The 243,338-nt window shown below is 44.2% G+C and overlaps 6 protein-coding genes across 16 annotated transcripts in view; 4 read left to right on the top strand and 2 right to left on the bottom strand.

Annotated features, from left to right (window-relative positions):
• Positions 1-14,991: 14,991 nt before the first annotated feature.
• On the top strand, positions 14,992-57,606 carry LOC104265012 (integrator complex subunit 6-like). Of its 8 annotated transcripts, none has more exons than XR_009484281.1 (19): positions 14,992-15,102; positions 15,189-15,266; positions 34,496-34,645; positions 35,356-35,445; positions 35,753-35,936; positions 36,791-36,919; positions 38,932-39,095; positions 40,167-40,319; positions 41,928-42,060; positions 48,123-48,217; positions 48,966-49,076; positions 50,743-50,958; positions 51,456-51,579; positions 52,179-52,321; positions 52,687-52,918; positions 53,663-54,055; positions 56,133-56,226; positions 56,658-56,959; positions 57,399-57,436. XR_009484281.1 is itself a non-coding variant. In XM_059824230.1 (18 exons), the coding sequence occupies exons 1-18, from the start codon at positions 14,992-14,994 to the stop codon at positions 57,515-57,517; spliced, it is 2,505 nt and encodes an 834-aa protein (XP_059680213.1). In that variant the 3' UTR covers positions 57,518-57,606. The 8 variants fall into 8 exon arrangements, 6 of the variants coding, with proteins under 6 accessions (XP_059680213.1, XP_059680211.1, XP_059680209.1 ...); XR_009484280.1 differs by having other exon boundaries at positions 56,658-57,035; positions 57,399-57,422; XM_059824230.1 differs by lacking the exon at positions 48,966-49,076 and having other exon boundaries at positions 52,687-52,793; positions 53,676-54,055; positions 56,658-56,694; positions 57,401-57,606.
• A 10,399-nt stretch (positions 57,607-68,005) lies between these two features.
• MMGT1 (membrane magnesium transporter 1) lies at positions 68,006-72,980 on the bottom strand. The gene is made up of 4 exons (XM_059824438.1): positions 72,899-72,980; positions 72,223-72,275; positions 71,185-71,288; positions 68,006-70,225 (listed from the first exon to the last, which is right to left on the bottom strand). The coding sequence occupies exons 1-4, from the start codon at positions 72,978-72,980 to the stop codon at positions 70,063-70,065; spliced, it is 402 nt and encodes a 133-aa protein (XP_059680421.1). The 3' UTR covers positions 68,006-70,062.
• Positions 72,981-75,928: 2,948 nt separating this feature from the next.
• Positions 75,929-99,766, top strand: SLC9A6 (solute carrier family 9 member A6). Its single transcript, XM_059824236.1, has 16 exons — positions 75,929-76,202; positions 82,608-82,807; positions 83,173-83,250; positions 83,921-83,997; positions 84,921-85,033; positions 87,366-87,471; positions 91,051-91,192; positions 91,419-91,524; positions 91,744-91,832; positions 92,032-92,145; positions 93,725-93,836; positions 94,303-94,456; positions 94,635-94,665; positions 95,920-95,999; positions 96,645-96,750; positions 97,798-99,766. Exons 1-16 carry the CDS (start codon positions 75,944-75,946, stop codon positions 98,071-98,073), a joined length of 2,043 nt encoding a protein of 680 aa, XP_059680219.1. The 5' UTR covers positions 75,929-75,943; the 3' UTR covers positions 98,074-99,766.
• Positions 99,767-116,329: 16,563 nt separating this feature from the next.
• On the top strand, positions 116,330-147,756 carry FHL1 (four and a half LIM domains 1). Of its 4 annotated transcripts, XM_059824287.1 has the most exons (7): positions 135,589-135,610; positions 140,152-140,154; positions 143,496-143,677; positions 144,388-144,565; positions 145,076-145,245; positions 145,827-146,013; positions 146,750-147,756. In XM_059824287.1, the coding sequence occupies exons 1-7, from the start codon at positions 135,589-135,591 to the stop codon at positions 146,905-146,907; spliced, it is 900 nt and encodes a 299-aa protein (XP_059680270.1). In that variant the 3' UTR covers positions 146,908-147,756. The 4 variants fall into 4 exon arrangements, with proteins under 4 accessions (XP_059680271.1, XP_059680270.1, XP_009812609.1 ...); XM_059824288.1 differs by lacking the exons at positions 135,589-135,610; positions 140,152-140,154 and adding an exon at positions 116,330-116,489; XM_009814307.2 differs by lacking the exon at positions 140,152-140,154 and having other exon boundaries at positions 146,753-147,756.
• Positions 147,757-150,422: 2,666 nt separating this feature from the next.
• Positions 150,423-195,349, bottom strand: MAP7D3 (MAP7 domain containing 3). Its single transcript, XM_059824442.1, has 20 exons — positions 195,265-195,349; positions 181,096-181,197; positions 180,174-180,254; positions 178,583-178,746; positions 175,583-175,697; positions 174,589-174,621; positions 169,630-169,731; positions 167,081-167,179; positions 166,580-166,678; positions 165,383-165,508; positions 163,138-163,283; positions 162,637-162,767; positions 161,891-162,135; positions 157,290-157,425; positions 155,986-156,166; positions 154,739-154,843; positions 154,411-154,464; positions 153,520-153,613; positions 152,858-153,056; positions 150,423-151,724 (listed from the first exon to the last, which is right to left on the bottom strand). Exons 1-20 carry the CDS (start codon positions 195,347-195,349, stop codon positions 151,415-151,417), a joined length of 2,607 nt encoding a protein of 868 aa, XP_059680425.1. The 3' UTR covers positions 150,423-151,414.
• A 45,105-nt stretch (positions 195,350-240,454) lies between these two features.
• ADGRG4 (adhesion G protein-coupled receptor G4) overlaps positions 240,455-243,338 on the top strand; it is a 10,974-nt gene continuing 8,090 nt past the window's right edge. Inside the window, exons 1-3 of the mRNA XM_059824565.1 lie at positions 240,455-240,529; positions 240,653-240,802; positions 241,646-241,768. Coding sequence (XP_059680548.1) covers positions 240,455-240,529; positions 240,653-240,802; positions 241,646-241,768 — 348 coding nt within the window. The remainder of the gene's footprint in view (positions 240,530-240,652; positions 240,803-241,645; positions 241,769-243,338) is intronic.

Genomic DNA, 243,338 nt, shown 5'->3' with positions numbered 1-243,338 from the left:
CAAACATAAAATTTATTTTAAATTGATTTCCTTTTTTTTTTTTGGTGTGATCTCACTCAGATAATAACCTCCCTTTTGAAACTCATGAAAACATCAGTGGGGACAAGGATAGCGATGAAGCTCCCGTGTGTCTGCTGGGACTGGCAGGAGAATTGCTGCGTAACCTGGGGTTTAATTGCAGACCTACGCAGTCTGAGTGCAGCGGAGGGGATGGCTCAGCTCAGTGGTGGTGGCTATTTTGGGGGGAGGCGGAGGTTGGCTAAATTATGCCTAGCTGCAACCCTGCTGGAGCATAATCTCTGTCTGTTTGAAGTTTGTAACCTCCCTTTCAAAATTTTCTGACATGCTCAGAGCCAGGCTCTGCCAGCTCAGTGCTGCCTAAGCAGAGGAGCCGAGGAGCAGCGGGTTGCTGTGGGAACTGCCTGCTGTGCCATCGCAACGCCGCGGCCGTCGCAAGCTCTCCCGCTGCAATCAGCATGGCCCGCTTCGGCTTCCCACTGTATTTCCACATGCTGGTTTTCACCTCCTCCTCAGCTCTGCCCGATGAGCACAGCCCAGCGAGACGCCAGCGTGCCAGCTCAGGAGCGAGCGTGAGGAAAGCGAGGTGATGCGAGCTCTGGCTTGAGCTGCAAATCTCTTCGTGGAGAGCGAGCCCCAAAGCAGCCTTCCTGCCATGTTCTCCTTGCAGGACTGCACCCACCGCGCTCCAAGGAGGAATGGAAAAATCCAGGAAATTCTGTGATGAACACTGGAGGAGAGATCTCTCTCACTGCTTTCGTGAAGTTTAGTTTGTTATTTGGAGTAAAATTGCAGCATTCAGAAAATAAAGGCATAATGAATAGATCAAAATGTCTGTTTTAATCTAGAATCTTTTGCACTATGATATGATATACACTGTATTTATAGGCACTACGCTACATGTCACAGTACTGAAAAATTATTTTGAAGGGAAAATATTGAAACAAGACACCAGACGCTCTCAGAATTTTTGCTTTTCACCTAAAATGAAATTTTTGCAAAATAACTGATTTCTTGAAGCACGTAATTACAGCAAAAGTGAGCTTTTTATGGAAAAGGTGTTTCCAGCATAAGTGAAGCACAGATCCTCATAAAACTTCTGGCCTACTGCAGCCTTTGAGTTGCTCCTTTCCCCGATACAATCCTAACAGCACAGTTCGGTACAGACAACATAGATATTGCACTTGCTGTGTTCTTGGTGGGTCTTATATTTTAGGGTTTTTGTGCTTTTTGTAGTAATATTGATAAATTCACTGGAGTCTTATTACACTTACAAGAAATTTTTGACTAGGAGAAACAGCGTACAATTGGGATGCTCTGGATTATATTAGGATAAAAGTCGATAAAGTAATATCACACTAGCAATGTGAGATAAAAATTGGATCCACTAAATTTATTGAAAACAACAGCACTGCTATCTGACCTTACTTCTGCCCTATATACAGTCATTAGCAAGACTGTGCCATTTATTTACAGCTTCCCCCTGTTGCACACAGAATCTTAGGCAGTAAATTCGATTGCAGAAGTATTTCGAGTGCAGTTCACTGGAGCAGTTGTGTTTAGAATAATGTTACCTACATGCCATCTCCCAAAAATCAAGAAAATGGGTGGCAACCTTTTATGCTTTGTCCACAATTTTGATAACTCTTCTCAAAGATACAGTTTAGTGTCAAATTGACCTTTATGGTTTTCACAGCTAAGGCAACAGTTACATAAAAAGGATGAATGAGCAACAACAAAAGAGGAAGGCTGGGATCATACTGGAACTGCCCGCATTTATACTTTACTATTTCAGTAAGGCAGGCAGCACTGAAGAGTGGTTAAAGCTCATGACAGTAGGTAAAGAAATAGAGGTTCTGCTCTCATTTCTGCCTTATATTCCCTGTATTGCCCTGTGCAAGTTGTTTAAGACCAGACTACACATGCCACCTAATTTAAATTAAAAAGGCAGAAAGTGTAAATTAAAAAAAAAAAATTGAATTTGTAACCAATAGTCAAAATTATGCGTACTGGTGAAGAAAAGGAGGCACACAGCAGTCACAGCGATTTTCAGTGACAAAAGTGGCTTTGGCTCCTACTGATTAGACTTTGATTTCTCCCTCAGTGAATGAGAATAAAACACTTACACCATGTGAAGCATGTTGGATGTGAGTTAGTTTATATGACTATTAACAGTTGGGATTTGTCACTAAACCAAAATATTGGCAAGTACGCAAGTAATAGGAAAGCGTCACTGTTTCTCAGTCTTGCTGGTTGTTTATGCTCCCCTCTTTAGTTTTTGGTGAGATACAAAGGCCTTGACTTTCACACAAAGTAATAGTTTAATTATTATTAGAGCTGCACGACATGCCCACAACTATGGTTGGGCAGAAGGTTTCACTTTGTTATGATCCTAAACTAGATCCGGGCTCTTCCAGAGAGCTTCTTCCAATCTGGCAATACTTGGATTTAACTGGACCCTTAGAAACCCAGGACAGATGTTGGACTTCTTTCCTTGCTCTGAAGGATTTTCGAGTGGACATCTGGGATGCCTTAAGACACTGGATAAACTTCTGGTCCACTTGAGGGAATAGTAAATAGTTCCTAGACTTTGAGGCCAGAAATTCATACTTTCTTCACTAAGTTCTCTGAAAACTGACATGTTTGTCCCTCCCTCCCAAGAGTCAAAAGGAAAGGGAATCTGTTGGAGAAGCAGGTCAGCCTCGATGCCACTCAAGCTCACTGAGTTTTTGTTCACCTGCTGTATTTGAGGACTGCCTACTTCTGATTTTAACTGTTCTTCAAATATCTTCAGAACCAGCAATGCAGAGTATTGGCATTTGTAAATTTATGGGGTTTGCTAAAGCAGTTTGCTTATGGTTTCATTGACCTTGGCAGCAATAAACAATAGTGTTTTCAAAGGGAGGGCTGAGCTTCTCTGCATGTTTGTTGTGCTAGTTCTTGGTTCAGGATTTTTTCCACTATTGTCTGTTAAAATTTGTTTTATGGCCTGTGTGACACAGTGACTGATGCTGAAATCCTCCAATGTCTTTTGGAAATGCAACAGAACCAATTCTCAGCCCAACTTGCAGGAAATCTGCATGTTCCTATGAATAAAAATTAAGATGAAAGCAGGGCGTGTGGGAAGACCTGGTTGTGACAGAATCATTCCCAGCTGCTTACTTGGTTGGAGAGCAATCACAAAATGAGGATTTTTACCAAGCTTGTTTAGATCCTCCTAAGTGGATTTTGGCAGGGGGCAGGATATGGCCACCTGCCAGCTGCCTTGCTGAGTTATGTGTATGTTCTGTACCTCTGTAAAACTAATGATTAGGTTATGATGAGAAAATAAATCTCAATAGGAAAGAACAGTTAGTGAAACCCTGAAGTCCATTGTCCGCAAAGACTCCCATTTCTTAGATGGGCTTACTGTATTTTAATGACGTTAGGGAAAAGCTCCATTTTGAGACAGAGGCATAGCGCAGACCTGGTCTATGAAATTAGATAGCACTCTTTTGCCTATCTATTGGGAAAAGGAGCAGCTGAGTATAGTGCTTGCACACAGGCAGCTCTGTATATCATTTCAAGAAAAGCTTTGGAAAAGATAAGATTCTCATTTTGTACTTTGACAAAGAGTCGCACTGACTGCAAGAGTTTCCATGTTATACTTGCAAGTACAGCAGTTTTCCCACGGCATTACTGCAGCACTGCCCTACCTTATTTTATTGCCCTCCCTGTTTGCCACATCACCAGCTCCCGGTGGCCAGGAGTGCTGTGGATGTGCTGGTCCTGGATCCTGGAGGCAAAGGGTCCACAGGACAGCTTTCTGAGTCTCTGCAAGGGAGCTGCAACTCCATGAGACGGGAAGTAAGAGTCCAGCTTGATAACAAATATCCTTTGCTGCTTTTGTTTTGAAAATAATAAACGAGTAAGAAAAATATTATGGTTGTATCTGGTATGCAGCAAGGCTTTAAATGGGAGTTTACTTACCTTCTAAGCTCTCCACATATCCCTTATTTGACCAGAGGTTTGCAAACATGGCCATGGGAGGGTTGCAGGGGTAATTGGCTGGCAGCCTGGGGACTGTATTTAATTAGCAAGGAATGCACCGGCTGTAGCTGCATTCCCTGTAGGAGACACAACCCACATAGCTACAGGTGCCATCCCCCCTCTCTCTCCAGGCCCAGGGACTGCCCTTCTTCATGCAGGAGTGCTGCACGTCGCAGCTTGTGCTGCATATGGAAATGAGTATGTTTGGATATCACTATCAGAACAAAAGTCTTCCTATTTTCTGTTCGTTGCTCTGCCAGTGATGCAGGCAGTATCCTTGGATTTAAGGTCCTGCTGCCCTCTTGGTCTTATTACAGATAAATCCCTGGTTGTCAAAACCTTGGTGGAGTCATTTTTTTTACGCCTCTGTTTGATTAACCATTTCAGGACAGCTGGGCCTGAGTCTGACTAGCATCAGCTGCTGATCTTACTGAGTTCATCTGGAGTTTCAAATGATTGATACCTCTGAGAATTAAGCTCAAAGTGCACCAGGTTAGGCTGCCTAGAGCTAAAATACCCACAGTCAAAGCCCATTAACTGAAATGTCTCTGTTTCACTGAAATTCTCTTCGGAAGGCTGAGGCTAATTTTCCCTTTGTTGCCACCGCGCTGAAGTGTTGTGCCTTGATGCACAGAGGTGTAACATACTGTATACTACTATGGAGTAGTCTGATGGTTAAATACACTCTTTGTTACAAATTCCTAAGTAAAAAAAGTTAACTTCTCTTTTTATGGTTGTTTTAGTTTTATCAGGTGACTGTAGTTGCCTGGGACATGATTCAGGTAAGCTCCTGTTACATGTATCAGAGGGTACTTTATGGTTTTAATTTATTAATTTATGTATTTTGTGTAATCGTGTCTCTTCCTAAAGAACAACAGGAACCTTGTTAGAACTATGCTTCCCTCTGTGCTTGTTTTCCTTCTGATCTACGCTTTTTTTCAAGACTACTTTCAAAGTATTTTTTCTCTATTTTGCTTCCATACATCTATTCTGCTGCAGTTTTAATTTTTGTCCTGTCTGTGTTCCTTCACATGCGCGAGCACCGAGGAGAGCTGAGCATCTGGAGAGGGGCAAAGGATCTGTGAGCTCTTAGTAGGCAACTCCAAAGCGTTGCCACTGAGATACTAACCCTCAAAGGGCACAGTCTGTTATCAGTGACTCTCTTCCCACAAGAACCTTGTTAGCAGGGATGCTGAACAACTTAGGAACCCCCCTGCAGTGGTATACCTGTTCAGTGCAGGTATACCACTTGCCTTATATTTTTTGTTTAGTATGCTCCAACGCTGGCAATACAAGTGCTATGGAAACCTTGAGTCATCAGTGGCTCGTAGCAGATTTCCACTGTGGTGGACCGTCACTAGGCTTTTGCAGTCTTCCCCTTGAATTTTCAATCCTGTTTCCTTTCTCGTGTCTATGAAAGTGCCCAGCACTGACCACCCACCATGTTGTTTTCCCTCCGCTCTTCTCTGCTGCTTTCTCCCCTCTTTTCTGCCTTGCTGCTGGATGGTAAAATGAGGGAGCAGGAAGTGTGTGTGTGTGTTGTGAGGAATTGGGAGATTGCAGATGGGAGATGGCAGGGGGTGGCAGGAGAGGGTAGGGCTGCTGGGGGTAAGGGTCAAGCTGCCCGTCCTTGGCTCAGGGATGCTGTAGAGTATGCGTTGTGCAAGGCTGGAGAAGTGTTGGGGTGACAAATGGGCATGTTGTGACATGGGAAATAGCTGGCACAAACTCCCCGTTCTGTTGGATTTTCCTTGCAAACACAATGGATTTAGCTGAATAGGGAATAATTGAAGTTTGAAAATGTTTCTGACTCTGTTCTGAAATTGTTTGGAAGAGAATTCGCATTATTATAGCTTTTTTTTTTAAAAAAAAAGGCTGGGCATAATCGTAATTGGAAATTCTTGTCTTTTATATGTGTTACATATGAAATCTTTTATTGCAGTTACTATTTTTTGTTAAATGAAACTGAGTGACTTCAGGGTGAAGTTTCTGGTTTTTCTTTTTGTTTGTTTGTTTTTCATGGCTGTCTGAGGTAAATTGTTACTTTCACTTGGCTATGGAAAGCAGTTGTTTGGTTGCCTTGTCTGCCTTTTTTTGTAGATAGTACCAAATTATTACTGGGGACTGGGGAGCTTTTTGACCAAGAATGGAGGACAGCTGCATTTTCTACCCTTTGAATATGAGACACAGAGGCTACAATTAGATACCAAAACATAGGATTAAAAATTTCCTTGTTTTAACCTGAGATTTGCACCTCACTAGAAAGAGCTAATGCAATATTCTCTCTCTGCACAATTATAAGTGTGGTTGCTCTAGGGAAAATGGCGGGGAGGGTTAGATTGTGAAGCTCTGCCAGAAGCATCTCCTGCCCTCAGAGGAAGCCCGCTGGAAGATGGAGAAGAGCAGAGCAGGAGAACGCAGAGAACTGTTCACAACTCGTTACTGATGTGCAATGCTCAGCCTCATAGCTCAGCACTGAACAACAGGAACTGCCACGCTGTTTCCAGGAACAGCCAGGGGCAGATGCTTAGTGATGAGAGAGAGGAAAAAAAAAAGAAAAGGCCACATACCAAATCATCTTGACTTGGCATCTCCTCCCAGCTTTGGGAAATCAGCTGTGTAAGGGTTTGAAAACCCCAAAGTTTCACCTTAGCTACTGTGTTTATCTGCTGTTGATCACACTGTCCCCCATGAATTTGTTGAATGCCTTTTAAAATCCATTTTCAGTTCCACAGCCTCCTGAGGCAATGACTGCCACAATTATGGATGGTATGAAAGAGTACTTCCTTTTGGGTGTGTTTGTTTTAAACCTGCTGCTTAATGACTTTGTTGGATGCCCCCTCAGCTTTTGTACTGGAAGAGAAAGTGTACGATTATTTACCTTCTCCATTCAGCATGTTATAGACTGCTATAATTTCCCTCTGCAGTCATCTGGGTTTTTTTTCCAACCTGAAGAGCTCTTGTCTATTTAATTTCTTCTTGTAGTGAAGCTGTTCTGTATCTCAAAAAAGATAAATGTGTGCTTTTTATTACTCCTCTCCCTCTTCTACCTCTCAGACAAAAGTGTCAAGGAAACCTTATACAAGAATGCCATAGTCAAAAGATTCTTTGGTGCCTCTTTGTGCCAAAATAATTAGCTTTCAGCTCTTAGAAATTGCCAACAGCTTCTGAAAGGATGTGAAAACTTTGTTCTTGTAACCCTCTCCAGTTCGAGGTTGCATTCATATCCCAAACTAGGTAAGAACATGCAGCAAGTAAGCAGAAGTGTCTGGATTGCAAGTTCTCCTTTGCTGCCAACAAACCTTCAAACTTTGTACGCAAAAATCGAGTGAGTGCAAGGAAGTGACAAAATCGGGACCTGAGAGATCAGGAAGTTCAGTAATTCAGTCTGTACTGAGCAAGGTCAGCAGCGCTAAACAGGAACAAAGACGGCAACTCCAGAGAGAGCTTTTTTTTTTCTACTTAGTCCAGAATAAGCACAGTATCTTCTATCGTCTGTAAATCTTAAGAGACAGAGGAGTGAAAGAGATAGAAACATAGAAATTTAAAATAAAAATGTGCTATCTGGCATAAATACCCCATTTGAGAGAGGCAAATGCAAATGTCTTCAGATCCAGGCACAAGCATCTGTGGGGAACACCTTGCTGCCCTTTCAGCCTGGCAAAGTCGCACAGATTTTCCACCTTGTGTCCTTTTTTCCTACCCCGTCATGTTCGAGCTGACTCTTCAAGACTGCACACCTATTTCTTGCCGCTGTGTCTCAGTTCTTTGAGTTTCCCATCTGCTCTGTGCTGCTGGCAATGCTGCTGCACTGCGCTGTCTGCTCCTGCCATCTCCTTTTTTCATGCCACTACACAGAGAGCTGGTCTTGCAAGATGAGGTTGTGTCCCTGCCTAAGCTCTTCCCGGAAACTTGTTTCCTCCAAACACCTACTAGATACCTCAAAGATAAGCCTTTGCTTCCTCTTCCTCATTATTTCTCTAAAAAAAAAAAAAAAAAAAAAAAAAAAAAAAAAAAAAATTGAAGAATGAAGGGATCTTTGTTTTATTCTCCTGTGCACTTGCTTTTTGCTGAGTTTCCTTCTAACCTCAACAGTGCTGCTTGGGCCTTTCTCTCCTGTCACGCCTTGCTGTCTTGTTACCACCCACTCATTAGATCATGTCTGAAATTAGCTTGCGAGAACTACAGGGCAGGGTTGATTTCTCTTGCCTCTTTAGCGAGGGCTTGGCACAGTTTTGAGTGGTTTTGAAAAAAAAATAGTAAAAACAACAAAATAAGCCCTTGTGCATCTGGGGAAACCAAGGTAGGACAGCCAGGTACCTATGGAAGATGCTGGTGAAGGTCTCTAGCAGAGCCAGGGAGAGCTCATGTGGCACCACAGCTTGTGCTCCAAGAAGATAATTCTGTCCACTTCCGTAACTGTCTTCAATGATGAATACTCATTAGGATGAAATATTGGATTCCTTTGGGGGGAAAAAAATACTTTGTGAAAAATGCTTACAGTAAATTCAATGCTTTTATTTCAGTGTTTTCTATAGTAGCTTTGGGCATTTTTTGGCAACTAAATTATGATAAAATAAACATACTAATGCCCTGAAAGTATTCAGTTTCAGTAAGGCGATGATGATGATGATCTGTTAAGGTGATGTCAGAAATGTTAATATTAATCCCTAAATAACACATCAGATTTCCAGTTCGGGTCCAGTAACGTGATTTTTAGGTGCTCTCAGCACAGAGTTAAGGTCCCACAGAGTGGTGTCCCTCAATATTTTGAAGACTATCCCTAACTTTTTTCTTTTTGAGACACAAAGGACCATGCCAGCGGGGGACAGTGGGTGTTCCAGGTGGGGCGAAAGGATGCTGAGGGCTGAAAAGTGACTTGCAGAGCCAAAATTGGAGACTGATGGGTCTGTACGAGGGCTGAGGCTCCACGAGACTCGCAGCAGGGTCGGGTCCATTTTGGATCAGGCACAAGCAGGATGTGGAGTGCACTGTTAGGTTAGGTAAACTTTCTTTGTGGGAGATACACTGAACTCTGTAAGGGAGAATTTCTGTTGCAGCAAGCCACGTATATAGTAAAAAAATCATAACTGTGTCCAGAAATGAAAAAGCCAAGCGTGTCTTTCCCTTTATGATGAATCCTGTCAGTTTAGAGCGGGTCCCCAGCCTGCATGAGTATTCTTTGTCGTAAAATAAATGCTGATAGGTAATAGATGAAACAATGTTCACTTCTCACTCGGTGGCACAAAATCTGTGTACCCTAGCCTAGGAAAATTACTTTCCTAACCAGTCCCTGTTGGCTCTAGTCTATTTAAAAATGCGTGTTTTCAGGTGTCAGTTCTGGTAATGATACACTGCATTTATGACTCTTCCTCTCAGAAACCCAGGCAGAAGGACGTAGTTTTCCTCAGAAGAGGCAATTTTTTAGTCTGTCTTTATATTTTACCTTGTAGAAGGTAATAAAAAACAAATCCTGCTACTTTGCACATTCATTTAATTCATATTGTTGCTTTCCACATGGGTAATACTCTGGATTTTTTTTTTATAATGCCTTTCATCCAAAGATCCCAAGCTGATTTGGCCTGATTCCCAGGTACAGCTTAGCAACACTTAGCATAAGACCAATAAAAGGAAGTAACAGGGAACTTCACATAGTTCTTGGCTGGCTGTCAGTTCAAACGCACCCACAGGTCAGAGCATCCCTGGCCCGTGAGCCCCCGCTTCCCGCAGCTGTGACTGCCTGGTGCAAGTCTCTCCTGTCTCAGCCAGAAATCCCTCTTCCTTTCCTTTCTTCTCCCCCCCAGAACAAGTTCTGCTCTCTCCCAGCAGTTATAAGAGGGAGATGATAAATCTTTGTGGGGAGAACTTGGTGGGACATACAGGGTCTTGGAGCTGGGGGAGCCACCCCGTTAATCTGATGTTATTCGCCATTTGATCACAAAGGCGCGCTAAGCCGAAGCGCACACTTTCAGTTTTGTATCTCCCTCCATGTGCATAGGTATGTGAAAGATTAATTTCTTTTTCTCGTCTTCATGTTTAGAGTAACTCATTTCTCCAGTTTGCTAAATTTATCAAGAGGGTTTCAGTTTCTTTTTCAGTAACCGGTATGTTTTTCAAACTTTTATTCTGAATGTTGTTTCTTCTTTGGAGAGACTCTTGGACTTTGAAACCAGCTCTCATATGGAAAGCCTTGCCTGTCTGGAAATTTCTTCCAGCTTGGTTTGCTGTTCAAAGTACTGCTTCATGGATTCATTTTATGTTTCCTCAGAGACATTTTGTCAGAATTTTGCTTATCTACTATTATTGCAAAATGATCCACCATCTTAGGCAACCAATCACTTCCTCATCCCCTTTTCATTGGTCTTTAAAGCAAAATGGAAATTAAACTGTGTCTGCTGTTATGCAGGCTGCGGTGATCTGGCTTTCACCTTTGGACCACAGGCAGTATTAGCTGTGCTCACATAAAAATTGTGCAGAAAGGGGAAAGGTACTCTGTACCGTGTACAGCAAAGGGTTAACCCATGAGTTGGGAGAAAATCACACTGGCTGGACTCTGCCCCTTTGCTAATAGGCCTCTTTTTCTGAAGTGCATGCAAGACAGATGAAAATCTCAGAGTTGCCCTGAATTATTTTCCTGAGCACGCAGCTTTCTCTTTTTGTGGTTAAATATGACAGTTATAGTGTAGTATTTATGCACAGTCAATAAATCGGCAGAAAACGTGCTGCAGTCAGGGTATGTATCTGTAGTCTGTTCTTTATACTTTAGCTGAAAATGGAATTCTTGAATTCACTGAAGCCTGTGAAAAGAAATTCAGGTGCACATCTCCATGGGAGACTTACACAAAGTCTGATGGCCCACAGTAATGTGGGATTTGCACCTCAGCTTCCATTACTGTCTTCCAGTCTACAGACCCAGACTCCCGAAAGGCAGCAGAAAGGCAAGCTTTGGATCAGATTCCCAAACTCTTGCTTGTCTTCAGTGGAATGACTGCAGAAAGTAGATGGAGCAAGTGAAAGGGGCAGAAATCTTTAAGGGGTGAGTTACAATTTTGTGGAAGTTTGTAGTGTAGTTACAAAATAGCGAGAGGAAAAAAAAAAAAAGGTGCTGCTGAGCAATATCCTGGAAAATACTGCTTTGCTTTTTTTTCAGAAGGGGCTGTGTGACACACCAGCACAAGCAGCCTGGCCTTTTCTAGTGTCTGGCATAAGAGCAGCTATCTGCTGACGGGTGAGAATATTTAGCCCCCACACAGCACACAATATCAAACAACTTGAATTTGCTCAGCTTCTGCCATCTTGAATATAATTCTCTGTACTCTCGCTCTGCCATATAGTTACTGGAGCTGTGAAAGAGAAGTTGTTATCACCATTTCTTACCTTTCATACTGGAGTTCAGCTGTACACAAATTCTTTACGTAAATAGGGGATTTAATCTTTCTGAAAGGGACAGTATAGATCTGTGTCTGGCTAAGAACTAAACACTTGTGAATTCTCACTGGGGTACTGAAAATTGCATCTTGTGTGGTGCTAAGCAAGTCCCTTAGCTCTGCTGGCAGACCTTTTTCTATATGATAGGGATAATACCTCCCAGCTCATGGGATGGATGCATCAGTATTTTTATAGAGATTTAGCAGTCACCATTTCTGCTCTGGCTTGAAGCCTTTTAAATCAAGCAGGAAAGTCATCAGGGCAGCTGTATTACAAGGCCAAGATAGGGAACCACAGAAGTGGAGGGAGGTTTGAAGGGTTTAGCTGTCAAGCCAGATTTTAAGTAGATAATTTTTGACTAAGGTATCAAGCGTGCCCCAAATTCAGATGGCTAATCAGTGCCAAAGCTGACCTCCTCAGTGCCCAAAGGAGCATGGCTAGTGTCTCACAGGTATATTACTTGTTCAGGTCAGAAAGCCGCTAGGTAAGAAAAAAGTAACAGATGAAGCAATATAAAAGTGTTCAGACAAAAGGAAGATTGTTAGAGCTAAAATCCTGTTAGAGGAAACAGCTTAGATGTTAAGCTGTGTTAGGATGAGGAACAGAAAAATAATAATTTATCAGCACAACAGGGGAAAAATACCACTGATCTGTTCAGTCAGAAATTGACCAAAATGATTCTTCCAGTCTTATGTTCCTTTTTACTGTGGGATAGAATATCTACATGGGAGCTATTTCAAAATATTTAATTATAGGAGAGCTTAATCTGCAGTAGCTGTTCTGATTAATTTCCCCATAGAGACAATTTCTTTAACTATTGCAGTTGAAGAAATGTACATGAGTGTAACTTCAATTAAAAAACAAGAAAAGTTTGAGCTTTACAGATGTAGCAAATGTCTGCTGCCATAGCTGCCACGTGGTCAGCACTGCAAACACAAACTGTATGGAGGAGCAGTAAAGAGCCACTCGCTCTAGCTGCATTCATGCACATTAGCAACCATGGTATCTGTTATTTTCAGGAATAAAAAAAGTCTCATTAAACTAAACAAATGTCTTGCATTGTGCCCAGAAAAATCCTAGATTTCAGCTCTTGTGGTGTCCAGCAGGAGCAGGCTCCAAAAGCCAAAATCCTCAACAAAGAGAGAGGGAGAATATGTGAACCTGCAGCCTGCTTCTGCCTTCGGAAAGGTCAGCCTCTGAAACGGGAAACAAGAGAGTTTCGCCTTGACCTTTAAATACTATGTTTGAATGTGAGAGAAGTGGCTTTTAGGTATCTGGCAGTCTGGAGTAAAAAAAAAATATGGTGAGGGTATGAACTTGTAATTGTTTAGCATTTTGTATAGTCTGACTTTAGGACGTGGGGCCTCTAGGTTGCCAGTTCGAATTGGCTGAGGTCAGCTGGAGTGAAAAGTTAGTCTCTGACCTCATCTGGCTGATGCGAGAGAAATGCATAGGTGGCCTCATCAAGTTCTCAGTGCAGGGACCTAGTGGTATCAGCGGGCATCTTCTACCAATAGTTTAGTTTCCATTCAGTCCTTAGCAAATCTATTCCTATCCAGGAGCTGTCTTTCCAGACTAACATGCAGTGGTACAAAAATACAGTATCTGCATTTTTGTCTTATCTATAGAGATTAAAATCCCATTTCTTTCAGTCTGGCTCCATTCATGTGCACTAATCACTTGCGTAAAAATGTTTATCTGTTTATCCCTCCTGGCATTTCTGCTATGATTGCTAAAATTCAGAAACCTTGATCACAGTTGCACTGGCACACATGCAACTTATGGAGAGGGCCTGGATAACGGAATATAGTCTCCCAGTTTGATGGTATTTGTTTTCAAAATCAGCTGCTTTTAATTTATCCATTTTGGTTCACTAAAATTTAATAATTTGATAATGTTATATGAAAAATATTTGCAGAAGCTAAGATTTTTGAAAAGACAAACTTCTTTCTAAAACCCATATAGAGACTTGCCACTGTCCTGTATTCAGATGTTGGGGGTTTTTTTTGGTGACAAAAGGGACAAGTACATCCTTGAATTAAATGAATTTACACCTCTGATTATTTTGCTCAAGATGGGTAATGGTATCTTTACAAACATTCATATTTCGTAATGCTTTGTAATGGGGATTTTAGAATTCACTTGTGGTGTTATGAAACAACAGCGTTGTCCAAATCCTACACAAAAATGGAGCGAAAACTGAAACCAGCTCTTTGCCCGTTGTTCAAATGAACGGCAAAAAAAACCTGCGGAAAAAGCCTTTGAATGTAAAAGCGTTGGAAAATATTATCAGTTTATTAATTATTATTTCAAACTAAGATTCAGGTTGACAGTGCTGCCTTTGTGTTTTTTGGATTCGATCCTGGACGCAAACAAGCATTCACGAACAGACATAGCGCTAAGTATTTCCTCAGTCTCGTTCCACTTATCCAGTTACAGTCGGTAGTAGCTGCTCGGGCCTGTGTGCGCGCAGGGGCCCATCCCAGCACAGCCTGCTCAAGGGCCGAGGCCTCCATTTCCTCAGAGCAGGACACCTTGATCCCTTCATTCGGATCGAGACTTTTTTTTTCTTTTTCACCTGAGCCGTAGGAAATAATGCAGGGTTTTATGTATTTTCAGTTTTGCCACAGTTGTCGCCTTCATCCGTGTACCGTGAGGCGCCCTGTGAGCGCGCGAGGGTGGTGCGCGACACCCGAACTGGCTGCTGCTTCTGGAAGATGGCCGTTACCTGACTGGAAAACAGTCGCACGTGGAGGGCTGAGGACTTAGTGCTTAAGTGAAACCTCTAAAGACCAGAAACGGAGCGATTATATCACCGGCTGATTAGCTGCGCTGCTTCGCTCGGTTCCCCAGGGCCAGCCTACAGCTCCTGCCCGCTCCCCTCAGCGCCGGCGGTGCCGTCGAGGACCGGGCTGTGGTAAGGGTAGGCCGCGGCGGGCAGGTGCGAGGCAGCGGCTCGGCGCCCCACGGCCGTGTGGTGACTCAGCCGCAGGAAAGGGCCGCAGCGGCGGTTCGGGTCCTGGGCTGGGGGGGGTGGGGGGGGGTGGGGGGGCCGTGAGGCGGCGCCGCCACCCGCCGTTCCGCCTCCCCGGGGTGCCCCCGCGACGGGGCGGGGCGGCCCCTGGGGCGAGGGGCGGGGAACCCCGCAGAGGGGCGGAGCGAGGTGACAGGTGCGGCGCGCGCGCGGAGGGGCCCGGTGGACGGCGCCTCCCGCGTCCCTCGTCACCCCGCCGCCTCCCTGCTCCCCCTCTCGGCCATGAATATGCAAATATGGGTATAATTGGCAGCCAATGGCGTGCGCGCTGGTCACATGGTGCTGGTGGAAGCTCAGGGAAGAGAAGTTGAGTCTCGGCGAACACAGGCAGCTCAGTAACGAGCCGCAGCGGCCGCAGCCGGAGCGGAGCCTAGCCGGGGCGGGCGGACAGGCGGCCGGCCAAGGGGGAGTGAGCGAGCCGCTCCCCCTGCCTCTCCCTCCTCCCCGCAGGGTGCCCGGCGGGCCGGGGCTCTGCCTGGACCATGCCGATCCTCCTCTTCCTCATAGACACGTCCGCCTCCATGAACCAGCGGGCGTATCTGGGCACCAGCTACCTGGACATCGCCAAGGGCGCCGTGGAGATCTTCATGAAGGTGAGTGTGGGGCCGAGGGGGCCGCCGCCGCCGCCTCGGTCGCCCCCTTCGCCCGCTCACGCCGCCTCTCTCCGCTCTCTCCACAGCTGCGGGCCCGGGACCCGGCCAGCCGCGGCGACAGGTACATGCTGGTTACCTTCGACGAGCCGCCCTACTGCATCAAGGTAATAACCCCCCCTGCGGCCGCCCCGGCCCCCCTGCGGCCGCCCCGGCCCCGCCGCGGGGCCGCCCTTCGCGTGGCGGCGGCGCGGCGCAGCCCCGTCCGGCCCGGCGGCGGCAGCAGCAGCCTGTGAAGATGGCGGACATTTTGCTTTTGTATGGAGGAGAGAGGCTGAGGGCGCTGCTGAGATGGAGGAGGGGGGGGGGAGGAGACGGACGGGAGCGTGATTCACCGCCCCGGCGTGCCGAGGGAGGCGGGCGGCCGGCCGCGCTCCGCCTCCCGGGCCGTTGCTCGCCCGCCCTCCGTGAGGCGGCGGCTCCGGCGGGGGCCGCGCCTCGCCTCAGCCCTCCACCGCGGGTCCCGGCCCCTCTCGCAGCCGTTTTACGCCCCGTCAGCGGAGGTCGTGTCCCGGCCGGGCTGCGGGGGCGCGGGGTTAGGGCAGGAGGCAGCGCCCTCCTCGCGCCCGCGGGACCGCCGCCTGGCAGCGGGGGGCGGGGGGCAGCCGCGGAGCCCCCGTGCCGCGCTCCGCCGCTGCCGCCTCCGGCACGGCCGTGGCTTTGGGGACGAAGGCACTGGGGGCTGTTCTCCGCCTCTGCGAGGAAAGAAGAAGCGGCAGTGTGGGTGTTGGGGTGTCGGGGTGTCGTGTGTCCCGCCCCCCCCACGTCTCTGCACTGTAACCCGCACCGGTTTTGTGTAGAGTGCTCATAACTGGGACTCGGGTGGACATCTCCGTGTAGGGTGGTGGGGATCTGGATGTGGAGTCTGCCTGGCTGGCATCTCTTGTCCCTCTTTTCTTGTTCCTCAAGACTGAGGCAAGTAGGGCCATGCCATTTGTCATGCCGACTGTGCCACGAGGTTAGGGCAAGAGAAGAAAAATCAGGGCTCTGTTTCACTTAAACTGTAGCTTTCAACTTGCTGATAGAAACGTCTAACTTAATTTAAAATATTTTTTCTGTAGCATGCTTTATCTAAAATCATTGCTGTGGGTGCTTTAGTATCCTCCTGAATAGTCCTGGATGAGGACTGTATTTGCCATGACTATATAGTAGTTATCATAACCATTGGGCCTTAGACCCATACTATGAAGGCCAAAGACATTGATGTAAAAATTTGTCGCTGGTCATCCTAGAGAAGAAGAGAGAACCCTCTCTAGATCCCCCAGCTAAAACTTCTTGGAGAGAAGGTGTAAAAATAACTGCTCACTGATGCTGTCTAGTCACCTCTTTTGATAATGAGGAAACTTAATTATCAAGAGCTATGAATCTTTGCTCCTTTCATCAGCAATATATTTATACAACCAAAAAGTACAGCCTGCTCTCTGAAGTGACAGAAGTAATTTAGTGAGTCAGTATTTATAATTTGTTACTGCACCTTTCGTTTCCTCAGAAGAAGGTGCGGAAGTCATCCTATTTCTGTGAGTTGAAACCATCCTTGAGTTACAGAAATCTACTATCTATCAAAAAAACCTAGGTCTGCCTTGGAAAGGTTTTTTTAGGCATAATGCACACATTCTTTTCCCCATCCGTGTTTGTGGCTGGATGCAAAACCCAAATCTTTGTTATGACAGTGTTAACTGTAGATTTCTTGTGTTAAGGATTTTTTTCTCCTAGTTGTGCGTCAAGTATATTACAAGTAGACCTTTCTTAAGTTTGAGGAAGAAACCTTTCCACTGCAGTGATAGCAAGCATACTGGTGATTTAATAAAAAAAACCCCACTCGTCTGCTGGAGGTCTGTGAGGTAATGCTACAGGTTATTACCACATATATACTCAGATTTGCTGAGGAAGATCCTTATGTTTAATGAGCATCTGTGTACATTCTGATGTACTAATGAGCATCTGACTGTGTTCCTGGTTTTAGTAAATAGTAATTGAAATAAATGGGACTGTGTGATACCAATCGTAGCATTGAATCATGTTTGACATACAGTAAATAGCCAAGGGGGGGAAAAAAAAAGTATTGTTGTTCTTGTAACTTGCTAATGTCTCTTCTTAGAAATTTATGTTTCTACCTTTAGCATGCTGATTTTTAAATTGGACCTTAAACAATCTTAAAATATTTTTTCAAAACTTAGTAACTTGTGTAGGAACAGGCTGCAGAGGCAATAAATATGTTTATAATAATTATGATTACAACTCAAGTTCAACTATTACGTAAAGACTTCATGGCATAAATTAGTGCGGTTAGGGTGTCATCTTGTCTCTTACTTGAGCTGAGAAAGCCTTACAGCAACAACATGATCCTTCCCCTGTTTGAAGATGTGTTCTCAAGACCTTTTCCTGGTATTTATGATGCCTCCCTGCTGTGTTTTCCAACAGCCATGGTTATGCCAGGAAAACTTTCTGGTGTAGGCCAGATTCTGTATGTCTTACAAAACATGCTTGTAAAAGAAATACAATTCAGTTTCTTTGCTAATGCCACTGTAGTTAGATACTTCATCTCTCTTGATTCAGAGAAGGAGAAAACAAACTTGACAAGTGAATGTATTTTGCCAGTCTGCTTTCCAAGTATGTGCAGTAGTGGCTGGTTTTGGTTAATGGCTGCTTTATCCTCTTGTTTTCTTTGTGATTTACGCTAATTAAATTATATAATCTCACAGATAGTTCTTAAGGTTACCAGTGAAGCAATTGAGGGAAATAATCTTCTTGTGGAGTTGAGACCACCCAGGAAGTAGAGGTATTATAGGAACATCAGCTTGGAACAGGGGTAACTGGGAGATGAGCGCATTGTTCTTGTTTGAGAATTTGTTTACCTGTAGCCTTAAAGTATTTTAAATCAACAGTGGTGGTTCGCTTTTGATGGACAAGAATATCTCAAGAAAACATCGCATACATGGTGGTATTGTGCTAAGTGAAAGGATCCTGCTATTGCACAAATGATTTGCTGAAATATGTGCAAGTAAGGTGATGTTCCTGGAATGGTCTTCAGTATAAAGAGTTTGAAATTATTTACAAGACCTGTGGTCCCTCTCCTAGTTGCTCCTGTTTTTAATTGACTGTTCGTAGCTCTCTGTTTGTGCCACTTATTTTAAAATGGGATTATTTAGTCTCTGAGTTTGCAGTGTAGCTCTGCAAAGAACTGTGGTGGCATGTGACTAAAGAGGAGACAGGGTGCTGTCCTGGGAAGGCGGGGACAGTGAGATGGGGATGGTAGAAATCTCAGTTCCACTCCTGCAGTAAATGACCCTGGAACCTTCAGCTGCTTTGCTCCTGTTCATTACATAATGTATAGATGGTGATTTGTGGCAGTAATTATGATGCAGCCATTTACAGCTCTTACTTAGCTTCCAAAATGCTCTTCAGTAAGAGACAAATATTCAATATTTTAAAAGCATGTTATGAAAGGTGTAAACCTGCAGTTGTCTAATGATGTCATCCTGTATAAGTCAATGGAAAGATACCTGCAAGTTCTGTTGAACGTTGAGTCAGACTCCCATTTTATGGACTAGGAGGGAAAAATAGTATGTTATTTCATGAAGAGGGAATGTTCAACCAACTGTTTATACTGTATAAAGATGCTTTTCCTCCACTGTTTTTAGATTAAAATTGTAACAGGATGCTGTCAAGCGAGTCTGCCTCAGGCTAGTGGCATGTTAGCAGCCTTGATGTAAGCTAGCCCATTCTGATTTTGGGTGTTTGACATGCTTGGGAAGCTAATGATACCTGTAGTAAAACTCCTTTGTATCCAGTAGCATGTGGCAGGTATCTATTACAATTAAAACACTAGTGCTTAAATTTAGGTATTGAAGGAATTTACTCTCCCATGTGTATCCAGTTCTCTTGGGTGAAAAAAATGGGCTTAAGAACAGCCTTGCTGTCTGGCACAATATTTTATGTTCTTGGCCTTCTAGCTAAGACAAATGCGTTGTCTGATTCAATGAATATGGTACCTGATATGTCCTTGTTTTGAAGACTTTGTATTCATGGATTGTTAGAACTTGGAGCTTGCTCCATCCCATCTGTGCTTTGACCTGGCGTTGCAGTACCTCCAAGACAAGTGTGCCAGCCCCACCCTTCTCTTCCCTTTCTGCAAAACGTGGCTGATACCGAATGCCTGGGGAGGAGGGTGAAAAGAGGCCAAGCGTATTACTGACAGTTCTGCAGAGCACTTACCCAAGCTCCCACAGTTTGCGGTTCAGAGACCCATGCTGAGGGTTGGTGTGCCAGTAATGGTCTTCTGTGGCTTTTTCTATGTAGTTGCCCAGTTGCTTTTTTTGAAATCACATAAACTTCCAGGATCCTCAGCTGCTTTTTTTTTTTTCCCTCTAACAAATATATCTGTTTCTCTACATCTAAGCACATGCCACGGTATAAATGGACAGAATCTTAAGCCATTTTATTTGTTTTTTCCTGAAGTAGTGGTGCTAGAGTAAAAGTATGGTGAGAAGGGAAGAGTCTTCTTAACTGCCCCCTTCCCCCAAGCTTTTCCTGTTTTCTAGTGATGCAGGGAAGAGGGAGGGAGATTTCAGCAAGATCTACCTAGATTTCTCTGTAAATGGAGCTCATACCAAAATCTCTGCCTAAAAAGAGTTTTTGAAAAGGAAAGCAAGGTTTAGCTCTTAGGGTTTTTTCCATTCTTGATTTTTGTTAAACCTCGCATCCTGCAGTTTGTGGTTTGCCTGTGGATTTGTGCTGCAAATGGCTAGTTCAGACCCAGACAAAAAACCCAGTCGTGGTCTTATGTGAAGTTATTGATTAACTGGACTGCCTTCTTCCCTTGTGACTGGTATCTGGCTGCTGTCAGTGACATGACCTTTCCTCAGTGCTTGAGGAATATTATTTATGATAGGGTCACAGAAATGCAGCTTTCGTTTTACGTTCTTGTGAGACTCTGTAGTATGACCTTCGTAAGTGATCTGGTCACAAGTCAGAGGACTGAGAGAACTTAAGTTATGTTTACTCTGCCGAACCTGAAATTATATTTATTTTCCTCTTTCTGTTATGTTATGCTGAATTCAAGAGTCAGTTGTGACTGCACTATAAAAATAGGCTCCCTGAATTTGGGTGCAGAAATATGTATGTAGCTCTCTGAGAAGTAGCTCAAAATCCTTAATACAGTGTATGTGAAACCCTTTACTGTTTGAGAAATGCAAACTGGGACTGATAGATAGGATGCTTTCCACTTCTATTGCTGTTCCCTGCTAGTCTGAACATATGTTTCAGTGCTACAGAGTTCTCTTGCGGAAGCAGCCCTTGGTGATGGAGGCTGAGTGACTTCTGTTTCCCTGAAAGTCTCATAAGGGGTTGAGCTTGATGACCCTTGATTTTGGTGTTGGATTGGGATACCTTAGAGGCTGGAATAGGAATTTGTAGAAGGCTCTTTTAAGTCTTACCAAAGAGTACTTACTATATGTAAATAAGATGTTCATTTATGGGTACTAAAATAGTGCTTCAAAACTGGGAGTTCATAAGGTCAGACTCAGGGAGACTAACTTTGTGCCACAAAAAAAAGAAAGAGATTGCAAAAGCTTTTGCCTGCATTTTTTAATTCTGCTTTCACATAGAAGCTGTGATGGTGTAGAATGTAACAAATTACCGCTGACTCTGCAAAGGGAGGTGGCAAATGAATAGGCTGTGCTGCAAAACAGAGATGTCAGATCTATTTGTCTGTTTCTGGAAGAAATAAAAGCAGAGCCTCCTGATCCAGAGCTGCAGGGAGAAAGAGAAACCCAGCTGTGAAACCTGTTGGGTTTGAGGCAGAGATCTTCGGGAAAGCTGCCTGAGGTGATAGGAGATGCATTTGTTTGTGTTTTAACTTTTGTCAAAGAAGAAAACCAGAGGAATACCTAGTAAGCTAACCTGTAGCAAATCCATAGAACAATCTTAAATTGATTAGGCTTTTACAGGAACCTTGAGACATGGAAACCCATCAGTTTTACATGTAAAAGCTTTGGCTTCTGGCAAATGCAAGTACTTGGTGGTCTGACCTGCGCTGTGGAAAAGGATGTATGAACAGCTGGAAATACGGTTGAAGGTTTGCAAGTTGGTAGTGAGGTATGCAGGCAGAATTGTTGGTGCAAGGCAGATAGCAGCTGCAGGGGCAGGAGGGAAGCTGATATCGGAAGGATGCAAAAGGGAAAGAAAACTGAGGTAAATGGGAGAGGCCTATCTTTCTCTCCAGATGTAAATAATGTACGAACTTAGTGAACCTACTAGCCAAGCATTATTGGAAGGATAAAAAAACCGATGCAGAATATAGTACTGAAGAACTGGATGAAATGTAGGTAGGATACACAGTGTCTGTTCTTGATCGCTAATTTAGGAGGCTATGTTGTGTATTTGTTTAGTGGAGAGAGATAGTCATTCCTATTTTACCACCATACATGTTTGGAGTTAATCATAGCAATATTTCTGTTTCTGAACACTAACATCTTCCATTGCCTGTGAAGTACTAAGCACACCTCTCCTCCAGTCTTGCAATACATCTTCCACTGTGTTTGGTTTGGGTTTTGTCATGGAATTTGCTTATGTTCAGAAGGATGACTTACAGCGTAAATGACTGGCAGGTTAAAGCCAACAATTGCTCTTCCTTTGTTAAACACAATGACTTTAAGAAAAGAAACAGAAGTCACTTAATTGTTTAAGGAGCACTCATGCAAATCCTGATTGTCTAGCTCTTTTTGAGTACAAAACAAAATCCACTTATTACTGTTTGAGAAATCCCAACCAAACAGTTTTTATCTGTTCCTTTCTATTTAATTGCCTTATCATTTTAAGTCTTTGAATGAAGGATGTGTGCTCTGTGTGTATGCATGCAAAAAGATTATTTTTTTGTTGTTTTTTTTTAAATTAAGTATCTATTTTGGAGTTGGACAAGTAAGGCCAAAGACAGTTAAAAGGTTCTTGTTGGCGCCAGTGGTAGGTTTGTATTTTATATATTGCAGTGCATGTGTCTCAATCTAAAAAAAATCTAAAAATTTACTTAATTATTACTAATTTACTAAAAACTTAGGAATTATCAGTTGGCATCCCTGCAGCAAGCATGCAATAAAGTTTTGTAGCTTCTTTTAGCTTATAAAGGTACTAAATGGGTTCCAGTAGAGAGCATCCTTTAAAAAGCACATTCCCCTTCTTGAGAGACAACATACTGGGTGGTGTAAAGCATGTTAAAATGCTTTTAAACTTGCACAAGCATGCTAGCCTTGCTTATTTCTCCCTGTCCTGAGTGACTGCTTCTTTCTGTCTGCCTTTTGTTTGTGAGTTGTAGTGAACATCTTTTGCAGGAACTGGTGTGATGAGGAGAAAGCACTATACTAAGCAATTTTGTGCATGGTAATGTACCTTTCCCTTTTAAAGAAACAAACAAACCAGTAATAATCAGAGTGATTCATTCTTCTAAAAGAAAGTTTGGTGCATTCTGAAATTGAGGTCTCTTGTAAAATTTCCAGTTCATGCAAGAAGAAAGTGATTGAGGTTTTTTTTTTGAAAGGAATTGATTTTAAATGGGAGGGCAGTTCAGAAATTAACAACTTCTTGATAGATATGATGGACCGAACTCTGCTTGGCTGTCATTTTTATCATTAGTTTTTGAAGTTAGTTAAATACTTGAACTTGTGCTTTCATCTGCTACTTGTCTTCGTGGGAAGGGAGAGTCTCTGTTGCTAGGTTAATTCTTAATGAAAATATTTTAACTGGTTATGTTTCTAGAGAAATCTGCAAACTAAAAGCTTGCTTTTTTCATCTGAAGTGTGTTGCTGCTTCATACTATTGATGAGATGCCAGAGGCCTTGACTGTAAACCAACATCTGTTGTTCATAGCCACTGTAGCAATTTATTTTTTCATCTTTTTATTTGGTTCTTTATTTGGTCTTGGACACATTCAAAGATGTAAGCCCTTAAGACTACAGGATAAACTAGACAAAAGTAGATATGTTTGCACTAAGAGGCTTAACTCATCCTCAGTGCAAAGGTCGCTTTTATTTTAAAAATAGAAGCTTAAAATGTGGAAGTGAACAGTTGAGTTGGATCTCCCTAGTTGTATTTTTGTAGTGAAATCTTCTGTAAGAAGGAAGGTGCTTTGTGAAGGTGGTGGTTCCTGCCACATGTGATCTTTATTGGCTGCCTCCTGCCCTTTTGGGCCATTAGTACTTGAGTTTCACACATGGGGTTTTTTAAAAGATTTCTTTTTTGTTTGTATTTCTGGAAGAAGGCCTAGGCCTTGTAACCTGGGTTTGTGGTGTAGCTAAAAATATGCACAAAATACTTCTGCGATATCTTGAAAATGGGCGTTTATTATTCTTAAGCTTCATGAAAAACTAACATGGTGTTAAATGCTGATTGTCTTACATTGTAACAACGGAAAAAGGTAATTAATGTTGCAGACACTTCTACAATGTTCACCCTTGTATGTTTTTCAAAAAAGCCTGTCAGAAAGAACTGTGATTTGCAGCAGTGGTGCAAGGGTGACGTTCTGAGCTTAACCGTGAACAAGAAAAGAGAAAACTGAGTGCTGTCTCCTACAGTGTTTTCATACTTCAGACAGTTGGAATCAAACGGGGAAAAAATAATTTCTGTACCGTATGACTTGTCTTCTGGAGATCAGTGCTTTTGGAGGGGAGAGCAGTGTGAGTCCAAGGCCCCTGTGAGAAGATTCTGGATGTCTCCAGTCTTTAGCGATTCTCTTCTCCACTCTCTATATTTTGAATGCCTGCATCCCTGATTTTATTTAATAACGTAGGCTACAATGGAAAGAGCAGTTGCTGCTGTTCTGAATTTTAAATGCAGATTGTTACTTAAGTAATTAATTCTTGTAGATTTAGAGTATTGGAATTTTTTCTTCCTTCTTAAACTTTATTCTTACAGTTTACCACTAAATATGTAACTATTGTGCTTCTACACCACCCCCTCCCCCCAAAAAAAGTGTAGCAGGTAGTAATTTAAAGGAATCTTTTTTGCTTTGCATTTTTCTTGCTAATTTTAGAATAGTCAGAAAATAGTTGTGTAGTAATCAATTTCAGCTGTAAGCAGCATGTTCTGGGGTTAACGTTTGAGTAAGGTGCCAAGGAAAAAGTATATTCCTTTAATGAGGCTCGATTATTGTGCAGATCAGAATCTGTGGTTGCCCATAGACTTGTATTGATCTGTATATTCACTCTGCAGAGTATTTGGAAGACAAAATTTCTTCTGGTGTAAGATCTGACATTTACAAGTGTCTCTGAGACTTGAACTGCTTATTACCAGATAAGTAAACCAGAGCCTTGTTTTCTTCTAAATAGCGCTTTTTTTTCCTTATTATTTTCTAACTAAAGGGTCAATCTCACATTTTACCCAGTTACTGTGATTCTTTGCTTGGGCTTCAGGAATAACAGCACTAGATATTTTAAATGTTATTCTAGGTTACAAAATCAATGCTTCAGAACTCCTTAATTTTGCTTTTTAAAGATGAGTGTGATTGTTGATTTGGCTGTGTTTTCAGAGATGCTTTTAAACTCTTAGACGTGTGAAGTAGTATTTAAAAAAAATACAAATCTTCGTAAGATGGATGCTGTTGAACGACTAATTTGACTGAAAACAAAGATCTACAGTGTGGTTAAGCTGGTGTTGCTATGCTCTGCTTATAAGTGAGAATAATGCATTAGTATTGGTCTTCATAGCAATTTAGCAGTAGAGCTAGTAGGTTTTTACTGGGGGGGGAAGTTAAACTCTGGGAAAATCTGCATCTGTCGAGCCAGAACACTCGATGCCTTTAGCCCCTGCCAGGCGTCCTGATGGTGCGCTTGCTCGCAGGCTGGGGACGTGGTGGGTGCCCTGGGCTGGGAACAGGGCCTGGCCTGCTGCGAGGCAGGCAGCCTGCAAGCCCTGGGGACTCACGTGGGCATAGTCTCAGGCCAGCCAGATCCTCAGCGTGACAGTACGTGAAGAAGTGTGCAGGGTGCTGCAAGGTAGAGCAAGGCAGTGAGTGCTTTCAGTTAACCAAAAGAGCTGAAGCTGAGATAGTTACTTTTGAATTGCAGGACTCTAGAGGAAAGCTGTGACTTACTCTGTAAAACAACAAACTGACAATGACAATGCTACCAGCTCCACCAACATATTTTTTGCTGTATCAGGCTTGAAGGTGAAGTTGATGTTATTTGCTAGACTAGTTAGTTGAGGTTTCTCAATTTGTGTTCCTTCAGTGAGTATATGAATTTAATTGTGATCTAAAGACTATCTTTTTTTTTCCCAGCCAGTGCCTTGGATAGCATTTCAGATGTGAATTGAAGAGATTTGTTGATTAGAAGACCTCCTCTAGATTTGTTTCCTTCTTGAGATTCAGAGTAAACTTGCAATACATGTAGCACTTTGGAGTGCTGTACTCATTCTGTGATGTGCTTTTGGGAGGAGGGGGGAGAAATGTGACAGTTCTCAGGATGAGAGTGAATCATGCTGTGTCGTCGTAGCTCTGGGCTGTAAAGCTAGAGGATCATCAGTAATTCTCTTCCACTCAATTCCCAAAAATGTGCCATGAAGAATCCCTTGTGCCGATAGCGCACACTCTGTAACCTCTTAGCTATTGCCTTTATTCCTTGTGACTTTTCCAGCCACGTTGGGAGTAGGAAGGGGCCAGGAGGACAGAGCTGGGGGCTGACTGGCATTGAAAGCATGCTTGATAGTCTGGAAGAGCAACGGGTGCTCTGGGTAAATGCAAATTTTTGATTGAAACCTCCATGTTTCAACTGTTGCCCTTTCTACAGTGTTTGTTTTAGATGTACCGATAATGGTATTTCTAAAATGACTGCTATGCTGCTGAACAGAAGCACATAGCCTCTTGTTTTGCTTACCGTACTAGAGCTGCAAATTGTATGATTACTTCTGTGTTCCCTCTCCATTAAGCTATTGTGTGAAACATAGCTTGTTCTGGTTCAACTCTGTACTGAAATGTCTTAGCTTGTCGAGTGCTTCTCAGAAATACTGCTTTTTTTAACCAGATAATGTTCTTTTATTTAAAAAAGAATGCTTTTTGAAACAGGGTGATACTATGATCTCTTTGGTATTTATACTTTCTTCGTGTGTAGTCCTTTCATCCTTGCGCAGTAAAAAGTGTGGTGACCGTAGCTGTCAAAACACGTGAAATATTTTTGACCAAAAAGCTAAATCCAGAGAGGGATTAAAGCAGGAGCAGCAGGTAATAAATAAAAAGGTAGTGTGGGCTTTTTTTTTTGCTTGGCATTGATTATTATTAGCACTTGATTCCAAGCATAGTTTCAGCTTTGAGCCTCTCTGTTTGACGTTTCTAACAGGTGGAGGTACTGCTTCTCTATAAATGCTGACATTAACAGAAGGCTGCAGTACTCATTTTGTAACTGGAGCTTAAGAGCCTCTCTAGTAGTGTTTTCCATGGATACTATACTTAAAGATTAATATGAGTTGTTCTTCCATAAACATCTTTAATTCTTCTTGGATGGAAAAGCATTTTTATATCCTGTTTAATGTTGAAGTCATGTTAAAAGGACAGTGAACCACATCGTGTAGTTTGACTGAGCTTGTTTCCTAAGGTGTGTGACTTTTTTAAAAAAAATTTTTTTTGAGATACCATGGAGAAATGCTTTTTTCTGTGTAATTGACTGCCTGTCAATATCGCACTGGAATGCAGTTCTGATCTTGTTCACATTCACTAGTATATGCTTCAGAAAACAAGCTGGTCCAGTCTATTTTATAAATGAATTAGTCTTTGATTGGTGCACCTACAAGAGAGTTCAGCTTAGAAATGTGCAATTAAAGGGATCTCCTGTGCACCTCAGTTCACATTGCAGACCTGCTTTGGAGTGTAAGAACTGGATTGCTTTTGGATGAAATAAAACTGGAAGATGCACTTCAGCCACTGAGTGACGAGTCTACAGGACTAGACTACAGGACAGGTATTCTGAAATAAAACCCCTGAAATGCAGTACTGTGGCTGTCATCTTCAGAACCACTGCCTTGTTTGTATTGCACTGCTTGCTGGCCTAAAGGCAGCCAGCGTGTGACACGTTCTTCCTTGCACTAAAGCTGTCTCCAGCTGTGTAGGAAAAAAAAAAAAAAATTGGGTGAGGGGAGGAGAGACTCTGTGTTTGTTATCAAAGTACATAGTCTGTCCCAGAGCTGGAGAAAAGGGAGGAGTTGTGGTGCCTGGAAATGGATAGAGATGGAGGACAAGCAAAGTGACAGCTTTCTGGTAAAAATCTGGTGTCAAAATGTCTCAACTGTTGGGGATTAAAGGAATAATCTACTCCAGTGTCTTTTGTCTTTTTTTCTAAAGATGTATTTTTTCTAAAGATATATTAAGGCAGTTTATGCTTCTCTGTTCTCTTGGAGATGTTTTACTGGTATTAAACTTCTGTGACTATTTTTGACTGGGACTCAAGCAAGTGTTTTTTAAAAGTCCACTCTGGATTTAAAGAAGCACTTGATCACTAGGTTTCCATTTGAGTGTCCTACAAAACCAGCAGAAATAACTTGACAGGAAGAAACAATTCGCTTACTGTTCACAATGCTTTAGCCTTAAATCGCTAACCTGTTGCTTTAATGTAAGGAGGACCAAGTGACAGGTGCTCTTGTAGACTCTTCACTGTACTTGAACGCTCCGTGGGCTTGTTGAGGAAGTAGTTTAAACCTGTGAATTTACTATCCATTAAAATACTCCTCAAATGGGAACTGAAAAGCTGTTTTTTTGCTAGGCTGGTCTCATAGTAAACAGCAGTGTATACCTGCTTGAGCAACTAGGATTTGTTTCCCTTGTGCCTGCAGTAGGGTCATATCTAAATTTTACCCTGAAACTCTGTTCCCTGTTCTGCTTTGCAAAACAGATTTCCATGTGAAAAGCTAAAGATAGGCTCCCCTGGCTTGCTAACCAAGACGTATTTGTCTTCTCATCCATCCTTGCCCTAGAATCTTGCTTTGTTACAGCGGAGGATAGGGGTAGCAGCTGTCTGTGTTTCAAACCCTTATCTAAGGCAAGGGGAGACTGGAAGAGTGGGGAATAAAACTAGTAATACAAATGATTTACTGTGTGCTGGAGAGCCTAACACAGCGATAGCAATTGCACACAGCTGGCTTGGTCCCATCAAACCTTCCTCCTCTTCCCACAAGCTTTGCATCAGACCAGTAAGATCTGCTGATGTACCTCCACCAGCACTCACTAGTCCTCCAAATCCAGGACAGTACAGCTTGGATCCAAGCTGGCTCATTGTGTTCAGCACTACCCCAATGATAAGCTGATTTCAGGCCTGTGTGCCAGTATCGTTCTGTGCTGGAGGTATGCTAATCTCGTATCTAAGAGGTGGGTGTTGTGATGCTGTCCTGTGCCAAGGACAAAAAAGAATTGATCTTGTGAGTTTCTTTACTAAGGGCTGTTTGATATTGTGCAGTGACAGGACTGGAATGTTGCATAGAAGTAACTAGAGAGCACAGGTACTGAAATGAGAGAAGAGTTATTCTGCAGCCAAGGTATAGATAGAACCTGAGAGCTCTGTTGCCTCAAAAATGGCATTCATAAGTATTTGGAGGGGAGTCAATGTCTGGCAGTGTCTCTTAGAGCTATTCATTCTGCCCCATTTTCACAGTGCAGACCAACATTTGTGAGGATGAAATTAGTAGGTGATGTAGGCTTATCTTAGGACTTTTAAATGTTGAATAAAACTGTACACAATGTTTATAGCATAGTCAATACCTTTCTTCTACTGTGCTATTTCTAGCTAGTAAATCTCTAAACATCAAATAAAAAACACAGGGGTAGCGTGGGTATCAACTGTTCTGTACCAACAAGCAGCATAACCCTGTCCTTCATGGGGAAGGGAGACACATGGTACCAGGACCTCTCCTCCTCTCCCCTGTTGCTAATTTTTGTCGTGGCAAAACTGGGATGATCAAGATAGTCTTTGTCTTTGCTACAATTCCTATTCCAAAGTTGCTGAGGCAGGGAAGCTCTAGGTTACATAGGAGGAGGGTATTCCCTGCTGCAGAACCCACTGAGCAATGCTGGGGCTGTGTTCAGGAGATTACAAAGAGGTGAAGATACTTTGGTATTGGAGAAGCAGCCTCTGGCACTGTAGGGGGTCCAAAGCAATACTTCAGTTCCCTAAAAAAGAAACATCTTGATTCTCACACAGACATGAACAGGTTTGAGTGGTGATCATGTGTACAGTTACGAGTGAACAGGAATGTAACTTAAAAATTAACAATTTTGATGATTTGGAAGGCAAAATGCTCTGCTGTCTTCACACAGTACTTGGAAATTCCATAGCAGGAGCAGTTTCAGATTTCAACAGCTGGATTTTTTTCTTACCTTATTTTTTCCAAATGGATGTCACTGACAACCTAGCATGCCACAGGCATGTTATCCTGAACTAGTCTCGATTTACCCAAGATGGGTGCATTTAATAATAGCTTGAATTGTTGAGAAACTTAAATACTTTAAACTAAAATCCAATTCTTCTTTCTAGGGAAACATTATCAGAACTCTAAAAATCTGCATGTTTAAATAAATATTGAGTACTTACCGTAACACAGACTGTTGTGATTGGCATGCTGGATTGCAAATTGTCTTCTTACGTGGAAGATTATTTTTAGTAATGTTACAATTGTTGAATCAGATCTGAAAGCAATCCAGTGAACAATAAACCCTACAGTTCTGTCTTTTGGCATTGCCTGTAGAAACACTAAAGATGAAGACCTGCAGCCTCAAAAGCACCAGCTCCCTTGATTTCATGGAGCTGGTGAAATCGGGAGAGGCTGTTTTGGACCTGGAATTCTTGTGCTCTAATGCCCAACCTCTGGGTCTACCCCTGTAGGCTGACCGAACTGTGCTAAGAAATAGTTGGAAACAACCACGCTGCCCAAAAATGTTGTACTGTTTAAAAAAACCCACCAAAACAACCAACCAACCAAACTACAATAAAACCAGTAAATATGACAGTTAAGCTAGTGTAGCTGAGATTAGAACACATATGTTATGCATTCAAAACTTGGTGGTGTTTTACATGCACTTTGATATTGCTCTCTTTTGTGTGATAAAGGTAGTGGCTTTTTTTCCCCCCACTGAAACATTTTATAAGATGTTCTTTCCTGCCTCTTGCAACTGAAATCTACTTCTGTTGTTTCTCCGATGTCTTGAAGGACTTTTTAAGCTACTGATTCTGAATGAGACTTTCTTCTGCGGCTCAACTCCATTCCTTCTGATGTTCAGTTAGTCTTGGTTCTGGTTGGGATAAATAAAACCTTCCCTTCTTCACTATGTTTTTCACCTTGATGTTTGTCTGAATTCTAGATAGCCTGGGCCTATCTACTGCTGAAAAAAGCAATTTTGACCTTACCTGCTTCTTGAAGCAGCTGAAATGCTTCTATAGCTGTATGATGAAAAGGAGCAGGGCATGGACTTGTCTGAAAACTAAGTCACCAGAAAAAAACGTTACCTTTTAACTACGTTATTTTTTCAGTGTGATTCACTTGCAGAGGCCAAAGCCAGGAGCTGGAAGGTGGTATGCTGCTTCCAAATCTCAGGGTTTCGTAGGATGGTATCCAAAGCTTGCAGTTGTCAACACAGAAGGCTAAATGACACTGCATTTTTGCCTGTTCTTGGCGTAAGCAAGCAGGATGAGATTTTTTGCTTATAGTACTTGGGTTTTTTTCCAGCTATCTTTGAAAGTTGTTTGGTATGTGTATACAGGCTAAAATTATTTCTTCATATAAATTATCAAAGGAGAAACTAGTAACATAGTGGTAAGACAGGTTGCTCAGATTGCTATTAGTAAATTCTGGGCATAAAAGTGACTAAGTAGGAATGTAATATTGAAGATGAAAAATTACTCTTCATGTTAGAATTGGTTCATAAACAACTAAAATAATTATTGTTTAGTTCTGACTTAGTAATTACTGACCTGTAGAGGATATGTAGTTTTTGTAGAATGTTTGTGTTTGGTTGTCTAAGGTTGTGGGGTTATGATTGGTGGGGGTTTTCTTGGTCATTAGTGTTTCTGCTGGCAAATGGAAGCAGTGCTACATAAAAGCAGTGCTTTTTTCTAAGCAGCATTAGTGGCAGTATTTTGAATTTAGGAAGGATTATTATTTAATCACTTTAAAGTGCTTTGTTGAACTCATTATTCATATGCTCTGTATTACGTACTTGACTCTTTTTATTTTGCCCTAAGAATGATCCTACTGTACGTATGGAGAGGAGAATATACAGAGTTCTTTGGGGCTTTAGTTTCTGCCCCTGAAATACATGTTTAATTATATACATTGGCTAGAGTCTTTCTGGAAAAAACATTTTACAGAAGTATACCTTCTTGCCATTAATTTTGGTGGTTTTGATTCAAAAAGCTTGCTTGAGGATAAGCTAGAGAATGTAGTACACTAACTAATCAGAACTTTACTTAAAACTGGGTATGGAATTAGGAAATCTTGCGTTTGCTGCCCTTGTTCACTTAATGAGTAGTTCTTCGGTATTACTCTTTTTATTTAAAAGGTACAGCTCTCCTCAGCTTTATCTTTAAAGATCCTGTGAGAGGCTGTAAGATGAAAAATCATTTTCTTAGAAGGCAAACCAGTGGTGGTCAGCTGCTCCTTGTACCTTCAGCTTGCTTGGTTATGCATGGGAAAAATGGCAGCGTGTTTTGCAGGCAGTTGACCACCCTGCAGCTAGATCAAACACAGTAGGAAAGGAAAACAGAATATCCAAATATCAGTGAGGATTGTTACTGTTTATTTTACAAAGAAATACTCTTAAATTCATTAGAGTTCGAATCAAGACTTGTAGGCTAGGAATAGTGTTTCCTTTGTAAATGTTTTATTCCTCCCTTCCCCTGCCTGTCTGGTACTTTGCAACAAAGTAACTCAAACAGCAGTCTTTGCTGGAAAACACTTTCTGAACTCTAGCCTGGCTATTCCCAAGAAGCTGGGCTAACCTGGTAGGTGTTTTTACCAGACAAAATGAAGCGGTTCCACTGACATCTAAGGGTTCATAGCATTCATACAAAAAGACTTTTGTAGTTGTTCACTTTAAATTGTTTTAAGACAAACTTTTTTAGGATAACACAAATTATCTTGTTGGGATTTGGTGTTCTTTTACTCTGAAAAAAATCATTAACTAAGTCACTTTTTCTCCAAAGCAATGACCCTGCTTGTACTTTATTCTTGCCTTGGGCTGAAAGCACTGTGCGGGGAATTGCCATGGCTCAGCTGAGGAGATGCTGTGTTTTGTTAAGCTGCGGTTGTGAGGGGGTGTTGACGGTGTTTTATCGGGAATTACCTGGCTGATGGAACTACAGTGTTCCTTTTGAGCTTCAAGTGCTGTTTGATGATAAAGCTGGGCCAGTCCTGCTGAAATTCTGTTCTTTCTTTGCCCCATTGCAGAGCTTTCTCTCTGTCTCCCTTGCACTAATCTAAAGCTTGAAGAACTGGTTCAGGAAGCTAAACTTGACCAAAAACTGTTTTTGTTGAATCTCTTTGATAATTCCTCATTCTGAAAAGAAACCCTCCTGGCTTAGGCCTGAGAACTCAGCAGAGAGTTGATCATCTCATGTCCTTCCTTTCTACTTCATTCTTGCATTCTTTTATGGCTCCAAACTTGTCTATCCTATGACCATCCGTGCAGCCCACAGTGTGTACTAAAGGTTGGCAGTGGGATATAGCTGTTTAAAAAGCACAGGAAAATCCTGTCCTTTCAGGTTCTTGCACAGCGTGGTGTAGTCAGCAGGTGATTGCTGCTGAGCCCAGTGCACCAGGGAGGAGACAACCTACTTTACCTGAAGGATGTGTTGCTCAGAGGTTGTCCCAGCAAAAGTCAAACTGAAGTAATTCTCTCCATGTCTGCATAACTAGGATTCCTTGTGGAGCATGGGAATGTCTGTGGTGCCAGATGATAATGAACCTGGGTGAATAACTGCTTGCCTACTGCGAGAGTGGTTTGGAGAGTAAGATGTGATAGCAAGGCTGATAATTGTGTCAATATCTGGGGTTTTCAAGCTTTGCTTGTTTTAGTTGAGGCAGCTTACATCCTCCAGTGATTCCCTGTGAGCAGAGCAAGTGTTTTCTAAAATAGCTTCCTGAATCTGCAGCATACCACTTTTTAAGAGAAGGGTATGTGAATCACAACTGATGCTGTTGTATGTTAGCCCTGCTTACCATAGATTCCAGGGTACTTTGTAGGTTAGCCCTGCTTACCACAGAATCCAGAGTACTTTGTAGGTTAGCCCTGCTTACCACAGAATCCAGAGTACTTTGTAGGACTGATCCATCCTCATCACTTTTTGGTTTTCCTTTGATTGGTCTGCAGGCTTTGGCAGCAATAACAACTTTTTTCATGACCTCCAAAATTTCAGGCTGTGATGCTGAGACACTCTAAACAATGATTTGGTTCTCTGTTATATGGGATGTTTGCAACTACTCCATAGGAAGTTTTATGCTGGGAAGTAAGGACAGAAGAGGGTAGTTACAGGGCTGGCAGTTGAAATACCAGGGTAGGAGAAAGGCAGGGGATTGGTAATGCAGAAGTGACAGAGGGTGCTTGATAGTACAGTAAGAGGCATGAAATGAGCCTGGGGGATGTGTGGAGGAAGTACAAGAAAAATGGAAAAGTTGAGCGAGAGTCATGTAATATATTAAAAATAGCTGATTATGATTTTTTTTTTTAAATATGCTTCCATGCTTCCTACTTGGGGAAATTGTGGAAAGGGGAGGATGCGACTAGGGAGCAAAGATGGCAGTCACTGTTACTACTAGTTCTTTATCATTTTGATTTAACTGTCACTGTTAAGATTTTCAACTCCTGCATTAGTACACGTTGCATATGCATCCTCTGTTTCCTTCCAGCCTTGATTTATGGACGAAAGGGGGATGGGTATATGACAGAGGAAGCAGCAACATTATGCTGCTTGTATCTTTGTTTTATCATTGCTATTTGGCAGCTGCATTTCTGATTTCAAAATTTGACAGTTTCTTCTAATAAAATATTCACACGCTAAATCCAAATCCTTCTGTTAATTGCATCACCTCTACAGCAGTTTTCGTGGTAAGAGGTGAGTATTTACAAATTTTTTTCAAATGCTTGACTCTGTGTGTGTGTGCGTTTTGTGAGTCTTCCATTGTAGGCTTAAATGTATGTTTCACATCAAGTTGCGCATACATGGATTAGGTGTGTGCAGTATATAAATGATGCAGTGTATCTATTAATCAGGAATATAATCTAATTTTTTGGTGGGAAGGGAGATAAACGACAACTTGCAGTTGATTGCAGTTTGTTGCTAAAATAACTTAAAAGCTTTTTTGGTTTATGTAATAGGCTGGATGGAAGGAAAACCACGCAACATTTATGAATGAACTGAAAAATCTTCAGGCTTCAGGACTAACAACCCTTGGTCAGGCACTCAGGTCATCGTTTGACTTGTTAAATCTCAATAGATTAGTGTCTGGAATAGACAACTATGGACAGGTAACAAATCTGTGTATAGCGTTCTGTCTTTTTTATTTTTCTGTGTTTTTCAAAATTATAGTGGGGGAGGGATTTTGGTCATTCAAGTTTTGATTTTGCATTTTGCTTTTTTTAAATGTTGGATAGCTGTGTGTTAAAACTTGAAGTGTGAACTTTTTTTTCTTTTTTATTACATCTACTGAACATACCCTGGAATATACTGGCACTTTTTTGCTTATTGAACTACAAAGAAAGCAGTAGTATAAATGACCCTGACTGTAGATACACAAGTGCTGTATGGGAGTATGTACACTGGGTGGCAGCGAATCAGCTTTGCAGTTTTATGTTATCTGTAGTTAATGTCCTGACTTCCCTCTGTCACATTTAAAGAGTCCATTTAAAAGTACTCTGGTTTTTGCCCCACTGTCATCATGAAATTCCGAGTTCTATGCGTTATTACTGATTTGTATACTACTTCTGTGGGCTAGAGGAGTTTCCTATTATTACTGAAGGAAAAAGACGAGTAATTGTAAAAATCTCTAGGGTGTGTGTGTGAGTGCACAGAGTAGCACATCTTGTGTAGTTCTGTATGGCTCTGCACCTATTGAAAGAAAATTACAGGATTATTGTGAAATATTGCTCATCTTACTGTTTATTTTATAATGACAAAAATACAAGCCTATAACTGAGTGTTAAGGTTACTCTTAACATTCCTGTGCTTTTGTCTGTAGGGAAGGAATCCATTCTTTTTGGAGCCATCTATTTTGATTACCATCACAGACGGAAACAAACTGACAAATACGGCCGGAGTCCAAGAGGAGGTAAACTTGCATTAGATTCTTTCAAGTTACAATCTTGCAAGTTGGTGCTATGCTGGATTAATATTGATTGTTTTTTCCTGCTAATAGTAATTCTGCTTCATCAGCCTGTTTTATGATAGAGAACAGAAACTAGCTATGCTGTCATTGCCCAGCCCCTAAATTCATAGTTCATATGGGGGTTTCCAGACCATAACTTCAGATAAATTAGTGGGTAGGAGAGAAATGGCATCCTTTACAGAGTTAATGAATAAATTTGAGTATTAGTTTGTCCAGTACTTGAAAATATTCTTAAATCTTTCTTTACTAGCTTCATCTTCCTTTGAATTCTCCTTTGCCTGGAAGTGAACTAACCAAAGAACCATTTCGTTGGGATCAAAGGCTGTTTGCTCTAGTGCTGCGTTTGCCAGGAGCTGCATCTGCTGAACCAGAGCAACTTGGGAGCGTGCCTACTGATGAATCTGCTATCACACAGATGTGTGAAGTTACAGGAGGTAATGGGATGTTACTTTGCTTTGGTTCACATTTGGTATTTGCCTTAAAGTGTTTCTTTTCCTTTGATTCAACTTCACCTCTTGCTGTTTCCCCCATCTGAATGCTCAGTGTCCATGTGAATCTGTGTGCTGTTTCTTGAGCTTGGTTTCCAGTAGCACAGGAGAACTTTAAAATAAAATCATATTCCTATTTTGGATCTTGTAGATGCGAGAGAATTTTCTTAATGCACCAGTAGGAGGGATTGGAAAATCTCTTAGATTGTCCTAACCTGTCCAACCTAGAGGTTGGCTTTGCTCAGTCATGAGATTTGTTATTTAAATGTTGAATTGAGTGGGACAGGTATTATTGAGATGTTAATTCTGCTGCAGTGCTAATAAGAGAAATTTAATCTTAAAAGAATTAATTCTGGAGCCTGTTCCTGGGGATGTTAATCAGAATTTTTTTTAATTGGTGCTTGAAAAAAATGTTACGTGTGAGGGGGAAGTTCAGGAGTGTGTAGGAGTTGGTAAGGTTTGGGTAGAGAAAAGCAGATGGATTACATACACTTGGTGAAATCAGATGTTCTTAAGGGCATTTATAAACTTGGCCTTGGACCAGCCTGATACAGCCTTAATGGCCTCTCTTACTAATGAGTAAAAGCTCAGCACGTTGTTGTTTTGGTTTTTTTCCTTGGTTGTGTTGCATTTGAAAAGTATTTTGCCTTTTACGTAAACTTGTGCAAAGTTTGTTGCTATTATTTTGGATAAAACAGAAAGCCTTGGCAGTGTGACTTATGTAATAAAACATCTTCCTTAATTAAGATTACTCAAAACTTGCTTTTGTGTTTTCCCTGTGTAATTTATCTCTTGCATAGGTCGTTCTTACTGCGTTCGGACACAAAGAATGTTGAATCAATGTTTAGAATCTCTAGTTCAAAAAGTCCAAAGTGGAGTTGTTATTAATTTTGAAAAGTCAGGACCAGATCCAGCTCCTATTGGAGAAGGTACAGTAACTGGGTTTTTTTCCCCTAATGTTCAAGAAGAAATGTTTTGTATGCATGCAAATGTCCTTAAGTGTCTTCAGTGTCCTTCCTCCCAGCTTTTCAGTGTAGTGTACAGGATGTATCGAATACCTAATACATTCTAAAAAAGCGATTAAGCTATAAAGCGTATATGCTTCGGTGACAGAGCTCTGGTATCTTTTTAAATACCCCATATCATAATGGATGTGCTGTTCATAGCTTTTGAGTAGTTTTATGTTTGTTTATGTTTAGTCTTGCCTTTGTTACATTTTTACAAGTGTTAGTTTGATCCTTGATAAGTTAAATGGTGCCATGTATTTGCACATATTTGTATGGGCAATCTACCTGCTTGCTAGCTCTCCTGTCACTCTTTTCTCATCTCTTTGTTGAGGGCTGAAGGAAGTGAATGTTTGGAGGAAGTGGTAAAGTTTGAATTACAGTGTTGTCAAAACTTGCTTTTAGAATAATTAAATCCAGGGCTAGTGTATTTGAACACCTAAACATCTCTAAAGTAATCTCAATGCTTAATTCTCTGTAAGTTTTCATTCTGCTAATTGATCACAACATAGTAAGTTTCAGTTCAATGTTCTTAGCTGCAGGTGAAAAACTGTGTGCAAAGAACAAGGAATTATTTTGCTAGCGGCAAGTAAAGTGCATAACAGGGAAGAGGAAAATGCACTCTTAATGTGGAGCAGTTTTCCAGATTTGCAGAAATTCATGGCTGAAAGGAAGGATAGACAGCTGACCAGTTCATGTTTAGGAAATGAGGATGTTCCTGGAATGTCAGAAACATAATAGCTTTTAGGATCCCCTGAGCATCCTAGAATAGCCAGCTTTATTCCTGCTTTCATTTTTGAATCACCTTTTTCTTGCTGTATATATTTATTTTTCTACTTTTGCTTATTTAAATGCCATTTTATTGGAAGGCTTTCCTATAATGCTGTGCAGGACAGCACCTCAGCAAATTCCTGTGTCTCTGTTGGCCCAAATGTTTTCCTGTGTGGCAAAATGGCTGGTGAATTTTTTTTGGTCACAGTTAAATGGTGATGCACTGTGGATATGAATGTACAAAAATATTGGGACTTTCCCTCTTTAGGTGCATTGAGAAAGTCTTAAACTAGAGAGAAGTTTGGTGGGATTTAACAATGCTAGAAAAATCACTGCATATATATGCAGAGAATACAATGCAGAGAAACCAAACTGATATATATCTGGAAGGTGTTTTGCAGAGTATTATTGGCCAGCTATCTAAAGCAGGGAAAATTAGTAGTGTAAAATATCTTCACAATGAAAAAGATTCTTTAAATGGGTGATATCTGCTGTGCCGTTTGCTTTGAAGAGCAGTCCTCGAAAACTAATGCTGAGGTTCTGTACTGCTACAAACTACTTTGTCCTCAGTGTGAAGGGAAGTCTGTGCTGGTACACTGCAGTGGACTGGCAGAAAACACTGGTCTTTCTAGTAGAGGGTAGGATTTAAGTGATCTGTGAATTCTTACTGATTAAAAATGTGACAAAAGCTGTTCCTGCAAGATGCATCTGACTTTTCCATGAAACTTTTTTCCATTTCCAGTTTCCACTGGAATTATCAGTCAGAGAGCTTTTAAATGCAAATTGCTAGTCTTTACAGGTGCAGCAGAACTAAAAATGACAGGCTTGCTGTTGCCTATCAGATCTATGTCAAATTACTAATCTTAAGCAAATAGCATTTTCCGTAATAGCCGAGCATGCGTTGCTGCACTAATTATCTAATGGCTATGCCACAGGAGCAGAAGGGTATATGTGGGCAAATGTTATTATTGTTTCTCAGATGATGCTGTTCTACGTTTTGATATATAGTTTTTTCAGCCACTGATGTAAACATCTGTATGTCTTTGAAACAACTGTAATGAAACACCTTGTTGGTTGCTAATACAGAAATTTTGCTGGGAGACAAATGCATGCATGTAGCTTTTTATTTTCTTTTTTATTGTTATTTTGCTTTGTTTAAATTTTAGATGGACTTGTTGATTCATCCAGGCCCATCAATTCATTTGCTTCTCAACCGTGGCATAGTTGTCATAAACTCATTTATGTACGGCCTAACCCTAAAACTGGTGTTCCTGTTGGGCATTGGCCAATTCCAGAATCTTTTTGGCCTGATCAGAATTCACCAACACTGGTAAGTAAAATAAGAACTGAAAAAAGGATTCTACACCTAATGAAACAGACTGAAAATGAATGATAAAGTAGTTTGGGTTTTTTTTCCCCCTTTCTCTGTTTACTAATATGATCTGACTTTGCTTTAAAAGGGTAGTTAAAGCTATTTTTAACACAGAATGATATAATCTAATGTAGATACTGTATGCTGTGATGTTTTTTGCATCTGGAAGGTTTACTTCCATGCATATGGTTAGTTAATTTGATAAATGGTTTTTGAAAGATTATAAAATTTAACTATAAATTACTTCACATACCACAAATCATAGAGAACCTATTAAATTTTAATCAAAGCTTTATAAAATGCATTTATATGGAAAAAGGAGTATTTGTTTTTGATAGAAGATCAGCCATGTTTTCTCTGCTTAGTATTACCTTATGTATGGACTCTTCTTTCATTAGTAGGAAGAACTAAAACTGAAAGAGAAGAGTTACCCCATTCAGAAAATGAGGGAAACCAGCATTCATTTCTCCTTTTCTTACTGAAATGATCATACATTTGGCATGTCTTACTAGCCTTTCTAAACATCTCTTTTGTTAGGCATGTTCTGTTTCTGTACTTTGCAAGTACTCAAGGTACTGTTTTTCCACCCCATGATTCAAGAGGGAAAAAATCAGACTTGGCAGGGAGTATCTTGAGATATCCTTTGCACAGTGAACACAGTTTCACATCTGTAATTCTGTGAACATCAAGCTGGGAAGCAGAGTTGAAGTTTTTTTCTTTAAACGTGTCTGTGATACTATAGGTTGATTGGCATGGAGGCTTTTAAATATCAAGATAAATAGTTGAATATTAACCATGTTTTTCTCTTGGTGGGAAGAATGTCTGTATGTGTGTGTAAGTTAGAGAATTACTTAATCTGTCTTCTGTTGTGGGAGCTTGTATCTTTTTCTCTTTTAGAGGAAATTGTAGAAACAGAGTTTAATCCTATAGGATGGTAAAATACATGCATATGAATAATTTTAAGATAATTGATTTGTTTACCATAAATACCAGAAAATGGATATGTTTTTCTTCCCCCCTTCCTTTTAGCCTCCGCGCACAGCTCACCCTGTTGTGAGGTTCTCCTGTGTTGATTGTGAGCCAATGGTAATAGACAAGCTTCCTTTTGACAAGTATGAGCTTGAGCCTTCACCGTTAACACAGTACATCTTGGAACGAAAGTCTCCCCATACCTGCTGGCAGGTATTTGCCCTTTATTTGATTCTAGAAATGTAACGGGCATCTTAAGGTACTTCCGTCTTTGTAAGCCTGGAGAATTGGGGTCTGGTTGCAGACGCTGCCTTTGATGAGAAGAAACATGTCAAGGTTTCAGTTACCTCCTTTCTAATAGAATTATCTGGAGTCAGAATGAGTGTTCCCTCTACAGGCTTTGTAATCTCATTTAATTCTGTTTCTAGGTCCATCTCATTTTGCTAAGAAATGTGTCCCGCAGGTTCCATTTTCGACTAAATTGAAATTCTCTGTAGGCTTCCATTTGCTTACAGGGAAAATCTAGCACTAGTTTCCATCATGTTACCTAATCAACAGCTGCAAATAATTTCCATTGGATGGTTGAAACTGCTAATGGGAATTGAATAGAAGCTGTTGATCTTGGTGACTAGATTGGCCTTGAAGAGGTCAAAGTTCTGTTGCTGAAATCCTTTGTCACATGCTCCTTTTGTGATTTTTGGATAAGTGTCTTGTTTCTGCATGCTCTATAAAATAAGGCTTATAATTCCTTTCTCGATGGTGTTCTTGTAAAGAATAGTTTAATATGTACACCAGGAGTTTGCTTAGTATGATACTTTAGCTGGAAAGATGGGTTTGGAGGTGTCCCTTTCATGTTTTTGTTTCCCTAATAAATATTACAACTTAACTGAAAATATGACACACATATTCAGAAGAAAAATTGAAGTTACTTTTAATAAACTAATTTTACAAATGTCCTTTAAGCATTCGTAGGTACATTATTTGCCTAAGGTATTACTCTGCTGTTTTTCAAAAACTGCTTTTCTTCTCCCAGCTACATATCAGACACTTACAAACTAAAGAAATAGGCTCATTGTCATAGAAACCATGTAACAAACCCTGTTCCTTACGCTCTGAAAAAATAGAGGAAAAACACTTCCTTTTTATGGCAAGGTTTACTTTTTTTTTCGGAAAACTATTTTTGGTTAGATGTGGGTTATTTTGACTGTCCTAATAAGAATATGTGCCATCTTTATCCTTTTGAAATAGTTGTTTGCATGCATTGCTTTTCAAGGTTAATACCGCCATATATATACACTTTAAAAAAAAAAAAGTCACTGTTAAGAATGTTGATGCTTGGCATAGTTAAAAGACATTTCTTGAATATTTGTTTGTTTTGCTTAATTTCTATGCTTTAAAAGTTTTAGATTTCTTTTATCAGTGTTGTAAATTTTAGTTGTGCTATTTTATGAGTCAGAAGACTAATTTCAAATAGATTGTTTGTTAACATACCTTCAACAGATGTCTCCTAATCTGTTTTAAATAATTTCAAAAACTTTTCAGAGCATCACTTCAAAGTAGTTTCATTAAAGCACTAAAGATTATACTGTGAAGAGCATTTTCACACTGGCTGGGAGTTCACTAAATGTTTCATGTCTCAGTTTTGTGACTGGGTAGTGTAAGTGCATGCTCATCCTGATGTGTGCAACCTCAGACTTAGCTGTTCTCGATAATTTGCTGTCTTAATGCAATTGGATTCAGACTGATTTTAAGTTTTAAATGCCCCATGCTTAATATTCTTCATATTCTTCTAATACAGTGATATCTCTTATTCTTTATCAGGTATTTGTGAGTAGCAGTGGAAAATACAGCGAACTTGGCCATCCGTTCGGGTATTTAAAAGCAAGCACTACTTTAACCTGTGTAAACCTCTTTGTGATGCCTTACAACTATCCTGTTTTACTTCCGTTGTTAGGTAGGTAATAAATTTACATTGCACTACCAATACAGCTACTTCAGAGTAAAAGAAAAACAATAATGGTTGGTGTTCTGCCTTAGTTTGAGACGTTATAAAATAATGGAGATGAGAGAGTAGAGAATGTTGCAAACTCTTTAACATAATTTGGGAGGAGAGGATTTTCATACCCCCTCTCCCTTTTTTTCTCTCCAGCAGAGGAGGAGAGCTACCTGCTTCCAGTGCATGTTTGATGCTGTTCACCTCCTAGACACGTAGCCTCTTCCTTAACCTGGAGTAAGCTTCAACCTCCATTCTTTTCCCTCATTTAGGGTGTGGTGTATCCAGGTTTTGCAGTTGCTCTTGTAGCAGCTAATTTTTTACTGGAAGATCAGATGCAGTGTTTGTCATGGGTGTTGGGAAGAGGGAATTCCCTGACGCAGTTTAGAGCAGTAAGAAGGAATTGAGCAGTGAAACAATCTACATTTCTTTCCTGCCCAAAGGACCAGTGTTTTTTTCACTCCTGCAATGAAATTACTTTCTACAGGAAGGATGGTATGAAAAGGTGCTGTCTGAGTAACTGCTGTAATAATTGTGGCTGTTAGGGTTCTGGCATAAAGGTAATGGCAGAGAGGAGTTTCCAGGGTGCTACTAACCCTTTTAGTTGAAGATGCTGTAAGGCTTTTTTGTTCTGGTTTTTGTGCATGTGTTTAGTGATACAGAATAAGTGGCGATCAAGAGAATTAACATTGACTCTTACTGTCTTACACAGGATTTTTCCATTCATTTCTAGAAAAAAAAGTGCAACGCAGTTCAAGAATGCTTTTTCATAATCCTGGTTATAACAAAAAAAAAAATTGTGCTTGCTAATAATTTGAATGTGTCTTATAGTCATCCATGTAGCCTAATAATTGTTCCAAAGTGTGAAAGTAGGATACTTCTAGACAAAATTAGAATTTCTGTGAGTTTGTAGCTACTGAATTACTGCAGCAGATCCACTAACTGAAGAGACATCACTGATACTAAATTAATTTCCCTATTCATTTTGTTGACATTTGTAGTTCTGCTGTGTCTTCCCTGGCAGCTCTGTCTTCCCCCTGCCTTTTTTGCAGGGGTGTAAAGCTCTTCCTGCTCTTTGGAGAAAGGCATTTTTCAGTATGTGTAGTGCTATTCTGCAGTTTACTCACCTGGTAGCCCACATCTTAAATTTCTGAAGGCTGTTTAAAGGAAGATGCAGAGCTTCCATGTTGCCTGAGTTGTAAAGCGGATGTTTTCTCTAGAACGCAAATATTGTGCATTCCATATTGTTAACACAAACACATACACAAAGTGTTAGGTTCAGATCTCATTCCAGGACTTTGTTTATCCTCGGTCTCTAAGGCATGGTGGAATTAAGTTCTGTGGAATATACATAAAACAGGAAAGCCAATCTGGCCCCTTTTCTACTTAGCAGTACAGAAAATTACTAAGATGATAAGCAGCATACCTGCTAGATTATTTGTAGGTGTTTTAAAAAATATCGACTCTGTGTTTGTCTCTGTAGGTAGGTAGGGGTTGTTTCTGTTTTTTAAATGCTCCCCCTGTGTCTGTCTTAATGTGTACCAGTAGTGGATACTGATGGTTCCGTAGAGGACTGATTTGCATGTGTAAAACCAATCTTTCATTACTCTTACCCAGATTAAAAAGGATGTGAGAACTTCCAAGACGAGAAGTCTGCTCTATTCAGCCACTACCACCCGTACTGATGCATCAGAGAGGTTCTAGTGGCTACTGTCTTAATGGTAGAATATTGTGTTGGGGGACTGGGACTTACCTCAGGATAGTACCATGTATAATCTCTCTCCCTTCCTTCTAGTGACTCTTTAAGGCAAAGCCAAAACCACTTTACAGCTATATTATTTGTAATGTCTTATCAAGTGGCTTACGTGTGTTCAGCCTTATAAACAGATAGCAAGATGCTTAAGAATTTTTTTCTTGCATTTTTGTATTCCTCCTGCATTCTTGAGCAGGGGAAGTTTTAATTCTGTTTTTGGAAAACAATGTAAGAGACAGCCCTAACAGACAGGTAAGACAGGCATGCATGAGGAGGCTTGCAGATGATACTTGAGCAAACTAAAACAAGTTGTAGTGGTCCGTGACTGAAGGAGGTAAATTGTACCACATCCTATAGATTTGGTGATTTATATCTCGGTTTCTGCAAGAGTGGATTTGGGAATGCTGTAGCCTCTCCTAGCTTGTAACTTAATGGGTCTGCTTTTAGAATCTGAAGCTTTGTAAGGAACGGAGCCAATTAATGAGACTTCATAAAACAGTGAAGCCACACAGTCCATGTGTAACCTGATCCATGCACTATGGTAAATTGATTGACAAAAATTCTGATCTCTAGATCTTTTACAGCGGTAAGACAGACCATGTGGGCTGTGCTGTTGCAATTGAGCAGCTCCTTTTTGCTCTCATAGGAAAGGCTAGAGAGGCACCATGACTAGCTTGGGGTGGTGGTTTGCTCTGAGAACTGAGGAGGTGGGCTGCATTTTTTCTTTTCTGTTTTTTTTGTTCAGTGTGAGGCAGACTTCTGAAGGCAGACCTTTTCACAGACAGATGCTGATATACTTTGATGCTGAATATGTTTGGCCCATGGGTTATAGAAATTTCCTCTTGAAGGATTGTTGCCTTTATCAGAAACTAGTAAAGCTATTGTACTTCTGATATTATTCTGTTTAAAAACAATTGTACAGCCAAGTTCATAAAGTAGAAGTCAAATGAGGGGTTAGAGAGAGAGCTTAGCAAAGATGAGGTATACTTCTGAACGCTCCTGCCTTGCCCAAGAGTTTCCTTGGCTGATCCTAGCTGTGTTAGTGGGAGGGCAGGCGCTGCAGGGCTCTAGGATTGATTATTCATTGGGAGCAGAAGCAGCAGTGAAACAGCCATGATGAAAATACCACGAGAAGGTGGTTAATGCCCTTTCTCTGTGGGTCTAAATATGCAGAAGGATGAGCATTTAGAAAATCTCTGCCCATGAAGCACTGCAGCATCGACAGTTTCCTTTGCTTTTACAGGCTCCTTGAGAGAACCTGCAGGTAATGATTTTATATTTTGAAAACCAAGGGCTGTCTTTCTCAGAAATGTGAACATAGCAAGCTGTGTCACTGGGAGGGAGAGGCAAACATTTTGTATCAATGGAAAGAGTGCCACAATACCTTTTTTAATGGTAGATACTATTTTACATTGTAGTGCCTTAGTTTTGGCTAGATTGTTTGCAGGGGAAGGACACCGCTTTCTGTGAATGTAAAATCGTGAGTCTCTACTGCTTAAAACAAAGAGGTATATCTATTAGTGCAGAGGCATTAGAAAGCTCAGAGAATTATAGGAGTCAACAGGGAATGGTGGTGTACTTGCTCAGGTGGACTTAAATGTGAGTGGTGATGTAAAAAAAAAAAGTGTAAGTTTTTACTTTGGGTTACATGGTGCAAGCTGTTACTCACAACTAGACTGTTGTCACATGAAGTGTTCTTGTAACTAGGCTCCAGCTGAACTACTAAAATTACTTGCTGACCATTCTCTCTCTCATGCTGTTTTTTTTTTTTTAACTGTTCACTGAGCTTGAAGGTGCATCAAGTCCCCTTATGTGGTACTGGGTATTAAAGATGTGTGTTGGTATCCTGTTTGTCATGATTTGGTTGTTTTGTACATTAATCTGAAGTGGATAAAGACTTCACAACACAGTTTTAAATTAACTGGTCTGTCTATAGTTTCACCTGATCTCTTGAATTGTTGCAGCTTATGGCCCTTTCCTAGTGCTTTTTAATACCATGTTCCCAATTATCCAGTGCTTTCAGCTCCTTCTGAGTTTAGAAGTAAAAAGAATTCTGCATTAAGTGGATTGTACAGAGAGTAGTATCTGAAAATGAATAGGTTGGATTAAAACTGATTAATGAAAAGATTTTTTCAATACTTTTGGATTTTATCTACAAAAGTTTGGGGTTTAATCTGTGAAAGACATAGTTAACTGGGTTACTGTTTGTTTGCTTATTTTTATAAATAATTATGTGCAGCCAGGACACAGTGGAAAAAGTACATTTCAATTGCCTGTGTTGCAATCTACTGACAGTGTATGTCTCAAACTCTTGTGATAGAGGCAGGTAAGATGTTGATGGTGATGTTATCTTTGAAACTTGTGTCTGTGTTTACTACCATGACTGTCTTCCTTTTAGAGGTTAGGAGTTGCTGCAGTGAGTTCGTGCTGTGGGGAGGGGGCTCTCATTTTAAGTAGATAAATCTCTGCTGAAGCTCTACATAGATTGGAGAACTTCTTACTTGGATAGCAAAGATCAGGGAGGTGCTTTTGCATTTGACTTCTCAGACCACAGCTATGCTGTGGATTAAGAATTACAGCTAGCTGAGCATTATGAACATCTGTGCCATTTAAGAGGGGCTGTGCAGTTGAACTTGTGGGGGTTATATACTGGTACAACCTTCACAGTGCAGGAAGTGAGACAGTAATATAGTGCTGATAACGGGTTTAAGGTTCAAGCTGTGCTCATAACCAACTTATAGACTTTAAAATATTAGGGCATACTATGATACGGAACATTTTACAGTGTAAATTTATTTTTTTCATTTTGAATTTTGGGGGAGGGGTATAGTTTAACTTCCATTTTGCTGCAAAAAGCTAATAGGCTTATAAGATAAGAATGGATATTATTTTGTATTTACCATATGTCATGATATCATCACAGGTTCTTTTGGATAATAGTGCTAAGCATGTGGTATATTGAGATTTTAAATGGAGTTCTAACTTGTCCTGTCAAACCCACCCCACTTCCTTCAGGCCAGGAAAGAGAACAAGCATCTGTAGTGTGGTTTTTATATGTGATACAGCATTCATTTAGATTGGAAAATACCTGTAATTAAGTGTGGTTTGACTACGAGACCTTGGAAAATTGTATCTTAACATCTGTTTGATTTGTGCAGAATACTATGCAGGTCAAATTTTCTTCTCCAAATACACCTTCATGAAAGCTTAATCTGGAGAAAACAACTTCCTTGCTGCACCTGTCTTTTGCATACTGTTTTCCGTGCATCTGTCTCGTGCAGCTCTCCCCAGTTAATATTCGGACATCCCTTTCTCCAGTCCTGCATATCTTTCTATTAGCCTCACTTCGCCAGCATGTTACAGCCCTACTAAGGAGAAACTTGATCTTGATTGATAATCCATAATTTCAAATGATAAATTGCAAGATACTGTGTTCGTTTTTGATGTTTAGAGATCACTGTCACAGTTTATAGCGTGCACGGCAAATAGGTACATGCTTCAACTCAGTGATTCCTAAACAGCAATATGCACACCTGTAGTGCAAGCAAGGTATTTCTAAAACTGTCCAAAGGAAGTAATCTGTCTGGTTGCCCCTCTCTTAAAGGGCAGCAGTTTTTGTAGCTAATTACTTGTCTATATCTGTGGGAGAGTTTGCTGCTCTGGCATGAGACAGGCAGTGTGGCTGGAGGTACACCCCTTCTCTGCGGGGAGCAGCCAGCTGCTGTTGTCAGCAGAGTCCAGCAAAACTGACCAGAAAGATTCCAGCAAAACTGACCAGAAAGATTCCCTGCTCTGATATTTTTTTTTTTCTCCTTTCCCTTTGCCCAAGAATGTTTTTGTTGGAGACCAGAATTCCGTCATACAGGTTGAACAAAAGAAGGCTGGGCTGAAAATGGAAATTAAACCAAATTAATTTTTGGTTAAATCAGATACAGGGAGTCCCTGGTGATGCAAGGGAGGTGAAACTCTTAACAGGTGGATCTGTTGCACCTTCCATGCTGCTAGTAGTTGTGTGCAGTATTTAAGCCTGGTGTACCTTGTAAGTTTGCCTATAATGAGGACTTGCTCTGGATTGTCTGCTGCAGCTAGGACTGGGGATTCACAATCCTTTAAACCTAAGGTTAAGAACAGTTTTTGTGGGGAAGCCCCATTGGGAGATGGGTGGAGGGGGAAGAAAAGGGGGGGAAACTTGGCACATTGAATTTTGGATAATACTAATGGTCTGGGACTGTATAAATTAAACCTTCTTTTGTTGTTTTCCTTGTTGCAGATGACTTATTTAAGGTTCACAAACTTAAGCCAAATCTGAAGTGGCGACAGGCTTTTGACAACTACTTAAAAACAATGCCTCCTTACTACTTACTGGTATGTTCCTTTTCTCATTTCATCTTCCTGGGTATAATGGCTGGTGTAACCAGAGTCCTGTGCATCATACCTCTTCCTAGTAAACTTTGTTTACATAATTATGATGGCATTTTAGATAGTAAACATTTTGTTCTGCAGAGGTATGTAGATCAGGTTAAACATTTTTAAGAAATAAATTTCTAGTAATAATGAGTAATAGTAACTATATTAAGATATTAAATGTATTTTCTGTTCATGAAATATTAAATAAGCTTTCATCTAAAGTACTTTAGATTGTTCAGAGAAACCAAATTTGGCATTATTTTTGTAACTTGAAAAGGAAAATGCAGATTTGTTTGTTTATTAATGTGGGTGAAGTGCTAGAACTCGGGAAGCTGATACTAAGTGAACTGGCTGGGCCGAATAAAGGGTGGGGGGAGACACTGTGTCACCGTTTACATGTAGCTTGGACAATGCACCTCAATATGGACTTGCATCATCCCGGCTATTCTGGTACTGAGCCTTTGAGTGGAAATTGCCAGTGGCACCACACCATGTGGTGTCTTGGTAATGTGGCATAATGTCCATTGCGAGCTAGTTAGACTACCAAACTCGTGTCACATGTTATCTGAATAGACTTGAATTTTAGTGGCCAAAAGTGGAAAAGCTAGAGCACTAATCCATGTGCCTTAGCTTCCTGTAATTGATCTTATAAAATTTTTTTTAAAGACTTATTCGCTTACTATTGTGTATTTTGTTTTCCTTATAGCCATTAAAGAAAGCCCTAAGGATGATGGGAGCTCCAAATCTGATATCAGATAATTTAGATTGTGGACTTAGTTACAGTGTTATCTCTTACCTTAAAAAACTCAGCCAACAGGTAGTATTGATAAAACCTTTGCAATTAGAAGTGCGTTGATTATTTAGTTTGTGGTAATCTCATAATAAAGCAGTTAATCCCTGTGGGAGTTCATATGGGTGTACAGCATATATTGTAATTGAAGATTGGTGAGCATTTCCACTGCAAATATGGATGAATCCAGAGTGATTCTGTAGCCAGTGATTGTGCCTTCTGCAAGTGGTGGAGGGGAGTGCGAAGGAGACCTCTTCAGCTACATTTTAAGTATCTGCTAGACCTTTAAACTCCAAAGATTATCACTAATTGGATTTATGACTGCTCTTGCCATTGTTCTTCACAGCTGAAGTCAGAGGCTTGCTCTCAGTCTCATGTTTATTTTCATGTGTACCTTGGCAATGTGTATGTTCCAAAAAAGTGTACGTTCACGTTTTAATCCCCAGGGATTAAAGTCATAGTTCAAACTTCCTGTTTCCTTCAGGTCGAATCAATTCTATGTTTAAGTGTGACCTGGTGGGAAATAGTCTTACATATCTTTTTCTCTTTGTCAAGAACGCCATTTCAGGTGTAACTGTCTGAAAGCCATGACTCCTTAGCACGAATGGTTCTTAAAACAGTAGTTTAATACCTAGAAGTCAGTGGGGAAGCAGTGCAGCCTTTAAAATTACAAAGAAAAAATTCTTTGCCTTAAAGAATGAACAAAATACATTCCAAAAGCCTCTGAATGACTGAGCATCTATTAGTCATAAAACTTCCTGTGGTGTTTCAGTGACTTAATGATATGCAAATTCATATTACTTATCTGCAATATGGAGTTGGAATGGCTTGAGATGGCTACTGTGGTTTTCACAGACATTCTCAGCACATGAAACAGTTTAAATGTGTTGGATGCATTATAGGCTCCTGTATTACGGACAAGCAATTCCAGAATTCTGCTGTGCTCCTGCTGTCCTTAAATTCAGTTTCCTGCAGATAATGAAGTAAACTGTGCAGAGGATGAGATCTGGGGGAAGTGGGTTGCAATCACCATGGGTTTTGGGGTTTTGGTTGGTTGGGGTTTTTTGGAGGTATTGCAAGGGGGTCCTACTTTGAATAGAGTTAAAGCTTAATACAGTAAAATATTTTTTATATATATATAGCTATAATAAGAAATCTGTGCTAATTGGAGAAGTAATATGTTTTTAGAAACTTACTGGTGAAGCAAATGTATTTTACAACTTTTCTCCCTTGTTGCAAACATACAGTGCAAACCTTAGTTTGTAGGTTGTTTCAAAAATGAAATATGGAATTGAGTTGCTGTAGCTGAGTAATACTGTTCTATATGCAACTTTACAGTAACCTAAGGCATTGCACCTTCCATTTTTTTTTCTCTTTCCCTTTAAAGATGATTCTTCAGGGACACAAAAAGTCACAAGGCTTGCAGCAAAATCAGGGATAGTCACAGACCTCCTACTGGCATATAAATTTAGATACACTGGCTAAATATTTTTCCATATGCTAGTACATTAGGATTTCTTTCTATTTGAGATCTAATCTATGTAATCCAATATATCCCTGGGTAGGTAGTTCTCCCGTTTGTTGAGTAGTTGGGAACTAAATTTATAGTTTTATTCTGTTAATGTACTGTGTTTTATACTGGAAATCTGCAATGTCTGCTGATTCTTTAACTCATGCTGTGATTCCATTTTAGACAAAAATAGAGTCGGAACGGATAATAGGTTCAGTGGGTAAGAAAGTTCCACAAGAAATTGGAATAAAAGTGAAAAATCACTCCAGTGGCCTCTCCTTGGTACACAGTAGGGATTTTAAGCAACTGCTGCAAGGGATCACTGGGGAATCTCCACTGAGACTGGCGGAAATGAATGTTAAAGAATTTGCTGGCTTCCACATAGGACTTTTAAACAAGGTAAACAGCGTAGTGATCTTGTGTGATTAAGCAGTTGATCTCATCTGTTTTAAATGGGTAGCTTTTATGGACTTGGTGTAGAAGAAAGTAGGTACCTGCACTGAATCGTGAAGAGTGCAGCATAGGCATAAATAGTGAGAAGAGTAAATGCAATTTTTTGCACTTGTTTTTGGGACACGGTTTGAAAATCCCATGGTAGTAAACAAAGATTACTGTGTTGTAAGTGACAATCTCTGCAAAAGACAGCTAGTGGTGTTCATGCAGGAATTAAAACATGCTTAGTTTTAAAGGAGCTGAAAGTGCTAATGCTGAATAGGGTCTTGTTGAAAAGGCAGTCATTGAGTTTGCTGTATCCAGTTATGATTATGAAGCTCTGAAATTACTTCATAATAATTTTTTAATGGTTAACATCATTATATAGATATATATGGAGGAATTTCTCTATGCATGAGAACTGAGGGGTTAACTGAAAGTTATTTGTTTTCTTGTAAAACTAGGATTTGAAGCCACAGGCATTCAGAAATGCATATGATATTCCTCGTCGCAGTCTTCTAGACCAGCTAACTAGAATGAGAACCAATCTTCTGAAAACACACAGACTTATCTTGGGGCAGGATGAAGGTAAGTAGCCAAAGTTCTTCATTAACAGTTCAGAGAGAGTACAGCTATTTTTTTTTTTTTTTTATTCCCTGAAGTAGTGTTTTCTGTCCTGGGTGTGGGAGCAGAAGTGGACATTGCATCATTTGTTGAGTCAGTCAATGTCCTTTTCTTGACTCTGAAGGGCAAAGAAGGAAATTTTTGCCTTCTATCATGCAAGACGTCACGCTTGCTTTGAATTTTAAAAACAAGTTTCATGGGAGAGCTTTCCCGTACAGTAAGGTTCAGTAGATGTGTTTTTTTTATAGTGATGGTGGCTTAAAGCAGAGAGAGGCTTATTTTGGTTTACCCTTGTTAGGTAAAAAAAGGTGGTCTAAAGATGCATTTGTTAGCATAGAGCTTAGACTTGCTTATTTTTCATTCTTCTTCTGCCAATTAGGCTCAACTCTTGCCAGCCTTATTTCCAAAATTGTAGTCTTCAGCTCTTCCTCTGTAGTGAAAAGTCATTTAGTGAAATAGTAATTTCTAGTTCTTAAATGCTAATACTTGTAATTGAAGTGTGTGAGGTTTGTATTGCCTTAGTTTTAAGGTAGACTAAATTAAGATCTCTTATTCTGTTGCAGACTGCCTTCATAGTGTTCCTGTTGCTCAAATGGGAAATTACCAGGAATACCTGAAAATGATGCCTTCACCCCTTCGGGAGATTGACCCGGATCAACCAAAAAGACTTCATACATTTGGCAATCCATTTAAACAGGATAAGAAGGTAGGAGGAGTCACGCTACCTGCTGTATCTTTATATTTAGCATTATTTGAAATAATTTGTGAGTAGAATTTCACTCTGACGACTACAGTGTGTTGCTAACCTGTGTAGCTCTTCTGTCCTGTGCAGAAAGGTGGTGTCTTTCATGTGGTCCCAGAGAAATGTGTAGAGAATCATGCTGATATACACAGTGGCTCTGGTCTGTCTGTGGTTCCAGTGTACATTAGGTGTCTCTGTTCTGAGAGCTGTAAAGTGTTTTGAAAGCCACCTGAATTTTAACACAGCAGGACTTACTCCATCAGTGAATTGATGAAACAATTTCTATTTTGTACTGTTTTTTTAAAAAAAAAAATTATTTTTCTTTTCAGGGTATGATGATAGATGAAGCAGATGAATTTGTTGCTGGGCCTCAGAATAAGATTAAGCGTCCTGGAGAGCCCAATACTCCAGCGTCACTAAAGAGAAGGCGTAGCATGTCACCACTGTTGAGACGTCCACAGTCGCCACCCGTTGTAACAAATCACGTTGGTGGGAAAGGGCCACCATCTGCTTCTGGATCCCCATCGTATCTGAACCTCAAAGGCATCCCAGCAAATAAAGGTATACTGAGTTGTAGTAAAGCCGCCTGCTTGGTCACAAGTGGGAGTATCTGTGTGAAAACAAAAAAACTCGCACCAAAACCAACCCCGGCCAACTCTGTGTGCTTTCTGAGTTGATTCAAAAGGGTATATCAGCATGTATGTATGCTTTAGTGTTAATTATGACTGAGTTTCTTTTGTTAGCCTAGATAAACAGGCTACTGCTGTAGCTAATGAAGTCTGGAATAAAAAAATTAATTTTGATGAACTGGGTTTTTTTTAAAAAATACTGAAACCTTTCACCAAGGTGGTTTGGAGGTAGCAAGGATTTCAGATCAGCTCTTAGTTCTCATTTGTGTATTCTGTGGTGGGGAAGGAAAATTAAAATACGGTTATGTTTTTCGTTTCCCACAAATACTGATTTTCTTACCCATTTATTGCAGCAAATGGAGTCAGAAGAAAACTCTGTTAGCTGGAATTGGGGGAAGGAAGGAAAACATTAGTTTACTTAAAAGTCGTAACACTGTAACAGGAATACAGAAAATGGTGACTTCACAATAGTGATACAAGATGGTAACAATCCAAAGGGAAGTATTCCCTTGGTCACATCAAGGGTTGAATAAAAGTATTGGAGAGTTATTCTGCGCTGTCAGATCACGACACAGTACTTCAAACAAGGAAGAAAAGATACAGAACTATTTCCTTTCCTTTCATTTTTTTGATACCGCAGTTATGCACTAGTAAGATACATGTTTTTAATTTGTAGATACCAATAACAGTGCTGTCCAAGATGGTAATGGAGAGAAGAAAGCAGAAAATTGTCAGTCACTGGAAAAGCAAATTGATGGCTTACCTGTGCAGATGGCTCCTTCGGTTCCAGCTGCTATGGGAGAGGATGAAATGTTACCCAATGACTTAGACTCTCTACCTGTTGAATTCAATTGTTTAAGTGAAGATGGGTTGGATCATAAACCTGGTACCAACGCACTTGTTCGAGGGCCTCTAAATTACAGTGTGACTGGAGATGACCAAAAACGGGCGATGGAGTCTACTTCCGAATCTGTGCCAAATTCATTTAAAATAACACCTATGATGTTGGAGGGAAACAATGCTGATATCAAAATTAAAGTGATGAAAGAGGTTCGCAAACCTGGAAGAAGTAAGTTTTGTTTTGTTTTTTTTTTTTTTATTAGTATATTATACATGGTGCTAGAGATAAGACTTTTTTCTTGAAATAAGGAGCTATTTTCAATACAAATACAACTTTGGATTTTGAATAATTTCTGATTGCTTCTATATGAGCAATGGAGGGACAAAAAAGGAAGGAAGTTCTTACACGCTGGGCAGGTGAGTTGAAGTTTAGACAGCAGTGCTTGGGAAGTTGAGTGCCAAGTGACCTTGTTTGCCCTTGAAGATAGGTTAACTGGTATAAGATGTACCCTGTGAAAGCACCTTTCAGAGGTTTTGGTTTTGTTACCGATGATCTAATGAGACTAGTTAGACTTTGCCTTATGCTGCACTGCTCCTTTCATATGCATAGTGTACTTTGTTGCTCTGTCCCCATCAAAACTTCCTTTGGAGGGCAAAGGGGTATGTAGCTACAAGGGTGCATCTTGGAATGTGTTCGAAAGGGAATCTTAACGGTTAATAGCAAAGTGATGTTTTTTTAATTTATTTTTATTTTGAGAGATAGTCTACTTAGTGATGGAACACTGTTGCAAACTCTTAAGAACTGAAGACTAAAAATTACTTTCTTCTTTTTTCCTATAAGGTTTGATAAGCCCCCAAAAAATCTAAAATGTTGTGAGGAAAGTAACTTGCCTCCTCAGCTTTTGTTACATGTTTTGCCTGTACTTGTATACAGGATCAAAACCAAAACACTAACCTAAAAGTCCAACTAATGTATATGCTGTAGCATTTACTAGAGGCATAATCTTTTCGTTTTTTCTTGAATGGCAGATGTCCGTAATGTGGTCTGTGTCTGAGTGAGTTATTTCTACAGATTGAACTATTGAATATTTTTCTAATGCCTTGTCAAGTGCCAGTAATTAGTATAATGGAGTATTATTAACTCTTCTGTTTTTCTGATCTTGCGTTGCTTTCCCAAAACTTAGTATTTCGTTGAGACATATAATCATTGTAGCAGACTGAGGCTAATGAGAGATGAAGCTGTTTTTATGCTGCATCTGTGTTTTGTTTTTAAGATGTTTTAAAACTTCCTACTTGGGTATGTCTTTGCTTCCTGTTTTGCAAAGTGGGCTCATCTAATCTTATACCAAATTCATGTCTAGTAAATGGTGATGTAGAGCAAAATAGTACTATGTTCAGTATGAGTCGCCTGTCTTGCTGCAGAGTTCAGGCAGGCATCAAAGAAAGAAGCTAAATAGTAGTGGGTTAAATACGTACTATATTCACAGTTCTGACCATTTATTCTCTCTGTGCCTGCTGAATCACTCTGAGCAGGGTCTTAGTCATAGAACCATAAATATCTTCACAGTGGGTTGAACTACGGAAAATAGTGAAACAATGCTATTTTAAAATTTGTTTCTAGTTTAATGTATCCAGTTCGTTCTTTTGCAGTGGATATATTTACTTTGTACCAGTAAGATAGTCATAGTAATTGTGCTTACACTAAGCAATGGTAATTAGTCCTTCTAAGAGAACTAATCCTAACCTCTGCTTTTAGAAATGGCAGCTCTAGGTTAAAACAGGGCTTGGTGGCCCTGTGTGCATATTATCTGCTAATGTTGGCACTGTGTTCATGGCAATACGAAGCTTCTCTACCTAGCCTGCATTTTCTGAGGGCAGATGTTTCTAGCTGCTGTTTTTAAAGAAAATCTAATTTCTTTGGTGCCACATTTGAATACCAGATCATCACAGAATCACTAAGGTTGGAAAAGACCTGTAAGATCATCAAGTCCAACCATAAAAAAAAAAAACAAACCAAAACAAAACCAAAAAAACCCCACACCACACAACACCACACAAACAAAAAAAAAACCACACACCACCATGCCCCTCAAGCCATGTCCCACAAATCAGTATCACTTCAAATTATTGGTATCACCTGCTTTCTGTGCATAAAGCTAACGTGGGCTTTTTTCTTGCCTTTCATGTATTACCATACACAGAAGTGTGAAACTCTGGGCTTTGTTTTTTCTTTTGGCTGTTAAGTTTTATTAAAAATGCATTTACAAGATTTATTTTTAATATATGGTTGGATTTTTTTTTTTTAGATTATGAACGAATCTTCTCTCTTCTTGAGGAGGTGCAAGGACCTATGGAAATTCAGAAGTATTTCATTGAATTTGCTATCAAGGAAGCAGCAAGGTTTGTATAGATATAAATGAATTTGACTCATAAATTAAATGTTAATTTAGAGCATGATAGTAAATCATAAACTTTTCCACTACTAGTATTTTCTGTTTTCCTTTTTGACATATTTCAATTATTATAGTTGTTTTAGTGATCAAACTGCCATTATATTTTTATGGAGTAAATGGTCTTTACTTAAAGTTTAAATGTGAAATAGAGAGATGGGGTGTTACTGAAGACCAACCCAAAATTTTGGGTGGGTTGGGGAAGGGCAGCTGTATTAAATTAAATTTTCTGGCCTTTCTAATGCCAGAAATGAAGAAAGCTCTTCCGTACCAGAAACAGAGAGCCTCTGGTAATATGATATGTTGTGGCTGAATAGTGTTGAGTTGTTCAGCTGTATTTTTGGAAGAAAAAAATTAAATTGCTCTCCCTCTCTTCCTTAGGTTTAAAAAACGGGTCTTAATACAACACTTAGAGAGAATACTAGAGGAACTAGAATTCAACAGCCTACCCAACAGAGTTAATCATGTCAACAGTAGATAATAATGTACCGGCCAGACGAATATGGACCAGGAAGGAGTTTGCTGTGCCACAGAAGAGTGGAAGAGGATGTAGCTGCTGCCCTCACCATCATGGCAGTCAAGTGATTTTACTGTCACAGTCTGAGAAGAAGCAGTGGAGCTTTAACTTTAAGAACCTCTATCGGCAGAAGCTGGGCTATAACCTTAAGGATTTGCTATGAAAGGTGTGGCTTTTTTCCTGTGGAGGGTGCTATTTGCTCAACAGGCTGAAGAAAATAACCATTGCTGCCCCTCCTGCAGGTGATGAGAATTTACTCATTTGAACGCTGTCATTAGACATTTACGTGCTATAGGCAGCAGGTTGCACTAAAATGGGGCACTGTCAAATGCACACACTGTCTGCATCGTGGAGAGAGCCCGTGTGTTCCCAAAAAAAAACCCTCCCAGAAACACCTGCACTGGTAAAATTGCATGTTGCCACCACAGAGACAAGGGTCTTGTTCCCAAGAACTGCTAGCCATGCCTTTAAACTTGAGATTCAGTGTAGATTGAGAGTAAAGAAACTGCTATTGTGTTAATGAAAGCTAAAGACAGCCCTGTGACTGTTACCACCCGATGGTCACTAAACAATCTACCTCAGACTCTCTTCTGTTTTGTCTGCAGACATTATGAAAGTGCACCTGAGGCTTCCCAGGTCCCCGACTTCAGTTCTCTTTCATCCTGTGAGGAGGACGGAGATTCTTCAGGTGGCCTTGGCACACGCTGTGCTTTGGAAGCACTAAAAGGAAACGCTTTTAAAAACGTGTATTTTAATGTTCATACAAAAGAGATTATTTTGAACAGTATTGTTACCAGATCACTAATTTGATATTTTAACTGTATAAATTTTTTGGAACATATGTATATATAAAATAAACCATTTTATTAATTTTTAATAAGTGCTAATCTGAGGAGTCTGTAGCGGGCAGCACTGAGTTCCTCTAATTGTCTGTTACCAACAGACTGCTAATATTTTTGTAAAACCAGTGAGTAGTGTAGCTATACTGCAGCTGAACCTGATCTGCATACCCTCAAACACAGCTTGTGGTTGTAGTTGCAGAATGTGTTTGTACCCTGGAGCACCTGCCCCATCACTCAGCTCAGCCTGTGTGGGGTGCATGTTTTTACTCTGTTAAAGGCACTAAGTTCCAATTTACCAAACCCTTGGTTATCTGAGCTGGTATCTTCTCCTCCGTTCCTCTTACTATTTTGTCCAAAGGTAATTTTATTTGTCACAAAACATACAAAGAAGACTGAAGCACCTGCATGTAATTATTTTTTCTTTAGTCCAGTACAATAATGTGCCAGTAGTAAGCAGCTCTTCTGATAATCGTGTATTTTCAGTTGTTCACACATAACATCCTCTGATCCTCTAACAGCTTTCTTTTAAAGACAGGTTGAAGTTGTGCTCATGTTAACTAGCTCTTCACCGCATACTGCGAATATCCTAGGGATTCCGATTGACTAGCCCGTGCATGAGAGGCAGGGAAACAGATTTTAGCTGGTGAGCCTGTACTTCTCTGTTCCTGCTGGTATTTTTAGTACTAGCGGGTGAGACATCTTTTCCATCCGCTCTGAAGCAGTGGCCTTGTCTTTCTGGAAGATGCAGTTTGACCATTGGAATTACACCAGTGAAATTCAAGAAGGAAATAAAAGCCAGCAACAGCAAATCTCTGTCACAGTGTTATATGAATGGAGCGACACGGTGAAAGGCGTTACTGTAAATGTGTCCTAATTCTTTTCTTAGAAGTAACTTTTATTCATCTGTACAGTTGAACATTTTTTTAAAAGCACAGAAATACCTTGGAATGATACAAAGGGGGGATTCAGTCCTTCAAAATCGTTGTATGGAAGTTGTATGTCGCCATGATAGACCTCCCATGCATAATGTTGGGAATTTATTTACAGAAGGTCAGATATACTGTGCATACCTTGTTTTAAAATGGCCTGGTTGCATGCATCAAGTTGCATGTAATATGCTATTTTTGAAGTATAGGTGGTAAGAGGAGACAGCTCTCTTCTATCTGGTTAATAGTTATTTAATTTTGTTTCCTGGTTCCGGAGACAGTCACTTGATCATAATGTGTCTGAGCAGGGGCTGAGTTTTTAACTAGTGACCTTGTTAGTATGTAAAGCTGCTCTTTAGATGTGATGCAGTTGGCTGCCAAATTAGCTACAAGAAGCTGGTGACTTTCATTCACTTGTTTGGAATCTTATACTTCAGAAAATGCACCGAAGTGACAAAATAGTCCGTTCAAGTCCAAGCAGTGAAAATTTTCCCTTACCTCACCATTGTTTTATCTAAATAAATTGAATATGGATTAGAATATCAGAGGGGAAGAAACCTTACGGTGAACTGGACATGAGTCTTCATAAGAAGGAAGGAAGATGTACCATCCTTACAGGTTGTGTCAGTGAAGAGATGAGGAAAAAGGAGCGACAGTAATCCATCTAAGAGTGCGCACAGCCCTGCGTCCCAAGTGGAGCCCAAAATGAACATTGCTTGCTTAGGAAACAGTAAATGCTCCACGACCATGTTAGGGAGAATCTTAACGGAGATAACTTGTCGTAAGACAAACAGCCATGCTGGACGCGGGTGGAACGTGCATTGAGCAAATACAGCCGCAAGCTTTGAATGGCGCACACCACTTCGGTGTGCAACCGGGACAGCCAGGAGAGGTTATGCTAGTGTCAAGCCCTGCCTTTTCTAGGTAGAGACCGTGACCCCAGAAGCAACAGCTGTGTTACTAAGAGCATGTCCAGTCTGCACAACAGATGAGCCTCTGTACAACAGGAGTGTTCCTCAACAAGGGCTCAGGAGACAGCACAGGTCCACAGATACATATGGATGTGTGGAAGGAATCTGGAAGGCTATATGTGCTTTGCTCAAACTTAAATTTTTGAGCCCTTATCTAAGGTTGAAATAATGTGGCACAGTTAAACTGGAATGTTAGGAAGCAGGGAAAAATAATATGGCTCACTGTGTTTCCTGTAAGGAGTGTTGTTTAATAATCTGAATTAACAAATTAAGCACTTATCTTCCTGACATGGGTAGAAGGGCTGTGTGGTACTTTGGAGTCCAAATACCTGTATGTATTCTGGTTCTTCCATTTCCTGACCTTCTCTTAACTAGGCACCCTCAGTACTTACTATTTTTATTTTTCCCTTATAAGCACCAAGACTTTTCCTCGTTCCTAAAATGAGCCCATAGCCGTACAGCTCGCAGTCCAGTCGCTGACGGCAGATGTCTGTTAGGTGCTGCTGTTACCAATTTGTGTGCACAGTGCATATATGATGGGCAAGTGTACTCTTGCCCGTGCTTAACCAGCATCAGAAAATGATTGTCATCTTCCAAAATAAAAGCCGCAGAGGCTGTTACTGTGCTATGCTTGACTTTGCAGTGGTCAAACAATTGTATAACTCCCTTTACGGGAAACTGTACCAGAAAAAAACCCCAAAACCAAACCCTATTTTTTTCTAGTTTTCTTCTGGTAATTTTCTCTAGGTTCTGCCTCTAAACTGGCTGGCTGAAATGGCAGCAATGTAGGGTATTGAGCTGGTTTCCTTTTGTTCTGTTCTTTAATATCTACTAAGAAACTTCTGATGGAAAATCGTGAGTGGAAATGCATTGGCTAACAGAAACTATTAAAAAAACGATAAAGCTAAACTGTAGTGTTTCATACCAGCAATATGTCAACATCACACCTTTAGCAAACGGACTCTAGAGCACTTGTCTTAAAGAATATACAACCTAGTTAAACTCAAAACAAGGCCAAAGACACTTCAAATCTGGCAGAAACAAGGTTTGGCAGAGATCTGAAAGAAGGATGTTAGTCACTGGATTTAAAAGGAGCTGCTGCTTTCAGGTCTGCAAAAACAAGCTGAAGTCTGTCTTAAGTGGAAAAGGAAGAAACTGGAGAAGAATAGTGCCTTGGGATTTAGCAAAAATCTTGTGGCCTGCAGGAATTGTTAAGCTGTACTTCTAAATCTGAATCTTGTGATCAGTTTTTGACTGCCTTATCTAGGCTGTGATTTCAGGAGGGGAAGGGTAAACCAGAAGGCTGGACCTGTTTCATTTTCTCCACTCCAGTTCAGCTGCAACCTGGCATGTTGTTTCATCCTTGGAAGTAGACTGTTGGCTTGGCTTTAGTGTTGGTGTTTTTCTTCTGCCATTCTGTATCGACAGTGTTTTCAACGGTCTTTTGGTAATGGCTATACCAGCCTGGCAGTTTTGCGGGAGCCCTGTTGTCCATCGAGCAGGGAGCAGGTAGGGGCTATGGGTAGAGTTGGTGGGAAAAGCAGCTGCTGTTTGCATGCTGTGAAAGCTGGTTCAGCTTCATCTGTTCAACTTTAGAGCCTTTGTTTTAAAAGTTTGTGAGATAATTCTCAGGGCTGGGAGCACAAATCTGGTAACTTCAGCAGCAGATTATTTGGAGTTCAGAAGAAGAACACGCTAAGGAAGGAGTTAAACTGTTGGTACAGCTCTGTGCTAAACTCACTGGAGGGTATTTTCATGTGCAGTGGAAGAACATAGCTGTGTATGCCTTCCCTGAGTTGGCAGCCATGTGGGTTTGCCAGGAAGGGTGATGACTGATACCATGTGAAGAAAACAAAATTGCCCTTTACCATGAGTTGGGAAGCTATCAAAGCTGCTGCATGTCGTAAGATTTTGAGCCTGGGCTGAAGCTCTTAAACAATTTATGGTGAAGTCCAAAGGAATACTTTGGCCTGGGAAAGGCAGTGGAATGGAAACCCCCGACCAGATTTTTACTGAAGATTTATTTGGCTTTTTTGAGAGCTTCGGGAAGTTTCATCTCCATATCTGCAATGGGAATTTCATGGCTATTTTCTACTCCTGGACCAGCTCCAACAGCAGTAGAAGTAGCCGGATCCTTGGCATGTATATATGCTTGCTGTCAACTCAATCACTGTCACTCCTCTAATGGAAGCAGTCTTGCATAATGTCCCTTAAAACATTGGGCACCTCTGGCAATCTGCTGTATTGCAAAGCTCCGCTCACCGCTGCTGAGGAGCTGGTAGGAGGGATAGAAAGCTGGTTGCAAAGCATCCTCATGGTGTGTCCCCGTTTGTAAAATACTTAGAGCCTCGCAGGGCAGTGAAATGAGAGGTTTATAAAGCATTTTGGTAGTTAGAAGAGCAAAGCTTTATTTGCGTGGTCAGCCTGTTTGTTGTCATTTTCTCCAAAGTACGTGCATATCTTAATGTTACATTTTATTTGTAAATATTTAATATGTAGAATATATCAAAGAGAGGTTCAGCCTTTTGTAAAGGATGGAGTTGGAAGACTTCCCCTCTGGCTTCGTCTTGGAGCGGTGACCTGTCTGCTTGTGCAGAGGTGGCCCTTGCACAGAAGGATGCTGGGCTGCGCTTGGGTTTTCCCGGAGGACGTACTTGGCTCTGGAGCCGTCCCAGGTCTTGGATATGTGACCAGGGGCAACTGCCTCCTGGCAGCTGGAGCTGGATTTTTGCTGGATTTGTGGAAATGTACATACTGTTTCTTGTGGTGGTAGTGTGAGTAGTTACTGTCTGGGTGCAACTTTCAAAGCTTAAGAACCTGTCGATACAATTGGGGTTTGATCGTAGACAGTTGAAGGTGTTTTGATCAGTCTACGCTGCTGTAGTAGCTGCCTGATCTCTTGGTAGTGGGTGCCTCAGGATTCAAGGGTGCTTTCCTAAGTAGGACAGAAATAAATCTGAGCCCTCTTCCCCAGGACTAAAAAGTGATTAAAAAAAAAAAAGGCATTTTGCTGATTGCAGATGATTATAATGCAGCTGCTCGACAGTGACATCCCAGCCATGGAAAAACAACATTGGTTCTTTGAGCTATTTTCCAGTCCATGCAGTGTATTAAAATCCTTCATGCACAGCTGGCACATTTAACTTTGATTATGTTGTTGAAGTGACTGATCTGAGAGCAGGCTGGATCCCAGTTGCTTGCAGAATTCGAAAATAAGGTTGTTCCAATTCATCTGCAGTTGGTTATTTTGGAAGAGAGACAAACTATCTCGAGTACTTTCAGGGCTGCTAATTAAAGTCTTGTGGCACTCCTCTGAGGGAGTCTTTAAAGATGGATGGAGGGACTTACCCAAGGTCGTATAGTGTGTCACTAGCAAAGATGATTATAAAATCCATGCCCTAATTTGGTCTTGTACACTGAATTATTTCTCTGGTGTTGAAAATCCCATCACAAAACAACACGCTGGCTGCTGGGCTCTTGTGTGTGTCGGTGGGCTCCTCCCTGTGCTCGCTGACCTGCTAGCTTGGGTCTGGCACAGAGGGGAGCCTGGGGTGGGGATGGCATAGGCTCCCCACGGCCAGCTTCCATGCAGAGGTGGCTGGAGTGGGTGTCTTTTGCTGCAAGTGCGCTTCTGGGGCAGGAAAAAAGCAGGAGCTTGGGAAGAGGGAGGTGGGAAGGCTGTAGAGAAGTCACCCAAGGCTGTAGGCACTTGTGGTGGTACTGCCTCTTCTTTAAAGTTGAGTTCTGGCTTCTGACCTGAGCTGCTCCGGCACCTTTTCTTTCTCAGCCATATAGAAGTGTTAAATTCCTCTGACATCCCTGGATTCAGGGCTCCTCCCTCTGCCAAGGAGAAGCAGGCAGAGCGTAGAAGCTGCTATCCAAAGTGATGGTTAGTGGAAAAGGGGACGGTGGGGGACTGATGAGCTCTGGAAGAGACTGTTTTAAGTGCGTTGCGTTCAGCAAATCCTCCTGCGGGAGCATTGTTAGAGAACAGGAATACAAATGTACGGATGGCACATGCAGCGCTGCAGTGGCAGCGTTTGGCTTGCCGGGGCTCGGCGTGCTGGCAAGAGATGGGGGAAGGATGCTCACTGAGCTGCTGCTGTGGCTATCCCTGCAGCTTGCAGCAGGTGAAACGGGGTAAGACCAACTCCTGGGAACTGGCCATTAATTCCCCTGAGGAAAGGTGGTTGCTGGTGAGTCAGGGCCAGGGCTGTGATGGGAAAGTGTTGCTGAATAATAGGTTGAGTGATGGCTCTTCCCAGAAGTGCAACAGGACCCTGAGGAGGCTGTAACCTTGTGGGGCAACTGAAAGCTGGTTTTCGTCTGGGTTCCAGGTGGCCAAATCCTACATTCCTGCAGATGTAAGCAGAGCGGGCTCTCCTTCCCAGGGTCTGCCTTGCACCCCTGGACTCGGTGTACCCACTCTGTTGAGGTGAGAAGAGGCTATGAAAGCAAGGAAATGAAAGGGACAGCTCTCGTTACAATAGAAAACGAGTAAGAGGTTGAAAATGCCAATGAAAGCCTTGCCCCGTTCATCCCTGGGCACAGACGTGCAGATGGGGAGCTCCTCAGGTGGAAACTTGCACCAAGACTGTGTCTTTGGGGAGGCTGTCGCATGTGCTCAGCATGTGGCCGGAGTTGGTGCCTTGCAAGCGGGGTGTTGCAGTGCTGTGCTGATGGACGTCTGCTCTGCTTGTCCTGGAACTGCATCTGATGTGACTTACCTCTCTGTTTCTAGTCCTCCTGTCTTCACTTGTGCATTAACTGATCCCTGCTGAGCGTCCCAGTGCTCTGCTCCCCAGAACAGGACGGGGTTGAGACTCATTTCTAGCCCTTTCAAGCTCTGCAGTTACAGCTTAAGCAGGAGATGCAAGGGCAGAGAGGAGGCTGCTTTGCAGACCTCCCCTGACCACTGTTCACATCATGCCTGGTGGGGAGACATCTCAGCCCGCCCCTTTCAGAGGTTGTCCTCTCCTGCCAGCCCTGGCCAACCCAAGGCAGCAGCCTGGCCATCCTTGCAGTAGGTCTGGGTTTATTAAACAGCTCTGGTGCACCCCATAGGATACGTGGGTCCTTCCCACGTGAGATGAATGTAAGTCTCGCTCTGCTGCCGCTTTCCCTTTGTGATTTGAGGCTGCTGTATTCCAACAGGTATTGAAGTAGCAGCCGGCTTCTGCTTCAAAGTGGTGGTGGTAACTTTGACGTTGAAATGGCACCGTTCTTACCCAAGTCCCTGGGCAGAGGTCTGTATGAGATGGTGGGCTGCAAACCAGAAGCAGCACGGTGGTCTTGGAGAAGGAGGGGGGATTATCTCGCCTTTTCTCTCCACTCCGTGTGCTTTGTGTTGTGCTGGGGAGGTCCTGCCTTACTGTGGGGTTGCCCTTGCTGGGGGCTGAGCCCAGCCCTGCAGGTGCCTTGGAGGCTCTGGTAACGTCCCGGGGAGCGACAGCTTCGTGCGGATATGGGGAAGCAAACTGCATTTTGGAGCGCCAGCTGAACGGGCTCCTCCAAAACCGCTTTTTGATGTGTCTTGTTTTGTGTGCTTCTGGGTCCGGGATGGGGGAGTAAATCACTGCTGCACCATTTGCTGTGCGCACCGGGCACTCTTCCTGCATCCTGCGCTGCAGCAGAGGCCTCCCGGGGACGGAGGATGCTGGGGCAGCCTGGGGCTCGGAGGACGTCAGCGCTGGCCTTGTGTGGCTGGCCCTGAACTGCTCTAAAATACACAGCAGAAATACCTTGGGGGAGGAGGGGGAATTTTTTCTTTCCTTTTTTTTTTTCTTTTTTTTTTTTTTTTTCTAAAATCCTAAGTGTAGTTCTCCTGCAGCACAGCGTGCCTCCAGCTAATCCCGGGAAGCTGGTTCAGCCAGCAGCAGTACAGGCAGGGAGGGCACTGCCAGTGCCGGGTGCTCTGCCTGGCAGCAAGGGTTACACTGGGGCTGCAAACTGGGAGTAAACAGCCACGTCCATCTGTGTGGGGGTCTGTGGGTTCCCTGGGACCACTACCATAGGGTGAACCATTGGTTTGATAATCCAAATGTCACCTTTTTACAGGTTTTTTTCTCTCCCTCTTCCTTTGAAAATGGCCTGGTAAGCCGTGACACCGCACGGCCTGGGCTCCTGCCAAAGAGCCCTGGGGCTTGTGTTCCTGCTCGCGCTGCCAGGCTCCTGGCTGCCTCGCTGCTTCGTGAACTCCCATTTGCCTTTCTTGGTTGGAATAAGGATTAAGTTAGCAGGACAGGAAAATTAATTAGCTGCCATTTTAAGCATGTAGCTTTTGTTGCAGTCCGAAGTGTTTTGAAATGACATTGTATCGCTGAGACCAATGTGGGGCTGATTAAAAGGCTTTTACCTGCCGGAATACCCAATTTATTTCCGCCATGGTTCTCCCCCAGGTGATTACGGCTTCAAGGTAAACCTCAAGGCCAAATCAAAGGAGTGTTTTGCCTTCGCTGCTAGTGCTGGCCGTGGAAAGCTGGTACCAAAGGTTTTTCTGCTTGTTTAACATTCAAAATAGCCTTTCTTTGCCCTTCCCCTCCGTGCAGGCAGCCTGCCAACTCGGCGCAGGCAGGGGCTGGGACAGCAGGGAACTGCAAAGCGAGCTGCAGCTTCCCTGCCCTGCTGAGGCTGGGGGCGTGGGGGACGGGGAGCTTCCACAGGGCGCTCGGGGGCAGCACCCCAGCCCCTGGATGCTGCGGGGTGACCCTCAACTGTCCCGAATCGTCTGGTGGAAAATTGCTGCTTTTTGGTGCAGGTGACCCCCAAAAAGGAGCAGAAACGGTGCCACTCTCGAGGGTGGTGTGTGGTGTGTGTGCATATCCAGCTGGAGGATGTCCCCATAGCTGATGTCCTTGCTGAAAGTGTTGGAGATGGAGAAGGGCAGCTCTGCTGCAGTGCAGTGAAGGGCGAGGGAACCCAAAGCATGGGAAGTGAGTGATAAGGAAGCCAAAAATCATTTTAGAGTTAGAAAGTAATTGCCATTCCCTGATTTCTCCGGGGAGGAGGCTGCGTTGGTGCTCCAGAGCACTGGGAAGGGGCTGTTAGCCACCAGCTTTCCTGAGAAAGCTTTAATCCAGCGCTCGGCAGCAGTGGGGAGAGGGCACACCAGCCTCACCCTTTACAAGCAGCGCTAATGGGTCTCACAGCTGCACTTTGCTTTCCTGCGCCGCAGTGACGGCTCCAGCGTGCCCCGTCTCTGCTGATGCGCAGAGGGGAAGCACAGGTCTCCTCTGCCACTCGCAGACATGTGTGACCAGGAGTTATTTTCACAAGTGGTGCTATGGTTCAGCCCTTGCTGAACTCTCTAGGAAAAGATTCCTGCCAGCTGCGCTTCCACCCCAGCCTCTGATTCAGAAAGTGCAGGGACAGTGAACGACCTCTGATGGTCCCCATCTCCTCACCTCGTGAAGGGTCTAAATGCCTCCTGCCCTCCTTAACTTCAAACAAACAAAAATTCCCCACTGAACTCTCGCTGGCTGCTGGGGAAGAGTGGAGGAAATAGCAAAATTAATGTAGATTAAACCTGCTACTCCAGCAACGAATGCAATTTGTCAGCATATTTTTTTTTTAGTATTTAATGTAGTAGAAACATCATGTCCTGTAGCCAAAGCAATTCAAGGCGTGATGGCAGTAAATGCACGCCGGGCGAGGCTGGAAACTCTTCCTCTTTGGTCTAATCCAAGAAGCTCTTGGCACAACTTTTGTTTTGCTTTTGAAGAAGGGAAGCTCATCTGTGAAGAACTGCACATTGCAAGGTAAGCACAAGGTAGTTTTGGGAGCTGGTTAAGGTGCCCCTTCCTTAAAACCCTGACTTGTTTTTTTACACCCAATGTGCGGTGCTGGATGCAGACAGCTGCAGCAGCGCAGTAAGCAGACGAAGGGTGAGTCTGCTGCTCGCTCTGGTGCAATCATGATGGATGCTGTAGTTAAGCAAACTCCTCTAGTTCTTTGCTAGCTTTTCAACCTCCCCCAACGGAAAAGCGGAACAGGGAGCGAAAAGTGATCTTGCTCAAGTTCAAGATTTTAACCATCTCCAGCCCTGTGAGTAGGCTGAGTATTTCCTCCAGCAACTGTTGCAATACCAGACCTTGCAGGAGCCTGTCCCGTGGGTTGGCAGGGGATTAGCACATGGTAGAAAAGCCTGTAGTATGGTTAAATGGAAGACAGAAAATACGTCAGCTCTGCCAGATACCTTGACTAGGAATCTCAAAGGCAGGCAGATCCCCAGGCTGGTAACATTTCCTTCCTAAATGTTTTGTTTAGCTACTTGTAGCATGCTATTTTGATTCCCCCTACTGATCTTATCTCACAGTAATGAACACCAGGCCAGGCATGCACTGCTGTAATTAAGGCAATCACTTCTTGTCAATGCTAGGCAGTCACTTTTAAATATTCAGTCATCAGGGAGTTGCTGCAGCAAGCTCCAGGATGGTCAGAAATAAACAAACTCCCAAACACTTTAAGGATATCAATTTTTATTGGACATTGCGAGATCAATAAGAAAAAATAATTTGTACAGCTTTGTGATATAACCATTGCTGCTGAAGAGTAAGGCTACTTGTCACGAGAAGAGACCTGGCGCAGCCAACAGGGTGTTCCAGCAGGACCTGCTCTGAGAAGCAGATGATGTTCTCCACTCACCCTGTCCCACAGCAGCACTTTCTGCCTCGGGCAGGTCCACGTAGCCTTACGGTAGCACAAACGGGGCTTCTTAAACATTAAGGGTGAGCAGCCCTGCTCGAAGAGACCCTCTGCAAATGGCTCACTGCCAACCACAGTTGCAGTATCAGTCTGGTACAGTGGTTACTGACCTTCTGCCTTGTTTCTCCCTCCCTCTGCTAATTCTGTCTTTCCTCTGTGCCTGGCGAGGTCACCTGGCCAACATTCAGCCCTTTCCTCCATGCAGCAGCTGCCTCACGGCAGCCCTCCTCCCCAGGGAAAGAGCTCTGTTCGCAATAGAGACCTGACCTAATACTTACTATTTTTGAGGCCTTTGGTGACACCAGCTAGGGGGGGGAACCAGGACACTTTAAAAGTAATCTGGCAGCTCAGACGCTTTCAGCTGGCAGAGTAACACTTTCTAACCAAACCCAGACACTTAAGAGTGATTGTAGAGCAGCAGCTACAGATAATTGCTCTAGCACTGGGGCACCCACTCCATAGGACGGGCAGAGCTAGAAAAAGAGGCTTCGGTTTACACAGTATTTTTGTTAAGCTTTTTGCCTTTGACAGTTCTTAACAGTTTAAAAAAACCCAAACAGATGCTAGGACAAAAGGCTGAGTTTCCACAGCAGCAGCGAGAAATTCTCAGACTAGGCAAAATCCTCGTTGGCCCCATCAGTATCTCAAACTACCCTCCCTTTGCTATGTCAGGTAGGTGAAATACCAGACCAAGAGACATTTTAGCATTGATTCAGTCCCTAAGGGGAGATGAGAATTTAGACATCAGTAGGCGTTAAGGACAGTATCCATCTGTCCTAATACATGAAATCAAGACAGTAATCTTAAATCAATGAAGGGCTCAGCTGGAAAAAAGAAATCAAATTGAAAGGCTGTTGGCAGAAATGGGGGTAGTTGTACCATGACCGGTTGATTACCTGTACTGTACCAGTGCCAGTAAACTGACCTAGCTGTTGGATCCTACCCCTGGACCACTGACAGAACGAATATTTCTTACTGATACTTAAATACTTCTCATAGAAGATGACTTGGGAACTTGTATCTGGTGCCAACACAGCATTCAGCCATCTGATGACCATTCCTGTATTCACAACCAAAGAGAATGTAAATACAGTGGGTAAACAAGCTGAGCATGGTAGACTATCTACGTGATCAGATGTGAGCTGCCTCCCCCACGCAGGCACCAAATGTACAGCCACATCCCAGGCAACTTGGGGCAACACAGGACAGTTTACATTTAAAGGAAGGAGGGCGACAAGGAAATAACGTGATAATGAAAAACTAGGGAAAAAAAACCCTTCACACAACTATTTTTCAGCATTGTAAAAAAATAAAAATGAAAGCAATCTTTTTGACTTCCTGTGCCTACACCATGCAGGTCTCCTAGGCGTTCTAGGAACAGGAGACGCTGCCCCTTTTTCTGCTGTTAAGTGATGCAGTGCACACAGTATTTCTGAAGGAGTTCCATAAACTGTAGTGCAAGCAAACTGAGAAAATAAATAGCACTCGAACATTCCCTCTTGTCAAAGAACATTAATTGCAGTAAAAACTAGCTTGTTTTTTGTTTTAACTGAAGTTAAGTCAGCTGCAACTTGTTTTAATATATGAAAATTTGAAGATGTGTTTCACAGCATAACTGTAGAATAATTTACACTGCATTGCCAATTCACAATTCAGTCATTTTCATTAACAGTGTACAAAGAAGGTCCTTAGTTTATATATATATATACTTTATAAAGTCTGGAAGATCAATATAAATACTGCTCCAGAAATTAAAAAAGTGTTTACATCCCCAACTTGAATATTACATCTCAGTGTCCTGGATTATTATTATAATCTGTAAAAGTCTTAGCGGCGCAGAGGTTCAAGTTTTCGAAATTTCAGTGACGAGCTGGATGACAAAGCATCTTGGTTTGAAGAAGAATTCACTGTGTCTGGGGACTGGAACAATACTCTACCACGATGATTAAATACATAAAAAGATGGATGGTTCCTTAATGTGTCAAATGTCCTTCAAAATAAATGTAAAAAATCAACATTAATACTCTTTTAGAACAGGGGTTTTAGAAGTGTCAGTCTAGGGTATACCAACTTTTACAGACACGGAAATACAAGTTTTGACTCCAAAACTCTCGCTGTAAGCTTCCTAAACCAAAACCCAGAGGAAATACAAAGCCAAGCGTGAAAAATACTGACTGCTCAATACGCAGAGGTTGTCCACCCCACAGACAAACCTCACCTTCCTTCCTTGAGCTTAGGGGCAGACCTGTGGATTACTGCATGCACACGTTACCAGATGTGCCAGCCTTCGTTCAGCTGTCACTTGTGTTAATACCTTGACGCTGTTTACTGTCAGCTTTCCATCCCTTTCTGTGCCTGAAGCTAAGGGTTTTAGGTAAACAGTATGAAATACAAGAATGTCAACTTTTTTACTTTCCGTACTCCCCTGTGTTTTTGGAAACGACCAGAGGCTGCACCGCCCCATCCAATTTCATATCCTTTTCAAAAATCTCAATTCGAAACCCTTATTTTCTTAAAGTCTTTCAGATATTCTGCCTTGAATAGTTCAGTGTGAGATTCAAATAACTCAGACTCTTGTAAAGAAGCAAAGACAAACAGAGGGTGAGCCAGGCATACTGCCCTGTAGTCTATGAGACCATCTCATGACAGCACTTCGTGACTACTGAGCTTTTACTTCCCATGTAGCCATTTCATTCCTCTACCAACTCTGCACATCAGGATTTTGGATGAGGAAAAGCAAGAAGTTTATTTGATTTGTTCCGGTTATCTAACTCTCTCTGAAATTCAAGACATTGTTGGCTTTGCCAGGTGTGACTGTTCCTCTTGGTGTCATTGTCTACAACATGCATTTAAGAAGAATTGAGCTAAAGAGTGAGCTATTTCACAGCATTCAGCTTGTATAGAGAGTAGCAGATACAGGTGTTTATGAAAAGAAGAAATAAGACATACTTATTTTTTAGTTCTGAAGTGGCATCCATGTCTTTAAATTCTCCTGCAATATGTACTATCCCATAGCAGGTAACTGCAAAGGCTAACAGAGTCTGAAGAACTATCTGTAACAAAGGGAAGCACAATGCAACACACACATCACTTAATATTCTTAACATTTACCGAAAAATCTCATCTTTCAAAGAGTGTCTCTTGCACTTTTTATCCAGTGACAGCAAGTGCTTTACAGAGGTGGGCAATCCAACAGCGGGGAAACTGAGGTACAGGAAGATTAAGTATCCCGCCTACTTAGCGTGGCAAAATGGTGACAGAGCTGAGAAGAGCTGCAGCTGCCTGACAACTGGTCTGTGTAGCACGAATTGAATTGATTCACGCGGCTCCTCAGTGAGATCCTTAGAACAAAACACTGTGTTCTTGTGCACTTAAGAATCTAATACTCTCTCCGAGAAAGGAGCTGGGTGCCAACACGCGCTGTGCAGCGGTGGCAGCTGCTGCTTGGTCCAAATGCCATGCCTGGTTGTCCTGGGTATTTGATCTCCTAACCTTTCTGATTGAGCAAAAATGGAACAGATAATAATTGAAGTGGAATTTAAAACCCAAGCAAATAAAAAACCAAAACCCTTCCTGAAGCAGGTTGTGCTGGGATCAAATGGGCACACAGCCACACTGGATAAACAAATGTCAGCCAACAAAAGCCAGAGGGAGGGGGATGTTTATGCTGCAATGAAGGAGATGAATGCAAAAGCTCTCTGAGCTACGCTCAGGGAATTCCTGGACAAGATGCTTCAGGGTAGTTCTAAAGAAGGAGAGGGAGGTCTGGACCTGGGGTTTGTTCTCTCCGACACATATAACACACCACAGGAAGCTGGGACAGAAAACATGGTTCTTTTTGACAGGGGGGGCTCAAATGAAAGTGCAATTTAAAAACTACTTTACCCTTCGTGCTTGCCTACCACATTTAAAAAAAAAGCAGTTGAGAGAGACTAAACTATCCACACAGCACCACACCTTTCAAACACTGTAAAAACTTGAACTTACATCTATGGGCAATGTTTCATCTTCCTTTTCTGTTAATCTCATGTAAGAACGATCTACAAAACAGAAACACACACATGCATCAAACACTCTGTATAAGCGAATAAAGAGAAGAGCAATACAAAAACCCCGCAAGAGTTGCTGTAGGTCTCGGACATGTGCCCGTCCCGATCACCCCCGGGCAGCTCCCGGCCTCGCGTTCAGCCCCTGCTCCTCCAGAGCGCGGCCGGCCCCGACCCCCGCGCCCGCCCCGTCACCCCCTCTCCCCGCTGCCAGGAGGGGGGGTGCCTGCGGGGACGGCAAACGCAAGGAACGAAGCCGCGATCCGGCGGCCGGCAGCCCTCCCTTCCCTGCCCCGGCTGCTGCTGCGGCGCTTGCACGGGGCGAGCCCCGCGCTCCTCCCGGTAAGTTCCCGGCGGGCGACAGCTCCGCTCTCCCCGCAGCCCGGCCCGCAAGGGCAGGACCACCCCAGCCGGCGGGCTTGGCGGCGCCGCGGGGCTCCCCGCGGGGATGGTGATGATGCCGCCGCGGCCCGGCCCCGGCCCCCGCCCCGGAGCTCCCCCGGTGGCCGGGCGGGAGTGACGGGGCCCGGCGGGCCTCCCCGCGCCGCAGCCCCTCTCAGGCGGCGGCACCACCACCGCCGGTCCGGGCCGCCCCCCACCGCCGCCCGCTCACTCACGCTGCGCCGCCGAGAAGGCCGCGTGGGCCAGGGCGAAGAGGCCGAGCCCCACCAGCCCCTTCCACACCGAGGCGGCCGCCATCGTCGCCGCCGCCGCTCGCCCCGCCGCCGCCAGGGGCGCCCGCCGTCTCCCGGCGCCGGCTGATGGCGTCACGAAGAAGGGGCGGTACTAGACAGCGCCCGAGAGGGGCGTGGCTTGAGCGGGGGGCGTGGCTTTTCCGCGGCAAGGGGCGTGGCCGGGCCGCCGCTTTCCCACGCGGGACCGAGGCCATTGAGGAAATCGAAGGGGTCGGGGTGGACGCGGGGAGTCGGGGTTGCCTCCGGTGGGGCAGCTCAGGGAGAACCGAAGCACCGGCCCCTGGGCCAAGCCTGTTCCCTCCACCGGGCCGGGTGCAACCCCCGTTTTGCCTCCCAGCTGAAAGCAGATCTGGGCCATCGGGTGCCTGGGGTAATTCCCACTTCCACGTGTTTAACCTCAAAGCTTGAAGGACCCGTGCAAGAAAAAATGGTGTCAAGGGATGCACAGCGTGTGCAGGAACAGATGCCCCAACCCCAGGCCGAGCAAGGCCTGGGGCAAAGCAAGGAAACCCAACTGTCCCACAAGGCCAAGCATTTAGGTCTTCCATGCCCCCAAGGCACAAGGATAAGCGGCACAAAAGCGATTCTTGAAGGGTATTTTCTACAAACCACCTTTAAGCTGATCACTGTGGCATTTATTGCAGCCCTTGCCCCACCGGCCATTTCTTGGTAAACAGGGTGGGAAGTTTACCCTGACCCCATCTCGGGGCAGACCACGGCTCCTGGCACCATCCCCATGCCTTGGCATGGTGTGGATGCACCGCTGCCCTCCAGGATCCCCCCCAGCCCCGGCTCTGGGGAGCAGCGTGGGCTATTGCTGTCCCCCAGGAGCCTGGGACAGGGGCGGCCCGCAGCACACCCCTCCAGCGCACCCCACGCACAACACCCTCATCGGCCCCAACCGCTCCTGCGCGTGGCTGTGCAAAGCCAAGGCCCGTGCAAAGCTTCTTCCTTGCAGCAAGCATTTTGGGAATTTTTCTTCCCCTCTTGCAAACCTCCTTGCACTCTGACCCCCTTGCAACCCCCTTTTTGCATCCTTGCAACCTGTTTTTTCCCCTGCAACCCCCTTTTTGCATCCTTGCAACCTGTTTTTTCCCCTGCAACCCCCTTTTTGCACCCTCGCAACCTGTTTTTTCCCCTGTAACCCCCTTTTTGCACCCTGGTTTTTCCCCTGTAACCCCCTTTTTGCACCCTGGTTTTTCCCCTGCAACCCCCTTTTTGCACCCTCGCAACCTGTTTTTTCCCCTGCAACCCCCTTCTTGCACCCTGGTTTTTCCCCTGCAACCCCCTTTTTGCACCCTCGCAACCTGTTTTTTCCCCTGCAACCCCCTTTTTGCACCCTCGCGACCTGTTTTTTCCCCTGCAACCCCCTTCTTGCACCCTGGTTTTTCCCCTGCAACCCCCTTTTTGCACCCTCGCGACCTGTTTTTTCCCCTGCAACCCTCTTTTTGCACCCTTGCAACCTGTTTTTTCCCTTGCAACCCCCTTTTTGCACCCTTGCAACCTGTTTTTTCCCCTGCAACCCCCTTTTTGCACCCCGGTTTTTCCCCTGTAACCCCCTTTTTGCACCCTCGCAACCTGTTTTTTCCCTGGCAACCCCCTTTTTGCACCCTCGCAACCTGTTTTTTCCCCTGCAACCCCCTTTTTACACCCTCGCAACCTGTTTTTTCCCCTGCAACCCCCTTTTTGCACCCTTGCACCCTGTTTTTTCCCCTGCAACCCCCTTTTTGCACCCTCGCAACCTGTTTTTTCCCTTGCAACCCCCTTTTTACACCCTTGCACCCTGGTTTTTCCCCTGCAACCCCCTTTTTGCACCCTTGCAACCTGTTTTTTCCCTGGCAACCCCCTTTTTACACCCTTGCACCCTGTTTTTTCCCCTGCAACCCTCTTTTTGCACCCTTGCAACCTGTTTTTTCCCTTGCAACCCCCTTTTTGCACCCTTGCAACCTGTTTTTTCCCCTGCAACCCCCTTTTTGCACCCCGTTTTTTCCCCTGTAACCCCCTTTTTGCACCCTCGCAACCTGGTTTTTCCCCTGCAACCCCCTTTTTGCACCCTCGCAACCTGTTTTTTCCCTTGCAACCCCCTTTTTACACCCTTGCACCCTGTTTTTTCCCCTGCAACCCCCTTTTTGCACCCCGTTTTTTCCCCTGTAACCCCCTTTTTGCACCCTCGCAACCTGTTTTTTCCCTGGCAACCCCCTTTTTTCACCCTCGCAACCTGTTTTTTCCCCTGCAACCCCCTTTTTGCACCCTCGCAACCTGGTTTTTCCCCTGCAACCCCCTTTTTGCACCCTTGCAACCTGTTTTTTCCCTGGCAACCCCCTTTTTACACCCTTGCACCCTGTTTTTTCCCTTGCAACCCTCTTTTTGCACCCTTGCAACCTGTTTTTTCCCCTGCAACCCCCTTTTTGCACCCCGGTTTTTCCCCTGTAACCCCCTTTTTGCACCCTCGCAACCTGGTTTTTCCCCTGCAACCCCCTTTTTGCACCCTCGCAACCTGTTTTTTCCCTTGCAACCCCCTTTTTTACACCCTTGCACCCTGTTTTTTCCCCTGCAACCCCCTTTTTGCACCCTCGCAACCTGTTTTTTCCTGGTTTTTCCCCTGCAGCCCCCTCCCCAGCACTCCTGAAGCCTCCCCTTGCAGCCCGCTGTCCCTTTCCCCCCTGCGGCCCGACTCCCGCCGCTTTGCGAGCCCGCAGCCTCCCCCACAGCCAGGCGACCCCTCCTCTCGCAGACCTTTCCCCCCTCGCTTGCACCCCGCCTTCCCCCTTACGCGCTCCCAGGCGCCTCCTTCAACACGCCCCCCTCTCCCCCGTCGCCCGCCCGCCCTCCCCTCGGCCCGCCGGCGCCGCTCGCCCTCCCCAGCCCCGTCCCTATCCGGGCTCCCGGCAGCGCTGTCCCCGCCCCGCCGCGCCTGCGCCCAGCGCCGCTTCCTGGTGGCGGCGGGGCCGGGCCGGCACCGGGGCGATGGCGGGGCCGGGGCCGGTGCTGGCGGCGGCGGGGCTGTGGGCGCGGGGGGCGGCGGGCGGGGAGGTGGTGGCGGCGCGTCCCGGGGCGCTGGAGGAGGAGATCGTGTCGGAGAAGGCGGCGGAGGAGAGCCACCGGCAGGACAGCGCCAACCTGCTCGTCTTCATCCTGCTGCTCACCCTCACCATCCTCACCATCTGGCTCTTCAAGCACCGCCGCGCCCGCTTCCTCCACGAGACCGGCCTCGCCATGATCTACGGTGAGGGGCGCCGGCACCCCCCGCCGCCCTCCGTGGGAAGCCCGTGCGGCGGGGGCACAGCGGCAGCGGGTGCCGCCCGCCCGCCCGCCCTCCCCGAGCGCTGCCAGCCCCGTCCGAACCACTCCCGGCTCCGCGCTGGGCCAACTGGAGCGCCCGGCTTGGCACCCGCCCGCGGGCTCTCGGGGCACCAGCAGCGGGGGCCAGCAGCCTTCCCTTCCCTTCCCTTCCCTTCCCTTCCCTTCCCTTCCCTTCCCTTCCCTTCCCTTCCCTTCCCTTCCCCTCCCCTCCCCTCCCCAGGTGGCCCCTCACCCAGGGCCTACAGCAGGGCTGCTTCATAGACCTCCGCCTGGGCGAAGGGGCCCGGGGGGACACCCCACATCCCCTCCAGCTGCGGCCGGGCGCTCCCGTCTCGCCGGGACTGCCCGGCTGTGTGCCCCGGCCTGGCTCGCCCCGTGCCGAGCGTTATCTGGGTGTTGCTGGAGGGAGGGTTGCTTGGTTTCCCAACCCCAGATGTGGAGGGCAGCATTACTCCGAACTCTCTGGCAGCGAGCAACTGGTGGGTTTTTCCCAGGTGGCCTCGCAGGGCGGCTGTGGCACAGGTGAAGCGGGCAGGGTCGGGGGCTACCGCATGCCAAGCGGCCTCGAAATCATGTCACTGAGCACTGGCAAGTCCCGCTTACCTGCTCCAGGGCTGAGTGGGGACTTGGGGCGGCACAGACCAGGCTTTGCACCGCTCAGGAGCCTTGCATCCCGCACGCTGGGGCCAGAGGTTGTGTTTCCACCCTGTGTTTAGAGCGCCTGAATTTCCAGAAGCTGTCCAGGAAGAGTGGAGAGGCCATTTGGGGAGGTGCTCCCACCCTTTGCTGGGCTCAGGGACCCGCAGGGCCAGCAGCCTTACGTCCTGCTGCTCGGGGACCCGTGCACACGAGCTCCTGCTTTTGGGGTTCCTCTTCCCGCTGTGACAGGACCTCTCGGTGAGATGCCCCACATGTGTTCCCACAAGAAGTGGAGTGAGGGCGTGGGCCGGGGGAGCGGGTCCGTAGCTGTTTGGATTTTAACAGTGGCCTGCGATTTACTGAGGTGACATGGCCTCGTGAAGTGGCTAGAACCGTCATGTGGAGATGCTGTACGTGGCTCTGCCTGGGTTATGTGGCATGACTTGGAGTTCAACCAAAGTAGGACTGGGAGTTGTGCTGGGGGAGTGGTTAACATGGCCGTGGATCCTTATCTAGGCAAGATTTGTTGCATTTCAGATTGCAAAGGTGTCTTCCACTGAGTGCTGCGGTTAGTGTCTCTTCTCCGTGCTGTCCTTGCTGGCTGTGGGTGATGTGGGACCAAGACTGGTCAGAGCAGCAATGTGGCCGAGTCTCCCGCCCAGCAGAAAGCTTTGCTCTGAAAGCTGTGACTTGACCCGTTTTGGCCGTTGTGATCCTAAGTTCAGTTAATTGGAGGTGTCCTTCCAAACGAAGGGGTGGAGACACTTATGTCAGCCCAGAGGCACAACATACTGGTCTGCCTTTTCAGATTCCTGCAAGCCACCGCTGAGGCGGGTGCAGGTGCAGGCATTGCTGGCCTCCTGCCCGGGGCAGGGGTGGTCACCCGCCAGGACCGGAGCTGTGCCGTGGGATGGGAGCACGTGCTTCCAGCACGGAAGGTCTTCCTTCTGCTGCCCTGGAGCTTGCCGGCACATGGGCTTTCTATTCCTTTCACGCTTTCAAACTTGCCCTTAACCTTGTTGTTCTTCTCCTGGAGTTTTCTTCCTCTTGGTCCTCCGTTCTCCCTGACCGACCCAAATGCTCCCCTTGTTCTCAGGGGATGATCCAGGTTGTTTCGGTCTCCTGCCAATCTGTAAAACACATCTTTTCTGTCTGCTCTTTTGCCGACTTAGAGAATTGCTGGTGAAATCGGTAACGTCACCCATCTGGTCATGCAGAAGATCCCGAGTTTTTCCCTGCTATGAAGGCTTTTGGCATTTACTTCTCAGTTTGTGACAGCTGCCATAGGAGAGGGGATGTGTAATTTCCCAAGGAGTGGTGAGATGCTGTTGTTTTACAGCAACAGTTTAAAAGCTGTAGGGAGCAAAGCAGGTACTGCTTCTGCTTCGCTGTCCCTGGCCCCCTGCGATGCTTTCAGACCCTGCGATGCTTTCAGACCCTGCGATGCTTTCAGACCCGGGGAAGTCCGCTGAAAATATGGAAGTGCTGCAGCAGGCAGGCTGCAAAACAGACCCTGAAATCTGGGCAAGAGAAGCAATTTGTAAAAGCTTGTCTTTTTCTAATTAAAAAACATCCCAACAACTAAGTCAAATAAAACTTCTGCATACATCTCTTCTTGCTGAACTACCTCAGAGTTTTCTTGGTGTCTGTGTTTTTACTGCAAGTTAAAAGCTCTTGCTCTGGCTGGATTTATGTCTTACAAATCACACTGTCGGCTCAGAGCTGATGTTCAAGAGCTGGGCACAGGCTGGAGTCACTTCATGGTGACAGACAATAGGTGTTTAGTAGCCTCTAAGCTTCATTTCAGTGTTTAAGATGAGTTTCCCACATCCGAGGTACTCAACATTTAGGATGATTAGTTGAACAATCTTGTTTCAGTTCTTCTTGGGGTCTGATGGTGGATGTGGCAGGAGCTTCTCTAGAAGTTTAATTTCCTTATACTTGTTCCCACTTGGCCCCTGGATTGCGTGTGTCTAAATTGTTTGTCAGGATGTCTTCAGTTGCTCGCTACACTTTTCTTTCCTTTTGGTGCCCAGATTAATGCTTGCCTGGGGATCCTGTGTGCTTCCATTGTTGTTAAGTGCCTGAATGGTAATATATTAGTCTTCATTTAAAACCTTACCTCGGAAATGTTCAACAGCACCTAAAAAAAAAAAAAGCCCATGGGCTTTTGTTCTTTTTAATGAAGTTGGGAGAAATGTAATGAAAATAATCTCTTGCACTTTGCATAACAGAACTCAATTAATTTACCAGCTTCGCCTTTAGCTTCTCTACTCCTTGCAGCTTTTGGCTGGCAGCTTCCGTGGTGTCAGGTTCCCTCTGCTCTGTTCCCTCCCAGGGCTCAGTTTTGTAAAACTTCTGGCTGCAGAAGCATGTCGATACTGGCAGAGCAGCTTATGGGTTGCTGCTTGGACAGCCCTTCGAGTGTCAAGAGAGCTTGAACCATTTCCTAAGAGACCATCAGAACCAGGAGGACCTACATGGTCCCCTGGGCTTGGTCCAGGTAGCCTGAGCCCAGGACTGGGTTTGGGCTGAAAAAAACCTGGCATCCAAGTCAGGTTTGTCCCAGGTGCCTCCAGCGAGCATCATCAGGTGGGGAGGGTTGATTAGAGATCCAGCGTTGGGCGGGAGGGGCGTCATCTTAATGTTGGCAGAGTAGTTGGCTTTAGACAGAGCAGCAGCGTGCTTTCCCTGTAAGTGACTCTGATGGTATCTCTGTGTCAGGAGCCGCTGGCGGTTGCTGGCTGGTTCGCACACCAAGAGCTCTTTGCGCTGATGTGTATTTGCACATGGGTGTCTTTTCCCACCCGGGTCCGGAGAGCTCTGGGAGCCTCCCAGGCAGCACGTTACAAGGCAAGATAAAATCCCTGATTTTTGGAGCCCCGTGCACAGCGGTCTTGGCAGCTATTGTAGGTTCATACGTCCCTTTTCCCTTATCCTATTCCTAGCCGGAGTGGGAATTTGGCTGTGGCCAGCACGTGGGGCCGGGAACAGCTGCCTGGGTAAGCGAGACGGTAAGGACGAGCAAGGGTGCTATCAGATGTAGCACCGCTTTGGGATGGGATTAAGAGTGGAGAGGCGAGTGAGTCAGGATCCTTTCTGAATTCCCAGCAGCAATGTCTGTCTGTCCCTCCTGCCTCTCATCTCAAAGCTGCTGAGCCTGGGCATTTGAAGGGATCACTGGATGGGCCTCCAGCTGAGAAAAGACAGGCAGCTGCTGCTGCTGGAGGTTTCTGACTCCTGTGTGAGGCTCTAAAATCAACTTTTTTTTTTTTTTATAAAAAGAGTTTTTAAAAGCCACCCCAGGCTGCTCTGGAGGGCTGCAGAGCGCGATGTACCTGGTGCTGCCTGCTCCGTAGGAGTGGAGGAGCAGTTGCAAGGGTAGCGGGTAAATGAGCTCTCCAGTCTGGCTTTCCTCCTTTTCATTTGAATTCTCACTGTAACTGTCTAAAGCTGCTTAATAGTCATAAGCAGATGTAAATAACCCTCTGAAGCTCGCTTTATCTCAGTGAAGAGTTTTGGTTGTCTCCTGCAGTAGCAGGTTATCATCTTCTGGGTGAAAGGAAACCTCATGCTGTGGTGCCATGCATCCCCCTGCCACGCGCTTGTGTAAATAAGTGCTGTGGCATCTCAGCATTCTTGACATCCTTGCTTTCATTTCCATACTTTCCGGAAGCACTGGAAGATCACAGGAACAAAGAGGCTAGCAGAAAACTGAGCAAAAGGATTCCTCTTTGGTGTCCCCGCTTAGTGAAAAAGGATTCCTCTTTGGTGTCCCCGCTTAGTGATGCTGGCGTGAAAGCAGCTCTCGGACGCTCTGCACAGTGTGACGTTCCTGGAAGCAGCTCTCCTTGCTGGAGCTGACCGTGCCTGGTTGGGCGCTGAGAGGGACTTTTTCTGCTGCTGTCGGGGCGATTCTGTGCCAATGGTGCAGTGCAGGATAAAGCCCAAAGCATGTGGTGAGCACATGGTCGACTGTACATGGCTTAAAAGCACCAGTAGCTTTGCGAGAGCAGCTCAGCTGTGCTGCAGAAGTGCTGTATTTGACCGGGGACTGGGTTTTGGGTGCAGCTCCCGGATCTGTCAGCCTGGTCCCTGAGATGAGCCGTCTGTGTCACTGGTGTGATGGGTTAGCAGCGGTGAGTCTGTTTGCAGCCGATTCTTCTGCCGCTGCTCATGGCCTGAGTGTGTGCTTGGGTGGCCCTGCCGTGCATGGCATCCCCTGCGATGGGAGGTGGGGGCTTTTCTTCTGGCCGTAGGCGAAATGAGGAAACCTCGTCCTGGAAAGCTGCTGTCAAGGGAAGAGAAGGCAAGAAATGGGTGGCACATCAGGAGCCGGCTGCAGGGGACACTGTATGTGCTGGGGTCCTGCGGTCTCCCACCCAGCTGTAGCAGAACTTCTGCCTGGGCTTTGCTCCCCTGAGATGGTGGCGGAGAAAGTGTTTGGTGTTCCTTTTGGTCGGGGTTGTGCCCTGCCTGTAGGAAAGCACAGAGCAAGATCTTAATTAAGGCAACAGTAAAGAAGCAGGAGTGTCCTGGGAGGCAAACGGAGAAGCCTTCCGAGTGTTGCGGTCTCCGTTTGGTTCCCACGTGTCTGAAAGCTTTTCATAAATGTGTGGTTCAGAGGTGGGGTTAAGATCCAGGATTTCTGTGGCAGCTCAGTGCTGCCTTAATCGAGGAGTTTCCAAACCCTTTTGTGCTGAAGGCTATGTGGAAAGGTGTCTTGTGGGACATCCTTCCTCCCCAGCCTGCAGATGTCAAAAAGCTCTGCCAGGAGAGCACTTGGCACACCGTGCGGGTGAGAAGGAGCCGGAGGAGCCTGCACCGTGTGAATGCCATTAATCGGGATGCGAGACCTCGAGCGCAGCTCATCAGCTGTGCTGCGAACAAAAAGTGCTGTATAAATTGCTGACATGCAAATTAACCCCACGATACTCCTGCGGAGCAGCTGAGCCGGAGGCAGTTTTGGCTTGCGGGGCTGCCTTGGGGCTGCTGCTTGTGGTGCAGAGCTGAAGCTTGCAGGGGACAAGGAGCAGACCCGGGTGGTCGGCCTGGATTGGGAAACTTTCATGGGTTTTATAAAATGGGGATCGCTGCTGTGTGCTGTGAAAGCTCCCGGCTGTGGGAGGAGACTGTAAGGTGGTACAGTGTCTTATGCAGGATGCTCACCATCCTCAAAGCATTCGTGATGGTTGCTTGGTACCTTTCTTGATCCCCTACAAAAATGAAGGGTTTAATGTATTTCTGTAGTGGCAAAACATGATGCTGTCAGGTATCCTGGTGCAACATGCATAGTTTGGGCACATGTGAGCAGCGCCTTGCCCAGGTCCCCAGCTGTGTACCAGAAATACCACAGTGCTCGCCCTAAGAAAACCAGCGTGCCCTCCATGTCGGCCGTTTGCCGCACTGGAGCGAGGGTCTGACTGATTGCTGGGTAATTAAAAGCCTTCAGGACCAGTCCATGCCTGGTATTAGAAAGTCTGCACAAGCACGGAGCATTTGCATGGCTCATGGGAGGATGCGAATGGTTTAATATCACTCAGGCAATTATTTGGATGGTGGTTGTGCTCAGCAGCTGAGCAGAGGGTCCTGGTCAGGATCCTGGCATGCCTGATGCTGCCTCCGTGCTCAAAGAGATCGTCCTGGGAGTTAGCTGTGGCTCGTCTCACTGACACGTGTCCCTCCCCAGGGGTCCTGGTCGGTGTGGTCCTGCGCTACGGCATCCACGTACCCAGCGACGTCAACAACGTGACGCTGAGCTGCCAAGTGCAGACCAGTCCTGCCACGCTGCTGGTGAACGTCAGCGGAAAGTACTACGAGTACACCCTGAAGGGGGAAATCAGCGCCCAAGAGCTCAATAACGTTCAGGATAATGAGATGCTGAGAAAGGTAAGGGAGTGGGCGATGGAGAGGTGAGCGATGCTCCCCACTCCGTCCATGGAGATGGGTCCTGGATCTGCTGGATTAAGTGATTTTTTTTTTTTTTAATAATTTTTTTCTTCGGTCAGATTGTGATCAGCTATAAATTATAAATTGAACACAATGTCATGAAACTCTAGTTTCAGCTGATCTTAGTTTAAGCTGTTTAGACTCTGAGCTGTGTCTCCCAAAGATCCTGGACACATCCACAGCATTTAATCTGGCCGGAGTACAGGGTTTCCTCCGTATCTTTTGTATGACATTTTTCTTTGTGTTTTGTCTTGCAAAGTCTTAACAAACCATTTCACTATTGTTTTTTTTTTTTTTCTTAACAGGTGACTTTTGATCCTGAAGTATTTTTCAACATTTTGCTTCCTCCAATTATATTTTATGCAGGCTACAGCTTGAAAAGGGTACGTGCCTTTACAGCACCTACGTTTTTAGTTCCTCTGCCTCCGGAGCATTTTTAATACTTGAGAGTGCTTTAATGCTTGCTCAGCAGGCCAAGGCTGCGGAGCTGGGTACGGTTTTCCCCAGTACGTGCAGGATTGTAGGAAGCGGGGCTGAGAGTGCCCCAGTCAGTCTTGTCCGTCCCTCTGCCCCGCGAAGGGTCAGTGACTTCAACCATTTCCAGCAGGGCTTTGCGCAGGGCCTTTCGAGGTCAGCTGGGCCATTTCAGCCATCCTTACTTTCAAAACACGTAGGAGGGTGGGAAGGTTTTGGAAAGCAGCAGCTCTCTGAAATGCTGATTTGGACAGAGAGGGAAATGATCCTGTTTAGCTTGCAGGAGAAGGAAGGAGGAATGCTCCTGTGTTAGGAAATCAGTTCCTAGGACTCAGAACAGCACCTTATTAAATACACTGGTACAAGAAAATGATACGTTCATGTTTATTAATGCTGCATTAACATCTGCTGGTCTGGTGGCGTACACCGTTGTGCTGGGCACCGTTCTGCTGTGCTTGTCCAGCTCGTGGCATTTGAGCTAGGTGCAAGCTGCCATGGACACTGCATGGGTGCCTGTGCGGGCTTGAAATAAATTCTTGGCAAAATATAATTGAGCTTTCTTTTTTATCCTCCTTCTAGAGGCACTTCTTCAGAAACTTGGGATCCATCCTAGCATACGCTTTTCTTGGCACTGCAATTTCCTGCCTGGTGATCGGGTGAGTAGCTGGAGCTGGTCTGGTTCTTCTGTGGGGGTTTGAGCTGTGCCCAGAGGCAGTGCTCTGAGCACAGATCTGTGGCTGTTAATCCCAGCCCTGAAAGATCACACAGGCTCTCCGCTACCACTGCTCAGCAGCGGCAAATAATACTCTTTACTGTCCAAACGTTCGCTGTGTGGACAGGGTGATTGCCATCGAATTGCATAGTGCTTTCTCAGCATCCCATACAGAATAGTTATATACATGACAAGGAAAGTTTCACACTTCTCTGAAGATTGTCTTGAAAAAACAGTCAGTAACTTCAAATTATTGAAAGCACAGCCCTAACAAGCGTGAGACACAGGAGGGGCAGGATCATAAATGCATGTCCTGTCCTTTCTTGCTGGAAGCAGGTGCCTAGCGAGTACAGATTGGGTTTCAGCTACTTATCCCGTGTGCAGAGGGAGCTAGATGATTCCTGCTCTGAATAGTAGCACGCAGGCTGGCGCAGGGTGTTTTCCACTGGAGAGTCCGGTGGATTCAAGCAAACTCAGCATCCGCATTATCTGTTCCTCACTGAAAGTTTTGGCCGTTTCAAAGTCAGGCCAAGGTCATCCCACTGAAACGTGTTAATGTGAAATGCTGCAAAATGATCACGAGACCCCACGAGCCTGGCTGCTTCTTTTCTTTAGCCACGTTATGCTCATGGAGGAGTTTCGGTCCCGATTCCTCACTGGCACCATGTTTGTGGTCTGGTGTGGTGGGTGCTTTGGTGTGCGTGGTCCTGGGGTTTCACCAGGCTCAGCTCACGCAGGACAGTTCTTTGGTGTTCCTGCATTTGGATGACTTTAGGGTTTAATCCAGCAAATTCAGGGGAATCAAGCCCATTTAAATGTCGTTTTCATGCACTGCAGAGATGAGTAATAGCCTCTTCTAATCACCAGCTCTGTTGTGTATGGCTGTGTGGCGCTGATGAAAGTCACTGGGCAGCTTGGGGGAGACTTCTACTTCACTGACTGCCTCCTGTTTGGTGCCATCGTATCGGCTACTGACCCAGGTATGTTAGATGGTTATTTTTTCCCTCATTTTACCTACATTTTGATTTGTGTTGAGTTGTGGTGAAGAGGGGAAGAAAGTCTGGAACCCCTGCAAGTTCCCTCTTTCTGAATTTTGGAGGTTAATTTATTGGTGACATTCTTAGAGGGCAAATTTCTCTCTATGCCTTTTTATTTCCTTCCAGTTATGTGTAATATACCTCCCAAACCTCTGCTTTCCTGAATCCTTGTTTGCAGTGAAGTCCTAGGCAGTCTCTGTCTTGACTTTGCTGGGTTTTGGGACAGGTCACCGCTGTGTCTCTGCCATCCTGTGCCAACAGCTGATGCAGAATAAGATGTGTAATGTAGGGAGTGTTCAGCTGACAGTTTTAGTTGGTTTAGCGATTTTCTTCTGCTTCCATTTGGGTGGGATTTTGGAAGGTGCTAATCTAATTGAAAATTGGTCTTAATGAACAGTACTGAGTACAGTAGTGACATCTTGGTCTACTGATGCACTTTATAAATCAAAGCTATGAAAAACATGCCTTGTCCAACTGAATTTTACTTAGTTCATGACTGCTTTTACACGGTAGCTGTTTATTTGCATGTTCCAGCTTCACCTAAAAACACAGGACCATGAAAAGGCCTCTCCTTCCTCCTGCCCTTTGCTGAACAGGGCTTGAATTTCTTCCTTTGCAGCCTGGTTGCTACGTGGTGGGACTGGGGTTTGGCAGCATCGCCCCCCTCCCGATGTTAAAGTAGCTTTGGGGGATCTTTTTAAATGAAGATATTGGTCAGTTTTGCATGGAAGGGAGAGGTTGCACGCCTGGATAAGCCAAGTCCTCTGCCCTTTTGAAACAAGTGCCAGTGGCTGTTGTTTCCAGGTGAATTGGGACTTTTACCTGCTCATCTTAACAATGAGTCATTTCTGTTTCCAAAGGCAAAATGAGGAGCATTGTATGTATATGCATATATGCAAGAATAACGCTGCAGAACATAACCTGCAGCACAACGTGGCAGTAGCCACATCTGTCTGCCAGGTGGGGATGCGAGATGTGCATTCCCCAGGAGTTTTTCATAATTTATTTTTTATGTTTCCTTAAGATTTGCCAGGTAGTGATGTGGCTATTACTGCTGATATTTTTATTAAAAAAAAAAAAACCTTAAAAAATAAGCTAAAATGATTTCCCAGCTTCTCCGAGCATATCTTGGGTGGGTGTGTGTTCAGGCTACCGGTTCCTTTAGCGGTGAGCTGTTCCCGAGTGGCTGCGACCTGTAACTTAGCTGGGGTGTCAACGTCGAGAGCGGGGCACTTTTGCAAAGCAGGGAGCACCTCACAGACGTGATGGCAGTGTGGTAGATGGGCAGAGGCCAGGCAAGGACCGTAGGTAGAAGTAATGCTTAGAAATGCTGCAGATGTGCTGTCGGCATCGTGTCCCTTCTTCAGCCGTGGAAATAGGAACAAGAAGATTTCACAGGTAATAATGGAGGGTTTCCCTGTGCGTAAATGGGTTAAACCTCCTTCGGTGTGCACAGATGAGTCCTTGAATGCTGTTTTAAAGGACTTTCAGAGAAGTTGATTGGAATTAGCTCAGCCCTCCACGGCAGAACAAGCTGTGCATGATGCACCATGTGTTACGTCTCGCTTGCTTTAGATGTTGTGGTTTTTTTGCAAGGCTGATACGCAAAACTTGCTGCGTTTTTATTATCATCTTGGAGCCGCTGGATTGCGGAAGGGCTTGAGGGTACTCTGATCTTTGCCACGTGGCTGTAAATCACAAGAAACCCCCACGTGGGGTTTGAGCCGATGCCTGGCTTTTTCCAGTTAGGTCTGAAATGTTAACAAGTCTGTGCTGGCATTTCCAGTGTGTCAACCTGTGCTGAATCCAAGGATTTCTCTCGGAGTATCAGGGATGGAAGGAAAAGACAGCCATCATCCTGGACAAGCCTGCATCCTCCTGGCCTTGTGCAGGGGGAGGAAGGCTCTCCCTGATGCTCCGAGCTAACAGCATCCCAAAAGCTGGATGGCTCGTGTCAGTGTGCTACCGTGGTGCAGCCCACGAGCTCAGACCCTCTGGAAGCTCAGAACAGAGTTTGCTCATGTCTACCCACTGAAGGCTCAATAGACCTAATGCCCAGGATGTGTTTTAGTAAAAGGAGGAGGAGGGAAATGATAAAGCAAATCCAAATCTTAAAGGGCAGGACTATCAGAGTGAGCACGGGGGGCGGCTGGCACACACGGCAGAGTGGCACAGACATGCAGGAAGGCAGCTTTCTAAAAAGGGGTGTTTTGTCTTTGATTACACCAAAATAACGGCACCTTTTTGAATGTCTCTCTATTTTTCTATTTGTCAGTGACTGTTCTTGCCATATTCCATGAACTCCAGGTTGATGTTGAGCTGTATGCCCTTCTCTTTGGCGAAAGCGTCCTCAATGATGCCGTTGCCATAGTGCTGTCTTCGTAAGTGTGTTCTGTTTTTATTTTTAATTGTTATGTATGTTACATGTCAGGTGTTGGGGGGAGCCACTCGGCCTTGCTCCTGTAAAATAGGAGCATTGGTGTTTGCAAGAGCAGGTTTCCATATTAAGTGTCCCCAAAAGCTGATGCATCTCCTCATTGCAGACCGCAGCTTAGGATTGCGTGTTCTCTTTACAACTTCCCCCTGCATGATGGATAGTTTTGTTTTGCTGTTATGGCTTGCTGGCCCAGCCAGAAGGAAGTTTTTATGTCCCTCTGAAATGGGAAGAGCACCGTGTCTGCTTTTCAGCCACAGGATCCAACTGAACCCCCTTGCTGATGGCTTTGCTCCTACCTGCCTTCCTTCCCATCCACAAATACCTGCTTTTGTTTAGGTGGAAATAGTTGGTAAAACAGCTGTTTCCTTTCTCTCCCCACTTTCCGTGCATCAAGATGATGGTATTTCTTACAGCTGGAGTTAATACCCTGGACTGAACACATGGGAAACTTGCTGGCTTTCTAAAGAATGTTTTATATTCTTTAATATTTTATGTCCTCTGCATGTAGGACGTATTTTATCTGCGTTTTCACTGTGTTGTCATCATGGGAATTTGTTTGGAAATATATTATATCTGCAATGGTGACAGGTTAACGTATAGCTAAGACTAATGCAGAAAATATTTCTGGAATACTTGTCACTCCGGCATGCTGGTTGTGTGGGTTTTACTGAGGTGGAGGCAGCAAGTAACATATTGTGAGCTGTGTATCGCCACCCGCATGAGTTCTATTTACTGAATTGAATGTTTCTGTTGAGGTTTCTGGAACTGTTTGTATTGCTCGCTCTGGCTTTTATGCTGGGTGTATCACCACTGTTGCAAGAGTAAATGCTGCACAGCCAGGTCGTGTTTAAGAAGTGACCCTGAGTGGGGAGGAGACGGGGTCTTCCAGCCTCTGCTGGGAGGTTCTGGGTGGGAGTGGATGGGTTCAGCATCAGAGCAATGACATTTGTGGTGGATCTCTGCGCACATAGGTGACCGCACCGTGCGCGGTGATTTGCCTCTCGTGCTGTTTCAGTACCAGCTTGGTAGCTGTTGCTCTGATTTCCTGCCTTCCTCTTTCTACAAGCTGAGTTCAATCCGCCCTCCTTCCCTGAAATAAAATAATTTGCACCAAAACAGCGGCTCCGAGCTGCAGTCAGCAGTTATTTTGCCTGTTGTGCAGACCGGCCCAGCAGCATGCTGACTTCTCAAGGGCTTCTCAGCACTTAACCCATACCTGTTCTAAAGCTTGCCATGGTCTTTGTCTTCACGGTCACCATAAGCAGCATTAAGGCAGCCCTGGTCAGCGCAGCGGGTATCGATTGGTGCAGGTATCGCAAGGACAGCCTCGAGTCACCTGGACACAACCACATCTTGGGTGCAAGGAGGAGGTGAGGGCCTCTTGCTCCAGGGAGCAGAGCTCCTCCGAGAGCAGTCCAGAGCTCCTATTTATGGTTCCCCTTTTTTAAATCTAGTTTGGCATTTGCCTGTTTCATAGCAGAGGCGTAAGTAGGGGAACCACGTGGGATCGGTTCTGCTCCCACAAGCAGAAGACCTGCTCCCCGGTTAGGAGGTGCAGGGTGAGTTGGGGAGGTGGGGAACCGGGTGGTCTCTGGGCGAGCGGGCTGTGTTGATGGAGAAGCTGCTGCCGGGGTGGCAGCTGGTGGTGGGTGCTGCCTCCTCCCAAGGGGTGAAGAGGGGCTCCAGCCGTGGCCAGCCGAGTGCGTGGCTTCGGTGATTGCCCCGAGAAGCGCCATCGGCTCCTTGCACGTGGTGGAAGCGAGCGCTGTGGGCACCGTCCCCGTGCCGGGGGAGGACGAGGAGCCGGGGGCTGGCGCTGCCCCGGGTTGGGACTCCTCCATGGTTTCTGCCGGGAGCTCGGTGCCCCCCAAGGCTCCTCTCCTCCCTGCTTTCAGTCCTGGACAAATGTCCGTTCCTGTGGTTAGGGAGCAGGATCCGTGCCTTTCTGTTCCTGCCTCGGCCTGGCTTGGCGGCAGGGAACTGGTGGCAGGATGAAGAGGAATTGAATGCAGAACCAAAAGCCGGTGGGCAGCGAGGTGCCAGGGCTGCGGTTCGTGAGCGGGGGGGTAAATGGAGCCGCAGGGTCTCTACCTGCTTCTTCTGAAGGGAGGTTTCACAGGGGCTAAATGCCACAGGGACCCCTGTGGGCAGGGACAGGGGAAATAAAGCACACAAAGGGCAGCTGGCAATAATGTCTTATTAGCGATGCACAAAGCAAAACGGGAAGGAAAACTGTAATGGGTTAAAACACAAAACCGACATCCAAACAGTTGGTTTTGGAGGGGAAATGAAACCAGTCTGGATTTAAAAAAAAAAAAAAGGCAAAAACCCCAAACCCCAGAAGAAGAGCATGTTGGTGAATGGGAGGTAGACGATGGGATTGACGAAAGAAATAAAATCCCTGGGAGAAATCTGCAGCGTGCAGCGTAAGAGTCAATGCCGAAGAATGAAATGTATTAAAAGCAGGGAAGTTTAGCAAGGGAAGTGACCCATGACATGTTGGCAAGGGGAGGATTGTCATTTGTGTTGCAGAAAGGGGAGCAAGCTGCAGGATGTGTGCGCGAGGTGGTAACTTTCTGTTCCAGCATAACTCGGGAGGTTAAACAGCAAATGTTTAAAGTTCACATCCCAGAGTTTTAACAGAGCTGGCTGAGGGATTGCTAATTAGGAAGTTAATGTTTTCAGTAAGTTTACATCGAAGAAAACAATGTAAGAAGTTGATATTAAAATGGGATTTAGGAGATGGATAGGGTACCCCTGTATCTCAGCCTTTCCAAATAACAGCGGAGTGGCTGATGCAAGGCTCAGGAGTTAGGAGGGAGCAGATCAGAGATGGGATCAGCGCGGTAGACCTGTTTGTCATCTCAGCAGAAAGGTCTGTTGAAGTTTGGTGGATGAAGATAATAGCATTGCTGTAGTGAACCGGCACTGTTCCCTTTACCTTGCTACCCTGCGATATTTCACTTCAGAACTCAGAGCAGTGCAAAATTGATGCAGTGCACGTTAAATGCTGTAAAATGGCATAACTTATAGTTGTCCAGCAGATAATTCACATCAGCCACCTCTGTGGAGTCGACAGAGAAATGTAGGCTTCCCACTTGAATGCTTTGTGGTCCTGGAGTGCCTGACTTTATGGAGAGTTGATGCCAAACCCCCAAAACACCATCGTAAATGATGGACTGTCGCCTAGCAAATGCAAGAGACGGGCTTTGGTCCGATGCTCTCTAATGTCTAGAAGGAGCAAATGCAGAGCCTTGCTTAGGAGGGGTGGCTGAGGTGCAGAAAGCCAGCCAGGAGCAAAGGGGATCCCAAACTCCCCAGGACAGGGCGAGCACGCTGCTACTGCGTGCTGTGAATGTGGGGGATTGCAGGTGGGACTCGGGTTTTGCCTCCCTGATATCTCAGGCTCAGCGTTTGCGGTGATCGTAGCATTTTGCAAAACTTACGTAGCGCCGTGGAGGTGCCTCTCCCTCCAGACTGAGGAGTGTTTTCTTCTTGTGTGTGCTTTTCCTCCCTCTTTCAGTTCAATTGTTGCGTACCAGCCGGCGGGTGACAACAGCCACACGTTTGATGTCACAGCGATGTTCAAGTCCATCGGGATCTTCCTGGGGATATTCAGTGGATCTTTTGCAATGGGAGCAGCTACTGGAGTTGTGACAGCTTTAATATCCTTTCTGTTGTTTTTTTCCAAGTGTTTGCACAGCAGCTTCTTTTTTTGCTGCGCTGCGTCTCACCCAGATGCAGCGTTTCATGATTTTTTGCCTAAATTCATGAAAGACAGTGCCATAGCCTTTTAGGGGCAGGCTGTGTAGTGTTGCTGTGATATACAGCTGGATTTGATATGCTCTTAGCCTACAGTTTCGCTCCAAATTGTCCTTAACCGTCTGCAACGTCACCAAGTTCACCAAACTTCGGGAGTTCCCGTTGCTGGAGACCGGCTTGTTCTTCTTGATGTCCTGGAGCACGTTCCTGCTGGCTGAAGCGTGTGGATTTACAGGCAAGCTCCAGCACAGCTCTGCGTCTGGGACGGAGATCTGCAGGGATGATGGCCCTGTTGAGTTTTGCTTCTCCCAGTATCGACTGCAGCCGGGGCTCTCCCTCTGCTTTCAGAAGTTTAATTATTCTGGGGTTATTGCACTAAGTCCCCTACACTATTGGGGTGCAGCTCAGCTCCCTTTTCATGACCAGGAGTCTAATGTGATGCTTTGCTCCCCAGGTGTGGTGGCCGTACTCTTCTGCGGGATCACGCAGGCCCATTATACCTATAACAACTTATCTACAGAGTCCCAACACAGAACTAAGCAGGTGAGAGCTCTTCAGCCTCTGAATTTCAAGTTCAATATTTTTTCCTTCCCTCTAGCCAGAATTAGGTGCATCTGTCTTTCTATAGATGGATTTTACTCGGGTTGCTTCTGCAGAAGTATTTATTGCGCGATGGATGGGCAAACATGTTTTTCTTGTTAAATCTATGTTATGTCTAACTCGCTTTTAATTTGTTTTTCAGTTATTTGAGCTTCTGAATTTCTTGGCAGAAAACTTCATCTTCTCCTACATGGGACTTGCACTGTTCACCTTCCAGAACCACGTCTTTAACCCTACCTTCGTGGTGGGGGCTTTCGTATCCTTTGGAGCCCATTTTATAAGAGAAAAAAAGAAAGGGAGAGGTGCCTCATTCCCAATTTGTGTTTTTAACTCAAATGTGTGGGGTTTTTTCAGTCAGTCTAGCTTTATTTTTAAAAGGGGATTTCTGCCATGTAGTGGTGCCTTTGCTGGTTATTTTAAGATGGAGATTCTTTTCCCAGCTTTTCTGGTTTTTTTTCTTCCCCTTGTCTTGTCTCCTTTCGTGGGCATTCGAATCAGCTGCTGCAGAGACTCGGCGCTCGATGGGGATGTGGTGCTGAAGCACCAGGCTTCCTCGCGTGGCACCAGGAGTGGCTTTGCAGATGGGCACCGCGTGGTATAGCCATTTATTTCTTCTTTTCGCTGCTATTCCATTTGGTTGACCCTGAAAAAAGCTTTTTTTTCATCAAATAGCACAGTTAAAGCTACAGTAAATGCCTCTGAATGATGTCATGAGAAAGGATTTCTCTTTCTGCAGGCTGATGCTAACGGAAACAAGCTATTGGCCCTGGTATGTCTCAGAAAAACAAGGATTTTGAAGGAAATTTTTTCATATTACAGGGAAGCCAGTTCAGATGCGTGGAATTATTTTCACCCTTTGCAATGAAGCAGGTTTATACCAATAAATAAAATGTTGTTATCCGTACCAGTACTGGCACATGGGTTTGCAGTGGGATCTGCTGAATTTCCACGATGAGCTTTTGCAGGGCTGCAGTGGGGTGAAGAGAGCGAGGAGCAGGGAAATGCCATTTGGGTGGTTAGATTGAAATTTTGTGCTGTGCCTCTTCAGTAGGAACTGGCTAACTCACTGATGAAATAGCTCATTCATGAGAGGGATCATGAAATACGTCTCTTATGCAAATTCATGATGTTCAGGAAAGAACATAAAAGCTGGAAGCATTTTCCATATTATTCAAGGCTGTGCTGAATACTGGCTCCAAGATTATTTTTGCCATCTGGGTGCTGGTATTAAAAGACACAGCTTCAAAGATAAAAAGCAATATGAAGGGGCTGGTGATTCTTATATCTTGCAGGCTATGAAAACAGAAAGAGTATTAGTTTTTTGTTTTTTTTTTTTTTCCCTTCTCAACTGCGGCAGCTTTCATTTTGCTGAATAATCTTTGGGAATGGGACTTGGCGTAAAGCTTCAAACCCAGCTGTGAAGTGTGGTGTTCCGGGGAATGTCAGAGGGGTTGTGGTAGCTGTGATAACTTGAGCTTTGCAGAGGACAAATAATTCTTGGGGTGGAAAACAGACCCGGCAGGGGAGAGCATACAGTGGGAAATGGTGTTTTTTCTCTCCTCTCGCTCATCTAACCTCCCCTCTCATCATTTCCCTTGAGTCTTTGTGCTTGTCTCTGTAAGATATTCCTGAATTGGAATGTGTGCTTTGCTCTGGTGAGGCAGTAGCATGCTCTTCCCCCACTGCTGTAGCACTTGGAGCTGGGTTATTATCTTTGCATCCAGAGGACCAGTGTTTCTGAGGCTCCCCAGCGTTTCGGTCAGGCAGCAGAAATTGGCTGTGTGCAGAGGTGGGAGACATAGTAAGAGGAATTTCCTTAACGTGTGTAAATACAGCTTGCTATCTTCCTAGGAAGAGCTGCCAATATTTACCCACTGTCATTTTTACTGAATTTGGGGAGAAGAAATAAGATTGGAACGAATTTACAGCATATGATGATGTTTGCTGGTACATTATCTCGTCCTTGCCTCTGACCATGTGGCCCATCTGCAATTCCTCGCCTCTGAGCACCTGGAAATATTCCTTATTCAACTCTAAATCTCTTAAGGGCAATGTCTGGAGAAGAGGCTGGGCAGGAAAGGGTTCCCTTAGGCTCGGTGGTGTGAATGCCTTGGTTTTGAGACCTAGGAATGAGCTTCTCCTGCCCTGCGCTTGAGTGCACGGTGTGGGGCAGGAGGAGGGGTTGCCTTTCCGGGCTGGGAAGGAGTGGTGATAACCCAGACTTTCACAGCGTTTGCTGTGACATCATCACTGTTAAAGCACTGTGGTCTCCTCTGGTGGTGGATGTCCCGTCAGAGGGACAGGACCACACGTGGGCCAGCGTGATGTAAATCCCGGGTGGGGAAGCCTGCGGTGGGGGCAGCCGCCTGTGCCGTGGGCTAACACAGCTCCTCCGCCGTCCCTTCCCTGGCAGGGCTGCGAGGAGCCATGGCGTTCGCCTTGGCCATCCGTGACACGGCCACCTACGCCCGGCAGATGATGTTCAGCACGACTCTCCTCATCGTCTTCTTTACAGTGTGGGTTTTCGGCGGGGGGACCACGGCCATGCTGTCCTGCCTGAATATCCGGTGAGTGCGGCGTGCGTGGGGCTCTCCTGGCGCAGCACGTCCTCTCCCTTGTCCCGCTTTTATGTTAGGTGCTTGGTTTTAAGAAACAAGAGGAAGATCACGTCCTTCCCCCTGAACCACGGCGCCTGCCCACCTGGCATTGCTTGTCCTAACCCTGTGCTCGTTTTCTCCTCCGCAGAGTCGGTGTGGATGCGGATCAGGAGAACGTGGTGAGTGCGGCACTGCCGGGCAGCCTCCCTAGAGGAATTTGCACTGTGCTTGTCAGTGCAGGGGTTACGTCGGAGACCCTGTGAATGCCTGACTGTGCTCCGCTCCCTTCCAGCTGTAGGAGAGCTTTTAGCTCCTCTGGTGGAAGGGTTTGCAGTCAGTGGGAGTCGTGGCTTTTCTGTGCCCTCTGTGGTTATAATGAGGCTTGCTTTTATTCAGTTTGAAAGAAGGGCATAGAAGTAATGCTGGACTGTTTAGTCAGGCCACATTACTGCCGTGATAGATTCAGTCTCTCCCTTGTTGGGTCTGAAATAAATATCAAAATGTGCATGACATAGAGGCTCTCTGCCTTATCCCAGCATCCAGGGCAGTACAGAAATGCCATTTACTGGCCCATTTGATGCTGCATCTTCCATCCCGCTTTTACCCGCAGGTACCCTCAACCTCTTTTTTGCCCCCTCAGTTTCCTGTGGGCAGTAATGTGGTAGTCCAGGAACCACCGACTGTGCTGAGATAAATGCTGGAGCCCTGTGGCATCGGGAGTTTTCCAGCCCGGTAGCCCCGAGCTGTCTCACTCGTGCATCTGCAGCCCAGTCGTGCTGTGGCTGTGGCTCTAATTGATTTCAGTGTGGGTTCTGCACCTTGGGGGTTCATTTTATTCAGAGCCATTTATTGGGCTGTTCACCTCCTGGAGAGAAAGCGTCAAATGCTAAAGGCAGCCCAGAGCCATAAATGTGAAAGCCAAATTTCTGTGAAATATGTAATTGTATTCATAGTCCCCTCCAAACAGTTTTACATTTTTTTTCTCCGGCTAAAAGGAAGCCAGGAGTCCCCATAACACACTATTATTTGCATACAAAAATCTCAGGTGAGATTTGGTGGAGGCTGGACCTGTCAGTCACTATTAAATGTGATGTCTGGATGCAGCCACTGGCTCCGAGGCACTTTAAACCTTGGGGCCAGAAACTGGAAGGCTCTAGCAGAAAAATGATCACTCTGTGCTTTGATACCACCTCCCTAAGGCTGTTGTGCGCTGCTAAATGCAGAGCGCGGTGCTGGAAGTACCTTCAGCCTGTCGTGGTGTGAACATCCTTATACTCGCTGCAACCCAAAGGTTTCTTCTGAAGAGGCAGAGGGAAGGTGTGTGTCTTCTTATGTCCCCCTGGGGATAACCTGGTGCCCCGTGGGGGCTCCTGGCCCTGATCCAGGTCATGGCACATTGCCCTGCCACTGTTTAACGTTTTGCTATCCCGCAGGGCGTCCCGGAGAGCGAGAGGAGGAGTACGAAGGCAGAAAGTGCCTGGCTTTTCCGCATGTGGTACAACTTCGATCACAAGTATCCTTGAATGGTGGTCAGCACGTGCCGTGCCAAATCCCATCTGCCCAAGCAGCTCCGTTGACTCAGAGCACGACTCGCTCCCTGCTTAGCAGAGGAGCTAGCGTTTGCTTTCGCGTCACACTGCTGATTTTTGATTTGCACCTCCTCGTGTCTGTGCCTGCAAGAAATGACCGTTTCCACCCGCCATTAACTGGGAATGCAGCAGTAGCTCAGTTCAAAGCTGGGCTCTCCAAGGCTGGAAACCCAGGGGGTCCTCGATCCCTGTGGCAGGCGGGCAGGAAGGGCAGGGGGTCTTCTCATTTGTAGCTCTCTTGCTAGATCCGTGCCTCTCCTCCCTTGCAAATGCCTTGCCACGAATTAGTGGAGGAGTGATTTGCCAGGCTGAGAGGCACAGGATGATGGAATGGGTGATGCTGCTAAGCCTTTTCTTACTGGCACTGTGTCCTGGTCCACTCGTGTCCCGCTCTGTTTGGTTGCATTCACGTTGCTCATTGCTATGATTTTTGTGCTTCCAGGGACTTGTGTTTCTTTCCTTCCTGTGATTTCCTCAAGACACTGAGTCCCTCGCCACGGCCTCTGCATCCCACCCCTCGACTTACCAACACTGCCCTATTCCCCTTTCTTCCTTAACTCTCTCTGTAGCTATCTAAAGCCTCTGCTGACACACAGCGGTCCTCCTCTAACGACCACGCTCCCGGGATGCTGTGGGCCTATTGCCCGGTGCCTGACGAGTCCACAGGCGTATGAAGTGAGTCCATTGGCATCCTTTCTGTCATGGTGTTGGTGGAGTTTGACATGTTTATGTTTCTGTGTAGCTTTTGGATGCTGCTCTGCAGCATTGAGCTGGGAGCCTGGGGGGAGATCAGATACTGGGGCTGATGGATGAGCTAATTCCCATGAGCAGTTTGCTTTTCCGGCTGACTGTTCATGAAGGGATTCATGGTGTATTCATGGTGGTTCGTCAGTGACTGGCTCAATGAAGCTGTCACAGCTGTCCTTCCTCAGGCCCAGCTGGGAGGACATAACAATTTCCCCATCCCCTGCTTTCTTCCAGCCTTGCAGCTGAGCCATTCCTGCAGCCCCTTCAGCTGCATCACTCGCAACCAAAAAGGTTGCCAGCATCTGAACTGGGGCTGATTTTTCTCCTGAAATGGTGAAGAGCCCTTGTTTGAGCAGCCCAGAGGGGCACGGAGATGACAAGCAGCTTTGGAGAGCCTGTAGGCAGCGATCTCTTCCACCATTGCTGCACAGCCTGTGAGCACCCACGCTCTTCGAGGAGCTGGGTTTGCTGGTCAGGCTTGGCCTCCCGTGGCTCTGTGGGTGGCTGGTGCCGGCACGGCTTTCCGGCAGAACCGCACCACCCAGGGCATTGCCGTGCCAGGAGCCCCGTGCAGCGGCAGCTCTCTGTGGCAGGAGTCATCTTGCCCTGCCCGCAAAGTCTCAGCATCAAGTTCCTCGCACTAAACAGAGATGGCTCTGATGGGCTGGCAATGCAATTCCTGTGGTCATGGGTATTTTAGTCCAGTCAAAGCCCCTCAAAACTGCATTCCCCATGTATCTAGCTGTGGCACCAGAAAGAAGAGCCAAGAGAGCCCTTTTAGGCAGTCTGCGGAGAAGTTAGTGTGTTGTGTGAGTCTCCTGGGCTCAGAGATGCACGTGGCACATTGGTTATGGTCATGGTGCAGGAGAGTCTGTGATTCGGTGCCTTTATCTGCTCATTTGCCGCCACCGCGCCATTGCAAACACAGCTATTCAGGAAGAGTCAAACAGCACTTTCTTCCTGTTTGTTGCCCAGAATCAAGAGCAGCTGAAGGACGATGACTCTGACCTCATTCTGAACGACGGGGACATCAGTCTGACCTATGGTGATTCCACCGTCAACACCGACTCCGTCGCATCCAGTGGCACGTCGCGGCGGTTTGTGGGAAACAGCTCTGAAGACGCGCTCGATCGGGAGCTTGCTTTTGGGGACCATGAACTTGTAATCCGGGGAACGCGCCTGGTCCTTCCCATGGATGATTCGGAGCCACCGTCAAACGTCCTGGATAACGCAAGACACGGTCCAGCATAAGGTCGCTCAGTTTAATTGACAGTAATATTTGCATATATGATCAAGAAATATGTACTACCTAAAGTCTAATGCATGTCTCAAAATGTCTAAGCTGTATAAATATTATTTATATGGTGTCAGAAGAATATAAATATTCTCTGCCAAGCACTTGTAAAGAACAAGCTGCAAATTTAAGTTAAAAACTGTGTTGACTGCACTGTGTAGGGTGGAACTGTTTTAGCATAAGAGTCTTTTGCACACAGTGAGCTTCTTTAATGTGTGATTTGATGAAGGGTTTCGTTCCCAGCAGGTTAGGTAAAGGAGCTGACTCCCTGTTCATCCTTTGAGCCTGGGAGAGGAGGGTAGGGAGGTGCTGGCGAGCAGTGGAAATCGCTTTCTATTCAGATGAGGATTGTTGTTTTATTTTTTTTGGTCTTTGGAGAGTCACGTTTGAAATATCAGCGAAAAATCTGCCCACAGACCCTCTCGCCGGGCAGCGGCTGGTGATAAACTTTGTTCGCTTTGTGGGAACCTGAGCTGGGACCTGGAGACTTTCTGCTTTTTGGTGACCCTCTGCCCAAGCCCTGCTTTAGCAGGCTAACGGCAGGCACCAGCCAAAGCTGGTCCATAGCAAGGACTGTGGGTGTCTGGCTGCTCAGGTGGGAGCCGGAGGGAGGGATGGTTTGTGTCTGTAGTCATGTTTAGGAGAAGGAGGTGATCCCAAAGAAACTACACCAGGCATGCATAGATTTTAGTGCTGAGTCCGTCTTTCAGCCGTGGCTCAAGCAGCTTTCTAGAACCAGCCATCAAATCCTCAATTGGCAACTAAATTTCACGTTTGGGAAGCGACCGCGTCTTTGTGCGAGCGAATCCCTTCTCCTGCAGTCACGGAAATAACAGAGATGTGCAGAGCTACCACAGTTGCACACGGGGCCGTGGAGTTCGGCCAACCTCGAACACAAGCTTTATGGCTACAGATTGACGCGGTACCTCTGGACCTCTCCAGAGGTGTTGAGCATCTAGGTGGTACTGAAGGGGAGTTGTCCGTCCGTCCGTCCTCCTGTATAGTCAAAAATCATTGCACTTTGTTTAATAACTCCTTAGCATGCTGTGTTTCTGTAATCCCCACCCAATCTCTCTCGTGTCTCTTACCATTTAATGACAAATGTTTGCGAGTTGATTTTTTTGTTGTTGTTGGGTTTTTAAATTTTTATTTTCCAAGGAAGAGCACAGAACAATTTGCGATTTCACACGAGTGTTAAAGGATTTACTCTGTAATTATGGGAATGGCTAAAGGGGCAGTGAAATTGTTAACCCTGACATCCTTCTTTTTCTCCTGAAAAGGGGGAATCACAGAAATTTACTGTATGTAACTTTATTGTCTATTTTAGCTGCAGTTTTGCTATACAAACCTTTCCAGGTTACCAGTGCGCTACAGGCCCATTCTGGAGTTAACCCTCTCCAGAGGGCTTAAACAGAGGTGTTTAAACAGAGGTTTTTAAAAGAGAATATATGAAAAAGAGCCGTGTGAGTCCGAGCACTCGCAGCTCCCATTAGCTTTCCTTGGAACAAACTCTGCATCTCTCGGGATCCGACCTGAGGCCTCGGAGCAGTGTCCCCATGGCTGTTTTCCCCAGCACCACCTGAGACTTGGAGGAGACAGGAAATACTGAGATTTTGAGTGTATATGTATAGTTGAGAAAATAAATTTACACTTCTTTTTTTTTTAATTTTATTTTCTCAGGTCTAAGTAACATTGCCTTAAATTTATGGATGTGAAACTAATTATTTTGGCAGTTTATTCCCAAGAAAATGCTTTCTTTTTCCTTCTGAACAAAGTGTGTAAGTGTTGCCATAGGACTCCTCTAGAAGGGGGGTAACGCTCTGTTTATATTTAGATAGGGCATCTTCCTTGCACCAGTAAATGGCAGTCTCGCTGTTAACATAGCTGTTGGATTAGCGCTAGCCTCTTTGTTTCCTGCTATGCAGGAATTCCATAAAGTGTGTATTTTATATGATGTCTGTAACTTAACTTCATGTGTTTAAAAAAACAAAAAAGGAAAAGAAAAAAAAAAGTAGGTACCTGTTGACTTTAGGTTTACTGCATCACTTCTACATCCTGTTTTTTGTTTGTTTTGCCTTTTTGAAGAGGTATGATAAATAACTACCTCTTGTTTTTTCCTGTATAATCTGACTATGAGTTCAATTTACAAAGCTGGCGTTGGTGCAGCCGGAGGCACAGAACAGTTCTGCTCCCTCTGAAAGCCCGGGGTCCCATCGCCAAGCCCCGTGCACCGGCGCAGCGTAAGGGCAGCGCAGGGCTCCCTCCCAGGCAATCCCCAGCTGAGGTGCAAATTTGCAGCCGAGCGCTGCGAGATGGCCACAGCATAACATTTACCATAGCCTTGGTAGCATTCCTCTCTTTCTCTGACCCTTTGACTTCAATAATTTATCCACTCTCTTTAAGCTTGCCAACACATTACCATAAGCCTCAGCTTTTGACGCCAGTGACAGTTCAGTTAGTACATTAAAAGAAAAAAAAACAAATGATGATTTTATGGGTTACCTGTGAACTCTTATGATCAATACATAATATAACCAGGAATAGTCTTGTGAATGAATGAATCTAAGCTGAAATTCACGAGCGATTTAATGAATGACTCAGATTCATCCTCAACTGATTATTTTCTTTGTCCTGCTGCAGCAGAGAATACACGAGTGCCTGGTTTCAGATGCAGAGCCCTGATGGCTTGCGTGCTGCAGCTGAAGTTAAGGGTACCTTGGAGAATCAGGCCCCGAGAGCTTTTGCCAAATAGATAAGGCAGCCCCAAGGAGGCAGTTTACAGCTCCCACAAAGATTTAGAGAAGGTGCCCTTCTTCTGTAAATTGAATTTTCATGGTTTTTGCACATGAAAAAGCATTGTAGGTAAAGTTACGATTTGTACTAGTACTGTCGATTTCTGTGGTAATGACATTAACTCCGTAGTTGTGGTGTTTGTGCAGCTGATCTGTGATAGCTGATGATCACTATCGGACCTTCTGTTTACACTGACTAAATCCTTTACTGTTGCGTTGTACTGTGAAAGAAGGATTATGGGCCTATAAAAGATTTTTTTTTTTTTTCTGGAATTGTGTGTACCGTTTCATTAATTCACACGGAAATAAATCTGTAGCAAAGTGACGACGTGCCGTTTGACCTTCTCAGACTAGTTTTTCACCGTCTTTGGCCAACGGGTAAGGCGGCAGCCATGGATGCAGACGCTGAACCCCGTGGGCTGGAGGGGCCATCCTCCCTTGCAGGAACAGGCGCTGGGGATTGGAGAGACACTGATGCCTGCTAAAAGCCACTGCAGCTCCCGGGCTCCTCCACAAACAGCAAAACCCAGCTGGGGTAGCGCAGCTCACTCACACACGTCCTGGGGCGGTGGGTGGACCTGCGCAAGAAGCATCACTATGGGGTGTTCGCAAAATTGAGGCTCCTGAGTTTTTGTGGGCTTTTATGTCCCGTGTTTTTGTTGAATTTGCAGTTGGGCTCGTGGCAGCTGCTCTGCCGTTCTTTGGAGGTGATTCTGCCCGCTGTCTCGTGTCTGTACCCTTTTTCTGGTGCTATGTGCTGTTGGAGCAGCTGAAGAGGTTTGTTGTTCAAATGCTTTACAATCCTTCAATACAGAGGGCATCTCGGAACCTTCAGGAGTCTGGTTTTGAGAGTTTTGATTCACAAAGGACAACCTTCGCCTTTCAAACGGTGTAAAAATACGTTCTTCGTAGCTCTGTATCACCGCAGGAGGATAGCCCCTGAAACCTAGTTAAACACACTTGTCTCCCATCCATAGCAGTGGCCAGCTAAGGGGACGTCTGTTCTGCTTTCCGAAGGGACTGTGGTCCTTGTGTGGGGCGGTGAGCCCTCACCCTGGGCTTTGCCAAAGCATTGACTGCAGCTCGCAAGAGTACCCTGAGTGCAAGCGAGAAGGACGTGTCCAGTGTCACGCTGGTTGTGGGTGGCCTGTGCTACTGGAAGTCACAGGAGCAGGACAGGAGACAACGGTGTTTATTTTCTTACTATGAAATGATGGTAATTCCACCATCCACTCTTGCACCTCAAAATCCTGACAATCAGAATAAACACCGCTAATCCCGCTGTACACATGCCATCCAGCCCAGGGTTGGGTCATACTCGGGCACGTAACTAAAAAACAAACAAGGACGTAGTTTAGCAATTGAACAAATGCCTTTTGGCAGCTCTTTACCCTTGCAAACCCTCAAAAGAAGTGCAGCACGCCCCTTACAAAGGAACTGTTTTGTTGAAATATGGTATGATTCAGGCCCTCGGGCTTACCAGCGGTGAGGGCTATCTCCAGTGCCCAGAACATAGTCAGAACCAGCCGGCGTGCATCCGCCCTCCCAAACGCAGGCAGCTGCAGGCAGGCATCCTCTGGGACAGGCTCACTGTGCCATGAATTGGCATATGGTTTTACCCATGCAAAAAAAAATTTTGGGCAGGTGCTGTTCAGAGGCACTGGAAGAAGGGACGAGGCAGATCCCTGCAGAGTCTGGGGAGGAAGACTTGCGCTGCAGGTAGGTGCGTAGAGCTGCCACTTGCTGAATAGTGCCAATTTTATTAGTTCAGTTCAATTTGAGCTGATTAGGGACAGCTTTCAGTCAAGCCATCGTACCACCTGGCCACGTTCACATGGGGCTCAGTAAAGGGCTGGGAAGTGGGGTAACACCAGATACCTACAGCCTCAAAAAACCACGGGGCTGTTTTTAGAGCAATCCTGTATTCTCATGCCCGAGGCACGGACAGTCCTGTGCACTTGGCTCTCCGTCTCCACGTCATGCTGGGGAAGCCTTTATGTGAGGTAAAATTAAAAAAAAAAACGAGCTTTTGATTCTTCTTCCTTATCGTGGCCTGCAGGGATCTCTTGTCCTTGCTGGGTCCTCTAGATGGCAATATTGGAAAGGACAGTAATTGCCCATCACTGCCATGTAGCTGCAGGCAGCGCAGGGGCTGCCAGCCCACCCCTGCTCCAGAGACCCTCTCCAGCCCCTGCCATGTTCCCCACGCCTTATACACCATCCAGCTCGAGTCTTTATCTGCAGAAAGAAGAAGAGACCCCATTGCAACACTGACTGCTCTTACACCCTGAACCCCTTTGCAGAAGCCACCACCGTCTCAAAGGAGGGGCTTGGCTTAGCGATGGCCTCGTCGCTGCCTTTGCACTGGAGAAAGGGAGGAATTTGCTAACACAGCCTGGATCTGGCTGTCTCAGCAGGGTACCTGTGAGTAGGCATTAACACCCAGGAGTCCGAGGGCAGTTGAGGTGACCTTGTGCTCCAAGACTGTACATCGACCCTACATCTTGCTTTCCTAAGACCAGCTGCTTGTTAACATTTTTTTTTTTTTCCCTGTTAGGCTTTTAGAATCAGGAGTTTAACGCTAGTGGTCACAAGCTGGTTGCAGGATTGGTTTTATCCCTTCAGAGATGAGATGCAGCCCTTGCTGGAGCTGCTGACAGGTATCAGAGCTGGTTCAACCCCCCCAACATCAAGCCTCTAAGGGCACCTTCCTCCGTGGTGCTTCTCCCCACAGGCTTCCCAGCTCTCACAGGTAGGACATCACCTGGGCTTTAAACAATTCCCAGCACTGGAAGTTGCTGTCATCTGCAGCCAATTTGTGGTCACGACGGCTGTTTGCACTGTTGCAAGAGGACTTTTCTCTCTGCTTGGCTCCTGCTCGTCACAGCCCCAAAAGAGTGTCTGTCACCAGATGTGGGGAGTATTCTGGAGGAAATAGCTTGGCAAGATAAGAGAGGAGGTGTGGGTGGAGGTGCCTCTTGGATGCTAGTGAGACAAATATATTCTTAGAATACTAAATGGCAAAATATCTTTTGGCCACATGTGTCTGTGACTGGAGAATAATTGGAAGACAAGGCAAGTGGAGAGGAAATGAAGAAATGGTGTCCTTGCTGACAATCATGACAAAATCTGCCAAGCCGATGAGAGAACCCAGAGGCCATGGGAGTATCTGTGTACTCTCTGTGTCCAGTGCAAGCGTAGCAACGCTGCCCAGCGCAAACACCGCATGTGCCTGCTGCTTTCCATCTCCGCTGCTCTCCGCTGAGCTGGCAGCGATCTGGGTGTCACATAATATAAAGGAATTTACAACTCACCTGGTGCCTTCAACCATGTTAACATCAGAAACTGCTTTGTACCTTGCTGGCAGGAGCAGCACTGGGGACAGCCTGGCTGCCAGTGCCCTCATCTCTCTACTGTTATAATTTGATTAAGGGAGAGCAGCCCAGCAATGCCGTGGGTCTGACGTCCCTGAATGCTCCTGGGCCTGGAACAGGCTGGATAACAAGCAAGGCAAAGTCTTGGTGGGTTGGCCGCTGCAGAGATGAGATGTCAGGAGTGAGGCTGCAACTGGAGAGCCCAAAGCAGAATTCAAGCCTGTCACTGCTTGGCATTGACCAAAGGTGTGCAAAGGTCTGCTCTCAGAATGGGGTTTGGGAACCAGGGGCTCTGGAGCATGTTACTTTGGGACGCACAGCCGTCAGACAGGCCATCTTGGTGCTTTTCCTTACTCCCATCCTTACAGTCCATGCTGGGCACTTAGAGCCTGGGTCAGAGTCTACAAGATCCCTTAATGACTGCAGGAGACTCTCTCAGGTTCAGGACTCTGGGGTAGCAGAGCCCTGAAGTTGTTGTCCAATATTTAGACATGCGTATATACAAAAGGATTTGGTCTTTACTAATTGGCCTTTCATAGGAAATTCCACCAGCTGTCCTGCTCCGAGGGGTGCCAGCGATGCTCCAGCCCCAGGGAGTCCATATATGGTTGCAATCTCCTAACCCTGCATGTTTCGCAGAATAGTGTGGTCATAGCTACTTTTAAGGATACGCGTGAACATTGCTCCCTTTCCTGTATGCATAAGCTCCCAGGAATGCGGACAAAGATACAGAGTGTATAAATTAAAGCTGTCAGCTTTATGCACTATGTCAGCTTTTCTACCTGCAGCAGCAAGGCCAGTTATTCTAGCCTACTGACACGAGCGCTGCACTGAGCTGGGAAGGCACCACGGTGCAAAGGATGCTTTGTGACTAGGAAAACACCAACCGGCCGAGCATCAAAGCATTTCAGAATGTAAATGTGCCTAGGCTGAGACAGCAGCAGAAATAGTTTCCCTTGCCTTTCCTCCTCCTATAAGCGATACTAAACTACAGCCAAGAGCTGCAGCTACCCCTGAGCCCTTTTTGTTTGTAAGGGACTTCTGTATCCTGAATTTTGTCTGATCCTTCTGCCAGGGACATCTTCCCCTTCTTCCTCCTCCTCCCTGTTTCTGTGGCCTGGCATCCACAGCCCATGGCTAGCTCCTGCTCTGTTCATTCTCCAAACGCAGCAAGAGGAGCTATTGTCCCTTTCACTGTTGGCAGCAGTAAATGTCCTACAACCCACTGACCTCCTCCTCTCCCCCATGCTAGCTGCAGCCCCTTTGCCTGATGTAGGATGGGTTAATCACAGAAAATCAGAGGGAGGCCACAGTAGGCATGTTCTGTACCTGCATCCCATCTACAGCATCTCCCTTGCCCCTCCTGCGGCACTGACCTGTGCCAAAATGCACCATTCTTAGCAGCTCCATGGGCATAACCCTAAAGACAGCTAAGGGCAGTGTGTTTCCCACATGCCCACAGCATCCTCGTTCTCTGCATCGCCTCAAAGTATCTCCTCTGCACCCTTTGACGATGGAAGGCTAAATCCGCAAAGATGGAAGGCTAAATCCGCTCTTCTGTGATAACATCTTGCTCCTAAAACTCCCAGAGATACAAAAGGAAGGGGAACCACAGAGGCAGCATTGTTTGCTTTTCCCTTTTCCCAGGCATTTAATATTAATGACCGGTGCTTTTGGATCCGTTGTGTGAATTCTCCCAGCCTCTGAAGCTTTTGAGATCTGTAATAAGAGAGAATTGGAAATGCCTCTGGATCTCAGTGACAGGAGGACCAGATTTAATACAAACTTCTTCCCTTCACCAGATACTCTGCCATATTTTTTAGCTTTGGAATAGACACAAACAACCTAAAATTATTTAGCTAAATTATGTCTGGTTGAGTGGTCTGAGGTCACTATTTGCATTGGTGTCCATTTTTCAAGGTGCAAAATCAAGGATTCCTCTGATGAGGCAGGTCAAGTGATACAACGCTGCAAAGGCACAAGGTATGTCCAGGTTATGTTTTCCACCCTGGGACTTCAGAGCTGTGTCCGCTGCTCACACGAGAATGCCCAAATTGTTACGAAAGGCAAATGAATTTCCCTCATGACTTCATTTCTGCTCTGCATGGGCTGGTTCACCAGCTGGAGCTTTGTTGCTGAGATATTTGCTGTTGATAAAATGCCTTAGCACTGGGTCAGATGCCTTAAAGGGCTGAATGCTATTGTCTCGCTAGAGAGAAGCCAGCGCCATTTGGCCAGTTACATGCCTCAACTCAGCTCCCATCAGCGACTTGTTGCTTCAGCTGCAATCTGTCTGTGCTCCGATGACAGAGCTGATAATAGACTGATGGCACTTGTGACAAGGGTGTATGTGTTGAGTAAAAAAAATTCCCTGGAAAAAATGGATCATCCTGGCTTTACAGACATTTAATTTGAGATTCCGTAGCCAGCATGGGGCCTCAGCAATGCTTGCAAGACTGAATGTCATTGCCCTAAGGAGGAGAGCCCAGCCCGGGGTCAGGCAGTCGTGCCCAGATGGCATTGGAGCAGTTGTGTTGGCAGCAGCACAGAGCTGCAAGGCTCCGCTGATCTGGGCAATGGTGGGCAAATCTAATGCTGCAGATACACCAGAATCAGAGCAGGATGCATTGGTACCTCGGGCGGGGAAGAGGAGCATCCATCAGCCTCCCCAGGAGCGGATCTGACCCAGGACACTGAGACGGTGGGGATTATGGTCCGGCTGAAAGTCCTGGACCACAACAAGCAGGACAGTTAATACCTGGATTTCTGTGGCTGGCTGTACTCCTGATGCAGCGCAATGAGTAAAGCCGAGGCACAGTCTGTAAATATTTATAGCCCAGTTACCAGGTTTCGTGCTTGGCCGGTCCCTCTTGGCTCCTACCACTTGATGTTTGTGGCTCTGAGTTGCCAAGGACACTCGCAGGGTTGCTCAAGGGGCAGAAACCTCTCTGAAGGCAGCCAGGGGCATTGCTGCGGCACTTCGAGGCAGCGGGGCCAGCCTGGCAGCACCCAGGCCGACTGCTTTCAGCAGCGAGAGCTGGTTCTGGCTGCAGTGCCACATCACAGCAGCACCCACTGCACCCACCCAGCACCTGCATCCCAGCCAGCAGCTCTGGGAAGGGGGCACGAGGCACTGATGAGTCCCCAAAAGTCGGTTTAGCAGCGTTTTTCACTGACCAGCTCAGGTGTGCGTGAGGGAGGTGGGAAGTGAATGCACAGCACACAGAGCCCTTTGCCTCTTGGGGGACGGCTCTGTCACCCCTCACTGTAGCGTGTTGCTCTCCTGAGACAGGATGCTTCATCAAAATCTAAACAGCCTCTGCATAACTCTCATGTTCTTCCTCAGTTTCAGAGTCTTTAATGTCAAATATTTTTCCCTGTTGTTGGTTCGGTTCCTTCTTTTGTTCCCAACACTCGCTTGAGCTGCCGAGCAACAAAAATCAAAATCTTTTTTTACTGAAGATATTTATTTCAGTTTGGAAGTGGCAGGGAGACAGCTTCTCTATATCCATGCATATATCTGAGATCTTTCTCTTGGGTCTCCTTCAGCTTTCCCTTCAAACCATCTTTAAATCACTTTTCTTCAGCAGAACTCAGCAAAGAAGTGAGCTCTCTCATTTTCGCATAAGAGATGATTCCCAGAAAACTTGGTTTAAACCAAAGAAAACACACCCATGTTCCCTTCATGCCAGCTGAACTAAATCAGTTGAAAATCCCATCTGAACTGGAAGGAGAGCAAAAGTCCAGCACAGACAAATCTCCTTCAGAGCGGGGTATCACGGCTAAAGTCTCTTGGTAGAGAAAGCTGCCTGACAGCTATTTACTGGAGCTCCTTCAGCACACTGAGCTCAGGAAATTGCATTCATAATTTCCTTAGTGCCAAATGGTTTGTAATTTTCCCATGACTATTTCTTTTTTTTTGTTGTTTGTGAAACAAAGCCTTTGAAAAGCATACACAGATTTACTTTTTGCCTAACTATGATGCTAACACGAAGTGTATAGTTTAAGGGGATACTGTTCACTTGATTTGTTTGACATAGGGAATAAAAAAATTGTTTGGCATAGGGAACAAAAAACCCCAACCTTATTTGTGACTAAGCCTTCCATAAATAGCCTTATAATTTTAATACAATCTTTTTTAGCAAAGGGAAAATTGATCTGACAGAGAGAGTAAAAATGCTCGTATAGCCAGTGCTGGCGCACACAAGGAACAAGCAGAAAAAGCAGAAAGGTGTGTCCTGGCTTCTGGGTGTTAGCATCAGCGTAGACCTGAGTAGTAAGTATGATTCCCAGCGCATTTATATCAAAGAAAAAGACTTGACTCTGATTTAGCCAGAGGCACTTGGGTCTGGTGAGCTGGGCCGGGGTTCAGCCCCAGCCCCTGGGACAGATCACATCCATGTCCTTGGACAAGCAGCTTCTTTCTCCACTTTGCCCCTGGTGTAGCCATGGGCACCACGTGGGTAGTTTAGGTTGGTACCTTGGAGCACACCAAATGTAAGCCTCTGCATAGCTTCAGCTGCCATTAACGATCTTACTAAGACTTTCACTGGCATTAATTGTGAGTCACACAAAATCACTATGTGAAGAACCAGCAGAACATTTATTGAGACTCCCCAGCTTGAGGCTTTGCATTCAGAGAGACATGGGCACACTGACAGCGCGCAGCGGAGAGGGCTGAGGTGTGACACTCGCATCCTGTCCCACGTCTGAGCGGAGCGGACTGGAAGAGGCTGTGGCAGCAGAGGAGGTTTGTGTGAGTCCCTTGCAGTGATGCCATGTCCAAGCTCTGCTTTTTGAACCTGAATTTTCTCCATGGGGTGCTTTTGTGTCTGAAAGCTTGTCCTCTTTCTACCTGTCTGTTATTGCAAAGCTGCATTTTAAACAGAAGCCAAGCTGCTCCCATGTCGTTGATAACACGCCTCCCTAGGAAACACGTGGGAAGCAAGAAGTGCTATTATGTCTTTTTATACACACAGGAACCTGAGGCACAGTGAGACAAGGTGAACCCCTCCAGCCTGGCGATGTAGACAGGGTGAAGGCAGCCGCAAACTAGCTAAGCGAGGGGCTGCAGGCACTGAGCACAACGGCTCCTTTCTGGACTACGTCCATAGCATAGCCAGCAGCCCTGGAGCCGGGCAGGTAGTGCCTGAGGGACTGATGTTATGTGACTCAGCCAAGTCAAGCAAGAAGTTTGTACCAGGATGAGGAATTTAATTTTGGTCCCCTGAGCTGTAGGCAGATGCTGTAAGTCCCAGCCCATGCTGTGCCTATCACTTGTCATGTTCATTGCAATGCTCTAATCCAGTTGTATGTGTTTCTTCATGGTCCTCAGCTTTCTAATTGATTTGATTTTAGCGGCAGACTCAAGCAAAATGAAATTTGTCATGCTTTGAAAACATCCTCTGCTATTAAAACACTTACTTTACTTACTGCCTGTGGGTATCTTGAATTAATTTTTTTCCAAGACTAAAATCTAAAGCTAAAATTAATAAAAGACCCTAATTGCAGTCTGATACCTGGAAGCCATCTTCTCAAATCTGCAACATGAAACTCCTGGTGATCCTGACACCAAGGAAAAAGACCACTGTTAGGGTAATAATGTATAGTAAGATAAAAATAAACATGTTTTATGTGTCCATAACACATACCATCACAAATCCCTTTGCTCTGTTAAAAGTAAAACCTTATATTCTATTGCTAGCGCTTTACCTTATTGCTATTAGAATCCTTTGTTTGTTAAATCTCTCTGGATATGTATCCACCCAGTAACTGATAATTGATAAAGACCAAGCTGACCAAAAGATAAAGAGAACCAACCCTCATCTCAAATTTTATCTGATTTGCTTACGCAAACACTCAAATATTTGATGGATTTGTGTTACTGTTGAATGGCTGGCCAAGGTGTTTGCTGGAAGGGCCAAAGTCTGGAAACACTTAAGCAAATTGTGACCCAGCAGTTGTTGAAGTCAATGGAAACTTACTTGACTTCAGCAGATGGTGGCTGAAAAATTTTAGTCATAGCAGTAATTCTGCAGGAGAAAAGTTATTTGTTTGCCCAGACTATTCCCCATGCTTCTGTTTGTGGGCTCTGCGCAGGATTAGACAGGGTTTACACAAACCATGGGACCAGACGAGGCGGGGATATGGGGATGTACAGGCAGACGTGTGCATGCTCGCAGGGCTACCATGTCCCATGGGTGTGTGCCCAGGTGGAGCGATGCCCGTGGCCACAAGCTGCCTGCAGCTCCCACATCCCTGCCTGTGATCCAGCAGGCAGCGGAAACGACACCGGGACCCAGCACATGAATGTGGACGGAAATGCTGAGGTTCAAATGACCGTGGAGCAGAAAACCTCAAGCTCTACCCTTGGCAGAAAACCTGGCGTGTTTGAATAGCCCCCTGCGGGCTGCAGATAAATAGCTGCGACCGCTGCCAACATTCCTTGAAAACGTATATTGTTGCTGGAAAGACGGTTGGAAACCTTCGTTTCTGTTGCCTTTTCAACATGTAGTCTTGCTGGGGCCGGAGAGTCAACAGATGGGTGCATTTTTGCGGGGCCCTGGTACATCATCTTTTATAAATGGGAGCCACCTTTGTAATTTTCCATGCACGAGAGGAGCAGCTTGTACTGGGAGAAGCATTTTGGTCTCTGCCAAAGGACGCCAAGTGGGCTGACACGGCTGCTCCTCTTAATCTGACAGCTGAGCCATCCCTGCAGTTGCTTTTTAAAGGTGGGAACAATCTCTAGCTAGATCCCCTCTCAACGTGCAGATTCTGGTGTCACTCAGGAAAATCTGAGTAGTGGTGCTGCCTTGAATAACGCACTGACTGTGATTACTCACAGGATTATTTGACAGTGGTCTTTCAGCAGGTGATTGTCCAGTTTTTGAGTATCTCTTTTGATCTGTTGATCCAGGTTTGCTGATGGTATTGTAGGGCTACGCTGCAGACATATTTTGACACTAAATGGTGGAAAGCCAAGTAGTTTTATGCACGTCACCCAATAAACCCACAACGCTTTTTTTGTTTCTTACTGTTTTGCCCACTAAATTCAGAACTTCCTACTTTGTCCTTTGCTGGTTTGCATAACTGCTGATGAAGATGAATCCATTGATGCCCCTCAGCAGCAATTTAACCCGTCACTCCCATGCATGTATATGATTGCCAAACCACACTGATAGGAAGAATTACGGCGGATGCAAAGACAGAGAGCTGACTGATGCTTGTTTTTTGCAGAGGTGCACTTGGCAGCCTGGCTGCTCTCCTCCAAGGATCGCAGCACCCCTGCGGTACTCATCCAACATGTTGCAATGCTCTCTTTTGCATCAACTTGGAAAGCAACATGTTATGTGTTTAAATTCTGTGGAAAAAGGCTTTACATCACTGATGTTTTAACCACACCGTTATAAAAACCCCTGTAGCCCCACCCTTACTTACTCCCCGAGAGGAATGACTCTGAAACATTTCAGCTTTTCCATTACTTCGCCTGCCTGGAGACTTTTTGCTAACGGCCTGTGAGGTAATTAGGGTCGCAGGTGAGCCCCAGTTGCCTGCAGGGCACCAGTTCAATTTGGCCACAAGTTATCCCCCATGGCAACGAAATGGTGGGATGGTTCAGAGGGTTGGAGACTGCTGTATCTCTTGTTTTTCTTTTTCCCCCCCCCCCCCTCCTTTTCTCTTGGATCTCTTGAAACACCTCACTGCAGGGCATTGTGTCTCCTTCTGTGCATCTGGGGCTAAAAACAGCCTTTGGAGAAGTTAGAGGACAGCTTGAGCCATCACCGGGGCCTTGAGGCATCAGCTTTCCAAGACGACTCTTCTCCTTTCAGCTTTTCATCCAGGAGCCCTGCGTGGGTCACTGGTGCTTCATACACCAGTGGGAAAACAACCCACCCAAAGCAGGACATGACTCTGGCTTCCACATGGAGTCATGGACAGTCAAATAGACAGTGCAGAAGTAGCATGGGAGCACCCAGCATGTGTGGCTGCCTCCGCCGGGAAGGTTTCCCACTCTCAGAGGCTGGTGGGAGGAGGTGGTTGTGTTTATACAGACAAAGTCTGTCAACTAGGCAAATAATGGAGCAATGACCCCGGGGAGCCAGTGTGGATGGGGAGGTGAGAGGGTTTGTGATGGTGTCTGGTCCCCAAAACAGCTGCATCCCTCAGGCTGCAATGCTAGAAGGAAAAAAGAGCCCTTCCTGACTCTTTTGGACAAAGGGACAAAGTTGCTTGTCAGAAAGGAGGTCCATCTGGAGAGGGTTAACGAGGGGGAGAGGTAATGGCCCTCACCTGGAGCTGAGGAGGGAGTGGGGGCAGCTGAGGGGAAGGGATGAGAGGGGAAGGGCGGAGGTATCAGCCCTGTGTGCTGGGAGAAGGGGGCAGGAGGGCTCTGCAGGGTTTGCGTGGGGACGTCATCCTTGTTGGCACGGAGAGCTGCTGTGGTGTCCCACAGAGGACGGGTGAGTAGAGCAGCCCTGTCCCCTCACGTGGGGTGGTTGATACCGCTGTTGTCCCTGGCCTGGGGACAGCATGTGTGGGGTACATCACAGAATCACTAAGGTTGGAAAAGACCTGTAAGATCATTAGGTCCAACCAACAACCACCACCATGCCCACTAAACCATGTCGCACAATGCCTCTTTTTGTTGTTAATGTATTTATAGAAGCATTTTCTGTTGTCCCTTACAACTGTTATCATCCCCAGTTGCAGCCTGGCATGTGGAAATCAGGACAGCCAAATTCACCCAAGCGGCATGGGAACGTCATTCTGCATGGATTCACCCCCAAATGCACATTGCTTCCTTCCACAGAGCATCAACTTGGAAAAATGGGCCTCATTGTGTGGAAGACTTTCCCCTGCTCTGTGGCTGCAGAGTGATTTAGTAAAAACAGCGTGGTGACCCAAAGGATAATGCAAAGCACATCTCTTTCTTCACCGGTGTGGACAAGCCCATGCTCTCAGGTGAGCCCTTTGCTTTGGGGTAGGATCCTGCCTTGCAGGGTTTCCTGCAGAGCTCTTGGCTGCAGAGCAGCCTCCCTGCACGTCTCTCCACCATTTCCAAATAAAGTCTCCTAGCAGTTAGATTTGAGTGAGTAATTGAACCGACTCGGTTTTAAGTGCTTCTGCTCATAGTTCATTTTGTTTGGGTAACTAGTCAAGGATATATTGGAGCATTGGAGTCCTTTTTAAAGTTTTTTTTTTTTTTAATTGATTGTGTTTGCCAAAAGTCAATGCTCGCGGTAACTGATTATATTCCTTAGCAAGCAATGGTGATAGCATGGGGTTGACTCAGAGTTGTCTCAATCATTTGAAATGAGTTGTGTCATTCTTGCTGTTTATTCTTGTTTAATCCAATGCTTTGGCAGAGTTTTTTATAGCGCTGTATTGTATCTGTAATATGGCAATGCCTGAGTGCCTTTTCCTTGACTCTCATTGCATGCTGTCCTTGCTCTCTGAATCATCTTCTGTTCTTTTCCAAACAGAATAAAGCTGCTGTTGTGATATGCTTGAGGTTAGGAGTGCTTAAATTCTTCTCTGTCAGGTATATTGGTCATTTTAAGTCTGCAGATTTAAGGTCTGATCCTGCAAACACTCACTCGCTGTCAGAGGCAGCAATTTGAAGGTGGAATAGAGCAGTTGCTCTGGGCCACATGCCCTTGCAGACCTTTATTCTGCTGCTTTTTTTTCTGGATGTGACATTGTGGCTGTAGGGCTGGCCAGGGAAGCCAAAGGGGATCTGGAGGATGCAGCAAGCGTAGGATCAGGCCTTAAGCTGTAAACCAACAAGAGCAATGAGTTACTCGAGTAACAACTTGCTCTGCTGTAATCAGTAGGAGGCACTTTAAATAGATCAATTAGTTATTTAGCTGCTACTCTATTAGGCCAACAGACATACTGCCTTAGAGTTGTTTTTGATGGTAGCTGGTGTTTGGGATTTGGCAGTGAAATCTCTAGTTTGTGTTGTATGTGGAAGGCATCTAGTATTTTAAAGAAGAGACAGAGGATCCTGATAGCAGCCTGATGATGTTCCCTGCAGATATGGGATGCTTGTTATGCTGCTGGTGGTCTGCAGGTACCTGTTGTCAGGCTTGTTCGCTTACTAGCACACTTGTGCTTCTTCAGGATGCGTAATGTGGTTGTGATCTTCCAAGATGCCTCTGCAAAGGTGCAGGGTCAGTCCCCAACTACTCCTTTGGTGGCAGGGGCAATGCCCGGTCTCTGGTGAAAGGGCATTAACTAAGCTCCACCGGTACAGGTGCTCCTGGAGCAGAGCCCTTGCTATTCTTGTGTCCTCCTACTTCTGATTACGGCCAGAAGCAGGAAGGGTCCTTCCTCTGAAGGAAGAAACCTTGCAGAAGGTAGCTGCAGGGTAACTTGTCCTTGGTGACATCTTCCTACAGCTGTGCTACACCTGGTTTGTCTTTATACCCCTGCACTCTGCAACTCCGGTTTCCCCTGGAGCTCTTGGCTTGATTTATCTAATTGGGAATGTTCTGTCTGAATGTCCCATCCTTGAGGGGTCTTAGTCTCTGCGATTTCTCATGAGTGCCAGAGCTCTGCAGCTGCAGTCATGTAAGCAGCATCATACTTCAGGGGCAGGGGGCTTTTATTAATGTTCTTGTTGGTGTGATGGTTGGTTACAGACAGCCACTAGAGAAAAGCTCTTGCTGATGGTAAATAAGTTCTATGCTTGTTGGGGGAGCTGTTGGAAAAAAGAGCTAGAAATGGGTGTTTAGATTCCTTTGAAAATCAAATGTAAACTTCAGCCCGTAATGATAAATAATGTTGGTGTTTCACATCTCTGTTTTATGGATGCCTGAAGTTGCTCTTGGCAAGCGGTGACAGTCTGAGCCTTGAACCTCAGGGCAGCCCAGTGTTCTCGTCCCTGCTAGGAACGTTGTTAATATGGATGATGCGGTGTAGAAGAATCTGTGGGACTTACCTGTTGAAATACACAGAAATACAAATGCTTTTGTAAAGAGAGTGTGTTTGCTCTTACACAATGTTTGTTTTGTTTTACTAAATAAACAGAAATTCCTTGGCCCAAGTATAATGATCTGCTTTCCAGGGATACCAGCGGCGTATCCAGCATACCCACCAGGATGCCCAGCTTCTCCTGCCATTAGTCAGAAGCTCTGTGGCTCTCCAAGGCAGCACAAAAGCCTATTTGTAGTGCAAGAGCTCCAACCCAAGCACCTCCCATTAAAAATCAAACTAACTTACTTGCTGGACCACATATCCCATAACAGAAGCATGGAAGAAAGCAGAGCAAACTTGGAAGACACAAGAGCAGGAAAAAAAAGGGATAGAGAAAGGAGGGGAGAAAAGAAAACAGACGTGAATGTTGTCAAATTTGTCTGGTGTGGTGCAGCACAAACAGGCAGATTTGTTTAAAAACAGGAATGACTTGCCACCTGATAGTACTTTTTCTCATGTCTGCCTTGAAGAAAATACTCCTCTTCTGGCATCATTTTTGCTGTGCTCTCTTCAGCTGGGTTCCTTCCCTCCCTGCAGGCTGCTGACCTGAAACACATCCCTTCTGTTTGTTTTCTGTCCTGGAAACTCTGTCTATGAACCTGAAGGTGACACATATTGTAACAGAGCTGCCAGGAAAAGCTTTAGCTTTGAGAGAGGGTGGCTTGGACAGGATGGGAGGCTGGCGACAAATCTGCCCACCAACAAAGTTTTTGTGCCGCATTTTTCCTGGTGTGAAAGAGTCTGGGAGCGTGACTCCTAGCACTTTGGGGGTAGCAGGGCTTTGCTCAGCCTGGTGAGTCCCACAGGTCCCAGTAACGGTGCTTTGCTGTTGTGGGGAAGCAGGGGAAGGGCTCTGCTGGCAAAGTGCCGTCGCTGGTTGGGTTTTTCCCCCATGGACCGTGCAGAGGCCCTGGGAGGAGCAGGCTGTTCCCCCCCCCTCCAGCTGCTCCCTAGACAGGAACAGTGCTATTGGCTGGACTAACTTTTTTTTTTTTGCAACGCGCCTCCCTGCTATAAGTGGCAAAGCAGCCACTGTCCCGCCAGCTGGACACCCCAGCCCAGCCGCCTTGCCTCCACGAGGCCGGAGGCACAGCCCTGGACCGAAGCGCTCCCACATCCGTCCCACTGCCGAGGAGCTGTGCACAGCCACACGCAGAGTTCAGTCCATCCCTTCCCTCCTCCGAGCAGCAGCCGCCTCGCAGCAGCTCCCAGGCTCTCCGGCAGCCAGTAAGCACATGAGTCTGTCTCTCCCTCTTGAGCATCATCTCGCTGAGCAGGGCAGGGAGCGTTTCAGCATCCCGTGCTTTGCAGATCTTGGGATTTCAGGGCTTGTGCTGGGTCTTTTCCCTGCCTTGTGACTGCGCTGCTGGGGAAGGGTTTGAGAGAGCAGGGCTGGGGGAAACGGGGAGTCTGGGGGTGTATAATGTACTTCTAAAACGCTCTTTCTAGCAAGCAGTTTCTTTATGGATCGCCGAGTTAACTTCAGAAACTGCCTCTGTTTTACAGGGTGTTTTGGGAGTGGAATTTATCTAAATTCTTACTTTTGATTTCTCTTGCATCCTTTTTTTTTTTTGATACACGTATTCCCTCCCGGAAGGTGTGGTGGCTTTGAAAGTACAGGCAGCCACTGGGGTATAAATATAGCTTTTCTCTTTGCTTCCCAGCCAAGTGCGTGTTTAGGGAGTGTTTGCAGTGGTACAGAGCTGTGTAAGAGCTGACAGCTGTGTGTTTTCCTAGGGAGGTGATCAGATGTGCCTGTTTAAAGCTTTTAATGACAGCTGGGGAGGGAATAGCTAGAGCAGTGGCTGTTTCATGGGCTCTCAGGTGATGTGATGCTCTCAGAAAGTGAGGACTGATACCGGCTGAAACATGGGAGCAGGCTGGCAGTAACAGAATTGGGGAATATGGAAATGTGAGCTTTTACCTAACAATGATCACATCTTCCTCTTTCTTTCTATATTATGGAATATCGGGCAGTGGCAGAGTTTCTGACGAGCCACACTTGCAGCTGTCCCCATGTGAATGCAAACACCTTTATCTTTATACAAATACTGCACCCCTATCTATCTAGATTTGTGGAATCACTTGCATGAGTGAAACTATTCACCGATATGTTTGCAAGATGGGTGTTTCTGTCATTAATCTTTTCTTTAGCAGCTAGGTAAAAGATAAGTTAATGCATGTGACTCTGGTCCAGTTGGTATTGTGTAAGCAGGAGCTAGTTTGTGGTTTAGAAATGGATGTGGCTGCTTTTTAAATCACTGAAATCTAGCACATGGAAGGGGGGAAAAATGATTAAAACAATCCACCTACAAATTAGTCTTTTACCTTGTTTTGAGAGGAAGAGTGTTTTTTTAAAAACAACAACAAAAAAACTTCCGAAAGGAAGCTGATTAAATTCTTAAGCCATGATGTGCAAAGCAAATAGCTGATTAAGCAACCAAATATGGCTTTAAAATTTAACTTTCATTTTTAATGATAAAAGCATCCACATACTTCACTTCAGTGGCAACACCTTCCTCTTTTCTTTGTGTCCATCCCACACCCCCCCCAGTACAGCAGTCTTGAATACAAACCAGTTCTTAATTTCTCCTTGAGAGCTCAGTATATAAAGATTCATTCTTGACTAATACCTGCTAGAAAAATGTGGGTTAGGTGTTTTGGAGCTAACACCACAACTGCAAAAACCCTCCTCAAGAGCTCAGTGCAACAGAAAGTTAATTGCTCAGATTTCGGATCGCAGCTCTGAGGAACCAGTTCAGGGCTGGGGTTTTACAGCTGGTTTCTGACTTGCACTGGTCTTGGGGAATTTTGGCTGGGGGAGGTCTGTAGGACTGGGCTCTTGAATTGTTTCTAACAGGAGAAGTTATTCCCTGCTGTGAACGATGGCTTGCCTCCACGTATGCTGGTATAATTCTCTGCCTGGATGTAAATAATGGCAACTGTTCAAAAGGAGGCAACATTTAGGGTACTCAAACACTTGAAAATAAACCCTCTCCAGCTCATCTTGGCTGGCCTTTATTTCGGAAGCAGCCTTTCCATCGAACTGTACCATGAATGGAAAATCCAGACATACGGTATGAAGCAGTTGGTGGGAGCCCTGTCAGGTTCCTGTTCATGTCCATGAACAGGGGAATGATGCTGTAGGATGCACTTTATCTCTGATCTAAGCCCATATCTCATGAATATGACTTACAGTCCACACCCATTGCACTAGCATATAACAAAAGCTTTAAGTAACTGCCTTCCTTGCCCCCAAGAAGAAACTTATTTCCTTTTGTGCAATACCTATGTGAAAAGAGGGTAGTTCTGTGTTATGGGATACCCCACAGACCTTTCTGTGCTATGTGCATGCTGGTGGAAACTTGTGCTCCTTTACTGTGGTTTGGGTGGCACAGCTGTCATCACCTTCCCATCTCCATCTTGGAGACACGTCCTTGCTGTCCGTACACACAGCTCCTCGCACTGGGTGGGAGCCGGGACATGGCTGAAACTTCCCGTGCTTCAGTGGAGACAACTAATGATGTGAGCCAGGAATAATATTGTCCTCTCAGCAGTAGCCTGTGTGAATTGCATCCTTTTAAGTTTATTCCCTGTCCAGCAGATGCACTGGTGGATTTAGGTGCCAATTCCTTAAAGAACCTTGGAAAATTCCTCTGGTCTTTGCTGATGAGACAATCCAGTCCAGCCTATGCTTAGCACTTTCCCTTTTTCTGGTGCTGCTTAGACCTGAAGTCCCAGCGGCGTTAAATGCAGCACGGTAAACCTCACCACCAGCAACGTGCAAAGTTTGCTCAGGCTTTGGGTATGCTCCTAAATCAGAGCAGCTTCCTGGAGAGCAATGGCCAAGTCCTGGCTGCTGATGCCAGGCTTCCTCTGGGGTCACACTGAGATGCAGGTGTCACAGGCAGATGTGCAGAGGGCTGAGCCACGCAACCGGTGTCAACCTCTCACCTTCGTGGTCCCCAGCCATCGTCACCTTGCGCTCTGCACGTAGGAGTGCAAAGGCGGCCAAGCTGAGATTTCAGATGCAATTCTGTTAACTTTAGCTCTGTGGAATCACTTTTCCTTGAAAAGGTCATGGAAATAATGTCTATACAATAGATCTTCCCAGACATGACCTATGATTTTGTAATAAAAAATGCATTGCGGGTCAAAATACTTCAGCTTGATTCATTGGGTTCTCTTTTTTCATTTCTCTATTATGGAAGATGTATACAGGGAGAGTAACAAAGCAGGTATGTCTGAGATTAGTCGTTTCACATCTGATTTTGGCAGACGGAGTGTGGGAGGAAGAAAGACACCTCATGTTTCATTTAGATACCCTGATTTGGAGAGGATTTTTAAGCAGATGGCTCTTGAGACACTAGGACTCTAAAGGATTAAATGCTATTTAGATAAACGCATGCTTCCACTTCTGCAGCATGGATTTAGAAGGACTATGCTATACATACTGGCTTCAGTTCTTTTATCCCTGGGTCCAGTAAAAACCCTGTTTGCAGCCACTTTGCTGGGTGTAGGAGTAAAGGCACTGGGGCTTCCCTGGGGTTCAGAGACAGGATATAGCCCAGCGTGTTTCGACTCCCTGACGTGCTCTGACTGGGGCTTTTTGTAGATGGGCAGCCCAGAGCCAGCTCTGGGGACGTCACCCCAGCTGGCTTCTGTGGGAGTGAGTCGGATTGGTCCGTGATGAGCGTTTCTCCCTGCTAACCCTCTGCCTGTGTCCAAAGGGAGCCTGCAGACTCAGCAAAAATACTCTGGAAACTTGGGCTCTGAAACGACGTGTAAATTGGTGGAATGAAGTCCCTTAAGGAAGGATTATGAGTTGCTTGGAGCAGGGAAGTAGTCCTGTGGTGTGGAGATGCAGTCCCAAGGTTGGGCTAAAATGAGGTCCATGTGCTGGGAGGGAGCCTGGGGGTGGGTGCTGCCGAGCCCCACCAAACAGGGTGCAAAGAGGGGAAGGGCGGCAGGAAAAGGGAGCCCTGTCCCAGCTTCTTACCCTCACTCCCAGGGCACGCAGGTGCTGTGCACACCACATGCTCACCCCTGTCAAGGCCTGTAGCCAGAAATCTCCTACCAGAGATTGACTCGTTTTGCTGCTCAAAGTATTTCCCGCAAAGGCTTTGCTCTGCTCCGAGCTGGTATGTGGAAAGCCACAAAAAAGCCTTCTTGGCGGGGCAGAGTTCGCCCTCCCTGCGTGTCCCCGTGGCACGTACTGAAGCAGGATTTGGCCCTTGATACTTTCAGAGTGATTCAGGCATGTGTGGTGCCAAGAATGCTGCCAGAACAAATTCCCGCTGTCAGAGCAAGCGAGCGCGGTGTTGTCTGAGGGGCGGACGGACAGATGGGTGGATGCTCTTGTGCTGCTTCTCCAGCTTTTTCACCTCCCTCTGAAGAGATGGCAAATAGGGTTTATGTCCTGTGGCAGGACAGGGCTAAAATGGCATTTAGGGCTTTGGAGCTGTTTGAAAGTAGGGCAAGGATTGCATTATAGCCATGCTGGAATGGGATAGGCAGGGTCCTGAGGAAGCAATCTTTCAAAAAAGGCTGAATTAAAGAGTGCCCTGGAAAAGGCTGGAGAGCCAGGACAGGGTTCCTGACAGTGATGGAGCTGCAGCCCAGGGTGGAAGGGCTGGTATTTTGCTCTGCGCCTGACTGGAAACTTTCAGGCAGAGTTACAATTTTGGTTTGGATGCTGTTACAGAATTGCGTTATTTTTGTAAATAGGAAATTCAAAACGTCTTGACTTCAGATTGGTGTTTTCAGAAGACCCACTCGTTCCACAGATGTGCTTGATCTTTTTTTGCTGCTTGAGGTGACCCTAGCGATTGATGTAATTTGGGATGCATCTCTTCCTCCTGCTCGGCAGAGGTGGCTGTTTGGCACGCAAGTAGGCAGTCAACAGCCGTTAACTGCGAGGGATTGAAAGTGGTGCGACACGGTTGCATTTGTGGTCTGTTGGGATCAAATGCAGAATACCAGTTGCCACCCAGACCTCTAATGAAGAACAGGAAAAAAATATTCCTGTGGGGAACAAGCACTTAGGGGCAGTTTTTCGGCTTCCTTGTTTTTAATACCTTTCCACCACTGGAGAAGGGAAACCCCAGCAGAGTGGAAAAGAGGAGACTAAAATCTGCCTTACAGAAGGCTGCCTGACAGGTATAGCTTCAGGTTTAATAATTTGGACCAAAATGTGTCAGAGCCAGTTTACTTGTTGAACTGCAAAGCTATAGTGAGATGAGTCTGTTCTGATGTCTCTACTGTCATGTAGATGGGGAGAAAGAACAGGAGAAATACAGAATCACAGAATCGCTATGGTTGGAAGAGACCTGTAATATCATCAAGTCCAACCATCAATCAACACCACCATGCCCATTAAACCATGTCCCACAATGTTCCTTGAACAAAACAAAAAACCTTAAAAAAACCCCAAAAAACCCAAAACCCAAACCAAAAACCTTTCCCTCCTGGAAAATCCTCCCACTTGTCTCCAAGACATCGAGACCTTCGTGCTTTATGATGCTTTGAGGTAGAGGGAGCTTCATCAAATAATGGCTGGCTCCAGTGGTGCCTATCTACTGAAATGATGAGTTTAAGAGACCACTGTTAACAAGCAATGGCATGTGGTAGGTATGCCAAGAGACTCCTGTTGGGAGACACTGTTGGTACAGAGATCTGTAATCCACCTATTTTACTTCAAGCTAACTTTAATGCTGAAGCAGCTGCCCCAGTATGTGAGGGTCCTCGCATTACACCAGTGTCTAAGCAGCAGAGGACTTAGAGCTTCTGGTAGAGCAAGAATTGCTCTCCACTGTTTTTTGCTTGGCCAGAGACAGCAAAAAATCCACTCAATCCTCCAAAACTCTGTCTTATGAATCAATGTGCTGGACATGCCTTTGCTAAGAAAAATAGAAGTGGTTCATCACACTAAACCCATGGCTGGTCCAGCCCACAGTGGTTGCTAGTTGGCTTTCCTGCAGGGATTTGGCTCCCAGCTCTTCCCCAATGTCTTCATTTGGGAATATTCAGTTTTCACGTGCTTCCAGTGGTCTCTGACCAAAGATCCCCTTAAGAGTAACTATGAAACCACCCTAAATATAGCTCCCCCATTGCTGATAAGATGCTGGGGTGGGACAAAATAATGTGCTTTCTTTTAAAGAAATGCCCCAAGTTGTGGGAACCATTCTGACTTGGCAGGCTACTTGCAAGGCATTTGCTATTTGTTTAACTTGGGACTGGCTGCCCCTGGCAGTTGTTCCCATCAGCCGCCTTTCTTATCTGTTCTCTTCTACAATAAACATTGGAGCAAAGGTTTGGAATTAGTTACTTCTGAGGCACTGCCTGCCTGCCTTTCCAGCTTCTGTCTTATCATCTCATTTTTGGACTCTCGAGCCTTTTCCACTTTGTTCTGTGCCTCTTGGTTTGCCTCTCTTCTCATTGAACTGACATAGCAAAGAGCTCTTTAAAATACCCCATAGGTGTGTCATTCCCAGGACTGCCTGCATCCAAGAAGATATGCCGCCCTGGGACAGCTGTGTGCACTCATGCTGCCACTGGGTACTACAGAAATTTTTCTAGCATGATTTACCTAATCCAGTGGACGGGCTGGATGAGTTGTTCTGGCTGATGTCTGTTCAGATGCACAGCCCGCGGAGGCAGTGTCAGGATACCGAAAGCATCCTGGGGGCCTGGCACCGCGTCCTGCTATTTAGTACAGCATTAACCGCAGGGCAGTTGGTGGTTCGAGGGAATGCAAACGCAGACAGCACCTCCAGACGCACAGGGCTGTGTGGTCCTCCTTCAGAAATCCGAGTATATTCCTACTGATCTGCTTCCACTTAAAAATTCCCTGATGATCTCTAAGCACTGTCTTGATGTGGTCTTGCTTCTGACAGTGCTGTAGGAGAGGCAGTAATGAGCGGTCCAGGGTGCAAGAATCTCTCTCTCTTGGGTCTCATCTCACTTTAAAAATACACAGAGCTCTATATTTCACTCAACACATGCAAATACTGTTTCCTATCTCCCCCTGCTCTGCCGACTGAAAGCCAGTCACGCTTCCCCTCCGGGACAGCCTGCCAGGTAAATGCCACTTGCTGTGTAACATATTTCAGTGCTGCCTCTGGAAAGAGCCCAGGAGGCAGCATCGGAGCGGGATGGGAGAGCAGCCCACGTTCACCCCGCAGCGGCACAAAGGCACTCAGTAGGGATTTGCTTTGCTGGATGCATGAGCGTGTCATCCACCTCCTGCCATAATCTTCCCTTCTCTCTTATACTGTTGTCACCATAATGATTTTTAGCTGAAGGTGGAACCTTTGACTCTGGATCCGTCTCTGTGGTGGGATGGGTTTCTTGCAGTGGGTAGGGGACACAACCTACCTGCTTTCATTTCAGAAGGCTGGACTGGGGGCTTAGCCACAGATTACATATCTTAACTAACATTTCAGCTTGCTGGATTGAGCTCGTCAAGGTAGAGTTTTTCTTTCTTGCAAAAACACATGCAGTAAAAAAAAACCCCAAACCCTCTGTTAAATGTAAGAGGTGATTTGGGCAACTTCTGAGCTGTATCTTGGCTCAGGTCCAGGTGTGACAGCAAAACAGACACCACTGATCTTTCAAGCACTCTGCATGTTGCAGATCAGAGCAGGCAAATACCCTGGGGTTAGTCCTGCTTCCCTGGCTTCTCAGTGCCCCTTGTGCTGATGCATGTGATGAACGGGAGGAAATTCCTGCCCAAGAGCATTAACAGGCAGCAAGTCCTATAACTGTCCTGTGTCCTCATAGTCCTGACATGTGAAATGAAGCTGATGATGGTTGGTGTTAGTGGATACGCTAGTGTCAGACGCTCCTGATACCTGTTTCGGGAAAAGAGTTCTTGATTTCTGGCTGGAGAGGCTGGCAAACGGCATCTCCCTGGTTACGCTGATGTGCTGGAGGAGGCTATAACACATCTGGTATCGGGGGTGGCAGGGGGCTGCCATGCAGGGTCACCTGCGGTGCGTGTGAGCAAAGGCCATGCCTCACACCTCCTTTTCGCCGTTATCGTGTCGCTGGGGTCAGGCCCAAAGTCAGCTTTCCCTCTGACCTCCGGTGCCAACGCAGCCCATCTCCATAGCAATGGCTGTAAACACCGTCCTCCGCGCGCTCGTACCCCAGGCTGCGCTGGTGCTATGTGGCGAAGCTCTCTGTGTACTTCGCTAGACACTGAAACAAACAACCAATAAATCTGTTATAAACGAATGAGTAATTTGTTTTGGTTACCAGGGAGATTGCCAAGTGCAAATTCAACCTGAAATAGCGATGAGCTCATCCTCTGAGCAACGGCGGTGCCTGAGCTGGAGCAGCCGGATGGAAAGGGAGCCAACACCAGTAACGCTGTCTGCTCCACCGACGTTTGGATGCTGTGTGAGCTGTTTTGCCAGAGAGCTTTTGCCTTGCAAATGAGATCGAGTAAGGGATGGTGTGTGAGGCTGGTTGCTGAGCGCAGGCTTTTACAATTCCTGGAAGCGTGGCGGTGATGTTCCCGATTGGGCTGGAGAGCTCCGGGGGTGGGTTAAGGTGCTGCAGAGGTGGTCTCCTCTGCCGTCTCCCGTATCTTGGAAACCCCTCCCTGTGCAAGGATTGTGGGGAAAACCAAGATGATTGACTTATAGATAAGGGCTAGTTTTAAACAGCTAGTTGGAGAGGTGTGATTCTGTGACCAAGTCTAACCTTGCTCAACACTGGCATAAAGCAGGCAAGGCTTGCTACTGGGCTTGCTCTAGCACAACTGAGAAGACAATTTGGCTCAAGAGGTGTAACTTTATCAAAGGGACAGTAGAGTCCTTGCTATTGCAGCAAAAGTCCTCAATGATTTGGAAACCTCGCCCTTTACCCATTGTCCTGCAGCATTCCCAGCGGGACACGGGTGCTTGTGGGCTCTCATGCAATGCGGCTGCACAAGCTGGTTTTAAAAGAAAGCAAGCCACTGTTTCACATCTGCTTTAGCTTTTTGACAGTTTTCTCTGGCACTTGTGTGCAATTAGTGCTGCTTTTTTGTCACATGGAGCCGATCCTCTAATAGTTTGATTTGGACAGTGGTTTGACAGCTAGCAGCAATTGTATTGAGAAGGGCTGTTTCGCTTTGCAGACCGTGTTACTCGTTGTCCCTGAATTTATTGTCTCACTGCTACTTGAAAAAGAAAACAAAATCATTTTTTGGGCCTGGATCCAGCCACAGAGCAGAGGATGGCTTAATCAAACGCATAAGTGGTTGTACCAACTCCAGTTGGTTTATTTCTGTGTTTAAAATGAAGCACTCTTCTAAGTATTGTATTTTTCTTATTTCAGGGTTTGTGTTTGATAAATGTAACAGCCCATAGACTTTGCCTATTGCTCCAGGAGTGAGCACTGATAGAAATGCTGTAACGTTCAGTGCTGCTATGAGAGCCTCAGTGGGAGCATGGAAGAGGAAAGATGACCTTCTCTTGCCTCTGAGCACCCCGGCCCATCCCTGTGGAGGTGGGGGATGAAGGTATTTGCTGTTTCAGCAAATGGGAGGCAAATTAAATTTAGCAGCTTAAATAACCTTGCCTCCCCATACTGCTTTGGGCTGAACTGTCTCTTGCCAAGTATTAGTCTACTGATCTTAGTATTTCCAAAGACACAAAAACAACTGAAATTTTGCTAGGTTACATAAAAACTAGAGTGGGAGGGTGTTGTAGGGATGAGAATTCCCCTGCCCCCCACCTCCAAAACAGCTCCATCCTGCAGATGAGGACGCTCATCTGCAAACCAGGGCTGGGCTCCTGCCCATGGGCTGAGAGCTGTTCTGGGCTGGGTCTCTATGGTTTTGGCTGAAATTGAATCCTAACTCTGATGGAAGATTTAAAGATATTTTTTTCGGGGTTTTTTTTGTTGGTTTGGGTTTTTTTAATAAAATGAAAATCAATGTTTTCTAACCGACCCCGTGGAGAATGCTTTTTAGTGTAGACCTTGCCCAGCTCTGATCTGACATGATTTCCAGGGAGACCCGGGATCCTTATCACTTTATGAGAAATGAGATTTACATTGCTGTATCAGACAGGCACTTTGAAAATATTATCCCTGACTCCAGAGAAAAGGCTCATACATTTTAATGCCATTATTAGAAATTGAATTGACAACACTTATCCTCAGTGGAAATTGCTGTGCAGCTCGGGGGAACAAATATGCAGAAAGCACTGGTGGAGACTTCAGAGAGCTCTCGTCACCCTGAGATGTGTGTGCTTTTGGTGCAGTGTTTCTGCTGAATGAAAAGAACAAGGTTTGATATACGCCAGAGAATGGGGAAAGCACAAGCGTGTGGGCCCACAGCATGGGGTGAGACAGCAGTGGGGCTCAAAGCATCAAAACAGCTTCTGGACTGAAAGGCAGCGTGCACCCAGGCCTTGCACGGTGGTGGGGAAACGTGGGCTGCTATGGTCTTGCGTGTTCCAGAGTGTTGTGGAGATGTTGCACACAGGTGCTTTATTTGTTGTCTTAATAAGTGTAGAGAAATCGAGCTGGATGAGTGGTGGCGTAAGAGTGAAGAGCTGTTGAGGTGCTGAGATTGGTGAAAGATGCCCTTGGGAGGAGAAGCAGCAAGGAACTACAACAAAAAAACCCCAAATCAGGTTCCTTTTAAATTAAATTCTTTTTTTTTTGTGGTAAATGAACTTGAAAGAACCATCCGATCTCTGCTCCTCTCGGGGCACTTGGCCTCCGAGGAGGACTTCACATTTGGCTGCACAGCATCGAGGCTCTGGAGTTGCTGAGGTGGGAGTCCCTCGCTCCTGAGTGTGGAGGGAAGAAGAGGGACATGACTGGCAAAATACTCCTTTATGAGGGCTCCAGCATCTTCTGGAAGTCTGGCTGACTTCTCTGGTTTTGCCTGAGTCCTTAGTCTCTTGGAGGTCAGTTTGGGAAAGAGCAGTCAAGGCAAGTTCAGTAGGATCAGTGCAAATGGTTTCCTGGTCTGGCAAGGGCTCCAACTTCCCTGCAAAAGCAAAGGGGCAAAGAGCCTGGCTGAGCAGGGTGATGTGTGGTCATTAAATGAACAGGGCTTTAACGAGAGACTTGATGGGCTGATCTGCAAAATGTTAACGTGAATGGTGGCTGAAGTCAACTCTGGCCACAAACTAAGCCTGGGCAAAGGGGAAAGTTAAATGGTAACTGTTTCAGCAGAGGTAATGTGTGGTAACGCAGGACCAGAGCAAGGTGTCTGAGAAGGCTGCACCATAGCTCCATCTTAGAAGTGAGCGGGTGCTTGTGGGCCTCCTCAGCCCCCTCTGGTGGGTGTCTTCTCCTTGGCTCGTCCTGGAGCACGTCCCCAGACAGTCCTGGAGCACGTCCCCTGGCACGGACAGCGAGTGCCCCTGTGATGTGGTGCCAAAAAAGCAGTTGTGAATTTGAAGGCACTCCAAGGTGAAGGGTTTTCAGTTCTCCTGCCCTTGCTGCTGTTGGTGCAATGTGGCCTAGCTTGGCTGAGCCTCCGTTGTATCAGGGAGTGAGGAACTTGACCCCTTCCTCCATTTTAAAGCACAGTTATCTGAAGTTGGAAATGAAATCAAACCCTCCCAAAGCAGAGATTTCTGGGAATAACTTTAGTGACTAATCCAACCCCATAGGCCTCACTGGAGGGGACTTTGCAGCTTTGTTTTTCCTTGTAAAGAATGCCCAGCATATGTCCTGACAATTAGTCAGAGTGCCCAAAAATACCCGTCAGCCCTGCAAGCTGATCTCCTTCAGCTTTTGGAGCCGAGACAGACACAGGGTTATGCGCTGTGGGGCTTTGGGAAAGGTTATTTTTAAAATGGCCATGTAACGAGGGTGATTTGGTCCTTTCAGCCACCAGTGCTGTCTAACAACTGAAGGTGTAGATAGCCAAAAGCTAATCTTGCTCGAGGCGACTGTCCCGCGCCCGGGGTAATGGGCTGGTTGTCCTGCTAAACCCATATGCCAGGGCTGGCTCCTGTCAGCTCTAAATCAGCGCTCAGGGCATGGTCCTGGGGCCTGTGCCAAGTTCAGGCAGTGCTTTGATGGTGTGCTGGATGCCAGGGAGTCTTCCAAACTGGCATGCCAATGCTCGGAAGGGCATGTCCTTCTCATTGAAGCGGTGGCCTGTCTTCACCCTTAGCCAGGCAGTGTACTCCTGCCCAGCCCTTTTCTGTGAAGCCTTTGCTTTACCCACCTCTGACCACCTGAGCTGAAGTTTTCTATTCTCAGCGTCTCCCATGTGCTGAATTTCTGGAGGGTGTTTTGCCAGAATCGCAGTCCATCCACAAACAGCCCTTTCTTTTCCTCTCCTGAAAATAAAGCTCTTTAAGGGGAAACACCAAGGCTCCTTGGTCTTGCAGGGCACCGCTTGTGTGGGATTTTGGCTTGGTCCACTGTGCTGTGGGGGCAGAGGAAGGAGGTCTGCAGAACCATCTGCCCAGCAGCTTCCCAGGAACATGGCGTTTTGCTAGAAAACATCACACCGAGAACATTCCCAGCCTTTGGAGGAAGAGCTCGGGCATAGCCTGCAGCACCCACCTTGAAAGTCCTTCTTGCTTTCGGGTCCTGCTGAATGAACGCAGGATGATGGCAGGGCTACTGGAAACCCGTGTGGGGGATGCTGGAGAGCACATGTGTTGTAGCTGATGTCTGGGTAGCTGCTAATTTCTGACTCGTAGTGGGTAGATTTCCAGGGAAGGTGAACGGCCCAGCTTTCAAGCAGTGATGCAAACTAATAGTTGAACTTCCTTCTGTGCTCGCCACTGCGAGCTGTTTAACTTCACTGGGGGAGAGCATCGCTCAGCCAGCTGCCATGCCTGTGAGAAGTAACTGAAAGCAATTAGGAGCGCAGAGAGCGTAATGGAGGTTGTGAAATATTCTTTCGGTGATGGCTCACTAACAGCTTGGTGAAGCCCCGACATGAGCATTTATTGTGTGGGTATGGTAGGATTACATTGCTGTGAGTGTTCCTCAGACCTCATCTTTCCTGGAAAAGACTGCCATGCTGCCTGGCTGGGATCAGTGTGGTATTTATTTGACAGGGACTTAAGTTACTTTTCTCAGCTCTGAAGCCAGGGCTAAGCCATGGGAAGAAAACTGTGACTAGCAAATCTTCACCTCATGTTTGACTCCACTGGTCATTCCTCCTCCACATGACCGCATCTAAATTTGAAGACAGACCGACCCTTGCAGTTGGCCAAGATCGCCCTAAGGAGCTCCACTGTCCTAAGCTTTGGGGTAATACCTTGGGGAATAACGGCGTTGTGGTGCAGCTTGCTTGGCCCGAGGGAGGGCTCCTCAAAGGTGGAAGTGCTGTCGGTCGCTGAGAGGCATCACGCCCCTGCCACCGCCGAGGGCCCAGCGCTGCGTAGCTGCAGCCGAAGCTCTGGGCGTTGCGGTGAGCAGAAACCCCAGAGCTTCTCACAGGAGCTTTGAATGCCGGGGCCTGGCCAGTGTGAGTGAGAGCGTGGCACCGCTGGGGCCCCGCGATGCTGACCTGGAGACCTTCCCCGTGTGAGCAGACATGCAGTTCCCCCGTGCCTGCTGGCTCGCCTTCCCTGGTAAACGCTGCACGCCTTATTCCTGCACCCTCGGCTGCTTTTGTGTTAAATGAACTCGCAAGAACCAGCTGATTTCTGCTCCTCTCAGGGCAGATGACCTCTGAGGAGGACTTCACATTTGGCTGCAGTGCATTGAGGCTGCTTTGCTCAAATAGGGCACTGCTGGGTGGATCTGTGCACGACGCAGCCATAATGCTGCTGGGAAGGACGAGGTGCATGCTGTGTTTGAGGCTTTTTAGCCCAGTTATGGGCTTGATGCTCTTACAAGGCATCTGAATCAGACCAATCTTGGCAGTGTATGTGGATCTTTCTCCCAAGAGGAGCAAAGGAAGTCTTTGTGTCTCCTTAGGGTTGGCTGATGTCCAGGCGCATTCAGACCTGTTGTTTTGACCTTGCAGTTCATGCAAGGGGGTTGCGGGCAGCCTGCCGAGCCTCCCAATCTGCTGCCTGCACACTCACAGCTCACCTCTGCAGACTGAGTCGAGGCCAAAGGACATGGGAGACAGAGCTGGAAAGAGAAACATGGCCCAGGTTTAACCTAGTTCGTTAAAGACTAATACACTTGTCTTTCTAAGAGATCTAAAGAAAAGATCTTCAGCCTTTTGGGACTGTCCCTTTTCGAGCTTGTACTGAAGGTCTAAATCTAACTGTAGGGACCACAGCAGGCACTCAGCATCCTTGCTGCTGGAAGATATCTTCTTGGCATCTTATCTGTAAAACAGCAAAAAGCCCCAGGGAGGAGGGAGCAGGGATAGGAGGAAATGGACTTTCTTGTGCGGTTGATTCGAAGCCAGCCCTGTGCAGCACCTAATACTGCTGCAGTCTCTTCTCACCCCAGTCCTCTCTGGAGCCTGTGTGTCCTGGGGCTGCTGCCATGGGTCTGTATGGTGCCTGCGCCCCACCATGCCCTGACACAGCCGGGAGGGGGGACAGGAGCTAAACAAAGCTTTGGGTCTACAAAGCAGCTCTTGATTTACGCGCAGATGCTCCCCCCAAGCCGTGGTGTCACTTGGCTTTCAGCAGCAGCCAGAGGTCTGCCATGTCAGCAACAGGTGACGGGACGAAGGGCCAGTCGGGAGCGTGTGTGGAGGGGAGCCGCAGAGCAGATGGCAGCAGGGAAATAAATTTGGAGCTGCCACGGGAATAGTCCTGGAAACAGTCCAGCCTATGGATGGAGGCAGATGGGAAAAACCCGGTTTATATCTCTTCCCAGTTTTGCTGTTTTTCATATGCTTTATTTCCAGCTCCGTTATCTCTGGGCCATTCTTTCCTGTCTGTTACTACACCCTTATCCTTACTTTTTTCTCTCTCCTTATCCTGCCTTCTTTTCCCCCTTTTGTTTCTACTCACACTATATCTGAGTTCATGAAGGGTTACCCAGCTTGTGCCCGCTTCCTTACAAATCTATTCCCAGTTCCTCTATCCCTACCTCCACAGCTGATCCTAAAAGCTTCCCTTGGCACTGAAAGGCTCGGCACACAGACCTGACCCAGCTGTGGGCTGGAGTTCAGCATGGAAAAAAGGAAAACACCCTGGGAGCCTTTGCCATGTGCTGCCTATTTCCTTCTCCACCGCCCCTCTGAGCTGGTTGCCTGAGAGCACGGGGCTTGTCTGATGGCTGGAATGTTCATCCCCTCTGTCGCTGCAGTGATGTCCTTGCTGGTTTTGCTCTGGATGTGGGTACACCCTGTGTGAACCAGGGTGTCTCTGTCTTGTGTTCAAGTGAGTGCCTGCAGGATGCTTCAGGGGTGTGGAGGCAGATCCTTGTGTGCAGAACGGGGGAACTGAGCCAGGTTTGAGTCTTCTGAAGCGTTTTTGCGATACTTCAAAGAGAAACCGTCTGGTTTTGAACTGAACTGCCTGTTTGAAAGATCTAGGTGGAAACTCCCCGTTTTGGTTCAGGTGTGATCGTGGGTGGCACGCAGGGTCCCTGGCTGGGGGGGAGCAGGGGCCGTCCCCTGGCAGCCCTCTCTGGACGGTCTGCAAGCACTGCTCCGCAGTGCCCTTCGCCAGTGCTGGGAGCAGGAATCACAAGGGATACTGAGTGCTTGGAGAGCTGGATCAGCCCCAGCTCTCAGCCCTGGATCCCAAACCTGCCCGGCGTTTCTGTGGCAGTGGGGCTGCTGCTTCCTCCATCCCGCTGACAGACCAGCTGCAAGTGCCAAGACAGGCTCTTTCTTGTGTCCTCTCTCCTCTTAAGCCCAATTCCTTTATTGGTTGGCTTCCTGCAAACTCTGTCTTTTTATATATATACACACATATTTAAAAAAAAAAAGTTTTAAAAAAATTACGTTGTTTAGTTTCTGCCTCAGAAGAGCCAAGGGAAGTTTAACTGGGGTCTGCAATAGGTTAGGCAGAAGGAGTGCTCTCTGCTGTGGGAGAACACACATTACATGCAACCTAAGATAGATTTAAAATAAAAAAACCCCACCCAAATCTGCTGTGCTGTTACTTGAAAAGAAGGAAGTGTTTGTGCAAATGGTGGATGGGAGCAAACCTGGATGTGGAGTGCTAACCCCCATGCTGCCTGGCGCAACCCTGGCCGATGGGACTGTGCTGGTCCTGTGCTATCACAGCAGCAGCCGGAGAGAGAGCACGGAGTGAGCCCAGCGCCCGCCTGCACGACAGGACGGGTAGGGAGCAATATGGGGCTCACATTTTATGGGGAGCCCAAGGAATAGCTAGTGCGCTTTTCTATGCAGGTTTACTGTGCATTGCTAAGCAGTGAGTATGGAAGCAGAAGGTACAGCGTTACCCTAAGAGATGGACAGACAGGTGCTCCCCTCCTGCTTGTATTTACTGCTCCCTGCTTCTTTCTTTGATGATGGTGACTAATAGTTCATCAATGCCTGGGTTATACCAGCTCTATTTAGGACTTTCTGCCTGTTGAGTGACAGCAGGATGTGTGAGCAAGCTGAGACGCCCAGATCTTTTCTGGCAAGATTGTTAGGGCAAGAAAATACTCTGGAAACCACAATGTGAATCATTTGTCTATCCGAGCGGATGACACTATGCCCCAGCCATGCCACTTTGCAGTCAGACCTGTGCGGTGGGGTCAGTGTGTCCAGACCAGCTCTCTGGGGTCCTGAAAACCTACAGGACACGTTTAATGTTAAAAACACGAAAACCCAAGCCTACATGCCCTGCTCTGCACTCGCTGACATGTTTATAGTGCTGTCTCCTCTGGGACCTGCGGGCGCGTGGTGCCTGGCTAGCAGAGAAGGGCTCAGACAGGGCTGGCATGCCTTCTTTCTGCGGCACCCTCTCCTTCCGGGGGATTTCTGCTCCCTGCTGTGTTTCACAGGGTAACAATGTCCCTCCTCGGCACTTGTGCTATACCTTGCACCACCAGTGTGTTTAATCACACCTGGAGGGAGCTGGGATTGTGGGGATGAAGAGGGGCTTGGGAAAGAGATGGGAATTACCCAAGGTCATGTGGCTAAACCCAGCCAAGAAATCAAGAGCAGCCCTGTCCTCTCAGCAAGGGTTGTTCCCCAGCCCATCCCTGCTGTGCTGGCCTGGGGAGCCACAAATTCAAAGAAAATGGCCTTTTTATTACAGGCTGCTCTGGGGAATCACCAGAGGCTTTGCAGAGTGAGTTGTGCCATGAAATGCTGCTCTGGGGAGTTTTGTGGTGAAGCTTCACGGGCATCAGCAGGGATGTGGGTCTTCCTCCTGTATTTGGCCAAGCTTTCCTTGTCCCACCTCCTCCAGCCCGTGCCTGTTGTCATGCTGCAAAAACACATGCATTTGTGCACGTGAAATATTTTGATGGCCAAGTGTCTGTCCCTACTCTCCGCATGCCTCTGCAATGCTGGCAAACCGCTGCTGAATTGCAGCCGCCTCTGGGGTGGGATGTGGCAGCTGCTGACATTGCACAGCAATGCTATTCCACCTTTTAGGACGGGGAGCAAAGGATACTGTTTCTAATTGAAATATGATGGTATTCTGGGGGAAATAGGAAATGACTGCCGGGCGGGAGGGTGCCAGCGCTTTGTGTAGGGAACTAGAAAGGAATGAGAATGGTTAATGGTGCAAAGTCTACGTGCATTGCCAAAAATGAACTCATGTCTGTAAATATTACACTGCGCGCAGCAAGATTAGCACAGGAAAATACCAGTTGTTAGGGTTCCTGTTACCATCTGAATTATGCAAACAATTTGCTTGAGTTTATAGATGAGCTGGGGCAGAATAACGTTGGGTTTTTCCTAGCCAAAGTGTTTCAGTGTGCTAGTATTTTAGCGTGTTTCCCAGCCTCAATCTGCTACACAAGTCGATCCATGCTGTGCTCTTTTGGGAAGGCGTGCTGTCAAGCATGGCCTTTTCCAGGCTGTGTTGGAAACTTGGAGGTGTTGGGATGCTGTTGAGATGCTGACCTTGCACATGTGCTACCTGGGAGCCCTAAGAGGGGTGCGAAGGCCCAGGGTGTCACCGAGCCCAGTGTTGGGGCTGGAGGCTGTGCGTGCTGTGCCATGTATGTACGGTCGAGGAGCTCTCGGGACCTCTGGAAGTGGGAAGCGGAGATGTTCCCGGTTCCTGGCTGTAGCAGGGCCACTTGGGCTGAAGATGCCGATTGCTGTTCAGAGGCCTGACACCACCACGATGGGCTCTGTGGAAGGAATGATAAACATTGGCTCTTCCCAGTGGCTGTCAGGGAGGTTAACTGACTTTCCCACGGCCGTGCAGTGAGTCAGTGTCGAGGCAGGATTAGCAGCTGGGCGTCCCTGGCCCCCGGCCCTGAGCGTGCACCGCCGCCAATTGCATAACCTGGAGCGAGCGCATGGCCGTGGAGCTGCCACAGTCTGCGCGTCCCCGTGGGAGCGAGCCCTGAACCAGAGATCCCTCCGCTCCCTGTCATGACGGGGTGGAAGTAGGTTGGTTGGAGCCACGGAGCAGGGGTCTTCCAGGGAGCTTTGTGGACATCTGAGTAAAGAGATCAGAGACACGAGCCAGTGCCCTCTATAAGCCACGTGCTGGGAATGAGCCCAGCCATACTGCTAGATGCTAGAGAAGCCCCATAATCAGGAAACCTGGCTTTCTAAGTGCTGCTGTTCAGGGATTTGCTCACTTTGAACAGTTAATGCCCTGAGCATCCTCAGGGTAAAAGCTGGAGGACGACCAGGTACAGTAGTTTTACTGGCAATAAAACTTCAGCGTGACCCTCATGTTGAAGGCAAGTCTCACCCACCCACGAATGTATCTCCTGGTACTTCTGTGGGCTGCCAGCTGGGTCCCCAGGGGTACAACCCACGTCCTTTCTGGGCCCTGCAGGGAGAGGGGAGAGCCCTTTGCTAGTTCCTGGGACCGCAGCCCCTCCGGCCCCCATGGGGCTGTGATCCACCTCTTCCCTTCAGCAACGGCAGCGCAGAATTAACGTCGTGTCTGTAATTTAGCTCAGGACTGTTACGAGACGCAATCTAGCTCTAAAGCCAAGGCCAAATAGTACTAGCATGGGGTCAAGTTCCTGAGGCACACTCTGCCTTTGGGACTAATTTGGGTGCTGAGTAGCTGGGCAGGTATTTACATGTTGCCTACAGAGACCTAGAGGTCTCTGGATCCTATTCTTCTCCCTCAGATCACCTAAAATGGTAAGAATTTTCAAGGGGGATTAAGGTTGTGATCTCTGGGGAGGGGAGTGGACATCTGGTAGGAGTCCCGTCCATATTAATAGCGTCCGTTTAAATGTATGTTATCAAACGGGGCAGCTCCTAATCAGCCAGGAGACTGTGAACTCTGTTACCTGAGGGGCTGCTGGTGACTTTGGGCTGCTAATCATGGCTTTCCACAGACACACAGGTAAAGTGGATGTCCTGCCGGCTGTTGTGGGAGAAGCCCTGTGTGTGCATCATCTGGTAAATGGGGAGGAAGGTTTTGCTAACAGGTTCCTGCACCAGCAAAATAACTTTTTTGAATACAGTCTTAAGCCTCAGCAATCTGCAGCTCTAACTAATGATGGCAAATGGGCTTATAACCAGTGTGGGGGACTGGCGCTGGGAGCGTGGTGGTGGCCTCATCTGTTTTGTAAAATGCATTGGATGGTAAGTGCTTTTGTATCTGGTACTGTGGGAAGGCTGGAGCTCAGCTGTTATTTGAGGAAGACTAGGTGAAAACAGGGGATGAAGCTCCTCCTTGCAGCAAGCTTGCTATGGCAGTTATTGCAGTGAGCAGGGGAAACCCATAGCAGCGGGGAGTGTGCAGAAGCCCAGCGTGTAAACCCAGACGGTTTGCTCTGCTCTGGTGGGAAGTTTGTGGTTACTCCCTCTTCTCTGTGTTTGTCTTGTAGATCAAATGGGTTGACCCTAACCAGTTAGCTTTTCCTTCCCATTAACACTGACAGGAATCTTGAGAGCATGTTTTGCACATCCCCCATGGCACACAGATGCGTTGTCTTCCCATCCGTGACTAAACTCCTCCAGCCCTCCAGTTACAGACAATTGAAAGCTCTTCGGGATTTTTAAAAGCTTATCCTATTCTTAGAAGCTAACCATGTTTGTGTGTGTCCAGCATGCGTTTACAGCCCTACATCACAACGTACAATGGCAGTGCCATTGCATCTCTTGACGAGACGTAGCCCAAGGGGTGGACATGCCTGGGCAGAGGGTGTCAAGTTTGGGGCGCAGCTCCTGCGGGCATCAAACCGAGCTGCCGCACACCAGGAGCCTGGGGATAGTGGTGCTCATGAGACTTGGTTGGGAACATAGAGCCTCTTCAAAACTGGGGAGGAAAGTCACAGCGTGCTGTCCAACTTCACGCTCAGCCTCCCAGGGCAAGGCATGACCACGAGGCTTCTTGCATGGCATGTAACTACTTAGGATTTGTGTGTGTGATGCAGATATACGTTATGCAAGGTACCTTTCTGAGTAAAATCTGACTTATGTGGTATCATTTTAAAACATTTCAACAGTATTTAAAAAGAGCAATCCATTAAATTAAAATGTAAGACGACATTTATTTTTTAACTTTGACCCATGAGACTGACCAATGCTGTACCATCCTTTCATTATACTCCCAGCTGTATCTTTCTTTTCTTTCTCATCTTCCTCAGGGAGGTGTTCTCTGGGGCAAGGACCCACAGATTTGATGTTGTGCTGTAATACAAAATGCTAAAGTGTCTTCCGAGCAGATGCTGCGGTTGGAGTGCTGTCACCAACAAGTTATAGCGCAGCGTCCGCTCCCGCACGCTGCAGGGAGCCCCACTCTCTGGGGCAGCTGCAGTGGGGTACTGTAGTGCCTGCCCTGGGGGGTGAATTCAGTGCAGCAGGAGAAAGGCTCACGTTTGGCTCCTGAAGGCACCTGGGCATGAGAAGGGCCTCCGGCTACTGAGGTGGGGGCAGATCCCTGCAGAGCTGGGAGCATAACTGAGGAATCTCAAAGGTCAAAGCTTAAGGCAGCCCCAGAGTGAGTTAGCTACTGAACAGGCCTCTGGTGCTTTGGCTGATTTGAAAAGTTTGAACTTCGCTGCTTAAACTCTGCCTAAGTGCTCAGACCTACTCTAGGCAGTGGTGCTTTGCACACTCGGAGCCTTATTAGCCTTAGCTGTGCTCTGTATTAAGTGCAAAAGGAAGCCCTGGGGGAAGTGTTTGCGGGGCTGGAGCAGTGTGTTTTCTAACAGCACGTCCCTACTTCCCTGGGGAACTGCGAAGATTTAATAACGATTGCGATGTGCTCAGACACAGTGGCAATAGGGCCGTAGGGAATGTTTTTGGCAACCGCCTGAGGAACTTGGAGCTGTTCTTGTTCTAAATAAAGAAGCTTCCATTTTATCAACAGACTAATTTTTGAGTTATAGAGTATGAGACTCGCACGTGCCCCAGCCTGGCAATGGGAGAGCACAGCTCTCCACTCGTTACTGCCAGCTCTCCCAGCCAAAACCACCTGCAAGTGCTTTTTTTTTTCCTTGTTGGCCAGGGCAGCGTGCCCGTGACCTTGAGGTGCAGTCCTGAGCATCGCTTTGCATTTCGGATCAACGGGACCCTTCTTTTAAGGGTATTCCCTGGTATTTATAGCAAACCACGCGACATTGCATAGAGAAATGCTGAGAATAGTAACTCAGGTGACAGCCCAGGCGATGCCAAGTTCTGAGCTGAAATAGGCAGGTGTAGCCAATGCCTGGCAGTACAGGGGCTGTGTGTACTCAGGCTGCTGAGAAAAATAAAACTGATGGAGAGTCAAAAAGCAATTGGGGTTTTCCTTCTGTATTGCCATAGCGTATGCAGCTGTGCGTAGAGCAGAGGGTTAACATCTTCAGCCTCATCTTCCTTTGTAAGTGGCAGAATAGTCTGTAAGGTTTAAGCACAGTTTCCCTGGTTGTTTTTAAAGACCACACTTCAAGTTCTTCCTTGGTGGTTTATCACATCTAAACATATTCCCCAGAGACATTAACACATATCCTGTGCTAAGTGCTTTGCTTATCAGCTATGCTTCAGCTCCCTTTGCAGAGTGCTTTGGTTTCATTTGTTGTGCAAACCACTGTGATGCTGCATTTCGGTCACTGAACTGGGAGGAACCAGTCCGGGGGCCACGGGAGACAGGAACCCCCAGGAGAGGCATGGGGTTGTGTTAATGCAATAGCTTTTGTGGGGTGGCACTTCTTGGGTCTGTACCCTCCTTTCCGTCCTAAAGCTTGTCATGCTGCAGGGTGCAGATGGAGCCCTGATTGTGACCACTCGCTGGGACAGCCCTCTGACTGCTCCACAGCATGGTGTCAGTGTGACTTGAGGTGCGTGGAAGCTGGCAGAGCCCAAACATTGGAGATCTTCATTTGAAAGATGGAAGGCATAGTTGTCCAAGGGCTGAGGGGCTGCTTTCGAAAAGCAGCAGATGCTCTTTGGGGACAAGTGGCTAACTGCCTCCTCTGTGGTCAGGTAAATGTTAGGGTTGAATTCGAGTGGGTCTTTGTGCCAAATACCCTGATACTTGAGAAGGCCACTGGTCTGGCCAGCCGCCCTCGAGCTGTAGCCAAATCCATCAGGGAGCTACATTTAGACAGCACCCTGCCAGGGTTGGTGGGAGAGGGACACCTTGCTTAAAGCGGGGTTAGTTTCTGGAAGTATTGCTGGATTTTTCTTGAGCTCTTATTTTTATTGAGGGTCTTCTAGGCTATTTAAGGATGGGCATGTACTGCACTTACCCCTCGCCCCGGCAACCTGCGCTCTCTCTTCTCACCTGCTTCTCTCTGGCAGAACATCCTCTGTGCATGGATGTCAGCCTGGGCTGGAGAATAGTTCCAGTCTGTCCATACTTCTCCTCTGTCTTCTAAATCCCCTTCTGTGGCCCAGAGTCAAGCTGAAATGGGGTTTGGATCAGTGCATGTCCTCAGGGTACGTGATTCTCCTGGGGTTAGACAGGAGATACTTAACCAGGCTGTCAGCCCGGAGACACTGCAGTCTGTTGTAAACGTACGGCCAAAGAAACTGCGTTCAAATAACTTCCAGTATAAAACACCTGTGCATACTGCCGTCGTTTTAAGCTCACCACTGTGAAATGAAGCACAAAGGTACAGCACATACAGTTTGATGAGTGCCTACCCTGAGCACCAAGTTTTGCGTTGCTGTGGCATGGTTATGTCGCTGCTGTGAATCCCTACTGTGTGCTCAACAGCTGCTGCACAGCTTGCACAGGGAAGCTATGCAGCGTGCACTAAAATAAAGGCCCCAAGAAAGAGTGAGGAGGATTCATGGTTCCGGTCCTTAGTTTCATGACTTGCCTGTTTTCCAGACAGCAAAGACAGGCCAGGGTTAATATACCTGGAAGGTCTGGGAAGTTAAGCTGAGGGGACATGGAGCAGCTGGAAGATGAACAGGTTATTAAGGAGATAAACATCTCCAAAACCATGATCTGCTGCCAACCAGGCTCTAGAAGATGTATTTTTTTTTTTTTTAAGAGCACAACAAATCTCTGTTCTGCCTACCTTCTGTGGGAGGGGACAGGACAGCTTAGGGGAGCAGCAGTAGGATTTTAAATGCTTTTTCCCCAGAGCAGCAGAGCTCCTAAGTCTCCATGGCTATTTGCTCCACTCTGGGGAAATGATCTGTCGGTCCCAGCACAGCCACTGCTGGCTGCTTTCGGGGCTCTCGTGCACCAGCCCCTGGGTGGGCTGCTCCCGAGGGAAGGTTGTAGAAGCTGGTCTGGCTGATGTGGGCTCTCAGCATGGCACGGGTGAGCAGAGACCATGAGCAGCCAGCACGTTTGCTGGGACAATGTGGTCAGTGCATCTTCATTGCAGGCAAGGGAATAGAGGTGTCTTTCCCAGGTCTAGATCAGGGATGATACTGCTGAGGGCAGAAAGCTCCGGGAAAAGCTGGAAGCAGATTCATGCCCTGGCCTATGTATGAGAGGGGGTTTTTGGTCCATGAGGTGGCACAAGGTAGGCAGAAGCTGGCATGTCTGCATGTACAGCCCAGCTCCTGGGGCTGCCAGGCCCGGTGCTAATTGTGGAGCTCCAAAGCTGCTGTGATAAATGTGTGTCTCACATTAGTGCATGATGCGTTACATGTGAACACAGGATTATGTTACTCCCTGAGCCATATGTTCACAATTACGTGTTCTGGTTGAAAGCAACCCTAAACCTGAGATCGGGAATGTTTCGATACCATTTTCCCTGGACTCTGTGCAATTGCATTTCTTCTAAATTAAACTCACTTGCTTGATAAAGCTCTGCAGAGCTGGCCGTGGCTCACATAGTTTCCACATTTCCCAGCTGTTTATTTGTTTCATTTACTTGAACCGGTACAAACACAACCCTTGGCGTAGTTGTCAGCAGGACATGGCCATCTCCTGACCTCGGCAAGGCGGCGTTTCCAGACCTCGGTCCCCATAGAGTGTAATTCCTGCCAGCTCAGCCTCCAGCCTGCTTCTTAAGTTTTAGGGGAAGGGGAAGGGTGTGAACCCAGTCTCCACCTCTGCTGCAGCCTCCCTATGCAATGCTCTTCTCCAGGACTATTTGTTTTGCTTTCTGGAAGAGAAATGCTCCAACTTTTTCTGGCCTGAAGTTATCGAAAGGGTGACAAAGAGGAGGCAGTGAGATGACTCTTGGATTTTAAAATCTGCAAACAGTGCGAGTCCCGTCTCCTGTGTCCTGTTCCAGTTCCTCCTTGGCTTGCAGATGGTACTGGAGAAAATCAGCTCCTTCATGACCAGTGCCCACAGCATCTTCTGCTGCCACCCATCCAGCAGCTTCCTGAGCCCAGAGAGGAGGCAGAAGAAGAGCTCTGAAATAATGGCAAAATGTTCATTTGTAGGCAGGCACCTCCTTGGGCTTTGCACCTGGCTGTGTTGGGGCTGCTCATGGTGTGCTGCCAACAGCACGTTACTCTCAAAGAAAAAGAAGTTGGGTCGGCAAAGGAGACGGTGAAGGCAGCAGCCACCCCTCATTTCTTGCTGTGGTGCCTGGGCTTGCTGGGCAGGACCGGGTGGGGTTGATGTGCGCTCCTCTGGCGAGGTGCACTTGGCACTGGTGCCTCTGCTGCAAAGCCCCACTCCCCACAAAGGCAGCAGCAACGATCCCTCGGCCCCGGGGCGCTCCCGTACCAGCGTGGGGATTTCTCATGCTGACAGGTTGGGCCGCGCAGTTGATGGTGAATCTAGAATTACTGGGGTGGGCAAGTGTCCAAGAAAAAGCTGTGTAAACAGGTCCTCATGCTATAACAACACGGCAGTCCTGCCTGCACAGCATCCTGCGGCTGAGGGAGAGCCCAATGGGGTCCCGCTGACCCTCCTTTGCCGTGAGGACCCAGCCAGAAATGACGTACCCTCTCTACATCCCACAAACCCCAAGCCCCGTTCCAGTTTGTAAAGGTTCTGTGCTGGGGCTTGGAGCAGCACAGCTGGCACGGGCGGCCGTTGTGCTGCTGAGCTCCTTCAGGAGCAGGCAGCAAAGCAGCCCCTAAATGCCAGGGCTTGGTGGGGTGGTCCACGGTGAGGCTACGCCACGGAGGTGCTAACGGCCTCCCCCACCTCACAGCAGGAAGCAGTAGCAATTTATATTGCCTGACAGCGTCCTTCTCCCTTTCCTGCCCCGCGCTGGTGCTACAGCTCTATCAGGAAAAGAATAATTAAATTTCCTCTTGGTGTCCTCCATTGCCAGATGTGTCTCCCGCCCAGTTGCTGATGGTGCAGAAAGTTCAAGGCTGCGTCCTGGGTTGTTGGCTGCGCAGGGGAGATGGGGCTTCGTGGTGCTGGGGGCTGCGGGGGTGTGAGTGGCGCGGGCAGAGATGGAGCTGTGTTTCTGGGACTGTGGGGGCTTACCTAACCCTGCCAGAGCTTTTGCAGCGCTCGCAGGAGCATTGCTGGCTTCCTCTGAGGAAGGGCGTAGGGAAAGGGAAGGAGCTGATAGCAGAGGTGGTCTGGGAGGCTGAGACCGGGCGTGCGGGCTGGGGACGGGTGTCTGGGGAAGAAAGTGTAAGCGTGCACCTCCAGCCAAAGTGGAAAATCCTCTGGTCAAGAGCCCCCACACCCGCTGATGTGCTGGCTCCCTGGCCGTGGTGGAACATCATACCTTGGCAGATCCCCGCTGGCATGAACTGAAGAAGTATCTTTACATGTAGGGAGATCTCTTCTTGTTTTTTCCTCATGACTTTATATGTGAAAGCCCAGTGAAAAGAGGCAGCTGGAAGCTGCACAACTATCCAGCACAAAAGGCCTCAGAGGGCTGCAGCTGGCTGCGGGCTTAGGCTGGAAACATGTAAAGTATTCTGCTCTGCTCATGGTTGGCGGTGATTTCTGCGTACAAATTATGTGGTGCTGCAGCCAGGACCTCGCCAAGGCCTGCAGTGGGCCTGGCTGTAATGAACTAAGTGGCTCTGAGTGAGTAATTAGGTATCGTTATCCTTGCTTGATGTGAAATATGTAAATAGAACAGTCTAGTATCCTTCCTCTTAAGAAGGTGATGGGGAAAGGCTGGTGGGGGACTCTGATCTCCTTGCCAGCAACTGTGTGACCCAAGCGTGGAGCGGGCAAACTTTGCAGCCCTGCGCTCACAGCGAGTTGGACCCCAGAAGGCAGAGAGATGTGTTTCTGTGCTTGGCCAGAGCCCATCCTGCCTCTCTGTAGGCAGAAATCTAGCGTTCGTATCTTGGATGGCTATTAAGGGAACTGAAAATATTTGTGTTACTAATGCAATGCCTATGCTGACTGCAGCAGCAAGCACAGCGCTTCCAGGAGGGAGGGCTGAGCTCCAGAGCACTGCCAGGAGTTGGCCCACATGGCCTTACTCCGTAGCCCGCATTTTTCTGAGACTTCATGGTATTTCTCTCTCTGCGTCCTAAATAGCAATTCGTGAGGGGACATCCATGCTGCCTTCTTTAGCAGACGTACGAGTTTGTGATTGCTGTGAATGAACCCAGGTTGTCTATTGCACCCTGTCTCCCTGAGCGTGATGGCTCATTAGCCTAACCTAGACCCTAAAGGCAAAGCTGAGGCACCTGGAAAATGCCAGTGCAGTTGGTAGAGAGCTATTGTGTTTTATAAACCACCGAGCTGCCCGATGATAGCAAAATTGCCCTAACAGTGCTGGGACAGAAGCTGCTTTCTCTACCAACTCTTGCTGCTCTTGAGGAGCGTGACACCACCACAAGCTCATTGCTGAGCCATCTTCCTGATGCTTCTCATTTGCACAGACCGAAGAAGCTGGAGCAGTTATCAGGGCTTCAGTGCTGTAACTTCACCCTCTTTCCTCTTGCAGGGCCTGGCAGTTACACCGTGGGCACCATGTCAGAGCGCTTTGACTGCCACTACTGCCGTGACCCTCTGCAAGGGAAGAAGTATGTGCAGAAAGAGGGCCGCCACTGCTGTGTCAAGTGCTTTGAGAAGTTCTGTGCCAACACCTGCACTGAGTGCAAGAAACCCATCGGAGCGGACTCCAAGGTGAGTGCTGAGCAGTTAAATGGATAATAAGAAGACAGGCAGATGCTTATAATCCTCCCATTTGTTTTCCTGGCTCTGGTCTGTTTGTGAGCTGCTGTGTGAAAACACGTTCTCCTGCGAGTCCTGTGGCTGATGGGCCATGTGCTCCTTGGGCAAAGAGCCCCAGAGGCTCTGGGGCACTGCAGTAGGGATGCTCAGGACGGAATGCTTTTGCACAGGAGCTAATTTCAGGATCTAGATTCAGCCACATGAACGGCTGTAAATGCCAAGTGGTCCTGAAGAGAGTACTGCAGGTAATCCAGCCTGCGTAGGACGTGCAGAAAACTCATCTTCTGGGCAAAAGCACTCAAGAACCTAGGGTCTGATTTTTGTCAGTTTGGCAAATGTTTATTGCTTCATGTTTATGGCAATAATAACGTACACCTGAACTAGAGGGAACTTGACAACCGGAGAAGCCCACATTTACTTACAGAACTTCAAATCTCAAAGCTGTTGGTTTGAAGCATCTTCTGCTACCCTGAAAGTCCAAAGTGAACATGATTGTGTCAGTGAGTTTGGTTAAATGTCCTTCCCTTAACAGCTTGCAGATGAGCTGCAACTCTAACCACTGAATGCCTTTACCGCCAAGGCTGATGAGACAGTAGCTTGGTTTTAGGGCTGCTCAGCAAAAGAGAAGGGCTTATTGCTCACTCCATTTCTATTCATTCCAGGAGTTGCATTTCAAGAACCGTTACTGGCATGACAACTGCTTCCGCTGCTTCAAGTGCTACACGTCCTTGGTCAATGAGCCCTTCATGCTAAGGGAGAACAACAAGGTTTGGTGTAGCAACTGCACTGCCACTGAGGATGCACCCAGGTGTAAGGGCTGCTTCAAGCCTATTATTGCAGGTACTGGTGCCAGTGATATGGATATGACTGCCAAGTTCTACTTTAAGGCAAAACCATTGAGGTTTATCAAGCCATGGAGGCTGCAGTTATGGGTATGGGCATCATAGTGGAAGGCTGGAGCACCACAAAATTATGCAAATTTTGACCGTTGCTCTCACCTGTCCATTTTATGCAAGTGTTGAAAGGCTGCTTTGCAGTTAACCCTCATGTGGATAGTTCACCTTAGTAGTTAGTCTTCAACCATTTCTACCAAAAGCTTTGCTCGGTAAATCAAGGTCCTCTTCTCAGAAAGGCTCAGGCACCCGCCTGATAAATGTCCTAAGAAAAATCTAGAGGGCCCTGGCTAAAGTCAGATACAGAAATTAACAGCTCATCCCATGTCCATGTTACAATTGAATCCTGGGCATAGGTATGGACAGGTCTTGCCTACAGGTATGTTACATTGCACAGGGTGGGGAGTTTGTCACAAGCCTGAAATCCCACATAACAAGTTGTTCCTCTCTGTTGTAGGAGACCAAAATGTTGAGTACAAGAAGATGGTCTGGCATAAGGACTGTTTCACTTGCAGCCAGTGCAAGCAAGTGATTGGATCTGGGAGCTTCTTCCCCAAGGGTGACGACTTCTACTGTGTCTCCTGCCACGAGCATAAGTTTGCCAAGACCTGTGCTAAATGCAAGAATGTAAGTCCTTCCACTTTGCAAATGCAGCTGCCAGAACTAGCCCTCACATGTCTTTTGGAAGTTAGGAGAGTAAACCAACAGACAGATCATGTTGAAGCTGTACCAGTGCTTATGCTCCTTCCTTAAGATACTGGTGAAAGCAGCTGGTGCTATAATAATGTGAGCGCTAATGGCTCTTGCACATTACAGCATCTGAGCAGGGGCTGTAGGATTCTCTGATGGCAACTCTGCTGAAACTAAGTAGGCACTGGCCTTGCACTTGCTTTGGGGATGGTTTAAGCTCTCTACTAAGTATTGTGTATTCAAGCAGTAAACCAGTTATTTTATAAAAGAGCTGTCTTAAACTTTTGCAACTGATTAGTGCAGAATTGCAGAGTCACTGCAGGTAAAATAAAGTTATTATGAAAGCTCCAGGCATGCAGGATTTCAGGCTAGAGGAACTCAAATGTGCTGCACTATTTAATGAAAACTTTCAAGAGATCTTGTCCATGACAAAGCCCTCCTACCCTACACCCCATGCCTGCATCACCTCTCTTCCTCCCTACCGATTCCGAAACAAATCTCTGCTCTTTGCCTCCTAGCCCATCACTTCTGGAGGCCTCACTTACCAGGAACAGCCTTGGCATTCAGAGTGTTTCATTTGCTCCAACTGCAAGAAGCAACTGGGCGGGAAGCGCTTCACAGCTGTAGAGGATCAGTTTTACTGTGTTGAATGCTACAAGGAGTGCGTTGCCAAGAAGTGTGCTGGCTGCAAGAATCCTATTACAGGTATGTTGGATTAAATGCAGCTTGAGGGCAGTGAGTGCTTAAGGTCAGAACAGCAATCCCCAAAGTCATACAGCTCAGGTCTAGTATCCTCAGCAATTTACATGTGATCTAACTATAGGCCACGTGCTCTTGCTGGATGGAGTCTCAGTTAGTAACTGAGCTCTTCACCCTTTACATGCCTCAAATTCACCTCCTTCAAAACTTCCCCAACTAGAACTGTTCCCACCTATACCTTAGTCTGGGGACCTTAAATCTAAGAAAGAGCAATGTTTTATTGCCCCGAAGTGACATTTGCTTCACTTCTGATGTATTTTACATGTAACATGTGGGCACTATCCTGCCAGTCTCATGGGACTGGCATTCCATTCCACATTTTAGAGCATGGATCTGAGCCCGTAACAACCAGGTAGGGTGTTTACCCCAACCTGTCCTTGCTCTACATCTTGATCGTTCCTTCAGCTTGACTGTTTCCTGAAGGGATCCAAGGGAAAAAGCTTATTGCAGAGACAAGTCACACAAGCCTTACACTAAGCTGCCTGTTTCTCTAAGAGCGGTAATACTGAGCAGCAAACAATGTGGTTCAGGTGGAATTTTGGCTAGTATTTGAGGCATACAAATACGGTCTGCAAGACTACAGAAGCACAGGAGGCAGTAAGAACGGGATCTGCTGTTTGGTGGGCTAACCCAGCCACGGGAAAAGCTACTATCGCCGTCCTATAATTGTTTTCTCTCCTAGCAGGATTTGGAAGAGGAACCAGTGTGGTTAACTACGAAGATGAATCCTGGCACGATTATTGTTTCAAATGCACAAAGTGTGCCCGTGGTCTGGCCAACAAGCGCTTTGTTTGCCATAATGGAAAAATTTACTGTGCTGAGTGTCCCAAACGACTGTAAGGAGCAGACAGCAACTGCTGTAAAATGGATTTTAGAGCCCTGCTTTCCAAAACAGTCCTGGTAAAGGAGCAGGTTTTTGCATGTTAAGAATTCTAACTTTTTTCCATTTTAGTATAAAAACTAAAGTAGCTTCAACATACTGGGTTTGCCTTTTGAAGCTCCTGCAGTAAAAAAAAGCATGTAGTGCTGCAAAAATCTAACTTTGCTTCCAAGTAATGCCTAGTGTAAAGGCCTGAAATGCCGTCAGATTTAGCATTAGAGATCCACGTATTACATAATCAGTGTGTGGCTTAAACTAAAACAAAGCTAGCTTTAAACTTGTCTGGTATACATTTAAGCTTGGCACTTAAATGAAGTAGGTTTGACGAGGCATGCACCTCAGAAACAGAGATGCAAAGATCGCATCTGGGATCAGAGAGATTCATTATTATGCTTTTGCAAGTACAGGTACATTACATACATCACACCATTAACAGCAGCACAATAATAAATACCTTAGTTAACCCCACCACACCAAATTGCAGCAAGTATGGAATGGCTTCTTCTTACATATAACAATGTTTTGGCAGTACAATTTAGCTTTAGTTAAGCTTCCATAAACTTGTTTTAGACTTGATTTCCGCATGGTTTGCCCAAAAGTTTTGCTCACGAGCTTTTTTTACATCATTGTTTAAATGAGGCTGTCTATATACAATTATTAATCCATTAACAAGAAGTAAATCTTTCAGCTACAACAAAATGCACATGCAGTTAGAAGTGCCTTAAAAATCGCTCAGACAACGATAGCTCTCCTATCATGTCAGTGTATGATTTACGATTTAATAAAAATGAGACTAGTGCCTGCCTGGAGTCGTACAGTCTGGAAAATTGTTTTTTCATTTTGCCATCTTACACGATTGACACCTCTTACAGCTCAGCTACTGAAATCAAGTCTGATACATTGATACTGGCAAAGTCGAGCCAGCTGTTCTGCCACTGTGCCCTTAAATATCTGAGGACCAAACCAACAATTTCCATAAACTAATTTATTTTTTAAATATAACTGACACTGGACCATCTGCCAAGGACAGCCTGTGTGAAAAAGCCCTTTGGAGAACATATGTATAGGCACTGTCTATATACCGATCTACTACTACCCTTCAGCAACCTGAATGCTGGTTTAAGGTTTTTTTTTTTTCAGAGCACTGGTTGATACCATACAGAAATGTTTATCAACTGGATGCTGCTCTAGTCATTCCCTTTTGTTCACAAGCACCTACCAGAAACAAAGAATCCTCACAAGAAAAACACAAGGCAGCAGTTTGCTGTATTCTCAACAGTCACTGCTCCACTGTGGCCGTGGAGCACTGCTAGACTCACCATTAGAACATAAAGATGCTGGTGCTACAAGTGAAAGACAAAGGCTTACAGTGAAAAGCAAAGTAAAGAATTCAACAGTCATGAACACGTCATCAGGATGTACAAACACAGCCAGATCTGAAGGTGTTAGTACAAATACCTTCCCAACCACACAAATGCAATTGCCAAAGAGGCTACTAGTTTTGGGAATCTGCAGTGTGGAGTAGTTAGAGCAGTACCAGAGTGCATCTCAAGGCAGGTCAGCATGGCAAGGGGTTGGAGACTCCTAGTAAGGTAATGTTTAGCATTACAGAAATAAAGCATTGTTCAACTGCAAAGTTTATTTAACAGTGCGCACATATTTACATAGAGCTGTAACAGATCATTCAACAAATAGTATCAGCACAGAAAAAATATTGGCATCTTTTAGTTAGAATGATTGTCTCTGCCAGAATGAAACAGCTATCGTACAAAAATACATGTTTCCTTTTACCTAAGGCACTGCTCTAAAGTCTAAAACAGTTCTACCGTATTCTGAATAGCAAACCGTGAGAGTGAGAAGGCTGAGGGTTTCCTATTTAACTGTGATGTCGAGGAAAGAACACATTTAGTTCCAGCAAAACCATTTGCATTTAACCACTGAAAACACAGCTGCCATTTGGATGATTCATTTGAATTGAAGTATCAGCCAATGGTTTATAGCAGGATTTGAGACAGCTATTCTTTACGTAATCACTTATCCAGTATATCTGTTACAGGAGACAGAAGAACAAGACTGCATTATTACTTTTAGTAGCAATTTTCAGAAGATACTTAGTTAATCTCTTCATGCTGTAAAAAGCAGGCAAGTTTAGGTTAAATAGATTACTTAATGCAGGTTTTAGGGGAAGAGAAATATATATGCAGCTTGCAGCCACTATTATAAAGCTAGAACAGGAACACTTGGAATAATTAACATGAAAAAACCATGACTTCAGTGGTCTAATACTGTTATGTACACAATAAAATAATACTTCCATGAGTGTAGATAAACTTAAATAAGTAATTCAAAAGGAAAACATTTTTAAAAGCATGACATGTTAAACTGCACTACAACAGACACAGCTAGGTACTCAACATTTTTGTACTACATTAGTGCATATGCTGTAAAATGTTTTGATGTTTTCCAACAGATTAAAACACATTAGCGATGATATGATACTGCATTTTGAAACTGCCAATATTTTCATGTTTGTTAGAAAATAAGAAATTTTTCTTCTCCATTCAAAATTGAAGATATTCAATTCTGTGTTTTTAAATAGCATGTGAACCAACAAGTAACAGCATTTTTCTAGAACGTTACACAAAGGGAGTTCAGCTTTAACACACACACACACACACACACACTGAATGAGTCCTTTATTTCATCAAGTGCCATTTTAGGAATATGCAGAATCTGGCCAGTAGCTAACTGGGGAGCCTCCAGTGGCACGTTGCTGTACATGATACTAATATGAAAATAAAAAAAAGACCCAAACAGGTTACTGTAAAGTCTGTAAAAGGGAAACAAGTGATATTTAAACAAGGAAATCTTATCTAACAATTAGCTAAACAAATGGAAAAGGAACATCAGCACAACAGTTTCCCTGAAATGTTTCAAGGTGCAAATCTCTCCCCCCCCCCCGCCCCCCCACCCCCCCGGTGTTTTTTTTGTTTTTTGCAAACTTGAAGGTGGATAAAGGTAAAGAAGCAGCTTTTCAAAACAAGGCCTTCGGTACTTGATAAAACACTGGATTACTGAAGTGCAATCAGATTATTTCCAGGTCTCTAGTGTGTTCACAGTTCTGTCCAAAGAGCAAAGAGAAGAAAACATTTAACCATCGTAACTGTGTATTCCACATACGTCTATCATCACTGTCAGAATCTACATCCAGGGAGCGAGCACAGAACCACTTGGTTACTTATGGTCCAAAATCAGCACAGTAGCTTTTCTTTTCTTATATATGAATATTAGTTTTCAAAGTTATGTACATAATTCTTAAACCATAATATGTCTAAACATTTTCAAGTTCAAAATTAAAAGGCAATACTTTCTTCACTAAAAAGTTAATGATTTTGGTCAGAACAAAATGTTATCAGCAGCATCACATTAAATTTCCCATGGGCCACTTAGTCATGGCCTCGAGGACAGTCTCAATAAGGCTATGTTCATGGGACTAATATTCACAAGACGCAGAGTGACAGAGCAGACTCAGGAAGCAGTTCAGTCTAGAAAAGTGCTACACTTTAATAAAAAAAAGTGCTACACATCACTTAAAGAAAACGTGGATAGCAAGTCTTGTTTTTCCCACTACCATTCATTTCAACTGTTCACGCAGTCATTTATCTCATGGAAAGAGATCTCCTGCTGTGAGTACGTCCATTTGGGGTTTAGTTCCAACACCAGAGAAGTTTAGTCTTATGTAAACTAGCTAGCTGAAGCCTCTCTGACATGCTATGCTGTACTACATGAGGGTTTGGCTTCTCAAGTACATGTGGTTTCAGATGCAGCTCTGCTTCTTTCAGAAAATTCAGAATATTGCGTGTGCAGTTTTACTACTCCTTCCAAAATGTAACACAACCGTCTGTGGAATTTCAGGTTGGTGTTACCCCTCTCAGTGAAGTGAGAGGCTATTCTACAGTAAGTAGAGAGGACAGCTAATATGTTGCCAGAGCCAGAAGACACCTTCTAAGACCATGCAGGTCAGCATCAAAAAGTTACAGAACATGCCTAGGAGTGGAAAGGAGTGGAAAGGTCTTGTCTGTAGAGTTACATCAGACACCTTTTAAACTGTTAGTATCTTCAAAAGTAACATGTGCCATTTAAGCCATCTTAGAAGAAGCCTAAAATACAACAACTCAATGGGCTTGAGTGCTGGTAGGAGACACAGGAGCTTCACAGGGGCTTAGCTGTGTCTTTGGAAGAGCCTTAATGTCAGGCCTTAGCTGCTGTCTAGAACAAGTCGCTAAAAAGGCATCAGTTGGTGACTCCTTTTGACAGAATGCAAGTTACAAGCACTAAAGAAAGAGCTTTCCCTCTGGTCTACACATTGGAAAAAGTGCCTTGAAAATAAGAAGCTGAAGTTAAGGCAAGGGGAGTAAAATGCAAGGAAGTTAATTACCTAGCCAGAGGAAGAGACAGATAGGGAAATCAGCTTGGATTACCTGATGAAGCATCTATAGGTTTGGTCAATGAATTCACTGCACCATCTTCCTCAAAAGCCAATTTGGGACTAGAAGGTATTGTAGCAGCATCATTCAAGTTTTGATTACAGTTACCAGCAGAGATGCTGTCCGAGCTCAGTTTGGTTGACTTGGAATGTACTCCAACGTCAATAAACTCCTCAAAAGTCCATGAACCAGATTTTCCGTTAAGATTCTGAGTAAGTCCAATTGTATGATTAGCTTCATTAACACCCAACTTCACTGAGTCATCAACAACCATTTCTTCTGCAGGATGGCTAGGAAAAAAAATAAAATTGATACTTGTATTACAATTTCTGCATGTTTAACCTTTAGATTGATTACAGGCCAGCCAATTAGCAGTCTGCATACTTTGCAAAGCACTGAATATCCTGAAGGGCATTCCCAGACAAGCTCCTCCAGCTGCCACGCAGGATCTCCCCTCCAAGAGCCAATGGGGAAGAACAACTCACCAAGATATACTCACTTTTTACTGTACTAATAGCTCTCAGGTAAGGTCTGGCTCCAGAGATTTGATATAAGAAAGCAAGAAGTTTAAAGTCCTGCACCATTAAAACCCTATTTTAGTAGTGTGCATTTTTCCTTTTTTCTCTCCAGTTAAGACTTTTAAAACACAAAACAGCCTCACAAGACTAGCAATACTTAAAACAGATCCAAAATCTAAATCCAAATCAGAGTGATCAATTTTAATTCATTCTTAAGAAAATAATGAAAAAGTCTTTATAATCCATCACTGGAGGAATAAAATGAATTTATCATCACTTAAAAAAAAAAAAAAAAAAGAGTTCACAATGTCATTTCTAAATCATTAGCATTTATATGAGCAAATGGAACAAGCATCAGAGGACAGATTTTCCAGTAGTAGACTGAAATGCTTTATGTTCAAAAAGATAAAATTTGAAATACTAAAAAAAGTTTCCATTAAGGAAGGTTTTTGGTGTTTCAGCGCAACTGAAACTGTTCTAGAGCTTTCTGTAGGTTATTCTTCCCTTTCACTGTTGTCCCCCTCCCTCTTGTTTAACGTTTTGTTAATGAAAAGAACTGCTAGCCATTTCGAGGGAAAAGATTTCAAGCCAATGTTGATCTTTATGCGTAACAGGGCCACGTTGCTGGCCATGTGTCTCACTTCTTAGCAAAGCCAGTACTGTTAACATGGTGTCATCTAAACAAACAATTATCCTGAACTAACTGCCTCTGCATGAAGCAGTAAACTGACAGCATGCACACGCCACATGCCTGGAGCAAGCCAGAGAAATACCACAATGCTAGCGGGGTGCAGAATTTGATGCAACGCTACATATAGCACTAAATTTAAATTAAACATAGAGACGGATTTCTTGTGTGACAGATAACTACCCTGACAGTAAAACAGCCACCTACACAGACTCACCTGGAATCTTTTAATTCAGTAACAAGTAGAGACCCCTCATGACTTTTCAAATCACCTCCATTCATAAATACTTCATTGGCCTTCAACTCTGACACATCTTGTTCCTCAGAGTTTGTAGACATCAAGCCATGCGCAGTCTCTAAACAACCCTCTGCCTCCCCCTTGACTTCCTGGGGTAAGTCAACGCCATTTAGCTTTCCTGAAAGGGGAGGTGGGAGAAAGAAAAAAAGAAAGGAAAAAAAAACCCCCAGAGCTTCAGTAACAGAATTGTATTTTATTCCTTTAAAATACTAAGTGCCAAAATGACCTTTCCTAGCCAAAACTTGAGGTACTTGGCTTCAATAGACTCATTTCCCTACAGACAAGCTGCCTATAACAACATGAAATTTGTTTTCCATCTTTAAAAATACACTTGTAAAATGAAAGCATGCTGCCTGCATTTCACTCTCAAATCATTTTTGCATTTAATCATTTTGACTGTCTCTTGTGGTATGGAACAGGCAGTGATCTACTCTCTGTTCACGCAGAGAGCCTCCCTGGTGCTTCTGGGACTTGCATCTCAGACCATCACGATGCTATTACGTGAGTGACCTTTTTAACAATGCTTAAACATCACTGAGACACTGACTGCCACTTAGACCTGACTCATCAAATTTCCTTACCTGGTTGATCAGTCTTCTCAAGACCCAACTCTTCCTCCTCTTCAATATACTCTCCTTCCATAGCCTCAGAGGCAGACTTCCCTTCATTCTGCAACTGAATTGCCAGAGTGTTATTTGGAATAACTCAGTACCCTCTAACATTTCACAAATGGTTCAATCATAGCTTCCATGCAGGACTATTCTGTGCCCAGCAGTAAGGCCACACTAGTCCACAGGGTAATAGACAATCAGATCACCCAGCGACACATGCTCTGCTGAGCCAGAGCCTGTAAAGGAACATGTGGGACTCACTTCCACCTCCTACCTATGAACTATTCCTGAGCTCCTTTCCCCCTTGTTTCTCCAAGGTGTATGCTAAATATTTATTGATTTTCAACTATATGAAGACTTGGGTCTTTGAATGTTCAGAGAAGAACAACTACTCCTCCATATAATATGCACAATCTACCACAAACCTTAGGCCACTACATTAACAAAAATACACCCAGTTTACTGTAGCAATCCAAGAAGCATCCAAGATTTGCTTTAAGAAAACAGATGAAGCCAGAAATTTAAGTTTTGCGGGGAAAAATAGCTCCAGCAGAATGCATACAGTTTAAAAAAAAAAAATAAAATCCATTACTAACCAGTGTTTTTTTTACCCAATCTGCAAGTGATAATGCCAGATCACATAGTTTCTATATGCCTTGAATAAAATGCATCAAAGACTTCTCATCAGAACAAGCAAAGCAGAAGAATGTGTGTAATGGGAAGCTACTGAAAATTATTCTGGTGCACCAGAATTTGCACTTCACATGGACGTAAGGATAACAGAGGAAGATAGGATACAAGGCGAAGCCTTCTCTAGGAAGGGCCTATTCTGTCATTACACAGATCCAAACAAAAAAGTACCTTAGATTCATTTTGATCTGATTTTCGTGTTCTTTTCATTATTTCTTCGATTCTCTGTTAAAATGGAAAATATTTACAATGACATACAGAGCTTTATGTTTCAGCATTCTGGTTTAAATTTTCATCAATCATAAAGTATTTTCATTTTTCATAAATTTACTACTTTATTGCCAGTTTTTAAACCTCACAAGCCAGAGATGGCTTTTTGTTTTTTAAAAAAAACCACACTACTTCTATTTAAATGCATCTGAGACCGTTTGCCTGTTCAGTTTAACACCTCAACCACTATTTTAGGCTGAGAAACCTCTCTGCTTTCAAAACAGTATACCTTCTTTCTTTCAAGCCGTTCCTGCATATTTTGCTGCATAATTCTCTCTCTTTCCAGCCGCTGTCTTTCAGCCTCTTCTTGCGCTTTTGCTTCAGCTTCTTCTCTCTGAAAATAAAACAAAAAGAAGAGAGCACCCAATGTACAACTCATTCCCAAGAGCCAAAAGCAGAGCTGTCACAGAGATTCTGGTTCAACACAGACAGGAACATCAGACAATCACTATTTAATATTACCATACATTGCAGCTAAATGCCAATTACCTAGCTACTGACATGAAATATATATTACTATGACATTCAGAAACTGATCTGAAAAGAAAAACTATGTGCATGGCTATATTGTGATTATGCAAATGTTCTGAATGGTGTTGAGCTACTCAGGGTTCAAACTATACTTCAGGATGAAGATTTGTCTAAGAAGGATAATTTATCAAGACAGCAATTAAATTCTAAATATGGCAAGGTTAATTTAAAAATCTTGGCAGTCAGGTATTACTACCAAGACACTTGGTGCTGAACATCTTCTGTTCCTTCTACACTGGAAAATCTTTTCCAGTATGACTGGAAAGAAGACAGAAGCAAAGTTAACGCTGAATAATTGTAATAAACTTAAACAAGCTTTTAAAGAAACATTCAGGCACATGTCAATGTCATCCATAAGATACAGCTCTTTAAGCACAAAGAATTTCATTGTAAAATTGCTTTAATTTTCAAAATCAATCTCATTTAAAGGAAGTCCACTTTCTGCAGAACAGCCTCCTTCAGTTAGAAGGATGGCTTTGTAAAGGTACACAGATACGAGCTGTGGAAGACTATCTAGCAACCGGAAAAGTAGACTTGGAAACACTACCGATCTTTCTTTTAAAGGAATCAGGCTAAGCCAGATGACTTTCCAGACAGACCACCTCCATATAATCCATAGCAGTAAGCTGGTAAAGTGGGCTCAGTACAAATATTTTACATATGCAAAATAGCATCCCAGATGGCTGAAAAAAAAATCCAAAATACCTGCTTCTGCCCCACACCTGAATTTATCAAATGTTGAAAAAAAATATCACAGAGACTAGGGCAAGCAAAGAACTTCAAGACATTCTCAAATCCATCTCACACAGTATGAACTCTGCTTTATATCATTCCTGACAGAGATTTGTCAAAACTGTTCTGTGACAGAAAATCAAAGATAACCCCCTTGAAAACACGTCAGCAGCTTGTATGAGGAACACAGTTGGAGCCTACAGATAAACAGACCTGGTGTTGAAGCTCTGCAAGTTTTTCCTGCTCTTCCTGTTCTCGGCGGATCCTCTCCTCTTCAGCTTGTCTTTGCTGTTCTTCATAAGCCAGTCTCTTTTCTTCCTCCTGCTTGCGGAGCTCCTCCTCCTGTTGTGCTTTTTCCTCAGTTGCTCTCTTGGCCATTTGTTCTTCTCTGATTCTAGTGTTTCCAAGATACAGATTACCGACTGGGTATTTATTTCTTTAAAAGTGTGCATACACATGAGACAGACTAGGAAAGCAAGAAAGTTCTAAGTTATCCAATCACAAAATAACTGTGTAAAGATACTTTCTGGTGTGGATTTACAAATGCCACCATCCAGACCAGTCAAAGGAAAAAGCAGAATAACTTGCAAGAAACTATCTACGAGTTCTTTGCTGATTAAGTCAAGGCCAAGGCAGGTTGCTCCAATAATGGAATGTTTGATTGAGAACTGGGTTAAGCGACAACTATTTAACACATACCACCTGCATCCATGACATGAATGAAGCTTTTAATCACTGCCAAACATAAATTTAGTTGGACTTCCTAAAAGAGTGTTTCTTCTATAGTCCGAATTCCAGAGATATACTGGAGGTGTACGCTGCCAGATCATGCAGACGTACACAACAGATGTGATGACATATTTCTGATAAAACAGCTATAGCAGACTATATGCAAGTTTATGACAGTTTTATACTCATGAGTGGAAAACAGACAAAATCTGATATTCCATCATGTTCACAGAAGCACAGACAGGTGACACCTGATCTGGCATAGTTAGTCAGCACAAAGTTAGTAATTTATTTTTAACAACTTCTATGCAGTGAACCAAATGCACACTGATTTATCAGTTTGAATTACTTGGCTGCAACATTTCTGATCCAGATTTTGGATCACTAACATGAGATTTAATGTACCATCAAACCACTGCCTGAGTTCATCAAAGGAAACTTTAATACAGAGAGGTTGACTATTTCAAGACAAATACAAACAAAACAACTACAAGTGGTGTAAAAAGCACATTCTAGTTTTGAAATAAAAGCACCACTGGTGACTGGAAGGAAAGAGAAGCAGTGATTTGCACAGGGACTATGCATTAATCTATATTTCAGTATATATGTAATGATACACACAGCAACCTGTCCCGTCTCAAACGGTGTAAGGGCCTGTCTCTGCTTCAGGAACTGCATTAAGATCTACAGGAACTTAAATTAAAGCTTAGGAAACATATACAGCTGGAGTGTCCACTCCAACCACACCCCACCACTGAAAACATCCCTTCCATCTCCCGAATTGTTACCTTTCCTCTTCCTGTCTCTGAATTCTTTCTTGGTCTTCACGCTCTCTTTGCTCCCGTGCTAGACGTCGTTTCTCTGCCAAGATTTTAGCAGCTTCTTCAGCTGTGGTGGTCCCTGCTACTGTTTTGCTACCTGATTCTGCAAAGGTTAGAAGAAACTGCTGTTAAAAAGCCCCAGTAACTTAAAATTAAGAAAGATGTTATCATTGTGAGATGAGATTTTTCTTTCGGCCAACTGACCCACTATCTTTTCGATCAGTGCTCATCATTCAGTGAGTATACCCTGTATCTAAGGGCCCACAAGAGCCAAAAGGGAGACCTAAATAAATGCAGAGCCACAGTATCTCACTGACACTGAAATTAACAACAACTCATTTCAATTACACTGATCCAACCATATACCAGACAATACAGTTAAAGATATTCTCCAATTACCATAATATTTAAAAACACGTTTCTGAAAAGACATGTTAATTCTAGAACACTTACAAACACTTAAAAGAAAACTGAAAAAAATAACTGCTTTAGGAAATACACTTAACTTCCTTCTAATAAAACTGAACGCACATGACCCTAAAGAGGAAATATTAATTTTTTTTTTATTTCTCTTGTTTCATAATATTAATATTCATGCCTTTATATTTATAGAGTATCTTAGTGTGCAGATAATCACCATTTCATCTGGCCCTCAAGGCACAGGGTAATGACTTCAGTAATACCGTATTTCTACACATTTTAGCAGCAAATCAATTTCCAATTTACATGGGGATCAAAATAGCTCCAGCCACCAGGTTAGTAGATATTTGTACAGTCCTGCAGCTTATGTTTCTTCACGTCCTGCCTGGTGTTATGGTGTCTGAACATCAGAGATACTATTATAAATTAACATCAGGGAAAAAAACCACCCTTGCCATCCAGTTGCTCTCAATATATATTGAAAGAACTCTGATTTTTATCAGTTATTACCACTCTCTAGAAATATTACTGTTTGAATGTGACTTAGGAACTCATCATCTGAATATTCAGAGAACTAGCTTTTGTTGTCAGTAGAGCAATAGCATCCTAAAGTTGGTGAGGACCTGCCTTTCTTCTTTTTAATATTTCACAAATCAGCACATATACATTTGCTTAACATTTATAAAGCCTTCACGTCAAGGTAATGTTAATGAACAATGACATCAGAGTTTGATCAGTTATTTTGCTTCTGACCTAAAGACAAATCATCCAAAACACAATTCCATCATTTGGAACTTCAATACTCGAAAAGTTGCTTAAGCCCCATGCACACGTAATCACTACCTGCAGCTGCAGGGCATAATTACACAGAATAAACCCTCAGCAGCTGAATCATGGCAGTGTTTTGTGCATAAAAATTGTTCTTGGAGTCCTAGGAAAAGCATTCCAGCACTGATGGAGTGCAATCACAGAGAAGTTTTCTAATATTTAGATTTATCCAACACTGAAAAAGAAGCACCTCCCCAGAAAACACATTGCTTCTGATTTGGGCAAAAATGCAGTCATGATGGTACAAACAAAATCACTCACGACAGTTCCAAATTTGAACTCAGTCAAAAGGAGTCCTCCTCCTCCTCTCTGAGCAGGAAAGACCACTCCTTTGTAGTTATAAGAACCATCAGCAGGATCTGCCTACTTGCATGGGTTTTTCTTTCTATATTCTGCAACTTCCTTTTTTATTTAAAGGAAAGGAGGGAGGTTTCATTTAGTGTTGCCAGTATACAACCATGGAGAAATCAAAATGCCTCTCTTCTCCTCTACCACTTGAGTGTCTTGCCAGTTTAGACTAGTCACTTTTTACAGCAGAGGCCATCTTCTATTGTGTACTTGCACAGCAACCGATGCAGCAGTCCTATTTTAACACTACTGGAATCTCAGTTGTATCAAAATTGGTTGACATTTAATGTCAGGTTTAACCTATTTCCCCCCCTCAAAATTGAACCTAAATAAGACAACTTAATCCTTAGCAAGAATCCTAAAGGTTGTACGCTTTTAGGTTATACAGTTATAACATAATAATGATAGCTTGAAATATGATGAATATCCGGTATTGAAAATGATCGAAGAAAATTAGTCACAACGATTCCGAACATTGCAGATATGGAAAGAACAGGGGGCATAAAAACAAAAGAATGGGTAGGAGACTTCAAGTCTGTGGGGGATCTTCCCATTGCATTTTCACTTTCAAAGCTTTACTGATGTTTTCCATATGGTTACTTCAATAGGGCTTTCATCTCCATGCTCTCCTTGTGTACAGTCTGTTTTCATAGGGCAGGACATGGGACATCCCAACATGATTGCTAACATGCCTGAAGAAGATTCTTCCAGCGTTTTACACTCAGCTCCACTTTCCTTGTACTCCCACTGTCATTCCTGACAAGATCTTTATCTCAAAGGACCTTTTTGTGATAGAAGGGGAAAGAGGGAAACAGGCAAGAGAAATGTCTCAGAACAATTGTAAAATGTACTATTAATTGGATGGAGGGAAGATTCCAACACATTTCAAGGCAAGTCATTTATTCACAATTAATCTAGGAATCATATTCCAAAGCCTTCACTACCCAGATACCAAAAAAGTGAGGCTCCATGATAGCTTATTACCTATCATCATGCATAAGGTGAGAGCTCATGAAGGAGCACTTCTTATGCTTTAAGTTGAAACAAGCCTTTTAACTCTCAGAGAAGCTGCGAAAGGCTGCTGCCAGAACTGACAACTGCTCCAAGTCACTGAAAAATAAAAAGTGTTTTACTGCAGAATGGTATATTTTAGTAGGAAGACACAAAAAACAAGACAAAAACTTGATTGCTGTCTGTCAGCAACGGGCAATCAAGTTTAGTTTGAAGAAAAAGAGATGGTATGAAGATACAAGTGCACAAAACTGAAATTAGGTTGAACCTACAAGACCTAGAGACTGATTTGCCACATGCCATTCATTGGTGCACTCTGACTTCAGAAGCTGTCTGGAATATGGTATTGCACCACCCCACAGGGTGAACTGCCTACACAGACGTGCAAAATGAAAATTGAAAGCAACTTTTTCTTTTTAAGAACAAAGATTTTGCCTCACTTAGCAATATTGCAGTGTACCAAAACATTCAAAGAGATAAACAAAATCATCTCTGTTGAAGAACATGCCCACTATTTCCTTATCTTCTATGTGTCAAAGAAAAAGAGCTTCACCCAGCACCAGTATGAATCACTACAAAGATGACTAGCTTGGAGATCAACAATAAAATAAAACGGAAACAGATAAACTGGGTTAATACAGTTCCAGAAGTCAGTGCAGAGGGGAGACAGGTGGGGCATCCAAGGAACAAGGACAGATGTTCTTGTTCCAGAACAACTGGAAGATACAGAAATAGGACACATTGTTACGGAGCTTTCAACCGACCGATGACATTGATCACAATTGATTATGCCCCCTCTGAGGCATGCAAGATGTTTATCCACAGTAATGTAGCACATCGAGGGATGGACATTCTGACTGCAAAGATAAATGACATGACACTGAAGATGGATGTGCAACTGCATACAAACATCCACATTTGACTATGACATCCAGGTTTCCTTCTAGAGGAACACATGCTCAAAGAACTGTACCATAATGAGTTCTTCAGCTGACTAACACTATTTCACATCCAACATTGAGCAGTGTCAGGAAGAGCCTCAGAAATAACAGACAACTGCAGCAGCTGAGGAATGCACAACAGGAACCATACATGCAGTAACGTGCAGCAAGCATATTTTCCCACTTACCTTGTGTCTGAAGGATTTTCACCCCCCGTACTGCCCACTGGCTGTAGCTTAAATTCCAGAGACCCCTCCTTTTCCTGTTAAGTCTCCCCTAAGTCCTTCTCCGCAGAGAAGTGCCTGCCAGACCTCATCAGAAGGTTCTCCCAGATTCTGTTCTGGAGATGGCAGATGGCATTTTTCCAGTAAGAGGGACAGAGGCTGTGCTTACTTGGCATGAAAATGACGACTAGAAGACTAATTGCTTATCCGGTATATGGCTCTCCTTAATCTACCATGATAGTTTCTCAGTGTGACCTGTGAACTGACCACTTTTTCCTGAGGCAGCAATGATTATACATTCACTGGAATTGAGACTGAGACAGCCTTCTAGCTTTGTGAAAACTGGCTCTCAGCCTGTGACACCCCAGTAGCTGATGTCTTCCTCCAAGCAGGTCTCTACACAAGCCATTTTAAGAACTACTAACTGGACTGAAAGACCTTTGCATAGTTTAACTACTGACTTTGCAAACCTAAGCTAGTAGATCCCTCAGCTGGTGTGGCTGAAGTCCAAAATGCAAACAGGGTTTCTGCTTTTCTTAAAATTATAGTACAAGCAGTAATATTGAAAGCTCCTGACTTAAATCTCCAAGTCAAATAACCCAATTACTGCACTAAAATCCACACCCAAAAGTCATACCACGTAGAATTACTGTATAGATAATCAGCAATGAATAGCTTCTGCCTTAAAGTATCCTACCCTCCAGCGGTCTGCCTCATGAATGAATTATTTCACCAGTCCTAGCACACACTGGAGATGTCTTGAGTAAGAGTACATCAGTCACTGAGAAAAACTCACCTTCTTTGGTCTTTGTGCTAGCTGCTACCGCATCTCTGTCCAAGGCTGGTGAAGCACCTTGCTCTTGTCCTGTTCCTTCTGTATTCTTATCCTTTGGTTTGCTCTCTGCTTCAGTTTTCTTTTTGGTAATGTTTATAACACCTGGCGTGAGAGGTGGACGTTGAATGGGTACCGGTTTAGAGACTGGAGTAGGAGATGGTGGCCTTTGTTTTGACACGCTAGGCGAAGGTGGGCGAGTCTTCTGTCTGTTGAAATAAAAGAGTATTTTTCAGGGCTAACACTGAAAACCTCAAACACGCAACTGAGGACAGCAGTCTACTTTGGTTAGTTTACATTACGTACCTCACTGTTAAAAATAAATCCACCCACAAACTACTGGTGCCTTCCTCATAAAACTCAAATACAGGATTCCAAAATACCCGGGGCACTTGGACTTGCTACTTGTGGGCTAACATCAAAACAGGTCAGCTAGCCCAGACCTCCATTTACTCCATATCAAGGATGAACCCTGTGATTCCAATCCAAGAAGCTTCCTACACTAATACAGGCAGGTCAGCTTATTCAGAAGCTCCCTTGCTTCCTGTTGGTTTTAGTGCAGACTGCACAGAAAACCAGGGTGTATTTTGCCTGCACAAAAGAGACAAAGGTTCAAGTAAGAGCTGCATTCCTACTGTTGAAGGAGAAATCAGACCAAAAACTAAGTCCTCAGCTCTGAATAAAAGAAGATATTTAACCTGGACGCATACCTAACTGCAGAAGGTGATGGAGGACGCTTCACCAAATTAGCAGGAGAGGGGGATCTTCTACGGGCAGACACAGATGGTGAGGGAGGGCGTCTTAAACCAGAACCTGGGGATGGTTTTTCTGTCTCTGATTTCTAAGAAGATACATTAAAAAAAAATAATGCTCACTCTCTAGAATACATTATAAACAGAAGAGCTGCTACCCCAACAAACATACAACTTCAACAAGATGTACTTTACAATTCCTTTATGTTCCAATACACAGACCCAGTCCGTATGTTACCCCAATTAAATTCTGAGAGCCATAAGCAGCAAACAATATGCCTTTAAGATACCAGACAGGTCAAGGACCATAAAAATCCCAATTTCATTTCAATGCTGTGTTTTTTAAGCAAATGCTATTGAATATTTCAGTAAGCAAGCAAGTTGAAACAGGATCCCATCCCGAGCTGTTCCAAACCTCCCAATTAATACAAACGTAATTCCTGTGGATTTTCAACAAACCTGAGTTGAATCTGGTGAACTTGCATCAGATGAAGATACAGAGGACTTCAATCTGTCGATGCTACGGCTGCGCACGGGCACTTTAGGAGTTGGGACTGGGGAATTGATGGAACTGGCTGAAGCTGAACGAGGACAGAGGTGAGATTCTATAAAAGTTAGGAATTTGACAAGACAAAACGAGAACCAAGTGCACAGCATAAGAACAGGAGAAAAGGAAGAGGGAGAAAGAGAGAAAGAAAGATTATGTGTGTTAGAAACCGTACAGAGAAACACCACAGGCAGTGCACATTGCAATGGGTCACGGACACAGACACCACCACCACACGATTAGTACTTTGGAAGCAACAGCACCAAGAATAAAACCGTTCTGAAAGCAGCAGTCTGGAGTAGATAAAAATAAAATGCTTTTCCAAACAACGTCTAAATTTGCAACACACCAGTGTTACTTAACTTTTAGTCAAGCTGCATCTAATCACAAATATTTCAGTTTTAATGGCTTAGCATCTTTCTTTACAAGTTCTTCACGACAGGTTCAAATTTTAAGCACGTTTCCCCCACACTCAAGGAGGAAATCTTCCTTCTTTTCAAAGAGTATTTATAAAAACGGCATTACATTAGGAACCTGAGCATTACTTTACAAACTTTTCTTGTGAAATAAGCGTTTGTGCAACATTATGTTATTCTGCTTTCGCTCTCTGACCCCCTTAATACTATATATGTGTGCCCTTTATCCACATTAACAAATCAAAATAGTTAGTGTAAAACAAACCTATCAAGAGAAAGAGGTCAACTGTTAAACTAAAATACCTTTCCTACCTGAACTGTCAACCTTTTTACATGTAAGATATTGAAAGAAACTGTATATTCTAATTACTTTTTTCACTAACATAATCATAGATGGATAAGCATACACATATGTAAAAATCTACTTCTGAAACTAGATACTGGGTTCTTCTGTAGTCTGAATAAATTGTGACAGATGCCAGCACTGAATTTTTGTAACTTTATGGAAAATACATTTTATTTTTATATTTACAGCATTTGTGCAAGGAGAACTGCATTCTGTTTGTACACAGTTTGTGCTAAAGCACAGGTACGTTTCTACTGAAATGAAGAAAGTACCTCTAAGTAAACTGATAAAAATGTAAAAGTTATCTTTAATTCAGCAATTGTGATTAAGTCTCATGCTGTCAGTGACAGTGAAAAAGATGGTATTTCCCCACATGACATGAACTGAAATATTCATGGTAAAATAAAAGCGGCACATAGATAGGTGTGCAAAAATATGACCATTGACTACAAACCAAAAAAGTAAAAAATGATTATTACACAAGGGGAGTAGTGTAGAAATATCACCATTACCAACAAGGACCAAGTTAAGTGGCATAAGATAAAAAATAAAGATGGAATAACATACTTAAGAGGAAACAAGCAAAACTGGGAATGCAAGTTGTAAGGGAAGAGAAGAGAAAGGACTCCACATTGGTTCCAGATACGCATTTACTGGGTCATTATTACAACCAATAACATTTATAAGACATGTGGGATGCAGCTAGGGCTTGCCCACGATGCAGAGATTCCTGCACTAGTACTAAGCTGAGCCACAGCGTGGGCTTATCAGCTCAGTCCGGACCAATATAAAATTGCTTGAGCCAGCCAGGGTTTCTCTACAGTATCTTCTCCTTCTAGTATGCCTCTGCTTCTACGATCGGCCTAAGTGAAGCCAGCTCAGGGCTCCCTGTACTTATGTTAAGATAACCCCTTTGTCATGTGCCTACAAGAGTTTCTCCCCCTAAAGAAATTTAGGCTTTGATTCCTTTCAGCCTCCTTTGAAATGATATGTTTGTTTGGGTTTTTTCCCCTTTCATTTCCTAGCACTGTTCTCTGACCAGTAAGTCTCATTCATTTGAGGGTACACCCAAATGCAGATCTCTGTCAGTTAAAAAAAAAAAACACAAAGAAAACCCAAAATGAACACCAGTGTCTGGTTCTCTACAGAGCAAGTAAACTGGCACTGGAGTTTAAAAGCCAGTATTACTCTATGGTTTTGTAAAGTAAACATGCAACATAGCATATGAATTGGTTATTACTGACCAAATAAAATACTGGATAAGTAATATTATACATAACCATATATTAACTCTCTGATTCATACTGAAGTGTAGCACAGTTAGCGACTATCATGTAAGTTCTTGCTTGAAGAGCAACTGCATAAAACCTTCAGGCTTTGCTGCCCTCCTGTTACCTGAGGGATCTTGTCCATCAGCCGATAACGTAGCAGCACTTTTACTCCTAGCTAAGGAGGCCTGTGTGGGGGCGAGGAGGCGACTGATTACGCTACTGTCCAGAGGACTGAGCTGGGAGCGACGAGCTAAATGATGAGAACAAATCAAAAAGGATCCAACATGAAATCATATAATGAGAAAGACAAGCAGTACAAAGCAAAGGAAGACTGTGAGCATAGTTGCAAATCATAACAGTTTTGGAAGAAAAATACTGAAGTCATGGAGAGGGAAATCCAAACTAAAAGCACGGAAGGATTAAGCACTGCAATCCTTTATGGTATACTTCTTGTCCTTAGCTTGCTTAATACTAATCATTTTAATGTGCAAAGACTGGCAGAGATGTACAACAGAGATGAATGCTGAAGCCAGTCAAAGTATGAAAAGTTTTTGACCCAGGTCTTCAGAGGTATATTCTCTAGATTGCAGGAAAGGATGTTCTGACATGATAAACAGAAGACTTGCAAGTCAAAGCAAACTGCTATCGTCAGGCTTCATTTGCACACCCAAATTCACATGGACAGCACCCATCATCATCCCATACAGGAAAGATTCTGAAGCAGAATATAATTTCCACTGTTGGCAACAGCTGCTGAAACGGGAAGTTCCAGAATTGTTAACTCAAAGGGAAAAACATGTTAGAAAAGTTGCTAGTCTTCAGCTTTAGGAAGAGTTCCTAGAAAAGAGGTTATCTGTAACCTAGCGGGGAATACACAGACAAAAAGAGAGTGAAGTGAGAACAGGTTTCTTCCTTCTTTGCATGCACGAAGTTTAGGCCAGCAGCAGGAACAGAGAAGTTGCTTTTAAACTGAGTAATGAAAGAGAGTTTAAAAAGCAAAGGTAAGATTTAACTAAGAAGTGAACATATCAGTGACATTTTTACTGTATCTTATATTTAAACCCACCAGCTTTCAAATACGTCTCTCCCAAGCAGAGATATATTTAACAAAGTCAAAGTCCTTCTTACAGGATTTCTTTTTTATCCAAAGGGAGAAATTTAACCTTTACCATTTACAATTTTATCTTTACCACTGGATAACTAAAAAGCCATTAAAAAGTCCTGAAAATTTAAGAACCAAGGAAACTAGTGAAAGTAAGCCTATCCAAACTATACTATGAATGGCTTTAAAAAGAAATATTCAGCTTTATGAAACAACCACCTGTTTTTTCTTCCTTTTTCACTTTTTCTAGTTCTGGAGAGGATTGGGGTTTACTACTCATTCTATTCAAAGATGTGCTCCTCTTCTTTTCTGTTCCTCCTAGAGACCAAGCGTAAGGAAGATTATTTTTAACAAGATATTTATATGCATTGTTTTCTAAACTGCCATTCCCATGCTTTGCTTTTGCCAATCAGCTAAAACCACCGATCTATCGTCATGAAGCATTATTTTCTCATGAGCTAAACGGTTTGCCTACCATTTGTCTTTCTCCCCCCACCCTTCCACTTTTCAGAGGAATAAGGCTGGTTTATAGACACAGTTACCCAATATCTGGCACTGCAATGTGCAGAATGATATTTATGCCACAGTGCACAGACTACATGCACAGCAGTGAAAGCCTGAGTAAAAGCATTTATAATGAAACCAGGACATGGTTTAAAGTCAACTTCAAATATCCCGTTTACTGCCTCCCAATTCTCAAACTAAACTGGTTTCTAGCACCTTTCTGTTCCACCTGCGAACCTTTGACTGCTGACTGCTGAGAATGTAGAGGAACTTTGTTATTCAGTCTGTTTAATGAGGCACTTCTCTTTGTAGTACCTGGAAGTGAAAGTGCATGGATTAATTTTGTTGAAAAGCCTAAAAGTCCCCTCCAACACCTGCCCCACTTCCGTAAGATACAAAAGAGTAATCAAGTCACTTTATAGTATGAATCCTTCAGAAGCAGGAAAACTGGATCAAGAAAGAATTACTCTATATAAAGCATGATTTCTTATATTCCTGTATGTTATTGATCATAGCAGCAGGATGCCAGTCTCAATCGACCTCTTCATTGACCTACCAAGGCCATCCTTGTACACCTCTTTAAATAAATAATTGGAAAAGGCCATTGCTCGCATTCTGTATAAGTAAGAGCAAGAAACAAAGTGGTCAGCTCAGAATTTACAAAGAACACAGCTGATTAAATACTCCACTGATCCAGGGACAAGCATCTTCCTCTCAGTTCCGCGTTATGCTCCTCCACCTTCCCAGGCACATACATATGGCAGAAGCAAACTGGTTAATTCTGCGACTGCATTTTCTGTCATTTGAATTTAGCCATCATTTACCAAGCAGCCATTTCTTCTCGAGTGCAAGACCAAAGCACAGAATGGCTCTAACTTGTTGTAGTTATCTAACCAGTCAGTTAGTCGACCTCTGTATCTCTGGAGTCCTGTTCAAATTTCTTGTATTTCAGGCCACCTGAGAATTTTTCCTCCAAAGCAAACAAGGATTCACAAAGGATTTCAAGGTATGACAGTAAGTTTGAAAGCAATCCCAGTTAGTTGATAATTAGTGACTTCCTTTGTTAGCGGCTTAATTTGTACTTTACAGCCATATTTCTGACTCATACCCAGAGTTGAACCCTGCAGTCACATTATATATAAATATAATTTTAAATCACAAGCAGTCTCCAGTGACTCAGAGCCCCTGCAGCTACGCCAGGATACATATATTCACTGATTTCCCCTGCCAGGCATTCAGTGTATGAGTGCAAGTTTTTCCGCTGCATCACCTTCCAACATGAACCAGCAAAATCACTGTTAGCTGTGTCCATGTTAGGGATTCTTCTAGCACAGCTCATCTGATCAAAGGTTGTAGATTGACAGAACATTGCAGCATAGACCTAGTTGAACTTGTTTTTGTATTAAACAGTTCTTAGCTTATTAATGCTTTTCGTCATTTTGGGGGAAAAAATGCAACATTTGGCACACAGGCAAGCTCCTATGAAACACTGGGAAGATTCCCCACAAGGAAATCGCAGGCTAAAACAAGCTGGTATATGGCTCATGCAAATAATTTTTTTTTCTTAAGTAGATAAGGACAATTCCTTGTGTTTCGTAAATTATTTTTTTTTTGGAGATGGCAGATTGCCATGATTTACAGAATGACCTTGACGTAACATTCTGTAAGGTCTGTTTCTTATTTCCTCTCCATAAGTAGCTTGCATGTATTGGGATGGAGCAGAGGGAAGGAGGCAGAGAGGAGACTCGCATGTACAGGTTTACGAGAGAGTGGGAAAACCAAAGATCTATCCCATCCTCTGCATCCCTGTTAAGACCAGCTGGGTAGTGCACATTTTAAACATGACACACTGCAGTCAGAGGAGCTTCGTCCACCCCAAAGTTGCAATTCAAAACAAGACTGGAAGCCACAGAAATTGGTAGACTATCTCTAGAGTGCAAACACTCTCAGAAACCCTTAAAAAAATAAAATGAAAGAAATAGTTGGCTTCCAGACCACTTCTATTCCTTGACTGTCATTGGCACAGTAAGTAACCCAGAATGCTCGCAGGCAGTGATGTGCACTAACAGTTTAAGAAATGCATAATTTGGGTATCAGTATCAAGATTACACTAATCTTATGGGCTAGGAAATGGTGTCAGAGCTGCACGCTATGGCTATAATCCAGGCCAAAATGAAACAATCTCCTCCCACCCAAAAAACTCCAACAGGTGTCAGAGTTTTTCATTCATCCTTATCTATTTGGTTAAAGCAGAATTCTAGTATCACAATAAAGTGTGTGTCTATAGAGTACAGGACTGGCACAACAGAAAGATATCAAAACTAAGGTCATTTTTTCCTTCCCACAGGCAATCAAATGACTGAAGTTGTCTAACAGAACAAGACAAACTTTACTTTTTGTACTATTTCTACTTTGCTGAAATTTTAGGGTGTGATTTAAGGCATGCAAACCCCTAAAGATGATGTGAAATGATTTGTGAATCAATCATTCACCAAGATTTGACTTTAGTAAAACAATTACAGAAATAAAAAATAAAAAACCAGCAATCTTTACCGTTACTCTTCTCCTCTAACAGATCACACCAACTGGGTCAAAGCCCTGAACAGTCAAGCTGGATTAACAAATTGTATGAAATGCATTTGAGATCAAAATATGAAGTGAGTTACAGAGCAAGGGAGGAAGAGGAGTATCATTCCACCTCTTGTCTCCTCCCCAAATAACAGTTAAGCAGTACACCTGCTACCAGCAGACACACAAACACTTACTTCGATCAGAAGCGTTTAAAAGCGCTGCAGACGATGACAACCGTTTATTCATGACAGCTTCTGTCTGTTTGAGGCTTGCTGTGGAGGTGGACCGCTTGCTGGCTGTGTAAAGAAGTGCTTACTTTAGAATTCATCTTCACACCTGAGGAAGAACCTTTCACACACTGCTGTGAGCTAACTTTGGAAGCATTACATCCTGAAAGGTTTTTCCAGTTTTGCTTAAACAGAGATTTTTTTTTTCCCCCTTTGAACAGACTTGATACAATTAGCACCAGTTGTAACGTGCACAGAAAAGGCATTTAGTTTTAACAGAGCAATGCCAAGGTTTTAGGCATATGTATGCAAACAGGTGATTTTTAAACCCTGTGCTCCTAAAATGTAAAGACAAAAGCTACTGAGGCTGTGTGTTGTTACCAGACTGGCAAGACAGAGAAAGTAACAACAAAACCTGAATAACAATAGTTTCTTCACATAGGTATGTCAAAAGAGTTTTTCAATCACTAGTTAACAAAACCAAACCAAACCAAAACAAATGCTTTTGGAGGGATAAAAGCAAGTCCTGAGGAAAGGCAAGATTTCTGATTACTTCCCAAGGGTTGCTCTATTTTACACATTTCCTTTTTTTTTCCGAAAGCTAGTCCTTAAGTTCATGTTTCCTATCAATTTTGCAACTCTTCTGACAAAAAATTGCCACAAGAGGCATTAATTATTTTTTTGTATGTGTATACACACACACATATATACACATAAAAATCACATCTCACATGGCAAGATTTCAAGTTTACTACAAGCCAGATAAATACCCGCTTTTTAATTTCAAATAATGTACTTTCAGGATGAACTCTACTCCAGCATGTGAAAGCCTTGGAAAAGCATGTACCTGTTGCTATGGGAACTCAATAAGCAGAAAACAGTAATGCACATAAAGTAATGCGGACTAGCATAAGAAACACAAAAAATTCTATACATCAAACACAAGTAATCGATTTTGCTGGCATACTGGACAGCAAAGATGATTAATGTGAACTCATTAGTGCATAAGTACCAAAGGAAAAAGCAGCTGTACTCACCACAGAGGCAGCATCTTTTCCCTTTGGCCAGCATGCTCCTTATAGCAAGAGCCAGGACATAAGGATTCCTATGGACAGCCCTGCATCCGCATTGTACTTTTGAAACATGTACCCAACCCAGGCTTCCTGCGCTAGGGGCCTCCCACAAAACAGGGTCAAGTGAAAACCAGATTTTGGAGCTGAAGCTACAAAAGTTGCAAGCTCTTGTCACAGTGAACAAGAATAAAGTCCCCACGGGGTAAGAGGGAGAAAGGGGGATCTATTGAATCCAGTCAAGAAATGGAGATCTGAGCTTAGCAGATACTTTCCCAACATAACAAAAAAAAATTGGCATTTTGTGAATGAAGCCAGAGTACTGGGATAACTAAAAGAGCCTTGAGAGTTTTTATATACAAAAATGAGGAAACTCGTAATTCATGTGTTTGGGTGTTTTCAAAGGAAAAGACTACCCTCTAGCGTCTGCTCTTAAAAAAAAAGCCTGGCTCCTGCCAGAGCTCAGGCGTTAGGCCTCCAAACATCGTAGAGATGCTTCATACAAATTTCTCTTTGTTCAAATTAGCGCTTGCATGAAATCTGAGATTTGGTTCATCACCTACTAAGACCCAGAGGGCAGAAAATTAAATCTTGCCTTGAGGAAAACTACACTGAGCAAAGTAATTCTTTTCCAGCAAATTCACAAGTTATGCAGATGTTAGTAAAGAGACAAGAGATGAAACTTCTACTAGAAGATTCAAAAGAAAAAAATGACAGTCTATATATGACTGTTCAAACAAAAAACAGGTATCAGGTTCCATTTTACAGGGAAACAGAGAGCAGTGGTGAGGACATGAGCTAATATCCCAGTTGATGCCTTGACTGAAAAAAATCTAATTGGTAAAGGGTACTCATACAGATATTTGAGTTTTCTTTTTCCAGAAAATTTTAAGACCTTAGGAAGTCAATGCTTTTTTGTTCAATACTTTTGCAAATACATGATCAGATGGCCTCAACTTTTTCCCTACCTCAACCACAAGATAGCTTCTGCAAACCTGAAAGCTTTGGACAATTCACTAGGAAAAAAGCTTTAGAAGTCAGACACGATATTCTCGAGTAAGGTAGTCAGGTTACATAGGTAAATTACTCTTTTGTATTTTTGGGGAAAAGTTAAATTACTTGCATCAAGGGATTCTAAATGGAAGAAGCCTATAGCATAGTCCTTAAGAAAATCATTATTAGAGAGAGCAGCTCTCAACCTAGCTTCTGAGTTTCACTGGGAGAGGGTACTGGAGCACTGCCTATCTGAGGCTGGATAAGATTAGTTTATTTAGCCTAATTTTATCTGTCTCTTAGTTCCTTCCAAATTTCTACTAGGACAAGGAAGCTCTTTATTTAGAAAGGAGAAACACTGGCAGCCCAATTTCTATTCTAATAGCACGTCTCCACTACAGATGCACCTGAACGTCTAGTTTTGCTCAGCAGTCATCACTAAATGTCCCTCATTTACAAGGACTCTGTCATCAAGGATGCTTTATTACACAGCCTTGCCATTTCTCTTCGCAGACCCACACCCTACATGTTTCATCTTAGCCCTGACAGCAATGTCATTAATGTAACATTTGACTCTGGGGCTTTCATCCATTTTTAAATTTCAGGCCATCAGCGGGGTACTTGGTGCAGTCTCAATGAAAGACATTCTGTACATAATGCAGAATGGCTAATGGTTGGTGAAATGTTCAATTACGTGGGGTTTACGTACCAGAGCACACTACCTCTATCACCTACAAATGCTGCTTTAACAGTAATATTCCTAAATATTACTGCTGACATGGCCAGTTCATGGAAGAACATATCTGATTTTATATTTTTTTGCACAGGAATACAATAGACAAGAAAGCCTTTAGTCCTAAAATAACGTAAAGAATATTTGAAATCTGTTCCCCAACGGTTTTAATTTTAAAAAATGGAGCCTTTAATCCCACATCTGCCACAGAAACTGATGGTGGGGGAAAAAAAAAAAAATTGTACTGAACCTTGCTTTAGACATGCTGTTAGAAAAGGTGCACTACTTGGCCACAATGATGTAATGTAGCAGAGCTCATATGGTGTCATTTTTCAGAAATCCAAAAGTAATTGGTGTCCTTCCAGCAATTGCGCAAATATAAGTGAAAGGGACCAAATGAGGATTTTTAGAAAGCCAGCTAGACTGAGGCATCCTACATGGTTTGGGTAGATTTTAAATAACAATTAAGTGAGAAGCTTCCAGAAAGTTAAAAAGCTAAGGACGATCCGGATATGGGAGTAAATATGAGAAGCACGAATTCCACATTATCCAGCCCAGGTAAAACAGCTGTACGTTTGCAACCTCAACATAAACATGAACAGGAATTTAAAACAGCGTGCATGCACAAGTGTCTTAGTCAAACACCGCATTATCTGTTTATCTCCATAGTAAATTTTTTTTAAAACTGGTGCCGTTATTCAAATTGATCAACAGTAAGCTGAACTTATCTGCTCCTCCTGTTGTTACTTCATGATGCATAAGGTACAGCTTAAGTGCCTATTTTTACATCAGGAGCATGTTTTTTGGAAAACACTTTGTTTTTAATGTGCTTGAGCAGCTCAGTGGTTCAAGTCTTCCTCCCCGATCAAAAGGACAGACAAGACTAATTTCCTTGCATAAATGAGGAGAGAGCAAAGGCCATTATTTTATGTTTGTTATAAAGTTTAGCTTTAAAATTAGATAAGGTAGAAAAGAATAGAGGAGAAAAAAAAAATTGTTTTCCTAAACGTCTAAGGCAAATGCGATTTCCTAGTTTCAAGGTTAAATGACATTTGGTAACGTGGAATACAGTAATTGGATTTATATATGTACCCAAAGAACACATGTTAAACAGGTAAATCAATCCAGTCAAACTGGCTAATTTTGGAGAAAATTAGGGATTCATGCTGTACAGAAAAAGGGGAAGAGAGAAGTTAAATAAAACACACATGCTTCTGCTGTGTTGCCAGAATAAGCCACAGTAGTTAAATCATACTCAGTCAGACTTTCATTGCATTTTCAAGTCTCATATTGTCAGCATTACAAGACAGCTGTATTGAATTAGTAATGCTGTGAGCATGCACAGATTTTCAGAATTCAGATTTAGCTGGGTCTCAGCTGAGAGCTATCATCTGAAACTAGCTACAAGAAATAATTTTGCTTATTAAACATATAGCCTTGACAAATATATCAGTGATCCAAAGCATTTCTATGAATGGCTCAGTCTGTGCACTGGAAAGTGCCAGAAATCCAATTAAAACACACTTAATATATGGAATTTTATTTAGATAATTGGACAGATCTGATTTTGCAAAACCCTTCATGGAAAAAGTATCAAACTGCACAAAGGACCCATTCCCTTTCACAAAGTTTCAGCAAAATATAATTTGATTTTGCAAATGTTACTTCAATTGCTGGCAAAACAAAGCAAAAAGAAAACAAACCAAGCCGTACCATGTACATTTTGCAAATTAGGAAACAATGAAAGGGTTTGAAATTGCCCTTAAAAAATAGAAAACTTAAAACTACTGAACTAATTTATATTCAAATACATACCACTAAGAATTTCTCTTCTCCTCCCCCATGCTGTATCCAGTAAACTTTAAAAACCCAAGTGCACATATCCTTTCCCTGAAAATTCCCTCAGGATGCCATGACTTAAGCTGTAGTTTAATTAGCTGGGAGGGTTAGTTAAAAGCATAGGGGGCTGCTTTCTACTTAGGGATCACATTTGTTGCACAGCTGGCCAAGATCCAGGAAAAGATCTATCAGAAGATGGTTTTCCTTAGTTTCAGAGAAACAAGGACTCAAGTTTAAAAGGTTAGTAGTCAGTGTGAAACAACAGAAAAAGAACATTTTAGAAATCAATACCACCACTTCCACCTTCATCTGCGGTCTGTTGTTCTGTAGAAGAAGAAGGTTTGTAAGCTAAGTCACAAGGTCAAACAGCAAACAATGCAAGTTAACCAAAAAATGGGGAAGCTGGATATCATAATGATAATTTATATCAAAGCACTTTCAAACATGTTATAAACACTTAAAAGTCAACACTCAAGCTGACAGAAGATGACACTATTAAAACACAGTCAGTACAATTCCACCAATTCAGAAGACAGGCTGAATTGAAGCATTTTTTTCTTTTATTTTATTCCTGGACAGTAACTCCTGTTAAGTTACTTATTGGCGGGGTCTTCCAGTTAGCTAGTGCATGAAAAGATCCCTTCCACTGCAATCCTGATTTGCTGGTCTGATTTCAGAATGTTTACCAGCACAAACAGTTAATTGTGTGAAACAGGAAACAATCTGAGCTCAAATTAAAGAGCATTAAAGTGCATCACCTAATCTAGAACAGAACATACTCTCTGAGAAGCTCGGACACTGCCCACTGCATCTCCTTACCCGTTACTGGTTGTTCAAATAATCAGTTAGCATTCTGTAACTCCAAGGGTGTGTTTAAAACATTTTAGATGCAATATTACAGTACAATTGGGTTTTTTTGTTCAGTTTATCATCAGTCTTAGCACACCATTACATGTACTGCATTTGAAGGACTCAGAATTATTTTAACACTATACAATACAAATCCCCTTATCTGATGGTTGGGGGCTAGCAATGCAATGCTTCCAGGTGTTGTATTTCCCATGTGGCTTCTCTCTAGCTCTTCCAAAGTCAAAAATAGCTCTAAGTCTGAGCAGCATTTCAGGGCAAGTACAGATACGAATCCTTTCCCAAGAGCTCCCCACAGATCCTGTTGTAAGATCCAATATAGGAAAGGATGCCCAGGTCCCTGTGAATAGTGCTGCACCTCCAGTGTTCATACATAATATTCTGTGATTTTAGCCATGATGGAAAAGGTGCTACTTACCTGTTTTGCTCTCCGAATCTGGAGTTACAGACCCTCCCCATGACCATCTCTTCTGTCGTGTTTCCAGTCGCTGATTCCGTTCCAAGGTACGATGCATAACTGCTTCATATCGCTCCTATCAAACAACACCTCTATGAAGCTACATAACTATAAAGCACAGCTATGCCGGAAGACAAAATATAGATTCCGCCCCCCCCCCCCCCAAGTATGATTTAAAATCTGTTTTACCTATACTGCCTCATAACAAGCTTTTGTTACAAAAACTGTAATGCAAAGAAAGTTAAGGGCAATTAATGGTTTCAAAACACAGCAAACATGATTAGGTTGAGCTAAAGCACAGATAATCTATTCTACTCTTTACTTTAAATAGCCACCAAACAGATTTCCTATTCAGTAAACAGCACTACTTATTTTCTAAATAGGGATGAACCCCAAACTGAGCAAAAATAACTGCTTATCCTTTAAACTAGTTATATTCTGAAGTTATTTCTAAAAGGCGCTAAAAATTCTCCATTATAAAATACCAAGTATAAGGTTATTTGTATTTTCAGAGAACTACACAAACACTGACCCAAGTCTTAACAGATACTGACATTAATAGAGATACAATGAAACCAGAAATAGCAAGCCATGAAGGCAGAACTGCAAAAAAGACCAATCAACTCCACACCTCAGCAACCACTGCTGACAGGACAAAGAGGAGTGAAAGAAGCTTTCTCTTCTGTTTCCAGGAGTAGTAACTGCTAACATGGGAACTTTAGCTCTTGTGCGTAAAGATGAACTGTAAACAATGCTAGATTGTTTCTTCTCTGTAATCAGCCAGGTTTCCATACAGGTGTCAACAACAGATTTCTCTTCTGGAATAGTCATATCCCAAGGGATCTTTTGAAGCAGTATTTACTGCTGATACATCACTGTAAGATGCCAAGGGGACTCATTATGCACAATTTCTCCCTCTTGAGGACACAAGAGTTTCACCTTCTTTCAACACCATTTCACAACACAAACTAAGAAAGTTGCAGTGTATAACACACAAAGTAAACTTGGAAGGAAGGGAGGAAGGATTCCATTCACTGACAAAAGATAAAATAAAAAGTTTTTGTTTGAAATATAAAGCTTAGCTTCCCCTCTGTTAAAGAAACCTGAACTAGAGTTTACCTAAGGTGCCAAAGTTCCCAGACATTATGTAATCTGTAGATGATATTTTCAGGGAGGTATCCGCAGTGCAGTAATTCTTCAAAGTCATAGTTAAAGACATAGGCTTCGCTTTACAAACAACAGAAAGTCAGTTATCAGCTCAAGACATAAAAACGTAGTAAGTTGCACAGCTGTACAGAGTAACTGAGTAACTGTGAGAAGACAGGTATCTCAATCCTAGCCATGGCTAGTTGTCTTCAAGACTCTCTTAGGCTGAGAACCACTTCTTTTCCCACAGTATTTGCTGTTGTGCTCCTTCTACTTTATCTAAGGAAGATGATTAACTAAATGAGACTTGGCTGAAGTACCTAACAAGAATGTTGGAGACTACGTATTTTTTGATGCACTTCTATCTACTAAATTTACAATTGTAGATGGTATCTTGCTGGCAAGTATTGCCCTAAGATATCTTAGCTTCTTTAAAAGTGATTATTTTCTAATGTTGGGGTACCAAAGTCAAGATCTGTTTTCACTTTCTGGTTGAAAGCAAGGCTTACGGGTCAAGTGCACACTATTTTCCCACCTGCCAGATTCTTCATGTATAACTCTCTATGTACAAGGTCATCTTCCTCCAGGGACCAAGTGAAAGACAAGGTGAACACCAATCAAACACTCATCAGCTAGTCCTTGTCTCCCTTGATTATTCACCCTGGTGGCCACTTAAAACATATCCACTGTCCTCAAAATTACATGAATAAATGTACTATAGGCTTAGGGCTAACACCTCTTGAAGCATAAGGGATGCTTTTTGCTTAAAGTAGTTGCTTAAAGAGATGATACTGCACTGGACTGCAGTCAAGGCCCACCCAAACATTTCTGCTTGTTCTCCAGCAATGTAAACTATTCCATGAAGTTCAAATGGAATATCAGTCTGAACACACCCAGAAGCCGATTACAGATAACCAAACACCAGTGTAGAATACTGCCAGTCAAAAAGGGTAAAAAAGTTGTATTGCTAGAACAATGTAACAATGGCTAGACTCCAAGGGAACAGCCAGCCAGGCTCACAGGCTCTTCATCAATGACCCACAGCAAGTTCTTACAACTAGCTTATGAAAGCACACGTGTGTCATGCCTTTACTGCTGACACGCTGGAAATGAACCCTTTCAGAACCTGCACTGCATTTAATATGCACTAGCAGACCTACTCTTCAAAAGGCATGGCATAACTTTATGTATTTATTTCTACTTTCAGCTTCTATCAATTTGCAACGAACTCTGCAACTCAAATACTGCTGTGCTGGTCCATATGCAGTCAAGCGAAGGCAAAGAGTCAAGTAAGAACAGTCAATACACAGTTCAAAGCAGCAAATGGTAACTACACAGATAACATTATCAACCACACAACATATAGTAACAAATTATAATTTAGAAGAACTGAAAGAATGTGAGCCTCTTAGGCCACAGTGGGGCTCCCAGAAAGCAAAACACAGAATTGAGGGAAGTCTAAGACCTGTTACTCACACTGATTTACGAACAGAATCTACAAAGTGCACCAAAAGGAATCTGGAAATCTAGGAATACAGGGTGGGCTATTTGCTCATGTGAAAAATAACCAGTGGCCAAACAGCAGCAACAGCCCCTGAAGTCCTGAGTGCGTCAGGTATAGCTAAACGTAGGCCTGGGATGGGGAACAGAGACATGTGTCTATATAGTCCAACGTACAGATGTGGAAAATATTTTTATATTCTAATACGTTCATCATTTCCGTAACTTTCTATTTCACACCACTTCAGACCATGGTTAATGTGGGAAAACAATGTAGGAGTTTCTTTAAAACTATAGAACTTCGATGCGTAGTACCTTTTCCTCCTCTATTTTCTGTTTTCTCTTTTCTTCTACTGCTGCCCTCCGTTGTTCCTCTTTCTGCTTCTGTTCTTTTAGCTTTTTCTGCCTTTCTTCTAACTGTTTTTCATACTGGAGTTTTGCTTTTCTCTCCTTTTCAAGGATTTGTGTCTCTTTGGCAGCTGTAAATTTTTAAGAAAAAAATGAAAATCAAACTTAACTATTCATTGATATTACAACACAACTTAGAGGCAGGAGACTACCAAGCAAAATTATCACCACTTAAAGCTAAAACATACAGCAAGATTAGCTTGCAGAGCTGGATGACACTGCACATGACGACAGAAGAGTCTTTAATTCTGTTCCCAGGTTGGGCAGGGATTAGAACCTTTCCTGCCATTAGACTTTACTGTCTAGACAGGAATGTCAGGATATGCATATACCTATGTTAAGCATATACTTTTCTTGCCATCCTAATAATGAAGTCTTTAAAAGTAAGTAGTAAGTTGAGTATCAAAAGGTGGATTTTCTACGTTGAGATTTTCATTTTTTTTAGAACAAGATATAATGAAAAGATTTAAAGCATCAAGTGACAAGATGGGAAAATCCCACAGTTACTGCATCCGAGTTCAAAATAGTTATGTCACTATTCTCTGCAGCCTCCACCTCAGAACAGCTGTGCGCAGTTTAACAGGAAGCTTCAAGTCCTGTGACAAAAAGTTAGTCATTGAATACACAGTGGAAGTATTTTCCACGGCTAGACAGATGAAATGAACCAAGACACCAGATAATTATTACACCAACAATGCACGGGCAGTATCTACATATACGGCCCCCAAAATGCTCCTGAATTTATGTCCATCCTAGTCCTATCCTGTCCCCATGTTAAGATAACACAATCATTCCCGTTGCTGCATGTCTTTGCTTTTATGTTAAGAAACAAACATACAGGCCAGAGAGACGCCCCTCCTCACAAGCTGGGAGACCAAGACCCAGGACTGCAGGGCATACTGTGATCCTTTCATCTCTTGCTGCACATACATGCACTGATTCACATCATGAACAGCATAAAGCTGGGCAAGAGTTTTATGCATTTCTCTAGGTCTCAGATTCTTTACTAAGATAAAGCGCATACTGCTGAAACTTCAATCCGGGAGTCATTTCAGTGTGCTAGGGAACAAGGGAAGCAGTGTTCAAGGCAATCAAGTCATTTAACTAGCTAAATCTTTTTTGGTTTTCTCCGAATCAGCATTCCCCAAACCTCCGACTTCAGGGCTACAGGAAGCAGTTCTAAGATAAAAGTTTTACTTTCACAAGTGTTTTTGTTAAGGCTTTCAGTGAGAAATTGGCTAAATTTGCTTGGTGGTCACTAAGAAATGGAAGGTCAGAAGTGACACACAGCTTCAAGAAGCTAAAAATCTCTGGGATGTTTTCCTCTCAAATCTAATTCAGGTTCACAGATGGTCACTGATGCAAGACCAAGAACAGACCTTGTCTCTTGTCCCCAGCAAGCTGAAAAAAGTGACTGAACAAGGAGTAAAAGAGTATCAGTTATTCCTTTATCACAAATATTTTAGAAAATTATATTTTAAATTGAACATGAAAATACCATGTTGCTTTTCCCGCTCTTCTCTACGCTCCCTGGCCAGTCTTTGTCTTTCTTCTGTTCTTAGAATGGAACCATCTATCACTGTCAAAAGAAAAATTGAAGACACATAATTGTCAGTTATTTTGAACATTCAAATTTAAATAAAAAAGTCAAAAGTCTTAACTATCAAAAGGAGAATGGAACTTCCTAAGAGATACACATACTACCACTAAAGCACTGCACACTCTATATAGAGATTAAAAATGTCATCTGAAAAATTCATAGGAAGCTGAATACCCCTTTTCCCCTTTCCATTCCCTCACAACAACTAATCCACTATTTTTAATAGGTGCAGCAGAAAGCATATACAGTATTAAAAAGCCCAATACATACAGTCAAAAGAAAGCCTGAGCAGAAGTCAGACACGTGTGAGAACATACCCTTATTCCAAATTCAGCTCTGATCCTCATTCTTGTACATATTAATTCCTATGACCAAGAATTACAGGAATCGAGGAAAACTCAATCTGAGAACAGATAGTTCACCCGTCATGACAAATTCAAAGCGCTGTAGGATAGCTAGTTTGCAGGCTAAGCAGAACCAAGACTGCTTAAGTCTTTGCAGATATAAAAACTTGAATTTCAGCAAGAAGTGAACTGGTAACCTGACCAAAGCACAAAAGAAATCAATTATCTTTGTTGCTATGCCCCGCTGAAAAGATAGGCAACTTCACCAACTGAACTCTGAGTGAGTCAAGAGCAAAAGTCTGTCATCAAAACCAGACCTTCAATGAATCTACGGACTATCCACCCGGTGCTTTACGCTCTGATGCCTTCCGAAGAAAAAGAATCAGACTTCTTTTTAAAAGATGTTTTATTCATTCTCTACTAACTCTCCCTTGTGAACCCAGCACTTCATTAACAACAATGACCAATAATTATACCTGGTTTAGTTGCTGTCTTTATATTTATTGAGGTCTGGACTGCAATAGGGCTAACAGCGCTTTGGCTTCTTCTTTCTTCTGCTATGGCTTGGGCTGCAGCAACTGTGAGAAAGAATCATTCCATATTAAGAAAAGCTCTATTACCAAGCCTCATGAAATAAATATCTAAAATAAATACATAAAATTTTATTTGAGGTTGCAGATCATTTTATTAAATAACTAATGTGGGACTGCTCAACTTGTAAGAAGAAAAAACTTGGTCGAATGAGACTTCAGACTGGGCACAGCTTTTCTTTGTAAAAACAACAGCTACAGAACCTTATGTTTTAAAATGTGTAGCAAAGGACTATAGTGTTTCAAAAAAAAATCAAACTTATTTAATAACTTTTCTAAGAAGAAAAACAATATTTAGCAAAGTTTTGAGTCTGATTTACACTTAATAATTAAAACTCTTTGCTACCACATGTGTATTTGCAGGCTGAACACATATATGTAATAGTCGATTAGCACTGGTAGAATCATATTCTGACGAGACCCAAGCAGGGAAAGGTTTATGAAGACCTTTCATTATTTCATGACATGAAACAGAAAGTGGATTAGCGGCATAAAGTAAACCATTAAGGGATGCTTACAATGTACTTCTAAAACTGGATCTTCAAAAATAAATTTTAATTATAAATTAGAATCCAAAACAGTAATTTGAAGATTTGTGCAGAGACCCATTCACCTTATTTGAGTTTCACCAAGGTGAGTACAGTGAACTGCAGGGCTACGACTTCCAGTTAATCATACAGAAATGAAATGCTAGCAATTTTAATTTCGCTGAATAAAAAAACCCCATTAAGTAGTCAGGGAGACATTTACTGTATCACTTTCCACAGATTTTCTTTATTTTGGTATCAACTTTCACTTTAACTAATCACCTTTTAGGGTGTGAAGGTGAAGTGTTACAGGGAAAGCAGGCAGGGCAACCTGTAAGACAGCATTACCCCATTTTCCTGCACAGCTTTGAACAGGAGTGTCCTTACAGCAGTGACATCTTGTTCTCACCTTGGCTGACAGATAGGGGGAGATCAACTTGGTTCTTACAGAAAAACCCAACTTCGGGGGAAACGAGAACACACCATGCAATTAACCAAACATGAGAAAGCAGAAGTCAATGCCTGTTTTAAACAGAAAAGGCAATCCACAGAAGTAACACATAACGTGCCGTGATTTCAACCGTAACGTGAAGGACGAATAGTAGAATTTGGTGCTACATTTAAAAAAAGAAGACGACAGCTTTGCCAATGATCTCAGGCTTCCCTTTAATAGAGTACTGCAGAATGCAAAGGAGGAAGGAAGAGTATCCCTCTTCTCCATGCATTGCCATGACAACTAGTTGTGTCATGGTAATAACCCTCCCTAAGGCTGTGCCCAAGAACAATCACCTCCAAGTGTTTAATCCCATGTGATGTCAGTGATAAATGCTGATCACAATACTTATTCAGCAACTCTAAATTGTCACCCGCAGCTGTTGCCATGTCTTGAATTAATTTTTCATTGCAGCACCATACAGAAGTCTTCCTCAGTTCCACCCCATACATCTCTGAGGCTCTTTTCAAACAAGCCAGAGACCAGATATACTGCGACACAGTAAGATTACCAATTGACAAAGAGAACAGCTAAAAATGGGCTCACTGTAATTTCACTGTGTAAACCAAAAGTCAGTCAAAAAGCTGATTTTGTACACTGTTGCATGTCACGTGGATGGGAATCTAGTCCAAAAATTCACCAAGTGAAGAACCACAAAATTATACATTCTTGACACAATCAGATGTGAAAACAGCCTGAGGAAAACCAGCCTACTGCAGGTTTTTCTGAGAGCAAAAATACACAGCCAGGGCATTTATATCCAACAACACCTTTGTAGATCACAAAGGCTGAAACAGCATACGCTTCTTCAAACATCATTTAAAGTTAAGACAAATACAGAAACCCAGTTGCATCTTTTCTTCAGTCTCCATCAGCAAGGGAAGAGAGACAGGAGGTGTACAGACAGACTGAGCCAACTCAGCCCAGCTGGGAAACGAGCCCAACAGAATAAATTCACCCTACACCTACACCAGGTTTAGGCAAGACCAACACTGGAATTTTGCAACTCTCAAAGTTTAAATATCCAAATTTCTGTTACAAAGTTATAGTAAGAAGCAAGCTGCAATTTAAACAGGTACAATACTCAATTTTTTTTGCTTGCAGAAGTATTTTATTGTTAGAAATCTTGCTGAACAAACCAGTCATAATGGATGTAGGGGATTATGTATTTATTTATTCATTTAAAAAATAAACAAACAGTTGAATAACATTCATGATTAGAAGGCACTCATTTAAAAAATGTGTCATATCTGCAAAGCAATTAGTTCATCTTAATTAATTAAGGCTGCAAAAAATTACTTGAGGTTCTATAGAACAGGAAAGTGGGTTACAGAAACAGTACAACTTGCATAGGACACAGAGGTGAAAAAAGACTAGAAATACTTAGCCAAAGGATTTTGTATGCCAGGGTTTTTTTGTATGTCAGTTAAAATATTTACGTTCAAGGCTTCATTATTTGCATAGTAACAACATGCTTACAAATTTGGAAGTAGCAGATTTAAAAGCACTAGGAGTGCACCTTCATGTTACACAGAACCAATCCATTTAACTAACAGAAAGTTAGAATTAAAAGTGAACTGGGGATTTGAAAAAAAATTATTAAAAGGGGAACAGCCATCACATTAGATGCATCCCCAAGATATGTGAGCTCAATTTCACCAAGTCTCACGTCAACAGACGCGTTTTACAGCCCTTGTCAATTTTATGGTAAATTTACAATATGAAATGGTGATCTTAAAAATCCACATTCTACTACAGTAAAAGAAAATTAATTACATACTGTTATACTCTGCAAACTTTAAAAAAATACAGATTTTATTTTGATTTAATATGATAAAAGAAATCTTAATTTTGAATACATTTAAATATTCTTTGGCACAGATGCCTACAATTTTTTTGCCTAGTTTTCCATAATGAATGTAGCAGTCTGCTATGGAGTGAAGCTTCACTGAAAAGAATTTTCCACAAAATCTAACCATCTCTGTAAAATAAGCCTGATACTTCTGTAATTAATCAGGATACTCCAGAACGGGAAACCAGTTAACAACCATTTCACTACAACTTGTGTCACATGCTGTATTACCGGGGGGTGCCTTCATGGACATATTCAGCAAACTTCCTGGAGAAGAAAAATTCTCTTAGAGGCAAATGAAATCTCATTTCTATTCTGAGCTTTCCCTCCCACAGTAGTCACTAAAGGCTTTCACAACTATAATATGTGATCAGCATAATGTGTGTGCTTATTTTACAGTAGTCTACCTTTAAATACTTCAGCTAAAATTAATAAAAGTACAAGCCACACATGTGACAAATAATAATATTTGCATTCATGCATAATAAAATAGGGCTATTTGGAACATAAAATGGTTAGATAATTTGGGAAGCAGTTTTCCTTCTGCACCCTCATCACCTTTTAGCACTATGTGTCTGGCCAACATTATCATGGATAAACCAAACCAACGGAAGCACCAGGAACGGCTGCTGCGGGATGCAACGTGCCAGATAAAGCCAACTCTCCCCACTTCACCTTCCAGCTCACTATAATGCTAACCATGCAGGTACGGTGGCACTTCCCTTCGCTGATCGGGTTTCTGATATGCCCTGAAGAGACTGGTGCTAAAAATAAAACTTTATTTCTATCTCAATCCTTGCACTGAGTTAATACCCTTGGCCCTTGCCAAGACTGTCAAAGGACCTACACAGTTGCTGTTCTTAGTAAACCTCATTAGGGACTGAACCGGCTCCATCCCTTTACCTAGTGATGTTTAGGGCTTCCATCCCACCGCCTCTCCTGCCATCTTTGACCCAGCTGGACCCTGCCCCACTCGCTCTTCCCTTCCCGTGCCAAACCAGAAAAGAGCGCAGAAAGTGCTGACTTTCACAGAAATCCTTCTGGTTCTTATGATTTAATGATTCATTATGCAAAACAAACAAAAAAATCTAAGCCTTTGAAACGGAAGTTATGAGATCTCCTGGACGTTAAGCATTGTTATGAATTGAAGTGTTTTCAAATAAGTTTAAAGCAGGTAACAAGAAGCCAATAAGCAATCCATGAAACAAAACAAATTTGAACTTCCCAGAAAATATCTCTGATTTTATAGCAAACTGTGTAAAACCTGCAAGATGCCATTTCTGTCTTGGTCCACTACAGGCAGCTAGTGTTTGTCTAGCTGCTGGTAATCCTTTTCAGTAACAGCGTTCAGATCTGTTTCTTTTAATAACTTTTGTATATGCTTTCAGGAAAGCAGGAGGAAGTCAGCATTCAAGTTTGAGATTTCTGTGTATTGCCTTTAAGCTGATTTCCACTCACTAATTAACACAGGTTAAGACAAACAGATGCAAGATCATATAATTTGATGGTTTCAAAATTAGGTATTGGTTTCATACTATTAATCCTTGTTTAAAGGAGAAGGATGCTCCCTCACACAAACAGGTGGACAACACAGAAAGCTGCTAACGAGGAACAGAAGAGCCCTCTCTGCATGCATTCCTCTTTTCCCTTCTTTCTGTCTTTCCCTGTCAATCCTCACATCCCATCTTCGGGCTGCAAGGACTGACAGACTCCACAACCAAGCACGTGAGCCTCCCAGTAGGCACCTTCTGACGGACCAGCTGGAAGGCAGATGGTTCTCCTGTTTTGTCTGGGCAGTCACCAGATGGGAAGCACACAGATCTCCAGAAAGCAGTGCACACTGTCTCTCAGCTTCAGCAGGCCAGAAGAGCTTCCTGTTGTCTTATCCTCATCCCAGACTCTATTTGCACACTTTAATTGTATATTTATTCCCTGTGTAGGATACCTATTTTATTACCTTCATGTGCTTTCCTCCCCTTAAGCCCATTTCTGCAGCTAATTCTGTACCTCAATCTGGCTTTCTTCCCAATGTTCAAGGTAGTTTAGGATGATTTCTTCAGTTCATCACAAGCATCGATCCCACTGGAAAACTGCCTGACACAAGCATTCCTTTGTAGCATGTGAATTAGCAGCTCCTCAAGTAAGTAATTGAGGCATATTTGCAAGAATGTAAGTTTTTACTTATCCTTAAACATCCATACTCAGATTAAGAGCTGGAAACATAAAAAAAATCATATCATTAACAAAACACTACTTATAAGGAAACCTACAAAGATACGGCTGAAGCAATCTCAAAGACATGTTACCGTATTTGTTCAGCCTAGGGCACGCTCAGAGAGGCACAAGGAAGGTTGCTAGTTAATTTGTCGGTTGATTTCTGTACACTTTTCCCTATGGGAAGCACACAATCTAAACCAAACTTGAATGTAACACAAGGACAGACCAAGGGATCAAAATTTGTCCTTAAAAGAATTGGCAGCCACCTCCAAAAACCCTCCACAGTCAGAGATGCTATACCATTGTCCAGCAGCCGCATTAGGTGAGTACCATTCTTAGTCCAAACACTAGTGGTACGTACTGTGTACTTATCTCCTATGAGGCCTTGCTGATTCCTGCTGTCACTCATATTCTTTCATTTTAACCCTGCTCACGCCACTCTGCCAGGAGTTACGCTCCTCTCTACTCAGTGGGAAAAGCAACTGCCAGCACAACACTTAAAGAAGAAGACGAGATGCCACCAGCTCTTGCAGAAGCCATCATAAGGTTAGAAAGAAGCACTGTTTGTATTGTGTACATGGGGCTGACAAGCTAAATCCACCCCCTTCCCTGGAAAAGACACCCAGCTTCACAATTTGGGGTTCTTTATTAGTAAGGTATGTTATTATTCACCACTTGAAAGAAATGAAACTGAACCACAGCAGATACTCCACTCTTACTCACTGGCTTTCTGCTGCCTTCAGTTTCCCCTTTGCCACTCTCTTCTTCCCCACGGCTCTTCCTCACCTTCCCAAAGGAATGTGTCAAGGCTTTGCATTCTGCACGATCCACTTGCCACTTTTTTCTTTTTTTAAAAGAACACAGTTTTTCACCATCTCTTTTGAGATGATAACATGATTTGTACAAAAAGGCCCTCCAAAGGGGACACTTCTCCAATTCACATATTGCCAATTCTCTGCAAGGTTTAATGCAACTCAGATAATCTCCCTACCCTATCTGGTATTAGTTATTAATCTGTTTATTGCATTGTGCTTACCAAGCTTATCTACAAAATGACCTCTCTTCAGAGCCGATGCTTCCTGCATAAAGGATATAAAAGCCTTCTAGTCCCAACTGTGTTCTTTAGCAAATGGCCATGCATTGGTGGTGTTTCTTTGCTGTCCAGCAGCACAGTCTTAATAAGAGACAGCCACAGGGAAGCCAGAGGTTTGGAAAGGTTGGAATGCTCATTACGTTTCTCAGCAAAAGAGCAAGGCACTAAGGTATTTGTACTCTCTGTAAAATTCTCCACCAGAATATATTAATGGTGTATTTTAGATGCAAAGAAAGGGTTTCTGCACAAAGTTTCTGTGGGTTGGCAACTCTTCTCGCCGACCGCAAAATAAAACAGAAATTGCTTTCATCCATCCACCTTGAGTGACTTCTTTTAAACATATATTAGACACTGACTGCAATGCTGATGCAATGAACTATGACTTCAAGTCCCTAGTGAACCTTCCCAAGTGTAACAGATATCAGTATTTACCTGTTTCTGCATAGCGGAAATTCCAGAATATCCTAATACACTGGACTAAAATGAAAGCAGTTTATATAATAAATATGCCCTTACATAATTTTTAAGTGGATTCATTGTGAAATGTAGTAGTTACACGATGTAACTTAAAAGCTTATACATAGGTGTATACAGACTGAATGGTCCAAACCTGACAGAATTAGACACAAGTTTTACAGCTACAGGATGAAAAAGGTAAAATGGTGGAGTTTTAAACACAGAGTGGAAGATTATTAGTACCCTCTCAGCTGTATAGATCATTTTCTTCCTTTACTATCACTTTCCAATGCCTCAGGCTCCTGGAGTACATTAGAAAAATAATTTTAACGTGTTTTGCCCTTCACATTGGACTGGCTTAACAGATGGCAAGGCAGTCCCACTTCTAACCTGCACTGAGCAGTTTAGTTCCCACTGTAGTTCTAGCTCAAGTGTCAGCAAAACCTAGACAGACACAAATGAGCTTGCTCTGCTTTACTCCTCCAACTCTGGAGGCTGCCTTAAATTGATTTCTGTTCACACTCCTGCCCAGCCACTGCAAAAAGTAACTTCAAGAAAAACTTCTGCGCTCCTCTCCTCTTTCACATCCGTTTTCCCCATTGTGTTATTTCTTTCTTTTATATTGCACTACCCCTAACACTGGAAATCAGCTAACTTCTATCCGCTACCTCCCCTCTTCCTGAGCAGTCTCCTTTCTTTTGCTTGCTCGAAGCATGTTCTTGTAAATGCTTTTGTGCTCTTGTTTGCAGACTGGCTATTGTTTAATACACCCAGCCCAAACAATGCCAGCAAAGAACACAGCCTAGCAGTACAAGTCACAACTAACTTGAGACAAACCCTGTGAAAACAGCATTTTGAGCTTTCTTTAGCTGGAAGGATAATAGCTCCTTTACATGATAGCAGTGAAAACTACTGCTTTTGCCTTTTACACTTGATGAATTTCTTATGGCAACTTCAGAGCTCATTCAAACACTGTCTCCGCTTCAGAAGATGAGGGGCTGTGTTGGCATTTACTCCCAAGAGACCAGCCTCCAGACTCAAATCAAATCACTCAATACAGCTGTGCACCAGAACAGTGAGCACTATTAAGACACTGACAGGTCCGCAGCGTGTTTAATGCAGCAAACCCACTGCATAAAGCAGAACACAGTGGTGCAAAATGTAAAAGGAATTAAACTGCAAGTTATCTTAAAACTGTATGCTTAACCTAACTAATTAAAAAATGAAAGCTCTGAGGCATTCCGCTACAAGTAATGTAAGATCCCAGGAAAGTCATCACGAATCAGTCCTTGCTCCAAAGAGCTTAAAGATGGGTAAGTGAAAAATGACAAATGGGTGTAAAAAACCCAATCAGGATAAAAGGGCAAGAGAGACCAATGAAGAGACCATGTTTTTGCTTAATTCATTACGTATTGGCAGAAAGTCTTTCGGAGAAATGTGAAAGTGAGTAAGGTGACACTCGCTGATCTGGTCTGGAGACAACCGTCCTCAGTTTCGATGTCCAGGACAAAACTTACGTATCACTGATCAACACCGTGCCGCAAAATTACGTTCCTTTAAGAAATTCTCTTGGCAAAACTAAGCAGAGGATAAACTTTCAAATGAATAAATGTGTTCCACTAAGTTATGTTCTTTAAGTATAAAGATCTCTACAGGATTTCTATATTCCTGTAGCCAATCCCTCTCAGACTTGGGAGAGGAATTTTAACACTTGGAAGCTTTAAAAACACTTGCCCAGAGAAGGCGATTCACAGGCCACTACAGTATCTTTGCTCCCTCCCAAGATTCAGGTCAGCACATTGAAACAGCAGAGGGTGTTTGTAAATTAAGAGCCAGCTGAGTACTCATAAAACAGTATTAGAAAAGTTCCCTGTGAATTTTGCAGACAAAAAATGCTATGAGGAAAGACAGAGGTATTCTGAGCATGGCTAGTGGTAACTGTTTTCTTCAAAGGCATCTTCAGCTGTGGATTCTTCACCTAGAAAGCAGAAGTTCAAAACTGACTGGAAAATGAAAATAATTTAGAAGAAAACAAATGTCAAGCAACCTGGCCAGCCTTCCTTAAAAGCAAATGCTTCTGTCCATTTAAGTATGCTGTGAACACCACAGGCATATAGGGTGGATGGCTGAGGCATTATGCAGGGCAGCGGAGGCTTCTCTTTCAAACAAAAACACATCGACCAACATCTGATTTTTCTTCCATGAATCCCACACTCCAAACAAGTTAATCACCAACATCTAGAACAGTTTTAATTATTGGACAGGCATGTGTAAACACATCGAAAGCGTATCATCAATTAAGAATTACCTGGTTGTAAGCTGCATAATTGGAAGCTAAATGGTGCTAATTTATTTGTGGTAGACCAGGAATTTGAAGTCCCTAGTTTGTTTTTAAAATATCACAAGTCATCTGATAAGTCATATTCAGAGAAGTCAGTAAAATTGCATGCTCAGAATTTTATTTGTCAGGGCATCCTTTCACAACAGGACTGCAAGCGTCTCCAATTATTTAATCAAGTTTAGAGACAGCCAGCCACATTTGATACCCCTATGGTTATGACTAATCCAGAGTATTTCTTCCAGTTACCTCACAGTAACCCAGTGCTTTTCTTCTTAACTCTTATCACTTTTAAGAACTGAGAATTAATAATAGCATATCAGTACTTTAAATATTCCTATCCATTTTCTTTTTGAAAACCACAAGTGTATAAAGAAGCAGCAGTCCTTAATTCTAGTCCCATTTTAAGGCTGTGCGCAGTTAGGGATAGTACAAGCCACAGTATATCTGGGGTCTCACCATTAGAGTTGTGATCCTTGCAAGTCATTATTGTTTAATACTTCCACCTGAGTTGAAGCATGGAATCCAAATTTATCTTTTGTAATTTTAACACACGAAGAAATATGTAGACAATAGAACATTCTGTATAAGAAATTAAAAAAAAAAATATGCTGTATATGCATATGGGTTTGATTTTTTTTTTTTTGCTTTACAGCAAGAAGATCTTTCTTGAATGCATTTGGAGAAATCTCAAGAATTTAAAGTTTTAAATTAGAATAAAACCTTTTTTATAAACCACTTACAACTGGAAATAATCTTCAAAATGTTAAGCACCTAATACACAGCATACAACTTCATGAATCAGCATGAAATTATCCCTACTCCGTACTATTGCATTTCCATGAATAAGAAGAAAATGAAATTAAGGCTCATAGCCATTACAATTACATTAAGTTCTCACAGCCTGACTTGGGAATATTCTCTCTCACCACTGGGATCTACATGGAATCCAATTTCTGTGCAGTTCTTTGCAGTTATCAGCGTGGCACTCTGTAAAGCAGTGTAAATACTACTTCCATGCAGGGAAAAAAGATGAAGCACAGAAAAACCTTAAAGACCTTCTCCAAAGTTATGAGGAGTTTGACAAAAGAAGAAACTGAAGCCAGACATAGTGAACGCCGGCTGAATGCCCCAGCCACTGAGCCACCTTTGCTCCACAGATGCAACATGTACGAGTCATTCTACAAACATCACCAAGTAAGACAACAACTGAATGCTGAAGATGCTTTTACTGTAGCAACCCCATACTATCAGAAACCTGGCAAAGGAATAGCTTCCTTGTCTTGCAGCTTCCCAGACAAGTTTTGAAGCCCACCTCTACCCACAACCACTCTGTAAAACCCAAAGGCTTTTAAGGATCCAAATTCAAAAGTAAATTCTTTCTCTCTTCCAGACAGCAGCTCTGATACAGAGGTCAACTCATCAGTTGTGTGACTGACAGATGCTTCTGGATCCCAAATAATTTTCTCTAGACAGCACTTACCAGCTTCTGTTGTGGGACTTTGCCACCAAGACCCTGCCAAGGAGTTCTCTAGTACTTCCATAGGCGTTGGTATGAATGTGTGTTCTTAAGTTACATTTTACCTAGAGATCAGACAAATCTGTGCATGTTCCTGACTACTTGCTTGAGCAATGAAGTTTCACTATTAGTTATCCATCTGGCTTTTCCATGCTAATTCTGTGTATACGTGTTTGGTAAAGAAGTTACCAGGAACTGTGCTCCAGGCAAGATGGACAAAGACAGACAGTGTCACTTGTACAGGGAGAAACAACTTATTAGACAGACTGAAGATGTTATTTTATTAGACAACTTCCAATCAAACTGGGCTGGGCTGGCTTGGGAATCAGGCCTGCAGCTAGATTTGTTGAAAAAGACAATTCATTTTTGTTCCATGTCTTGAGACAGGTTTCCCAAAAGATCATCTAGATCTTGGAAAGGAAAATATACATATAGCATTTTAATATACTGTTTTGAACAACCTTCACAGCAGTGGTTCAATACACTAGTGGAAAGCCTATCAACAGTGAAGCCAAGCTCTGGCAAAAGCAAATACACATTCTCTACCACTGATACTACAAAAGACAGGATAGGAGATTTTAATATTTCAGTGAAAACGAAGATAAAACAATAAATGTAGGGTACAACAGCTTAAATTATATGTATTTTTATTCTGATTACCCATACCACTCCAGAAAAACCCTCACTTACTGGCTAAACCACAAGTAACTGACTATTCCCCTCTTCTCAAATCTTAACATGCTCAGCAGTGTTTATGGTATTAGAATAGGAGCAAAAATTCCTCTTCATCCCTGAAGGATGACAGCAGCAAGCATGGATCACAAGAATGGAGTAAGCAACTGCCATTTATGCACTGCTGTTTCACAGTGTACAGTAACAATTCATTTCTAATGATAAGTGATGTTCATGCACCACTGACGGAAATGTTAATGCTAGTTGTACTAGCAAATTCTGCTTTTTGTCGTCCACCTAAAGGAAGTAAGATTGGACAAGTGTATAAGGGCAGAAAATTCTTGCAAAGGAATTGTAGAACTGACACAGCAGGCATGATTTGGCCTGCAGAATCTTAATTACAGATGATACTCAAAGAAAGAGAAACACCTTTTCCTTACCTCCATACTAGCTTGAATTCACAAGAAAAAGATTCTCTTTAAACTTACCACATTGGTACGGAACTTAGTAACAAGTGGCACCATGGGATTCTACACTTTCAAGGCCTAAAATAATTAACAAGCACCAATCAGCCACAGATCAAACCAGTATCAAGAGGCTGGCGACAGACAGCGGAAGCAGGAAACAAGAACCCAGCAGTGTCTCGTAACAAGGACCCACAAAAGGAACCTATGCAAAAGGTAACTATACAACAGGTGGATGCACACCACCTAGTCAGACTACCAGAAAGAGCTGTGGTTTCTCAGCAAGATGCTGCAAATCTGTATTTACTGTCTTTAAACGTGAGATTCCCACCAGAAGTTCGCTGGCAAATGACTGAAGGTGCACAGCACTGTATTTGTTTTGCATAGATGTTTGTTCTCCAGATTAAGACAGCAAAGGACATAATTGCCCAAAGACCAGCAGAAACTGGGTGCAAGTCTTCTAGTTAGCAGGTATTTTGGAACTGAGAAGCTCCCCACGCAGCCAACTGAGCTTAGAAAGGCAGAAAGCTATGTCCCTCTCCAAACCGGCCGAATGGTAGCATGGGACCAAACAAGGTTCCTCCTGCTGTATTTTTTTCCTACATCTTCTCCAAACAGCTGTGATATCAGACTTGGTTGCTGCTCACAACTTCTCCAAACAGCAGAAAATACAGTGGCAATTATCTTGCAAATTCCACCGTTAACCACTGGATTGCAAGGATGATTTCTAAACATCGTTTGCTTTCCCCAGAGAGTGAGGGAGTGCTACTGACAAGAAGTCAGGAGCAGAACTGCAGTGGCCTCCACGCTCACAGACAGTATTGCTTCAACTCACATTAGCAAGGAGTTCATCTTCAAGCACATAACTGGTAGAAATGCCTTCTATGTAAACTAAAGTTTAGTTTCTGGTTCTGTGACTTCTACCCCCTCAGGGAAAAAAAATTTAAAGGTCTAGCTTTTCCAGGATCTAGTGAGGGTTTTTGGTTTTTTAACATAACGTGCATATTAGAACATGTGCATATCTAAAGGGAGATGGAGCTGCCTGACTCAAGGAACATTTCACTTCTGGTTTTGGGACTAAATCTAGGTCATGACAGCCGTCAGCAAGTGTGGGTGCCCATCTTTAGAAAAACTTAGGAGCCACAGTGTACGTGCATCCACTACACCAAAGAAAATTCAGCAGTTCTAGCAGGGAGGATAAGTATCAAATAGACATGGTCTGTGCAGGTGAGAAGCGGTATCTTTTGGCAGATCGTTATCCTTCTGGAGCACTAAATTGTCTTAATTTTGAAAGATAAAATAAAAAGTAATTAAATAATACTTCTGACACACAACACACTGAAGAAGAAAGACTGCCAGATGAGAGTTGTGCATTCAGGACCTTTTGCCAGCACTCTTTATGTAATTACACAGGTACATTCAAAACAATCAAATAAGAGGCTCTCAGAGTAGTTTTTGCACATAGTCCAAGTTAGGTGATTTAGATCAAACAACGATTTTCCTTTTTATTTTTTTTTTTTTTTTTAAGTCTGGGATAAGAAAATGTTTACCTTTTCTAATGGCTCGTCCACAAAGCAAAGCTGTGGGGATATGCCATGAAGTTATGCTCGGAACATACATCATGCATGCACATGCTAATTTCAGCATATGATATTATTAAGGACTTTCAGTATAAATAGGCACATAAACGCACTTGAGGACAAAACCAAAGCAGAGTTTCTTTAGCGCTTTTAAGACACCAGTTCAAAAAAGTAAAAAAAAAAAATAAAATAATTAAGGCATTATCAAATCTTTGATTAGGAATCGATGCCACAGACTGTCCCCGCCTTCTGCACTTGGGGCTGGGAGCAGTCATCGGACACATCGCTGGGACAAACCATCTGCAATAGCTGCCAGCCTGAGTGCAAAAGCCACCAGAGAAACCGAGAAGTTCAGACCGTCAAGAAGTGGTGAAAAATGGGCGATTCGTGTAAGGAAGCAGTCCTGCAGCCGCCTCGGCTGCTGCCTACAAGCTGCGAGAGGTCCCAAGTCAGCAATTAACGCCTCGAGGCGGGGGGAAAGGACTCGCCGCAGCCTCACAGCCCCGTCCGGGCTGGCGGGCGGGGAGAGGGGCTGGAGCCGGGCAGCCCCGGCGGCGGGAGGCGGGAGGAGCGCCTCTCCCCTCAGCCCGCCGCCAGCCGGACACAAAGCCCGGCGGCCTGCGGCGGCCCCCGATCCTGCTCCCGGTGCCCCTTCCCCCCCGCCCCGGGAAGGGGGCCGGGCGTACTGCGGGTCGGAAGGCGACCGGGGAGGGGGGGGCACCCGGCCCCAACGGCGGGCCGTGCCCTTGGGCCGCCGGAGCGCGGGGGTCCCCAGACCGCCCCCGCCGGGACAGACATCCCCCCACCCCCTCTCCCGGCCCGGGGCCGCGCTGCCCGCTCTCACCCATCTGCTCCCGCAGCCCCTTCAAGGAGGAGGAGGAGGAAGAAGCGCAGGAGGGGGGGGCCGCGCCGCCGCCGCCCTCCGCCATCTTCAGCGCCGGGACGCGCGACTGCCGGCCGGGCAGAAGGGGGACGCGGGAGCGCAGTGCGCAGGCTCCGCGCCGCCCGGCAGCGCCGCCGCGGGGGAGGGCAGGGCAGCGCCGCGCCGCGCCGGCCGCCCGCCCGGCGCCGGCCCCTCACAGCGCCCGCTCGGCCCGGCCGCTCGCCGGGGCCGGGCAGGGTGGCGGCGGGCGGGGCTTGCCGCGCCGGGGCGTAGCGAACCCCGGGGCTGCCCGCCGCTCCGGAGGCGGCGCGGGCCTCAAGCGGCGGTGGCGCGAAAGGCGCCTTTCTCTCCCTCGCTCCATCCCGCCCGGAGCCCGTCTGGGGCGGCGGATGGTGAACACCCGCGGAAGGGGGGGGGGTCGAAGCCGTTAGAAACGGCCACTCCACGGGAGCCGTCGTGGTCCCCCGTGGGCCTGGCCCTGAGGCGGGGCCCAGCACCCCAGGCCACCTCAGAGCGGGGCACGGCCCGCCCTGCCACCGCGGCCTGTGCTCGAGGCAGAGGGTGACAACTGCCCCACAGGCCGGCGCGTGGGGGGTAATTTCTGGCCCCGCAACAACTGCAAAAGTTATCCCGCTATTAACGATGATGAATGGCCTTCAGATAGGGAGCTCTCAAAGGGAGAGACCTCTCGGCCAGCTGTCCGGGTTAACCAGCCATTATAAACGGTCCGTCTGTAAACTCACTTTTCCAACAAAGAGGCTCAAACAGAGGGGAAGCGGGCTAAATTTTCAGATGGTGCACCAAGTTTTAGTCTCAACTTGGCCGGATGCGAGTTGGAGATGGTTCAGCGGAGTTACCTTGCTGTAGGAAATGCAGCATAGGCCTGAAGCAATGGAAAATATGCACAGCTGGACAAGCTCGCAACGATGCTGCAGATAATTTCCTAGGCTTGAGTGGCCCGTGGTCTAAAGGTGAAGCACATCCCAGGATTTCTCAGTCCTACGGAAATTTAGGTTCACTGGATTAAAAAGAAAACAGCCACAAATGCATGCGTTGGGTGGCACCCGCTGCGTAACTGAGCGCTCACTGGCTTGCGACATGGCCGGATATTAAGTCCTGAGTTTCAAGCACCACTGTTTTTGTACGTGTTTCCAAAAAAAAGAGTGGGGTAAGGGTGACGTGGTCCTGCCAGTCAGGAAGAAAAATACTCAAACCCCATCGAATGAATTCCCAGATACTGTTCTGCGTTAACTGGAATTTCTCACCTAATTGTTTTGCTGCCTACTTGGTTATCAATGAATTCCGGAACAGTCTCTTCTCATTTTACCTCTGGGTTTATGCTCTGGGAAGAGTGAGGATAAAACAGCATCCGTGGCCCTAGTAAAGGGTAGGTTCTTTGGGCCTTATGTAGAAAACTCCCTTTGAAATCATAAATGGAAAGTTTACCTGTCAGAGGGCCTCAGAATTAGCCCATAAATGGGAAGAATGCAGAAAAAGCAGCAGTAAGATCATGTAGCGTTTCAAGAGAGTAAAAAGGAACCTTACAAAAATTCAGAGCAGAGCTCCATTTTAACTTGAATACGCAGACCACAGACTTGCCCTGTTCTTTGTTTCTTGTTTATTATATTGGCTTTCCTCACTTTAGCATGTGTGTACAGGGAATCCTTTGTCTGTTGTTTCCTCTCAGTGTTAATAGAATGCCAATTATTATTTAAAACAAAAGGGCAGCTAAGGGGGATAAAAACCCTAAACAGTCTGTGCCAAATTTCCCAAGTTTGTCTTTATAATATGCAGTAATAATACCTTGCCACTTAGCAATCTTGATGTTCTTTATATACATGCTGAAATTAAATTTCACCATTCCACTGAAAGACATTCACATGTTATCCTCATTTTACGGCTGAGAAAACTGAGTCACTGAAATCAAAGTCTCTAGTTATGTCATGAACAAAGCAGCACAGCAAAAAAACCCAGCCCGGATTTCTTGACTCCTTGTTCTGTACTCATGTCTTTTTCCATCTTCCTTTCATCAGCAATTATCAGAAAATATCACCAAAATGGTTTATATTGATTCTCTACAGCATAAAGTACAATAGGCGTGGTACAAAAAAAAATGGTCAAACTACCTGATAGAATGTAATTTTTATGTTTTTGCAGGCTCCATAAGTAATGTGTAGTTATGAGGCTGTACTTTCCGTATCTGTAAAAATAAGGTGCTCATGAATGTTTTGGGGTGCCTCTGGATTTTGGTTAGGTTACATATATTTTCCTTAACTTACAGAATTTCTTTAACACACTGTGAATAAAAAGGGTCAGTGTCTATTTATTTATCCATTTTGGTTCCTCTGAGAAAAATGAGACAATTGGCATGGGAGGAATCACTCTGCTGAAGGGAACACTTACAAATGGAATGGGCAGCTAAAATTAATTTTCAAATGAGATGGTATTTTATGTTCTTTCCATTTCAACAGACACATATACAAGTGGCCTCAGCGCTTGCAATTTAACACGTCTGATATTCTGCACATGCAAAGCTTCAGAGGAGAAGGTATAAATTACAGGAAGGGAAATAAACCGAGTGTTGCACACTCAGGATATTTGTGGTGGGACAGTGGAGGCTGTAAACTTAAAATAAAAAGGCCAGGCACATGCAAATTCATGAGAGATAAAAGGACTCTTGAGGTAGAAGTGGGGCATTGTCCCTTCCTCCATACATACACATACTGCTTGATATGCATATCTTTCATCTTCAGGCACACAGGAACTGAGCTGAGAAAATCTGTCCCAATGTGGAAAATGTGTTATCTTTTTCTCTGATGAGCAGTTTAGGAATGTTTGAGCTAAAGTTTCAGCAATTGTAACTGTAACGTCCATCTTATTTCCTGTTTAACCTTGTTTCTCAGATTTTCAGTTCGGTCATGCAATTACCGCTTATGCATTTTTAGTGGAACTTCATTAAAATTTTGACCTTGCGTGGCTTCAGCAGCACTTGCAATCATCTTTCAATTTTGCAGCATTTGCAGATTTGATTGCAGTAGCTGATTTATTCTAATCCTTTAAAGACTGTCCTTTTTTTCATTGTCCCAGTGGAAAAGTGAATAGTTTAATTTCCCCATCATTTCTTCTGTCCTTTTAGTTTTCATGTGATAGTTTCTGACAAATCTTTCGAAAAGGTTTTAGGCCAAATCACTGATGGGTGCATATTGGCATTATGAGATGAAAATCAATAGAGCCCTGGCAGCACATGCAGTTTGAGATTCCAGGGGGTTTATACTATCCATTTCAGTTTAAGAAATACTGAAATTAGTTAAAATAATAGTAGCTGAAATTAGTAAAGTAGAAGCTTGCATGTGTGATGACCCAAATGCAAAAAAATAAAAATGCTAGCTCAGAAAATATTTAAGTCATTGGTAGATCCGGGGAGAGTGTTAGAGGAAGAAGCACCCACCCATTAATCTATTCCTTACTCTGTTTCCCAGAGTATCCAGTGTTACACTATTAGATGTTGTGCTTGACTGGACTTAGTCTGAAATCTGGTATAACAGTTTTTATATTCTAGTTCAAAAAAACATCCCCCAGATTTTCTGTAAGCCTACAGATCCTCATCACTTTGATCACTGAAGTATCTAATAGTAAAATGTTCATGTGTATTCAACTTCATTTATGTCGGAGTCTCGCTGAGTAAGAGCTAAAACAAGAAACCAGGGAAATTAGATGTATCTGTATATTTATATCCATGCATAGGATTTTGAAAAAATATGAAAAAGTATTTCAAAATGTTCTAAATCCAAAAGCATAAGGCATATATTGTGACAGATTATAGTGGGTTTCCTGTGGTGAATGTAACTGCCATGGCCGATGGAAAGAAAATTGGTGGCATGAAAATTACCGTAGCCGTCCAATCTTCTTTTCAAATGGGCTTTAACTGGACATTCTTGTTTATTACTCTCCTGCTGGGACAAGTACCTGCAGCAGTCTGTGTTACTAATACATCTATACTCTAAGGACCTCATTTTTTAGTCTTGGCCAAAGTTGACTTCTATTTATCTGGGTGAATAACTCCTTAGATGTGAAGTTATCAGACAATATTGCTTAATATAAGAGATAGAGAATCAAGTCTTTAGTTTGTCTTTGGTCCAGTATGTTTATTAGTTACCTGGATGACAGAATGGAAAGCATCCCTATAACATTTGTATGCACTGCTGATATGTTAGAGGACAAGCTTAGAATGCAAAATGATCTTGAAAGTTAGAAATATAGTCCGGGAGAAAATGAGGATAAATAGGGACTGATGCAAGATAAAACATTTAGACAGGAATAATTAATTGCAGAAAGACAAGGCAGAGAACAGCTTGCTAAATAGGAGGTAGAGCAGAAAATAATCTGGGCTGTCACAAGCTGAGCATGAGTCAACAGCGCCATGGTATTGTGAAAAGGGAAGCGCCCTGCTTGAACGCACGGACGGAAGGGTAGCCTCTTGGACACACAGCAGTCCCCCGCTCAGCTCAGCAATGGTAAGGCAGCAGGACTACTGTTGGGGCGCTGCACTGGAAGATACAAGCCAATGGGAGAAGATCTAGAGGAAGTCAACAAAAATAATGAGAAGATGAATGAGGAAAGTTAAAGAATTGGGAGTTTTGTTTTTTTTTTAGTTTAAAGAAGAGGCAAATGAAGGGTGATAATCTGCTTTCTTTGACTGAAGCAGAGAGAGTAAAAGACAATAGACTTGATTTTAATCAGGGAAGATTAATGCTTCATTTTAAGGAAAAGATTATCAGATAGGCATAGGGAAGCATAGTGGGATAGATTGCCGGGGAAGCGGTAAAGCTCCAACATGGGAGATCTGTGGCTGGATGAGTATCAGCTCAGAAAGGCAGGTCTGATCAGAGGGCAGGAGGAGGGACTGTGTGACCTCTGAGGTCTCTTCCAGCTCTGTGTTTCTGCGATTCTGCGATTCCTGCTTGTGGGGTTTGGGACTGTTGGCCAGAACAAGTATTATTCAATGCAAGGATTGCAGAACTGCCTTCTAAATTTAGATAGAGCGTACTAAGCGTTGACAAAAGATTAAAGAGTTCAAGGGAAGGCACCATGATCATGTGGCTACCTCGGGTAGCTGGCAGAAAAGGTTTGATGCGTCAGTGCATGACACCAGTTCTGTATCTTAGATCATCCTTTTCTGTGTAAGAGTTTTTTTAAGGACGGGAGACCAATTTCTATAGAAAGGAATAATGTGAGAAAGAACTTGCACATGTAATACATGTGGAAACAGGTTCACTCCTTTCCTGTCCGTAATCCTCTGCGTGCCCACCAGTTCTCATTTCATAGAATAACACATATGTTTTGCCTTAGCATACATATTGCCCATGAAATCCAAATCTGAGTTATTACTGGGGTCAAAATAGGGCTATAGAAGTCTGTTCTCACCATGTCTTGTCTTTTCAGCATTTATGTATCTACTTGTTTATTCTATGGCTTTTCATCGAGCAGAAGCTCTCTCTGAGGTTGACAGTTACTGTATTTATGTGTATATGTGTGTGTGTCTGGTAGGTTGAGCGCACTGAAGATGGTAAACAAAGTAAATAATAAAAGTTAAGCTCTTGGGCCAATTTTGTGAAAGCGACTGCCTAAACAGGGTGTGCAAAAGCTGCATCTGTTCATCTAAACTGAGATGCTCTGTGCTCAAGTGCTCACTGCATGTGTAAACACCAAACGCTGTCATCGCTAGCTGTATTGCCAAAGTGTCTCGGAGCCTGCAGTAATAGTGGCTAAACAGAGACAGCAGTAAGCTACTCCCTGCCCCAAAGAGCCTAAATCTGGTCCAGAATTTGTTGCAGGATTTGTAGAGTAGCCGGCTAGTTTTGAAAATAGTTTTCTTAAATTTACTTCTGTCTTGTCCTGCTCTCTGATTTGGAGCAGTACATTTCCCAAAGAAAAGATGAAGGTGAATCAGCTCGGTCGATTTTCTTAAGGTACAGATCCCATCACACTGAGTCATTGTACAAATGCTGCACTGGCTGTGCACATTCCAGCATTTCCCTTTGCCTACAGCACAATCTGGTAATTATTACTGAATCATTTGAAATTATCCAGATTTTTGATGTGATTACTGTCAATGGCACTAAGTAATACAATTCCAACAAGCTAAACACTGATATGGTAATCCTTATCACTTCTAACACCAAACAATTTAATCTTATCATCATGTGCTGATGAGATAATATATTCCAGCAGAGGCTTTTTATGAATATTGTATTTTTCCAAGTGGTGTTGAGATAAAACACCATTGTGGAGAGTTACAGTATTATGGTAACAGTGCTGCGCATCTGACTGAGAGGACATTTTTTGAAGACTCTTAGATGACTCCTCAAATCTATGTAATGATCTAAAAATCCTGCTGATTGATCCCTGCCTAGAAGTGAGTACTTATGGAAAATTTGAGAATAAGAATAATTTTTCAGTTATCTGAATGTGAAAATATTTCTCAGTAACTCAACACTGCTTAGATGTTTTTTTTTCTAACAGCTCAAAGGTGGGTTCTTTTGAAAGATCAGCTTTCAAAGAAGTCTCCTTGGATGAAAAAGGAAAACAGTCAGTCATGTTAATTTTATTATGTGTAAAGCTCCTTGGCAGAGAAGAGGAGAGTCCTTGATAACTGCCTCACTGCTTTTGGAAAAAGCAAAAATAAAGAGCAGGTTGTAGTGAGGATGAGGAAGGTTCTTAGTGCAAGGATAGAAGCTGTGACTGAAGTCTTTGCTTTCCTAAGTTGATTTAAGATGTTTGCTTTGAGTTTGATGAGTGGCTCTGCCTGCATTAAGAATAAGATTTGTCAGGAACAGCTCCCATTTCCCAAGCTCCATGTAGACCTTTTGCTTCATATTGCCACCTGCTTTTCCTAGATTTCTTGGCAGGCCTAGATTTAATAGCCTCGTTACACTGACTTGATTCCCTGTGCAGCTTCGGTATAGGCAACGTGCAGCCTTTTGCCCGGCCGTTCCCATGCCAAAAGAAAGCGAACTCCAGCCAAGGAGAACCCTGGCAGTGATGGTTACACTACCCCGCTCACAAAGGGGAAGAGGAGGAAGAAACTGGTTTTCAGCAGCAACAACAAAAGTCCACCAAAATTCAAAAATCCAATAATGATTTTACTAATGCACTTAATAACTGGAGCTACTTTAATCCAAATTTCAACTTCCTGCAGTATTTTGGGATTCACCTGTCTGAAAATCCCTCTTTTATCCCAATGCCATCTAGCTGCAGTTCCAAGCAGCTTGCAAGGTGACCCTTCCCCTACACATGGGAGTAAGCACTAACAAGTTGTGTTTTAGGAGGACTGCATCCAATTTGCTTTCCTCTCTGTCAGACGCCAAAGATGCTCTCGGTGTGAGACGGATGCTGTTAGGGCTGAACAATAAAAGACCGTATGTGATTCTGGCACAGATAGGTGCTGGCTGCATTCGCACTGCCGAGAAGCTGTGGTTCCATTTCTTGTCTGGGAGTTGCAATCTGTTAATTCTGCTGCTGGTTTTGCCTCTCCCCATTCAATTAATCCAACCTTATCAAATTCAATATGGGGTAAAAGCTGTGCGTCCTATTCAGCACTATCAAGAAAGATTTTTAGCTCTTGGATTACTTAATCAGTTTTTAAAGACCAATTTCATACTGAAATAACGCTTGGGCAAACACAGAGTAGTTCCTTTTTGTAAGAAAAGTATTTAGAGAAGAGGCTTTAGCAGTATAGTTGTTACTGAAATCTATGGTGTTCCTTCCTGTTTTGGCTTGGAGATTGCTTCTTTGGCAATTCCCACTGGCTTCTTATGTATCTTGGAAAGACCCTGGTCTCACAGGCTGCTTTTCCATAGACCCTACCTTGTCTTCCCATGAAATGGGCCCTCTACTCCTGAACAGCTGAATGGGCTGAAGTGGGATTCTGCAGATGAACTCGGCAGGGACAGCGGGAGGCCCCTGCCACGGTTTTAGACTGTAACACTGTGAAGCTCCTGTATTCCAGCACAAAAAGAGGGCAAGGAGATAAATGACTCTAGTGTTTGTTTGTTTGTTTTGCCTAAAGAAGCTTCTTTGTAAGCGTATTCCACATGAGTATTCTTCTGTCCACGTAAAATAGATCCCTTGTGTCTGAATTTAAGCCTCTGTATATTGTTACTTGTGCAATGGCTTAGAAATACTTTAGAGGCATTATCTAGGAGCTTTTATGACTTCTCTCACATATTTCCTCTGCCTCCCTGCACCCACACATCCATGCACACATAGTGAGAGATGCAGGGTCAGATTCTGATCAACATCTGCTCATTTTACGCAAACAAAACTATTTGTAAACTTTTTTTTCCTGAATTTAACCCAAAAGTAAATTTTGGACCCATTAGACAGCTTTTGGTAAACACTAGCCCAACAAGAGCTGTGCTACTAAGGACCTCAGACTCTGGAAGGAGTGATAAGCGGCTAGGTTTGGAGCTGAGAGCCTTCAAACACAAGCATCAGCCCATCTGTGGCCAGTTTCCCTGCCTGGTAGGGTTGTTTTGTGAAGTTGTTGCTACAGAAGCACAGCAATGCCATTTATTCTGGAAACTGTGGATTGTATTGGAGGGACGGCCATAAAAAATCGCTAGCATCTGTCGTAAGCAGGTTTCGTGCTTTCCCATTTGTATTTCTCTTTATTTAAAGCTCTGAGTGGTGGCATGGAGCAGGAAGAGGAAGGTCAGATGTTTCTCCTTCGGCATTTTCTAATTGTCTCTCCCTCAAAACTTAACCATTCCATGGTTCCTTTGGCTTCACATTTTTATTTAATGTCAGTTTTGGGAAGTCTTCAAGATTAAAATCTAGAGAAAGCATTTCAGCTTTGAAGCAATAAAGCAAGTAGTGTTTCACTCTTTGAGGAGATCACCGAGTGCAGAGTTTTCCTAGCAGAACACATTTTCAAAATGCGCATGTGAGTTGCAACAGGAGGCTTTCCACCACAGAACAAGGACATGTGCTCCATTTATGAAAAAGGAAATTAATTAATCAAAATTACTATTATAAAATGATCAGTTTTTAACAGGCAGATAACAAGATGTCCCTGACTGGACTGTGTGAAGGTGGTATATGTGAGGCCTGTCTGTGGTAACTAGAGGTTTCTAAGTCAGAGATACAAATCACGGAGATGCTAAAAGTGTGCCGGTTCCACTTTGCACACACAGCCAATCAGTTATGACACCCCTCTCTAATGTAATCAGTGATGTACTCTGCAATTAGGCCTCCAGTGTAGCTGTCTGTAATGAGCTCAGTTCTTCGAAGCATTGTGAGTGTAAAATAATAGGTAAGTGCATCACGATGAATAAATTGATGCTGTGGGCCGTGGATTCAGCAACATGCAGGATTGTAGCCCCCCAAGAAATCCACTCTGTCCAGTCTGTTACCTTCTAGCTTTGCATTTATTTACATCTTTGGCAAGGACAGACAGATTTCTTTCTTCTAGAATCTAAGGGCCAAACTAGCAAGACATTTAAATATTTGTGAAATAAATGAGACAGAAATAGCACATAGGAATCCTTTAGATACATTTTGTGGCAATGCTGGGTGATCATATAAACGATGTTAACTCCAGAAGAACCCTCCAGAGTACCCTGTGTAATTCTCTCGTATACCCATGCACAGCAAAGCATTTACAACAGCCACCAACCATCTGGACACCCAGTAGCCAGTGAAACAGCATTGAGCACATACTCCAGTGAGCGTTTCAAGGCAAACTCTTCAGTTTTGGTACTCTCCAACCCTCTTGCCCTGCTAACAGAAACATCTAGGGCTCTTGTTTTCTGAGACTTAATGGCTTTCAGTATGACTGCTATTAGCACAGGTCATAGAATTGCTAATAGAGTTTCTACTAGTTTATTCGCCATGACTTCTGCTTTCAGGTTTAAAGGTTTCTGGCTCAAGTCAACAGCGGTGAGCCCTAAGTGGTTTGAAACCCTGTGGCAAGTGGCCTAGTATAAATTACGGTGAACACAGTGCAATAATACCCGTATGTGTATAAACTTGGCTGCAAGCGTGGTGTTGAGGTTGCATGGTTTGTGCAGTGAAGGAGAAAAAGGGAGAGAAGTTTGAAAAGCCCTGAAGATTCTCCTTTGCCTTACTGTGGTGATGCAGCACCTGCTTTGGTATCTGAGATTCCCAATTTCAAGGTGTTTTAGCACTGGATCGAAGCAGGCGGCTCACGCAGAGGCCCTTTGAAGCTTGCTCTGCTATAAGAAATGAAAAAGAAAGAAGCACCCAGTGCCTCAGTAGGTCTGAGCGTGAGGTGCTTGCTTTCCACCAGCAATACTGGTTCTTCTTCTTAGCATGACAACAACCTGCTCAGCCTACCAGGTTTGTAGCCTTGTCTTTTCTCAGGGGATTCCCGGGGGCATGGTTTTCAGAAAGCCTGCACCCCACTGACTCAAGGCAGTATCAGGGCTGCCTAACTTGTGTGAAAAGAAGTTGTGACAAGTCCTGCGACGGTAGCACTTTAGCTGTGCAACTTTTGCTGGCGAGTGGGTGGAAGAGTGGATGGGGGTGGGGGGTTTCCATTTGAAGTTTCCATTTAAATACTGACATTTGCCAGTTATTACTGCACAGTGGCATCTGAGCAAACTAAACTATTTTGCTGTTCCACACCTGAAAAAATAACTACTGTAGTTCAGACCTCAGGGTAATAAGCGTTGGCTGCTACTCACTTTTCAGTGGTAGTTCCTTATCTGCTTAAAGGCGATGCCATGAACCTCAATTAGTTAGTGGTTATACAATGCTTTGAGATTATAAGACACCACCTACCTTTTAACTATTATAATATTTCTATAACATATTATAACAAGTACATGCTTCATTCAGTACACAGCAGCACACTGGGCTGTAGGCCAGAAATGCTACCTGAGTGAAACAATCTGGGACTTGGTGTCTCAATGACACAAGGTAATCAAGGAAAATCTTCATTAGTTCTAAACTTACTGCGTACGTACCTTGAGTACATGGATAGCTCAGCCAAGAAAATAAAGCACAGTACAAATAGCTGTCAAATATAACAGCGGTGGGTGTAGTGCAAAACCTATGTACAATCCAGTCAGACAGCAGAGTACTCTGTAGAGCGGGAGTGGAGGAGGATGGGACAGGTATAGCATCATCTATTTCCAATTATTTCCTTCAACGTCCAGCCCTGGAGCTCATGGTTACTCTGAGCATGACTGTGCAGTGCTATAGATGGGTTCGTTTATTTTGAAACATGGGAGTCAAGGATGAATCGGATTCCCTTATTTTGCTCTTCAGCCAATGCTGCCAGTGATGAATAAAATGCGGTGCTAAATTAATAAGTCATAACGTTTTTGGGCTCGGGCCACTAAGCTGTCTTTCTCTGCTTCGCATGTGAGTATGGGAGATATGTTAGCCTGGGGATAGAGTAACAGCTCCAAAAGGCTGTAGTGAAATGCAATCTGGTTCTGACACAATGCAGCCAGTCAGGCCATCTGTGTGAAGGAGCACCCAAAAAGGTAACTGGCAAAGTCTGATAATCCCCAACTGAGCCTTGAAAACTCAAAGCACCCAGCCTAGCTGTGGGGGAGCTTACAATTTACAAATCTGAGAGTTGCGACTGTGGCACTGAAGTTCTACAGTGATGGCAAGCGGTTAGGAATAAGGATATTTAGTTTACATTTCTTGACCAGGGTCCACTTTTAGTCCTGGGTCTTTCCCTGGTTCACCACATCAGTGTGGGCATGGGGTTAGCCAGAGCTGTCACGGAACAGGACTCTGGTGTGGTTTGAGCACCCGGCTTTGCAGACCTCACTGCTCCAAGAAAAGGGTGCCCTGGCCGTGCGGCACCAGCCCTTTGGTGTCTCTGTCTCTGTCCACTGACCCTGTGGAAGGGGTCTTTGGGCACAGCTTCCCGCAGCAGCTCAGGGAAGGCCGGGTGGGTGGTGCGAGGCGTGTAGGACTGCAGGGCTGGGGCTGGGGGACTGGTTAGTGATACTGCCTCCCTGGGTGCAGCTTGCCTTAGCTGTAATCCCACACTCACTCATGCCGCTGGCTTCTGTCCAGTCTTCGCCCTGGCGGGGGCTATCTATGCCTCACACCTCAGTTCCCACCGCAGTCCCAGAGACAACAAGGATTGATGGGTGAACCACTGACCAGCTGGGCCTGGTACGTGGGGTCCCAGAGCTGGAGAGAGGCCATGTGCTGTGCAGCCACCGAGGGTGTGCAGATGAGCAGACTATTTTGCTGCAAGAGGCTCTGCACAGTGCAGCACGACAGTCTTGCCTCCAAATGCCCTTATAAAGTGGTTTCTCTACCTCTATTTGTGTGCCTTATATTGTACAGGTACCTATCCAAGAGGGAAGGCTGCACAGTTTCATTATTCCTTCCCCTGTGCCCTTCATACCTCTCCTCAGCTAACGTAAATGTGAAGTTTTGATCCCCTTCACTCTGGATGGAGAAGCTATGGCAAAGCAGGTTTCACCATGAGACTTTTCAACCGGTTGACTGACATATCCCAGCCGTGCGTGGCTGTGGTGTTCGTTGGTCAGGGACTACTTCTTGTGGAGATCAGCTCACAGGAGCAGAGCAGAGGAATGAGAGCCTGAAACTAAGAAAAAATTAAGATTTTGAAAAATTAAATGAGGCTTATGAGGTTTTAAAAATAATCCTGCAGATAAGAGTGGGGACTGGCACAGAACAGAGAGATGGGACTCACAGCTGGTGGAAGAAGTGCTGCATCACCTCAGTGAGATGTAGCTAATGCCACCACCATCTAGGGAGAAGGATCAAAACAGACCCTATTGCTTCATCTATGCCTCGTTCTAGTATATAGGTTGTGATACGGGAAAGGTTGGTAAAATAGCGGAGAGCGCATCTTTTAGATATTCAAAATAGCTTTAAAAGAAGAAATATGTCTCAGAACTAAATGCTTGGTGCCACCTGCAGAAATAAAGAGAGAACTACTCATGCTTGTTTGCTGCTTTTCTGACAAATACCTCATTTCCAGAGAGAAGTGGTACAAGCACAAAGCTGTATTCTGCTTTCAGATTTCATCCTGCTTTCATGGGACAATTTTCCTTACAAGTCTTTGACGCAGTAGAGCCCTTAAGAAACCATCCGCTTGAACACACTGCACGGTTTAACACTAGAAATGAAATAAGGTGCACGCCTGTGTGGAGTGACTAAATGTAGGATACAGCACAGAAGGATGCTACGTAGCATCTGATCTGGAACTTATGTCCAGCAGGCTGTGACAGAACAGAATAAATCAGGAATTATGAATGCTTCATGTGTGGTGGAGGGTGCATCAAGTGCAGACTTGGTTAAAGCCGGTGGTTCACTTACCGCTGTGCTCTTGGAAACGGAATAGAAAGACCAATTACCACCTATTTCTGTAATGACAGCTGAGGGTTGATGTTTCTCTTTGGTTTCCCAGCCAAAGCAATGGGCTGCATGTCAAAGCTTGTACTTGCAAAGGTAAAGGCTAGAGGATTTGAGGCAAGCTGGTTTATGTGTCAGTGAGAAAAGGAGTTATCTAATGGACTCCTGAAATAACAGGAGGACAGACTGTCTTGGGCGTAGGCCGTGCTAAAGACCCTGATTTGGAAACTGTGAATAGGAAAAGCCGTGCTTGGTTTTCTTCGGTGTTCAAGGAAACAAGGCTCAGTATTGTAAAAACACCTGACTTTTGTTTTCAGCCTCTCTTCCCAGTGGGACCAATCCAGTGAGGCCCTGGTTATTACCTGCTATAAATCAGCTGAACATACACACTTCTGACTCGAGCAGAGTCCCCTCCCCTTCAATTATCATTCCTTCTCATGAACAAACATTAAAGCAAAATTCAATTAGAAGCGAGCTGGGAGAGGACAACTAAAAGCTAGCTCCGGCTCCCAAGCGCCCCAGGCAGAGCAGATGCAACATTCTGAGGGGCTGCAAAGGTATATTCCTTCAGCAGAGTTCAAACTGAGGTTTAGATTTAAGCATCTCCTGGGCCCAGGAGTTTTAGATGCAGTTTTGGCTGCGGCTCATTTCTGCCCAGAGCAGTGACAGGCTGAATGGGGTGCTCCTGGAAGCGACGCTTCCTTGGGGGTGCTCCTGGAAGAGACGCTTCCTTGGCCATTCCCGGAGTATGGGTTAGACCCAGGAGCAGTGCAGGCTGGGGTCCTGCCAGCATGGATGGCAATCGCATGAATATCCCTCGCTGTTGGTGGCAACTTTCCTGGTTTCAGAAAGGACATTTTGCTGGATGTGTAAGGAAGTCTCAGATTTAAGCCTTATTCTCCATGGCCTGAGCAAGGCCCTTGCCCTGAAATGGGACAGGTTCACCTTTGGGAATGCAGATCATCATCTGCTGTACGTAGCAGAGACTATGTGCAGTGTGAGCATACAGCAGCTTGCATGCTGACGTGTCTATGGTAAACATAATCACGATGAAAAAATAACTGCTATCTTCAGTTTTCTTCAAGCAATGCTACTGCAGCTGGTAAATCCCAAACTCCTTCTTTACCTAAAATCACGGCTAATTTTTCTGCTGAAATGATTGTTGATTGGCATAGCGCAGCTTGTTCCACCGAGTTGTTACAGGGTTTGTGCTTTCTTGTATTAGAATTTTAGTGTCTCTTTACAGCAAAAAATTATGTCTGTATTAGGACAGATCTAGGTGATAATTAATGTAACCTAGTGTAGAAGAGGGCGTCAAAGAACAGTATATCCTCTAGGCATCTGGTGAAAATACAAAGATGGCAAAAACTTTCATCCCTTAAGTCTGTTTTTCCTACTTTGGTGAGATTGTTAATGTCGCTATTATTTCAAACGTATTTCAAAACATAAATTTGAGTTACACTGGAGAAGTTTACATGTTCATAAAGATTTATTTTTCTTTAGAACTACTAAAATGCATCCTTTCTCTTGCCTCAAGACTTTACTTATACAACTGAAAATGGAATGATTCTGAGAAAGGGCTCGAGAAGATCTCTGGGGTGGTAGTATTGATTTTACAAACACACAGTGCAATCCTGTTGCTATTTTTAACAGCCTGCCTCAGCTAAAAAAGGAAAAATATCAGAAGATGTAGAAAATGTGAAGAGGAAGTACTGCTGAGTGAACCCAGGGGATTGCTCAGAGAGGAAATGACTCAGGCAGTTGCTAAGTAAAGGCAGTTGCCTATTTACAGAGGAGTTAAAAGAGTTAAAGGGGTGTCTTATGAAATTCCAATAAAAATTTTCTGTGCAGAGTGCGGATGGCATGAGGATGCATTTAGAATAAACGCGTCTGGATCAAGCCGCTGAATTGCCTGAGGTTTGCCCTGTTCTAGTAGAGATAAAACAGACAGTAAGCCACCGTCATGGACAGGAATCAGAAGCCACAGGACAAACCCATTTCTACCCTCAGCAAACACTGGTGACATGGGCACTGTTGTGACTGTGGTCTGGCCATTGCAGGCAGGGAAGGAAGCCCTCTGGCAGCCAGGACATCAGCCCTTCCCTGGGCCCCTGTCTGATGGTGAGGGTGGGTTGAGATATAGTTGAAGAACAACCACCCCCTCTGACCTTCACCCATCCATCCTACAACAGGGTACCATCTTCCTTTCCTCCTTTTGAAGACCATTTGCAACCCCAGCCTGGAGGAACTTCTGGTGGGGAAGGATAGGCATGGCTCGTTTTTTCAGCTCGTGAAATGGGGAGTCGCTGGGATCTGCCGGCAGAGTTGGTATGTTTGGTGCCCACTATCTGCCTGAGAGTTGTGCCAAAATCACCAGCATCTTCAAGGCAGGCCACAGAGCATCATTTCCATCTACCAGACTCTACCTCTGCATGCCCGTTTTTCCTTCTCACCAGTTACATGCGGTTAACTAGCTGGAACGGAGAGAAAACAAAAGCTCTTCTTCCCACGCACATCTAGTACCCATAATTAATGGGCAAAATACATTTCTCTTTGGTAAGCAACAGACTAAGTAAAAAGACTCCCGACATTGCTCGGTAATAAAATAAAATCTAGTAATAAATCCTAGCCTATAAGGTCTGTTGCCTCTTAGCAGCTCAGTCTGTCCTGGGGGAACCAAAGGCTGATGTGACAGTGTGCTGTCCTGCTAGTGGGTAACAGTCCCCGTGTTTTGGGTCTGCACAACCAGGTCTGCTGTAAACAAAGGGAGAAATTTATATACACTTACGGGAGATATGAATCTCACCCTGTTATGTTTAATCATGAAGCTTTTACAGGGTTTTCGTTCATGTCTAGTGAAAATATTATTATCACTTTAAGAAATTCCCCAGCTACGGGGAATGAGAAAAGCAGCGATGATGTGACACACTGAATTCAGGCCGTGGAAAAAATCTCGGCTATGACACTTATCTATTTGAGTTTCTGTGTCATCTGTGCTTTCCTAGCAGAATAGCTCACATAGTTCAGGCAGCTCCAACTCCCCAGCTGGACGCAGTGGCTGCGGAGGAAATCCTGCCACTGATGTGCTGCTCTCTTCCACATCTGCAGCCGCAGATGGAACAAGATTTCTTACTATTGCTTTGGTCCATTTTTGGCCCCAGCTGACTCTCTGAAATATTTAGTCACTGAACTGCCCAATTTTGGTGGCTCTCGGAGTAACTGGAGCTTTCATATTTTTGACCAGCAGCATCATAACCGTGTAGAAATCCTCGAGTTATGAACAGTAAGTTTCCAGCCTTTAGGTAACTTCTAAATGCAGGTGCATGTATCAGGAAACTTGGGATCAGGGTTTTCCTCCATTCACATGCATTGAGGGAAGCTGCAAATGTGGGAGAATTTAGAAATCCCAGCAGGAATACTGTTTGGGAATACCACTCATCAGAAATGCCTTTCTGCACAGTTGATGGAGCAGACTGAACAAAAAGGGCAGGAGGGAAAGTCCTGTTGCACATGGAGAGGAACAGCCAGAGAGTGGGTCCAGGGCATGTTTCCAATGCAAATGGTTCAATGCAAAATTCAGAGCAGGGGATTGTTTTTCCTGAAACCACAACTACCAGGCATGAAAAAGTCAAAGAGAAGAATCAGACCTTAGTAACTTGAAGGAAGCTCCTTCTACAGACTATTATGGAGGTCCCCGTCCTTCTCAACCCCTGCCTGGACACCGGTGTTCAGCTCAGATGAGAACCATTACTCCATCATATTTAGATGAATATCACTAAGATTTTACCAAGGAAGGGGGGATTTCAAGCGTAACCTGGCACAGATTAAAGGCACAGGGCCAAATCTCTGGTTTGTAATTTTGGCGGTCTTGTGCAAGAGGGACTCCATCTCATGGGCACAAATGATCTTAAAGGTGACTTTAAGAAATATCTGAGCCCAGCTTATGGTTCTTACTTTTCTTCCAGAAGGTGTTTCTGGCTTGTGGAAGAATGGCAGTGGAAATTACTAACCACTGGACAGTATTCTTGTTATGTTTGTTTTTCTGGTTTTGTTCCTGGGCTGTACGTGTGCCCAGGATCTGGAAGGGAGCATATTTAAAAAGGAGCTGAAGGAGAGGCAGAGGACTAACTGATGCTGCAGATCCGCTCTCCTGTTCTGCAGGTGGATTACAGTGTACCGTGAGCCATGCTTAACAGCTTTTCAGTCTCTCGGGCTCATATATTAAGCAGTAATGCGTAGCTGACAGGGATGCAATCCATGTTTCGTTCCAGCATGTGTCAGCTTGGCACATGTTACCTTCTGCAGGGCTGCGTGTGAGTGCCTGGCTGGGCTCTGAGCTCAAACCCCAAGGAGATGAGCTTACGTCACCCTTGGAGGACAGCAATGAACCCTGAGCAAAATTCACTCCCTGTTTCTTGCAATTCTCCTCTTTCTTTTTAATGCTGCTCTCGAAAAATAAGCAGCTGTCTTCTTTTGATGCTGCTTTTACTCTTGCTTCAATGACAGCATTTTCTTTGCAAGAGCCACCTGCTGTGTGCCCAGGAAAAGGCCATCAGCAAAACTTGTGTGGGGCAACAGTGACATCCAGTGGTCCCAAGTCAGGCCACGATTTGCAAACATCTGCATGCATCAGTCTGCCAGGGTTCAGCTCTGACAGTGTGGTGAGCAAACTGGGTCTCCACTGAAGTCAATGGATGTTTGTCACTTCTTTAATAGAGTCATTAAATTAAGTTCTTTAGATTTCACCCAGTGTAATTAAGACCTTGCATGCCCTGCCCTGGCTGTAACATGATTACCCATTTGACAAAGGAAGGACAAGACCTTGCTCAGAATAAGGTATAAATGAAATTCCATAAGACAGATTTCCTCCTATGTGTCACGAATACCTTAAAAAAGAAAAGCTGTGTTGGTGCCTTATCTGCATAACCATTATGGTATGTGACTGTAGGTCCTTCTGCTATTTGTTGTATATTTTTGCTGTGCTCACTTAGCAGGAGGTCTAGTTAGGCTGAACCCTTACTCTAATGACCCACTCTTCATGCTTCTCAAGCCAAAGTTCAAAGTCACAGAGTTCTGCAGGCAAAAAGTGTCTTGGGATGTATTTAATTAAGCTTCTTTTGCAGCAGAAAGAACCACTGCTGCTTCTTATTGCCTAGTAGGCAGACACCTGGAATTGAGATTCCAATGGGGAATATTGAAGAAATCAGGGAAAATGGGGAATACGCTGTCCACCTCACCAAGTCCAAAGCCCTTTGCCTGGTGGTCCCCCTCCCCAGGCCAATCTGTGCATCTGTGCAATGACCATCCCCTTATCCTGGGGACGGGGGGAAGCACCTAAGGCAAAGCTGGCTTTATCAAGGGCAGCTAAATGCAATCAAGCACTTCACAGTGGTGAAGACTGCTGTGACAGAGGTGGGGGGGGGATTTGATCAGAGTTCCTGTTAGGGACTCACATTAATCTTTTGGATATGCTTGGGACTAATGATCTGTCCTGTGCTCCAGACAGAAGTGTGGTAAATCAGACTGTGCAGCGCAGTGCATCTGAGCTAGCTCTTTCAGAGCACACCAGGTGTCTGTAATAGTACCACATTGCAGAGACAAGCTGGGTTTAAACAGGTCGTTTTACAATCTGTCTTTATTTCATGCAAGTTTTGCTATGAATCTATCTCTCAGTCTTTTAAACTCCCACCACAGCCACTCATATCTACCTCACCTTTTCTCCTCTTTCCTCTTTCATTACTTAAATGTCCCACAACGTGAGCCTAATATGATATTAACCACTCAAGCCATAAAGGTCCTGTTCCAAAGTCTCATAACATCAAATTACTTTCAAGGCAATTTTCATAATCCATAATTCCAGAGGACTAGGAGGCGACGCTACTAATAAAATCAGTTATGAGATTGACATTGTAATTTGTGCCTGTCTCCGTGCTGCAGTCGCTCTGGGGCCATTAAGTCAGGGAGTGGAGTGTAGGTGTGTTGCATGGAGTAGCACCTTCCGTCCCAGCAGTTACGCGTTGTGGCTGTAACAGCAGTAGCAGACTGGATCGATGAACCACCTGCTAGGTGCTGCAGAGACATTCATGGGTCGTGCAGGAGGTTCTCCACTGAATTGGCTGTGAGAAACGTTGGCGAGGCTTGATCCTTGGGGGTAATGCAATATTTTTGGCAGGTGAAAGGCCAGAGCAGAGCCACTCAGGAACCTCGCGTGAGATGCAGCGTGCTGTGGCCGTGCTCCTGGCACTGATGTCTGGGAAGGTGCTTGGCTGGGGGAGAGGAATAGCCCTGGGCTCAGTGCCTGGACACCAGCTGGGGATCCCCCGGGCTGGGGGACCTGTGAGGACTTCAGAGATGGAGCAAGACCAACAATCCGGTCCTTAGAGCTGCGAAACAGATGTCCCGATGCACTTTTTACAGATATGTCTTTTGTGGTCGTTGAGAAAAAATTGAGGGCTGCTAAAAGCAGATTAAGGACTGCTAAGAGTGAACAGATACTGCTCACGTGTGGTTATACGAGACAGTGTACGTAGGCAGCTGCACACTGCGCCTACTACTCCAGCTGTAATACCTGGTGAGTAAAGTGATAGTAGCATCTCAACAATTGCATGGCAATGAGCTGGATGCAAGCGGATAAACAACTGGGGCATATTTTCCCCCACGAGGGCTGCACAGATAGACGCTCAAAAGGGAACTCTGCCGAAACAGGGGCGCTGCGTCACAGCGGGAAGTGAAAGACAGCGGCCGTGATCCTGTTGAACATCATGTTCTGGAAGTTCACCCAGCGGTTCTGCCATGTCGAAAGGCAATGTGAGGTGATGGCATATCAGACTGCGATAAACAAGGTGCAAAATGTTCGCTGACACTAGGTTTCTTTCAGGAACCATTGATAACTACTCTGGGGGGAACAGGATTTTGATTTCATTAAAATTTCTACTACTTCTCGTGTTGAAACATAACCGAGAAAGAAAAAGGAAAATATGCTTCAGAACATGTTCTTTCGGGTCACTCAAAATCCTTGTTCCAATTCAAGTTTTTAAAGTGTAATTTTTTAAAAATAAAAAATGAATGCAGAAAATTTGAATTTTTTCCTTCCAAAAATACCTGCTTGGGATAATTTGACAGAACAAAACATATGCCGTTCTAGAATCAGCCTGTAGCAAAGGACCCAAGTAAATGTGAAGGTGTGGTTGTATTCTTAAAGTTGTATTTCTTAAACGCCTACAGCTTCATAAGGATTTTACCCAGGTTTCTAAAATACCTACTACAGGATTCAATAAATCATGGTCAAATATATTTTCTCCCAGCTTTGGAATTAAAAAGGAATGAAAAAAGTCAATTCTGTATTAAAACCAATTTGTAACCTAGAAGTTTGTATGGGCTAGCTGTGAGCTGTCTCCAAAAATGCTCCGTAATACTTATGTCCTTCAAGGTTTTTGAAAGAGAAGATTAACACCCCGCTAATCTTTTCCTGCCCTTATTTAGTGAGCTAATCTAATCTTTTACAATAAAATTTGCAGGTTTATGGTTTAGGATAAGCACGTTATTTACAGATCAGTGTCCAGAGGGCAGTTGCAGCCCTCCCTCTGCTCGCCCAGCCGCCCTGTGCCACCAGGTCTCTGTGCTGCGCGGCTGTGCAAGGCGCCCGATGCTCCCGTTTGGAAGAAAAAGAATAACAATTGTTAGTTGAAACTTAACACTGGATCCCTTTGCCGTTAAATATTTTATGCTGTTTAGTTTGAACAACAGTGGTCTGATCGTTTCTGATTCAAAGGATATGTATTTTGGGCCTTAACACTTTTTTAATGGTGCGTTATCTCAGAGGAGCTGTGCAGAACTGGGTAGGTCCATTGACTAGAAAAGGTGGAGAATATTTGCACAGCCTCTGTGCTTTCAGTACTCAGTCAGTGACAACTGAAGTAAATAACAAATGCGGAGGAAATGCGAAAATACTGCCGTCATTATGCACGCTTTAGTTTAGGGACCAAATTTAAATGTCCAGTGGTATAAAGAATGCTCAGTCCAATCGGGAGCTAAACACCCTCTAAATAACCTTCACTGATGCATAATGCAGGACTGAGGTGTTCTGAAAAGGGAGCCTTTTAATTAAAAATGATTCAAGAAGGTCTTGGGAGGACGGCAGCCAGCGAGGCCAGAAGGTTTCATAGGAACTGTAAGCAGCTGTTAAAGGCACAAGTATATGAATCTTTTTGTTTTGTTTTAGAATAAAAATGGCTGGTTGAAAAACATCCTGAAGAGTCAGCCACCCACATTCTTCCTCCAAAGAATCAAAGATTCCCAGCTCACAGGCTTTGAGATGTAATTACAGTATGAGGAGGTTTGGGAGAGCTGAAAAGTCACCATGGCAACCTCATGGCAAAAATCTTCGCACATCCAAAGTAAAGCAAAATTCCTTTTTATCTGAAAGGCCCCAGTGAGTCTGAATGTGTTCTGTTTTCATTTTCTGCTTCTCTTCATTTCATTGTACTCCTTAATCACAGCGTTATTTCCTGCTCTGAGTCCTAAGTGTCCTCTTCTAAAACTTCCCAGGAAAGTTTTGACCAGAAATGGATGCAGGACGCTGGTTATTGGATCAAGCTCTGCCTGTGACTTAGTGTTAAAGAGGAGATGCCCTCACATGGCACTCCAGACCCTTTGCAATCATCTCTAGCAAAGCTGATAAACAACTTGTGTTGAATAATTAAACCCACCAAACTAAACTGAAAAACAGGGAAACAGGGAGAAGAAGATGGAGGAAGTGGAGAAAGGGGACAGCTGGACCTTCTCAATAATTGCTCTGGGGTTGCACTAAAAACTCCTTCCATACCATGATGCCATGATACTGCTTTAATGGGTACAAAAAGTTGACAGATACAAAAAGATGACTTTTGAAGCACCCACCCTTGAAAAGTCCTGTTCAGTCCCACGCTTGAAGAAAGGCTCTCCATTCAAGAGTTTATGTGAATACTAGAAACTATGCAGCATGGATTTGACGAGACAAACAGTGTGTCCCTAGCAATTTCCATGAATATGATCTAGCCATAAGAGAAAGAAAACAAAACCTGCCTGCTGAGGCTGGTGGGTGGCAGGAGGATGCTTGGCCGCGGCTGCTTGGCTGTGAGAGGGTCTGTGCTGGTGCACAGTGAGAAGACAAGGCAGGAGAGGAGTTGCTGGATACGGGGCAGTTTGGCTAAGGAGTGCTGGAGTAGTCTTTAGGGGAGAAACCTGAAGTCTGGGGTCTTTATTACGGGGGTGACCGAGAGGAGGAGAACTATTTGTCAGGAAAAAGATGGATGACTGGATTATTTAGGAGAGCAGAAGAGAGGGATGCTTCCATCCTGTTTGGAGACTAGAGTGTCTGGAGGAGCAGGGAGAACTGCAGCGTTAAGCTGCCTTGGGAAGTTCAGGCTCTCTCCAGTTGCTCTTATGTCCCTCACCAGATCCAGTTAGGGAGCGGAACTGCTGCGAGCCACTGCCAAAACATGTAAGAGCACGCTCCTGCAGGAGAGAGAAGCAAGCCCTCCAGCGCCCTGTGAGAACCATTTCATCCCTCCAGAGCCAACTCACAAACTTCAAGACTTAACCTCTAGCTAGCCAAAGTGACACTCACCCAGGATCGTCCTTTCCTGGTCTTTCTCAAGCAATATATAATATTTTTTGAACTTGGCAATGACTGATTAATATCTTGCAGGAAGGAAGAAAGATACTGGTTGATCTTTACATTGTAGTGCTATATACTACAAATAGAGGCTAGACAGCTGTTGTAGGAAAATTAAAACCAATGTTCTTTAGTGCAGTCACTTTTGAATCAGAAACAAGGGAAACTCTTCAGTTCGGTTGTTTCTTTCTAATTTGAGTTTTATAGTGCTCCATGTTCTGGACTTTGCTCTGGACAAAACTTAATGCAACCCTGTGACGTACCACAGGCTAGGAGCATAATGATTTGTTTCTTAAACGTTATTGCAAAAGTCAACAAATCATTGCTGGAGTAATAAAGGAGAAGGTTGGGAGCAGAGATTTGTTGTCACAACAGGTTTTCCAGGACCTAAGAACCGCCGTTTCAGAACAGAAATCACTTGCTGTTCATTGCCTGACCCCCTGAAAACATCACAACATCCCGCCTGATTTTCTCTTCATATTTCTCTTCACCGGTGTTTTGGCGCCTGACGGAAGAAACAGAGTGGAGTACTTGGCAAAAATCTACCTTGATTTCTGTGCTACACAGGGAGGTGAGTTTTTGAGCAGCACCTTTTAATGACTATGGTGTTTTTAGGAGAAAGTATGAATCACCTGAAACATGTAAGAAGTCCTGTTTAGGTACCACAGGCTGGAAGCATGATGATTTGTTCCTTAAATGTTACTCCAAAAGTCAGCAAATCATTGCTGGAATAATAAAGAAAGTTGGGAGGAGAGATTTGTTGTCACAGCAGTAAATGGAAAACTGGATGAAATTTCCTAACTTTGTAAGTTTTGTAAAGTGCAGTTTTAAAAGGAAATTGAGACAGTTGTTATTTGCTCAGTTTTTAAATAATTTTCTAATGTTTATTTTACATGTCTGGACACAAAGGGACAATTTCCATTTTACCAGTGGTCAGCGTGTAGTAACCCTTAGTGGGGAGCCCCAGGTGAGGGCTGCGTCTGATGTGAAGCCAGGCGACTCCACTGAACGGAGCTTGGCCAACTTAGACAATCAGAGGATCTAGTCCCTCCCTTACAGCTATTTTATATACCTCATTAGTAGCTGAAGATTTAGTCCAGTGTGGTCCTAAACCAAGAATAAGCCTTTGCCGTTGATGCCCAGTGAAGCGAGCAGAGAAAGCAGAGCACCGCAGGGGAGCGTGCAGGGCACTAGGAGTGAGTCCGGGGCTCTTGGGCATCGAGGCTGTCTCTGGTTTAACTACAGTCATCTTTGAAGCAAATTTAATCAAACTGACCCACAAAATAGGACAAACTCCTTCCAATTCAGAGAGGCATATTTGGATTTTGCTTTAAGTGTTCAGTGTATGTTTATAGCCCAGAACTAGCCTTTCCCCAATTATGAGCATGTTCCCAGGGCTCAATTAAACTGATGAAAGTTTGTTTGTAGGCAAAGCCCAGCGGTGAGAACGAACAGTTCCGTTGACTGTGCTGTCTGTGAGCAGCCTTGTGTCCTGCTTCTCCGTGTGCCTCTTGCCCAGTCTGCTGCTCTCCGGTCTCCCATGCCGGTTTCCCACCCCATGAGGGTCTGTGGGGTGTAACTGTGGGTCAGCACATCCAGCTTAACCTCACTGGTAGGGCTTTCTCTTCTTGTTTTCCCAACATTTGTAGGAACTTCACCGCTTCAGATGTGAACTCCTTTTATCAAAGCACATTGAAAGTTGCTAACAGGTTTGCGGAGTCGTTACAGATGGACAAAACATGCACAGAGAGTGTGATCGTGTCAACCTCATTTCTTTTACAAACCAGCAGAAAACAGGGTTTGTATAGCTGTGGCCTTTTCAGAGACTGCTGATCTAGTGACTCAGCTTGGTTACGGGCAGTGAGGACTTCTGGGCTCCTGTGCTGTGAATGCCATTTCAGCAAACCGCAGAAAGCAGTTTTTGTGTTTCTCAGCCGAGTGTGTGGGAAGGGGGTGCTCACCAACATCTTTCTTTCAGAACATGCCTAAAGAATGAAGAGGTTCACATGTGGCCCTGGACAGCACTCTTCTCACAAGGCTCTTGGCATCTTGGTGGCTGCTGCTCGTCTTTTCCTCCTGGCAGGTACAGTAACTCCCTTCAGGATTAACCATAGGGATGGTGCTGCCAGTGGGCTCTGGGCATCCCCCAGCCCAGGGCATGTCTGCTGGTATCCTGGTTTGTGCACACACGGTGTATCTGTATAGGAGCCCACTTCCCTCTTGTTCTGCCCCAGTGCAGCCGTTATTCTTGCTCTGGACCTCTCCCTTCTCACTGCAGCTGGTGCTGGGGTCCTTGTCTGTCCCTGAGCATACGCTGGCCTGCAAACCTACAGGTCTGGGCATGATGCACACCCTCTCCTGGGATGCTGATTCAGTCTGGGCTGCAGATGAGTCAATACAAATGAGAAAATATGTCAAGGAGAGAAATGTCAGGTTTTGGTTGCATCACAACTGATGCCCACATTTGGAGGTGAAAAGCCTTTTGGTTTTGTCATTATTCACTTGTTTCCCTCTTGGGTGTCTTCCTGCATTTCTATATGGTTTTTTCTAGTTTTCTAGTTTTACTTTGGTCACTGTAAAATAAGAGCTGTGTATTTACTCACTTCGTGGTGTTCTGGGAAAAACACAAAGCTACTGGCAGAACCAAATTCCCCAGTAATAATTCAGGCCCTGAGTCAAACACAGTAAGCTGCGCTTCATGAAGACACTCAACACCCTTTTGCTCCACCATAAATCCCAGCAAAACAAGAATTAGTTCTATGTTGATTTTTGTATTTCTTTCTTTGACTTCCTCTCAAGAACAATGCAGGGCACAGAGATAATACATGCTTCTAAAATTCACCCTGTTGCACTGGGGGCACTTCCAGCACACGGAAATGAGCTCTTTCCCAGTAAAGCCTCCATAATAAAAAGGCTGAATTAATGTCTAGGTCTTGCCAAATTTCCCCACTTTCTCTCAGCTCTGGCCAGAGGCTCCTGGTATATCTGCTATAGGACAGTGGTGCTCTGGTCATTCGTGGGACAGGTGCCAATTCTCCCAGTTATACATCCCACAGGGATTCCCATCTCTTGGACAAATCCATGGGAACTGGCTTCTTACCCTTTTGGGCCCTGCAGCTGCTGGAAAGTATGGCTGAAGATGGCTGCTGCATTTTCTTGTGCTGTAATGAATTACTCACTGCTTGAGCTGTATTTGAGTAGCTACACCCACCTCTCTGCATCCCCTAAAGCTCTACCACGGATCTTCTCCTGCAGTCCCAGCATTGGCCATGTGATTTCATGTGCAGGGGCTTGCTCCCACTAAGGCAGAGGCTGGTGTGTTAGTGGAGAGGTGCTAAACTCCCGTCCCACCCAGGGGCCTCCAATGAATGGATGTTATACTGCTGTTATACTGCTTTTCTGAATCCTACGTACTCCCACTCAGGAGGAAAATCATTATCTTGGGTGCAAACCACTGTCTTAGCTGAGTTGCAGTGGTGGCAGCTAGACCAGGATGTGGGTGCATACTCCACGACACACTGAGGTGTTCAGTGGAGCTGATTTTAGAGCCGAGACAGACATGGAAGATAGCAGAGTGTTATTACGTGTAACAGAAATATTCTCTTTAAGCTTCAAGTGCACAAGGTTATGCTAGGACAGCAATGCACCACTTCTGATCACCTACAGAGAATCAGACTCTGTGGATGGATTGTTTCCTACTTGCCTCCAGTTTGAAGCACGTGAAGCAGATGGGGAGAAGTGCCAGCTACTGCAGTCCCTGATGTGCATAACCTTTATTAGAAGTGCAAATAGTCACTGGAGATTTATTGGTCAGGTTGGACTTGAGGGATTTATAATACCCGTTTTGCATGGCTGGCAACAAGGTTTTGGAAAAATTTAAATTAATTTTAGGAAAATGCTGTAAAAACAGCCCCTAGATGTGGTTATAAAAGACTCAACATAATGACAGTTCTTATGTAGAAGAAATATATCCTGAATTATTGAAGCACGTGTAAACATGCGAGCACAATGGCAAGTTAAAGATGCAGATCACTTGCACAGCGGGGGCCTGGGTTACAGTTTGAGTCTGACTAAATTTTACCACTCCGATAGTGCACGTGGGGCCACCTCATCCCCTACAGACACTTTGTTGGTGGCAGATGGAGCTGGTGGAAAGATTGGCTCCTGCCTTCGGTGACTGTGTTGCCTGTGGACCGGTGCTGCTCTGTGGCTTTGTGCAGGTTGACAGAGATTGAAACCTGGGGAAGGGACTTTGTCATGGCTGGTGGTGACTGCAGTGGGACTTGCTGAGTAGGACACCACGGCAAATCCAGGAGCTAAAATGGAGATACGTGTCTTAGCATTACATTGGGCTGCCTCCTGTCCAGATACACAACAGTGTGGTGGGTTGACCCTGGCTGGATGCCAGGTGCCACCAAGCTGCTCTATCACTCCCCTCCTCAGCAGGACACGGGGGGAGAAAATAAGATGAAAAAAACCCCATGGGTCAAGAGAAAGGCAGTTTAATACAGAAAAAGCAAAGGCCATGTGCGGAAGCAAGGGAAAACAAAAGATTTATTCTCTACTTCCCATCAGCAGGCAATGTCCAACCACTTCCCGGGAAGCAGGGCTCCAGTATGCATAGCGGTTGCTCCAGAAGGCAAATGTCATAAATAACGAATGCCCCCCTCCCCTTCCTCCTTCTTCCTCTTAGCTTTTATTGCTAAGCAGACATCATATGGTATGGAATCTCCCTTTGGCCAGTTTGGGCCAGCTGTCCTGGCTATGTCCCCTCCCAAGATCTCGCCTACCCCCAGCCTACCGGTGAGGGGGGAATGTTGGAGAGACAGCCTTGATGCTGTGTGAGCCAAAGCACTGGTGCATTATCAACACCTTTCTAGCTACAATACAAAGCACAGCACTATGAGGGCTGCTAGGAGGAAAATAAACTCCATCTCAGCCAGACCCAATACAAACAGACAATGAGGAGTGCAAAACCCGGAGAAGCAGAGTGAAAGACCCTCCACAGCTTGCTGGTGCCCCTGCCAGACTGCTCCAGGGACCAAGGTTGGCTGAGTTAGAGCCATCGCAGCTACTACTCTGCTACTCTGCAGTCAGAGCTGGGGCCGCATATGAGCAAGTTACTCACTGCCAGTGTAGGTCTGCGGTTAGAATTACTCAGGGAGGTTGCCTCTGTCAGCAAAACCTTTTGAGTAGGTTGTAAAGATAGAATGAGATAATTTAAAGTAATGAAGAAAAAAGATGCCCCAACAAACTCTCCAGAGCCTGAGAAAAGGACAATCCTTATGATTTTTATTTTTAGCAGAAAACTTGACCTAAAAACTGAAGGTCGGGCTGTGATATGTCACCTGGGAGTGAAGTCTGCAAGCAACTCTTTCCTCAGAGTGTGCTGAACCACGACCTTTGCGCTGGACACCCGTACTGATACTGGATCATGTGTACCCTAGACCTGAATTCTGTGTTGATTCCTGTTTGGCATATCTTGAGGGCTTCAACTTTTCCTTTGCAGAATTAAACTCATCTTCTCTTTACTGGTAGTGTGGGTGGTCTCAGAATTAAATTTCAAAGGCAGCAGAAACTAGAAATAGAAGAAACTTTTAATTTTTAAATCATAATTCAGGGAAGTACCTGAGTGAGGTCACATTGCAGCTTTTTCTTTGGAAGTGACACTTCATTTCCCTTCTTTACCCTCTTTCCTGATGTTTTTTTCTTACAGAAACACGTTCTCTGCATGGAGAAAGACTGGATTTACTGGGAAGGAATGACAAGTATGTGTCTCTGATCAACTACAACATCCCTCAGCTATGCCAGTTCACGGTGTGCATCGACGTAAACCGGACAGCCAACGTCAGCTCTTGGGCAGCGTTTTCCTATGACACTAACAACACCTCCACTGACATAAATGACATAGAGCTTGGACTCTCTGGAGAAAACAAGCAGTTGAGACTGTATCTTTTTGGCACCAGACGAGACATTGAGCTCCATCTGGCCCTTTTTGTGTGGTATAGCGTGTGCTGCTTGTGGGACACCAGGAAACAACTGCTGGAGGTCTACTGTAACGGTAATCTTGTGCATACCGAAACCATTGGCAGTGCTGAGTGCCTGAAACCCAACGGTAGCCTGGTGCTGGGTCATCTGCACAAAAGAAAGGATGGCTTTATTGTGCGTGTAAGCAACAGCTTCATTGGCAGCTTGTACTACTTCCAAATGTGGGACCGTGTGGTGGGTCGGGAAGAGCTGCTGGACTGCGCCATGGGCAGTATTGTCAGATGGAAGGAAGAGTACTGGAACTTCAGCAGCATCCTTCCCGTTGCGGACCGTCACCTGCGCTGTGGTAAGTCTCCACAATATTTTCTCTTCTTAGGGCTTGCGTGTTGCTGGGAATCACACACAGAGAGTAGGGAACCCTCCGCTGCGCAGGACGACAGGGATTGTCTAATAGCCTCCGAGTCGCTGCTGCTGTGATTGAGACCAGGAGTGGACAGAGCTGTACCCATGCATACGACATTGCCTGCTCATCCCACAGGCTCTTCTTGAAGCAGATAAAGAGTTTGTGGATGAGGGAAAGCTGGCAGGGACAGGCTCTGCCACTGAAATCCCTGGAGGCTGCTGGCAGGTGGCATCATTTAGATGAACCTTCTGGTGGTTCATCCTTCTGCTGGGACACCAACCTGCTACTCAGCTGACCTGCACTGAGCGAGTTAGGTTGGACACAGAAATTTTCTTCCAATGTGTTTAACAATACTTAACTACAGCCATTAGTTAGATGATAGTCATCACTTTTTTGCAAGACTCATGTCTGTTGTGTGCCCTAGATGGATGTTGCTTCATTGAAAAGCACTCTTAGTAGTGTTTCGGGTTATCTCATCATTCAGTCCTGATGTGTGTAGGTACTACACGGTATTTAAACTACACAGTATTAAAACAGAGGACAGAGATTGACTAATTGACTGATTGACTGGCTAATTTACGTAAAACTAATGACATGCCACAATATTTAGGTGCTCCACAATTATAGTGAATGCATCTTTACTAATCGTTTGTAAGCTGATGGCTTCGCAGGGGAAGCAGAGGCACAATACGAAGTAATTGGTCATTCTTGGTGTCCAGTCTGAGAATTCAAGGAGCATCCCATCAGACAGTACGTCTCCATCAAATGCAGCACCTGCTGACTTCACCACAGTTCCCACTGCACTTTCCCATCTCCTGCTCCAGGTTTCATTGAACCAGGGCCCAAGGCAATGAGAAGAGCATCAGGAAATCACCGACTGCTGCTGAAACCTGTGCTCAGAGGGATTTCCCCCACCTCCCGCATTGCACACCCCCTCGCTCTGCACCAAAGAACACAGGCACTAATAACAATTGCTGTAAATTACAACCTACCCATCTGTCTCTTGGCTCCTTGCCCCACTGCCTTTATCCAGAGAGTCCTCTTTCTGCACTGCCTGTTGCCAGAGCTATTTCCCCACTTGTGTCCCTGACTCGGGGAGGGGGGACAAGGCTCAGTTTCCCTTTTCCAATTAACACCTTTGCCCTTGGGCCCATTCGCTCTGTGGGAAAGGTGTGTGCTTGGCTTGGCAAGGAGTTGTGAGAAACTTAGTCATGTTTGCTAATGAAAAGTTTAGCACCTAAAATCAAAGCCTCCACTCAGTGTTCCTGGACTTTGATTTTTCAAAAACAATAACCTGGATGAATTTGAGCAGCTTTTTAGTGAGACAAAGCATGATAGAGAGAGGCTTTCAATGGTCAAAGCAGTTTTTCCCTCTAAAGCAGTCCCCAAGAACCAGGTGATTTCCTCTAGTTAGGATTCTCCAGTGCAGCCTGAATTGGACATTCAGTCTGGAAAATGTTGGCCCAAATATTCAAAGGTTATCAGCAAGGAGAAACAGCAGCCTGTCTCACAAGTGATGAACTACACCAACAGGCACCGAGGCTACTCTTGCCTATGGTGCCGTGAACCACTGGATCCACATTGTGTTCCACAGTGGGAAAAGGGCTACTGGAGTCTGACATTTTCCCAAGAGCAATAACTAAGATAACTGTTGTGAAGTCCTAGTTATGGAGATGTTCATAAAATGTAATGTTTGAGAATCTGTCATGAGTCAGATCTTGACAAGACCTCTGCTTCCACTATGAATCTACTCCTTACTTTAATTAACTGAAATTCGTGAGCTAGCTGTTGCACAGAGACACGCTGACGATACACTAGGTAGGGATAACAGTCAGTGGTGTAAATACATACTGAGATTTATGTCCTGTCTGTGAGATAGGGGAAACTGCGCTTGGCTGTAGTTCGTATGGATTGTCCATATGGGGTCGTACATATTGAGTCTACGTGAGACGTGAGAACATCTGGAGCATGTGTATAAGAAATAGTTGTGCCAAAGTGTTGCGATGTAATGAAATGTCATGGGGAGGTGCCATTTCAATGCTAATGTCATGACTCAAATTGTTACTTATGCCCTATAACAATTACTAGCTGCAAGGTTTGCTTCTTGTGTTTATATATGTTGTTTATAGACCTGTGCATTGCTGGGTTCACCTTGACAGTAGACAGTTTATGCAATTGTGCTGGGAAGTTGGGCAACCTGCTTTGTTTTGGAAATCCTACATTACTTTTGGAAAGCCAGGGCTCGTTTAGGCAAAGCGAGTGAAACTTCTCATATGAACGCAGCAGGAAGCAGACTTAAGAAGATGTGATGACTTTTTGTAAGTAATATAATTATCATAGCAATTGCACTGGCTTTGCTTGATAGCAGGAGTAAAGTTATTGTTCTGCCTTTGCTTTTTTCCCAGAGTTCTTGAAGATGATCCTTTACTTTTCCAGCTCAGCTGGGCCTTTGCTAAAAGTGTAGAAGTAAAAGTGTGTGTTCTCATCCTCTCACTGACTCACAGTCTTCATCTCTTCCTCCCCCTACCTCACCCACTCACCGATTTCTGATTTTCTCCTTAATTTTAAATAATCTGGGAGAGGGATGAATATACAATATCTGAAAATGACTGCTAATAATATAGAAATATATTTATTACAGCTCTCTTACTGGTTGGTCTAATTTTTGCTGCTCTTCTATTGGGAACCATACATATTTACAGGATGCCAAATAAACCATTTATTAAATTATCAATTCAAAATCCATGAGTAGGACTTCAGAAATGTCAGTGGTACAGTATTTTTCTAGCTTCAGATCTCATCTGTCATCACGCCTTAGCCCTCATTTCGTGAATGGAATTACATGCATGTTAATTAAAGCAAATGAAGTTACAGGATGCAGGTGGCCAGTCCCACACCTGCCTGCTGGTAATGATCCTTGACATGTCAGAATAAACAGATTTTTTTTTTTTCTTCAGGTGATAATGAGAAAGAGAAAGAAATAAATTAGGATCTGTGAAGTTGTAATTATGCTTCATTTGTCAGGAGATGAAAACGGCATTGTGAGTTACATTCCTGATTAGAATGGGTTTGGGTTTTGTTTGGCCATTTCTCTATTATTTTTTTTTTCCCCTAGCAGATTTTTCTGATTCATCCTGGCTGACGCTGGGTGATATCATACATCACCCCTGAGGCAATGGTTTTTGAAACATTACACTGATAACAACAGGAACAGAGTGGAGCCTGTAATCACCCAGCTATGTGCAGATTCCTCCTATCTGGAGAGGATCTGCAGCATTGTAACAGTCAGGAGGACAAGTTAAACCCTGGGTGTACAAACAGTTTGCTTTATTGGCTTGAAAAATCACAGCCTAATATCATGTCTGTATTTCCGTAAGGAAAGAAAAAAGAATTTGTTCCAGTGATAGGACATGTCTGCACAGCACTGGCCCTTCTGCCTTCTCATCACACTTCCTCTATGACAGCAGTTCTTAAAAAAAGCTTATAATAAGACACTCATTTTCTATCAGCTTGAAACCAGGGACTAATTATTTGTAGTATCACACTGGGGCTCACAGAACCCATCACTGCAGCTTCACACCACAGCAAGGCACACAGGTTTCCCCTAGAAGTTTAAGCTGTGGGATTAAAGTCACTGGGGATGCCGGAATATCCGCCTCTCCACAGCACTGCGTGTCAGCTACTTCTCTTTGTATTCTCACGGTAGTACGTGTTGGGAGGATGGGGAGGGCTTGGTGCGCACTGGTGCTGGAGGGAAAAGCACATCCCCTTTTGGGTCCTTCTGTTGTCTTTAGAGGAGTTGTTTTCCTTTGTCTCTAGGGTTTTGCTTTTAATTTAGTAGATACTTCTAGCTTCTTGTTTTCTGCATATTCATGTGTATGTCAGTGTTAGTGGCTCTTGGCAGGAGGTCTGTGTATTGAATATCCAGGTCTTTCTCACAGCTAGATGATCTAAGCCTGTGGATCTTCTCCAAATAAAGAATCAGCAAATACCCATTACGTCAGGTCATGTTTCTGACCTACTGCAGGCAATGGATTTGAAATGGCAATGTGGCAGCTTGCTCCTGGACTTGCTAGCGTTTTAGTCGAGTAAAGCAGAGTAAATTAGTCCTCTTTTTTCCAACAGTTTAGTACTATCTCAGAAGCAAAAGGACTGAGTAGAGAGGAGAGATGTCCAAATGAAAATCTAAGTGTCATCAAGCATCACGGGAAAAGCAGGCTTGCTATTTTTACAGCTTTCTGTACACCCTGGGAGCAGCAGGGACTGTGCTACTATGAGCACTGCTCTGCAAAAGCCGGTTGCTGGATAGTTTGATCTTTGGAACAGCCCGTGCATCTTTCCTGCTCCCCATCCCGCTGCCTCCAGGTGTGGAGGAGCCTCCTGGCTCAGCTCTCTGCCAGCTCTGAGCGTGCTGCCTCTGCCGATGATACTGTGGGGGCTGAAACCGCTGTTTTCTAGATCATGAGATGACACCAAAACACAGACTGGCACCTCCGAGGAGCATTTGGAGGCTGAAGGTCTGAGCTGAAGACTGAAGGGTCAGAGGTTAGTCTGCAAGAGCCAACTTTGGCGAGACAGCTCAGAGTTGGACTTCCAATAGCTTTAATGTCCTCTTGTTCATGAAGTTGGAACTCAGAAGTTGCTCCAGTTTGACTATGCACTGGGTGCACAGCCTGTGACGTACTGCACAGGGTAAAATTCCTTGTTTGTCTGGGAAGCAGAAGCTTGTGTTCTGTAGCGTGCCCGTTCAGAAGGGGCTTTTGACTTCAGCTGTCCTTTCAACTTCACAAAATAATTTGAAGCTACTTAGGATAAAAATAGGAGGCTTCAAGTTATTAACAGCCCCTGTTTGTGTTATTGCCCATGGATTTATTGCTGTTGATTTGAATGGGTCAGAGATGGGCTGTTATATTTTAAGCATGGGTGTTTCTCCTTACCTTGAACTACAGCAGAGAAAACAATGTTTTATGAAGCATGGCCTTATCCTACTTCTTTCCGACCACACTCCTTATTCATAGACATTTGGCTTTGTATTCATATGTTAAGTTTATTTCTCTTAGTCAGAGCTAGAATGTCAAGTCTCTGTCAGTCGTGTGAGTGAAGAAAAAACCCACAAATTACCAGCATAGCAAGGAAACGGTACCTCTAGAGCAAAATGTTGTGATCCTGCTTTTCTTTCATCACCGAGGCCTGTAATATTATACAGTGATTCGGTTCACTGCAATTTGCTGTAGTACATGTGACAAACATCACCCGTTTTGTCCCTGTCTGCCTGGTGATGTGGCAGATTGCATGTGAAATGCAAAAACTGTATCTGGTTTGACAAGGTGATTCACTTCAAGGAAAATTAGCTACGAATGAATTCTCAGAATTCTTTACTTTGAAAACAACAGGCAGGATGGCCGGCATTTATAATGGGAATCCTTATGCCAGGTTATCATTAAACCAGAGACCATGAATATCAATGTTCATCTCACAGACATTGCTGCATGTTAACCCGTTAGCATTCAGTGTCCGACAAATGCCTTTTCCTGAAGCCTGGCACAGGTCCCACCAGCAAGAAGGGAACAGAGAGATAACTGCTCTTCAACACAAGCAATGAAAAAAGATAATGTTACATAAACTCTGGTCTTCCTTGTGATCTAAACTCTGCAAATCCTGTTTGCTCCCTTGTTATGCTGCAGTTACCTCTGGAGAAATAAAAAACCCCCCACGCGCAGGTGTATTTTCCCCCTTTGCCGTCACCCTGTGGAACAACAGCAGCTCTTTGTTACGATGACCTTCGCTGAAGGACTCATACCTCTCTCCCACCTGGACTATGCTCTTCCTTACACTTTTGCCACTGTGGATTCTTAGGCCTTTTAATGTTCTTTTCAGCAGGCTCGAGTGAAGCATCGTCAACAAGGGCTCCTAGCCTGCCCCCGTCACCTCCGACCAGTAGTACCAATGGTACCATTCCACGTAAGTGCTAGACGAGGCCGTTTGAAATGCTGACGTGATCATCACTGACACTGACTGACACCATAGACGTGACAATTTAAGACTCAGTCACATGTTTAAGCTATTGCTGCTTAGCAAGGTGTTGTGTGCAGGCAGATCCTCCTATCTCTTCCTATGCATTCTTAGCAGGCAGCAAAAACCAAGTTAGTGCACCCACGAGTATGAACCACAACTTGTTTGTTAAGCTGTGATGACTTGACCATGTGTTTGGGCCCTTAGGCTCTTTAATAAAATTCCTAGCAATGCAGCAGTAATCTAGACTTGGATACTTGCAGTCTGGGATTTCCCAAAGAGCCTCGGTGACCATGGGAATGCGAAACAAAACTGTGGTTCAACGGAGGGGTGAGGAGATGGGAAGGGATGCAGGCACCTTCTGTGCAAACTACAGGTTGTATCTCACTTATGTTCTCTTCTTACAGTCAGCTTCTTTAACGTTGACATGAACTTTTCTCTTTTCTACAAAACCGAGAGAGCTCCCGATTACTACGATGCAAGGAAGCTTCTTGAAAACTGGGTGAGTAGCTTTCTTTTCTCATTCTCACGTATTTCTAGCAAGTATCAGATGATGAGGACAGCTGGTACAGAATGCAGACTGATGGGACAACACAGAAATGAGTATCCATGTATCAATATTGTGGCGTTTCAGAATCACGTTATCCAATGTATTTTTAACAGGATAAAATTAAATTCTGAAGGAAGGGAAAAGTGTTGACATTTTGCAAAAATTTTTAGCCATTTTCATTGTGATTTAGAATTTTGATGACAATTCTAAATTTACAAGCAGGTCTAGATAAACTGTCGATAAACCAAGTTAATAAAAATGTTATTGTTTTCTTTCCAGTTTAATATCATATTTACTGGAGGAGAATTTGTTGTGACAGACTTTAAAGTCAGGTAAGCCTCTGGCTGTATAGCGGTGTCACCTTGACCCTCTGTCCTTTGAGCAAAATTGCAGCCAGGTTCCAAATACCCATTTCACAACTGACCAAGCCCCGTAAGAGGGGTGTAAACCAAACCCCCAGACCTGTACAACTGCAATCATGTGGAACACCCACATTTTGTTTACTGGGCTCATTCACCTGAAAATATATATCCTGCCTAATGCAAGGCAGGTAGCTGCTGCCGAACTGAGACCTCATCTTTGGCCATATATATTGCTTCATGATGAAGATGAAACCTTTGTTGCCTCTGCAGCGTGTGAGCAATGAGTCAGGTGGGTGATGTATCTGGTATGCCATCCTGGCAATTCAAAAAGTACAGAAGTTGGTACTTGCAGGAGATGGAAGGTAGGGCAGAGCACTGTTACCTGCAGGGTTCATGCACATTAGTATTGCTGAAGCCCTCTTTCAGCTATTGCATGTGGGTGCGAAGGAGTTTAGGGGTGACATCCATCCGCAGAGTGAAGGTCACAGACCCCTGAGGGCTGTCAGGTTTGTGTAAGTAGGTACACACTGGCTCTTGCGTGGCAGTGTCTAATGGAAGGATATTACAGTTCCAAACCCCTGCTCAGAAACAATGGTTTGTTGCACAAGACTTCTCTATTTCATACCTTTTAGCCCAATCCAGCTGTATTCATATCCGAACTGTGAGCAGCTGAGAGGGATATTTAGCAATTCATAAAAGTATCACTTGTACAGACATCGAGTTTTATCATTTTATGCATATTTCAACTTCCTACTTTCTTCTCTGACTTCCACAGTTACTGCTTGCTTCACAAATGACAATATAGTAACACACTACACTGTTTACATGGGGTGAATCTGATTTGGAAAACTGTAAGAGAAGGGTGGGTCCCATTCTGGAAGAAGAGTTTTTTTCAGAGTGCATATCTGTTACAGCACTTGGTCTTGGCGATATACGTAGATATACCTATGCTGAATTCAAGATGACTTCTCTGCTGCAAGGTCTGGCTCATTGTGGTCACAAGATTTTTTTTTTCAGGTGATAGCAGAATGGGGCATGTTAAATTTATATGCCTACTATGAAATAATTATTCTATTCTCTTCCGCTTGCAGGGCTACTTATCCACAAAGCAGTGTCTATAAGAGGGGTCAGGTATGTAATTTGTTATTTTCTGATTTAAAACCTAACTTTTTCTTATCTTTGCGTAGAGGATATAGTAGCTGCATGGTCTAAATCCTGATACTATTGTGTTTTGTTGAAATTACTAAATATTGACCTTCGATCTAGTAGGTGTACCCCATGTAAATAGTTGGGCTGGAGAGCCGCTGTGTCTCAATAGATATTGGTATGTTCTGTGCAGACAAAGGAATGCTGGATGTGCCCAGCACTACCTGCAAGCAGCCTACTTTGCAATAGCCTTCTGGTGAGCACACTCATCGAACAGCGTTAGATATAGATCTGCTCTGCTCTCTGCATGAGGCAGCATCAATCTGCTATGAGGTTCTGTTTTATCCCGACGTACCTCTAGGTGAAACAAAGGCTACTCTAGAAAGTCGGATCCCAATAACATTTAAAGCAATAGGCTCTATTTTAATGAGCACACTGAGTTTCTGCTGTTTGCTTTCCTTAAAATCCAACTTGTGCCAGTTGATTCTAACCAGCTTCTAACTTTTTGTGTCCTTCTATGCGAACTGAAGATGAAGCAGATGTCACAAAGGTAAGACCCATGGTTATGAACTGGGTTTCCATAGTTCATATTGATTCCATTTTTAGGGTGAGGAGGAATTACACCCGTCCTTGGCTATTTTAGTTTCAGAGTAACTGTGGAACCTGTAGTTGTATAAAACAGAAAAGCATATGTGGAGTCAGAACCACAGTAATGCTTGACTTGGGGAAATGTATTTGAGCAGCCAAGGTCTCCCTTTCATACCCCGTATCTTGGGAGGCTCAAAGTGCTTCCATGGCAAGCCAGGAGGTTTGTGCTGCACTATAGGAGCTGGCTGTGAGCAGTATCCTTCATTGGGGCCAGAACAGTGAGTGGACAGTGCCCAAGAAGGCTGCCAGGATGAATCCTGCACCTCTTCCGCAGGAAATCCCAATTGCTTTCTGACCTCAGGCCAGAATCACAGAATCACTACAGTTGGAAAAGACCTGTAAGATCATCAAGTCCAACCATCAACCCAACACCACCATGCCCATTAAACCATGTCCCACAATGCCACGTCCACACATTCCTTGAACACCTCCAGTGATGGTGACTCCACCACTTCCCCGGGCAGCTTCTTCCAGTCTCTCACCACTCTCACAGTAAAGAAATTTTTCCTAAAATCCAGCCTGAACCTCCCCTGGCGCAACTTGAGGCCACAGAAAAGGAAGGGGAGCTGGGTTCCCATCAACTTCAAGGGATTGCGCATGGTTTATAAAGGCCATGCTGGGCGGGGAACAACTATGTAGAGACAAGAGTGAGCTGGAAACACTTGAAACATCCCAGTCCTATGGAAATCTCACTCGTTAGCTCTCAGTTAAATCGGAGGTCCATTGAGGTGATCCACCCACAACCGAGAGCTGGCTTCTTGCTTCTTCCTGCCATGTCTGAAGCCACTCAAAGAGAGATACAGTCTTTCCAAACCTCCTAAAGTCAGCACAGTTATCCAGAAGAATAGCTGTTTTGAGGAGAAAAAGCTGGAATACACTGGCGATACTGAAAGCATTTAGTTAAACCTCAGTTTTCCAGGGAGCCTTGGAGTCTGCCACCTCTGTTTGAACACAGAGGTTCTCAAGCACCTCATCGTTTTATGACTAGCTCACTCCAAACTTTAAAACATGGTTGAAAAATGCTTACTTGTGACAGAGATGTTCCTTTGCCAAGATAACATCATTAGGAAACCTTTTGAGGTATTTACCGTGAAACTATAAAAAGATTCTTGTACCTGTATTCCCAGTAATTTGTACTTTAGAAAGCATTTCCAGCCATAAGGTACTAGTGTACAAAAGAAATGGCATTTGGTGACATTTGCCATTGGACTGCACTTATGGTGAGCAAAATACATACATAAATTATCCAATTCAATATAATATTCTGGGTTACTCCTTAATTTTGTAGCCACTTGTAATTGTGAAATGTTACTAATATGGTAGCCTTGCTTGTGTACTGTATTTGTAGCTACGTCTGTAAGGCCATTATAAAGGCCACATCACTTGAAATACAAGAAGAGCTGAGTCTCAAGATTACACAGTTGTTGAATGGCACTTACGAAGAGGGACCATTATCCTTATATGTGAAACCTGAAAATGTGTCTGTCAAGCCAATAGGTAATACTTCATTAAAACCTCATTGGAAATCACATGCTTTGTAATTCTGGCTACTAGTGTTTTATCAAATTTAAATTTTGTGGAGAGGTTAGGCTAGAAAACATCCTTACAAGTAGCCAGGCTGACCTCATCCGATGCACAAGCTGTCGAACATCATGCAATGACAGCAAGATCAAAAACTTGGGTTCCAGACAAACGGAGGTAAGTTAAAACTTGAATCCTGGTGCCACAAGGCAATTCTGAGCACCTTTGCAGTGAAGACAAGGTCAGGCTGATGCAGCTGCAAATCCAGGAGCCCCTGTTCATAGCCAGAGCCTGGCTATTGAGGGAGACCGGAGCCAAACACCAAAACCAAACCCATTGCAGACATTTGCTTAATGCCAGTCCATATTGGATCAAGCCTCAAATGGCAAATAATCTCATTGTCGGTTTGGTTACAATCTCTATCGCTCCTTGAAACACAGAAGTAAGCCAGAGGTAACAGCTAACAGACTGTACCTGAAATTCAAAAATGTGTTTTATACCAAAGACTTACAAAAGATCAGCTGCGGACAATAAAACTACAAGCCGGGAGGAAAGACACTGTCAGGATAATGAGGGGCAGTGTGAAAGCACCTGCAGACAGGTTAGAGAAGCCTGCAGGATGTACCGTCGGCTACGGTTTGTGATGCTGGGAACCTAACACTTTACCAGAGAACTGACCTTGTCAAACAAAAGAGAAAAAGATTGTAGAAGAACAGGTGAAATACTTAAGCAAAATGTTTTCTTGCAGCCAGTAAACCTGTAAAATACTCCTATCCAGTCTGCAAATTACAGCTCAGTCCCATCGGGAAAGGAGGTTCAGAGAACAACTGGGTCCCTGGGTGTCAGCGAATTCTTCTTTTTTTGACTATTGAATCTTTTTAAAGAGCTCTTATGTATTTATCCTCAGAACTAATGGATTGTCCAGAAAGCTTTTCACACACAACCTACAAGGGGAATTATTCCTGGCCGTTAACAAGACCAGCTACCAAAGCAGAGGTCAGCTGCAGGAAAAACCCTCTGCAATCTGCTCAAAGGAGTTGGTAAGTGATGAGATCAACTCGTTTTGGTTCCTGCATGGGAAACAGGAGGGAGCGCAAGGCTTTGTGTGATGGGAAACCAGGTGGCAGTCCGTCATGGCACACAGCAGTGCCCTGCCAAGGTAGATGCATGGCACACAGGCTGCAAGGAAAGGGAGTATTGCATCATTTCCACCACCTGCAGCCAGTGCGAGCCAGCATAGTGGGAAGTTGACTTTCTGCTTGAGCAGGGAGGGAAAACAGATGCACTGCAGCATTTTGTGCCATCCGTTCACGGCTCTCTGCCCTCCAATAGCTCTAGATGCATTTCACATTGCTCTGACATTTGGGCTCTGCCCCCATGCTGCTAAATGAGCGCTAAGTCAGAGCTGACTTGCAAGTCAGTTTTCAAAATTGGGCTAATTAATTACATTCTTAGCTACTTGAATGGGAAATATGAGGAACATCAATTATTATGTATTTTTTCTTGTAACAATGTCCACTGTTTCCATTTTTCAGTGCAATTAATATTGAACTTGAGCAAGCTTTTTGGAAGAAACCAAATATGACTGAATGTAAATTACTGGAAGAACTTCCAAATAATATTTTAGACCTCCATGATATCACAATAACAGAAGGTAAGGCACCAGATACTTCAGTGATACAGTGAATCAAAGTAAAAATAGTTATACTCAGATAATGCTTATGTTGGACATCTGAAGAACTGAAGTGATAAGGTTGGTTTATGTGCATCCTACTCACCTGGTCATCTTAAAGTGTTTTTAATGTAGATGAATTTTGCAGGTGCTTCAAAATTCTCTAGCTATCACTTTGAAGACTTGTCTCAAATCCTACACTTAGATTTAGAACTAACTAAATAACCAATGAATAATGTGACAGGTTTTGCCTGTCTATACTCTCTCTGTTACCACATCAAAGTAGTTCATAGTATCTCACACAAAGAAGCACAAATCGGTGTATGGAATTGGGAAGTTTGTGCTGTAATTCATGTAAGCTATAAGGTGACCTTTACCACCTGATTATATCTTTTTAAGCTATGCCAAACAGTGCAAGTTGTTTGAATGGTGAACAAAAACAATACCATAGCTTATCCACCTACTCAGCAGTGGCATCAAATAATAGATCGTTGAAGGATATCTGCAGTTGCATACAGTCTGTCTGACTCCCGGGGTGTAAAACTCTGCTTCTATAAAAAAAATTATAGGATGATGAGATGATGAATGGCAAATACAACTTTTCAAACTATACCATTCAGAATTTGCATTTGCTGCTATACCAGTTAAGCAGCATTTGGGGAGAGGGGCGGATCTTGTGTAATTTTGAGCTCACAAATGCTTGTAAACGTGACCAAAATTGAAACTAAATATTATTTACAGATAATCTTTATAATCCAAAAGCAGGTGATAATATTCTTATGAAAAGTAAAGGAAATATAATAAGGGAAACATAAAAAGGAAATATAATAAAGGAAAATATAATAAAGGAAAATTCTTCCTTTAAAATACAACCTGAGATATCCAAATACTTTGAAGTTTTTGCCAGTTTCATTGCCATGTTGAGGGCTTATTGACTTATTCTTAGGACATAATTTCATAACAGATCAGAAGCATTATGACCATATGGAAAGAGAGGCAAGCAGACTAACTCCTTGCTTTACCATAGAGACATGTAGCTATATAACGAGACATATAGCTATGCCACATAAATCATCTGTACTTTCTTTTTTTTTCAGAGAATGCACAAGATGTTGTTCAGCATATTTTATACCTCTTGCCAGATGCAACACTGCATATGGAAGAATTAGAAATCATTGCAAGTAAAATTTCTGATATCGTAAGTCTTGGAGATGTGAGCATGACACTTGCAGAGACTATGTTGTCTATACTAAACTATATTTTGCTGCAAGAAATAGAAGATCAGAACATTAGAAAAATGACTAATAGGTAAGTAAGATAACTTGCCCAGAAGTGACCTCCTAAGCTAAAATGGCACTATAGAGTAATTAATACAGTCTATTAAAGTATCAAGACAAGAGTTAGCAATTTCTGTACTTGGATCTTAAACATGTTTCTGCTTCTTAGCAGTAGAGAATGGTTATTGAGTTGTCAAAGGTGCTGTTACCAGAACCAGTTCTGCACAGAGTTGTTCTCTACGGGCATCTCAGCCTGGAGGCAGATGAGGGAGATTGCCTAGCTGTATCCCCTATCACCTCAGCTCAGAGGTGATCCTTACAGCTCAGCAGCGAGGTCTGTTGGCAGGTCAGCCTGGAGACACGTATCTGTTCCACCAGCGCACCAGGCTGGAGGGCTGTACCTGTGCTGATAAAGATTTTTCAAACATAGCTATTCAATGTTAGACTTCAAAATCTACATTTAGGCTCCTACGTCCATTATGTGATTCTCACGCATGTTAAAATCGAGGTTGCTAGATACCTTTAAGATCTCAAAGGAGGGAGAGGTTTTTAAACTTAACTCAACTACCTGTTTTTGAAATGTCTGGCTTCTGTTGCTGAGCAGCGCACTGCTCAGAAAACTACTGCCAGCCTTTACAAAGGCAAATGCCAGTACACAGAGTTCACTCATTTCTGATTTGGGCAAGGCAGCTTACCCACTTATCACTGCATGGACTGGACCTCCAAGTAGGAAAGATTATTCTACTTTGCACTGGCAAATCCAACGCTAACCAACAGTGTAAGAGATGCGGTGTTCATCATATTAAAAAGTCTTTCAGCATCTCTCATTTTAAAGACTGTGCCTACCTGCAATTTTCTCTCACTTAATGTAAAACAATATTTTAATAAGAAATTTTAAAATAATAAATATCAAAAGCAAGAAAAATGAACTTTCCACTTAAGTTCTAGGTGGGGCATAGACTATGCAACAGCCCAGTTATTTGTACTGGACAACTACGCATTGCCTTTTCAAACTCAGGAGTCCGCAAGGAGAAGTAGCCAAAAATAGCTTAGAAAATCTGCCAGAGAGAAAGCATTGAGTAGCATCGTGATCCTTTTGGCTGTATGCTCTCTTTTCAAAGTCTACCGCACTGCAGTGTGTGGAGTGGGGGCTGCGATAGCTGCCAGCGCTCAACACCTCTGCCTTCTCAAATAGGCTGTGGGGTTTTTTAAGTGAAATATCCATTACTTTGAATTCTCCTCCTATGAAATGTAAGGTTTTAGGGACAAGGATGATATTCTAATAGACCCTGGATTCCTGATCCTTAATGGAGATGGAGCTGGTATGTATAAATTGTAATAAGAATGTCTTTACAATTTTTATGGACCGGAGAACCTTAGGTACTTTAATTTTTCCATAAATCAGACCTCAGAAGAGCACGACCACTGTGATGATACCTGACGAGTGCTAGCATGATATGCTCACAAGAGCTATTATGCTCCTTCCTTCAGGCCTCAGTAGAAATGTTGGATGCCAGGTATTTTGAGGACGGTGAACTCCAGACTTTGCAGCTTTAGGGGAGCTGTGGCTGAAGGGATCCCATGGGGGCCCTTGTGTGTCTGGGACCAACGATGGATGAGGATAACACCAGACCAAAGAAGGACAGGAAGTTTTTCCTTTAGTCTGTCGGGGCCAGCTGGCATACACATTTTTAACAGAGTATTATCCCTTCTTGCATACCGCTGAATAGCCTTAAGGGAGGCCAAACAAGATGTGGAGCTGTCTCTGACTCTTTTAATACCCATGAGCATTAAACAACCCTAATTTGCTGCTTCCTTTGGAATCCAGCCTCTTCTCTCTACTTAAAAAAAACCCAAAACCAACAAAACACTGAGAGGAGGGCCCAGAAAGCCTGTGAAATCTCCATCCCAAGGGATATTCAGAGCTTTACTGGACAAAACCCTGAGCAAGCTGACCTACCTTTAATGTATGCCCTGCCTGGGGGAGGTGGGGAGTTGGATGACAGAGCTCCAGAGCTCCCTTGCAGGCTAAATTATTCTGGCTCTGATATTTTACCTGAGGGTACAATTAGATGATTGCAAATAATCAAATTAGCAGCTTTTGCAAGTTACTGCCTTCCAGATGAAATGCAGTATTTGACTGGGTGTGAATTTTGACCCAAGTCTTCCCAGAACCACCTCATGTTGTCCCCACAGGACAGTATCTTCCTCCTGCCAGAGTTTTGGCTTACTCCAACATGCTAACTCAATTGCTTGCCATCACCTGACCCTGTGCCAGACAAAATGCCATCTACCCCAAAATGGACCTGTTCTGCTCTAGAGATTGCTCCTTGCGATCACAAATCAGAGCAGAGGTTTTTAGCTGATTGTATCCTGACTGCATATTATCAACCCAGGAGAACATTTCAAGAGATGTATCTTTTTTTTCTTGCTGTTGCTCTTGGTAAAGTATCCTGAAGACAACTGAGGACATAGGCTATAAGGTGACTTACACAGAAAGAAATACGTCGGTCATAACCACTTCCTTGGCTTTGTTGGTGATGCGTCCAGATCCCAGCGTGTTTGGAGGACTGGCCTTTGGTATTACCTCCTACGACAGAGGTGTGGATCTCAAGGTGAGAGCAAAGTGTCACCTCAGGGACCACTGACTAAACCAGACAATCCTCCCGCTATTTTGTACCGTCGTGTATTTGACCTGAGGAAGGCAGCTCTGAGCATGTCACCTCTCTCTCCTGCAGATCAATGTTCAAGAAAATCCTTTCAAAAAGGCCTTGGCCTCGGTGTTTTTCCCAAAATCACTGAAGAAATTCCTAGGGATTGAGCACTCTGACCCAGAGAAGCATTCGAAGATCCAGTTTAAGTTTTTTGGCACTACTTCACTCTTTGCGGTAACTACGACTCCTAAGAAATGCAAACACGGCAGTAATCGGTTCAGCTGTTCTTAGTGTGTACAAAAGAAAAATCCCAATAATGTCATCTGTTCTGGGCACGTTTGGCATCAGACTGATGGAGCACTGAGAAATGTGCAGGGAAATCATACCCAGGCAGCAAAACCTTCGCTGTAGCAATGATGCTCTGAGAGATGTCTGTAGACCTTAGACTTCTTGTTCATTTTCTGTAGATGTTGTTATTCCAATACTGCTCTTCTGCAGGAAAAGAACATACCCTAATCCTCCTCTGACAGTAAGTTCTTGCTTAAGGAATATGCATAGTACATGTCAAATATCATGAAAATAATTTCAAGATTTACGTTTCCATTAAAATAACAGCAGCACTGATATGCAGCATTTAGGACTGCTCTAGTATTTGCTATGTTTTCTTAACTTGGGGCGGGGTGGCTGAGTGTAATTAAAAAGGGAGACATTTCTTTTGTTACGATGGAGCATACAGTGTGCTGAGCAATGCTTTTCACACAGAAGCAGCATTCACAATTGTGTCTACTGTCTAATGAGCTTAATGATGCACAACTGGATGTTTTGATATACTGAAACGATTATACAGCTTTCTCAATCCAGCTGATGCATCTGAAACTCTGTTCTGCTTCAGCTGCTGTGGAAACTGTCCCTGAACTTGCAACTAACTACATTTTCTAATGAAGTAGCAAGTAGCTAAATTACATCAGGCTTCCCATGGTGTTCAGCTGATCGCCATTTCCAAGAAATACAATTTAAAAAAATGGAAGCTGGGACAGCTTGGATTTTTTTTTGCATGCATGTATTTTTCCACTGCAGGATGACAGTTTAATGAAGGAGAGGTTGAATACTTACGTTGTGAGTGCCAGCATTGAAAATGCATCAATTCAGAACCTTAATGAGCCTGTGACTATTACGCTTCAGCACATAGACCAAAATACGGTAGGATGTGTTCATTTCATCAGAGACGTGAAGTAGAACCTATTTCACTTACCCTTACAATAAACTGGCAACGGGACAAATAAGCAAAAAATTTTGCTGCCTGACCTCTCCATAATATATCAACCAAAACATTGACAGACCACACAGATCTCGGTGTTTAATTCCTGCAGGTTAGTAAAGCTTGTGTCTCTACTCTAAATCCATGCTTAGCAGCAAGAGACGTTTTCATTGTTTCCTTGTTTTGATCTGCACTATTTTTTTCAAGGAATAGTTTATTTGCTAAAAAAATGGCAGGTTTTGGGTTTGACTGTAATAATTTGTAGTTGCTCCGAATCCAGCAAATTGTTTTAGTCACCAGAAGAGCTACATTTCCAAAAAAAATCAAACCATTGCATAGATGTTTTCAAAATTAATTTGCTTTCTTTTGTTTCCAAATGATGTTTCAAAATTAAAATGTATCTTAAATTATTTTCAAATGGGCATGGGTCAAACTTGTTGACTGAGTTCCACCTTAGCATTTTTGTGTTGCCAATGTTTATGGTCCAGCCTCCACACGAATATATTGCAAACCCAGGGTAGAACAAAATTATTCAATAAGATGAATTTGACTAAAGTTCAAGTTAACAAGAGCTTGAAAATGCTGCTTTTATAGCAATATACTCTTTCCATTCAGTTCTAGCAAATAGTATCTACCCAGAAATTTCATCTAGATATCCTCTCTCTTCCGTCATTTTTACTCCACCAGGCCATCTGGCACCTCTCAGTTTTTTTCCCTCGACCTTTTAAAAATATCCTAATTAAATATTTAATGAGATATCATCCTAACCTACATCTTTGGCTCTCTGCCTAATTATATTTGACAGTCTACAGATCACACGTCTTAACAGCTTATCTGTTAGGGCGGCTTCCTGTAAACTCCGTGCTTTATTAAATTTTATTAATAAAAAAAGAAAATGAATCTGTGCCTTGGGAAAGTTTGCTGCAGCATTATGAGTAATAAACTAGAATGTCCCCAAGAGAAAACATTGCATTGAATACCCATTTACATCTGTTCAACTGTTTGCAGTATGCAGGCAAGCTTTATTTTCTCTTAGGTGTCTTCCCTGCCTGGTTTCACAGAGAGAGAGAGGAAACACTGATATCCTAGAATAAAGGTTTTCTTATGGAGGGAATTGTTTGGGGTTTTTTTATTGTATAAAATCTCAGGTTGTTATTCTAGGTCTTAGTCATACCTTTTGAATTTCACCAGTAATTCAGGATGACATCTCGATACCACATGAAGCCAATGAGATTAGACATAGGAATCGGTCTAAGCTGGACAACTTGTCAGATTTTCTGCTGTCCTTAAAAGACAATGCAAGACACAGAAAGACTGGTAAAACTGGGAAAATCACTGACTCCCAGGACTTCCCTTGGCAAAGGAGAAGGTGAAAATTGGGACCCTCGGCTGGTTTTCAGTGCCATGGATGAGATGGCCGATATCCCAGCTGGTTCCCAATGACCAAGTGTCCAACTGCTCCTGAACTGCTGGCATCTCCAGTGACCTACAGACCCTCTGCGGCACCGCCAT

The sequence above is a fragment of the Gavia stellata genome, chromosome 14, assembly GCF_030936135.1.
Source record: "Gavia stellata isolate bGavSte3 chromosome 14, bGavSte3.hap2, whole genome shotgun sequence".
In the NCBI taxonomy this organism is placed as follows: Eukaryota; Metazoa; Chordata; class Aves; order Gaviiformes; family Gaviidae; genus Gavia; species Gavia stellata.
Note: the sequence above shows the minus strand (reverse complement) of the source record. Positions and strands in the feature narration are given on the sequence as shown.

Excerpts from the sequence above, each read along its gene's own strand:
- SLC9A6 (XM_059824236.1), top strand. The coding sequence starts at position 75,944 with ATGGCGGGGCCGGGGCCGGTGCTGGCGGCGGCGGGGCTGTGGGCGCGG. Across the intron at positions 91,193-91,418 it reads CTGGAGTTGTGACAGCTTTA|GTCACCAAGTTCACCAAACT; the intron begins ATATCCTTTCTG and ends ACCGTCTGCAAC. Across the intron at positions 94,666-95,919 it reads ATGCGGATCAGGAGAACGTG|GGCGTCCCGGAGAGCGAGAG; the intron begins GTGAGTGCGGCA and ends GCTATCCCGCAG.
- MMGT1 (XM_059824438.1), bottom strand. The coding sequence starts at position 72,980 with ATGGCGGCCGCCTCGGTGTGGAAGGGGCTGGTGGGGCTCGGCCTCTTC. Across the intron at positions 72,276-72,898 it reads GGCCTTCTCGGCGGCGCAGC|ATCGTTCTTACATGAGATTA; the intron begins GTGAGTGAGCGG and ends TCTGTTTTGTAG. Across the intron at positions 71,289-72,222 it reads ATGAAACATTGCCCATAGAT|ATAGTTCTTCAGACTCTGTT; the intron begins GTAAGTTCAAGT and ends CCTTTGTTACAG.
- FHL1 (XM_059824287.1), top strand. The coding sequence starts at position 135,589 with ATGGCTTTCCACAGACACACAG. Across the intron at positions 144,566-145,075 it reads CTTCAAGCCTATTATTGCAG|GAGACCAAAATGTTGAGTAC; the intron begins GTACTGGTGCCA and ends TCTCTGTTGTAG. Across the intron at positions 145,246-145,826 it reads CCTGTGCTAAATGCAAGAAT|CCCATCACTTCTGGAGGCCT; the intron begins GTAAGTCCTTCC and ends TTTGCCTCCTAG.
- LOC104265012 (XM_059824227.1), top strand. The coding sequence starts at position 14,992 with ATGCCGATCCTCCTCTTCCTCATAGACACGTCCGCCTCCATGAACCAG. Across the intron at positions 35,937-36,790 it reads GATGTGTGAAGTTACAGGAG|GTCGTTCTTACTGCGTTCGG; the intron begins GTAATGGGATGT and ends TCTCTTGCATAG. Across the intron at positions 52,322-52,686 it reads CATTTAAACAGGATAAGAAG|GGTATGATGATAGATGAAGC; the intron begins GTAGGAGGAGTC and ends TTTTCTTTTCAG.
- MAP7D3 (XM_059824442.1), bottom strand. The coding sequence starts at position 195,349 with ATGGCGGAGGGCGGCGGCGGCGCGGCCCCCCCCTCCTGCGCTTCTTCC. Across the intron at positions 162,136-162,636 it reads CCATCACCTTCTGCAGTTAG|ACAGAAGACTCGCCCACCTT; the intron begins GTATGCGTCCAG and ends TTATTTCAACAG. Across the intron at positions 157,426-161,890 it reads TAGCACAAAGACCAAAGAAG|AATCAGGTAGCAAAACAGTA; the intron begins GTGAGTTTTTCT and ends TAACCTTTGCAG.